Source organism: Oryzias latipes, chromosome 17, assembly GCF_053564925.1.
Source record: "Oryzias latipes strain Hd-rR chromosome 17, Olatipes_Hd-rR_3.1".
In the NCBI taxonomy this organism is placed as follows: Eukaryota; Metazoa; Chordata; class Actinopteri; order Beloniformes; family Adrianichthyidae; genus Oryzias; species Oryzias latipes.
In genome coordinates this window covers 26,583,409-26,867,868 of record NC_136253.1, presented here as the reverse complement: position 1 = coordinate 26,867,868, position 284,460 = coordinate 26,583,409, and the positions used below count along the sequence as shown (strand labels likewise).

The 284,460-nt window shown below is 39.6% G+C and overlaps 15 protein-coding genes and 2 long non-coding RNA genes across 42 annotated transcripts; 9 read left to right on the top strand and 8 right to left on the bottom strand.

The window, feature by feature from the left end:
• Positions 1-107: 107 nt before the first annotated feature.
• LOC144986921 (uncharacterized) lies at positions 108-4,058 on the bottom strand. 2 transcript variants are annotated; one of them, XR_013650802.1, is made up of 5 exons: positions 3,867-4,058; positions 3,295-3,352; positions 3,093-3,154; positions 2,186-2,281; positions 108-1,697 (listed from the first exon to the last, which is right to left on the bottom strand). It is a non-coding gene; the product is annotated as an uncharacterized LOC144986921 (long non-coding RNA). The 2 variants fall into 2 exon arrangements; XR_013650801.1 differs by lacking the exon at positions 3,867-4,058 and having other exon boundaries at positions 1,331-1,697; positions 3,295-3,658.
• A 12,583-nt stretch (positions 4,059-16,641) lies between these two features.
• lingo3b (leucine rich repeat and Ig domain containing 3b) lies at positions 16,642-65,477 on the top strand. Its single transcript, XM_011486706.3, has 4 exons — positions 16,642-17,170; positions 52,154-52,763; positions 55,246-55,989; positions 56,409-65,477. Exons 2-4 carry the CDS (start codon positions 52,209-52,211, stop codon positions 56,976-56,978), a joined length of 1,869 nt encoding a protein of 622 aa, XP_011485008.1. The 5' UTR covers positions 16,642-17,170; positions 52,154-52,208; the 3' UTR covers positions 56,979-65,477.
• Positions 65,478-74,905: 9,428 nt separating this feature from the next.
• Positions 74,906-84,214, bottom strand: onecut3b (one cut homeobox 3b). 2 transcript variants are annotated; one of them, XM_020711019.2, is made up of 3 exons: positions 82,880-84,214; positions 78,841-78,929; positions 75,048-75,669 (listed from the first exon to the last, which is right to left on the bottom strand). In XM_020711019.2, exons 1-3 carry the CDS (start codon positions 83,949-83,951, stop codon positions 75,472-75,474), a joined length of 1,359 nt encoding a protein of 452 aa, XP_020566678.1. In that variant the 5' UTR covers positions 83,952-84,214; the 3' UTR covers positions 75,048-75,471. The 2 variants fall into 2 exon arrangements, with proteins under 2 accessions (XP_004079355.1, XP_020566678.1); XM_004079307.3 differs by lacking the exon at positions 78,841-78,929 and having other exon boundaries at positions 74,906-75,669.
• Positions 84,215-102,669: 18,455 nt separating this feature from the next.
• On the top strand, positions 102,670-134,575 carry tcf3a (transcription factor 3a). 7 transcript variants are annotated; one of them, NM_001252242.1, is made up of 22 exons: positions 107,461-107,522; positions 107,671-107,685; positions 107,832-107,920; positions 115,357-115,430; positions 116,242-116,268; positions 116,676-116,751; positions 117,406-117,446; positions 117,870-117,888; positions 119,505-119,509; positions 120,295-120,430; positions 121,503-121,552; positions 123,009-123,108; positions 123,439-123,575; positions 123,655-123,802; positions 123,927-123,985; positions 124,140-124,218; positions 125,759-125,835; positions 125,942-126,115; positions 126,233-126,326; positions 126,402-126,570; positions 128,022-128,260; positions 132,096-132,235. In NM_001252242.1, the coding sequence occupies exons 1-22, from the start codon at positions 107,461-107,463 to the stop codon at positions 132,233-132,235; spliced, it is 2,010 nt and encodes a 669-aa protein (NP_001239171.1). The 7 variants fall into 7 exon arrangements, 6 of the variants coding, with proteins under 6 accessions (XP_011484923.1, XP_011484925.1, XP_011484924.1 ...); XR_013650412.1 differs by lacking the exons at positions 107,671-107,685; positions 116,242-116,268; positions 117,870-117,888; positions 119,505-119,509 and adding exons at positions 102,682-103,265; positions 130,783-131,018; positions 132,323-134,575 and having other exon boundaries at positions 107,422-107,514; positions 107,854-107,920; positions 126,438-126,570; positions 132,096-132,242; XM_011486621.4 differs by lacking the exons at positions 107,671-107,685; positions 116,242-116,268; positions 117,870-117,888; positions 119,505-119,509 and adding exons at positions 102,670-103,265; positions 132,323-134,575 and having other exon boundaries at positions 107,422-107,514; positions 107,854-107,920; positions 126,438-126,570; positions 132,096-132,242.
• LOC144986920 (uncharacterized) lies at positions 131,182-142,295 on the bottom strand. Of its 2 annotated transcripts, XR_013650800.1 has the most exons (4): positions 136,416-136,463; positions 135,781-135,880; positions 131,711-131,815; positions 131,393-131,519 (listed from the first exon to the last, which is right to left on the bottom strand). It is a non-coding gene; the product is annotated as an uncharacterized LOC144986920 (long non-coding RNA). The 2 variants fall into 2 exon arrangements; XR_013650799.1 differs by lacking the exons at positions 135,781-135,880; positions 136,416-136,463 and adding an exon at positions 142,161-142,295 and having other exon boundaries at positions 131,182-131,519.
• On the top strand, positions 134,734-137,170 carry uqcr11 (ubiquinol-cytochrome c reductase, complex III subunit XI). Its single transcript, XM_004079185.5, has 3 exons — positions 134,734-134,866; positions 135,611-135,743; positions 136,844-137,170. Exons 1-2 carry the CDS (start codon positions 134,817-134,819, stop codon positions 135,729-135,731), a joined length of 171 nt encoding a protein of 56 aa, XP_004079233.1. The 5' UTR covers positions 134,734-134,816; the 3' UTR covers positions 135,732-135,743; positions 136,844-137,170.
• Positions 137,581-147,826, top strand: mbd3a (methyl-CpG binding domain protein 3a). Of its 3 annotated transcripts, none has more exons than XM_011486704.3 (7): positions 137,581-137,785; positions 138,649-138,805; positions 142,940-143,077; positions 143,286-143,376; positions 143,449-143,626; positions 146,140-146,295; positions 147,191-147,826. In XM_011486704.3, exons 1-6 carry the CDS (start codon positions 137,766-137,768, stop codon positions 146,288-146,290), a joined length of 735 nt encoding a protein of 244 aa, XP_011485006.1. In that variant the 5' UTR covers positions 137,581-137,765; the 3' UTR covers positions 146,291-146,295; positions 147,191-147,826. The 3 variants fall into 3 exon arrangements, with proteins under 3 accessions (XP_011485006.1, XP_078791812.1, XP_078791814.1); XM_078935686.1 differs by having other exon boundaries at positions 137,620-137,785; positions 147,246-147,826; XM_078935688.1 differs by lacking the exon at positions 147,191-147,826 and adding an exon at positions 146,444-146,630 and having other exon boundaries at positions 137,620-137,785.
• A 1,173-nt stretch (positions 147,827-148,999) lies between these two features.
• Positions 149,000-157,226, top strand: LOC101171527 (RNA-binding protein MEX3B). Of its 3 annotated transcripts, none has more exons than XM_078935685.1 (4): positions 149,000-149,123; positions 150,167-150,738; positions 152,337-152,578; positions 152,761-157,226. In XM_078935685.1, exons 2-4 carry the CDS (start codon positions 150,237-150,239, stop codon positions 153,976-153,978), a joined length of 1,962 nt encoding a protein of 653 aa, XP_078791811.1. In that variant the 5' UTR covers positions 149,000-149,123; positions 150,167-150,236; the 3' UTR covers positions 153,979-157,226. The 3 variants fall into 3 exon arrangements, with proteins under 3 accessions (XP_078791811.1, XP_023821288.1, XP_023821289.1); XM_023965520.2 differs by having other exon boundaries at positions 149,012-149,335; XM_023965521.2 differs by having other exon boundaries at positions 149,099-149,659.
• Positions 157,227-157,964: 738 nt separating this feature from the next.
• On the bottom strand, positions 157,965-188,258 carry LOC105356230 (protein unc-13 homolog A). 5 transcript variants are annotated; one of them, XM_078935682.1, is made up of 41 exons: positions 187,782-188,258; positions 183,293-183,322; positions 183,089-183,188; positions 180,512-180,629; positions 180,205-180,328; positions 179,555-179,625; positions 178,688-178,742; positions 178,229-178,258; positions 176,234-176,438; positions 173,586-174,689; positions 173,356-173,458; positions 172,338-172,381; positions 171,748-171,826; positions 170,303-170,377; positions 169,997-170,216; positions 169,255-169,482; positions 168,799-168,940; positions 167,940-168,109; positions 167,663-167,778; positions 167,403-167,566; positions 167,091-167,244; positions 166,824-166,892; positions 166,530-166,619; positions 166,160-166,294; positions 165,939-166,066; positions 165,771-165,856; positions 165,570-165,696; positions 165,390-165,486; positions 163,977-164,120; positions 163,817-163,894; positions 163,304-163,381; positions 163,134-163,222; positions 162,904-163,047; positions 162,430-162,553; positions 161,874-161,930; positions 161,715-161,795; positions 161,491-161,638; positions 161,340-161,396; positions 161,069-161,155; positions 160,826-160,982; positions 160,250-160,748 (listed from the first exon to the last, which is right to left on the bottom strand). In XM_078935682.1, the coding sequence occupies exons 1-41, from the start codon at positions 187,801-187,803 to the stop codon at positions 160,460-160,462; spliced, it is 5,619 nt and encodes a 1,872-aa protein (XP_078791808.1). In that variant the 5' UTR covers positions 187,804-188,258; the 3' UTR covers positions 160,250-160,459. The 5 variants fall into 5 exon arrangements, with proteins under 5 accessions (XP_078791806.1, XP_078791807.1, XP_078791810.1 ...); XM_078935680.1 differs by having other exon boundaries at positions 157,965-160,748; positions 163,134-163,381; XM_078935681.1 differs by lacking the exon at positions 178,229-178,258 and having other exon boundaries at positions 157,965-160,748; positions 163,134-163,381.
• Positions 188,259-190,463: 2,205 nt separating this feature from the next.
• LOC101162869 (BTB/POZ domain-containing protein 2) lies at positions 190,464-196,650 on the top strand. The gene is made up of 9 exons (XM_004079184.5): positions 190,464-191,013; positions 191,107-191,226; positions 191,366-191,522; positions 192,188-192,293; positions 192,390-192,587; positions 192,656-192,848; positions 194,720-194,807; positions 194,911-195,057; positions 195,698-196,650. Exons 1-9 carry the CDS (start codon positions 190,502-190,504, stop codon positions 195,857-195,859), a joined length of 1,683 nt encoding a protein of 560 aa, XP_004079232.1. The 5' UTR covers positions 190,464-190,501; the 3' UTR covers positions 195,860-196,650.
• Positions 196,651-198,369: 1,719 nt separating this feature from the next.
• On the bottom strand, positions 198,370-207,811 carry eef2b (eukaryotic translation elongation factor 2b). Its single transcript, XM_004079183.4, has 14 exons — positions 207,576-207,811; positions 206,515-206,729; positions 204,594-204,775; positions 204,310-204,521; positions 204,052-204,230; positions 203,062-203,167; positions 202,537-202,789; positions 202,264-202,459; positions 202,054-202,177; positions 201,727-201,969; positions 201,098-201,451; positions 200,557-200,739; positions 199,260-199,392; positions 198,370-199,036 (listed from the first exon to the last, which is right to left on the bottom strand). Exons 1-14 carry the CDS (start codon positions 207,576-207,578, stop codon positions 198,843-198,845), a joined length of 2,577 nt encoding a protein of 858 aa, XP_004079231.1. The 5' UTR covers positions 207,579-207,811; the 3' UTR covers positions 198,370-198,842.
• A 7,059-nt stretch (positions 207,812-214,870) lies between these two features.
• Positions 214,871-226,889, top strand: LOC105356229 (cyclic AMP-responsive element-binding protein 3-like protein 3-A). Its single transcript, XM_011486697.3, has 10 exons — positions 214,871-215,027; positions 215,265-215,357; positions 215,658-215,925; positions 218,245-218,372; positions 219,078-219,188; positions 219,372-219,478; positions 222,200-222,268; positions 223,709-223,793; positions 224,108-224,201; positions 224,284-226,889. The coding sequence occupies exons 1-10, from the start codon at positions 215,010-215,012 to the stop codon at positions 224,493-224,495; spliced, it is 1,185 nt and encodes a 394-aa protein (XP_011484999.1). The 5' UTR covers positions 214,871-215,009; the 3' UTR covers positions 224,496-226,889.
• A 3,659-nt stretch (positions 226,890-230,548) lies between these two features.
• Positions 230,549-234,452, top strand: LOC101171282 (relaxin-3 receptor 1). Its single transcript, XM_004079305.5, has 3 exons — positions 230,549-231,055; positions 231,236-231,679; positions 231,763-234,452. Exons 1-3 carry the CDS (start codon positions 230,858-230,860, stop codon positions 232,375-232,377), a joined length of 1,257 nt encoding a protein of 418 aa, XP_004079353.1. The 5' UTR covers positions 230,549-230,857; the 3' UTR covers positions 232,378-234,452.
• An 8,010-nt stretch (positions 234,453-242,462) lies between these two features.
• On the bottom strand, positions 242,463-262,615 carry sirt6 (sirtuin 6). The gene is made up of 8 exons (XM_004079304.5): positions 262,434-262,615; positions 261,804-261,931; positions 256,526-256,708; positions 250,223-250,282; positions 248,744-248,839; positions 248,581-248,661; positions 247,335-247,458; positions 242,463-243,524 (listed from the first exon to the last, which is right to left on the bottom strand). The coding sequence occupies exons 1-8, from the start codon at positions 262,497-262,499 to the stop codon at positions 243,219-243,221; spliced, it is 1,044 nt and encodes a 347-aa protein (XP_004079352.1). The 5' UTR covers positions 262,500-262,615; the 3' UTR covers positions 242,463-243,218.
• A 385-nt stretch (positions 262,616-263,000) lies between these two features.
• Positions 263,001-270,803, bottom strand: cdc34b (cell division cycle 34 homolog (S. cerevisiae) b). 2 transcript variants are annotated; one of them, XM_078935679.1, is made up of 6 exons: positions 270,667-270,803; positions 269,364-269,517; positions 269,194-269,280; positions 269,011-269,108; positions 265,907-266,041; positions 263,001-264,750 (listed from the first exon to the last, which is right to left on the bottom strand). In XM_078935679.1, exons 2-6 carry the CDS (start codon positions 269,499-269,501, stop codon positions 264,540-264,542), a joined length of 669 nt encoding a protein of 222 aa, XP_078791805.1. In that variant the 5' UTR covers positions 269,502-269,517; positions 270,667-270,803; the 3' UTR covers positions 263,001-264,539. The 2 variants fall into 2 exon arrangements, with proteins under 2 accessions (XP_078791805.1, XP_004079351.1); XM_004079303.5 differs by lacking the exon at positions 270,667-270,803 and having other exon boundaries at positions 269,364-270,122.
• cactin lies at positions 270,722-274,633 on the top strand. Its single transcript, XM_011486696.4, has 10 exons — positions 270,722-270,993; positions 271,349-271,925; positions 272,020-272,115; positions 272,259-272,404; positions 272,504-272,666; positions 272,745-272,859; positions 272,966-273,158; positions 273,245-273,367; positions 273,469-273,836; positions 273,961-274,633. The coding sequence occupies exons 1-10, from the start codon at positions 270,722-270,724 to the stop codon at positions 274,449-274,451; spliced, it is 2,544 nt and encodes an 847-aa protein (XP_011484998.1). The 3' UTR covers positions 274,452-274,633.
• A 153-nt stretch (positions 274,634-274,786) lies between these two features.
• On the bottom strand, positions 274,787-282,833 carry LOC101170303 (semaphorin-4E). Of its 8 annotated transcripts, none has more exons than XM_011486691.4 (15): positions 282,471-282,833; positions 281,210-281,502; positions 280,984-281,129; positions 279,506-279,568; positions 279,313-279,411; positions 279,127-279,226; positions 278,933-279,040; positions 278,704-278,855; positions 278,414-278,592; positions 278,178-278,337; positions 277,850-278,072; positions 277,399-277,514; positions 277,137-277,288; positions 276,540-276,592; positions 274,787-276,451 (listed from the first exon to the last, which is right to left on the bottom strand). In XM_011486691.4, exons 2-15 carry the CDS (start codon positions 281,331-281,333, stop codon positions 275,820-275,822), a joined length of 2,307 nt encoding a protein of 768 aa, XP_011484993.1. In that variant the 5' UTR covers positions 281,334-281,502; positions 282,471-282,833; the 3' UTR covers positions 274,787-275,819. The 8 variants fall into 8 exon arrangements, with proteins under 8 accessions (XP_011484993.1, XP_011484997.1, XP_011484995.1 ...); XM_011486695.4 differs by having other exon boundaries at positions 278,178-278,334; positions 282,471-282,823; XM_011486693.4 differs by having other exon boundaries at positions 282,257-282,762.
• Between the last annotated feature and the right edge of the window lie 1,627 nt (positions 282,834-284,460).

The following is a 284,460-nucleotide window of genomic DNA, read 5'->3' as shown; positions in this document are numbered from 1 at the left end:
ATCTTCACGTTCGCCATGAGAATGAACAAAAAAACATAATGATAACCATGTAAAACAGGTTATGCAAAAAGAAAACAAAAATAATAAGGCAAAGGAATCTGTTAAAGTTTCAGGAGAGACCATGTTTCAACTGTTCTGACAGCTTTTTTGTTAGTGGAAGATTTAATACTGTTCACATACAAAACCATTTCTTTCTGAAAAACATAAAACACGGTTTTTTTGTTGGCATATTTACACTTGTGTATAAAGTATTTAGCCATAATTATAAGTAAATTAACTACATATATTTTTTCTGCATTAAGTCTTTCTTGTGTAAAATATCCAAAAATAATATGCTCGTAAAATAATCTATAATCTTCACATAGATGAGTTCTTATAAAATGTATCACATCTTTCCAAAATAGTTGAGTGAAATAGCAAAACCAAAAAAGATGAGGCACAGTTTCTGGTGAGGAATGACAGAATGAACAGTTTATGTCCAGATCTTTTTTAAACTTAGTAAAGAAATGTTTCACTGGATAAAATTTGTGAAGAATTTTGAAAGAAATTTCTCTGATTTTATTGGTGATGAAATACTTTTGTGGCAGGGTCCAAACCTTTTCCCACTGAATTCTACATCCAAAGCTGTTCCAGTATGAGATAACATACGGTTTTGTGGCAATCTCATTTTGAAACAGAGAACGGATACTTTGATTATTCCTGCTAGCTGAAAAACATACCTTTCCACAACACAAGTCTGTTAATTTGGGATTTCTTGCTTGTTCATGTTAGCGTCTGCACTGTAATCCCTAGCGAGTTGACTGAACTTAAAAATTATTTTGTAACAGATTACGCAACAGTTAAGTTATATTATTAAAACTTTTAAGTTAACATTTATTAAAATTCATATTGTCAGTTGGCTTACATTTGTATTATTTCATATAAAAAATATTAAGATTCCTCAATTTATAAAAGAGAGATTATTTACTTAAAGTTTTTAATATTTTCCAACTAAAAAACGCTTTAACTAACTATATTTTTATATTACTCAACTCATAAAATATGTAAAATTCACTCAAATGCTTTATAAATTCTTTAACTCATTAAATGTGTAGCATTGAAAATATTTAAAATTCTTCAGCTTAAAATGTATTCTAAACAGAGATATTGATACTGCCCCACTACATTTTAAAGGCTAACATTGATAAAAACCAACAAACGTGAAGGCCACACAATAGTGATTGCTTAATACACTTTTTTTAATTGCTCTTTAAAAAAAAGCACAAATATCAAGAAGATGAAGAAACAATAAGTGCAATAAAACTGCATTATAAGAGTGCCACACAACATATTGACAAAAAGAGTTGGTTTTGTATTTTACGGCAGAAAAAGCAAATGATCACAACAAAACACATTAGTTACATAACACTTAAACCAACAAATAGTCCATTCTGGAAGACTCACTCAACGAAACATTCTTCAGCGTCAATAAATGTCCTTTCAGTGGTTTGCTGTCCTCAAGGCTCAAGACAGCATTCTGAATAAATATGAAGGCAAGTTCAAGTTTTTTGGGGTGCTGTAGGTCCAGAGCATAGATGTCCCCGAAGAGTTAGAAGAGATTAGTCAGCCAGATGTGTGGGACCACTGACGGCAGCATCCGGAGCGTCACCACGACAACTGAGAAGATACCCACAGCAGTGTCTGTGAGGTCTGGTATTCTGGAAAATACAAAACAAAAAACACAGATGAGTTCAGACCCTCAAAGATATTCATCACACTAATGTCCAAAACTGACATTCCTGCCATCTGTCAATAGGAATCTTTTCATGCTAACATTCTGTTAGCTTTTAATCAACTGGCTATGATGTTTTAAGGACCAACTCCAATTAAAATTGTGTTTTTAAAAAGTTCTTTAGCATTTTTCTGAAGGAGGACATTTATAAAATAATTTAAGACTAAAGCTTCATTTTTCTTTATTCAAATAATGATGGATCAGGAGCAGAAAAGGTAAACGAAACTCCACTCCTTCCAATCAGGAGTCCCTGATGTTCGCCTTTCATCTTCCGTCTCAGTTTTAAAACCATTTAAAAATATCACTCAGTTTACAAACTACAAACAATTGCCCTATTTATTATGTCACTCAATAAAATCTCAATCAAACTAAAGGATTAGTGAAAACCATTGACAGGGAGTCGTGTGCACTTACTGTACAGGTCTTGAAGAAGTTGGAGGCATCTTCATGCAGATAAACAGGAAGTGCAAGGAGGACAAGTGCCCGTCTCATGTTCACGTCACGTTGGTCCTAAAAGAATAAAAAGAAATATCCATTACCATTGAAGCAAATGCAGAGCAAACACTTCCAATATTTACTTAAGGAACTTTAAGAAATAATAAAATGATACCTTTTCTAGATGTCTATTTCTAGTAAGAGGACAATGCAGTGTTTATGGCATGATCCACTTCAGGTCAAAGACCCAAAGTCATTTGAAGGCAAGTTACACCGTGGCTTCTTACAGCTGTTTACAAATGATTTGTTATCCGTTTTTGAATTATTCACATTAGAAATTCACCTGGAGGTCATAAATCCTAACCAAACTGGCCAGTTCCTGTCTGTTTTGGTGGACTTAGTCTCAGAAAAGGGCAGCTTTAAGTTACACAAACATGTAAAAACTGCACAATTTCCTCTGACTGCATCTACTCTACATAAATCCATTTCAGATCTTGACAGATGAGTTTTCATGGTTTCAAATGATGGAATGGTGCTAATGCAACATCATTTTATTATTGTAATATACTGTCATAAAGACATGACAATATTCCAAAGTGTCTCCACATACATGGCAGTGGAAACACTTTGGAATATTGGCTATGTAGTACTGCAGTATTATATGTAGTACTGCATAGTGCCAAAGTAACAGAACACAACTTGCACCTCCATTCCATTGTGCCACCTTCAGCCTGCAATCTAAATATGTTTAGTTAAATTGTAAATAATTTCAACTCTATTTAGACCTTTGACTAGTTAAAATGTGCATAAATGTTTCCATGCTGCCGTATAAATCTAATAATGGTAATAGTTCAGGATGAATGTATTAAATAAGTATAAAACTCACCCACTGACACCTCTTTTCTGGTGAAATGGTGACTTTCTGGTGAACTTTCTGAAGTTCAGTATCTGAAAAAGTCCAAAAGAGATTTTTCAATGTTAAAAAATGTTTCAATTATATTCTGATCAAAAAACATTTATTGCACTACACAACCTATTGCATTTTTTGTTTTTTTAAAATAGCTCTAGACAAATAACAGACAAGTTACCTGGCTGGCCTTGGCGTCTACCTGGAGGTGAAACACTGAACACTCTGTAGTTCGGTACCTGAACACAACACGAGCACGTTGATTAATTTATTTTTACAAAAACCTTTTTTATAACGGAGATCAGTGATTTATAAAAGCTTAAAGCTGCATTCAAAACCCAATGCTTCCATGTAGCAACCAGGCTTAAAACTGTTGGCGGTAGCTCCTCCCACACAACCGTTAGAGGCTTTGAGTGACATTTTTGGACAAATGTCCAGCAGCAAACTTTAGCCACAGACAGAGGCCTCCAACGCGAATTTCACACGCGGATCACGTTTAGTGTGATTGCAGCATAACAGATCATTTCTACCTCTGAAAAAAAAAACCTCATCACTGTCGTAACTTACGGGCAGAAATGCATTTTGGGTTTGGCTCGCCATACGTGTGCTATGACAAACTAATCATGTATACATTTCCACATTAATCTCTAAAACAATCATAACACACATATGTTTAAACAACAGTAAACCACATTTACGGTAGTATAAGAGCATTTTTAAAGCATTCATTCATAAACCATGAACGATACTTACCAAATTAAATCAGGGCTGAAGACAAGACGGCACCATCAGCGATGAGGCGGATGAAAAAAAACCCCGAGGTTGGGGCGTCTTGAAGCGGGACGAAATCGCAACGCTTTGCAGAATAATAAAATGCTCGACTTTCAATTTCAAACGTCGCATACTCGCATTCGGCAAATCCAACATGGCCACCTGAGCTAACGTAGAGAAAACGAAAGACCCTCCCACCAGTACGTGATGACGTCATAACGCTACTTCACGGATCTTAAAATTTTTGAGTGCCAGATACAAATAAGCTTTAAAATATTTAGCACTGTTAAGTTAAATTTGAAAAAATCTTGATAGAGCTTAATACTTTATAGTTGAATCAACTACAAAATGACATTTAAGTTGTGTAACCTTAATAGTTATGAGTCAGTACAAGTGATAGGGATTAGAGTGTGTTCAAAATGGGAGGTGGCGGCCTCTCGTCCAATCAGAGCACGAGAAATCATCTGCCTTCCGTTTCATTCAAAGTGCCTTCCTTTTCATTCAAAGTGCCTTCCTTTTCATGCAAAGTAACTTCCGTTTCATGCATACTCCTCTCTCACACACACATATAAACTCTTCCTCACACGTTCATATATACTTGTCTTTCACATACATACATTCTTTTTTAAGAGTGACAATGAGAGTGAGAATGTATGTATGTATAAAGTAATATGTATGCATGCGAGAGAGAGAATATATGGATGTGCAAGTGAGAATATATGAATGCGTAAGAGAATATATATGCATGCGAGAGAGAGAATATATGGATGTGCAAGTGAGAATATATGTATGCGAAAGAGAGTATATATGACTGTGAGAGCAAGAATGTATGAATGTGAGAGAGAGAATATATGGATGCGTAAGAGAATATATGTATGCGAAAGAGAGTATATATGACTGTGAGAGCAAGAATGTATGAATGTGAATGGTTCAGAATAAATAATGTCTTATACGGCCCCTCATACAGATGGCTCTTCTTTTCAGACTAAAGGTCACTTTTCCCATGATTTCAAACAGCAGTTTTTAAAATTGGGTGTGACAGCGTAAGGATCAAATCTACATTTCACCTCAAACTGTCTTAAAAAAACAAAAAGTTAAAGGTTTTCATTTAGATTTTATGGATGCAATGATCCTTGTTTCTTGAGTAATATCAGATCTGTTTTTCTTTTCTATCTAGGCTCTAATAATAACTCCCACTATACGCTGGATTCAGCCCTGTTCTGTTTAGACCCTTTTACTCTTTTTTTGCTCTTTATGTTTTGTGATGCTGTGACTGTAATTTTCAAGCAGCAAAAATGTTAACGGGCCTATACCAAGCTAGTCTTTAATGTTAAATAATTTCCATGTCCATGTTAATATCTCGCCTTTAGTACACAACAGAACACATTTTTTAGTTAAATATTATTTATTTTCCTGAGTTTTTTTCCAACCAGGAAGTAAGACGACTTGATCTCTGAGACACTGATTTTCTCTCCATGTGGGTGCCGCCCATTTCATGTCGTCAACCCAGAGCCGGCCTCAGCAGCATGTCTGCATCTTCCACACAAAAACAAACTCTGTCTATTAATTTTGCAGTCATGACTGATTATGTTTTTCCTGCATGACTCCCATAATAATGCTGTTACTTCATCATTAGCTATAGCCAAGAGCTGCTACCTCACTGATCACTTTACATAAGTAATGAGGTTGATTATTGTTTGCACTCAGACTGATGACATAAGCAGGAAAACAGCTTGTATCAATAGTGTTGGTGTTTAGCTTTTTTGATCTATGGTGGAATGGTTTTCTTCATTTTTTTCCATTTTAATTTTACATTTCAATGCACTATGGCTTGGAGACTAATGGGTGATGAATGCTTTTTAGGACAATCAAAGCCCGGTTTAGCCCTGTGTTTAGTGCCAATGAGCCTATAAGCTGCAACCTATGAACCAGAGCTCTCTCTTTTCTCCATCTCATCCAGTTATTAGCTGGAGATGCAAACAGCTGAAGAGTAACTTGTTTCTGGAAGGGACGAAGTCATTTGAAAAAGTGACACACTCGTTTTTTTTTATCTCTTGCACTTATAGCATAGCTTTGCCGGTTTTTAAGTCTGTTTTTGGGCGCATGACCATTGAATGCACGTTCGCCGAATGGATGACGTCCCTCTAAATTCACGGAAGTGCCAACCTTTTAAAAATTGTCAATGTTGAAGAAACTAATCATTGCTGGCCAGAATCATATGACACAATGTATGAATGGTAATGGATCTGTGAAAGAAAAAGCCAGAAGCAAGATTTACAAGATTTGCACCGCTTTGACATTTCGCACCAACCCACATCCAACTGTAGATGGTGGACATGCAAACAGTAAAAAGAAAAAAAGAATTCCCTCCTTGCTTGTCCAGTGAGAACATCATATACCAAACTCACATAAAAATTAGGCTTTTCAGCTCGTTCCTGATCAGGTGTCAAGTTCCCAATGTGAACATGACTTTGGACTAGTGCTACGTTCACACCCGGCTTGATTGGGCATATATGTACTTTGCAAAAACTCTGTTCAAAACCTTTGCGTTTACGCAAGTTTTGAAGTCTGTCTTATACGTATAAATGTCATTGATTGTGCATTAAAAGTTAAACAAGCTGAACTCAATTCAGTTCAATTTTATTTTATTTTAGATAGCCCAAAATCACAACAACAGTCGTCTCAATGGGCTTTGTCCTGGTAATTGTAAAGTAAACATACAATCATGAGGATCATGAATAAATAGAATTCAATAGGAAAATTTTAAACTGATCTAACTAAACAGACTAAATTAAACTGGGCATTCCTGCCCTTAGACCGGTGAGGAAAAACTCACTGCGTCCAATCAGGAACTTGGATTTGGTTGTGACGTATGTGGAGCTTCCTTTTAAATTCAACCATTTAAAAAGTGATCATGGAGGAGAAACTAATAATTGGGGTTTGTCTTTCTTAATTCTTTCATTTATCGGAAAAGAGATGGGAAAGAAAAAGCCAGGAGCAAGATTCACAAGATTTGCACTGCTTCAACATTTCACCCCAAACCTCTTTCAACTGCAGGAGGCGGACATTCGCTAGAAAACAGTAGAAAAAAAAGAAGAAGCCCTTCCCTGCTTGTCCATTGTGAAAACTATGGTTAAGTCCAAATTATCTCCCTACTCTCCCTACTGGTGCGGGAATATCTAGTGTCCTGAATTTTGAAAACAATTCGACGGCATGCTTACTAGTTTGATTTTTTACGCCAAATGTGACATCACCTGTCTTGCAAAGTAAAAACCTAATAAATATAAACATTTTACGACAACTATTTATGAATCCATTGTGCTCTGATAATGAAAACGTTGATGATTTATAAAAAATAATTATAAAAATACGTTTTTTCACAAAAAGTGTTCAAACACAACGTGTGGTCTGTATTTGCCATTCTAGTGAGCATCAATGGTTTTTCAAAGACTTCTGGGTAAATTCAAGGGATCGGAATTTTGGAATTGTAGATTCAAACAGCTCTAAAAAATGGCAAACTCACTATATAGCCCACTATGTAGTCGTAGCGAAGGAATTCGGACACTACCCGAGGGCTAAAGGCGTGTTGAAAAACTTTCTTTTAGCGCCTTGTTGCTTGTCACATGGCCCGCGTGAACGTAGCATAAGAGCCTATGTTATGAGGTGCCATGAAAAAAATCCACAAGTTCCCTCCTCCGTCATAGTAAAAATTACATTATCTTTGGATTATGGAAGGCAGATATTCTGATTTGAAAAAGATGTCAGTCATTTCATTGCCACCTTTCATTTAATGCAGGCTTCAAATATGTGAGAAGAAGGCAAAAACTTATGAGTGGATTACAGTTGCCATGGTTTCATCTGTTTTGATCATTCTTATATAATGTTATTGGTGACTGGTTGCTGTGAGAAAGGAGCACACACACACACACACATTCACAGTTTGTGTCAGTAAATGCTGCTAACCACCCCCACATTCTTGTCCTTTCTTGAAGAGAGAAGCCTGAGGACAAACAACAGCTCCTCTCACATCATCTCTCACTGTATCCATCCCATCCTCATCACTCTCTCTTCATCACTTCTTTTTTTCCCTCGTTTGCCCTTCTTGCAGCTTTATTGTTCCCCTTCTCTGCCCCAGTTCTCTTCTATCCACTTCGTCTCTCTCCAGTCAGAACTGTATTGATATTCACATGGCCTCTCTTGTCATATCTCCATATCTCTTAATTCTCTCACATGTTGGATCTTTTGCTCCTTGCAGTGTTGTTTTCATTTTCACAAATACACTTACACACAGTTTCTCACTTTATTTCCTCCCCATAATTTTTCTGTCTCCGGCACTCTCTGGCAGGCACATTCTGTATCTGCACCCTTCCAGATATTATTATTAATCTCTCCCTCTACTTGTCTGTTATTCTTCTTGAACACACGTTTGGCAGTATCTTCATCCCTTAAGCTGTGTCCCACTCACCTCTGAAGGTTTTCTGACTTTTTCATTTCCCCTCTTCTCACCCCTCTTTTTATGTTGGAGCTTTTGTGTGACTTTCTGTTTGAAGTCGCACACTCTGTCTCTGAATGCCTGCTGCTTCTTCTGAGCAAAGCCATGTGTGTATTTGGAGAGCCTTCGGGGCACAGCTCCAGAAGGATTTTCTAGCAAATTGGGGAAACTTCTCTTTTCTCTATGCCACTCAGAAGCACACATGATGTCTAGCTGTAGATTTACGTCTCTAATTTTAGAGCTAAAGGCCTCTGTTTGACATGCAGCTAAGACACACAACACAAAGGTGAGTATTCAGGCCATAACACTGTTTCTGCCAAAGGTGTTGAGGTGTGCATTGATTAAAAAATGGTTTAACCTGATTTTTCAGAAACGCAAAACTCACATTTTAAATTACTTGTTCAATGAAAATGGTGTTTTTGGTGTTTTTAACATGTTCTTGAGGCATATTTTTTTCATGATGGAGGACAAATGTAAATAAAATTAAGATTACTATTTCATTTCTGAGAATGTATTTATTTTAATCATTGTAAATCAGGAGCAGACAATAAAAAACGCTGTTGGAAAAAGCCATGTAGCTGTAACATTAGCGTTACAGTCATTGGGCCTCCCTACTCTGCTTCCCTCCAGTCTTTTTATTGGTAGATTACTAGATCCTTTTACAACTTCAATATCCCCATTCAAGTTGGCATTTGACTCAAACTGTACATCTAAATTGCTCCAATACTGCTCAGGTTCTTTTGTTGCACCGGTAATGTTAGGTTGTGGTTGTGAGAGGCTGTAACCAGAGTGTAAACAAAGGGATGATTGGAATGGGGGCAGGCTTACTCCATGTCCCGCCCACAACTCAGAGGGGAATTTCCAATAAACTGCCGCTTGGCAGAAACTGTGTTTTAAGAAACAAATCCCAGTTTGTTTGTTTTTAAATGGCATAATCATAATTAAAAGACCAATGAGAACACTTTTAGAATGGATCAAGAGATGATGGGAGTGGGTCTATAACCCTTGTGCTATCCTAGGCACTTTAACATTGGGAGTTGGGTCATCTAGACCCACTAAATAGTGCGCTGAACCTTTTTTCTTAAATGATTTGTGAACCTCACTGGTGTCCATGGGTTACATAAAATCTTTCCACCTTTATCCACCTTTGTCATGGTAGGGAGAACACGTCAATGTAAAGGTGGGGTCATCTAAGATAGCACAAGGGATAAATGTTTTGAATATAAATTCTTTCTGATGATTTGAGATCCCAAATGACTTTGCTGTTATTAAAAGCAAGCAATACATAATTATAATAACTGATTTAGACATAAAAATACCAATGTTTTCTTTTCATTCCTTGTGATGATAAGAAAAAGACCAATTTTGTCTTCAGGACCTGAGGCTGTCACCATGGCAACCAGGCACATTCACCTGAGAAACAGGAGAAGACTGGCATAAATTCAGGGGTTGACCTTGGAATTTGTTGCTTTTGAAACAATGATGAAAACAATTAAGCTTTGTATGTACAAAAGGTCTTTTCACACAGACATTATTTTATGGTTGTGCCCAATCATTTTCAAACAAATGGGAAAAAAAACATTAAAAAACCATCAAAATATTATTCTTAAGGTAAAATTTTTCTACAATACATTTTGACATTTTCCTTTCCACTTTGATACTAAAAGCACATCAAAGCTAGCTCACTTCTGAGTGTGTTGGGAGTGAGCCCCCCATGCACTTACTGCAACATCAACCTTTTGTTCATCACATGCTGATTTGGATCTGGAGCCTTAAAGTAGTGATTTGTTTACTTGTTTTGGTGGAATAGGATTTTTTACAGCCTTTCAAATGATGCAGACGTAAGTTTTACAAAATGCTGTTTTGGTTTCAAATGCAATGAAGTAAATGATCCTGCATAAAAACTGTTAATACCTGTCAGGTAAACTCATAAAACAAGACAGACAGGCAAAAACAGGCAATTTTGCCAATACTAAAACTGTTTGAATACATCATATTTTCTTGAGAATTTCTTTAAATTAGCTAAATAAAAGTGGCTTACTTTGTTAGGGATTATGATGTTCAATCTTGCTCAAGGCGACAATAACGGTTGCCCTGAGATTTGACCAACTGACTGGCTCTTCAGTGATGGGAGCCGCAGTCAAAAAGCCAAGGCCAAACTCCAGACAGGTGAGATGGAGGCTCCTGGTTTCCCCTGAGGTAGCTGCACTGATGATCAGTCCATTACAAACCTCATTTCTGAAGCTTTTCTCCACACCAGTTTTGTCTTTTTTTCCCCCCCAAGTTTTCTCCCTCCACCAACCTCTTTTATTCTGCTCCCACCTTTCCTTTCAGGTCACATCTCTGTCTTCCCCCAGACTCCGCACCTATACCTTTTATTCCTCAGAATCTGAAGGTTTTATCCCTCTTGATAAATTTTGTCTATTGTTTATCTCCCCATCTCTGCCTGTTTACAGTCTTCTATTTCTTTCTTTATCCCTCAGTTAAATGTATTCCTTTTTCTACACCCCCCACCCCAACATTCCTTCCATCTTCCCTCTTGTTTGCCACCCTGATCACGTCCAGGTCTGTTTCCACTGATAAGACCCTTTGTAGCATCCACATGCTCACGCACACACATGCAGGGCACGTTGCCATCATACTGGACTTGCCATCACAGCTAACTGCTGTTTCTCTCTTCCCTCGCATTGTGTCTAATGGATCTGTCATCAGCAATCTTTTCTCTGCCAGCAAAACAGGGGCAGGGAGTGAAGAGAAGCAGAAGGATGAGCAGAAGGAGACAGGAGAACTGGAGGGGTCATAACTTCTTTTCTTGTTTTATCTCTCCCCTTTTGGTGTTTTTTGTTTTTGTTTTGAGTCACACTAAAATCAAAGTTACCCACCATATAATAATGAGAGGTAGGTGTTCTGCTGGGCCACAGTTTCAGATATGTCTTCAACATAGACAAAAATATGAAACATATTTCAATCAACAAGCATGATTTTCAAACCTTTGATCCAAACGTTTTTTCTTTTTAGATTTGTTTTCTTTTACTGTTCTATATCTTCTTTGAATATGTGGAGAAACACGAAGTTCCTGCTGCCTCTCGGTCACTATGCATTTCACACTTTTTTTTTCTTTGTCTTTCGGTGTTTGAGTTGCTTTGACGTGTCTCTAAAAGGGTCTCAAAACATCTGTTGGTTGTGTCTACCTTTATTTTTACACATGGTTAAAATGTGTTTTCTTTAATTTATGTTTAGTCCATGGTTAAAGTCTTGCTCCATTCACAGGGTTTGTGTTTTTCCTTCAGTCATAGTCTGATTATCATCCACAGCTGTTTTTTATTGTCAGTAATTAGTCCTCAGTCTTTTTTAAGTTTACTGTTTTTAGTTTGGTAGTGTCAGGTTATTTGCTGTCACTCTTTGTGCAGCTTTCTGTCTCCTGGTTTTGTCAATTGTGAGTGTGTTAAATAAAGTTTTGAGTTCATATTTTCCGTCTGGTTTCCTGTTTCTTGGGTTGTACGCCACAACCTTGTAGGTCACCAAGGTTGTGCAAGTGACCCACCAGCGAAAGCATCTTCAGTCATAACTTTTTAAAAGAAGGTTTTTGACTTTTTATCTAATTTTTTAAGGTTAGGGTTGATGTGTTGATTAATGTCAATATTTATTTCCTGTAGTCCCTGAATGGTGCTTAAACAGATAAATTATGTCTGAGCATTCATTCATTTATTTATAAACTTCGTTAACATGCTTCTAAACTATATTTCAAAAAAACTGTCCTAAACAATTGTTTACTGTCACTGTTGTCTAAACACATTTAAAGATTACAGTGAGATAAAAATGCTATGATAATTTTTAAAGTCCACATGATTAGACTTTTTCTGTCATCCATGCAACTATTTCTTAAAACTGATGAGTTATTTTCTCATAGGATGAAGATTCTCTTCAAAGTATTCAACACGTTTGATCTCAGGAATGAACAATGCCTCGTCTTCCAGTTGACACACATTCGTAAGTACCAGTATTAATTTTGTTATACACACATAAAAAATGTCATGCATAACAATACGTTTGTGTTTAAATATTTGTTGCGACATAATAACTTGACTGTAAAAAAAAGACAGCTAGTCCTCTAAGTGAGTCAAAAGTAGTTTAAAATCCATGGATGACATCAAGCAGCATGCCATTGGCAAAGCTAGGATTAATTTTGTGGCACAGCTTCCGATATAGACTATAATGCCTGCAGGGGAAGCCAATCATAATGTAGGCATGTTAAAATTACTTTTTACTGTGGAACTCGTTCACATAGTCCATTGAGGGGCTTAAGAAAAAGGTGAGAAGAACAAATGAGTGCAACTAGGAATCACAGAGATAAAACAAAACTGACCTTTTTTTTTTTTGTCCAGTCTTGTCCTGCAGCTGAGAAAACTGTAGTTGAGCTCCTCTTTGGGGGCTGTGCACTGTAATCCTTAGACACTCAATCGTTCATAAACATAACTCCCTTTAACATTTGAGGCTAACAGTCATTTTTAGTTCTGGATTGAACGGAATGATAGAAAAAGAGACATTGTCATGTAAGGGATCATTTAGATGAGAAAACAAAATAGTGACAAATCCACAACATTCTTCATGATTAGTCGGAGATAAATGGAGAATGTACTTAACTAAACTGAATATTTCAAGTTTTTATTTCAATTCAAGAAATACAGTATTCCTTACTATGTTCAGTTACAGAAATCAATCAACAGTGAAATCAATGACACAAATAAAATCTCTAGACAAATAAAAATTACTGAATGAAGTACATACAGTTTGACCCTGAAAAAAAGAGCAACACATATACTGTAACTATTCCTCATCTTTCCATCTGGCTGGATCAGGCCATTAGATTTCATCCACATCACAAACTGTCTACGTTGTCAAGGCACCATTGGAAGAATCGTCTTGAGTGACAAATCCACCCCTGCACAGAAGCTGCTTCTATCTGATCACATGCCTGCTCCATGGCCTGAATGAGGGGCAAACGGTCATAGGGCCCCAGGTCGTATTTCTTATGCCGCCATGCTGAAAAAACTCTTCGATTGGATTCAGGACAGGGGAGTATGATGAAAGGTCTAAGACTTCCAATTCAGGGTGATCAGGACCCCATTTTGTGTGATAGCAGCACAGAGGGTGTTACCCCCCTCGTTACCCTTGTTAATTTGTGTGGTCATTGGCAATCCGGGGCTTTTATAATGACGAGGAAGTGACCTCACAATCCTTATCTGTGTCTAAGGTGTCGAAACGGTTAGTTTCATAAATCACTGTGTATTATTTTGCAAAAAGAGTGAAGCAGTCATTGTGTGCAACTGCCTTAAGTGCATTTACAGAAAGTTAGTTCTGGATCAGCTTTGATCCAGAAGCTCCCAGACTGTATTATATGCCATCCACATCATGTGATGCATTGACGTCTACCACGTCCCACATGGACTCACACTCAGAGCTCAAATGCCATCCTATTATGTCCTAAATGTCACTGTATCCAAAAGTCCCCCTCAAAAGTCAGCAGTTTGAGAAAGGAGACTTTCAGTGACCCACAGTTCTAAAATAATCATATTAGTTGGTACCTCTTGCGAGCAATCACTGCACACCTTTATGTATACACGAGCAGAATTTTAAGTGGATCAGGGGGAAAAAAAACCTGTCATGGCATTAAAGCAGAAATGTTCCAGAAAAGTTGGATGATGGTTGGCAAATGTCATTCCCAGAACAAATACAGTTTGTCAGGAAGGGATAGCTCAAAAAGTAAATTGACCTTTTCGTCTGACGGATGTAGTTTACAGAGAAATATTTCAAAAAACCCTCATTAATTTCCAATTAAATTAACTTAAATCCATGAAATTTCCGGAGAAACGGATCACAAATCAGAAAGTGACAGAAAAAAGCCACCTGTTACCCATCCTGGCCAAATGCTAGGTGTCAATGACGCAAACTATCACAGAGGAGCAGAGATTAATATGGCAGAAAGTTATGTTTTCTTTGCACGTCTTATTTGAATCCTGTTCAAAACTTCCTTACCCACTAATATACTTTTTTTTTTTTAACTTAAAAAAAAAATCTATGCTGTGTTTTTTTTTTTTTTTTTTGCATTATTCTTCCTCTTTTCTGGTGCTTGTTTACCAGGTTAGTTTGATTCTTTAAAGATTTGTAAGACTTACAGTCTTTACGATGACAATTGTTTTACCATTGATTTATTTTTGGTGTGCTCATCCATCTACTTTTTTTTAACTTTATGCAAGCAAAACAAAACACACTACTCAATACTTCATACACAAACTGTTGCAAAAACACAGACATACACAAAACTTTAACATTATTTGTGAATATAAAACATTACAACATATTTGGCCAAAAGTAGATTAAGAAAAACCATGATAGATCTCTTTTAAAAGTCTGGGGTTATGGGTTGTTGTGCTTGTAGGACTCAGGCTCCAGCATGTAGTGTAATGGGCTTCACCTCTTGCCACAGGTCTTCAGGACAGACTTCTCCTTTTCTCCTGCAATGAGCTGTTACTGACCTCAGGGGCAGTCAGTCTGGCAGGAGGAGCGTTTCTCTCACTGTGTTTCTATGTGTGCATGCATGTGTGCACTTCATCCTCACCACCCTGTGATCTGATCCACTCTGACAAGGCCAGGGACATACAGAATAGAACAATAAAGCATTTCTGTTTCTTCTTCTTTCTCTTTCCTTTTCCCTGTTTTTGGTGACACAGGAGAGAAAACGGGATCAAACAGAATAAACATCTTTGAGAATATCAAACCAATCGTACGTGTCTCTTAATTTATACCACTTGCCTTCATGTTGGATCCTAATTCCAATTATTTGCAGGATCATGAAGCATATGAGTTGAACTAAAAGTTAGGATTTCAAGGAGCTGCAACACCAGAGTGGAAGCTCCAATGTCTGGTTAATGTTTTTTTTATACACCACTGTCAAAGATTGTCAAAAAAGTATTAGGTAACTCTATAAAGTATGGATTTAAGTAATAAATGAGAAAGTTTTTAAATGCAGTAAATTTAAAAACAAGTATTATAGTTTTTTACTCTTCTAGCAGATTGATTTCTTTATTAGACATATAACCTTCTGACAAGTTAAAAGTAAATCCTGCATATTATAAGAAAAGTAAGATTAAAATTGCATTTTTGAGCATTTCTTTATTGAAACCATTGTAAATGAGGAGCAGACAAAAAATATATATGCAGTTGCAAAAAGCTTGTTGGTGTGACCTGGAACCTACAACTCCAGGCCCCATTCTGATGTATCCACTTGCAGACAAATAGATCCATTTTTGTTGCACCACTAATGTAAGGTTGGGGTTGTGAAAGGCTGTGGGAAGTGGGGACGGGCTTATTTCGTGACAACAGTCCCTCCCACTCCTCAGAGGTGAGTTTTCTGATGAACTCCTGCTACTCTGGAGAAACTATGTTCCAGACAACGACACAGGTTTTTTGATTTAGGCTAAAAAAAAGGCCTATGGGAAGGCTTTTAAAATACATCAAAAGAGGATCAGAGTGGGACTTTAAAGATGTTGGTCTTTAAATGATCAACAACTTTTCTCTCCATTCTTGGATTTATCTGACCTGGTACCAGAGAACTGCACATAAACACCATAAAAATTCTTGTTACTTATTCTGATAATAATAATTGTAATACTTTGAAAACATTTACTGATGTTATACAAAGATAGATTACATCTTTTGAAATGTGTTTTATGTCTCACAGCAGTTACATTGTTTTTTTCCATTATTGCTATTCTAAACTGCCTTTTTCTCCATTTTTTTTTACTTGTCCTGTCCAACAGCTGGGCAAACAGATGATAGCTGAAGGCCTCTTGTGTTGGAAATATTTTACTTTAACAACAGGGGTTATGAATCTTCTGACAAACCAGAGGTATGTCTGAATAAACCCTTTTTGTAATCGAGGCCAAACTTTATTTATTTTAATCATATTTGAAAATCTTTTGTGTTGGACCGTACGCAAAAGGAAAGGAGGGAAGAAGAGAGAGGGATGTTAGAGAAGGGGGGATAGGAAGGTGATTATCCTTTTTCTCCATTTATACAATTTGTTTCACGTTTGCTGATTGATTGACGTCTCACTTTGTTGTTCTTTGCTCCTGCCTGGCTGTTTTAGACTCTCACCAGCATACGCTCTGCAGCAGCCTGCATGGTGGAGCAAACAGCGAGAGAGGGGAACGGATAGACAGTGACTGAGGAAAGCAAGGGAGGGGGTGGAGAGAGAGATGAAGAATTTGCGAACAGGGAGAGAGAAAGAGATGAGAAGCATGTGAAGCCAGAGCGGCGCTCACACTCAAGAAGCAACAGCTACAGCAACAGCCTCCTCCTTCCCCATTCCTCCTTTCCTCCCCAATTATCCCAATTCAGTGGGAGATGGAGGGCATCCCGAGCTGCTGAGAAGCACTGACCGACTGAACGAAGATAAAAGTCTGCGTTGTGGGAAATTTCATTACTCATTTTATTTTATTTTTTGTGTGTGGAGGAGACGAGCAACAAGGTTGATGTGCTGGAGAAAAGCCTCCTGGTAGGAGGGAGAGCAGCAGAGAAAAAACGGGAAGAAAGCAAACGACGACCGGGTCTGACACTGCCGCCGATTCCAAGGTCTGAAAGTAAAGCAGAGTGAGGGGGCGCAGAAGATCAGAGGGCTCGCACGTGTTGGGTGGTGACCCCCACTCGAGGACCAAGAGGGGAGGAAAGCAAATTCAAACAGGGACGCAGCTGGAAAGATGGGAAGGCATCGGGGAGCACATTTCAGTCCTGGGTATGTTCATTCATAATACACACACTTGGGCGCAGAGACATGCACATTTTAGCCTCAGTGTGTTGTTAAAAATAGAGTGCAGACACTCTTGAAAACACAAGTGCGTGTTTGTTGATCTTTTGGGCTGAAGACAACCCACACTGACAAGACTTTCTAGTCGCTCTCAAAATACTTAGTACTAAGGGAAAATAGCTGAGGAAGAAAGGATATTTGTGTTTGTTTTGGTATGCCTTTTTGCTGCGTACATCTTGTTCCGAAATTACTGTTCAGTATCTACAGGCATTCTTTTCTAATAGGGTGGCAGGCTGTCTGAGTGATGCATGTAAATAATTTCCACTAGTGGAACATTTTCATGTTTCATGTGGCAACACAGAGCCCGTTTTCTGGCTCATTTCATTAACTTTACACACCACTTGTCAGCTTGAAGCATCATTTTCATGCAAAATGTAAAACTTCACTGAATACATTTTTGCATCCTGGTTAAATCGGAGATGATGTGACCTTTTTCTATGCTACTCTTTAGGAGACAGTGACTCTTAATGAAATGAAATCCTGTCTCACATAGTGGCATCAGGCCTGTGACAGCTGTTCTGCAAGACATGTTTACCAACCTGTCCTTACTGAACCCTATCCCTTTTTTGTCTTCCCCAGTCTTCTTTCCTTCTCAATTTCTGATTATAGATTGTCACTTCTCTTCTTTTTTCCCGCTGATCCAATCTCCTGTAGCATTGTCTTGCGACCAGCAATTACCCACACCTGAATGTTCCCATTCAGATGGCATTAATGGCTGGTTTTCTGGCTTTCTTTCTAGCAATGGAATTGAGGGATGAAGGGAGATTTTGTGTGTCTTTTTTTATGGTTGCTTTTAACCTGGGCACCATTCCTGCTGCCGGAACATAGAAGCACTTTGTGTTGCTCCTGAAGGTCGAGAAGAAAAGAATGAGTGGTTGGTGAGAGCTGTGTGCCTGAGCATTATATCATCACAGTCAGATTTAAAATTGTATTTGTCACATGCATATTTGCTGTAAAATGGTTTATCCGACTGTCTGGCATGTAAACGTTGGAAAGATGAGCTTTGAAAGAGGTAAAGAGTGGATATTAAATTACTAATTGATATTTAGGATAAATAAAATAAAGTGGAATATAAAAACAAGATACAGTGCAATATAATAATAACTTATTGTAATATAAAATACGGTACATTTTAAATAAAAAGTATAAACTAGTAGTAGATTTTTTTGAATATGTACATTAATGCGGTAAGGACAGCTGTTAGGATTATCTTATTTGGATCGTGACTTAATCTCTTCTAATTCTTGTCCTAGCTAGAACAAAGCTAGAACAAAAATAACCACTTGTTGGTGTTTCAGCTGCACTCCTTCCTCTCTTCATGGCTTTTTGCAGCTTTTTGTGGAGTAAAGATCTCTTTTATTAGCTTTCTTCATCATTTTTCACAATTTAACACACATTCACACCTTTTTATAAACACTTAAAAACTGGAACGACTGTTTTGCACAAAGCAGTATCCTTATCTACAACATGTTAAAGCTTTTTTTATGTTGTGGTAAATGAATTTTTTAGTTTGCTGGATCTCTAAAGAAAGAAAAAATTTAAGGAGAATACAAAATTAGAAATTGAGAAACCAGAACAGTGACAGAAAATGAAATAACCTGAGTTTAAAGTGATTGTTGAGGGCAGCAAGTCAAAGATGGAAAGGTTTGAAGCTTGACAGAAAAAGTGGGTCATCAGTTTGGCTTCTGTGTTGACAGGATTTTATCATTGAATGTAGACGGTGACATCAAGATAAAGGAGACATCCCACCACTCCAACTGGTACAAGTTTTTAGTGAGCTTGAACCACATAAAACAGAATTTTGCTTTATAGTTTTGACACTCACATCAATTAATTTGACTTCCATTGTTATATTATTTTTGAGTATCGTAGTTCAGGGCAGCCAGACACCCTCATGAGTTGTAAATAAGGTGTTTTTGACAACAACAAAAATGGCACCAGTGGGCATTTCTAAGACTTTAAAGACAACTCTGCCAAAAGCTCTTTATCTACCCGAGAGAAATTAGACCCAAGCAGCCACAGTGAAAGAAAACCCTTTGAAAAAGCAGCAAGGCCAGAGAGCAGAAATGGAAGCAATCACCGAGACCTGCTGAGATGCTTTGCCGCTGATTTGGGAAGTAGCAACCTGGGGATGAAAAAAATGAGCACACAAAGAAAATGCCAAAATGAACATCATGTTCACCCTTAAAACAGTAGGATGATTGCTCATTGAAAGTTTTAGGTGTTAAATTTGAGTTCTGCAAGGTCACAAAGAGAACACAAGTAAATACCTCTTCTTTATGCCACATTTTAAATATGTCCCCTGCACAACTTCAAACCTCGCCAAATAAAGCCTGATGACGCTTTTTTTTGGTACAAAAATTGTTCCATTATTGCTGCCTTTGAAGTCAATACCAACAAATAGAATCTTATATCCCTTGTGCTATCTTATGGAGTCCAGATGGACCCCACCCTTACATTGACGTCCTTACCAGGACAAAGGTGGTTAAAAAGGTGAAGAGGATTTTATGTAATCCATGGACATTAGTGAAGATCGCAGATTATTGAAAAAAAAGGTTCAGCGCACTGTCTTGTGGAATCGAGGCGACCCCATTCCCAATGTTAAAGTGCATTGGATTGCACAAGGTTTATCACGTACTGGAATCAACGATGCGACTAAACACATTTACACGTCTTTTTTAAGCAGCCATAAATTATTTCTAAACTTGTAAAATCTTGTCAGATAAATGCATCTAGACATTAAAGAAAAACACAATTATAAACAACAAACCACAACAAGAATCAAGTTTCTCATGCACGAGGGAGAGGAGCAAATGTGTTGGAAAAGGTCCACCACGTTTCTCTTCTCAAAGGGCTGCCCCTCCCTGTGCTGCTTTTATTAAGAACACAAGAAGGAGGTAACATTTTCAAGACAAAGAGGAAAAGTTCATTAGGTGGTGTCGTATAATGACCCATTTGGTTGGATTCTAACTTCAAACAGTATCCCTTATCAGCTCAGGACAGTGTGTCGTAAACCCCTCATCCTGGGTGGGAGATGAGAAGCAGATGAACAAACACACAACTGTTTTCAGAAGAGGTAAAAAGGTCAATCTGAGTTAACATTTAAACATACATTTAACCAAATACATTTAAGCAATGATAATAATAAAACAAATTCCTTCACAATCTATACTGACTATAGGGAAACATTTAAAAGTGCCTGCAAATGAATAAGTTTTGATCTATTTTTCTGTTTATTTAGTAAACTTATTTTGACACTGTTAAAAGATTTGAATAATTTACAGTATGTAATATAAAAAAGCTTCAAGTTTGGGTCAAAATCAGGTTATTTTGCCTCAGATAAAAAAGCAAATTATTTTTGAAAAAGCTTATTGTATTTTTGGGCGTCACAAGTAGCATGGAGCTGCTGTCATCAGTCCATCTGTCCATGCTGGTGTTGCTGCCTGTAGGCAGTGACAGACAGTGAGACTATGAGTCACCAAAGGGGGAACGTTGGTGTTGAAAGGTGTCTGGAAAGAAAGAAAAATCGAGCTTTACACGAACATTTTTATTTTATAAAGTTCTGAACCACATTGTTTTAAAATAACATTTTAGAATAGAAAAAACCCCTCCAATAGCTAGACCTCCTCAAGCTTCATGTCTGACCATAAGTTTTTAATGGACTTCAGGAGAACACTACTTGACATAATTTCTGTAATCTAGACATAGATTTATTTATGCTGGTTTACTGGTTTGTTTTTGCTTTACTTTGTTCAAAATAAGAAGAAAAATAGTTGTTGTTATTTATAACAAAGTTACTTGCTGTAATATAAAATAATTACAATACAAGGTCACAAAAATAATTTTCCATCAATATGCATTTCCCTTTACAGCTATTTCCTCTTGTTTTATGAATTATGACTCCATCTTGTTTTGATTTGAATAAAAATATGACCTTTGTTGCAGGGAAATCTTCTTGTGATTCACTCGGTGAAATTCATACGTTTGTCTTCTGTGCTGCTTTGAAATGGCACCACATCTACCTGGATGTATCCAGATGCTCTAAATGTGTGTTTCTTAGCTTGGAAAAGACAGCAGATTCATATAGTGTTTGTTATTTAAACTACCTGGGAGCGTGATTGAAAAATTAATTAGTTTTCATGTATCTTGTCTTTGTTCAGGAGTAAATGTGCTTTGTTCAATTATCGCTTTGCATTATCTTTAGATTAAAGGCATGAACATGTGGCTTCATAGTGATGTGTAACAGAAATGTTGATTTTTCTTCAGTCCTTTAAAAAATATCCTCATATAGGTCTATGTTTCTTTTTTTAGAAAGCAGTAGGTCCTTTCTCTGAACGTTTGGTCAATTAATAATCAGGCATCAAGCAATAATCTTAAAAAAAAAAAACAATCAGAGAAAACAGGGTCAGCGGGGGCGAAGAAACATTTATTACAGACAGAATAATGTGTGGGAGGATAATAAAGACTGGTTCGCATTAAATAGGCTTTATAAACCAACAAAAATAATTCTAATGTGAAAGTTTATATAATTAGGCTTGGCCTCTGCAAATGCAAGTCCTTGTACATTTTAAGAAAATTGTCCAGTTGTCTTAGTTTGATGCTCTTGCTGATCAGGAGATGATGTCAACACCACATCGGTTCATAGAGCAGAGTGCAAGTAAAATACTAAAAAAATTGCACCTAGTATATCTTTTGGCTCATCCATAAAGATGTTACACTTTTACAATAGGTGCAATAATTATAAAAGCAAATAGTGTTTAAAAGGTTTTAATGTGTTTTATTATGCCTTGTGCAAAACTTTGACATACAACATTTTATGATCTTGACTATAACTGCATCAAGCTTCTTTTGGAAATAATAATAATAAAAAAAAAACGTTTAAACCACATTAAAAGGCACAAAAGGCAAACAGAGAGGTACAATATATCCAAACACTGGGTTCCATCACATTATTACTATTTACCTTAAATAAACTTGATTCCATGAGCTTTCAGAAGAGAAGTGGTGTGGATCCTATTTAACACAAGAAAAATGGGATGAAAGTTATGGGGAAATTATAACTTCAGGGAATAAACTGCGATGATTGTCTTTTAATAGAGGAAGTGGGCAGATGCAGGTTGGAGAGAAAAGAGCGTATTAAAAACGTCACCAAGAGAGGCAGGTGTGTCAAAGAAGCTTTTGATCTCTGTGTGAACGCGTGCATGCATGTGAACCTGTGCTGTGTCCGTGTCTGCTGAGGGGTTATGACCAACCTTGAGAGATGCATCAGTGGTCTTAAAGATGTCCTGCATGGAGGATTGCTTCTATTAAACTGCTGAACCATGATTGAGGTGACTGCATGGACAAGGGCAAAGATTCACATCCCTGACGCCCACAGCAATGCTCACACATGGTAACTTAAACACATGCACGCACCTGCACACCCAAACACACAAGCTGTGAAACCCTACAAGACTGTGGAGTTACAATATGGAGCTCTTCGTTGCATCAGAGATAGACCTGAATTAAATGCTTTTCCTTCCAGTATCGTTCATCTCCAGCGGGTTTTTACCACATGTGCAAAGGTGTGTGTGTGTGGCAGGATCTAAGTCAGGAATGGAAAATGGAAAAGTAGCCAGCATCATCTAAAATTCCGCTGAAAATGTTAACCTCCTTCGTCAGCCTGCAACAACCTCAGCATTTCTTCCTGTAGCTCTTTTTTTTTCTTCTGCCACTTCCTTCATCACATATTCTCTCTTATATTTCCTTTTTCTGCCTTTCATTTTCCATGCTGCATGCTTTAATTTTTCTTTTCACGGATGTGTCTTTTTACCCGTGACCTGCGGCTTCAGATTTTTGTTGTTTATTTCCCCATTTAGCTTCCGTCTTTCCGTCTCCTGCACTCGACCCATCTGTCTTTCACTTCTAACTGCCTTTGATCTATTCAGGAAGTTTTAAGGTCACCTGCTCTCTGGCTCTTGTAATCAATTAGCATTTGTCTGCCTGCATCACCGTTCAGTGTGACACAAACATCCCTACAGTCATTCTCATGGTATTTTAAATAAATGCTCAAATTCAATTAGGAGATAATTAAATCTTTCCCTTCTATTTGCAGAAACTTGCCTCCTTTGAGGAATACAAATTCCTTGATGGTGTGTTCATCCTATTCTTGAGTTAAAGAGCTCAGCGCTGCTTTGAGAGACAGAAGAGTTTGCGTTATGCTGCCTGTCAGCTTGTTGATGCAATTAAACAAATAGATAATACTGGCTCTTCACAAAACTGTTGTCTGATTTAGAAGAAAGCTTTTTTAAAGCCAAGAAAGCAGCCTGCCCAAAGAGCTTTTTGGGTCTAACTGCAGAAAGCAAAAAAAAATGAATCTGTTTGCGTGAAGTGGCTGTCAGCGGCAATTGTTGTTGCTGAAACAAGTTTGGCTCTTTTGCTGTCTGAGAAATAAAAATATGCCTTTATCTAATGAACTGTCTAGCTAATATTTAAGCAGGCACAGAATTTTATATTTATGAAAGTCACAGTACTTAGGTTCAAACAACAGTTGGTGGCAGAAAAATGAAGTAATCACAGAAGTTTCAACTCTTAAAATTGTGGATACTGTGTTTGTTCTGAGTTCTGACCACGGTTTGCATGAAACTCTGTTCATACCGAACTTGATTCCCGTGTCAGGGGCATAAAGTTTCAATGTTAAGTCAATGTACAGATACAAGCAGTGTTCCTCCGACACGATTTAAGCTTTGGGCCTGGCGCAGCAGTCCAGCAGCAGTGATGCACTGCAGTGCATCACTGCTGCTGGACTGCAAATAGAGCATCACTGCACTATTTGAGAGTTGCGGTGAATCAAGAGTTCACACATCTGAACTCTGGCGAGGTTGACGCGTCACGTCGACCAATCAGAGACTCAGCTTTGGGCACCTGACGTGCTCAGTGACTCGATCAATGGGCTAATATAGAGGATCCATGCGAGCGTTCTCATCCTGAACTTCCATTCATCCATCCATTTCCTTGTCCGACAACATTTTTAAAGTTGACGAACTTAGACATGGCGCTCCATCAGAACAGAAAGAGGTTGATTTATGGTTCAGACATTTATCCTGGTTACTTTGATTAATGTACTTGTCAGAGAACAGCTTGTTGTGCAAAACATCCTTAAAAAATTCAACATTTAAAACTTTCAAACCTTTTGGAAATGTCAAATTAAAATCTGCTACAAAGGTTCTAGTCAGTCTAAATATATATTCTGAAATTCATCTGATAGGAATATTCCATTAACTACTTTGAGCAGTTTATTAGTATTTATGATTAAAACAAATAAACTGGTGGGATTATCAGATTTTGCAATAATGAGATGTAAAGCCATATTCAAAAAAAGTATTTAAACAATTCAGTCTCTTATCTCCTGATCCCTGACAGGATTTGGCTTCAGTAAAACTGTGCACACCCCTCATCCTTTGTGCTGCCTGAATTCAACACTGCTGTTTTATTGAATATTAACATGGGTCATGAGGTTTGCAGCTCTGCTCACCTGCGCCTCCTGCCCACACAAATGTCAGAGCAGGTCAATGCGTTGATTTTTAGAAATGGGAGTTTGAGAAAGTGTGCCTATTCTTTGCTGTTTTAGGTGAAGGTATTGCAGGTCAAATGGTACCTCAACTTTTAATAGCGCAGCTTTTTTAATTGCCACCCACGAGACATTGCAGCTCCCTTGTTTTTACTTCACCTGCCCCCTTCCTCTCTGGTGGGCTGGAATGTGCCGGTGTGAAAAAGAGAGGGTGTTGATGTAACTGTGAACTTTTTACTTGTAAGGTTTGTAGTCGTGATAACCTTTATTTCTTATTACAATGATTGGCCTTGATTATCCTTAAAAGTGCTTCTGTGTCCATGTTCTGTGTGCATGCTAGTGTGTGTTTGTGTACGTATAACAATCTAATGCCATCTGATCCTTGGAGCAGGGGGGAAGTTATTCATTAACTCCAACAGCATGACTGCAAGACACAAGCACTACAGGAGTGTGAGTGTGTGTGTAACAATGTCGTTTCACGCATGAAACCAAGCAGTCTGATTTGTTTCATTCCTCTTTTCCTCCCTTGACTCTTTCCCTCTGCGTCCGCATTCTTCTCTCTTTCATCTGTGGTTCTAACAGCTCTTTGATCACAGGAACTCTGTTAAACAACATTACATCGGTATTGATTCTTCTACTAATTCCTGAGTTTGTCAAGGCACAATACAAACCTCATTTTCCTGTCGAGAGCAGGGCTCAGCTAAAGGCTGTGATGGAGTGTTGCGCCCTGGTCCTCCAAATTGGATTTCAGTGATTAAAGTATCATTTCTTGAACACTGCTGACTGCTCCCTGCAGCCAGCAGTGTGGTAACCTGCAAGAAAGGCAAAAGAGGAAACGGATCAAAAGCGTTATTGGTTGTAGTTTCGAAACACAAAAATAAAAAAAGATTTTTAAAACTTGCCAAAACATGGCTAGAAAGATTGCCCACAAAACAGCAAAATTTGAACAACCCTCCTTCAAATCTCAGTTTTTCAAACTGTTAGTAAACAGCTGCTTCTATTCTGTAGAATCTAAAAGTCCACATATTTTGTTGTGACCTGAGCTGAACCGTACCCATCATTGGTTCTAATCCTGTCACATTTCAGTTTGTGATGATTCATTTCAGTCTGTCTCAGTATGGTAAAAACATTTTCTGCTCCTTCTGTGGAATTCACACAGTTTTCTAGCAGACAAAAACAGGTGGTGTTTATCCTTTTCCCCCAGAAACCAGTTGGGTGGAGGAACTTCCTTCTTAACAGAAACAGAACCTAAACAAAACCCGACTCAGGAAGTACAGAATCAACGGCCCCAGTTTAAACACAAAGAACACAAACAAAAACATCGCAAAAGTTGGGAAATCAAGTGCAGAGAAGCAGAGATAGGGGGATAAGTAAAGAGCGTGACACTGATTTAAAGTCCAGGTATGGTCAACTTGTGCAAAAATCCAAAGCTTCATATTAAGATCACGTGGAAAAGCTACTGTTGTGTATGTTGCTGAGCATGATCAAGATGAGCCAGAGCACACAGCTAACTGTGCACACGCAGGGGCAGGTATGCTCCAATTGATGGAAGAGCTGATGGTGACTTGTGCTTAGTGCCGCCAGCGTTTACACTGAAAACATGAGAACCGTGAAGCAATGTGAAACAGTGACCTGGATGATGAACGACATTTCTATTTGCGTCACACAGACAGACAGATGAGTGTGAGTGCACAGCTCAAGATGCACTCTTAAATAAGGCAAATGGAGAGACTGCATTGCTCTGGGCATTGTTGTGCTGGAAACATTAGCATCTGACTGTGTGTGAATGTTGTATTAAACCACTTTTCAAATAATTTACAGGCCTCATACTCTAATGAATGTTACTTCTCATTTATAGTAGAGGAACATTTTTAAAGACCCATTCTGATATCTTTTTAACATGTTTTTCTTGCATTTTTCTGATGATGAAAGAAGAAGATAAAGAAAATTAGGGTTAAAACTGCATTTCTGAATTTTCCTTAATCGTTGTGAAAAACATGCAGTTTGAAAAATGGCATATTTGTGATGTAGATATTATACTGGACAAGCGCTAACTTAGAGGTGAATTTCTAATGAACTCCTATAGAAACTATGTCCTTAAAAAACAGCTTGTTTTTAATTATTTGCCTAAAAATGGCATAATAACAATTAAAAGACCACTGGGAGTGCTTTTAAAATAGATAAAAGGAAGGTCGCAGTGGTTCTTTAAAAATGTTGTGAAGTTCATCATCTTAAATGCTACAGATATGCTAGACCACTGCAGTTCTATTTGTCTGTTTTCATATCTATATTTGTCAAAAATAATGTTTTTCTTTTTTTGGAGAAAAAGCTGTTCTTTTATCCTTTACTCCAGCCCAAAAGCCAAACATGCACACTATTACAGTAAATGATCAATAAAACACTGGATCATTAATTCAATTCAATTCAATTCAATTTTATTTGTATAGCCCAAAATCACAACAACAGTTGTCTCGATGGGCTTCGAAGTAAAACATGAAATCAAAAGGATCACGAATACAAAGAGTTCAATAGAAAAATACTAAAATGAACTAACAAACTGACTAAGCTATACTGGCATCCCTGCCCTTAGACCCCCCTTCGCGGTAAGGAAAAACTCCCAAAAAAACCGGATTCCGGAAAAAACGAAGAAACCTCAGGGGTGCCCACATGAAGGAGGGATCCTCCCCCAGGACGGACAGGCGATTTACCAGAACTCTTAGAGAAGAATTAACTTATCTAAATCTACAACTACAAATATAAAAGTCCAGCAGACGAGCTTCATCCAGCCGTGGTTGTGGGGACAGTCAAAGGCGCGAGTCGAGCCGGAGACAGGAACCACAGCCAGGTGTAGGAGCAGGAGCAAAGGCGAGGTAAACGGTCAGGAACTGGAGCACGGATGAGCCAACTGGGGTCTGGAAGCACTCCCACTCCCCAGGAGGGGAGAGGAAAAGAGGGACAATACATGAATCGCACTGCACCAAACAGAGGCATGGAGAACTAAATGATAAATTATGATCAAGAATAGAGGAGAGGAAGGGTAGAAGTAAAAAAGGAAAGAGGACAGAACCCCAGTGCACCATAGTTACCCCAGCTTCAACTTCTAGCAGCCTTTTAAAAGAAATAGTTATTATTAAGTTTAATTTAAACAAACTAACATTAAGTTAAATAATCTCTTAATACTAACTAGTCTGAAAATAAGCCTGTCCAAAGAGGAATGTTTTCAGTCTAGCTTTGAATGTAGAAACTGAGTCGGCCTCTCTTACATGAGCTGGGAGTTTATTCCATAAGACAGGGGCTTGGTGGCTAAACGCTCTACCTCCAACCGTACTTTTACTAATTCTAGGAACCACAAGCAGTCCTGCATTTTGCGAGCGAAGTGTTCTGATTGGTTGGTAAGGGACTATGAGGTCCTTAATATAGGACGGGGCCATTCCATGTAAGGCCTTATAGGTTAACAGGAGGATCTTGAACTTAATTCTAGAATCAACTGGGAGCCAATGGAGCGAAACTAACACAGGAGTGATGTGATCTCTTCTGCTGGTTCCAGCTAACAATCTAGCTGCTGCGTTCTGAACAAGCTGGAGACTTCTTAAGGAACTCTTAGGACACGCTGCTAACAAGGAGTTACAGTAATCCAGCCTCGACGTAACAAATGCATGGATGAGTTTTTCAGCATCACTCTTAGAAAGTATATTTCTGATCTTAGCAATATTCCGCAGGTGAAAAAAGGCAGTTCTACATGCCTGAGATATGTGAGCCTTAAATGATAAATCCTGGTCAAGTAAAACCCCAAGGTTTCTAACTGTGGAATTGGGGGCTATACTTATACCATCCAGGGAGACTATCTGAGCAGACAGAGCATCTCTGAGGTTTTTAGGACCAAGTATAATGACCTCAGTTTTTTCTGGGTTCAAGAGGAGGTAATTAATTGTCATCCAGGTCTTGATGTCACTGATGCAGGCGTTCAGTTTCTCTATCTGGTCATTCTGGTCAGGCTTCATGGATAAATACAACTGCGTATCGTCGGCATAACAATGAAAATTAATGCTGTGTTTCCTGATTATGTTTCCTAGGGGTAGCATATAAAGCGTAAACAGGATCGGTCCCAAGACTGAGCCCTGTGGGACTCCATAGTTGACTCGAGTGCACTGAGAGGAATGGCCATTTACATTAACGAACTGATACCTATCAGACAGATAGGATTTAAACCACTGGAGAGCAGATCCTCTGATCCCTATGTCCTGCTCTAATCTATGGAGTAAAATACCGTGGTCGATAGTGTCAAAGGCAGCACTGAGGTCCAACAGGACCAGAATAGAAAGTTACCAGCCAGGTCATGTCTTGTCCACGTAGCTCCATATTGGTCTTCTTTTTCAAACTGACAATGTATTAATGCTAGCAAAAAATAAGAGAAAAGAAAATAATATGGGGATTTTTTAGTTTTTAATGGCTAAGTGATGTGTCTGTACCACAACTTTTCAAATAAAAGTTTTCTTTTCCTTGGTCAGATGGAGACACAGATGACAGACTTTAAAGACCCTTTAGGGCAATTTGTTATATAAGCCAAAAGTTGTTCAAATAAATAGCAACACTTCAAAAAGCCCCACCCTTATTCAAGATACTGACCAGATGTCAGGATGAATATATGACCAAACAACTGACCTTGTCAACTAACTGCTGAGTAGAAAATATCCATAAGGCTTTTTAAAAAAAAAAACTTTCTCATTTACTAGTTAACCCCAACTTTTCCTTAAGACCTAATAAATGAAGATGGACTGAATTTCTGTGTTGTCCTTCAGTGCTGACCCCATATTAACGCACACACAGAGACACACGCCAGTTGCACATACATTTTGCTCAGAGGGAGCACAGATTCAGACATTACTTCTGCTTCACTGCTGCACAAACAGGCTCGCAGAGGCCTAAGGACGATTCACCATTAGCGTGCATATACATGCACACATAGACATACGCACACATTCACACTGTCTCCATCCCTGTATGTCTAAAGGCCTGTGTGGGGTGCGTGAGGATGGAAGCACATATGTGTCGCTTTGTCCTTATTATTTGTCACTTATAATAAAGAGAACGATCGTTGAGTTAGAGTGTGCATAAAATATCTGCAGGATTCTCATGGTGTTTAAAGGTTAGCCGCATTTTTGAAGTGAAAGGACTCTGCTTGGATTCTTCCCAATTTCATGAACTAAACTGCCTTGAATCATGCGCTCCATTGCAGGCTGAATTCTATGTTTGGCACCAGCTTTAAACTGGTTTAGACTTCTCCCCCGGTGGCAAGGGAGCACGGGGCATTTTATTAGTATACAGAAACAAACAGCAGAAATGTAAAGCTAAGTCCACTGAGAATTCCCAGCTCAGAATGTTAAGAGCCCAGACAAAAGGGGGCTCTTGAAAAACACTCAGTATTAAAAAAATGCATCTTCTTGTGCACAGACTGCATGATGCATTGCTGCACATGACTCAGACTGTTCCAGGCTGTAAAAGTGGCTGGGTTTGCCAGAAGGAGCATAAACTTATGCAGAGTTGTTTTTTCACTTCTCTGCATTTCTGCCTCTTTATCAGAAAACTATTTGGCTCTGGTTTTTGGGCAAAATGACAACCAAACCCAACTTTTCCCATGTTAAATTGTAAGAGTGGTTGATTTTGATTACATTGAATAGGACGTGACATGCTTTCGTAACAGTACATGGAGGGGTTACTTTATGAACTGACCTGGTTCCTGTTACTCTGGTTTATTGGAGTCCCACTCCAATCATCTTTTGATCTATCGTAAAAGCGGTTCCAGTGTTCATTTGATTATGAATACGCAGTTTTTGGCCTAATAAAAAAAACCTTATTGTTTTTTAGGACATGGTTTCTGAAGAGCGGCAGTAGTTCATAAGAAGTGAGCCTCTGAGTGGTCACCCCATCACCAAAACCTGAGAGCTATCTGTTCACACTCTCTCGCTAGCTTACAGCTCCTCACATCCCCAACCTAACATTACTGGTGCAACAAAATGGGAAACAACATTGGAGATATCCAGCCGTACATGGATCTTTACAAGAGGATGCATCAGAATGGAGTGGAGCAGGTAGGCTTGTGGCCCGCCCGTTGTATTTTCTACGTCACAAATACAGTATTTTTCAAAAAGCATTTTTTTGCCTGTTCCTGATTCACAATGATTTGAATAAAGCAATACTCAGAAATGCAATTTTTTGATTATTTTCAAAAAAATGCTACTAGAACATGTTGAAAACCCCCGAAACACAGTTTTCATCAGAGTGGGTCTTTAAAGGTGTCTCAGAAAAGGGGTTGTGGAGTTTCTCCTTGTTACAAGCATTGGCACTCATTTTTCCTCCTTTTAATTGAAAGCAAAGCAGGGCTAAACGGTGAACTACTGTCACATGTTGGCAGGTTGTTGCTTGTTGCTGCAGCTTGAGCTTAAAGTGACCTAAAACAAACGTAAAATTCATTTTAATAAAACACGGCAAAAAAACATTGTGCCATGTCCCTGCAAGCAACGACAGCAAGAAATGAATTTGTTTTGTGGTTTTGAAGATGGCTGTTAAACTAGAAAAAAACAACTTACTTTTATGAAATGTATCTGACTTTTATTTTTTTTCCTACTCTAATGTAAACGAATGTTACGGGAACGGCTGTTAATCTTCTAGACTTTTCCTCCTGACAGCTGGAAGTCAGCTGAATGATGGCCACATTCTGTTTTCTGCTAAAGCTTTATGCGACGAGGAGCATCCACACAAAACATATATCAAGCTGTTCCATAAGACCACCAACTGTACTCTCTTGCACAGACTGCAGCTTAACAAGCATTTCTATAAGGTGATGAGATGAAGGTTTTGCATATTTAAATCAGCAGCACAGAAAGTATTAGAGGCTCCTGTTCATCTGACACACAACAACCTTTGAGCATTTAGTTGCATTTAGTGCAATAATTCTACATTTCAGAAAGTCTGGCTGTGGTTGCACCGCAGACTATAAACACACCAACAAGTTAAATGTAAATGAGGGATGCCTGCAGCTTCAACATCACTTGTGTCAACTTTAGAAGTATTTACATTACGTACATTAAATCAAAGTTTGATTATGCAATCATGTTTTAAGCAGTTTTGTGTTTCAAAAAGAAGCTGAAACAAGCCTTGCCCTTAAAGTCCCACTCCGATAAAATTGTGTTTTGTTTTGTTTTTTACATATTTTTATTAACATATATAACATTTTTTTTGTACTTGTGGCATTTTTCCTATGAGAAAATTAATCATAAAATTGAATTTCTGAGTATTTTCAAAGTGTGGTAAATCAGAAGCAAGCAAAAAAAGCTTTTAGCAGGAGCCACAATCAACAGGCCACAGGGACCCTGCTCCATTCTGATGCTTCACAGTAGACAAACAGATCCATGTACGACTTCATTTTCTTTAAAAAATTTGAGATGTCCTGATAGAACTGTACAAAGCAAGAAATGAATGATCAATAAAAACAAAAAAATGTTCCTTCTGCATAGGTGCCATGCAGAATGTAATGTGAATGTTTTGAACAAAACTAAATAGAAATCCGCACATCATCAGATGTGGTAAAAAAAGGGATGGGATCATACAATTTTTTTCTTCAACCCACTCCTTTTCAAGCACACTGTCTTGTTTTATCTGTCTATTTTAAACTCTTGTATTTATTTATTTCATTTGTGTTTGAGATACAGCAATTGAATTCAAAATGGAATTTAATTGAATTCATCCAAGCTGACATCTGGCTCAAAACTGTACGGCTGGATAGATTCAATGTTGGCCGCCATTTTTGTTGCACCGCTAATGTGGGATTGTGAGGCGCTGTAAGTGGGAGGGTGTGTAAACGAATTAAAATTTCTGATGAACCACTGCCGCTTAGCAGATACTAGGTCCCAGAAACACAAGTCTTGGCTGAAAACGGCATAATCATAATTAATAGACCGCTGATTGGAGTGGGACTTTAAATTTAACTTGGTTATTTAAAAAGATTGTCAAACTTGTGGTTATTTTTTTTCTTTAGTCAATTTGGAATTTCACTGTTATCATCTTCAGGCTCGTTAACGTGATTTTTTTTTCCCATCTGAGAGAGCTTAATTCATTTAAAAATCACTTCTAATTTATTTATCACAGAGGCTTTACAACTTTCTCCACTCAAAAAACTGTGTTTTATCAACCTTACCTTCTTCCTGCGCCTCTAGTGTTTTACATTTTCTTGCACTCAGCATATGTCCTGAGAGCTGAACTATCTCCAACCCACCTTCCTCCCTGGCCTATTTCTTTCCCTTTTAAATATCCCTCCATTAATTTATTATGCGAATCCAAATAGAGCGCTGACTGTTCGTCCTCTTCTCCGCATGTCATTGGACTAGAATGAATAATGTAGACACTGTGGTTGAAATTAGGACCAGAGAATTATTTTCAAGCTGCACTATTCAGGCTATTTTGGAATGGTGAGCTGTCAGCGCTTCTCCTGCGGCGCTTATTTTTCTCTCTCTTCTTGCTGCCTCTCATTTCTCTCACCAGCTCATTCACTATCACATCAAGATCCAACAGCATCTTCCTTGTCCTTGGAAGGAAATGCATATCAGGCATATGGGATGAGACTTTATGCTAGTGCCTGCAACATTGTCATTTTGTGGCTCTTTTTACCATATGACTATTTGCTTGTTACAGTTTTGTCCTTTTTTTATTCTAAGGGTACAGAATAATATATTTTTTGCTGATTTTTATTTTTTTTATTGCACAAAAGACGTATCTTTTCCACGCTTAGAAAAACTGACGAGGAACTCACGGTTTGGCAGCTGTGACAGATATTGAATTCCTTGAACTAATTCCATAACCTGTCATTCGTGACACTGATGGAGAGGGCTTCACGGGGGTAAAACAGACCTTGCTCCACATCACGACCTGCCTCATTTGCCAAACGGTCCAGGGCATCTGGTAACCCTGCAAAGGCAGACGCACTTCCATACCGGGTCCTCACATGGACAAACGCATAGTTTTATATTCACATAAGGCTTATTATGCGCTTGAACACACACTTAGACGAAGACATACACATGGGTGATTATTCTCAGCCTCCTGGGGAACCATTCAAGCTTTTCAGTCATGACCTTGCTAAGAGGCAAAGCGGGAGCAGGACAAGCACTAGAGGCAGCAAAAATGGGAGATGAAGAGAGTCCTTGAATTTTAACTGGATGCTGGGGTGGGCGGGGGGAACTCCAATCATTCCTGTGTATCCTTAGTGGCAGACTGCCACAGTTTCCTGTTTCTCAGGAACCCTGATGTCTAAATTATACTTAAAGGAAACCCTTTTTCTATTACCAGTAATCTCTTTTCTTTTTTTTGTGAAAACAATGTTCATCACATCAGAACTAAAGGGTTTCCATTATTCGTTTTTTTGATTCTATTTACTGGTGAGTGTAAATCTTCGAGGAAGGTAGAAATTGCTACTCAATGTGCCATTTGCCATTTGATTATCAGTGTAAAATCCATGTTAAAATTAGCTACTACTAGTGCAATCTGGCTCTTAATAACATTATTTATCATTCATCCTTCTTGTAGTCCGTGTTTTAGTTGAACATTTTCGACTGTCTTGGCATTGTTCTGAAGAATTTCATAAATATAGAAACCTAACCTGTTCCTTATTTGAGCAGTAATCTGTAAATCTGTTTGAATAAATGGTATGTTCCGGATTAGGTGATATTCTCAATTGCAAGCAGGTTTAATCTACTTTGCATGTTCCTGAGCATTTTCTGACTGAAACAGTCAGTAGCAATGACTTTGTGACATTGCACATTCCTCCACAAAAACAGCCGTTTTCACAGCAGGAAAAAAAAACATGGTGATGCACCACATTTTGAGTTATTCTCCATCTTAATTTACAAGATCGCCCACACATAATGGCAATGACACTCATTGGTATGCCAGACTCTTTTTTACAGTTCACAAATACATACTGAATATTTCTGCTCAAGAATTCATCAGTACTAAACTCAGAAAACTCTGTCAGCTGATAGAAAAAGTTATGACAGCATTTGGACTCACTGTTGCATGTTGTTACAGCAAAAATTGTTTTCACCTTTCAGAACATTTCAGCTAAAACTAGCATCCTGTCCCAACTGAGTCTAATTCTGGTTACACCAATCAGTAAAGTGTGCTTTTGTAACAATATACAGAGTAATTCCAGAGTTTGGATGTACCTTTCTTAATGACCAACACCCTTTTTTTTTAAAAAAAGATTAGTTAGTATAAGAAGCTCTATTTTTTTTCTTGCTTTAAAAGACAAGAGTTGTTCTTTACTTACCAAAAAAGAATTGTATCATACACCAGTGGGTGCAGCTTATTTTTCTAAAACTCGAATGTGGGTTTTTTTCAAGTTTGCACAACTTTCTGGAGGAAATTTGCATGAAGCAAAACTCAAAATAAAACTGGGTTTGCCACAAAACTGGGAATGTTCCAGTTAGGATAAATTATTTGTCACAACGGGGTGATGACGATGTCCACTGTACCACAATGAAGGCTGTTTTCTTGACACTCTCCAACATTATTTTCACATTTTGTTATTTTCCGTACCTCAGCAACCGATGTACATAAACATTTAGTTTTAATCAGTTTATTTATCATGGCAAGAGTAACTTTTTGTAGTTGTGTGCATTTAGTTATTTTCATTCTGTAATCTTGTGTCTTAATTATTATTTTTTTAATAATTCAATAATCATGTTAAGGTGGTGGTTTAATCGTACATCCATTAAAGACAATGTTGTATACTGAATTGTGTAGTTCCGTCTTGTTCGTGTCAGTGGTCTGATCAGCCAGTTTATTACACTTCTGATAACTTTGGTTAAACCTCTGTATGGTTTGTTTCATAGATTCAGTCTGATGTCTAACTGAGTTTATGTTTGCTGTTAAAGACCCACTCCAATGTAAGCCATGTTTTAAACATGGATTAGGATCAAAATTGCATTTCTAAGTGTTCCTTTATTCAAATTAGGATCGGTGGCAGATAAAACAAAAATCTGTTTCCAAAAGCTCTCTTTTGTTCAATTGACCTCGTTTTATGGGCCTGGAACTCTTTAATTTGATAATTTATTTCATTTTTGAATAAACATTTTTTTCTCTGTTACTGTCAGTAAAAGAGAAAAATATTTAATTCGGATGTGAGAAGTGTTTTGAGGTACTGAAGACAAACTGTGATCAAATGTTGATAAGAATGATGCAAATCAAGCAAAGAAGAGAGATTTGATTTTTATTTTTTTTATTGCATCATGAATGCAAAAGTCTGTCTTCAGTGGGAGATGAAAGCAACCAGTGATGGACCGTTTGTTAAAATGATTCACTGTCTGCCCTGTGGTTGATTTCTGTCATCACACACAGACTACTTTATTCTCTTTTCTTTATTCAATGTGAGATTTTTTAGATTTTTTACTTTTGGATGAAATCTTTTAGAAGGTGAATAAAAGATAAATAAAAAAGTATTTATTTAGATAAAACCGCAAAGAAAACTTGAAACAACCCTTTTTTTGTGTTTTTTTCCTGAGAATGTGTCTGTTTTCTTTTTTTCTAGATATCATTTATTAGGATGCCAACATTTTTGGTAAGAAATCAAGCAGTATGTTTCACCAAAGAATCACAGTTTTGGTTTACTTATTCGCCGTGTTTTGATTTAAGCTGCAAATGTAAAACTGTAAAAAGTGAAACCCTGACTAAAAGTGTTTTTAACACTTTATGCATGTGCAAGCATGGAGAGGCTTTCACCGTTCTCTGAGTCCAGATAATCGCCTGTCAGTTATCCAGCCAGAAGCTCTCCCCAGACGCGTCTTGCCCACATCTTTCTCCACCTGTTTTCTTTTTAACCGTCTTTCCTCTTTTACTTCTACAGCCACTTCAGTCTTATTTCAAGAATCTTTCTTTTCTGTGGTCTTCCTCCTCTTAATGTTTCACTTACACCACCTTGCTCTGTGGTGTTTACGAAGCCCTCCTTCATGTGTGTATGTTTGTTTGTGTGTTGCTGCGGCTATATTTCATCCTGTGGGATCTCTGGTGAGAAGAGGGTCAAGGAAGTGTGATGATCCCCTAATGTTCTGTGAAGCACACCATAACTTTACACACAAAACTGCGTTTTACGGCACAAGCTTGCCTCCCTACCCCGTCCACACACACACACGCACACACATGCTCTGTTGGTGTTGTTCACCCACAAGCTGAACAGTGCTCAGGGGTTGTCGCTTTGTCTCCTCAGTGCAGAGGATTAAGCAGTCTACTCCACCGCTCCTGCTTCCTTTGATCCCACATCTCCATTCTTGTCACTCTCTATTTTCTCTCTCCTCCCCACATCATCCATATTTTTTTAACCTTCACCTCTATTTCACCGTTTCACCCCCTTCTTTCTGTTCTGTCTTCCACCCAGCTGCTGACGGCTCCGATTGGTCGTGGCGGCGGAATCATAGGAACGTGCAGCCAATAAGCTTTTGGGCTAACAGGGTCACTGTTATCCATGAAGCAGCGCAATTACCGCTGTCTGCATGCCTGCCAGGGGAGGCACATGCAAGGCTTTCCTCATCCCAGCACAGTTCTGGTGTGCAGCAGCATGCTTCCCATGCATCTGTTGTCTAGTAAACACCTCGATGGGGAAAGGAAGGTCAGGATTTCATGTTGGAGATCTCAGGGTGTATAGAGTTCTTATATTTTCCAATAAATGGATCGATTTAGACGAGCTTGTATTGGGCCGAAAATGCATTTGCAAATGGTTTTATGCATTCAGGCCAAAGCGTGTGAACATATTCATCATAGATTTTCCCCATGTGAATCCAGCACCACGCTGCTCTTCAAAGACTGCGGAAGGAAAGCTGTCATACTCTTCCCCTCCCCCGTCTTTTCCCTTCCAACTCCTTTCCTCGCTGTTTACTCGCCGCCCTGGCTGTTATGTACTTGTACCATTCACTCGGTCGTGCTGTTTTTGGCTCGACACATTCAAAGTTTTTCTCACTGCCTCGCTGTGACAACGTGACCTTTCTCCTTGACATTGAGCTGCTGGTATAGTACAGTTTGTAGAGGAACATCACCATTTCCTGGCTTTGAACTGAGCTTCATCCCTAATTTGCATTGTTAAATTGCTGCACAGCACTGACCTTCCTCTGTTTATGAGTGACAGTGTCCCTCCCACCTCCTCTTTCATTCCTTCCACTTCCTTCCTGTCCTCCATCATCTCCTCCCCTGGCACACAAGTTCATCCCTCACTCACACTCTGGTCATAATATGCTCTTATCTATTTCAATCTTTTCCCTGCAATTGGTTTTCTTCAAACCTCTCTGTGCAGCCTTTATATTTGCCGTGCCATATCAAAGGCGCGTTGGCGTCAGCTCTGTCTTGCCTCCTCATATCTAAGAAGCAGGGGGACTGAATTATTTCCTTTTTCCTGATACCAAAGGGGCGTAATGACGCACCACACACATATGCCGATGCTGGCACACTCAGACAGAGGGTGACAAAGGGGGCTGCTGCCCATCAGGTAAAGCGTCTCAAGGGAACTGCTTTCCTCCACAAGAGTTGACCTGATATCATCCCCAATCCGAGTCTGCTCTGCTGAAGTGATTCCACCAACCTTTGGGATTTTATCAGCGTTTCCTCATCTGTATGCTCATTAGCCTTTACAAAGAAATGACACCAGGAGTGAACTCATCCTGAGTCCAGTAATCAGAGCACGATGATAATAATAAGAATAATAAGAAATATAATAAGAAAGAAAAATAATAAGATGATTCAAAGTTGAGCCCAAATATGCTACATTGGTACAAAGGAAAACTTAAAGACCCACTCCGATCATCTTTTGATGTATGTATTGTACTATCCTTGGCACTTTAACATTGGGAGTTGGGTCATCTAGACCCACTGGACAATGCTCTGAACCTTTTTTCTTCAATGATTTGTGATGTTCACTGGTGTCCATGGATTACATGAAATCTTTCCACCTTTATCCACCTTTGTCATGGTAGGAATAACACGTCAATGTAAGGGTGGGGTTATTTAAGATATCACAAGCGTTATAAGCATTCCTAGTGGTATTAATCATGATAATACAATTATTAGCCAAAATTTAAAAAAAAACCTGTGTTTTTTTCTAGCACATAGTTTCTATAAAGCGTCAGCAGTTGGTGCGGAGTAAGCCATCATCCCTTTGTTTACACACTCTCCCACTAGCTCACAGGCCCTTAAAATCCCAACAAAACATTACCGGTGCATCTAAAATGGTGAGCAATATTGGAGCTGTCCAGCCGTACAGTTTTGAGCCAGATGCCGGCTCTGATGAAGAAAATGAAAACTATATGGATCTATTTGTCTGCAAGTGGATGCATCAGAATGCAGCAGAGCTGGGAGCTTGTGGCCCGACGATTGTAGCACCTGCATCACGGCTACAAGCTTTATCAAACTGCATTTTTTTCATTTGTTCCTCATTCATAACGATTTAAATAAAGACATACTCTGAAATGCAATTTTAAGCTTAATTTTCTTTATATGTGTCCTCCATTGTGAGAACAAAATTCAACAAGAACACATTAAAACCCCAGAATTTCGATTTTTATTGTAGCCGGCCTTTAATATTAAGTGTAAAAGTAAGTCAACAAGTGAAATTTGTACTAAAACAGAATTAATGAATTTGTTATAAACCTAGATCAAACACAAGGCCACAGATCCCTCAAATTAATTCGAGGCAACAGATCAGTGTTCATTATAAGCTTTAACTTTCTTCCTTTGCTCTACTTGTTTCAGTTGCTTTTTTTTCTAACAGAGTAATGATCTTTACTCTCTGCTTAATTGCACTGAGGAAAAACAATTACCACTTTAAATGCTTTTCCTGAAACACATCTAAACAAAAATGAATGTGCTCAGGCTTGTGTGTAGCTTTTGCAGCGCCCATACACCACACTTGATGACTTGTGTCTGGCAGATGTCCAAGTGTCTGATCTGCAGACGAAGCTCCTCATCACTCAGGATAGAAAAAAGAAAAAGAAAAAACACAGTTGTTCACATGCATCTCTGTATCACACATACAGATAACCAGACCACAGTTGTTTAGCTCCAGTCTGGTCCCAGAAGAAACAGGTGATTTCATGCATCTGTTAGCCAGAAATCTGTCTGAGCTCCAATCTTCATGTGAGGCTAAGTTGCATTCTGGATAGCCAGACTTTAGTAAGTATTATTAGTGCTGCATGCAGAACTCACAGCCAATGAAAATATTATTCCAGCGCTACAATAGCTCAACTCAAAATCCTGTGTTTGACAGAAATAAAAATGAAGGCATGTTGATTGAGACTTTCATGTTTGCAAAGCTAGTCTGCAGATATTTCTTAAGTATATTTATGTCTGGAGTTTAAGGACAGCCCATAGCAAGTGTTGTCTTAATTTGTGCCCGACTTGAATGTAAACCAATCCACCCATTTAATCCGAGCAAGCCTGTCAAAGGAGTTGAGATGGAACCTGCACTGAAGATTTATGATCACGCAGTGACTCCTGACCTCCAGGGGTCATAGAGCAGAAGCAGCGCATGTGAATTTATGGAAATTGGATCTACTTAAAAGTCTAAGGATGTGACATCTGAGAATAGATCGTGTTTCTCATGCAGGAATGCGCTTATGGATCCACACTTCCCTCTTATGTTTGCGTGGTATGCAGAACTCTATAGAACAACCCAGTTGCGAGTCTGCTCATGCGTTAGCTTGTTTGAAAGCTGGCTTTGCGCTACATATCTTGTGTCTAAACTCAAGCATTTGCCAGAAACAAACGGGTCAAAAAATTATAGAGGGTACATCATCAGTAACCGCCCATCCGCCTGATCTTTTACCAGTTCTTTGCAAACAGCACCCCTTGTGAATTAAATGAAAGAGTATCAGGTTTCTTTTTCAGATTTTTTTTTTTAGCAATGAAACGTTTTAAATTGGTGTTGTGCAGCAAATTTTTTTTAATACAGAAAGCACATTTCTAACAGAATAAAAAGGCTTGTAATTTATTGAAGAATTTATTTTATAATTAATGAATGAACTGATGACAGTTGGGAAATCCAGAATGCAATAATATCTGAGTGAAATTTTATATTTAATTTGATTTAAATATGAAAGAGAGAAAGAGGAAACAGATAGGACTCAACAGGTTCCTGCATAAACACAGAGATGATTATTGCCTTTCAAGAAAGAACAAAGAGCATTTGAAGTGACTCGCTGGGTGCTTTTGTTTTTCACTTTTCTTCCTCGCCCTACTTCGACGTGTGTTTATCACAACTGCCAGGACTGTTTTCAGAGCGATAATGCCTGCTTTCTGTTAAAATTAGCATACCAGGGAAAGCTTATATGTTATGAAATATAAATGCAGGCACATATGTAGACACAAAAGAGGATTTCTCTCTGGGAATTTCTACTCCGGAGCAAATTTTGTTTTATTGGCTAGTCTACTTTTTGGCAGGTGGGAAAGCTCAGCTGACTCAACCAGTCAAACCACATGGCAAAAATGAGAATTTCTTTTCAGTGAGAGTTTAAAAGACATCCTCCTTCTGCACCACAGACCTGATGTGAACCAAACTGAGTTCTATAGGTGACATGATGAAGGTATAAATGAAGTGAATGAACCTAATGAAGTGTGAAAAGGTTGGAAAATGTTTTGTCAATCAATGTTGTGTAGTTAGGAGGTGCTAATGAATACATGACAGTCAGAGGATTAGCAGGACAAACCAGTTTTCTTCTTCAAGTTTCTTTTCTTGCAGCTCTTGTTTAGTCGATACCGTTCCCACGTGAGCAGCTGTTGCAGCCAGTTTGCTTTCACACATCAAATCCAAATGAAAGTATGACACGTTTTAGCATCAATGCATCTGTAGATGCTTTGCTCCTGACATTTTTTGTCCATTTGTCTTTTCTTGTCTTGGCAAAAAGCTGGTTGGATTTCAGCAGGAGAGGAATGATTCATTCACAAATAAAAAGGCACTTTTAAGTTGAATTTGCATTAGAAGTTTTTGAGTTACTTTTCCTATCAAGTCATATAGTCAGTAACCTTCAAAGAAAAAACTTTATGAAATGTTTCCATATCACAAAATGTGAATTTATCGAGAAATTGATCTTTTTTAAATCAAAACTTCCTTAAATCTTCTTACAAAACATTTGGAAAACAAAGCATTTTATACGTAGTTCTCCCAAAAGACCATTATTGGAAAAAAGGACTAAAGCCAAAAAACATTGCTACAACATTGAACATTGAAATAATAAATCATGCTCTGTTAGAAATTATTCCATATATCCATTTATCCATTTATCATTTATCAGTTATCTACATGGGATGGATTGGAAGTGAAGAACTAGAGAGAATTCTATACTTTTTGTAGAAAAAGTGTCAAACTGCTGAAAGGTGTGTAAAAAATTTAAATGATGAATTGACATTTTTTAAAAGAAAAAAACTATGGTTTAGAGCATCTGTTTAGCAACGGACACACCGGATATGTGACGCATTGGGGAAAAAATGTCGAAGTGGAGCAAATCTTGTGAATCTTGCTCCAGGCTTTGTCTTTCACAGCTCTATGCCGATATATATAAAAGACTTGGGCCAAATCCGAATTCTTCTCCTGTCCCTGCGGCTTCTCCCTACCCCTACATTTAGCCCTCCAAATCGAGAGTTATGGAAAAGTATTGTCTTCCAACTCGCACGTTGCTCCCACTTATTGGCATCATCAATAGTCGTCGGTCAGCTACGTTAGCGCATAGCTGCCAGTGCTTGGAAAATGAATAACATCAGTTTTCTAACTTTAATAAGTCATGTTAAAACAAAAGGTCATTACTTACTTTTACGTGTAAACTTCAGCGCTTCAGAGCACAACCAAAAGAAGAAATGCACATCTCCTCCACGGCATAGCGCGACGTGGAATACCCTCCCTGCGGAAGGATACAGAGCCCTCCGCTGCGAGGGTTTCCCATTCAAAAACTATTTTTGACACCCGTATCCCACCAAATGCCCCTACAATTAGAGGGATAGGGAGAAGCCAGAGGGGTAGGGGAAGAATTCAGATTCAGCCTTGGCGTCGTCTAAATTTGTCTGGGCGCAAACCGCAATTATTGATTTCTCCTCCATAAATTATTTTCAAATGGTTGGCACTTCCATAAATTAAAAGGGACCCAATTTATACTTTACTATCAAATTCAAGTGTCCTAGCTATCGGTCAAAGTTCAGCCTTGTTTATCTTGTAATGTGTGTTCAGTGGGATCTTCCACTTCAACACATGCAGGTGTTTTTTTCTAAAAGAGGGGCTGATGCAGCACTTTTAAAATGTTTCAAGAAGGAATCTGACAGTGAGAGTTTAAATTATAAGATTTCTAAATGCTTTGGTACTTCCTGAACAGCTTACAAACTAGTGTTTTGGCAAAGTTATTCAAGTTTCAAATCATTTCGTCAGCACACCCATGAAAGCAGTGATTTTTTCTGTGGCCATTTACTGCCTTTGTGTCAATATATTTCAGCTTAGCTGCATGTAACTAATCACATTCAGTGGCTTCTGCTGTACTGAGACAGAGATTAAAGCTATCAGCGTCAATGGATTTGCCAGTTCCTCTCCCCGTTGTGCCGATGCCCTCCACTGATGTTTCAGTGTCGGTGAAGTTCAAAGCGAAAGCATGATGCTGGCAAGCAGGGAGAGAGGGGAAAAAAGAGAAAGATAAAATGACCTTTTGGGCTCACCTCCTTTCTAATCCTCATAGCAGCGTCTACCTCCTGCCCACACATCATCCCAGACAGCTCTATTCTGAATTCAGGAGCTTTCAGTGAAAGTTTTTTTTTTATTGTTTTTCACGTTTTATCACAGGCAGCCGTTCAGACATGAAGGTAGATTTTTGCTTTCAGCAGTAAATGATTCTTGGGCTGATTTGTTCAGGAAGTCATGTGAGGATTCTCCAAAAGAAGCTGCTCTTAATCAGATTTCTTTGTTGTCCTTTGTGGTTTTGGGTCTGAGCTTGTTTTGGTTTTGTTTGTTGTGCAGCTCCCTTGTGGCTGTCAGGCATTACTCTTAATGCACTGTGCGTGTCTAGTTCCACTGTAAGGCTGAAAGACTTTGAGGCGGTTTAACAACTGAGGGCAGAGTTTGGGCTCCACAGTTCAAAAAGTTTGGCGTTAGATGCACTCTGGTCATTAGTCTAGCACGTCAGCACAAAAGCTCTCTCAAGATTAGCTTTCATCAGTCCTGAGGTTGTATTTCTATCTTTTAGTTCTATCCTTTTATAATCACTGTCTACGTGAGTCTGAATTACCGGGATGGGCGAATAACCAACAAGGGCCATTATCCTTCTTATTTCCCATACTCGTGCCTTGGTGCAACACACTTTCATCATGTGGGTGGAGCAGGAAAAACAAGCCGGATACCTGCCTTAGAGAACTCAGATCAAAAAAAAATCTTTGGGGATTTTCACGTCTTCTTCATCACTTCATCATTAGTTTAACAAAGGGTTGTTTCATGCAGACAGTTCTGCAAGGATTTGTGTGTCTAAAGAACAACATACATTATTTTTTTGTCATGTTATATTTAAAGTAAACTGTCAAATATTATCAGACAACAAAAGCAAACATACCCAGGATGTAGGAGTGCAGTTGCAAGACAGCCTAAATGATATGGTTCTTATTTCACAATCTATTGAGATGATGACAAGTTGTATTCTTTGTGCTCATTAATATATGAAAATAAGTTCCAGCACAAATGAAGGACTTTTATTTTCACATCAAAAGATTGAGGAAGTTCTGCTAGTTTGATCTAATGGTGTGGTTTTTTTTTTTTTTTCCAAAAGCATCATGAAAATGTGGTAATCGATTGCAAATCCAATAATAATGAGATCTGACATTTCAATAAGAAGAGATTTTGGAAATGTGAGAAAAGATCTTTGTGATACAGCAAAATATCCATGAAATACGTTCATAATCTTTGGTGGTTCGGTGCTTGGCCAAAGACATCTTGCATGCTTTGGATGAGCTCAGACCATCGATGATTAAACCCCAGAGCCTTTAAACAGCTGAAATTACGTGAAATCAAGTGTCAATAACAATTTAAGGGAAGGGTGCAACAGAAATTACTACGGTAAAATGTACCTTAACTACAACCGATATTTTAACCATAAACAAAAACCATAATTCAAGTTGCAGATTTTTACGTCTATTTTTTGCTGCACACTGTCCACTGAAGCGTTAAAGTGCGATTCAAGTCAAAGGTTGTTGTGTATTTTAAATCCAACCAGCAAGGCAGCACGTCAGGCCTGATCCATCCTGTGTTGATGCGTCAGTGAGTCCTTGTAGCAGGAAGAGGAGGCTGCTCCAGTCAGATTTCATGTCACGAGTATCATCATTCTGCGCACGCTGAAGCAGGAGCGGTGTCCCTCTCACTGCATACTGCAGCCCACTGATATCATGTCAGCTTGAAAAATGTTCTTTCATTACAGCCTCATAGCTGTTGTCTGTAACTCTGTGCGGTGATAACGAGTACCATGATGTTGATAAATGACTGAAACAGTCTGGATCTTTGGCCAGAATTCTTTTGTTCTCATCTCCTTGGGTTCTGTTCTGTTTTCTTTGAGGAAAACTGTCTTTGTTTTAATTTTTGGTGAAACTTTAATGGTGTTAGCTGGATAGCAAACCAAATTTTCCTTTTTAAGCTGAACTCTTGTTTGTGATCATTAATTACCCAGATGATCTTTTGATCTTTGTAAAAGCGTTCCCAGTGGTATTTTAATTATGATTCTGCCATTTTTAGCCAAATTAAAAAAAAAAAACTTGTTGCTTTTTTGGACATAGTTTTTGCTGAGCGGCAGTAGTTCTTAAGAAATTTGTGTCTGAGTGTTGGGCAGCACTGTTGGCATGGAGCAAGCAAGCCCCCCCTTCCCGTCACCCACAACTCTATTTAAACTCTCTTCCGTTAGCTTGCAGGCCCTCACACCCCCAACCTAACAGGTGCAATAAAAATGGTAAGCAATATTGCTGATAAACAGCCGCACAGATTCCAGCTTAGACAAGGAAAACGAAGATGTGCATGGATCTGTTTGTCTGCCAGTGGATGCATCAGAATGGAGCAGCGGAGGGAGCTTGTGGCCCACCCATTGTATTTTCTACATAACAAACGTGATCTTTTTTAAATGGAATTTTTTTCCTGTGCTCCTGATTTACAACAGTTTGAATAAAGAAATACTCAAAAATGCATTTTTAAGCTTAATTTTCTTCATATATGTCCTCCATCATGTGGTAAATTCTAAAAGAACATGTTAAAAACTAGATTTTCACTTGGTGAGGTCTTTAAGAAATCAATTATTCTTTTAAAAAGATCTCTAAGCCTCTCTAAAGCCCTTCTCTTTTTCTCTGGTCAAACGCCTACCTTTCCTTTTCCACCCGAGAGCAGCTGAGCTATATTCCACAGCTGACTTGGCCTTAAAAGACAGTGACTAAGCACCAATTTATTGTTGGACTTAAAGTAACTTAGCATAAGCTGTCATCTTAAGCGTAAAAAGTAAAAACTTGTCAAGTTTGGTTCCTGCAATATTTGCAACAATACAGAAAAAGGCTTTCTTTAATAACCTGCTGACCGCTTGGCTGCCCTGACATCATGTGCTAAATGAGCATTTTTATTGAATGTGTGACTGTGTGTAGTAGAGGGCAAGTGTGAGACAGACCGAGAGAGGATGAGAGATGGAAAAGGCAGACAACACAGAGGAAGCAGGGATGCTACAGAAGGGATATTGGGTTGCGGAGATCCACGCTCTGTTGGTAAAATATAATGACTTATAAAGGCTACCAGTCAATATGCATGACCTATTTATAGTCATCCAAACTAAGAAACAACAAGCAAAAAGCCACCACCTTTTATTTTTCCCTGCAGTTTTTTGATATGTACTCTTTGACTGCTTGTTGGTTTTGATCAGACTCTGCTGATGGTGACGGGTAAAGCAGATTGCCAAACATCTGGCTGTGGTCATCGGTGTTGTGCCTATGCAAGCTGCTGATGAATGCATGATTGGGCAGTGGGTTGCATCACAACATCTGCTTGTTAGGTCAGCTGCCTGAAATGCAGCCGCAGTATTTTTAGCTTCTGAGGTGATTTAATCTCTTCTGCTCTTCCTCTTTCCCAGTGGAGGGCTGACCCGTGGTTTACATACTCGCTGTCTGAGTAACGGTTAGACTCATCCTTGATGTTGGCTTAACATCTGGCGAATGGTAATTCCATGTTTGTAGTGCATATATGAAAGTTTGACAGGAGAGAACTTTATCTGAGTGTGTTTGTCCACCATCCAGATTCAGGGAAGATATCTGAGTCAACTTTAAAGAGGTCCGACTCACCAAAGGATGAAAACTCATGATTAAATAACCTTCTGTAGCATGAGCAAGATAAAAATCTTTAATTTTCTGGTATCAGAGTAAGTGGGAAAGTGTTTAATTTCTGTGTTTTTCTCAGGGCAGCTGCGGATTATAGGGAAGGTTTGCTCAAACAACCAAGTCAAACATTTGACACTCGGCTCCTATAAACATCTTAGAGTCCTCAGGAAATGCAGCGAACCATCTCATCATTACATTATGCCTCTCAGTGTGTAAATAGAGAAAAAAAACGCAACCCACACCATGTACAAAAAAACAAGTACCTCAAAAAATCACTAAATCAGTTTATTCAAAAAATCACGTTATAAAATAGAAGTCATACATTATACAGATTAATTACTTCCAGATTTACTTCTTAAAAAAATTCAAGAACTTAACTTGGAGCTATTGAAACTGATAAAGAATGTGATTATAAGACCAAATAAAAGAAGGCAACACAGAAATGTTGATAGAATGAAATATAAAAATTATTTTCAGCTTTGAGTTTTTGGATGAAGCTGCCTTTGCAATGATTCTTTTATCAATAATGCATTGCTTTAAAGGGCCTGTCTCATGCAAAATCCACTTTTTGAGCTATTAAGTGTATTATAATGTTCATAGTTCACAAAACGACCCTAAAGCGATATTTTGATCCATTCACGCATTTCTGAGTATTCCTCCAAAAACCTATGCTCTGAGCACCAGCCCCTCCCAACCCTCCCAAGACAGGTGGGTTCTTATATTCATACCTATGAAAGTGAGGAAGAGCCCCTTCCAAGAAGAGTCTGCGCTGCCAGAACCGCCCCCAGGCTAACACACACACACACACTTCCTCCGCTGAGCTAGCAGTGATCAGCAAAACGTTTTCATTTGATATTTACAATAATCACATCCATCAATGCAAATTTGGATATTTTTGGTTTTCGTGGGCAAAATGCAGACACGCTGCCGAGGCCGGCTCCAGGTTGTTGTCATAAAATGGGCATTAGCCTCGAGAAGCAAAAGCCGGTGCCTCAGAGATCGCGTCGTCTCACTTTCAGGTAGAAAAATTTGCGGCGAAAACAACTCCTATTTTTAAAGAAATTGTGTGCCAAAGGTAATATTTGATCATATTTATGGATATAGTTTATTCTGAAAGGCTTAAGAAAAGCTTGATGGAGGCCATTTAAACTAATCAGTTTGTGGCTGTGCCGAGGTGATTGATCTGACAGTGGTCTCTTCTTCTGCATTGTTGGGTCTGCTCTGTTAAAATCTAACAGATTCTATCGAGGGTTTCGGTCAGCTGAGTTTGCTGGTTAGTTCTTCACAAACACTGCCATGGTTATTAAACCAGGGATTGGTGCTTTTGTGTGTGCAGGTACCACATCTAGCTGAAAAAGGAAACCAGTACAAAGCTGGCGGGTAAAGAGGACCATTGTTAAGGATTCTTAATTCTCTCTGATAAAAGTTATGAAGTGTATAATGATAAATCATGGAATAACATGGTTATGGTAGAACAGGGGTGAGATTATATAAATTCGCTTCCTTCCACTCCCTTTCAAGCAATATTTAATTTCATGTCTAATTATCCCAAGGTTGACACGTCTTTGTATGAATGTATAACTGCTGATTGTATTGTTTTTGTGTGTTATTCTTACTTGATTGCTTGAAATATATATTTATTTACAACACCTTCAGGGTACCAAATAGCCTCACAATAAATGGAAGACAGAAAATATTTAAAATTAGGCAAATTAAGAATAAAATAAAAACAGCATAAAGTTACAAAAAGCAGTCAGCAATAAAATGCATAAAAAATGCAATAAAAAAACAAATAAAAGAAAGTAAAATGCTTTTGACTACTGAGCATTAAAAGTCGTTCTATAAAGGTAAGTTTTTATTTGGCAGTTAAAGCCTGTAAGGTCAGATATCATGCCCAGTTCTGCAGGAATGTTATTCCATAACTGACGGCCGGCAATGGAGAAAGCACAATCAACCCAGTGTTTATCGTGACCTGGAAGCAGATATTGATTAGCAGACCTTAAAACTCTATTTTCCTTTCTGTTTTACTTCTAAATGATGTGCTTGAATGCAGCACACTGTGAACAACAAGCTTCTATAGCTATTTTCTTTGGTTTCTTAATATCTTATGCAAAGTATCAGTGATCAACTTTTGGAGAACTTTTAGATCTGCAGACAAACCTTTGGAAACCTCTTAAAAACCTTTATTTAATTTTTAATGTTAAAACTTGGTGTTTGTGATATTTAACATATAACAATATACGCATTTTTATGACCATAAAAATCTAATTTTGAAAATTCAATTTTCAGATAAGCAAACATTTATAATGATCCTGTATTCACGATCTCACTTTTGAAACTGAACTAATAAGACTTTGATGATTTTGTGATCCACTGAGATGAACCCATATTGTGAATAGAGCTGATCTGGTTTTTGTATGGATTGATAAATGAAAACCACATTATGCTACAAAGTTTTTAAACAAAAACAACCCTGAAGTAAACTGCACCAACTTTCAGCGCCTGGGGGACCAAACTGTATCTCTCTGACCCGCAGGATGCGGTCCAGATGGGTCGTGGAGGCAGCATCCATCACTCCACTTATAAGCACAGAGCTGCACAAACAAATTAGGGCTACAACATTTAGAGCACTGAAGAATAAAGTGCATAATATAGATTATGTAAATATAATGCATATTGATATTAATATTCCAACCCATTAACTGAGAATGCTGGTTCAGCTTTTCTGCTCATTTCCTGCAAACATTTTTGATTCAACCTTTTCAATATGGTTTACTAAAAGGGGGCATTTGAGTAGGTCTACTCAAACCATAAACCGCAACCTCATAAGCACTGAAATGATAATCGAGATTAGAAAAGAGAAAATAACCCTTTATTTTTCTTACAATGAGGACATTTCCATGTTGGAGTATTACAATTAGAGTTGAAGAACAGGATTATGTATGTACAGCTAAAAAACACAAGATGCATCACATTCTTACAATCTTACACAGATTAAATAGGGCATTGCACCACGGTTCAGAAGTTACAATAAGGCTTTTTTGGGAACCCTTAACAATGTTTGCAATAAATGTTGCTGGAAAGGCATCATGTCACAAAATATGAGCTAGAAATTGAATATTTAAAGTCATTTTAAAATCTGGATTATAAAAATCTGTACATGACTTTGATCCAGCCAACCTTCTACACATAAAAAATGTCTCACTATGTAAAAACAGTTTAACTCTAGTTAGAAATTATCAATATGTACAGTTCTTTTTTTTGTGTTTTATTGAATACATTTTTCAATTCAAGCTAAATATTTGACTTCGTCACAAAAAATGTAAAAAAAATCTCACCTGAGGGTGATGCTGCATGAAATGAGAAATCTTAAATGCTGACATTAGGATTTATTTTTCCTGCAGAACATTTTTATTTTTCTATTTAAGATGTTTATTATTAAATGAAAAAAAACAATTGAGGTTAAACAAAATAGACAAATGTTTGCATAGAAAAAGACAGAAGACATTCCTGTGTTTTTCAATGGTTGGTTTCATCCTTTGAGTGGACATTTTTTTCAGTAGAAAAATGGGGCTCTCATGTCTCTCACATCCTCTCTTGGGCTGTATTCCTCAGAGATGCTGAGGTTTTCTCCTCTGTTGTTGTGGTCATGATGAGCTGCTGTCAGCTGACAGCGCCTACGTTGCCGTTGAGAAGTGGGTCAGTTTGTGCAGCAGCCTGCGCAGCATCCCTTCTGTGTCAGGGTTTTGTCTCAGTGAGAGGAAACACTGAGCCAGATTTCAAACAGACACTGTCTCCGTAAACAGACGAGGCTTAGGAGATGAGACCATACCTCTGGTGTTGGATGGTCATGTTTGAACGTTTCTGAGGAATATGTGCAGGATTTGTCGGCCACAAGTCGAATGGTATTTTAAAAACAGCTGCACCTGCTTTGATGCCCCTTATGCCAGCTGGCAAGAGTTAGAGATGATGCGCTGTTCAAAAAGCTGGCTCTTTAATCTAACTTACGAGAAAAGGCATTCTGAGTCCAAACATGCAGCCGGGAGACACAAAGGTATTTTTTAACCATTTTTCTTGCCCTTCTGAGTGTTGCCCATTCAGCACAAACGAACCCATATTTTATTCATCTGTTTGGCTGTGTCTCCTTTCACTGCCAGCATCAGAGTGCATTTTAACATGATACTCCCAAGTGATGATTAATATATTCTCTTCCATTTCCTCTCTGAAAGATACAAGCAACCCTGTTGGGATTTTCTTGAGCTTACAAACAATTTATCAAGGGTCTTAAGTATAAAAATTTCGATTTCATTGAACTACATGGAGATGCGGGGCAGTCCTTCAGATCCAGCATCAGGTGGTGGATGTGCTGACAGTGAGTGGAAAAGAGAACCAGCAGCTCGAAGGGAATTCAAACTACAGGTGATTCATTTCATCTTTATGCTGGAAGGACCAAACAGTTTCTAATTCATGCTGCCAAGCCCACACATGCATCCATCAAATTATACCCCAGCACATGACATGATGTCACTGTGATGCGCTTCTCCTCACATGTGATGCTGAAGGGCTGCCGAGGAAATCAGCCTGCTGTGATATAATATTTATTGTCTGTCAAAATGGAGCAGCAGCCATAGATCTGCATAGAGAGCAGAAGCGATGCAAGATGTATGAATTCTGCTCAGGCAGGAGGCTTCCTCACAAGACACTCCAATTTCTCAACTGAAGCCATAGATACATTGGTAAATTAGACAAATTGTCATGAACATTCAAGAGCGATCACGGGGTCTGTGATAGGTTCTGACTAGTTATACTTCATGGTGGGTCATGGTGTGTTTTCTATTTTCTCAGCTTTCATCAGGTTCTATGTAGAGGGAATGAAGATCATTTACAAGTTGAATGAACTTGAAGGCTGAAGGGCTTTAAATTGCTCTTTTTTCCATTTCAAGTTTGTTAAATTATCCCTCTGTCTTGTCTTGCAGGAGTCTGGTGCACTGACCCTGCCTTCAACAGGCGAGGAGTCAGAGGACCAGGGTCATGACTGGCTTTTCTGGCCCTGGTCAGTGTGCCTTAGTGCCATGGCTGAGGGTGTGGAGATGGGTTCTGGCCACCTCACTGGTCGCTGGGATTACCCTGACTCTACCAGGGAACAGCCAGGCCTGTCCTCCACGGTGTGAGTGCTCAGCTCAGCTGAGGTCAGTGTCATGCCAGCGGCGGCGGCTCGTCAACATCCCTGAGGGCATTCCCACCGAGACAAGGCTTCTGGACCTCAGCAGAAACCGGCTTCGCTGGGTGCAGGCGGGTGACCTGTCACCATATCCACGGCTGGAGGAGGTGGACCTCAGTGAGAATCTCATCGCCACCTTAGAGCCCAACGCCTTCTCAGCCCTTCAGAATCTTAAAGTGCTAAAGCTTAGGGGAAACCAGCTGAAGTTAGTGCCCATGGGAGCCTTTGCCAAATTAGGAAACCTGACCAGCCTTGACCTGAGTGAAAACAAGATGGTGATTTTGCTAGACTACACCTTCCAGGATCTGAGGAACCTGAAACACCTGGAAGTTGGAGACAACGATTTGGTTTACATTTCTCACAAGGTAAGCTTGGCTGCATCAAATACAACAGAAAGTAAAGTCAAAGCCTGTTAGACTTTTATGTTAAAATACTTTGGAAGACTCTGTATGAATTTGTAGGAAGTACATTAAAATTTTAAACTTTTGTTTGGTTCAAAATTCTAAAATGTATGGCGCTTGCATCACTTCCTGGAGTGCTTCGGCTCTAATGCTACATTCACGTCTGGCATCTGTCACGCATTCAAAAATGCGCTTTTAACATTCGATATTCGCAATGCACTGTCACTACCCGACATTCACAAATAAACCTGCAGTTGGAAGAAGCTTGGTGTTAAATGTCGAGGCGGTGCAAATCTCGCAAATCATGCTTTTTCTTTTACAGCTCTATTCTGAAATATGACTGACTTGGTGTCATAGAATTCCAGACGGGCATAAACTGCTATTACCGGTATTAATTTCTCCTTCATATCAATTTTCAAGTAGTTGGCACTTCTGTGAATTAAAAAGAATGCTATCCATACGTCATCACCAAATTTGATAGATAGATAGATAGATAGATAGATAGATAGATAGATAGATAGATAGATAGATAGATAGATAGATAGATAGATAGATAGATAGATAGATAGATAGATAGATAGATAGATAGATAGATAGATAGATAGATAGATAGATAGATAGATAGATAGATAGATAGATAGATAGATAGATAGATAGATAGATAGATAGATAGATAGATAGATAGAATTTATTCCAGACTCATGGTCCAATCAGTTAAAAAGACCACACAGACCCACTACATTAAAGAATACAGTGTCAATAATACACAAGTTGAGGTACAGTATATAATTTTATACACAAATTTTATACTCAAATATATATTTGAGTCCCTGACTGGTCAAAGTTCACCTGGTTTCACTTTTAACAAGCGTTCAATGGCTGCGTTTTTTTGTAAGCAGAGGCTGAAGACGTACTTAAAAAGTTGCGTAGCGTGAGAGTTTTAAACCCAGAAGCCCGAAACACACATATATGCACACTTACATAAACTTTTCATTGGAATTTGCCACCTAAACGTGCATTGCTGAGGTAACATTTATACTGAAACCTTTTAACCATAACTTTCATTTTCTGAAGGACCAGAGTTTGCTTTTTTGGTCAATGCCATATTTCCATGACCTCTTACCATCTCCCAAGCACCAAATGTTGCAGCTCCTCTAATGACCACTAGTCCAGTGTTTATATATATCTATGGCAGGGGTCGGGAACCTTTTTGGCCGAGAGAGCCATAAACGCCACATATTTTGAAATGTAATTTCGAAAGAGCCATACAACAATGTAGTGTCCCTTTCCCACACTGAGGCACGGAAACCCTACCCTTTTTTAAAGTTCTTTATTCTGGTTACTGCAGACCGCAACAAACGCCGTACAATTAATTCAGCAACTCCTGAATCTCTCCCGCTGAGACGAGAGCACTTCTCCCAACTTTATTCCCCTGCTCCCGCTCCAGCCCTCCCATTTTCCTTATTCGGCCCATAGCTGAACCCCATTGGTCCAAATTACCTAACAACAGGCTGAGCGACAGAACTGAGAGCCAATCAGATCTCTGCTTGATGCGCTCATTGAACTCCAGAACTTTTAACGCGGCCCAACAGCCAAGTTAAACTCAGTCCGCGACAATATGTTTAAAACTAATTATACAAGTGAATGTGTGCTTTGATGTAATTTCAACATTTTTAAAGTACAATAAGTCTGTGGATTCTTTTTTATAACATTGTTATGCTGTTGCTAATAAATGATGAGTATTTCTCGTGGTGGTTTTGCTGATGGTTTAGTCCGGTTGATACGTGGTGAGTTTCTGCTTCACGCAGGCGTTGAGACTTTAAACGTGATCGTAGGTCTGAATGTTCTGTAGATGTGAGACAGACTGCTCACATGCAGACGCGGAGCCAAACACACACTCACACGCTGCAGTGAGTGACGGGAAGCGGGTTTTACGTTTTTACAATCCCTGCGCGATTCACCTGCTGCCTGTCCCCACAACCCCCCACCCTCTGCTTTCTTCCTCAGACGTCCTGTCCCCGCAACTGCGCGCTCTTTCTCAGAGACGGGAGCGCGCAGTTTTAGGCATGGCAATTCACAGGTTTCCGGGTGGTACAAACTCTGTGAAATAATAGATAATAGTAAACTGAAAGTGCTGGCGCAGATTTTTCTCTCCAAGCACCACCACTACTGCGCGCCTCTTGCATCGCATCGCGCCCGAGAAGGACTGGTCTAATGAAATAAAAGTATAACTAAAGATTTGTCTGCGAGCCACATGTGACCATCAAAAGAGCCATATATGGCTCGCGAGCCATAGGTTCCCGACCCCTGATCTATGGCTTTCAGACCTGTCAAATGAAGTTGACTACCTGACATAAACAACTCTGCTGTGGAGCAGACAACCTAGTGAGAAAGCACCATTAAATGTTAAATCCAAATAATCTATTTTTCTCTTTCTGATCTTCAGGCTTTCTCAGGATTGCTGGGACTGGAGGATCTCACAATAGAACGCTGTAACCTGACATCCATTTCTGGCCAGACGTTGTCCTATCTCCGCAGTCTGGTCACTCTTCACCTTCGTCACCTCAGCATCATTGCCCTGGAGGACCAGAATTTTCGAAAGCTCTACAGCCTACGGGGTCTGGAAATTGATCACTGGCCATATCTTGAGTACATCTCCCCTCTCAGTTTTCAGGGTCTGGATCTCCACTGGCTGTCCATCACAAACACTAACATCACATCCGTACCATCTTCCTCTTTCAAGAATATGGTGCATCTCACCCACCTCAATCTTTCTTACAATCCCATCACCACATTAGAACCTTGGGCCTTCAAGGACTTGTTGAGGTTGAAAGAGCTCATCATGGTAAGCACAGGGTTGGTGACTGTCGGGCCCCATGCCCTCGGCGGCCTCAGGCAGATACGGGTGCTCAACTTCTCCTCCAACGACCTGCAGACGCTGGAAGAGAGCTCCTTCCACTCTGTCAACAGTCTGGAGACCCTCAGAGTGGACGAGAACCCCCTGCTGTGTGACTGCCGTCTGTTGTGGATCCTGCAAAGGCGCAAGACCCTCAACTTTGACGGCAGGGTGCCGGTGTGTGCAGGGCCAGTGGAGGTGCAGGGGGTCAGCCTCAGCGCCTTCACTGACTCTGCACTGTTCGATCACTTTACATGCCAGAAACCTAGAATACGCAACCGTAAGATGCAGAAGGTAATGAGAATTTATGCTTTTATTGATTATAATTCAAGTTACTTTACTTAGGATGGCAAGACATTAAGAATTCCTGTAATATATTGTAATACATTATGGTTACCTTTTTTAACCCTTTTACAACAGAGCTTTAGCTCCAGTGTTGACATTCTCTTGACCGTAACTCTGTAACTCTTCAACCGTTCATGCAATTAATGCCATTTCAGTGGATTCTGAAGCAAAGAAAAGCAGCCTTGTGTTGATATTCAACACTGTGCAACACTGCATTTTTCTCTGCATCAGAATCAGCTGATTCACGTTGATCAGGTAAACAATCAAATAGTATGCGTTATTTAGGTGTTGCCGGCAACATCTCCAGTGTTAAAGGGTTGAATAGCTTTGTTCATTTATTCACCCTCTCCCCGTCCTTCATCTTCCAGGTGGTTGCTAATGAAGGCCAGGCTGTGAGTTTTTTGTGTCGAGCTGACGGAGAACCCACGCCAGCGATCGTCTGGATTTCACCACAACGCAGACGGATAACATCCAAGACTCCAGGTCGCATCACTGTTCTCCCGAGTGGGACCCTGGAGATCCGTTTTGCCAAACTCACTGACACAGGAACATACATTTGCATCGCCAGTAACGCTGGCGGCAACGACACTTACTTTGCCACTCTCACAGTGCACGGGCAGCCGATGGACGCCGCCTCTGCCTTCTTTCTTAACCGCTCGATGTACAGCGGAGAGTTTTTCAACGACACAAATATGAACAGCACACGGGTTTTCCTGAAGTTCACCTTGGACCTAACAACCATCTTGGTCTCCACAGCGATGGGCTGCATCACCTTCCTGGGAGTTGTCCTCTTCTGTTTCCTGCTGTTGTTTGTGTGGAGCCGGGGGCGGGGCCAACGCAGGAACAACTTCACAGTGGAGTACTCCTTCCGGAAATCTGAACCCACAACCGGGAGCTCTTCAGGAGGGACACGGAAGTTTAACATGAAAATGATATGAAACAACGCAGCCAGGGGTCCCTCAGGGGAGGCATGAACACGTTCCACACGCGTGTTTAATGCATGCAAACACACACAGCCACTGTCTCACAAAGAAGTTTGAAAACACTATAGAAGCTTTTCCAATCTCAAATGAGCATCTCACTTCTTGGGGGGGAGCTAAGTTGGTATCCCTGGTTCCTCCGCACCATATTTTTCTTCATCAGCTTAAAGTTAAAATAGTTTTTTACTTATAATGTCCGAAAAAATGAGTTGTAAATTTAAACTACTGATTGGAACGCTTTAAAAAAAACAAAGGTAATGGAGTGTGTTACATTAAAAAGAAACTTTAATTTAGTTTGCATGAATATTTCTACTTTAAAGAGATTTTTTTTTCTGAAGGGTTTGATTATAGGCCTCAAATTAGAACAAAGCATGCAGAGTTCTAACATTTACTATACAGTAACGACAGTTAAGCTGAATTCATGGGTTCAGTTCTCTCATTGACATCATTTTCCAATGTCCATCAAAGATGGAAAATAAAAGCACGCTGTTTTCTCTTTGTGAGATCTTGCCATGGCACTAGCTGTGTGAGTTTGGGACGAGCGCACTGACCGAGAAGGACTGTGGCTGCCTGTGGCCCGGACAGGTTGCTTACCCTGCTGCCACAGGCTGCCACGTTCAGCATGGCTGCCAACACAGAGGAGACGAAAGAGCTGTGGGCAGAACGCCGCTGCAAAGTTCCCTCTCTATCAGCAGACATCATTGGGACTTTTTTCCATAGAGAGTCAAACCTGCCGGCTTTCTACTCCTTCAGCTCTTGTCTCTTAGGTTGGGGCTAACCTGACCTCACCAGGGCTGCCCGGGGGGAGCAGCTTGGAGAGTTGGGTCTGACTCAGAGACAGAAATTGGGCCCACAGTCCACACTGAAGAGTTCACATGACAAATACCTTTTTACCTGTAGCTCAAGAGCAGCACCTTTTCTCAGGAAGAGTGGAAAAACTTGCCCAGTGGGTCTTGTTATACAAACCTACTATATTTAAAGAAAAAATATTCCAGCAATACTATAAATACAGCCATAAACAAATGTTTTTTCTCCAAGATGATTCCTAAACATGAGAGAAAAAGAAAGAAAACTCATTATTTGGTTATAGTTTTTTTTACAGAAGTGTCTACATGATTCATAAAATCACTTCCTGAACTCCTTATCTTCATGTGTATTTTCAACCCGCAGCACACAAGGACAGGAAATGGCATAAATGAATTTTTTTTCAAGAAAACCACCACAGAAACTTCAGTGTGATGCTGGCTGCCCTCTCTCTGCCTCTGACACGGCCAGTGCGCGAATGTCTCTGCCCCCCCTAGCCCAGTGCATCCCCCCCCTCTATCCACCTCCCCAAACACCCCCACTGGGTCCTCCTTTGGGAGGGGTCCCTGGCTGGAGACAGGTTTCAAATGTAAATGAAGTCATGTTAACCCTACCCACACCATGTGCGTCGTACAGTGGAGAGTAGTACTGTGGTTTTTATGGTTAAAAAATAATGAAAAGTTTCTTTGGGGTTTCTTCTTGTTTGTCCTTTTTTTGTGTTTTTTCAGTTTTTGTTCTCCGTGACCTTTTTGGTTGTTTACTGTTTTACAGTTCCTAGTCCTCCATATTGGTTGGTTTCTGTTCTCAACTCCATAGAAAGCACACTGCTGATCCAGTTTATTACGAAATGAGCCCAGATTAAACGATGGAAAATGGAAGTAACCCAAAGGTGGGTAAGTAATTATGACAGGAAATCAATATTTCAGTTGGCAATGATATAGAAATAAAACAAATCTTCTTATCAGAGCTGGATTCAGTCAGAAAAACTATAGACTTGTTGAATTCAAAAACAAAAGCTAGTTATTATTTCATCAATAATAACTTTTCTTTGGGTGCAGAGCTGCTTTAAAAAAAATCTGTGAAAGGTCCTGTTTAATCAGTTAACAGGTTAAAATTGGTTTAAAAGAAAGTTACTTTGAAAATCTCTTATTTGTGGCTATCCTCTGTTACACCACCAACAACTTTGTTGTTGCTTGTGTATTAATAACCGTAAATGTGAAGCTATCAACACACCACCCTCAGGCAGTAACTTCTAACGAAAAATCTATGTAAATGCGCATAAATGTGTGATTCCCATGGCGCATACATACATACTGGATGCATGGCCATTCAACAAGTGTTGCAAATAAAATCAAAGCTTCAAGCTACCCCTCCCCTTCCTCCCCCCTCTACGAACTATGGCCACGTCATTCCTGCCCACCTCTACGCAGCACAGTCGCTCTAAACGCCCACCTTTGATAAAGTCAAAGCTCCTTCTGCTAACTATGTTAATTATGCTAATGAGGCTAAAAGTGCTAGCATTGCGATCAGCATCATCAACTGACTCAGAAAAACACATTGCTTAAGAAGCTAATTATGCTAAGTATGCCAGTTATGCTAATGTGGCTAAAAGTGCTAGCTAAGAAATCAGAATCATCAACTCACTCAGACAAACACATTGCTTAAGATAATCATATTGGTAATATGTTACGTTAATAGGAAATCCACTTTTTCTTCAACACGCGGGTTTTCTGTTAATTTGATCTCCATAGCAACCATTTTATGTTTTGGTCGCCTGGGGACAACGAAAAGATCAACGTAAGTTCAGACGAATCAGAAAAAGTACACTTTTGAATGTCCTTAGCAACAGAAGTTTATTGCTAACCTGGATCACATTCCTTTCATGTCCATATCCAGTGTTTTTCAATGTGTTCAGTTCTAGCCATGGATCTATACATTCAATTTTCACTGTATTCCATTGAAAGATATGGGAGTTATAACAGTGCGCCACTTTTGCTAGCTTGCGACAATTGATACAATTCTTGATAAAAATCCCAAGGACAAGTTTACCATTGTATTCAGTAGTAAAGGTACTTTTTTTTGAAAATCCAAGATGGTTGCCTTTTTTATCAAAGGTCGATGAAACTCCAGAAGTGATTGTAGACTTACGCTAGCAACATGTGCGTGAAATTTTGAAAACGGCTTAAAGAAAAGTTAATTTTTCCATATTGTTTAAAAACGCACAAATTGTGAAACCGCCAAACCATGATGATTTCAAAACTTCGTTTGGATATGCCTGACAAGGTGTTATCAGTTTCGTTAGTTAGTTTAGTTGATTCTTAAAAGAAAATTCTGAATATTTTTTTTTAGCCGAGTCGACACTTTTTTTGCAACAGTTTTTTGTGTACTACGCCCACATTCTTTAACAGTTTTGTCGTATGTTACATTGTTTTGTTCAGCGTGGGCCAGGGAATCGCATGTTTAATTTTCATGACATTCCGATGAAAAACTGTATGAGCTAGCTAAGATCGCAACGGTTGCAGTTCACCACGGACGCGCCGTTCAAAATCTACAACTTTTAAATCCAACGTTTTGTCCACAGTAACTAACCATGGATGCCCGAGAAGTTACGAGACGATCGCTAAAAATCCCTAGGACGAATTTTCTGGATGTAAAAGTGATTTTTTTTTAAAATGCAAGATGGCAGCCTTTTCCCAAGGTCAAAGGTCAAAGGTCAACGACACTTCTGTGGTATTTGTAGACTGGAGCTGGCAGCAAGTGTATGCAATATTGTGAAAACCGCTCAAACAAAAGTGTCGTTTTCCCATATTGTGAAAAACACAAAAGTGACCAATCTTCAGAGTTCGCCAAGCCGTGGGTCGTGTGGCTGTCCCATAATGATTTCAAAACTTTTTTGGGATATCCCCAACACGCGTATGCTGGTTTCGTGACTGTATTTTGGAATAATATTTGTTGGACCCATAAGTGATTTTTGGCCCATTAATTTTCTTTACGGGATTGCTTGCCGTGATGTCATCGTCTTCAGGGGGGGTGACGTTGACTTTGTGGGAAATTCATTTGCAATTTATCTTAGGTGTGTGCACATTTTGGTGACTTTTTGAGTATGCGGCAGGGGTCAAATTTTCGCTGAAAGGCGCCGAAATCTTTCCAACTACGAAAACAACATGGTCCTTGCAGTCGGGGACTCAGATTTGGTAGTGACGCGGTGAAACCCAGTAAATTCAGAGCAGTAATGGTTTATCTGGTAAACCTAGACAGGATTATGAACCTGACGACATCTGTATTTTTCAAATACAAATAAACCAAGACCACTCTTACTGACATGATGGTAATTCATATTCGCCATTGCAAGGACGCTAACCGAACCGTTTTCGTTTTGTGCCCAAATTGCGAGATTTGCACCGCCTCGACATTTTGCACCAAGTCTCTTCCAGCTATACGTGACTGACATGCAGAAATGGAAAAAAAGCCCCTCCTTAGTCCAGTATGAACACTATGGTCTTAACTCACGTTCTTGAACAGGGGCCCTGTGTGTTCATAGCTTGATGGATAAAATCAGCAAAAAACAAAAAAAAGCAACAAGTTTTGATGCAAATCCATATAAAATGCTTATTGAAGAATGCATTTCAAAATATTATCCATTTCTTCTGAACAATCCTGAAACTATATTAGTAATGTAGTTATGAGTCAACATTATTGAGTAAAGTGCACAGATAAACAGATAAAATTCTCAAGGAATAAACACTGTACATTTAGATGAAATTAAACGTCAAATTATGTCAAAGTCTATATAAGTACGGTAAGTCTATATAAGAAAGCAAATGTTTTCTGTTGATTCCACAGTTTTGGTATCTGGCAGAGCAAAAGCTCGGACCGCTCAGATCTTTCCTTTGGTTTTAGGTCAACAACAGTTCAAGAGTGTGCAGCTGCAGTTGGTAAGCTGATCTGAGTGACTGCCAAAGAATGCTAGAGGGGCTCGAACAGGGAAGCTCCAATTTAAAAGGATGTTCAATATTAATCCTACAAGGTGCAGGCATTTATGGAAAAGGCTGACTACAAAACGCTATAATTGTAAATTATAATTTGGCAAAAAAAATATTTTAAATTGGGAAAAAGGAAGGTATTAGTTGAATCAATTCATTTAAAGCTGTATGTAAACTGTATAATTTAATAAAAAAGTTGGTTAATCCTTTCTGTTTGTAACCAGAATTTGATCAAATTGCTCCACACGTGGAGAAAAAACTCTTCCAAAATGCTAACTCCTCTCAGTCCCTTGTCAGGGATGATGGGACAGCAGCTCCTGTGTTGGGATGAATAACTGAGCAGCTGTTAATTATTTATGAGACTAAATGAATAGAGATGAAAAAAATGGCCTAGTTTTGAATGCTTACATTACCGATGTCTACTAGTTTGGGCACTTTGGCCTTGTGGTGTTGAGAACAGGAAGTGGCCTTCATGGATGTCTTTTTTTGTCCCCGCAGCATCCCTTCTGTGCTTCCATCCCCTGGTATTTTTCAGTGGAAACTCTAGGTTTAGAACACAGTGAGAATGTCTGTGGTGATTTTTGATGGTGTTGTTGTGTAAACATCATTCAGAGATGTGAGAATAGATGAGTGTGTTTCATTTTGTTTCCTAATCTTCTCTATCATTGTCCTCCCTTTCTCTTGCCTGCCTCCTTAGCAGCCCTCTCTGTCTTTGTTCACAGTATTAGGCTGGATTCTGGTTGTGTGGTAGTAGACACATGTTCTGTGTGGTCGGTGAGTCTGTGACGTAGTGATTCGTTGCTCCTCGTGATGCCACCAAACACGAAGTAGTGACAAAAGAAGAAAGGGGTGACCCAGGTTCCCTTCAAAAATTCAAAAAAAAAAGAGGAAAAAATCAACAAGTAAACAAAACCTCCCATTTAACACCTTCTTCATTCCTTTAAAAAAAACTGTCTTGAACTTTGCCACTCTGCACAGTGTTGGGTTTTTTTTTTCTCTGGATGTGAAAACCCATGCACTATATTGTATGTATTTTCTAATAATGATGTTGTCACACTTAAAGTTGAAACGGGGTTGTTGCTGAAGCCTTGTCTCACTTTCTGCCTACTGCGGTACGCTAAATGTTCTCTGAAAACTGTCTTTGTTGATCATGATGGAAAGAAACATTGAAGCCTCAAACATCTTTGAAAGCTGGAATGGGATCAAGCTAAATCTATTTAAAAAGAAAAGTTATTTGGTTTTTATCCCCGGTTTCTTCGTTAAAGGCTGTATGTTTAAGAATTGAATTGATATTAATTATTGGACAAACATTTTGAGTAGTTTTTCAAGAAGTAATCTCACTTTGGCTGAGACGCTCTTGTGTTCATTTCTCCTGGAGGAGGCCAGATACATCCATCTCCTCAACTGACATTGAAAAATAGGCTGAGCCATCTCTTGTTCTCTCTTCAGGTTTGTCCTTGCTGTACTCTTGTCTAGAAGCCCCATTTAAGGAAGCAAAAAGCCCAACTTTGAGGACACCTTTTATAGGAAAATCTCAGATCAGGCCATTGACACCAGCCTAAAACCTTCTACTAATCTACCATGATCTATTTTAAAACTAAAGGTCTTGTTTTCATAAAGCCAAACTTATATCATTATGAAAGCTTTAGTATTGCACTTTAGACTGTATTCTTTTGGCTTTTTGTCTGTTCTGATTCTCATTAGATCTTAATAAATCAATCTCTCACTCCACATCCTGCAGCTGCTGTTTTGATTGGATTACCGTAAGTTTGAGGCGAATTATCAGAGCTCAAACGAGGTGTAATAGGATGATGGAGATGTGAATCTGGCTCATTGGGTTATTATTATTTCCATTTCCATAAGCAGTCTTTAGGAACTAAATGTCATAGAAACACAGGAGTGGAGGTAGAATCAATTTCTTTTGTCTCAGTGTACTTGTACTAGCACGTGTCAGACAGCAATAATACCTGTGTTCCTAATTTCCTCTGGCCATATTATGAGAAGGAAATGCAGATGGCTGATGGCTGACATTCAGGTAAAATGAGCACATTGCAGCGCTTTACTAAAAAAAAAATTCAAATTCTGGTCAGTTTTTTTCCTTAACACCTGGAGGACTGCAATTGTTATGTGACAACACTGCCCTCAAGTGGTCAGGATGCGTTACTGTGAGAAACTGAATGATGTGCCACTTGTTTATGGGAGAGAAATGAACCAGCATCCCTGACGAAGATTCGAAAAAGCACACTGACTGTTATCCTCAAAAGTCTGGTTCTCATATAGCCATAGTGTGAGCTCCTCTATGCGTCGGTTGGTTTCCTGTGCATCAGGTTGGGCCTCAGTCTGACCAAAAGCAACAGTTCTGATGCCGGTTTGCTGAGGATCTGTCTTCATAGAACCCAAAACGCTTCAGTTCTTTCTCTGAGCATCACTATCTGCTAAATTGGAAAAGTTGATCGACGTTCCTCGTGGTCTCAGCAGGTGAAATCTATGCATGCCTTTTGTACACACTGGCTGGGGTGGCCAAACTGTTGTGCACACTCTCACTGAGATCCAGGGGTGCCGCTAATGCTGATCGCAGAAGAGGTTGATATAGAGTACAATTACTGTTTTTTAATCTAATCCAGGTCAGATTATCGAAGGAGCATGCATCTTCTATAAGTAACGGATGATTGTATTTTTACACATCTCCATCCACAAGCAGATGTAAGATATAGTGATTGATAAGTGATTGATATTCCAAGCAAGGTAGTGGGACTGATCAATGCTTTATAGGGGCAGAATTATCAATGGCATGGTTTCATTGATTCTTTTTTTTTTCTTGAATATTCTTGATCTTGAGAAGGGAGGAGGCATTCAGGGCTCCAGCAGACCTGTGTGGCACTCATTCCTAGGTTTCCATTTTACCTTTAATGACAACTTTGTCTTTTAAAAACGAGAAGGTGCCAGATTTAATCTGCTTTCTTCAGGTCTGAGCCAATGTTGACGCTCTCTGGCCTCCTCCGCTCTTTATGGGAAGCTCTCACAGGTATTTTGCTGTATGTTTTACAGCTCAACGATACTCAAAAGAAGATGAAAAGATAAATGGAAAACTTTTAGAATATTCTAGATCAGGCACCAATCTTGTAAAAAGACTTTCTTTTTATTTTATGTTTTTGCACAATTTTTCTCTCTTAGATCAACATATGAAACCTAGGAATGAGTGCTGCATGCTCCAATCTACTAAAAGTCAATGTCAGGATGAGACTGTTTAAAAACTGATTCCCAGCTTCTTAAAAACCTTTGGCTGGATATGAAATAATGTGCTTTTTGTGCCATAATGTGTTGATCCTTGGATGTAAAGAAAAGAGACATGTAAATATTAGTTCTATTAGCCATATCATGTCATCAGATCTGTAGACATCACGTCTGGCAGAGGAAAATGACTGTTGACCTGTAAATAGTGTAGGTATAGAGATATAGAATTTAACTGCCGTTTCTTTTCTCCAGGGATCACCCAGGTTTTGCTCAGTCCCATATAGCTGCTTGATCTCAAAGGAAACGATGATAATAATGATAATGTACATGTCTATAAATCACTTCAGAGTTGTTTTTTTTTATTTCAGTGTTTTATATACTATCTGTCTTGTAAATGAATTCCTTTTTCGTCATAAAAGCATGATGTGACTACCAACTGGATCCTGTGTCCTTTCTTTTTTCTCTCTGAATCACAATCAAACTGTGTCTAAAGTTGATTTTTGATGCTGCCGTCTGGTAACATTGAATTATAAATTTAATGTTTTTTCATTATATTTAAAAAGTTAGGAGAAACAGAAGGATAGCACTAGACCATATATTTTCATCCGTTTTTTTTACTGTATTTACTATAAAAAACATATTTTAAAACTGTCAAATTATTTTCACATGAGCTTTTTTTATTTTCTTTAGTTTATTTATTTAGTTTTATTTAAACATTTAAAAAAAAATTGGGACCAGAATCCCATGACTGAGTTGACCTTTTTCAGCCAAAGACACAAGAACAAAGAAAAAAACAATTTCATCCACAATCCAGTAAATAAAGTAATAAAGCAAAGGCTTCTTTTGGACTTTATATAAAAATTCCAAAAAATATTTCAACCTTTTCATCCTTTTATCAGAAATATGTAACGAGATTAATAATAAAAATAACAAAAATATGTCCATATGCTGAATAGTAAGAATTAAATTTCTATTACAATTAGGGCTGCGCTGATAAAATCAATTAACCCATCTGAACTGAGCCAAGCTTGATAGATCATAATTCTTCTTTCTCTTTCGGCTTTTCCCATCAGGGGTCGCCACAGCGAATCATCCTTTTCCACCTCACTCTATCATGGACATCTTCTACCCTAACATTAGCCAACTTCATGTCCTCTGTTAAGACATCCATATATCTCCTCTTTGGCCGTCCTCTTGCCCTCCTGCCAGGCAGCTCCATCTCCAACATCCTTCTACCAATATATCCACTGTCCCTCCTCTGAACATGTCCAAACCATCTCAGTCTGGCTTCTCTGACTTTGTCGCTAACACAGGCAACATGAGCCGTCCCTCTGATGTACTCGTTCCTTATCCTGTCTAACCTGGTCACTCCTAAGGAGAACCTCAACATCTTCATCTCCGCTACCTCCATCTCAGCCTCTTGTCTCTGTCTCACTGCTACCGTCTCTAACCCATAGAGCAGAGCTGGTCTCACCACTGTCTTGTACACCTTTCCTTTGAGTCTTGCTGGCACTCTTCTGTCACACAACACTCCTGACACTTTCCTCCACCCGCTCCAACCTGCCTGCACTCGCCTCTTCACCTCTTTTCCACACTCCCCATCACACTGAACTGTTGACCCCAAGTACTTAAACTCCTGCACCTTCTTCACCTCAGCCCCCTGTAACCTAACGCTTCTACCTTGATCCCTCTCGTTCAGACACATGTATTCTGTCTTACTACGACTGACCTTCATGCCTCTTCTTTCCAGAGCAAACCTCCACCTCTCTAGCTGTTCCTCCACCTGCTCTCTACTCTCACTGCAAATTACAATGTCATCCGCAAACATCATTGTCCAGGGAGATTCCTGTCTTACCTCGTCTGTCAGCCTGTCCATCAGCATAGCAAACAAAAAAGGACTCAAAGCTGATCCTTGGTGTAGTCCCACCTCCACCTTGAACTCCTCTGTCTGACCTACAGCACATCTCACCACCGTCATACTTCTCTCATACATGTCCTGAACTACTCTGACATACTTCTCTGCCACTCCAGACGACCTCATACAGTACCACAGCTCCTCCCTCGGCACCCTGTCATACGCCTTCTCTAAATCTACGAACACACAATGCAGCTCCTTCTGACCTTCTCTGTACTTTTCCATCAACATTCTCAAAGCAAAAATGGCATCAGTGGTGCTCTTACGGGGCATGAAACCATACTGCTGCTCACAGATCTCCACCTTCTTCCTAAGCCTGGCTTCCACTACTCTTTCCCACAGCTTCATTGTGTGGCTCATCAACTTTATTCCTCTATAGTTGCTGCAGTTCTGCGTGTCACCCTTGTTCTTAAAGATCGGAACCAGAACGCTTCTCCTCCATTCCTCAGGCATCTTCTCACTCTCTAAAATCCTATTGAACAACCTTGTTAGAAATTCCACTGCTGTCTCTCCTAGGCACTTCCATACCTCCACAGGTACGTCATCAGGACCAACGGCCTTTCCGCTCTTCATCCTTTTCAGAGCCTTCCTAACCTCATCCTTTCCAATCTCTGCTACTTCCTGCTCCACAACAACCACATCTTCCTCCCTTCTTTCCCTGTCATTTTCCACGTTCATCAGCTCCTCAAAATACTCCTTCCATCTTTTCTGTACACTCTCCTGGGTTGTTAGCACCTTTCCATCTCTGTCCTTAATCACCCTTATCTGTTGCACGTCCTTCCCATCTCTGTCTCTCTGTCTGGCTAGCCTGTACAAGTCCTTCTCTCCTTCCTTTGTGTCTAACCTGTCATATAGCTCATCGTAAGCCTTCTGTTTGGCCTTTGCCACCTCTCTCTTCACTCTACGCTGCGCTTCCTTGTACTCCTGTCTACCTTCCTCAGTCCTTTCTACATCCCACTTCCTTTTAGCCAACCTCTTCCTCTGGACGCATTCCTGTACTTCCTCATTCCACCACCAAGTCTCTTTACCGTCTTTCCTCTTTCCAGATGACACACCTAGCACCTTCCTACCTGTTTCCCTGATAATCTCTGCTGTAGTTTCCCAGTCATCTGGAAGCTCATCCTGACCACCCAGGACCTGTCTCAACTTCTGCCTAAATTCCTCACAAGTTTCTTCATTCTGTAGCTTCCACCACTTGGTCTTCTTTTCTGTTTTCCCTCTCTTCTTCTTCCTGGCCTCCAGAGTCATCTTACACACCACCATGCGGTGCTGTCTGGCTACACTCTCTCCTACCACCACTTTGCAGTCAATAACCTCTCTCAAATGACCTCGTCTACATAGGATGTAGTCCACCTGGGTACTCCTACCTCCACTTCTGTATGTCACTCTATGTTCCTCTCTCTTCTGGAAGTAAGTGTTGACTACAGCCATTTCCATCCTCTTCGCAAAGTCCACCACCATCTGTCCCTCCAGATTCCTTTCCTTCACACCAAACCTGCCCATCACCTCCTCATCACCTCTATTGCCCTCACCAACATGCCCATTAAAGTCTGCTCCAATAACAACTCTCTCTCCTCTGGGGATACTCTCTATGACCTCATCCAACTCACTCCAGAATCTCTCCTTCACTTCTAACTCACAGCCAACCTGTGGCGCATACCCACTGACTACATTCACCATCACCCCTTCAATTTCTAACTTTAGGCTCATCATCCTGTCTGAGACTCTTTTCACCTCTAGAACACTGTTTACAAACTCCCCCTTCAGAATCACACCTACCCCATTTCTCTTCCTATCAACACCATGATAGAACAGTTTGTATCCTCCTCCAATACTACGTGCCTTGCTGCCCTTCCACCTTGTCTCCTGCACACACAGTACATCTAACTTCCTTCTCTCCATCATGTCTGCCAGCTCTCTGCCTTTCCCTGTCATTGTGCCAACGTTAAGAGTCCCTATTCTCAAACCTATGTTCCTGCCTTTTCCCTTCTCTCTCTGGCCACGTGCCCTTCTGCCTCCCCTCTTTCTTCGACCAACAGTAGTCAAATTTCCACCGACACCCTGTAGGTTAACAGCATCGGTGGCGGTCGTTGTTAACCCGGGCCTCGACCGATCCGGTATGTCTAAAGTGTTGTGGATGATTCGCATGGTTATTTTGGCAATTTTTACGCCGGATGCCCTTCCTGACGCAACCCTCTCTATTTATCCGGGCTTGGGACCGGCACAGAGGCAACTGGCTTGCAACCCCTGTGGCTAGATTTGATAGATCATAATTCAATCCAAAAAAGTAGAGATCAATCTTTTATACCTTTGCTTTTCCAGTCACCTAATGCATCAAAGTGGTAAAGCCAAAGTCCGCTACAGCTTGTTGCTAATGTATAGTGGAATCTCCCATAGGAAGGCTGGTGCTCAACCTAGACATACATTGCTGACTAAATATGAATATCTTCAAAACGTTTATAGATTATTAATGTATTATATACAAATATGTATAAAAGCGTAAACTGTGTAAATTCAATATTGAATCAAATTTTTTAAAAATCATGATTCGATTCTATCCAGGATCTGGTGAATTGAATTGATTCTGGAAGTTATTGGTGATACCCAGTCCTAAGTAAAATGTTACATTTGTCAGGAAATTGTTTTGTTAAAAAAACAGGCATGAAACTGTTGCCTTTTGTCTTTTGCTTTTGATAAAGAAGTGAAACTACCTAAACTTACAACTGCATGGATTTCTCCATCATGCTGCATGGATCAAACTCTTGTTTTTTTTTTTTACTTGTTTTTTTTTAGGTTTCCCTGTTCACCTGTTTATATATATGTGCAAAAATGGCGTTTAGATTTTAGTCATCATCACAAACACTTCCACACAGGCTCATGCTCAACTGTTATAAATAAATTAGTGCCTGATGTCTCTTTAGGCCAATTACCTTAGTCATTGTGCCTCAGACACATAACAGTGTCTTCAGAGCTCTGCTCACTGAAGTTGTGGTCAACAAAGACTATGTACCACCACATACCATTAGGTTTATATTCTCATGAAAGTTTAAAAAATGTTTACCATTTAGTTTAGAGTAACAAATTTAGATTTGACTTCCTTAATTTGAATGACTACTTAAAAAATCTCGTAAAAAATTACACTGTTGCATTTTGTGTTCAAACTGTCTTTGTTTTACTAAAAGTAGAGCAGATAACAGGGCCAGAGTGACAGCTACCTGAAAGTCGGTATGATTTTAAATCACACAAATATTATTTAAATCATCAGACCTTTTGGATTTGACAAATATCAACCCAGCTGACCAACTAGGTACACATTTTAATGTCATATAATAAATATATTTTAAAAGGTATTTCGCAACAAAACCATAAGAAATTGCACTTTGAAAGTTAAAGTCCCATTAGTTGTATCAGATGTGGGTGTGAAATTTCTTCTCTTCATTTGACCCATACCATGGGGGAGTAGTAAGCTGCAAACAGGAATCATTTGGTGGTTAAAGCCCCCAATCCAACGCATTAATGCTGAGTGTCAAGCAGGGAGGCATTGAGCCCCATTTTTAGACTCTTTGGTATGACTCAATCATGGATTTGAACACACGACCTTCCAGTTTTAGGGCAGGCACTCTACCATGTGGCCAATGGTTAATAAAGATTATTGCTTTCCCTCATGTGAACTTCATTACTGTAAAATAACATCAGTATTTGGAAAACGCATCTTAATTTTGACCCAAGTTTAATATCCGTTTAGATCAAATATATCGATTCTTTTGATGATTTATTTTTATTGGACATTTATCTGTATTTACAAAACTCCTCCCAACATTTTTGATGAAATTGACATAATTTTAGAATAATAGATCATCCACGTTTTATAAGATGTCAGGGTAAATATAGTTTTGATGTGTTGTGGTTTAACCAACCACTAGATGGCAACAGAACCTAACAAAATAAAAGCATGGCCAAAAAAAAGAGACACAGAGAGCCATTGACTGATCACTTCTTATTTATTTGTTTTTGTCAAAGCACAAGTTGCTCACACTGCTTTTACTGTTCTTCTATGTGATTCTTTCTCCACAGGCTGAAGGCAACATGAGAGAGGCTTCCTGCTTTCTTCATCACAGCTGCTCGCGCGTGTGTGTGTGTATATGTGTGTGTGTGCGCACACGCTCCATGAATATGTGTGCAGACATTTGATCAACATCTTCGATTAGGTGTCCACTTAACAATTCAGATCTCCACCATCACCCTCCTTGTGGCCAAAGAAGGGTCCCATATGCGTCAGCCCCCACCGTAAAGGTCACTCTGCAGAGGTTAAAGGTGACTACACACACAGACACACACACACACACACACAGGCTGGCACACATGAATACAATGAGATCCCTCCACCTCTCCCATCTCCCCCGCTCGTCCTCCATCACTTCCTTTCTTTCTCCCATCGTCTTCTTTCTCTGTTCTATGTGAAATTGATTGTCTCTACATCACAAAGACACTTGGTTCTGATTGACTGATTGGAAACGGAGGAGGGAGGGGGACATTGATACCCGGGACTTTGAAAGGCCTAAAGTAGGAAAAAAACTGAAAATAAGGCATAAGACGCCATTTTGATGCACAGGGACGTGCTGCCTCTTCGCTTGAGTTCCTCAAGCTGAGAAAAAGAAAGTGAAACACGGATGAACCACAGTAGCAAAACAAAAATTCCTATCGGGGAGATGAAACAAAGACACAGAGGGACAGAAATGCTGTATCAGTTACTCACAAAGCGAAGAAAAGACACAATTATGAACCTGAAACACATAAATATACATTTTATACAAATACACCAACAGCACATAAAAGACACAGAGCTAACAAAGAGTGTAAAGATTACCAAATGCAGTTGTTTTGCTCTTCAGGTGCAGTACTTGCTGCTGTTTATGTACATTTTTAGAGATTCCATGCAATAAGGAATTGATCATCCCACCCCCTAATGACGGGAGCTTTGGTTGGTTCTCATTTTTAATGTGGGAAACATTTTAACACACAAAAACCATTTTAAACACAAAATACACAAAGGAACAGAAATGGAGAACAAATTTTGCGTTCTTGTTGGGTTATTTCTGCTTGATTTATTTTTACAATTCTTCGTTTGATTTCTCTTCTCCTGCGTTATCTAATGTTATTTGCAAACACCTAACGAATCCTTTTAACACTTTTTGTCCCTGTCGTTCTTTACAGAACGCCATGCAGATCTTCCAACATCAGTAAAAGCAGGTCACACTCTTCTGCAAGGGAAAAAAAGAGCAATATGAAAGTGGAAAAAAGGACAATCATTTTGCTGCGGCTCACTCTCATTGCTAAACAATGCCGTTGTTGTGTCACTACATACAATAAAGGTTTGAGGTATATCACGATGAATTGTCTACAGATGCCCGCCCGACTCTGGATGGAGGGAACAGCAGAGTTTTGGATGGATCGGGAAACCAGCAGGCATCGTGTGGAGTTTCTCCGCTGATTCTCTCACCATTGGGTCAATTCAATTTAGACTTTGTAAACAAATAAACACACACACAAACCTACACACAGACTTTAAACTACGCAAAAATATATCTGTGTGTGTGCGTGTGTGTGTGTGTGCATGTGTATATGGAGCAGTCCAACCCCTGGTTGAAGGAAAAAGGCACTCAACTCTTGCTACATGACGGATACGTTCCTGCATCTGTCATGTAGCATGACTGCTCTAAACATGCATCTGTGCACATGTGTCCCTCTGCATAAGTTGTGTGTTTGTTTGTGTAAGTGTGTGCACATCCTTGGATAGGTGCAAACAGCTGGATTGAAGCATCTTTGGTATGTTAGCTGTTTCCAAGTCCGGAAAGTTTTTTTTTGTCAAACATCTGTACTTAAAACCCTCGAAGCATCTGTCCTCTGCATTCCTAAATGCAGGATATTTTGTTCCTGTAAACAACATAAAGACTAGGAGCCATAAAATCTGGGAAATGTGACTTGAAAATGTTTTCCTCCAGCCTAATTGTGAGCTTCTGACGGAGCTGCTTGCCCTGCCGCACCCTTCCTCCTCCTATCTGCACCTCCTCACTGGTATGATTATCTACCGCTTGAAGATGCTACACAATAAGTGGCTTTACCCACAAGAGAAATAAAATGTCAAAAGAATTTAACAAAAAGTGAGGTGGTCCACATCTGCAGAACACCATCAGCAGAGGAATGCAGTGACAGTCCAGTTCCAAGAGGGTTTGTGGTTCAGGAAGAGTTCATCCACGTCCAGTCGAGCAGGTATTCACAAATATGCTCAGTTTGTCCCAAATATGCACAGTTTGTTCACGGTATCCTTTCCTCCTCTGTGCATAGCTTCTGTCCATGACATGTTGATTTGTCTTTATTTACTAAACAAGATTTTTACATTTTGTCAAGAAGGTGCTTTTTTTACATATAGTTTCAGCACAACATAGCACTATAGCCACAAAAAAAGATGTGTCTATGGTACCATTATTACCCGCATCATTAGTTAGGGAGGGGAAAAAAGAAAGATGCATCAGAGGAGGCGCAGTAGCATAAATAGAGAATAAGTAAGACAGAGAGAAAATGTATTTACAGTGTTTCGTATTGATGTCTTTTCTGAGGTATGGAATAGGCAATGTGCCCGTATAGTGCTCGCCATCCGAAGGTTGTGATGGCGGAGCAGTCACGGCGGGGCGTGAGGAAGAGGAGGGGGCTGCGTCTGTTCTCTGATTATCATGAAGAGGCAAACATCCTTGGCACTCAGAATCCTGTATTGTGATGTTTGACCTCTGTGTTTGGCCACTAACAGAGCAGACCCCCTCCCTCCTATTTCGTGCCCTGCTCCCTACACTCGAGGGACAACACCTCTAAAACTTGGGGGGTCATCCCTCTTTGATTGTTCTCCTTTTGAAACCTGAAAAGAACCTCTCATGCGACTATGCAGTCTTCTTCTGAGTAGTCAAACGATGAGTGTCAAAAAGCAAACATTCAAATCTTTATCAAAGGGGAGGGCTCGTGGTTTTGTCTGATTGTATGGAATCATAGAAGCACCACAAAGAGAGTAAATTGTTCGTAAAATGGAATTGTTACAAGAATGGTAATAGAAAAAAGGTAAAATACAAAAATTGTAAAGCACTCAATGACCCACATTCAATAAATATATCTGTTTTTCCATCTATCTGCAGCCATAGCAATAAATCAGAAATAAATCAATAGATCATTTTCTATTCAATTTGATTTATTCTTGCATACTCATCTTTTTTTTGTTTGCTTGCTGTTTTTTTTTTTTTATTCTTTTGTGGTACTTCTACGACACCATGCACAGGACTACTTTAGCTTCAGAAAGGTTTGTGTGCGATCAAAATACAAATATGTTCCGAAAATCATTCTATATTACGTATAATGACAGATGTTTTGTTACTGGTTACTTCAAGAGTCTTACGACAAACATTAAGCTGTTAAATCCATACTAGTCAACTAGTGAACATCAAAGTAGCCATTAGTTTAAACACTTTTGACCCCACAAGTTCACTAATGAGGATTGTAAATTGCCTCTATTAACTGGAAAGATATAAACTCATGTTTAGTTTTCAATTGAGAGTATTTTTCTTTCGTTTTGTATAATTCAGGGTTGAAGTTTTGCCGTTTTGCGAAGTTCCGCGTGTGGTTTCAACAGACAGCAGGTGGCGCTGTTGCTGTGGTGTGAATGGGCAGAGTGGCTGCAGATGATGTGGACCTGCGTTTTGCCAGCAGGACACACTCTGCGGGTCAAATAGAGACCTCGGTGGGGGTATTAGAGGCCTCAGAAGGGAAAATAAACGACATTAGTGACCCCAAAGCAGAGGGGCAAACACTCATGTATATTTTTTAACTTTGTTCACCAGGTATGATGACTTTGCTAAAATCCACATAAATGTTGACCCTTCAATGCAAATAAATACCACAAACTAGAGTTTTTCTGGTTGACCAATACGCGCCTGCTGTCTGCTGAATGCAAACAAAGAGGCAAAGAGGCTGCGCGCGCTCTGCAGCTCGTTCCAAGGCTTTGACGCAGAGCCACGATGGTGGTTTCTCTTTGGTTTTCAGATCATTTGTTTTTGTTTGTTTTTTTGTTTGTTTGTTTGTTTGTTTGTTTGTTTTTGGGGGGGGGGGTTAAGCATCTACATCTTTGGTTATACGTCACTTCAAAGTGCAAGTGAGCCCACTTTGATTCGGATTAAAGGAAAACCATGATCTGATTATTCTGCACGTTCATGCAGGTAAACCAGGCAGGTGAGCTGCGTGACAGCAGTTGGAGCCGGGTTTTGTTTGCTTGCTTGTGTGTTTTCTTGTTCGTTTGTTTTAAATTCCTCTGTCCACAAATCCGTTCAACAACTCTGCTGCCTTCAGGCTTTGGAGAACGTGTTGGCAGAGGAGATACCGGGTTGGATCGGCGACGCGCTGCTGTTGCCGCTGGGTCCGTGGCCGTGCACTGCGTGCTCCTCTGTGTCCCAGCGGTCCGGACAGCGGCGGCGCGAGTTCATGAAGAAGTTGGAGACGGTGGAGAGCTCCAGGCCCAGCTGCTGGGAGATGGTGAGCTGCATCTCTTTGGAGGGGCGGCGGTTCTCTCTGAAGATGGCCACCAAGGTGCGGCGCTGCAGGTCGGTGAAGACCAGTCGCTGCTTCTTTGGGACCTGGCTGCGCTCTCGCCCCCGGTCCTCTTCCTTACGCTTACATGCTGGAGACACAACGGGAGAAGTCCCAATTATCATCTTTTTTTTAAAATAATTTTTTCAGCCAAAAACCAGCAGATATTGCATCAAATATTAGTAGTAATCATAAACTTTAATGTTATAACAATCATGCAAAAAACGAAATGCGCATGTTTTGCGTAAATAAAAATAAAACCGCGTGACCAGGCTAGGAGAACAAGTCATGTTTTTGAATGATTTTTTTTTTGTGGCCATTGTATATAAGTCCAATTCAACGCCTTCTTTTGTCATCTTTCAAACTAAAGTTTTGCTGTTTAAATAAAGTTTTCCTTTTTTTAAATCGTTTTGTACAAGGCTTATTTGCTTGAAAGATTTAAACCCCCTGATTCAAAACGCCTGAAGGCCCAACATTTGCACCAGATCTATTATTATAATGGATTTCATACAAGTTCTAAGTCTATTTTGATTTTCCAAAGAGTTTAAGACAAGCAGAAACAGATGCTTTTTGGAATAAACTCTCCCTGCCTTGTATAAACGACCTTTATGAATTTGGATTTTGCTGTCAGATTTCTCGTTTTTTTGTAAACAATGAAAAGAAACAAATTTTGCCACCACACCAAGACGTTAATAAACCCCTTATAAATAGACCCACGATGAAACGTTTTCTGTGTGTTTCTTGCTGAAAATGGACTGGAGTGCTGTGAAATGCTGACAAAGTTGGGGTCTGCGGTGGAGTGGCTGGATGCATCGTCAGGGCAGGCTTGACTCTGGCTGTGGAGACTGGAGGGAGTCTGTTCTGTTCTGCTGCCCTAAAAAGCTGCAATGATCGATTTTCCGCGGTTTTCTTCTGAACACGTGGTCCAGTAATCAGGGCTCCCTTCCCCACCCGATCGATCCCCATCGATCTGCCACAGCGAGGCGCGCGTGTACGTGGGTGCCAGTGTGTGCGTGGGTGGCGTGTGCGCACGTGCACCGACTCGAGCCGGGGAAGTATAACTCGTGAGCGCGCTTTGTGACAGACAGATGGGAAGAAATTGTTTATCTGTGGAGGAACAAAGGAGGTGAGATAGGAAAACCGTGGCAGTCATCCAGTGCGGAACAAATCTGCAATAAATATCTTTAAATATACATATAAATATATAAATGAATAAACCGAATAAGTTGCTGACTATAGCGGGAATTAAAACAAAGGATGAATGCGCACAGAGGAGGATGGTGGAAAAGGAAGGAGGAATTATCCGGCTGCAGAGTGGAGGTTGCATATGCAAATGATTGATGGCTTTACAGCAGGTTTAGACAACAGCAGTAAACAGATTTGACTGTGGGGTGGAGATCAATATGAACGTTCCCCGCGTGCACGCCAATGTGTGGCGACCTGTGGGTGTGCGCGCAGCTGAGCGACCATTGTTCATGTGTTGTTACTGCAACCGAAGCATAATAACAGCGATATTTCTCCTCTGCAGGACGAAGTTTGCGTCTGCGTGTGCAGGGGCCCTGCAGATCCATCACATCGTCCTTTCTCCACTGTTTCCCCCTTGTTGTTTTTGCTCAATTGTTTTAATTTGCCCTCAGATTGATAGTCCCCACATTGATTGATCTGCACTTCAGAACCATTTCATGGAACGTTTATTTAATCGGTTCAGGCCCAACTGCGCCAGAGTCTCCTCCAGGCTCTCTAAGTGCTGTTTCAAACCAAACTCAATATTCCCTAATGTAATGACTGAATGCTGGTGCTAATATAGTGATAATTTAATATGTAATGCCTGTTTTCCAACAGCTTGTGCTACTGGCCATTTTACAATGCCAACACTGCTCTGCTTCTCCCCTTTCAGACCAGAGAGGGGCCTGGAGTCAGCCGCCATCATAAGGCAGAGGAAACTGGGAGCTATAGTGCAAGGCCTGGACCCATTTACTACATATTTTAGATAATCAATAGGTCTATTTCAAACGAGACTCCTTTGGGCCCTAGAGCACACCCTGCTTGAGCAATAGATAGGACCACAGGGAGGATAGAGAGGGAGCTGTTCATTCAAGGGCCCTCTGTTAAAACAAACTGTTAAAAAGGTCATCCTAGCCGTATGGCACCTCACCAAATGAGCTTTCAGAAAAGACAAGCAAGTGGTTCTCTAGCATGTCTCTTTCATACTTCCTGATGTCAACAGCATCATTATGCAGCTGCTACTTAGTTTGTGCTGGCTTACTGGTAGTTGAGCATTAAGGACCTGGGGTTCTTCTAAGAGCTTTGTGGCTTTCTTTGAGTAGACGCTGTTTGCTTCTTAGTGTAACGATGCACTCTCATGGTAAAAGATCAGTATGAAAGTAAAAAAAAATTAAAGCAGAAACATTTCAAATAACATAGATGAAGAATGCACCTCTGAAAAATGTTAACTCCTTGATCTGATGCAAAGATGCAACAAATCCCGTTGGCTCCAAATTTACTTTCATTCTACTTGAAAGTAAAAACATAAAGGAATTTTTTATATCTGAAAATAAATTCAGGCATCAAGGAGTTAAAGAAAAAAATGTAAATTAATTTTTACATCAAATCATTTACATAATAATGGAACTATTTTCATTTCCAAGTGTTTGTGCAGTTGAGTGAAAAAAATGAGTTTATTTGAACGTTTTAAATGGAAACACGCCTGATTTCTTTGGTGTGTTTGGGCTTTTGGGGTAAAATAAAGTTTAAGGTTTTAAAAATTCCCAATGCATTTTAACTTTGAAAGTCCAGCTTTTAAAAATGTTAAGGGCAGATCAGAATAGGACAGATTGGTATGTTATAACTTTGTGATGCTCTTTTAGCTGTAGGAAAATTTGTTTTCATCAGCTAATGAAATTTAAAGTCTTATTTTTGGTAAGCTGTATATGAACAAAAATTGAAAAAAGTTATAAATTTTTTATTTAAAGGGTACATAGGGGGATTATCAATTGTCTCAGGCAAAGTTACACAGCAGCAGGAGAGCAGGTGCATGCAAGTTTGTTTACAAGACATTGATGTCATAAATATCCTCAATGCAACAAATTCAACTAATTAACTTTCTAATTAAGGGTCAATTAACGTTGTCAATTGTGACAGTTGGCTGTTTTTTTTCTCATATTTAAACGTCTACTTTTCCAGGTATGTGTGTGTGTGGGTGCAGATGTGCGTGTGTGCGTAAACAGATGGGCCATAAGGGCAGACGGTGAACTAACCGCACCGTGCTGCTGCTAGTCGACGCCTGGACGGAGGGATGAGATCGGGCTTTGTGTGCGGTGACGCGGGCCCTCTCCCGCCCTGGACGGACTACTGCAGGTGAGAAACAGTTTGGTGTCAATCACTCTCTGTCACACCTCGGAGATATTATTGATGGTATTGATCATGTTATAGGCTCATTGCCCTATCTCTCACCTGTAATAACAAGCAAACAGTGGCGCTGAAGCCAAATGGGTCCTTCATCCTTTAAATGCCCGAACTGGCTATTGTCGGCGTATTGGAACGATCTCTTTTATTTCTGTGTTTTGTTAAGTTGTTAAGAGGAGGGATCGGTCGCCGTCATATCTTTAACAGCCATAAACCGTGTTCTAATATATTTGAGCGTTTCAAGAGCCTCTCTATTTTTTTCTAACCAAACTCTTAAACTCCTAAATGAATAATAAATAAATAAAAATACATAAAAATGAGTGATTTATAAGCGGTGGTTTATGACCCGTGCAGCACAACAAAATAGCGAATAAACTCCAAAATTGCGTAAAAACGCGTTTTATATGTTAAAAAAAATGAAAATAGGTTTGTTTTTGTCCTATTCACGTCCCAAACCATTGTTTTGCATCTGAAGTTAACCAAAAACTTTTGTTGGCTTCCTTTTTATTTCTAACTGAGTGGAAATATTGATGTTTGTCTGAAATATTAAACTGATGTTGCGCATAAGGGCCGCGCCTATACCTCACAAAAACTTAAAATGTTTTTTATGCTATCCTTATTTATAAGTGAGACAAATTACCCATATGTAGCACATAACTGCGAATTCCACTCCAAAAAAGTGTTTCTTTAAGCTGGGACAGATAAATCCTGATGCGACCTAACTTTTTCTCTGATAAATTTCACAAAAACTTAAATGCCTTGAACAAATCAAACAAAACTTTATCTTTTATCTAACTGTTTAATTAAACAACTGGCTGTAGAAATGCAGGTGTTCATTAATACGTATACCGGTATTAAGGTTTGCCGTTTAAGAACAATTGGAGCTGTCCTTTCAGCACCACCAGGTGAGCGGACATGACAGAGAGAGATTGTTCGGCAAACAGGAAGATGTTCAATTGAATGTCTGAGGAAACTAAACAGAAACTTCTCAGTTTTGTTTGTTTTTTCAAAATTATTATGTTGATGTTCAAAATTACATCTTTATAAGCAGGAAAGCAGGTTTTCTGCGCCTTTTAAGCAATAGCAACTTGGTAATAAGGCAATACTGGTTTAGTCTCTGGTTTGTTCCATAAATGTGTGATTTCATCATGTACATGGATGTGGGGCTTAAGAATGTATGAAAATATTGTTTACATTGTCAAATAAAAAGGAGGTTCTTCTTTCCTAAAGCCCAAACATGTTTCACAGCACTGTCAATGGTGATTAAATATGTTAAATGTCTGTTCCATGGGAGATAGATGAGCAGAGCTGAGCTGAATTAGGGATGTTAGGCATTGGATCTGCCTTGGCGTTGCTGGCACAGAGTCAGAGGAGAAGAAAGGGGGAGGGAAGGGATAGAAAGAGGGAGAGAATATGAGAGAGCCGAAGAGAGCAGAAGAGAGGAAATCAATACCGATTCAGAGCGAGTCAGATAAGACTGAACAATGTATAGTGCAGACACACTCTATAACCCAGTCACACACATATGTGCATGTGGAGGCACTCACACAGACATGCACACTCCGTGTGTGTTGTGCTTCAGGCATCCGAAAAAGCATTACAAATGCCATAAAGCATACCAACCTTTAAAATCAAATGACATCACAACCTTGGATTGCGTTGAAGATTTGCTGACATGAGCAAAAAGCCCTCATTAGGTGTCAATAAGCAGCTGGGTGCTCTAGTATCCTTTGTTTTCTGTGGGAGTCTCTTTTCTTTCTTTTTTCTTTTTTTTTGAGTACACATCCACATTCCTGCTTTGATTTCACTGGAAACAGTGCAGCCGTTTCTGTTGTACCTCCTCAAGAATCCTTCTTTTGTGGCTTCCTAAATACTCCAGCAACAGAAGTCTATTACAAGAGCATTGGTATCAGGTTTGCACAATTGACATTTGAGTTTGTATGGGGTGTAAACAGCATTTTTCAAAACCACTAACACACCCTCTGCTGAGGCATTTAGGAAGGAAGACGAGAGTGTGGTCTTCAACTGTTAACCACAGATTTGACTTTGCTTACCTAAAAGATGCTGTTTCAAGTTCTCCTTCACTCTCACCTTCTTCCTTTCTCCTCGGCTCGCCTGAGTCTCCCTTATACTTATCAATTATTAAGGTTGGTATTGATCCTTTCACTGCCCTGCCTCTATCTGACTGTTCACACAAAGCTGAAACCTGCCAGCCCGCCCTCAATCAATGGCATCTCCTGACTCCTGCAGCTTCTCTTCCACATCTCAGCTTTGCTTTTCTCACTTTTGTGCGTAAACTAGGCTGAATGAAGTTTTGTAGATTCAAGTGCTACCTATTTGTATTCTTTTGAACACGCTGGCATTAATCTTTCATGGCTAAAGTTTGATGGACATGAAAAGATAGGCTGAACAGAGAGAGAAAGGAAAAACATCCTTTAACTCAATGACACAGCTCTTGCTCATCTTTCTCATCCTCTGTAGTCAGTGTGTTTGTCTTGTGTGGTGCTGAACTCTCGGAGTCTGCTTGCCTGTTGCCAGGTTAACTAGAGACAGATTTGTAATATTATTGTCATGAGCTGCAGAGAGCCAGTGAACTCCAGGGAGTGGGAGAGAAGGGGGTTGGGAAGGGGAAACGGCCTTATTGATCCTCCGTGTGCTAAGCTAGGCAAACACTGAAAGGACAGAGCAACACTATTAATGACACTCAAACCCCCACCCACTAATCCTCTATCTATCTATCTATCTATCTATCTATCTATCTATCTATCTATCTATCTATCTATCTATCTATCTATCTATCTATCTATCTATCTATCTATCTATCTATCTATCTATCTATCTATCTATCTATCTATCTATCTATCTATCTATCTATCTATCTATCTATCTATCTATCTATCTATCTATCTATCTATCTATCTATCTATCTATCTATCTATCTATCTATCTATCTATCTATCTATCTATCTATCTATCTATCTATCTGTCTGTCTATCTATCTATCTATCGAAACCAAAAAAAAAACATTTTAGTACAAATTTCTAACACGTTGTATGTCTCTATCAATATTAAGGGCTGCCGCTGTTCAACTTCCAAAAGTCTACAGTATTCATAATTTCCTATTCATACTCCAGTATGTTTCTCCTCCCCACCCAGCTGCAATCAATATTTCATCAGAACACGTAGCGCAGCTCGAGTTTGCCTGAGGGTATTGGGGATATCTTCTGCAGGGGGCGACATTAGGTTTTTTTAAAAGCCACTACGTTCCTTTAAACTCCTAATGTGGAATTCTCTTTTTGTGTCTTGGAGCTTGAACGATCCCACCTGCGTGTGTTCTAAACTTAGAGCTTTTACTTCGGCACTAAATGAAAAACCGGAGAGACCCTGTGGTTATTACGTCTCTCAGCTCCACTATCGATTGGTGTGCCACATTTAAAAAGGAGAGTGGGAACTGGGGTATCGATTGGGCAGCCTGGGGTCACCCCCGCTTCTGGTTTTGCAACTGGTTGGCCTCGCCGCCGCCGCGTTGGACACAAAAACAGGCGTCCTGGGAGGACGCTTATTGGATGTTTATGGTGAATCAGCTGGGATTTGACGTGTCGATCACAAATGTAGACCACCAAATCCACTTTAAATGTCGGTGTTTGAAAGGGGAGTTGTTAATAAAGGTGTGTGTGTTAAAAAGTTTTAGTTTTTAGAGTTTATATCCACATGGGGACGTAAGTATTTTTCGCAGATGAGACCACAGGATGGTGTGAAAACGGAGCTGTCCGTGGTGCTGAAACTCTGAAGCCTTGTGCGTTTTCAGTGTTCGGTGCTGGAATGTGACGGCGGCTGATAAAGCGGAGGCCGATCAATGTGAGTGTGAAATGATTATACTCAAATGATTGTCTCACCGGCCAGTCGGAGAGCAGACATCCGCTGGAACTCGGGCTCCTGCAGCCACTTCCACATCCTCCTGAACGTCTCTCGACCTGACTTGAGCTTACTCCAGGGTTTGGGGTTCCGTAGCAGGTCTGAGAGCGTGCCCTGTGACCTGCTTAAGATCCGCTGGGCAAATATGGCCTGTGGGATAGAGTAACGTTTTAACTCAGCCGTTATCCTCTGAGCCACCTCCTTGGTGTTTATCTCCTCCGCTTGGATGTTTGACCCTGATACTCCCTGGCTTGCCCCGTGGCCGTGCCTCTCCCGGTCTCCCAGCATCACCGCACCGTTTGCCTGGGAGTGGAGGTGACTGTGCGGGTGATGGTGCATGCCGTTGAGGTTGGAAATCATGCCATGGCCGTGCCCCCCTAAACTCCTAGCTAGGTGCTCTTGGTCACTTCTGGACAGCATGGACGCGTGGGACTCGAACCCCGGCACCGGAGAGATCATTTTAGCGTCTGAGAGGTGCGCGCTGTGCCCGTAGGCGGACAGAGACTGCTGGGAGTTGTGCAGAGATCCAAGTCCACTGGACAGCGGAGACAGCGAGCCATGCCCCATCCCGGACATCTCCTTGGGGTAGTGACTGTACAAGTTGCTCATTGACGTAAGTCCGCGGTGGTCATCCCGCATCAGGGTGAAGCTACCACTGACGTTCCCGGCGGAGAGTCGTTGGTGCGCGGCAGCGTGGTGGTGAGAGTGAGGGTGGTGAAACTTATCCGCCACGGTGGATATCGGAGGTAGATGCTGCAGGGGGGTGAGGGTGGTGTACGTGTTACTAAGGCTCATCCCGGTCTCGCACATGCTGATGGAAGGATGGAGATGTCCGGACAACCCGGATGGGTCTGTCCGGTAATCTCCGCCGGACCCCTCAAGAAGGGAAGCCATGCCTGAGACCATCGCTGACCGCGCACTAGGAGCGTGCGAGACCAGATTTCTTGGTGTGGAGCTGGGGGATTGCGACGGGCGAGCGTGTGGAGAGCTCATGAGGTCTCCCGCCTGGGAATGCGCAGAGACGCTGTGCAGGTTCTCCATGGTGAGCTCCATACCCGAAAGAATATATGTTCCGTTCTCCAGCCCTCCCACCCGCTCCCCCTGTCCTTCCTTTTGCTGCTCTCTCACTCAGACACGCGCGCTTTTGCTTTCAACCTAACCACCCCGTAGTAAAACGACCAACCCGTTTGAATGCCAATCCATTGATTCAATATTTCCGATCAATCCGACGTGAAACCGAAGTTCTGTTGTTCCGATGGTTCAGAACCGATTGGCTCTGCCGTGGCGGCGCTGCGTACAGCGCTCCTGGGCTTTTCTCATCTGTGGTCCAACAGCGCTTCCACTCAGAGCAGGTTGATCCGCGTGTCAGAGAAAAGGGGGCGCGCCTCTGTATTTAAAATGTGGGGCGGGCACCAAGTGATGTTTGAACAGTCTTCTTCATTGGAATTTAAAATAAAAAAAATTGCATTTTTATCTTTTGACCTCGGAGTCAGACTGTAATTTTATGCATTTTTACGCACCTAGAGGATTTAAACACGCGTGCGGAATCCTTCCCTGCATGTACAGGTGTGATAAACCGATACGCGAATCCATCCTGAGATCTTTATTAAATACACCTCAAATTCTGTTTATATTTAGACACAAGAGTCCTTTATAGATAAACTTTTTTTCCCACGGACTGTATGGTTTTGCATTCATGCGCTTAGTGATAAACCTGATCGAAGTATTGATTGACAGAGATTAATGACATGGCGCTGGCCGGTTAGCAGGGTTGGGAGAGGGGGGAGAGGGGGCAGGAGGTCAAAAAGTTAGGCTCCTTACCCTGCAGCCTGCTGGTGTGGTTTGTAAGGTCACGAAATTCAGAACACCGTGATGTGTCAGGCAGGTGTGCGTGCGCACATCTCCAAATCTGGAGAATAAAACCACAACATTTAAAGAAATGTGTTTGAAGTTTTTGGTTTCTTTTCTCATTTAGCAACAACAAAATATTAAAAATGCTGATGATTAATAATAATAAAGATTTTACAAACAGATAATAATTGATATCTGATTTCCTATCAACTGTCACCTTAAATGGGCCCTTGGGTAGCTCCGGACCTGACAGGCCCCCAGCTCGGTGCCGTGATTGATGCCGGTGCCGCCCGCTTCATTCACCCACGGCCAATATGTAGATCCGGTCTGTTTTATCTTTGTGTCGTTCATATGTCCGAGTTTTTTTGCCATGTGTGTGTGTGTGTGTGTGTGAACTAAAGTTATAAAAATTAAGAAGTTTCAAAAGTATAACAGAAGCAAAAATAGTTTTGACGGTAATACACATTAAAATAATAGTTTCAAGATACACAATGACTGATTTTTCTTCATTTTTTATGTCTGCATTCCAGTAGCGCACAGAACTTAATACAAATATTGTCAATTTATATTTTTCCCCCAACGTTTCCGACACAAAAAAGTGCCAAAAATACACGTGAAAGCAAATGTGTTAGCTCGTTTAATTTTTTTCTGTTAACGATCCTGCATCATTTGGGTTATTAATTTTTTTAAACAATTATTTCAAATCACGGATGAAGGTTTTATTCTTTATAACATTATACTACTCATTTTTAAGACATGAATCGTTCTTAGACAATAGAAGAAGACGGACAGTAACACACGTTTCATCTCCTCTTCTGAACTGCAGGCCCATTTCATACAAACTAAACCAGACAAAGATCCTAAAAAGCTGGACTTTTTCCTTCGCCTTCACATTCTATAACCAAAATTTTGATCGCTGCGTAAAAACAACGAATTTAACAAAAAGGTTTTTGTTTAATGGCTACATCCGGATATCATAATGCTCCGAGCTGTTTACCCCAAAGTTGGGGTATTGATCTTGGCGTTCGATAGATTGATCATGGATTTGTTCAGCCGCACTGAATGCTGTTTCCTAAAGCGTTTGTGTGGAGAACGTTTCCACGGCTTTAACCTGCAGGCCAGCGCGCAAAAAGTCCGACTGCAAATATGTTGGAAAAAATAATATTAAGGTGATTTTCATTTTTTATGTTCTATGATTCAAAGATTCCGAAGACATTTGTTTCTTTTACAGTTTATAGTTTTGTTACACAAAGGCCTCATCTTTAGTGGAGGTCTGCAAAAATAAAAGACAAAACATTTTTAGGAATACCTTAAAAAGCAAATAAAGCAACTCGAAAAGAATTATTTTGACTTTTTAAATGAAAGACCAAAGAAGCCAATATTTCTTCCGCTGTTTTTATGTGACTTTTATTCTGAAACACCTGCGTGTCAACATTTGTCTTATTGCATTAGCAGGAAATTTTCAATGACAGTTTTTTAATAATCCTAACGGGATGTGTGCGCACGCATGCGTGAAATCCAAAATCTCGTAAATTTGACCCATTAATTTAGTCTAATTGACCGGAAGTTTGTTAAACATTTTTGTCGATGACCTGCATCCAATTCAGCTGATTTAAAATGTTGCATTTATTTTAACAATGTTTATTCATTTATTTTCTGACATTTTCTGAAGGAATTTTGATAAGATCTTAGCAGAGAAGCCACGTATTTCATCTATTTATTGCTCTTATATTTCATTTTTTTCTTGCAAAGGGTGAGTTTAAAAGAAGACAGCTGGCCTGCTCTGCCTGCATTATTAGGAGGTTATTGAAAACACAAAGCATTAGAAAACGACATTATTATGGGGATAAAATGTGGTTTAAATTATTGTTTTGTCTTTTGTTTGGAAGATTTTGAAAATAAAACACATTGTCATATTTTAGAGAAATTTTCAGCAAAAATCTAAATCCTCTAAATGACACACACACACACACACAACCACACACACACACATACACAAAGAGAATACACACTCATATTTTAAAAAGAAACCATGGGGAATTTGGAAATCAGCCTACTTGTGTAAATTCTGATGAGTTCTTTTTCTCAAAAGATTTTAATATGAGTCCTCTGTCACGTTGTGCTTTAATCTGAATTATGTAGCTCATTGAAAATTTGATTCCAGAGCATGAATGCAGAAACGATCAAATCCTGAGGCTTTTTTCTTGCAGCCTGGAACATATAGATTTAAATGTCACATCCAAGTTTTGAATTAAACGCTTGTGTGCTTCTAATGAGCGTGTTTCATAAAGCTTGTCTCACTTGCTTGGATGGGGAATTTAATAAAAATCATTTACTATGTGACAAAAATAATAATCTAAAAAAGCCAAATGTATATTTTCTTGACAGTGGAAACTTTAATCAAATCAAAACAACTTTATTTACTCTTTTTGTGCAATGCAGAGTCTTAAAGTGTTTGACAGCAGCCTATCTAAAAATAAATGAATGTGCACACACAGACAGCATGTAAATGTTAAACTAAGCATTCAAATATAGAAGGAAAGAACAGAAGTGAAGTTAGAATTTATCAGAAAAAGAAATAAATGTGATAAGTTGACAATTGCTTTAATTTTACATCCCACTTTGTAATTTCACATTTAGTGTTTTTTTTGTTTGTTTTGTTGTGTTTCTTAAAATCACAGTGTGTCATTTTTGTTGGTCACATCTCTTTATCAACAGAAAACATGACGGAGTATAACTTCTCCAGCATCCGCATCCTCTCAGAGACTGGTTGCTAAGTAACAGAAGAAGAGATGTATTGAGACAGAATAGTCAATCAATTCTCCTGTGAGGGGTGTGTATTAGTGTTTGTGCCCACACTTGGTCAAAGTAAAACAGACTATTGTCCTTACAAAAATTGGTTGAATTAAATGTTAGAAACTTTAACTTTTTTATTGAGTGGAGACAAAATTATCTTTAAAGGTTGTGATGTGATATGAATTATAAGTACATCATAATGTATTAGTCTGTCATGATTGAAACATCTTTTTCATCTGTTTGATATGATAATACATTATTATTTATGTTTTCATAATTTTTCTTCCCATTAAATTATTTAAACCTGAAATGAAGGTAAAAGCTTTCTCTAAAAGCAAAAGCATTGCATGCTTTAATTCATGATAGGCTTCATTTGCCTGTTTGGATTTTTCTTCTTTCACTAATATGAAGCAATAGAAAGAGATTTCCTGTCATAGAAATGAAGGAGATGTGGTGAACCGTTTCAACATGAAGTCTCCAATTTGTGGAGTTTAGACGATATGTGGAAATCTCTTTCTTTTGCCGCTGTAAAGCATTCATCTTGTGCTCCTTTGTTCAGCGTTTTTCAACCAGTGTGTCGCAGAAGACTAATGTCCCATAAAAGATCCTCAGCTGTGCTGTAGGAAATTATTTAATTTGACCTATTTGATAAAAAAAAAACATTTTTAGACCAAATTATTGTCACATTTACTAGGCCCGGGTTTCACACAGAGTAGAAATATGAAAGACCGTAAAATGTTTTTCCATCTTTTAATCCAAAAACCTGTGTTCAAGATTCAAGATCAACTATATTAATCCTCGAAGGAAAATTTGGTTGTAGTAGCAGTACCACTGAATAAGATAAGAGATAAAAATAAACACAAGACAAAAAATATCCAGGGAAGAAAAGAAAAAAAAGTAAACAGGCAGAAAATATAGTCGAAAACTCTAGAACTCTCAAAAATCTTGTGTACATCCAAGTCTGCCAGATGAATTGTGAAGTCTAATGGCTGATGGCAGGAATGACTTCCTGTATCGTTTTCTAGCACAGCGGGGGTGTATAAGTCTGCCGCTAAAGCTGCTTCTCAGTTTGTCCAACTCCCTGAAGAGAGGACGGGAGGGAATGTCCATGATGGTCCCCAGTTTAGCCGCCCAGTCTGTCCCCCACCACCTCTTCCAGAATGGCAAGCTCGGAGCCAATAACAGACCCTGCTTTTTTTTTGAGTTTATTCAGTCTGTTGGCGTCCTTTGCTTTGATGCCAGCACCCCAGCACACTGCAGCAAAGAAGATGGTGATGATGATGCTCGCCATGACAGACTGGTAGAACATGTGGAGCATCCTGCTGCAGACATTGAAGGACTGTTTGGATTGTTTACTACGATATAGTTTTGGTAGAATGACAGTAGTTCATTAGAAATTTGCCTCCGAGTTGTGGGTGGAACTGTTGGCAAAGAGTAAGCCCGCCCTTACTTTGCATCATCCATTTGTTTACACTTTCTTAGCTAGCTTACAGCCCCTCACAACCCCAACCTCTGCGGTGAAACAAAAATGGCAATGTAGTAGCTTTCCAGCCGTATAGATTAGAGCCAGGTGCCAGCTTGGATGAGGAAAATGAAGACGTATAAGGATCTAGTTGTCTAAAATTGGAAGCATCAGACTGCAGTGGAGCCGGAGCCAATGGCCAGTATTTGTCTGCTCTTGATTTCCAATACTTTCAATAAAAAATACTCAGAAACGCAGTTCTAATGTTGACATTTTTTAATATATACGACTTCCATCATAAGAAAATGCCACAAGATCATGTTAAAAACAAAAACCACAATTTTCATTGGAGTGGGTCTTTAAAAATTACTGTTGTTGAGTTTCTTTTACTGTACATTTTTGGTTTGTGGTGTGCCTCGTGAATTTATTTGTTATTTATTTACCCCTACTTCTCCTGGACGTCCTCCTCAGAGGCAAGGGGGTCAGCCCCTGCGTTGCTCTCTCCTGGGCCAACCGTGGGCTGGGTGGGTGCCTCCCATGGAGCGTGGGGCGGGTCTCCCTTGGGGGCCCCTGGCTTGTGACTGGGGTTGGGGTGGGGGGATGCTCAGAACTCCTGGGTGGTGGTGGGCTGCTCATCTGGGCCCGGGGGGCTTTCCTGGGGCGGGGCCCAGCATAGGGCCCTCCTGGCGTGGCGGGGGGGGCTGCTCTTCTGGTTGGGCTGGAGCTTGTACTCTCTGTCCCCCTATGCCTCCCTGCTCTCTAGCGTTGGAGGCCCCTGTGGCGGTCATGCTGTCCCTGGCCTGAGTGGCGGATGTGATTGCCCGGCAGGCAGTTGTTCTCTATCTGCTACCGTTCGGGTGTTGGCGTGGTCCTGGCTGCTGCTGCTGTTGCGGGGGGGGGGGGGGGGGGGGGGGTCTTGGTGTGGGAAGGGGGGGGTCTTGGTGTGGGAAGGACTTGGCACTCTCCCTCCTTCTTTTTACATTCCATCATCTACGTAAGAAGAACATAAAGACCCACTCGAGCGCAGGTGCTGTCTCACCTTTGCAAAAATAGTTTGCGTGAGTGAATGAAATGTTTCACAGGTTAGTCTGAATGCATAAGTATGCGTGTGTGAACGTTAGTTGTTTTATGTTTACTGTACCTGTTTGTATATGAATATTATTGGAGCCAAAAGGTTTGTTTGTAACATTTGAGTGTGTGTGTGTGGACAGGCCCCACCCCTTTGTTATACATCTAAACCTGATCACATTGATTATAAACTTCCAGCAAATTGTTGCTTTATGTTGCACTACGATTTTATTTCCCCCCTTCTATAATCCCTCCCCTACACCTTCCCTACACCTAACATCCCTCCCTCTTCTTCCCTACTTTTCTTTTCTGTCATGTCCAACGAAAAACTGTTATAAATATAATTAATATGAATAAAGTTTAGTATGAATTACAAAAGGGGTTCATTTAAATATACACCTAGTGTGTCAAATGTTTCATAACCCCTATTGTAACAGTAAAATACTGTATGTCCAACACAAGAGGCTTTCAGCTCTCATCTGTTTGCTCATCTGTTGGACAGGACAAGTTAAAAAAAGAAAAAATAAGGATCTAGTTGTCTTAAAGTGGAAGCATCAGATTGCAATGGAGCTTGTGCCAATGGCCAGTTTTTGTCTGCTATTGATTTACAACAACTTCAATAAAGAAGTACTCAGAAACGAAGTTGTAATATTAACATTTTTTAATATATATGTCCTCCATTATCAGAAAATGCCACAAGATCTTGTTATAAACTTTAAAAAAAAACAAGATTTTCATTGGAGTGGGTCATTAAGAATGACTGTTGTTGAGTTTCTTTTACTGTACATTTTTGGTTAGTGGTGTGCCTCGTGAATTTACTTATTATTAATTTACCTTGGATCAAAAAGGGTTGAAAAAAACTGCCATAGTCCACCAAATGTAATCTTGATGCAAGTGATCAGGATTTTACCTGCATAAATAAAAAATTAGAAAACAATTTTTTTTTTAAAGAAGGTCGACAAAAAGAAGGCTTGACTTTAGGGTGGAAAACAGGGTTTTAAGCTTTAGTTTATTCCTTATTTGGTAGACATGACATAAAAACACAGAAAAGTCAGCTTATTTTAGTCACTAGAGTTCAACATTTTACCTTTAAATGAATGAAGCCCAAAATAAAGTGGGAAGCACTTTCACTGTTAGCCGCAGGTATCTTCAAACATTACAGGCTGAGTAATATGCTGGTTTCATACAAACCATCGATTCGCCCCCTGAACAAAGACAGACAGAGAGATGGATGTAGGAAGCGAGGAGAGGAGGAGTTAAAAAAAATGAGAGACAGATGAAAAACACTTGAGGCACTGGCATTTTATTGTTTTGTATCTGCACCACACAGGAGTAGAAAATACGGGGTGGGATAAGACACGCATTTGATATCAGGGTCATTTAAAGGTTTGGTGTGTCTTCCTTTGAGGGGAAGACACTCATCAAACTGGCTTTGTGCTCCTTAAATGTGGGTGAAAGACAGTTTACTGTGCAAATGAGTGTGACACAAAGCAACAGAGCGAGAGCAGGAAACAGGGAGCAACAGGAAAGAAGTCGGGGAGAGGACAGAAAGAGTGAGATAGAGAGTTGGGCTGGTGTTAAGGTGATTAGTCTGGTGGGTTGGCGATAGAGAGAGTTGATCAATAATCTATCGATTGCCCATTGCAAGTGTCAGGAGGTAGTGGGAAAGAGAGGGGGGTGAGAGAAAAGATAGGGAGGGAGTCGGTTCTGGCTTGACTTTTAAAAATCCTTTACTCTGCAGATGACAAATAACCCATTAGACTGTGGAAGGGTTGAAAAATGTGGAAATCCTCTCTGCTGCATGTGCTTGTCCACATACACATGGACTGCTTTCACACCACAGGGCACAAACACAAACACGCACCTGTGCAAAAGAATTCATTTTTTGCATGAAGTGCAATGCAGACTGTTTTTCTCCCATAGCTTCATGGGTGAGAAAAATCATTTCTGTAAGTAGTGTGGAGGAACTATTGAGCTCAATGCAGAGAAGTTACTTAGCAGACCATTACTTCAAAGAGGTCCTGTAGGCTTAAACATTCACTGGAGCAGGTCTCACTCGATACTCGCCTGCAAACCTTTTAAAATGTTCAGCAATACGTCTTACAAAATAGGAGAAAACCCACTCCAATAAAAATGGTGATTTTGCTGTTCTTAACGTGTTCTTGAGCCGCAAGTCTTATGATCGAGGATATATTTAAAGAAAATTAGGCCTAAATTTCCTAGTTTTTCTTTATTCAGGAGCAAATAAATCAGGAGCAAGTGAAAAAAAGCTGTTGGAAAAAGCTTGCACATGAGACAGAATATACTGCGGCTAGCCACAGTCTCCCTGCCCCGCTCCATTCTGATGCATCCACTTGCAGACAAATAGATCCATGTAAGTCTTTGTTGGCCTCGTCTGAACTGGGATCTGGCTCCAAACTGTACGGCTGGATAAGTACAATATTGCTGATTTGCTGCAGGGTAGTGTTAGCTTGAGGGTGTGAGTGTAAGCTAGCAGAGGATAGTGTAAACAAATGGATGATGGAAAATTAGGGCAGACTTACAACTCAGAGGCAAATCTCTAATGAACTACTGCCTCTTTCCAGAGACTATGTCCTAAAATCCGACAGGTTTTTATTTTTTGGCTGAAAATGGCATAATTAAAATTAAAATACCTCTGGGAATGCTTTTAAAATAGATCAAGAGATGATCTATTGAAAAACTTTAAATGTAAACTAAGGTATTAAGCTTGTTCTAAAGTGGACTGCTGTTGTTAATGTGTGGCTTTTTAAAATAATAACAGGGAAACTAATATGGTCTCATAAAAATAATTGGGTAAACTTTGCAGCTGAAAACACTGGAAGCTAAAGACAAATTCCTTAAAAATAAGTATGAAAACATAAAAAAATAAAAATGTTTTTTGTACTGGTGCCTTTGCAGTATAGAAATTGCTCACAATTTTTCCTTATTTGTCGTTCCCCTGTGAGATCGGTAGCGCAAAGGATAAGGGTCAAAGGTGAAGGGGTGTGTTGCTGTCCAAAATACCATAAAATCCAAAGGAATGGGGGTGGGCAAAGGGCAGTTTATAGAAAATACCATTAATTTATATTGCAAGTTCTTATACGGCACTCAACCAGGGGGGTTAAACAGCGACAGAGGACATGGGATTTGATGGAGGTGTGATACAATCTGTACTTAAAGGAATCTTTTTCTTTTCGGCCAAAAATCCCTTTTTCTTCTGCTTTTCATTCTTGACGATGTTTAAAAGCTCGACATGATGGATCTTCTTCACATTGGGGACCAGTTTGTATAGAAATCCTGCTGACTGCTCGGCTCATTTGGAAAAATGGAGAGGGCTCGTGATGTCCTGCTGCCATTTCCTCATTTTGCTCTCATTTCATTTTCTCTGCCTGCCTCTCTCCTTCTAATGTCCTTGTATCACCATGCCCCCCCCTACCTACACACACACACAAACACACCTTCTAAGGAGCACTGCCCCCACACAGTCTCTCAAATTAATGTAGAGATATTGACAAGTGATTGGCCTGGGAGGTATAGATCATCTGGAGGGAGAAGAGAGACGAGACGAGGTGAAGTTGAACTGCTGCTAAAGTGAGGCTGGGTTTCTTCATCTTTCAACGGTTTTACTGCCCATGAAGTCCAATTCCCTCATCTTCACCTCTGTCTGCATCACTGCGTTGTGGATTTCATAATTTACGATAGAGAAACAAATGTGCAGATTTACAGACACAATTCCAAACAAGTGCTGTAAAAAAAAAAAGTGCACAGTGCCAGTTGTTAAATATGCCAGATGAAGAAATGAGAAGTGCCAATGGTAGCCAATCAGTGAAGTGCTTTTACTGTCCTCTAGTAAGAGTCGACCCATGACCCTCCATGAGGACCACGGGTTAAAGGTTAGCCCTCTACAGGGTCAGAGGGCGTGTCCGTGCACTGACCAAAGAAGCGTTGCCATAGCAACGGCACTGACCAAAGGATGTGGTGCTTAGGTGAATAGAGGTCACTGATTTTGATGGACCAGCAGTGAAGTGAGGCCAAACACCTTTTTATGTAACTAAATGTTTAAGCTGAGAAAGTTCTGAAATCATCACATTACTACGTTTTTTTAACCTTTTATTAAGGTCTTCTTTGTTTCTATTTTCCTACAAATTAATTATTTTTTAAATACCTTAAAAGGATTTGGACTATTTTACAGATATTCCTTTGATATAAATTCATATAGGCAATGGAAACTCATATCTTTCAGTCTTTTCTACTTTTGTCACATTTTGTGATTTGTTGTTTTTGGTAGAGATTTTAGCAAAGAAAACACCTTTTCTTAAGGGATACAACAAAATAATTTTTTTACAGTTAAAGTAATAAATGTTCATTTCATACCTGACTCGACTGAAATTGTTTAGTGTACCTTTTTTTTTTCAAATCCAGACACATTTGAAACTATCTGCTGAGGTCCAGCCTTTGGGTTAAGTGCAGTGGACGTCACCTTGAATATTTCTACTGTTACAGAGTGCTTTTGCATTTTGCATAATCCCATCTAAATGTGCAAATATTTTTGAAGAACATTTAAATTTGAATTCTATAATTTTTATAGCATTCCATGAGCTTATCTTTATTTATGCAGTATTCTTCACCTTGCTTCTTTCCGATCTTTAGAACCAATTTTGAAAAACTTTAATGTCGAAAATGTGCTTTAAGTTTCAACCGTTTCCTCTAAGTGGAATTTAACTGAATAACACACTGTTAACCTGTTGTTAACACATTACATGATGACCCAAAATGTCCAAGTAAACAACGTTTCACCAGGCTATTTACTTATAAATGTGTCGACAGAATTTACTCTACTTTACTAATATTCTTTTGTGTCTTCAGCTTTTACTTTCACGTTTAAATCTTTCATTCCTCATGTGAAGAATGGGAGTTTCCTTATATTGCTGGAAATGTTTTTAACTAAAGGATCATTTGTCAGTCTTTAGGATGAGAACTTCCAAAAAACATTATATTCAGTGAATGCATAATGAGTGCAGATTCTTGACTTTAAATACGTTTTTTGAAGTTTTAAAGCCGAAACCAAAGATTTCTGTTCATAGAGTGAGCCTAATTACTGGTGTCTGTAATCTTAACTGCAGTGCTTTGGGCTTGATAATACATGGAGTCCTTTTCTCCACCTCGTTATTCTTATGGGAGAGCTGATTGGAATCTTTAACGGTGACCACTTCTCAGGCCAATATGTCCGGTTTTAAAGGGTGACAACATGATTTTTAGAACCTGTCCTAAATTTAAAAATGAATAAAATAAAACGTAAATGTGAAAAAAATGAGTAAAAGGAAAAACAAAATAAAAGATTCTAGGATATGTAGAATTGCTTTTATTTGAGTATGATTATTGGCTTATTTTTCTTTTCTTCTGGGCATGTGAATTTGCCTGAAAAATACAGTAGATTTTTTTATAGATCCTTTTCACTGTCAGTGTAGCATCCAATATCCTACGTTAAAAAAAAACATTGTAAACAGATGAAGAGCAATTGAGTGACGATAGCAGTAAAGAATCAAAGTAATAGTATTTAATTTGAATTTTTCTGGTTATTATCCAAAAAATATGATCACGTAAAAAGACATCAACTTTTTTGCAGCTAAATCATAACAGAATAAAGCCTTTAAATTTTGCATGTTAGTATCTTATCAAATTTAAAGTTGAAAAATTATTTTTTGATAAAACAAAAAAAACAGTCTAACTCAATCGATGAGAGGTTGGTCAAACTATTAAAATATTTTAGAGAGAAATTAAAAATATATGAATTTAAAAAAGAAACCATATCATGTTTTTAGGTTATTTTTTACATTTTCAGTAAATTTACTTCAAAGGGAACAAAGTAGGTTTCACATGAGCAAATTTGGTAAATTATATTGTTCAATATTTAGGAGTTTTTTGTATCTTACACGCCACCAGCCCTTTTGTAATTTAGTGGAAACAGTGAATATTCTGCATTTAGTAAGCACTGAGTAAGAACACTCAGCTGCAGGATTTGAACATAAATTCTTTAAAAAGAAATAAAAGTTTATTTGTTTCATTGAAACACATTAAAAATACGTAGCTGGCAGTTCTGTACCGTGTGTGTGTGTTTGTGTGTGTGTGTGTGCGTGCGTGCGTGGGTGTGTTTGGGTGTGTGTGTTGGTGTGTGTTTGTGCGTGTTTGTGTGTGTGTGTTTGTGTCGGCAAAATGGGCAAAATGTCTATCTTAATGTCCATTTAAAAGAGTCCCATTTTTCTTTTTCCTGCTTTTTTGTGGTCTGGAAGAATGTTTGGTGACATTTTTATTCATCTTTATACCTTTGTTTTAATGTAGGTAACTTTCTTTTCCCAATTCACAAAAATATATATATTTTACTTCAACATAACTCATTGTTCTAAGTGAAACGTATACTTTTTGGAAAAAGAAATAAGTATAGACATTGTAAAAATAGAGTAACTGGCAGAACTTTTTTGTTTACATTAATGTGATCAGAAAACCGGCAGGAGTGATCAAGAAAATTGTAAATAGTAAAGAAAAAAAGTTAAAAGAAAAAAAAATGTACCGGTACGTGTGTATCAAATGCTCAACAACCACTAAGTTAAATGTGCCGATTTCAGTGTGTATTTCAAAACACTTCAGTAGGGAATCGTGAAAAAAGTCAGAGTTTTTAAAAGAGCTGTGATAGTTTTTTACACTGCAATGTTTTTTTTTTTTGTTTTTTTGTCTATCCACCCTTCTACCTATTGACAAGATCATTCACATGCTTCAAAATAAATACAGATTTTTTTTTTTGGAGGGAAAATCACAGACTATTCTCTTCAAACAATATGGAGTTTTATCATCTAAACAGTCCCCCCCCCCTCCCCCCTGTCTTCTGGGTCATTTGAAGCCCCTTCAGTCACATAGGGGGCTTTGATTTGCCTCATAAGTAATTGTGTAAGCAGCTGTATGCAATTTCTCTTGCCCTTCCAAACATCAATTTTTGGTCCAACATTCATTTTAAATGCCATTTAAATGCCTCACAGTATAACCTAATGGCACATCTGAAAATATAGTCCTCCTGAGCTTTGTTGGCATCAATTATTTCAATATTCAGACACAAGGAACACTAAAATTCTTGAACTCATTATCGGTACCTAACCCATCAAACACCAATCACTGCTAACATAATCTAGGCCTTTGAACACCTAATAATTAATATAAGTTAGTGACAAGAATATTTGCCTCTGTTCTTTCTTCATATCCTCTAATTAGGTGAGGATTTGTGGATTGTAAAGGCAGCCGACACAAACAGAACCAGCAGCAAACCTGGAAGCTGGAAGATGTGAGCCAGGGTGCCACCTACTGAGAGGAAACCACAAACAAAAGATGGAAAACACAGACAACGATTTAGGGTTTCTGTGTATCAGCATGAAACTAGCAATCATTTCAATGGTGAAAAACATCATTATTATAGCTCTAGCTGCAATTTAATATAGAAAAGTTGTTAATTTTTCCCAAATGTTTGCCCCCTGTTGCTTTAAAAACCAAAGAATACGTGATTGTGTGTGTGTGCTAAAAAGATTTTGCAATGCACCTGTAGATACACTAACAAATACATTAGATTTTCTATAATTTTTTTAAAAATTAAAAAGTTACTGTTTTTAAACGTATTCATACATTTTTACAATATAGCACATAGGTATGTTTGTTGTTTACACCGAGGTAATTTGTTGGCAATTTTGTGTCTTATTTCTAAGTTTCTAAGTCGTACTTGAATTCAAGCAACGCAGTTCATTTATTGTATTTTTGAAGCAGTTGTTTATAAAACGTGTTTTGAAGGTGGTGATTTGTAATTTTGTTTCTTTAATTGATTGCTTTAGATTTTACCATATCTAAACTCCTTGAATTGAAACACATTCTTCCAATTTTTTTGTTCTGAATTTTGAAAAAGAGAAAATCTCATTATTATGACCAATAAAAGCAAGTTGTTAAAAATTATTTACAACTTCAAGGTAACTTAGTATGCATAAAATTTTGTTCAAAAAAACAAAAAAAAGTGGTATTCATGTCCTCTTCTTATGGTTATTTTCCCCTCAGTTGTTCTGCATTTCCTTTTTGATCACTGATTGTTACAAACCCACATATGTGATGTTTAAAAATGATTTTTTTATTCACAAAACCTTTGTTTTTAGGTTATACATAAACTTTCCAGATTTAATAAACATTTTTTGCGCACATGTGATTCAGTTTTTTAAATAATTGATCACACACTGTATATAACTTGTAAAATATGAAACGTTGGATCAACAATAACAGGAAAAAAAGAAGAAAAGGTTTGGAGCAGCAAACGATCTGAGTGTTACCGGTGTTGACTGCCTGCTCTTTCCTAGCTAATTATGTTCAAACTGACAGGGGGGTCTTTTTTTTTTATCAGAATAACAATGACCTCAACTTTGCAGCAAAGATATCCGGGGACTTTTTCTCACTGTTTTCCAGCTTTTGCCTTGATGACTGGAGTGCGGACAGGAAAGTAACACAGAGAAGGGAAATAACACACAGCCTGAGGTCAGAAATGAATTGTCTACAAACAATAACTGGAGACAGATGGGGTAAAGGTTGAGTAAATACTGCAAACCAAGTAAATCCATTGGCTTTCATTCAATTGTGGTTTATTAAAAAAAGAGGTATTCAGTCAAATGTTTAAAGATAGTGTGTTCTTTGTCTGCAATTGTATTATTTTGTAGGATTACATTTTTCTCCAAAGCTTTAAGTCAAAGAAGATAGAACTACACCACACACTAAGATGATTTATAATGATCTACACATCAACACTACTCACTACTCAGAGAAGAGGCAAAATGTACATTTAATTCCAATATACCCCTTAGATGATCCAGATATTAGAATGGAGGCTGAAAAGGCAAACAGATCACCAGTTCTGCATAATATAAGTTACAATTGTTTATCCTTTAAGTTTCTGCTTATGTCTAATTAACTAAAATGTATTCAGACAACCTGATCAAAAATCTGTTTGGGAAAGACTGGTGAATTATGTGACTCTAGCATGATTTTGACCGAAAGTTCTTATATGTTTATATGTATGTCTATATTTATATTTGTTTCTTATTTAAAAATTGTTCATTTAAAAACATTCCCCCCATTGTCCTATGAAAACTTGAACTCATAGAAATATGTTTAGCTCAAAATATGCTGTCTGTCTGTTAGGATGAACCTTTTTATTTTCATATTTGTAGAGGTTTCTGTATCAAACGTTTGCACTTTTCGCACATTATTATTACTGAAGACTAAAAATACTACTGTCCTTTATTTAATTAAATAGATTCCTAAATAACTTAAAACAACATTTTCCTTTTGTTCTGCTTACTTTGGTTTGAACATTATCGTTGTAATTCTGTTGGCATAACCATGTTTAACTGTCACTGCTTTAATAAATGTTCACTAAATCCTTTGAACAATTTCTGTTTTGCTTTTTTGAGTAATTTTAAGTGCAAAAACCAATCGCCATTTTTTAATGTTCAATACTGTAAGCAGTAAATGGATTTGTTAAGCCACTAGTGCACTTATTTTTTCCTTTTTATTTTCTTTTTGCAAACTACACTAGGATTAGGATTAAAGAAATGTCAGGAAGGCTAATCTTCAGTAATCTCCTTGTCAATAAATGACATATATTTCATGAGTGTAATGTAGTTGTTTTTTCCGCATCGTGGCATCTGCTTCCTACCCTTTTCTCATCAGTAGGTGGCAGCACATGAGTAACTTATCTTTGTGTATCTCTTGTATAAGTACTACTACAACAGTGGGCTGTGTTCTTAAACTCAGAAATCCTATTGGTTTATAGTGTAAGCACACACAGAGCCACATACACATACAAACACACAAAGTCTGGTATTCAAGTATCACAGCTCAAGAAACTATTCAAATGCATCATTCAACTTTCAAAATAAAAAGTCCACTTAGAATCAGAGTTGTCATTTTTCTGCTGCATTTTTGAAGAAGCAAAAAATCTTAAAATCCATTTTTTTGAAATATGTAGTGTGGTTAAGCAATTCTAATAGGAGGAAGAGAAACTGCTGCTGCAAAAAAAGCAGAGTCTGCAGGACATTAATATGCAAATATGCAAATGAGAGGCAATTAAGATTGGGCGTTTGTCAGTTGCTTCTTGATTGCTAATGAATTCCATTCTGCAAAAAAAGGGGGGTTGGTGAAAATACTGGAAAAAAAGGGCAGGATAGTTCTGTGTTTTAAGATTTCATGCACAAAAATGTGGAAAAAATCAGATTAAAAAAAGACTTGATTGTCACAGAAAACACCAAATAAATATTTGCACGCATTTCCACATCTCACAACAATCCTCAGTAGAAATTCATCTACAGAATCTTTTATTTTCCTTCTTTGTCGCCTATAGCGTTAACATTGGAGGACGAGCTGTTGTCCCAAAGTAATTTCAGCTATCGGAGATGTTGAAGGGATTTTTTCTTTTACTTATACCAGTGGAGAGGCTCAGGTTACAGGAATATGCAGAGGCAGCATATTGTTGTAATAGTTTTTTTCTTTATGCAAACAAGAACACAGCTCACGTATAAATACTTGGTTATTGCAGTTTGAATGCTCCCTTGTCACTTGTTCATCTTTTTGCCTGACATTACAGGCATGAAACGAAAACTAATTAAATGAGAGGAACAGAAGAAAACAGCTGCTCCTATTTTAAACATACAAAAATATAATTTTGGTCTTGTTTGCCACTCTAAAGGAGAAACATTACAGTTATTTCCAATAAAAATTGCGATATTTTTTGTTCCAAAAAAATTTGATGCAAACATTCAGACTTTTTATAAGGGACTAGAATCTGTTCCTACATTTGCTGTATGACACAGTGTGCAGTACATAAGAGTGTTTGCGTATATAAAAGAGACAAAGTGGAAGGAGGGGGGGCTGTATTTTTTACAGGAAACAGGAAACCAGAAGTCATAACAGGATGCCCCAGGTTTTGACACTGTACCTAATGCGTGGGTGGCTGCATGGGGGTAACCCATTTACAAAAGTCGACAGCTTGGAGCTTGTCTCTTACAGAGAACCCAGGAAAGAGTGGGTGGATGAGAGGGTACACACGTTGGTTTAAGGAAAAATGGAGTTCCACCCTATATATAGCATCTTTTTTTTGCTCTACACCCTGTCAAACAATCTCGGTGTCACTTCACCCCGGCCTCATTTGTCCTACTTTAAGAAAGCAACGAACCAAACAACGTTTGATGTTTTGCGTGGAGCACTGATGTGATCGCTTCCAAGCAAATGTAGGCGCCATCTATCCCCAGGTGTATTCGTGGAGCTTCATACTCTGAATCTGTGACATGAAAGTATTTTTGTCATAATGAGGTTAATGTGCTCATGCCGAGTGCTCCTCACCTTGTTGCAAAACTTCTGAGGCAAAATGGGGTGCATCCCAACAGTCTTTTTTTATTCAAATGCAATTTTTTTTTTCCACAAAGCATCTTTAAATGTGTTCCCAGTTCCTGTGGCTTGGTGAACAGAACTTAAGCTATTTCAAAAGACAGGAAAGAAAGATCCTTAATATCAAAATCTGCAATTTAAGAATTTCATTTTCCAATTGAGACTGGCTGTAATTTACCTTGATAATCAAATACATGTGCCTTCTTGAGGAGCATATGTGCATGTGAGGTTCAGCATGTTGTTAACCAAAAAGCCAATGGCTGAATTTCCTCGTAAAAGCCAGGTTAGACAGCACAGATGTTACCAAGGGGGTTTTATTTGTAGCGATTTTTTTAAATTTTTTTTTACCCAAACCAGTTGAGGTTTTCTCTCAAACATTTAAAGGAAAAACTAAACACTGCTGGCATTTACTGAAACAGAATATTGGCAAAAGGCAAATGTCATGAGAACCAGACATATTTTTTAATGAGTTAAAAAGCTCCATCTGTGATTTTTCTGTTTTTTCCCCCCAAAATAAAGTTAAATATTTGTTACCAAACAAAAGGTTCATTATGTTTTTGATGCTTACTGATTACTGAGTGAAAAAAGCTGGACATTCAACAGAAATTAATGACAAATTTCACGTATGATGATCATTTGTATTACTCAACAGGTAAGCAGAAATTAATTTAAAATACAATTTTACACAATAAACCACTAAGTTGATTTATCGTTTTTTTATATAAACTTTTACTCCTTAAGTATATTGTGTCATGTAATTCTATTTAGATCGTAGTTGCACTGTAAATTCCTGTATAAAAGTAAATATTCAGACTGGTATTAAAATATGTAAAATATGTGGAAAGTTATCTATTATTCACAATTTTATGGCATAAGTTGGACAGATAAGGCTAGACTTTTTAATAAAGACTCTAGCATAAATAAATAAATAAATAAATAAATAAATAAATAAATAAAGACTTCGTAACATTTTTTTGTTGCGCTAAAACAGTTTAAACCAAAATGAAATGCAAGAAAAAACAGGCAAACTGGAACAGCCTCAGGAAACGATGCTGAAATTTCATTGGTTATTTAAAATGTCAATCAATGTTTTACGATATCCGATTGGTCCTCCTTCCTGTATTATCGTTCCATCTTTTACTGGGCTACACTGTTTAAGCTTTCCGCTGTCTTCATCCGCGATCGAACGTAGATCCAAGTTAATTCCCCGTAAGATCACTTTTGTTGCTGTATTTTTCTGAAAGACATGACAATTTTGTTATTTTGGCTAAAATTGACTTGAAAAAGGAAGGCTGTCGAGTCAACGCTTTTTGTTTTGTTTTAGCTTTAAAGTATATATTGCTGATGTTTTAAGAGTCCATGTCCTCCGAAGGCAGTGCTGCGGATTGATATTCAATTGGAACCGACAATGTGGAGGCTGTTGAAATGTCTACTTGGAAAATGAAATGGTAACACTTTATTTAACCGAAAGAGGATAGAGTTGTAGGACAGTTGTTATTCTCGCGGGAGAGGTGTTTTCATCTCCGTGACGGCCAAAAGAGATTGCAAGTGACGGAGTCAAATAAATAAATAATCGGGCGACGCGACAAAGTAGTGGTTGTCTTTGCTTCTCTTCATCAACCCCTCCGTCCGGACCACGGGAGACGGATCCTATTCCTAACTTTGTTTCTTTATTCTTCCTCCTTGTACCGCCGTTCATTTCTCTCTGCTGGATGCCACATCACTAATTCCAGGTAAATGTTAGCAAATGAACTATAAACACTCTTGTCAAGCAGAAGTTGCTTTTTTTTAATTGTGCAGGCGTAATAACGATTATCGCAATGTTAGTGCAGCCTCCAGAAAAGTGGGGTCTCGGATTTTGTCCCTTCGGGCCAAGAGAGCTGTCCGTGGTTGTGTTAAACTAAGAATAGCTTCCCTGTGATGAAAAATATTCATTTATTCATACTATATTCCATACTTTATGTTATCTTAAATGTTACTTTTTCAACAGTTTTAAGTTAAGTTAAGCTATTCTAAACACAAAAGCGATTCAAAGCAATATATGTTTTTTTTAATTAGGGTAGCATATGGTTAAAAAGTCAAAGCTATATGCTTTTTGTTAAACAATTTGTGTTTTGACTTGGAGAAAAACTTAAGTATAGCATGTAGCTTAACGCCCAAATTGTTTATCTCATATTATTCATGTTTATTAATTTATATACGTGTTGTTATCAACTATAAACGTTTGGGAATGTATCTAATTCTGCTGTTCGTCTGAGGCAACAGGTTTTTTTTTTATGGTCCTTTTAAACGTCCCGTAGCGTTAATTTAAACGGCTGAAGCGCGAGCCCGTTGCTGGGAGCCCGTTAGCCTTTTTTTGCCTGATATGAGGTCGTACTGTCTTGTTTTTATTAATAATTCAGTCGGTTGTTGGACTTTTCTCAAAATGCGAAGGCTAAATGTGTAGCAGGGGGGTGGGGGTGTCGGGGACAAGCCTATACAACTTCCATTTGTTAGGAGGGGCTAAGCTCTTATCCCCCATTTTGACCTCAGCCCACTGACTGAGATACAGAAATTGCTAGATTGTGTGCTGTCAGCGCTTTGTCTTTAAATACCAACACATCTCTTGACCATAGACACCCATAACCACAATTTCTATGCACAAAAATTCTCTATACATCCTGTCACCTGCTCTTAATACGACATTAATCAATTTGCGGTGCTGGCTGTGACAGTTTAAAAAAGTAGGGAGCCCACTTTGTGTTTACACTATAGACCGTTCAAAATGTCTCAATTGTGATTCATTTGCTTGTATTTTGAGGTAAAAAGAAGTGCTGCGATTGCCACTTGTCATTCAACCGTCCAAGTTTTGTGTATTTTTAGACTTAACGCTGATCTTTTGTAAAATTTATTCTGTTTTAGGTAATTAGACAAAATAACACTTCCCTTCCCGTTTATCCAATTATTTTAGCATTGCAAGAAAATCCTTATCATTTCATATGAACATTTAACAAACCTTTTTACGTTTTTGGATGCATTTATCATGTAATTGATTGATTTATATTGCTATATAAATAAAGGTTGATTTGATGTAATTGATTGACTATTAAAGACCCACTTCGATGAAAATTATCTTTTTTTTAACACGTTCTTGTGGCATTGCTCTCATGATTGAAGTCATATATAAAGAAAATTAATTTAAGAATGGCATTTCTGAGTAGTTCTTTATTCAAATGGTTGTAAATCAGTAACAGACAAATAAATGCTGTTGGAAAAAGCTTGTAAGCTTCCTGCTCCACTCCATTCTGATGCATCCACTTGCAGACAAATAGATCCATGTATGTTTCCATTTTCTTTGTCCAAGCTGGCATCTTGATCAAAACTTTATGGCTGGTTTGCTTACTGCTTTTTTGTTGTTTTTTTTCCGCACACCAATGTTAGTTTGGGATTGTGAGAGGCTGTACGCTAGCGGGAGAGTACATAAACAGATGGATGATGGGATCAGGGCAGGCTTACTCCACGCCAATAGTCCCGCCCTCAAGTCAGAGGCAAATTTAATTAACTCCTGCCGCTCTGCAGAAACTATGTCCTAGATAACAATACAGGTTTTTTTTGTTTGTTTTTTTGCTAGAAAAGGCCTAATCATAGTTAAAAGAAAATTCTTAAAACAGAACAAAGGATGATCCAAGTAGGACTTTAAACGCTTTAAAGAAGATACCTGATATCCTTGAAGCCTGTACAGACAAGTCTGACAATAATGAGATGCTCCTCCTCTCAATAAATATTTGTGTTACATCACTTGGTTGAATAATGTTGATGTCTATGACTTTAAAAAGGCATGATGAATCATTTCTAATGTTCATAAACTTTCGTCTCCTTTTAAAATTAAACCTGCTTTTGTCCCAGGTTGTATGTACTGAAATGTTATTGTTTCTTTAATCCACCGACATTGCTGGTTGTTCACTCCACTTTGGATTTAAAGTTGGATGGTTTCTGCTTTTAAGTTTTGAGTTCAAATTTGAGAGTTTTGTGCCAGTTTATGTTTTCAAACTCCTTTTTATAGTTACTTGGTGTTTGAGGTTGAGGACGCAGCAGAAGCTCAAGAGCTGACTAACAATGGAGGCAGTGTGGTCTGTGGTTAAACCATGGTCACACATGTTAGATGTGGTCACTTTTTAAATGTCTGTCCAGTTTTTTGACTACAGGTAAGAATCTTGGGCTTCATTTAAGAGGTAGTTTATACATTAAAGTAAACATACAGTAAAGTTGAAGATTACCAAAACACTGACTTGGATCAAGTTGAGTCTTTTCCATCTGTAATTGTGAATGAGTCTCTTTGATGTGAATTTTGTTCAAGTCCAAAAACATCAGTGTAAACGCCGGTGAGCCCAACAGATCTCTATATCCATAGGGATAAAGAACACTAAATTCCTGCTCTATGAGTACATGGACTGCTTTTTCTGAGGAGTGGCTATATTAAAAGCATTGCTCATACATTTGTTACCTCTCATTAGACAAACAAAATAGGAGCATGCAATTAATTATATGTATTTCACTTTTGTATTTCATCTTAAGTAAAAGAAGTGGTGCTTGTAAACCTGCCATCTGTCTGCCTGAAGGGTTTATGTGGAGTCCACCGACTTGACAAAAACAATTTGCACCTGAAATTGTTCTACAAATAAAACCATATTTTCTGTAGCAGTGCAAAGTTAATTCTTGTTGTTCTAAAAATGTCAAAGAAATGCAAAGAAAAATATTAAATGTGGATTTTGTGAAGTTCCACTGCAAATCTCTGATTTTCTGTCTTTTGTTTCGAGCATATGCGTTCTACTCAAACCACTGAAGAATGTTGTTGTTGACCAATCGGATGGAGGAAATGTTCATCTCCTACATAGATAGGGTCATTTGAAGTATAATTTAAGTTATGTTGACTCTTATTTAAATTAAACTGTTGCAGGAAATGGAAATTATGTTTTGGGTTGTTTTGCTATTTGCTCATGTACCACAAGTCATATCGTCATTGCAATATTGATCACTAATATTGCATATTGCGAGTTTTCCTCATATCATGCAGTCCTAATATATGATAATATATTACTTTTGGCATAATAAAGAGAATTTTTTGTGAAATATGAGTTATTTTCCTAGTTCATTTTGAGTTTGTTTTATAGTGAGGAATGAACATTTTAACACACTTAAAATCTCAAATAAGTAGATTTTTCATGATATAGGCCCCTTAAAGCACTGGTAATGTAATTGGTACACATAGTTTTTTTTAATATCTGGGTCTGCTGGTTTTTTGTTTTTTTTCCTGGGTGCTAAAATAGTTTTGATCTAACTTGCAGTATTAATTTTACACAATTTATAGTTTTAAGCAGAGTTAAAAGCAACTTCTATTGTTTGTGTCTTTCCCTTTACTGTCTCTTCACCTTTATCTTAAGTTAAACCTTGGATTTCTGCAAATTATCACCAAATTATGTTATGCTTTGTCTTTTTTTTACTTGCTGTTAACGTTGAAGGATTCTTTTAAAGCAACCTTAATTAATTCTATGTGAATCAGACACCTCCGCCTTTCTGCTTCAAGCTGAAGAAAACCCTTTATTATTTTATAAATGTGAATACCCCTTCTGAATACTCAACCACAGTGTGTTCAAGGTGTGAGATAATGAACTTTGGCTTTCTTGTGAACAGGAAACTATGGTTTGTCAAAAAGGAAAATGTGAATGGTTTTTATTCTAATGGAAATACCGATTACCGTAGTTTAGAAGTGTAGGCAAATATTAAATTTCAAATTAGTAAAATTATCAGAAATCTATCCCACTCAACAAAGCAGTCAGTTGCTTGTCAAGATAATGATTTTACAAATGAGTGATATCAACTCATGTTGTCCCTATCTCTGCTTGTGGGCAGTTGCTGAGACTGAAAGGGCCGAGTGAACAGCAGCAGACAATGGCTGCAGTGGAAACAGACAAGGAGCTCAGCGATTTGCTGGATTTTACAGCGGTAAGACGGTCTGACTTTGATGGTTTTGATCTTAAAGACTTATTGATCCCAGCTGCCACAGAGGAGGTCAGAATATGTGTGATTTCATTCATCAGTGTGGAGTTTGAAGGACTTGGAATAATTTAATTGGCCGTTCTTAAAAATAATTTTTTGTTGTTTCTGCTCCGTCAGTTGAATTTGATTAGGCCCTAAAACTTACCCAAAGTGCATAAAATTCTTGTAGTTTCTATTTAGAGAGGAATATGGTAGTTGTTTGAAATGGGCCTTTAAAAATAAAGATACTTTAAAAATTAATATGTATTTCAGTGTCTCAACAGATTCTTCTTTTTCTCTTTTCAGATGTTTGAGCTTCCAGTTCCAAATGGTAGAAGTGGGCCAACTACCCTGGGTCAGTTTGGAGGTTCTGGTAAGAAAATTCAATCAATGAAACATTCAGCTGAATATCTCCCTCTGGCGAGCTAAAGCTTCTTCTGAAAGGACATTTTCCAGTTATATGCTTTTTTTAGGAGTTGATTCTAATTCTAAAGAAAAATCAGGAAAATATTTCAAACATTTTAAAATATTTCATTCATTTTTCTGCACTTCTCAAACTTACGCTGCAGCTGTTCCTCTCACTGGTGTTCTTTCCCTCACTTTCTCAGTTGTTACCAGTAAATCATGTAAGAACAAATAGAGAAGGGAGGCTGGTGTAAACAGTCCAATTAATCTCTGCTGCTTACTCTGTGAAAAACTGTATTCCCTTGTCCTGTATTTTTGCACCATGTTTTTTTTTTATTTTACTCCATACTTGTTTTTTCTTAAAGCTCTTTTGCATTTGGTCAAACAATTTTCAAAACCAACCTTCAGAGTTAAGTTTTACGCCTATCAACGAGTTACGATACAAAAATCCTTCAAAATGTTGAGTACATGACAGTTGTCAACCTATTTCTTTTTTTCCAATCCTTAAGCTTTTATAGACTAAAGTTATTTTCTATATTATGGCCCATCTGTTCTAGACAAACTTCCCCCTTCTCCCCATTGTGCTGTGTGCAGTAAATCTTTCAGCAGTCAATAGGAAGGACGGTGATATTCAAAGATGAAAGGCATTCAGTTTCTGGGTGGGGTCTAAGGGGCTTTATTTGATCTATTCATGAGAACCACTTGCGTGTTTCTTTTGTAGTTATAAGGTGCGTGTCTACAAAATGGTGCAAGTCTCCCCACCAACCATCTAAACACTCACCACGAACATGCACACAGCTATTAAAAACTATTATTTATGTCACCATGGCCCTTTTTTATCTTCTTTATATTTTAAGTCAGAGTCAAAGCGTTCCCAGCTTGAACCCTTGATGTAACCTCTTTGACTGTGAATATGCTAAGGGTGTATTCAGACTGGACACATTAGATTTGCTTAAAGTGAACCAGAGTTCGTTTCCCCCGATAATCCAGATCAAATTTTCAGTCTGAATCTTTGGAGGTGGTCTTGGAGGTGGTCTTGGTTCGTTTCCAATCGGACTGAGCTTCGGTTCGCTCTGACATTCCTCAGTCTGAATACAATCCGTCCTCTGAGCGAAACAACTGGACCAAAAACGGCCACCATAGCCAACGTAAACAGAGTGTAGAATGTGGGAACAAATGAGCTGTGGACAAATATAAAGGTTATCAAACAGAACAAATAGTCCAACTGTTTACTTGTGAGAACGTTAACTCCGCTGAAAACGCTTCTTACATGCGTCTCTGTGTCTCTTTACGTGGCATGAGCGCGGCGCTGCTGAGACGTCATCCTAAAAGCTACCTTGTAGTTCCTTTAATAAAACTTTCTTAAAGGCAATGCCATACACCACAATGATGAGACACAGCAACACATTTGAATGTAGTCGGATGAATGCAGGCTCATCAAACAATTTTTTACTTAATCCACATTGCTTCTCAATGTTTTCCTGACAATCTATATGTCATAAACACTTAGCAGCATACCTTCATAGCTGATGTCTCCTCATCACTGCAGTTGCTAGCTTTCTCAGAGTTAAAGCTCACACGGCACATCATCTTGACGGTAACCGCCTTGCAGCGTGCCAAAGTAACAAGTAAAAAGTGTTGTTCCTGACTTTCAAAACTGGTAATCGAAATATAACATTTTAATAAGTTAACTGCCCCAATAAGAAATGTAAAGCCCAGCATGTCCTTCCTTCTGTTGTTGTTTAGACCTGCCCTGTAGTTCCTGCCCAATGACTGACAATCTATAGTCACATGGTTTTGTTGACAAGCTTTGGTCCATAACAGAATGGATCGCTTGATGCCAGTCTGAATACAGACCAAACGCAAGGTTCGGGACTCGATCTAAAAAAATTAAGCGGACTCGATGCGGAACAAAGGATTTTTTTCAGTCTGAATTTCCCCTAAGAGAATAAACCGATACTTGTAAACCTTTGAAAAGCTCTGTCCGTACATTATGAACAGCCGTCTTTGCTTTCAAAATCTTTATTATACAGAAATTTTTAGGACAACAAAAACTAAGGATTTCTTTTTCTTGCAAGATCTGACAGTATGCTGCAATTTTGGTTTATTTGTAAACTGCAGGCAAGAGTTCAAGTCACTTGTCTGTCTAAATTGTGCTCTCAATGACTGAAATGCTTTTTTGATGTCTTCCTATCCCTACTACCACTCCATGGAGGTACCCCTAAAAACACATCACCAGCTGTGTTTTCAAGTTTGGATCTATCACCATCACCATCACCTGAGGGGCTGAAAAAGTGTGCAAGAAGAATGATTGCTTGGTAGATTGATAGACTCGTATTAGTAACACACTCCCTCTTAAACACATTTCACTGGTTGGCTTCTTACATGAAAAACCTCTTTCAGAACAAGCAGTAACACCAAAATTCTTCTTCCTGCATCTCCTTACGTCACTGGTGTCTCTGCCAAAAATAGCTCTTGAGTACATTGCAAAGCATGTTCAGCTGTCACATGGACAAATGATCTATACCTGCATGTACTGTAGTTTAGAAGGTACAGCTGCCTTTTAGAAAACCTACTCCATACTCTACTCTCCTACTCCATTTACATGGTATTTTATTAATTCCTCAGTAGAAAAAGAAAGCTTCAGAAGAGCTAGTGGGAAAAATAAAAAAATAATGTCTGAAGGTAAGATGGTGACACAAGAACACCTTCAAATTACTGACCTCCTTAAATTTGCAGTAGAGAAACCACAAATGTAAAACAAAAGTTTTTTAATGTAATCTCACTTTAAACATTGTTTTTACTATTTTCCAAAGGTTATATATATGTTTTAAATGTGTCAAGATTATTTTTTCTAAAAAAATGTATTCACACCTGTGTCAATCATAGGGACTCCCCTTTTCCCACAATTCATCTAACACAGGTGGTACAGCTAATTAAAAACATGACTTATTAGTAAAGACGTCATCTACTTGCTTTCATAAAAATTGGTCTGTGCCAAAAAAAAGGCAAGACTTTATTTTTCATGGGATACTAAAGAAAAAGACAGTTTTAATAAGGCTTTCATTTGCTCACTATGACATTTTTTATCCAGATGTAACATGAATCTTTCTAATTGAGGCTATAGAGTTAGATTTTGCTTTCTTCTTTCTATCCAGCCTTTTTGGGTGGTGCTAAAACATAGTGAGATGACAAATAAAACAAAAATATCTCCTAAACAGTTTAAAAAGGTTGAAGTTACACAGATAATTCTAACAGAGGTGTGGTGCCTGTGCGAAAAACATGACCCACAAAGAAAAGGGCCAGAAGTGTTTTAACAATAATACTGCAGTGTTTTTAAAAAAGACTACCAGTAGTTTCCAAAATGTGAAGTCATTTTTGTTTCTTCTTTTTTTCTGATCAACTGTTTGAGACGCTATTGGGGTCCACTCAAAAACTCTGTAAGTTCGCCATTTTTAGCTCATTAGTGTTGGCAAACTCTGAAAACAAATAATTAAAGGAGTCTATGAGATCTCCAGGGTGTTGACACATTAAAGAACAATTTCAAGTCTAGTCTCTTCTTCTTGTTATATTCACCCCCAGGTTCAAATCTAGTTGCAATCGCTGAATTTCATAAACGACATGTTGAAACCTGCATGTTATACATTTTTATGCTTTGCTTTAAAGACTCATTTGCACCAGTTAAATGCAGTTTTTTGGTTGTTACACTTCCTACATTTATATTTCAATTTATTTTGATGTTTTATTTTTTTTTTTGCTGTTTTTTTTTAGAAATGGAAATGTGTGTTTTTACATTTGTGATCAAACATCAATAGCAACACAGAATAAGCTGAGGTTGGCCTTCAGACAGAGCCAAGCATATTCTTCTGTGAATGGGATTCATTGTAGTCAATCTGTGTGGTTTGAGCGGACTCGGATGGCTGCGGGTGGAAGGCTATTGGGGCGCAGTGCTGCATTCTGCTGTGCAGAAAAAAAGGATTAGGAATAAACAGGCAATGAAGGTTACAGTAAGTCTAAGTAAAATATTTTAAAACTTAATTCATGTTTCTTACGTACAAAAAGGTTTTGAAAATAATAAATGCCAACTGAAAAAGGCATAGCTCCAAAAGATTTCAGTATTTAGAAGTATCAAGACATTTTTAGTATGATTATTTTATTCTTTGAGAGCTTATGTATGCTTTCTCATATCCTAAAATGATGACTCTTTTGGGTTATTGAGTCCAAAATAAAGTAAATTGATATGTATTGCTTCTCTATAATATCAAAATAACTGTGTTAATAGTGCAAAAATTTTACGGCAGTTCTTAAGAAAAATAAATCCCATTTGTGAGTTAATATCCTCGTTGGTCACATTGTTTCAACATCTATTGGTCCTCTTACTATGATCATATAGATGATATAAATTAGAAAAACGTTTTTAACACTATCAAAGCAGTCTAGATTAAAAATCAAGGCAGAGTTATCATTGTTTTTAAGAGAATTCTATTACAGCCTTAATGCAAACACCCAGAAATACGATTTTCAAAATTACTTTTCTTCATGCAGGTATATAAAAATTATTTTATAGATTAACAAATCCAAACTTTCTTCCCCGTTTAGCGGTTTTGTGTTGGTTTCATAAAGTCAGTTAAGTGTCTCTCTGATGGATGGTCTGTCATTTCCACTCAGTGATTCTTTCAAACTGTGCATTCGTTTTTTTGTAACTAGAAACTGAAAATCCTAAAATATATCTTCAAACCTTGGTGGAAATGCAGAAGGCGATGAGACCAAATTTGCATGTGCACTCTCAGGTAGACATGTGACCACATTATAGTGACAAGATGGTTTTAAAGTTACAAATACATTGAATGTGCAAAGTTGAAATATTCTGATAATTGTTTAGGTTCAGAATTATTTAAAAATGGGACCTTGCCAAACCAAGCTGTTTGTTTTTGCACATTTGAGCGTGTCTCTTTATGTTTAAAAACTCTCCACTGACTCACAGGTCAACACAGCCAAACTTATGTTATTGTATATTGTTCAGTGTTTTCATTAACAGTGTTCACACCCGAGATTTTATCTGACGTCATGCTTTGTGTCTGTGTGAGTCACTTTACAAGGGAAGGAAGACGTTGTTTAGACAAACGGCACGCTCGGTTATGGCTAGCCTAAGGCAGCGTTCCTGTAAAAAGTGGTCAGCATGTATGCTGGGTTTTGTTCATAAAGCCTGTGACTCAGGCTGTCTGTCTGTTTCCACTGTCTCTTCCTGTGTAATTATAGCCCAACGGTGCTTAAAGGGGTGTTGCATATTGGAGAAGTGGAAAGGAGTTCTCCAGAGAATTTGTGTCTGATGTTGCTCATCCTTTATTTTCTTTGTTCAGATCATGCAGAGCAGCTGAATGCTGGACGGTTTTCTCACAAGGTAGCAGTAATAAAATGAGGAGCTTTTTTAAAATCTAACCATCAAATCATTTTGCTTAACTAAAATGTTTGCATAATTGTTTTTAATTGCAAATATTAAAATCTAAATTTAATTGAGTGACTATTTGTTATTTATTCAAACTATTCTATTATTTCCTATGATTATGCCATTAGGAGAAGCTCATTTGTGTTTATAAACGAAGGAGATTTTTTTTATAAAAAGCAATAGATATATATATATGTAATCACAACAAAAAAGACACTTTTCCATTTATTCATGGTTTCCAGGGTTGCATCGCTTGCAGGTGACTACAATTAGATGAAGCTTGGTCAAATTCTATCTGTGACGAGCTCACTGAGGGTTCTGAGAAATCTGGGTTTCTACAGTAAAAACGGCAACAATGACACAGCAAACACTCTTTGACAGCTGTGTGTGTGTGTGTTTGAGTGTGGGTGTTTTCACTAGGAGCACAGGATGCACAAAACTCTGCACTTTTACCTTTAATCTATCAAAAGAAACCCTCGTCTAAAAAATAATCAAAATACTTTGGCCAAAAAGTATTAATGGAACTAACATTAAATTAGCATTTTATTGAATATGCACAATGTCAATATGCAGAAAAACCTTCTCAGTTTCAAAATAGGACTGTCCTTCCTATCCTTTAAACTCCACGGGTTGAATGTCTTATATTACTGCAACCTTCATTATTAAAATGAAACCTAATCTAGGATTCTAGAATAATATTTAATCAAAAATGGACATGAAAGGAACTTAAATAATTATCTTCATTATAATATTGCTGTTTTCTGCTTCAGTGTATTCTTCGTGACTTTTTTTTATTTTTATTTACCTTAAAGCTCATAAATACATAACTGTTATAATTTTAAATAATTTCTTTATTTTTGTGGGGATTTCTTTGTGTTGCTCTATTATCTATATTTTTATGAAATTGTGTACCAAATTTATTTAAAACGTATTTTAAGTAAAACTTGTGTCTGGTTCTGATTATGTTCAAATGGGTGGTGTATAAAATAATTGTTTTTTTAAATAGTTTTTAAGAAAGGGTGTATGGAATGAGTTCATTTTTTTCTACACTTATTTTCCTTTCTATTCACAAATCACTTTATTTGAAATCTTGCAGAGGAGAATGTGTTTTTTTTGGTGTATTTCTTGTATTAATAGTAAATAGACAGGATAGAATATAATTTCTCCTGCTTTGGTTTATACTGCTGGTGTCATGTGACTGATATTTGTCATTGCAATCAAGTGATTTTCTCTGGTATGAACCCATCATTCTGTTCTACTGCTCAGCCTGTCACAATTCCTGCCTGCCTTTACCTCCTTCCTTTCTCCACACAGCTTTTTAATTAGACAACAAAACAAAAAAGTATGAATATTCATAGAGCTCAGCCTTATTAATATGCACAATTATGCAAATGAGGCTGCAATTAAGCTTCATTTTTCCCCTGGAGATGCCGTGTTGGGGCATGAGAGGAGACCAAGAGGGGGGAAATAAACAGGAATTTCTGCTTCAGCGATTTTTAATATCGCTAATTTTAAAAACAGTCACCTTTGTGAAAGCTGCTTTGGCCTGGATTGACAAAAGCCAATTATGTTAGATTAAGTCTGTGCTGACGAGAAGGTGTAGGCAAAATCTGTTAGAATAAATGGGCTATGAATGACTGTTGCCATGGAAAATATAAAGGAGTGAGAGAATAAAGATGATTCTGGAAGCCTCACACTGAGTGTGAATTATTCAAACTTTCTTCAGCTCACATTCACACTATGTGACAGCATCGTCACTCTGCTGTTTGCCTGTGAGCCGCAAAGTAACGCGTTTCAGAAAGGGGTTACTTTAAGCAGCATGAACAAACCTTTATCAAAGCAAGTCATCATTCTGTCAACTGGGGCCTTTCTTACAAATCCAGGCTATAAATCTCAAACACAAAAATGCTATTCTCATTTATTTGCAGAAAGGCTTAACCCACTTCTTTGTCTTCCAGGCATAGATGAGAGGAGTGGGTCTAGTCCATGGGGACCAGGAGAAGAAAATAGTCCATCCTTCACCCAGGGAAGAGTATGTTATTTTTGAACTAATACTCTGAACTCAAATATGCAATGGTCATTACTCACTTTATACCCCTTTATATTGTCTAATATATAGTCTGACTTATTAAAGTTCACTGGTATGATTAAAAAAAAAAAACTTCTGTAGCACAACAAATCAATGCTGATTATATAACGAACTAACAGAAAACCACACTTACAGTAACAGTTGAAAAGACTGTTTAAGATGATGCAATTTCAATGTTTATTTTAATACTTTAAAACAATTATCCGATAAATAAAAAATGAACAAAATATAAAAGCTTTGTTTAAATAAAGATTAACTATATTATAAACCTAATCTACAAATAAAACACCAACTTGTCAACTGCATATGTGTTGTTATTTGTTTAACTGCAAAAAACAAATACAGCTTCCTGGATTTTGATAGATTACTTTAAGGATTTAGATTATTTGTGAGTCAATTTAATTTCTCTCAGAAAGCCTAAATGTTCACCTCAAATATTTTTAGGGTATCTCTGTTTTGTATATTTCACATTATGAGCACTTCCTATTAGAAAGTAAAGACTTGTTGTTGGTTGGATTATTAAATCTAAATAAAAGTTCAGACTTGATCATTAATGTTGTTTATGTCATACTGGATATTTATAGTTTCATAATCTCAAGGAAGTTTAAAACCCCCCGATTTTGATGTTAATTATTCAACAGTAAAAAACATAAATGTTAACAAGAAAAAATTAAATGATTATTCTGAACTTTGTCATTTAAAATTTTTTATGACTCTACAATTACTGCCAAGTTGACATGATGTGTTGTTACAGATATATTCAAATACACCTTCATTTGCAGTAAATTGCTATGACAAAAGTAGATAGAATCAAAAATGAAAACAAATATTCTAAAAAGTAGTTGGAAATTTTAGTCATTTTCATCTGCTGTTGTGAATTGAAATATTAGGAGCATTAAGGCAATGAATTGGTGGACCCTCAATCCCTTCACTTTGGGATTAAACTCCTGCAGAAGGCAAATCCAGTGGCACGAGGGTTCCACGCTCCACAAACTGGTTTCCTAAGATCTTTTTCTTAACCTGAAGATTTATATGTATTCATTTTCATGTCAACACAAAAATAATTTTGTTAACAGCAGCAATGTGCTAAAAATACAGAAAATCCAGATTGCAAAGTATTTGTACTTGAAATATTCATTTGAATTGACTGTGTTTGGGCCGCTAATGCCATGACTGTCTTCCTCCAAGGGTTATGGAGAAGACGGCCTTTACAGCGAGCGGGAGGGCCTGGCCTCTGCCCCTGTGTTTGGATCAGGGCTTGTGGGTAAGAGAACCAACAACTGAGCTAAACTACTGAAGCATAAACTTCACTACTTTCACATCATATTTTCTGAGAAACCGAAGCTCGCAGCTAATTTAGTCTAACGTTCGGCTGAGAAACACAGGCCACATTTGGACTGACACTCGCACTTTGATTCCAGCAGACACTGTGACTGGATCAGAACAAAGACTTGTTCTCCAGACAGACCAGTCCTTCACCAGTTAGACACTGGTGCACCAGTTTAGGCAAAGCTTCCTTTATGGGTGAGGGGAGTAGGGTAATAAGGGAGGATGTGGAGGAGGGGTTTGTTTGTGTGTTTCAGTTTGCGCGTTTAGTGCGGGAGGGGTGTGGGTGTAAAGGGCACCCATGCACAAATAAGGCTGTCCCTCGGGATAACAGTAGACTATAGCTCTTCTCTGTTTAACTGTTGGGGAGGGGGCACACGCTGGGCACGATTACCCCCATAGCATTCATAATGAGCCTATTTGTTTTATTTTTCGCTCTTTATGGTTTATAAATACGATCACAGCATCAAATACATTCACATGGCAGATGTGATAGACGGGGTGGGGGCTTGACAGGACCGTGATTAAATATTGACATAAACTTTCACTGTCCCGTTTGTTTATTTTTGTTCTTTCTCGTTTCCTCTTTCAGGAAAGGCTGATCGGGGGCCGTACCCATCATTTGGAGCTCAGGTACATCCGTTTGAAAGGCATTTTTTCGCCTCTCATAGAAAATTCTGTCCATTTTTATTCATGTATGTGTATATTTGACACGTTATTTGTTTGACTAAAGTCATAAAGAAAGAAGGAACACCAGCTTTGAGTTTTTAAGGTATGTGTAGCAGAACAAAATTTCAGTTACACCTAAACACAGAATAACAGTAATTTGATATGTTGTTTAAAGGAAAAATAAAGTTACATATAAAGATTAAAAACCAATTATTGTGTTTGATTTTAAACACAACAGGTCTAATAAATTATGCCTTTTAAATATTAGTGTGTTGGTAGAATACTTTGTAGAGTGATTTTAGCCTGATCAGCAACTGGTGTTTTTGAGGTTTTAGCTTTGTCTCAGCACATCTTTTTGGTCGTATTAAGGGTCAGAGTTTATACCTGACCACACCTCCATTTTGTGGTGTGTTTAAAGACCCACTCCCATAAAAAGAAAATTGGGGTTTTGGTGTTTTTAGACATGGTCTTGTGGCATTTTTCTGATGATGGAGGACTGAAATTATGAAAATTAAGCTTTAAATTGCATTTCTGTGCATTTCTTCCTTCAAATTTCTGTGAATCAGGAGCAGAAGAAAAAATACCTTTTAAAAAAAGGGCGTATTTGAAACGTAGAAAATACACTGAACAAGCCACAAGCTCCCTGCTCTGCTCTGGTCTGCTACAAGGAGGGAAAACAGGGGCGGGGTATGTCCCAGGGCTCGACATAGCCATTTGTCCGCTGGCCCGGTCCTGTTTTTCGAGCAGTGCGGACCACAAGACTTTACTTTTCACTTGTCCGCTCGGGCCACATAAAATATTTAACGGTTTATATATTCTTCACCTTTTTCAATAAAGTAAATTTTGCGAAAACGTGTAGATTTACCTCGTCTTCATAATTTAGTTTTTCTGCTAGTCCTGTGTTCAGACTTCAAGGGTTTCTATGGGAAACCTTTGATCACTTCTCCTTCTCTCCCGCCTGCGCGCGCGGCTTTCACTGCCGAGCACCACGCGGCACGCGCTCACTACTTTTTTTTCCCAAACTTTATTGAATGTAACAATTCAATACAAAACAATGTTAAACAGCAACAACGAAGGCACAAGCCAGTGGGTTATTATTACATTTGATTAAAAATCCGACACCGTCACTGAAGAGAGACTGAAGCATGTCAGAGATGTGGAAGACATGGCAGGAATAGATAGGAATATGTTAGATGGAGTAATGGGTGGAATTAGTACTATGGACAGCAAGATATTTAATGAATGCATTGAAGATGAAACTGTATCCACTAAGCTTTAAGCTGAATGTCAAAGAATCAAAGGCAACTCCAAATACCTGAATCTCAGACTCAAATGCAGTAGAATGTTAAACTACTTAATTTTGTTTTTCTTTACAACACTGGAAGCAGTAAGTATTTCTAGTTAGCTGAATGATCTCAGTTAGACCTGCACAATATGAGGAAAACTCGCGATATGCGATATCAGAGATTAAAATTGCGATAACGCTATAATTTGCGGTATATAAACAAACAGCAAAATAACCAAATAACCATTCCCAGTTTAAAAATTATACTCCAAATGACCCACGTTGACATAGGTTACAAACATCTAACATAACAGGGCTCCATCTGATTGGTCAACAATGTGAAGGCGTCCATCCGATTGGTCAAATGCATTAAGGGATTTATTTGATTCGTTAAATGGTTCAAGCTGCCATTAGATTGTTTTAACACATTTAAGGTTTATGATTTATTGCGATATTTGCCGTTAAAAGCACCATGAAAACTTCTGAACTAGTGTTACCTACTACACTGCAGTGCTCTCTTCAAAACATCTGAAACAGACTAGAGCAGGTTTAAGTTTGATATGGTCTATTTTCAGTCATTGAAAAGTATAGAAATAAGTGATGTCACCAGAATGCACCAAATTGCACCATATTAAAAGTTTCTGGGGGGCATGCCCCCGGACCCCCCTAAAGTTGCAAGCACCTGCGGAGCGGCGGGTCCCGCTATGCGCGGTGTCGGGCCAGTAACTTTCAGGCAGGGCCAGTAAGTTTCAAAAACTACTGGCCCTGTGGGCCAGTGCAAATTTCTGGGCTATGTCAACCCCTGTGTCCGCATCAATGTTCCTGTCCACAACAACAGGCTACCTTCTAATGAACTTCTGGCACTCTGCAGAAAATGACACAGGTTTTTGGATTTTGAATAAAAATGGCATAATCATAATTAAAAGACCACTGGGAACGCTTTGAGAATAGTCCAAAAGATGATCGAAGTGGGACTTTAAGATCAGTCTGTTTTAGCACAAGTCACTCTCAGTGAAGCTGGTCTACAGATGGTCTCACATTTGACCTCGGAGATCTCTGGAATACTCAGAACTCTGTGGTCAGCTCAATGACTGCCAGGTGGCTCCACCCCATAAGAAGTCCAGCTTCTCAGCCCACCACCAATGATTTTGGGTGGTATGTGGAGTCATGCTAAAATGCTTTATTTAGATTTCACCAAATGTGGCATTGAACACTTTGGTCAGATTTCCATGGCATTTCTATCTATTCAAAGTATATTCCTCCATAACTCATGTGATTTGTTTATGTGCAACTCTGCAAACCAAAGCTGTACTGCTATGCTCTTTATAGCAAGAAGAAGCCCACTATTTAGCTCAGTTTGTTATTGCAGCCTGACCTTTAGATGAACATTTTCTGTCGAGGAACTTTGAGTGATATGTTCTGTAGAGCTTTTTCAGCTTCTACATTTTGGCAAGCTGCTCCTTTGACTTGGCTGCATATGATTTTATTTCTTCTGTTTCGTTTCATGAGCTCTTTTTTTCTTTTTAGCCGGGTTTTGTACTCGGTGAGATGCCCATTCCCAGTCCCGACAGCATCACCTCATCTGCTGTTAAGTCCAGCTCACAGTTTTATTCATCCTTTGATGGCAGTAACCATCGCAAGAGATCCTCACAGGACTCAATAGGTAAGACTCCCAATCACTGTTCTGAGTGCAGCGTTAAACATGAATAAGTTTGATTTATTTTTATAGAGACTTTGCCTCAGAAAAGGATAGTTTCTAATGGTAGAATTTACACACGTGTGTGCGATCACTTCTCCTCCTCAGGCTTTAAAAATGGTCTGAAAATTCTCACTTCTTCTTATCAGCTGAAACTGAAAGTTAGTTCTCATGTGATACAGCACTGAAATACATCAGCCTGATTCAATTAAGCATTATTGAGGGGAGATGGATAGGATTAACCCTTTCAAACCAGACATGTCGCAGTAACTCTTTGACCGTTTAATCTTCAGATTACGTTGATCACGTAAACGCTTCACTGCTGTAAAGTATTGTATATCAGCACAAGGCTTCTTTTTTTCTAATTCAGCATCAGCTGGAATTACATTAAGTGAAGAGTTGAAGAGTTACGGGAGTCGAAAGAATGTCAACGCTGGAGCTAAAGCTCTGTTGTTAAAGGTTTAAAACCATTGGCTGTATAAGAGAACTGGCATAGGTATCCCCTCCCCTGTCGCGTCCCAAGTAGGAAGTACCTGCTGGTTCCAAATAGCTGAAATCCCATAGACCTCCATAAACAGCTACTACTCAGTCATTGTATTTGTCAGAATCACCATTGTTCTTGCTAGTCCTAATTTTTTTTTCGTGACATCTTTTTTTTTTTATTGCAAGTTTTTCAAGTTATAAACTGGCCAATCAGATGCCTCAAAAGTATGTGTCTTCACGTCAAATGCTGTAGGTATGGGCTTCCAACAAGCTCACACCTGATAAGTGAAATGGGTTGCTGTGGAAATGTCGACTCAGACCGACTCGGACCAATCATTCCTCACTCCTACACTTCAGAGTTCCTTTCGTGAAAAAATGGCGGCTGAATAGATTTCATTTGTTTTTCACACTCACTCAGTCCAGTTCTCTTATACAGTCAATGGTTGAAACATTTTATACTAAGGTCAAGAAATAAAAAGAAGCATGATAATAATTTAGTCATGTTTGTCAGGGGGATGAGTTTAATTTCTATGCTCAGAATTTTCTTTGTTCGCAGAATCACATCCAAAAAAGATCAGAAAGGTGCCGCCTGGCCTGCCCTCTTCTGTAAGTACTAACCTTTGGGAAACCCCGGATTTATGCCCCCTTCTGCTTTCATTACACAAGACCCTATCTTGTTTGGGTGTTTTTTGTTGGCTTGCAAAGCAGTGCAATGAGTCCAACACAGGCCTTCCAGGTCTCAGAGCACTTACACCACCTAAGTTAAAAAGAAACAAGGCAAAGCAAATGGACGTTTACTCAGTGCAGAATGTGTTTATAGTGAGTATTTCTGAGCCCTATGGTTTGTGGCCACAGCGCTGCCTCCTGCCAAGCACACTTATCAAATGGCTGATGAGAATCCATATGAAGGTTTAATGCTTCTTACTCCTTCTCATTTCCCCCCCTCCCACTTTTACTCTCTGGACACCCCATTTCCTCGCCCCCCTCTCCCATCTTTACTCCACCCTATCACCCCACCACCACCACCACAAACAACAGCCCTCCCCTTCCTCCAGCTCCCTCCCCCAAACTCCTATCCCAGCTGCCAATGGAGTTGGCTGCCATCCAGGATTTGGCAGATGGTTCAGTAATTAGGAGTGCATCTCTCCATTCTTTCCTCTCTTCTTCCCTATTTCTTCCCCCCCTCCCTCACTTTTTTTTTACTGTTTAATCAAATTACTGTAGAAAACTTTATTCCATTTGAGTTCGAGCTTTTCTGCCTAATTCATAAATTTTTTTCATCTCCAAGTCTTGTGAAGGAAGTTGTTCAGAACAGTGACTCCTTTATGAAGAACCTGGAATATAAAGTTACATCTTATTTAGTTAAAAAATAGTGAATTAAACTTTTTCCTGATGTTCAAAGAGATGAAATTTTAAACATTTAATTTGAATTACTGAATGCACATTATCAAAAGAAGTTCTGAGCCTTCAAATCACAGAAATTTCACTTCAGGTTTAAGGAAGTGTGGATGGTCTGTTCATTCAGTTATGCCGTAAGAAGTCAAATTAAAAATAGAGGCCATTTTTAGGAACAAATTGAAATCTAAAATGTATCTAAAATCTAAAAATATTGTACTATTTCTTATTATTCATACAATCTAAAAATCATGTTTTGGGTGTTTTTTTTAAACATGTTCTTGTGGCATTTTTCTCATGAAGGATAACAGATATAAAGAAAATTAAGCTCAAAATGCATTTCAGAGTATTTATTTATTCAAATGGTTGTGAATCAGGAGCAGACAAAAAAGATTTGTAAAAGGCTCCATTTGTGACGCTGAAAATGCACCACAAGCTCTCTGTTCCGCTCCATTCTGCATCCACTTGCAGACGAATTGATCCATGTACGTCTTCATTGACTTCACCTGAGCTGCATCTGTCTCCTCACTGCAGGCTGAACTGCTCCAATATTTTGCTGAACTAGTAATGTTTGGCTGGGGGTGTGAGGGGCTGTAAAGTAGCGGGATAGTGTTTACCGTTTTTGGAGTTTGATCAAACTAACACTAATCTCACTTTTTGTTTGTAGGTCTATGCGACAGCCACAGGAGAGGATTTTAGTCGTGAAAGTGGTCCTTATCCAGCTTCCAAAGCAGGAAATGGCTATACAGCACCTTTTTACATGCAAGGTCAGTTCAAGCTTTATCCTTTTCTTTTTTCTTGTTGTTTTTCGTCTATATGTCTAACGGCGTCTGACAAAAACAATTATTACCTCCAATTTTCTTTTCAAACCAGCAAAGCTTGAAAATTACTTTGGAAATGACATTGAGATGCGGGGGGGGACACATCAGTGTTGAAGTTTTAGGCTATTCCGTGCTGCTCAAGTGTTGAATGTTAAATCACGCTTGAATAAAGTTGTCTTAGGAATGGGAGATTTCCCATATGTTGTCACTATTGTTTTCTTCTCTGACTGTTTTTGCCCTCCCTGCTCCTTTTTTTGCTGGACGTCTGGATGACAGAAGGCCATCACACACCTTCTGATCCTTGGGGTTCGGCTGGGTCCATGGTTCAGCCTCATTATTCTGGTGTGCTGGGCAGCTCCCCCCATAAGAGTCAGCATGGTCCGTTTCCTGCCATCAACCCCCAAGACAGACTGGTGAGCTCCGTATTCACTGAGAAACTGAATGGGTAATGACTGCTTATGTTTTTACAATGTTGATATTTTTCCTTTTAAGAAGCGCCAGCCCCTGCCCCTCTCTCCACAAAATTTCCCTCTGCATGGCAGCGAAGTAAATGGTGCTCCTGCTGTCTTCCACTCTGGCTCCAGCAGCTTTGGGGTCCCTAGTCAAACACCCCCCATCGCTGGAACTGAAACCATATTGGGTAAATCTTTAATTTATAATTTTTTTTTTTACTGTTGTTCTGCTCTGGATTGGGTTTAAAAATACAGTTAAATCGAATAAACTGAATTGTGTGTGTGTGTGTATGTGTGTGTGCGTGTGTGAAGCTAATCGAGGTGCAATACCTGCAAGTTCTGGTGATGAAATTGGAAAGGCTCTGGCATCTGTAAGTAGATGTAAAATTCTCATTTATATTCTAGTGAGGATGTGCATTTTCTTCTCAAGACTTTAAATCTTATTTTGGATTTCTTTGGAGCCAGAAAATATCTATCATTTGTTTAAAAAATAAATAAATACAAAGTTTCCATTTCTATTTCCAGATCTATCCTTCCGACCACAACAGCAATGCCTTCCCCCAGTCTCCGTCTACTCCGTCTGGCTCCCCTCAGGCTGTATCAGGTGAGTGAACAATTGTAGTCATTTTTCCTGAGTCTTCAAGGTCAGTTGGCTGTTATGTATTTGTGTTTATGCAGCTCAGTCTTTCCTGTGTTTTCCTCCTGGGAGATGATAACATTTTTGAGAAACATTTTGTGTTTTTCTTCTGCCAAGCCGTGGTTGACAGTAGCTTCATTTGCTAACGTGGAGAGAATACTAAGTGGTCTGAACCTTAACTCGAGCTTTTAATACTCAACATTCAAGTATTTCCATGGGTTTAAAATACCTGTGTGTGAAATTCCATTTGAAGGTTTCACGGAGTATTTATATACTCTTTTATAACATTAGTATGTTTTTTTAATGAACTTGAGGTGTTTCCCAACACGCACACATGATTGAAGGGAAACCACACCAAAATTAAAAACAATTTCTCTGGCTTGCTGGAGAGAAGCGTTGCAGCATTTGCCGCGGTTCATTTTTGGATTTAGACTGTCTCATAATGTGGTCCCAGAATGAATGACTGTACAATGATAAGATAGAGAAGACTATGTGGGCTCCATACCATCTGTAACAGGACGCCGTGTTCTTCTGGTCAAAAAGAGTGTTTATCATCCTTGTTTGTTTGGTTGTTTTCTCACAGCACAGGGATAATCGCTGGAATGACGTTAAAAAAGCTTGAAATTTCACCCAAAACTAGAAGGTCTTCAGAGCTTCCTCCATGTTTCACTTTTGCTAGCAAAAATCTCAACTTTGTAGCTTGTGGTGCACAAGAGGTCTTTTGTTAGATTTGAGTCTTTTGGTTTTTGACTTGTCGTGCCAGAACTCCGGCTGTCAGCTTGGCTTTGTTTCCACGTCAGAAAAAGGCCTTTTTGGCTTGAGCAAAGGCTGCTCAGACCAGACTTCTCCAGACTGTAAGTGGGTGGACCACAATCCCACTGGTGTCCATTAGCTCGAAGTCAATGGCTGCAGGCCATATTGTCAGATTTTAAAGAAGCTCTGCGTGATGTGTCTTCTTCTGCTGCTTTTGGTGTCTTGACCTCAGTTTTCAGCTTTCCTCATTTCCCCGTCTTCTTACAGATTAGTGTGAAGGCCACAAGTGGGAACATCTCTGTTTTTGGTTCTTCTGACAACTGTTGTTAAAAGTACTTTGCTCTGCTTCCTCTGATTGAACTTGTATTTCCTTCAAATCCCAATTTTACACCGTTCTTCTGTAGCACTCGGGCGAAACAGCTTTTATTTAATGTCAGATTATTATTATTTTTTGCTTCTTTCAATCATAGACTGACCTTGTTGCTGTTTTTTTCCCTTTCTCCCCCAAAGTTCAAACAATTTCTTATATGCAAAAAAAAAAATAAGACTAAACCCTCAGAGTTTAAATCTCATGACAATGTGAAAAATCCAATGAGCAAAACTTCTAATTTGACTTTTTTGTTTTTGTTTTTGTTTGTTTAATTTGGTGGTTTTTAAAAAGAAGCGCTTAAAGATTCTAAGTTCTGTGTCATTTCTTTTAAACTTTGGTTCATTTGTATGTAAATTAATAAAAAAAGTCTCTCAATTTCTTTAGGTTCTGCATCCCAATGGACTCGGTCCTCTTGCCAGGCCACACCTTCGCCTAACTTTGAAGGTGGAATTCAATCTATGGTGAATGGATCGTTTTTTCTTCTTCTTCTTTTTCCTCTTAGATACCAGAGACTGAACATACTGGATCTGTAATGCTGTCTCTCATGTGGTTTTTCATCCTTCTTAGCCAAGTAAAATGGAGGACCGCCTGGAAGAAGCCATCAATGTTCTTCAGCGACATGCCAGCGGACAGGGAGGGCCAGGAATCGCTGAAATGCACAATCTGTTGTCGACAGGGTTGGGATTGCCACCGGGTTTCAGCAGTGCAGCACTTGGACTGTCCAGTCGTCTTCAAGGACTGGTGAGATATTTAAGCATTGATCTTTTCATAAAAATGTTAAAATCTAAATGTGAGATAGTCTGATAGTTTACAAGCTTCTGCTTGGATGCCATAACTAATGGAGATTTTCTCCTGCAGGCATCTAGTCACCACGAAGACTCTGTTGGTCTGCCCTCTAGTGGAGGGTTGATGCTTCACAGCCCAGCATCTGTTCGCACTGAGGGTTTTACAGGTGTGTTTTTGTGATGCTGTTTTCAGTTTTGTCACGTGTCTTACTAATGAATGATTTCTTTTTAGTCCCTTCCAATTAATATGTTAAAACTCCTTTGCTGTTTGTGTGCAGGCCTTTCTGGTAGTGTAACTCGCTCTGGTGGGGCTTCTATTAAGCGAGAAGAGAAGGAAGACGATGAGAACTGTTCCATTACAGACAAGTCAGAGGACGAGAAAAAAGATATGAAGACCCGTCTTCGAACAAGGTGACATAGGCTGAAATTTTTTCCTTTTTTTTAATTCAAAGATGTTATTAAATCTCTGAAACTATGTTGAATTAAAGAAACTTTAATTGAAAAAAAAATGAAAATCTGAAAAGCTGGAACTTTTTAAATATCAATATCACATTAGATGTAGATAAACTTTTATCAAGTTTAAAGCACAGTGTTCCTTTGTTTATTATGGGAGTTACATTCATAAAATAATCTGGAACAGGTGAAATCCATGAAGTAGCATTACAGAAGTTTTAAGGCTGCAAAGCCCCTCACTGCACACTTTACACTTTTCTCAGATAAACGGTGACATTTTCAGACTTTTCTCTGTTGTTTTTATTGTTAAAGTTTGCTGGAAAATCCAGAATAAAAGAAAATACAGACTAAAAACAAAGATCTGCTGTAGATTTAGTAAACTGATTGCATTCTGTAGAGAAGACAAGGCACGGAGGAGACATGTTAAAGCATGCAAAATGACTGAGAAAAAATGTGAGGCCACGAAAGATGAAGCACACTATAGCAAGTGACCATTGTACTTCTCAAAACAGGTTTAAATTCTCTCACATAATTCAAATCTATGTACAGTGGTCCTCACCTTATCGCGGTTTGCCTTTTGTGATGTAGGATTTGTTTCAGTGCCATTTTAATTGCTTTTTGTCTTCAAACAGCGCACTGTGTTCTGCTTCTTGATCAGCTGTTGACCTTATCCATCAATCCGTCATCATCTGTACAAAACGCGTTTAGTTTGCCAAATCTACACATATCTCCAATCACAAGCACAATTTTTTTTCAGTCTACAATTTGCCACATTTTCATAAATATTCAATTATGAGGAAGTTTTGTTTCCATTCTATAATACTGCACTTATTTTTCTATGAAGGTTTAAACTTTGAGAGTTTAAACAAGAAAGAAGTGTTAAAATGTTCATGTCTGTCCGAGAAAAGTGTCTTAAGTGTGTAGGGAGGGGTTTTACAGCCTTAAAACATCTGTAATCCTACTATAGGATTTCATCCACTGCAGGTTATTTATGGAAAATAGTAAATGGTGTATACTTTATAAGGCCCAAAGCAGCTCCACTGCCGAAAACCGGCACCAGTCTTCCACCAAAGGGAAGGTGGCGTTCAGTGTCTTTCTCAAGGATGCTTTGACATATGTGCGGGCAAGGCGGGAATGGAACCTGCAGTCTTCTGATCAGAGGTCGACTACCCTACCGCTGCACCACAGGGAATAAACAAGGGAACACTGTATTGGAAGTTGACTTTTACACAAATACTTTGTTCCACCGAAGCAGATTAAGGTTCTGTCAAGTTTTTATTATTTTGTAGCAGTGTTGTTGTCATAATGCTTTGGATTATAGATTTATGATTTACTTTAGGAAAGAAAAACAGCTTAACTCTGCCCGTACTGTGTGTCCTTCCCTCCTCATCCCATGAACCGTTCACTAGTTTGGATAGTGAGAATGATGATGAAGACCTTCCCGTGGAGGTCAAGGCGGAGCGGGAGAAAGCACGGAGGTTGGCAAACAACACCCGTGAGCGGCTGCGCGTGCGGGACATCAACGAGGCTTTTAAGGAGTTGGGCCGCATGTGTCAGCTCCATCTGAGCTATGAGAAACCGCAAACCAAATTGATCATACTGCAACAAGCAGTCAATGTTATACTCAACCTGGAGCAGCAAGTTCGAGGTCAGTGGGTGTCCAGGGTGACAGGAAGTGGAGGGGAAGGGTCTCGATGCAAATAAAACTCCTACTCAGCTTCACTTTCCAGCTCCTGTCATGTTTGTCTAAATTCATCCAAATGTAGTTTTATTTACCTCTATGGAAATGAACCTAAAAATGTATATTTTTGCAAGTTGTCAAAAAAAATGGTCCAAACTGAAGACATGAGACGAGAAACTGAAGCTGTGTGATGGTTTTAAAGGCGCCCTTTAAGCCTGTCTGCCTTTAAACACACTGTGCTTGTCTAATGTACTGTCATGCTTTCACACCTGTTTACTTTAAAACACATTTTAGTACTCGATTTGCTTTTCTCCCTTTTATTTTTTTTTTACTAAACGTTAATTTTCTGTCTTTTGTTTTCGCTTCAGAATCAAACATACACATTTAGTTGGTCTTTATTGATTGTCGTCATTAACTAACATGCATTTCTTTGAACTGCTTATTGTGGGTTTTTGAGCACAAGCTCTTCTGGTTAATGCCATCCTCTCTAGAAACCCCACTCCACTGATATTCTCTAACGTTTTTTATTTTCTGTTTTCAGATGGAAACAGAATGTTTATGGAAAAAAAAAAAAAACCCAACCAATTCACAAACATTTAAACCGATTACAATGGGAAAACAATCACAGAAGCAGAATATTTCTGCTCTTTGCTTGTGATCAGTAGCCTTCATAAATATTATGCAGCGTGATTTGTGCAACAATTTTGTGTCCTCTGCCTCTCTTGCTGCTGGACGCTTGTTCAAACCTGTGTTCATATATTTGATGCTCCTGACACGTTTGGGAGGAGCTACTGTCTAAAGTCTTTAGCCTGATAGCTACATGGACGCACTGACTGATTATCTGCATGTCTCTTATCCAGTCAATGCATGGAAGACATGGATGATGTTGAGAGATCAGGTTTATTTATTTTTGAGGAGCTCTATCAAAAACTCTCCTCCCTGTCTGGGTTCATAAGATCATTCAGAGACTCTCCGTACAGTGAGGTTCACCGTCTTAATGCCGTAGCTGCGGTCACTTTCAGTCCCTTTTCAATTCTTCACCAAAGTTAAGATATTTGAACTTTGACAACAGCACAGCCTGAGATGTGCTGCTGCCAGACCACCACACCTGATGCTCAAATCCCACCGCAGCCCCTTTGATCGCGTCTGCACATTGACTTTACATTGAAAGTGACGCCCCTGCTACGGGGGGGGGGGGGTTTCAAAATCTAACCTTTGAAACTCTAGAGTTAAGAGTTGCTCTCTGATCTCTCCGGTGAATCTCATTGGTCCGTCTGGTTTTGTTAGTACGTTTAGTTTATGGCATCAATCATTTTAGTAAAAATTCTGCATTTGTTTTTCTGCATATATTAATACAACTTGTTGTGATGGATGTGAATATTACTGACATATTTATTTTCAGAATATTTTAGAAGCATAGGTTTGCACCAAACTTGCTGTGGTTTTTGTATTTGTGAAAGAATCTCCATCATTTAGTTGAATCTGCAGGTGATGCGTCAGAAAGACTCGAGTTAAAGTGATGCAAATTCGATTGTGTTGCTGTTTGACGAAGAGTACGGTATATTCTCTTGATTACCACTGTAGTCGCCTGTTTAAATGCACTTCCTGTTTAAATGTCGACCATTAGTCAGCAACAAGTATTTGATTGACAGAGTCTTTGCAGTTTTGCGGGATCATTCTCTAAACAAGGACAAACCGGAGAAGAGACGTCCTTTCCTCTTGTCTCCAGAGTTTCAGAATGTGAGCTGAGACGATGCACTAAAGGATTTCGGTTACAGATTTATAGGTTTGCTCAAATGCAAGTGTGTTAACCCTCACATGCAGATTCTGATCCTAATTACTGTGGTGTGCTCACACAGCAGTGTTCCCATCATTGTAGAGGCGTCCATGCTCATTCTGCGTTCACTCCTGTTTTCTCCTTTTTCTGCGTGACCTCTGCTTTCAGGTGTTCAAGCTTTGAAACTAATCGACATCTTTCTTCACATTCAGATAAATGCATCGTCATGTGATGTATTTATTTTTTCTTTGTCATCTCTTCTTCTCTGTGGTTGTTTGTCCATCCTGCATTTGGCAGAGAGGGTTGCTTCCTTTTTTCTCCAGATCTTTGCTGGTTGGTAACCACATCCCCTCGACTTCCATGTTGGACCAGATGACCAAAACATATTTTGCCACGTTACGTTTATGACATTGTTTGAACAATCCGTTACATTTAAAGCGAGCACTTTTTTTAAGCGTTTATTTGGTTTCCTTGCCCCTCATTCGTTCTCCTGGAGTTCAGCCCACCTCTGCTCAGATCTTCTCATTAGCAGTTTGAAACGGAGAAATGAATAAATATGTCAGGAAACTAAGAATTTCCAAGACTAAAATATTTTTATTAAGTCCAATTTGACGAGATGGAATGATGGTTTTGGTGGAATTAGTTTAGGTCTAGAATGGGTGGTGTATCGGGTTTGTTAACCAGCCCCTCCAACCCCTGCCTTTCGCTGCAGCCTTGTCACAGTGACTGATGAGAACCTGACCGCTGAGGAGAAGGAGCAGAGGGAGCGTGAGCGCCGCCTAGCTAACAACGCTAGGGAGAGGGTGCGCGTTCGTGACATAAACGAGGCCTTCAGGGAGCTGGGCAGGATGTGTCAGGTCCACCTGCAGAGCGACAAGGCCCAGACCAAGCTTGTGATCCTGCAGCAGGCTGTCCAGGTTATTCTGAGCCTGGAGAAGCAGGTGCGAGGTAGGTCAGCCAGAAGATTTGATCAGACATCCAACGTCTTCTCTTGAAGCTTCAGATTTGTTCATACATCACTTATTTTGGGGTTTTTTTCAAAGAAAAGGAGAAAGTTGAGGAAGTATAATCCTAAATCCCTTCTCTGCCAAATGCATGAAGTTCATTTCCACACTCTTATATTCCTGTATTTCTGTCTTATATTGTTGTTTTACTCTAATAACTGGATAGACCCCTTGCATGTGATGTTGCAGTCCCTGCGTGAACACCAGCTCTGTCATTTTGGGAACCAAACTGTGGGAGTCAAACAGAGACAGTACTGCTGTGTCAGCCTCTGTCGTGTTCACTTGACCGTCTACTTTTGATCCGTTGTCTCTGTGTTGTCTGCAAGACAAAATGAAGGGCTGCCGGGTCTGCCACAGATCCGATCCCACGTCTGGTGTCTTCTCTGTCGGGGAGCAGGACGGCCGTCGGGATAAGGTTGCAGTGTGCGCATCAAAAGACTGGGTTCTTTGGTGTTGAGAAAAAACAAAAAACATTCATTTTCCAACAATGCAATGAGTTTCAATGGCATTAATATTACAATAATAATTGATCATCCACGTGGTGCAGGTCAGGATAATGGAGACCGCCACATTCAGGCTCTGCAGGAATCTGTGATACTGCTTTAAGATAACGGAAATGTGTAACCAAAGGTCTACCTGACACAAATGTTCACTACAGTGTGTGCTGGCATCTGTAGGCTGCCACCTTTCCTGTTCGACTGCGACCACGCAGCGTTTTCTGTCGTCATCCCGTAGAAATCGCTAAAATGAGACGCTTGAATTAGGAGTTTTTCCCGTTTTTTCAACCAACAGCAATGCATGCGTACCACAATGAGTCTGGTGGCTAATTTTCTACACCGAAGTCCGATTTGACCCGTTGAATGTATCAAAACCATGTGCTTGACTACGAAATTGGCAGACAACAGCATGTGACATCACTGCAAGGGGTCTATAGTTTAATATATTCTGAATTTCAATGGACATTTCTACTGAAAAAATGACATTTTCAAACTGATTTTTTATTCTATTTTAATTTTTTAAGAGCGCAATTTGAATCCTAAAGCTGCTTGTCTGAAGAGGAGAGAGGAGGAGAAAGTTTCAGGTGTTGACCCTCAGATGCAGCTCACCGGCGGCCACTCGGCTCTAGGAGGGGATGGAAACAATTCTGTGAGCCATATGTAATCCTCAGGTCAGTGAAGATTTGTATGCAATGTTTGTCACTCATTTCTATTTTTATTTATCTAATCTAAATGTTTGTATTCTTTTCAGTTCCTGTTGATTGTACAGCCTTCATATCATGTGGCCTTATCTGTCATTTTCATGCATCTCAGTGTGGGTAAATCAAGCACACATGCACACACTGACTCAGCAGGCGGCCACATTCCAGGACTGGAATTCAAGCACAAGAAACTTACACACACAACAAAAGGTGTATAAAGAAGAAAAGTTCCAATTATGACAACTGAGGACTTTGTTGAACACCAGGATGCTCTTAAAATGACATTTTTGTAGTAAAGTTGCTTTATTCCTGGGAGCAAGTTTAGCCTGGATCAAATAGTTTTTGGATCAACTTCTCATGTGAGCAGAGTTCGATTTATATGGACGAATAATTATCGGCATTCCCTACAGAAAAAGAGGTCTTACATTTTTGGTATACAGAGGGAGGATTTATATCTTGTGATTGAAAAAAGCTTGGTCATTGTGCTTTAAAAAGGCTACACACTTAGTATGTGATTTGAAAAAAAAAAGAACTTTTTGTAAGACTGATTCAAAAACTGACTGGTGTTTTGGATTTGCTGGTATTTTTCTTGGATTTCTTTCAGTGGCCGATCGTGTGCAACAGTCAAATGTGTTACTGGGACTATTTATTGCTTGTTTCATTTGGCTGCGGATCCCAGTCTCCACTTTTAAAAGTCTTTTGTTTCTGTCACTTCCATGCAAGTGAAATAGAAAAACCGGCGGAGAGAGTCGCCACCACCGAGGGAAACCCAGGACTCGGCATAAATACTGGATCCAAAGTGAGGCTGAATAAGTTGGCCCAGTCCTCCCTCACAGAGGCTGTTGTTGGACTTTCTTCACTATTGTGAAGTTCCTTTTGCTCCGACCCACATAGAGCCAGCATCGGCCTCTTGCCCCACGTCCTTCATTTCCTCTGATCCAAGAAGAACTCGTGTTGGAGACAAATAAGTATTGAAAAGGGATCACAAGTGTTACCGTTACCTTTGGGAGAATTCTCACTTTTGCCTGGTTGCTCTCTGTTGACTTCTTGTCCCTCTACCCTATTGAACAATGTGGAACCTGTTATAAGGATCTTCCTTTTTTTGGATAATTTATATATATACAGTTTTTTTATTTTATTTTTTACTTTTGTAACATAGTTGTAAGAGGTTTTCTTGTGTCATTTGTCTTATATTTTTCTTTGTTACATTGTTTTAATGTAAGAGGACTCAAAATTAGCTTCCAGGAACAAACTGGTGTTTTCTTTGGTGCCAGAGGCTTTGAAACATTAAAATTGATGACCTTATTTTTATGTTTATTATCATCACATGTTGTGATATTGTGTTTTTTTTTTCTAAACACAAAACATGTTAGAGCAGTTGCAATTGGATTGTTTTTTTTGCACACTGCCTAACATCCAGCTGGCTGATGAGCCGTATAAGTTTAAGGTAGAGGCGGACAAAGTGGCCACCACACTTTTAACTTTCAGTAAATGATGAACTCCCCGTTGACTCTGAAAGGATGGCCTTGGTCATTTTCCTCCCTTTGGAACTTGATGATTTCTTTCTAGTGCCTGATATGTGTTTGCAACATGTTAGAGAACGTTGTATTCATTTTTTTGAAAAAAAGAAAAGTACCTTCTCGTATTACAGATGTGGATAAATAAGTTTACTTCAGTGGCATCTGTTGAATGAAGAAATATGCTCCAGTGTATGCGTGCCATTTGTTCACTGAATAATAATGTGGTCTACAACTTTGACACTTATTGTAATAAAAGTTTATTTCCCATTTTTATGATTTTTTTTTAAGAATGTGATTATGATTTTTTATTTCTGGATTGACCTGTGTGCTGAAATACATGTCACAGTGTAGTCGTTTTATATTACAAGCTTATTTGTAACAATATTTGTTAGTTGATCCCAATTCTGACTTAAGGACAGCCCTCTGATCTAGTTTTCTTTATCGGCTACCTAAACCCAGCTACTAAAGACTTTTTTTTCATAAATCATAAATCTACATCAATATAGCCTCTAAGATAACACCTGTGTTTTTGGTTTATTTGTTTGTTGGTTGGTTGTTTTTTATTGCTTTGTTTGGTTAAATGTTAATTGTGTTGTCCTCTGTGAAAGATGACCTGCAAGAGTTATGTCTTCTCTCATGTTTGAGGACAAAATCTATCTATGGTTTGTCTTCAAAGTGCCTCAAGTTTGCTATTTTTATATATATATATAAATAAAATAGATATCAAGAACTGTTGTGTACATAACAGTGTAGTAGCAATAAATGTTCCAGTTTTAATAAAAATGTCCTTGTCGGGTTATTTTTTACTATTAATATTGTTCATTTACCTATGTAAAAAAAAAGTTCTGATTTAGTGTTGTGTATACATGCTGCTCATCTTTATTTGCGTTTAGTGAGATGATAATTTCGCTTTTATTTTGTAATCCGTGCCTGTACCGGAAGTGATTGGTGTGCATGCGCACTAGTAGGTTCTTTTTAGTGAGGCACGTCCTGTGTTGGAAGGGCATCTTTGCTTTATACCAGCATGCTTGGCAAAGTAATTGGACAGAAATATGTAGCCATTGCTAAGTCATGGTAAGTTGATTTTACTTTTTGTCGTTAGCTAAAAGAAACGTGTCTTTAACGATGTGGACCTTAGCTAGCTCGTGTCCAACGTTAGCTGTTAGCCTAGAGGTCACAGGAGCTATGTGTGTATGTGCTAAATCTCATGATTTTTCACGGGCTAATAATGACTGAAACGAGAATCTGCAGAGCGGATTTTCTTGTACAGCAATTATTGGTTAATGAGAAGAACTCGATAAATGTCAATGAAATTTGCCTCGAAACGACACTAAATTGTAAATACACATTTACAACTTTCAAGTTTAAACTGCCTCACCTCAGTCGCAGAGATCTATGAAATTTAGCTTTTTCAAATCCCTTTTGGTAAGTTTAACTGCAACATTTCACTTTTTAATAAAAGTCGATACTTTTTTGTGTGTCATTTTAAAAACTAATAGTTAATTCGTAACGTTTTTTCTCACACTATGGTGTGAACTCATAAAGTAAAAATGTCAATTTTTTTTAATTGGCTGTAGAGAAGAAATATCAGATATTTTGTATTTTTTTATAAAAATATAAGTGACTTCAAACAATAAACAGAAAACCCTTCATGTGTAGGGTTTTAAATGTCATTGTTGTGGGTTGTTATTTGTGGCGATCAACACATTTTTTTACTCGTTTTGCATCAATCATTAGGATTCATTGCTTTAAAATAAAATGCATGCATTATATAATTCAGAAAGTGAACTCAAACCTCTTTTTATCTCTCATCTGCAGGTTACCCACTATGGCTGTTTGGGGCACAACAGGAGGTGTAGCCCTGGTCTACTTAACAGACTGGAGGCTGATTTTGGATTATGTTCCTTACATCAATGGCAAATTCAAAAAGGATGACTAAAAGAGGTGTGAGGTAGGTCATAAGTGTGGCAGAGATGCTGCTTACTTACTAAACTGAACGTCTTTCATCTTTGCTCTGTTGCTTTAGCTGACGGTGGACGCTGCTCATTGGTACATAACTTCCCACACTCGTTACAGTGGATCTTTCAGCTAAGATAAAATAATGGCTGTTAGAGAACATATTTTATAAATATATTCATGAAATATTAACTTTTTAAGGGAATTCTGTTTGGTGTAAGCCGATTTTATCAGAGTTTACAGTTCTACAATTTGATTCAATTTTCAAATTAATACGACTTTAATTAATATTGGTTTATCAATCTATTATTCTAAAATCGTGTTTTTTAATTTTTAATAACTAATGATTTAAATTATTGCAAAAAAAATTAATTATTGCACTAAATCTGTGCGCAGATGTGTGCAAACAAGCATTTATTAGTATATGTAATCAGAATAAAGCTTTATGTTCAGACACACTTATGGTCTTATTGGTGGTAAATGATGGTCAAAGTGCTCTTTCAACAAATCTTGGACTGCAGAAAAATACAAGACTGCAACAAATAATGTGATCGACTGATGAATGAAAGAAAAAAACTTCACATCACCAAAAGGAGAAGACATGCCAGCATTTTAGCACCACTTCATCTGTTTGTGGATGAATTGTACCTGCAATAACACCTCTTACCTCTAGAGGGCACCTCAGGCCACAGCTGCTGAAACCTGCAGAAGAGCAGCAGCTGAGAAACATTCTGGTTATTTTTTCTTGTTGTAGTTTTATGTAGCAAAGTAGAAGGGGGAAAAAAAGTCTGTTCTATAAAACACTAATGTTTTATATTCCTAGTTTTTCACCGAAGAAAATGTGCTTATCATGTTCATCCTTTTAGGTATTTAGGTTTGGATGTGCAGCTTTTATATTCAACTAATGCATGCGCACATATTTAAAACACAAATTCTTAAAAACACCAAACATTTGGGACAAAGTTATAAAAAAATGGGAAAAGTGTAAATGTCAAAGTCAAGTCTATTACAACTTTAAATACGTGGTACTTTTTTTTATATTGCCACATTGTTAATATGAAATGTATCATGTTTTTTTTTGTTTTCTCTCTACAGATTACTTTTTTTTAGGTCTCAGATTTCGGACACAATCCCATATTTGGTCTCCTGATGAGGAAGTTTGCAGGATTCCATCGTCTTCATCCAGCTCCTCACTCAACGTTAAACTGTTTATTAACATTTGCCAAAATGTTTTTGCCATCGGATGTTTAATAATCGTCTGCTGTTGTCAACATGGATGAAAAAAAAGGAAAATAAACTACAGACATGATTCTGCTTCTTCTGACTGCTTGGTGTGAGATCTGCTGTTTATTTAGCTGACCTGTGTTACACGGGTTACATTTGTTTCCTGGTTTTCATACAAAATTAAAATGATTACATTTATTCCGTTTTGGTTGTGTGTAATTCTTCTTGTGCGCAATGGTTTATTACAGCCTACCTACCTAGAATAGATCACACTGAAACCTTTATTCTGTTATTACTGATGTCTGGAAAATTCTACAAAACTATAATTTGTTGAAGAATTTTGCTCCAACAACACTTATTATTTTTCAAGATATAAAAGTGTGGTAAGAAAATGTACGTAAATATTCAAACTGTATTTCTAGATTTAAATATATTTCATTTCAAATTAAGATTTTTTTTTTTGATTACTTAAAATGTTCAAATTTTTATTTCACTTGACTAGAGTATTCTTACATTTTATTTAATAAATATTTTCTTTGTTAGAAAGTACAGCACAGAAATTTGAAAGCGGTCACGTCTGGACTAGTTTACATATCAGCGCATGGATTACAGTGATTTTTGGGTTATTTGCCCTGGCGGAGTGATCTTTGTTTGCTAAAGTCCTGACAGCGGTAACGACAGCTAAATTAACAGACTGTAAATTCATGATTGCATTTTTAAAGAAGAACCCCGTTTTCTGCTCACTTTGACCTCTTCACTATTAAAAATAAGAACCAAGACAAAGCAGACATTCATGGCAATGGAGAGGAAAAGGTAGAATGTTTCTAATATTTGTGGTTGCATGATTTGGGACTTTGGAGAAATTCACGCGTGCGTACATCTGTTTTGTAGTTTCCAGCAAATTTACAGATGTCTGGATTTTTTCTCTCGATGTTTCTTGGGCACAAATGTTTTGTGTGTGTCGAGTGTGTAAGTAAAGGTGCATGTCGGGATTATGAACCGCGGCTTCCAAAGTTCTTAGCTGGGATCATGGCGTTCCGGTCGCTGCTAGCTTGATTAGCTTGCTAAGTTTCATTGTTTACACACGCTTGACTTGCAGCGCGCGGGGCCAGGTGTCACGCCGAATTCTGTGACCCATGCTCTGCCGTTTCCGCGACGTCCGTGCCTTTTACTTTACTGAAAGTGCTAAAAGTTGTGGACTTTCCGCGCCTGTCCTCAGAATTCAGAGACAGTGGCTGCAAACTTTGAACATGTTAAGTTACTGTTAAGTTAATGAACCACAGATCATACGCTAACAATTGAGGCCTTATGGGTAATATTTTTAATCCTGTAATAAAGAATCATTATAAACAGATACGATGATAATAATCAGTTTTTTAAGGGTTTAAGAAAAACCTTAAAGTTGTATTGATATTAAATTAAAGATTAATTAATCAAAAAATAAATTAAGCAAACACTAACTTGTTGAGTTAACATAAAATATACAAACATTATAGGAAGAGACAGATGTGGATCAAAACTAACAGGTTAAGTGATTTCACTGTGTTATTTATTTGATGAATATTCGTCTTTGTTAAAAACACCCAGTTCCAATAACAATACCTCGATTAAAGAGTAATGAATTATGCCCCAGTCCCTTAAGATATTAATGTTGATGATTTATTTTCTGCCTCTAGTCTGCCCGTGAGACGTGTTCTCAACAAGCCAGCGATATTCCGCAGTGACCCTCGTCTGGATGCCACTGCCAGCCTCTCCAGGGGTGGACGCTCCCTCCAGCCCAAAGCACAGCCCAGCAGGCACAAACATCTGTATGACGTAAACCATCGGGTCAAGGTGGGCGACAAACTCTCTTCTTTTTTGTTTGAGGGTTCTGCGATAATCAACTGTAAACAACTTTTAACAGACAAAAACTTTGTCAAAGGTTGTATGTAATGGTTTGCCCCACTTTGCAAAAAAACAATAGCGTTTAGATAATAGTTTGACACTGATAAGGTTTAATATATGGATGTGTGTCGTGTGTGTGTATGTATATATGTATTTATAAGGCTTCGATCAAAATGTGCCACAGTTGGAAAATCTGTAGAAGGCTGGACTGTCTTTATTTTGTCGTGAATTTATTCCAGATTAGAAACAATATTCTAAAGAAAAACTGGAATGTGTCTTCATAAAATAGTTAAAGACCCACTCCAATCGACATCTCTTTTTGGTGGTTAAATCCCAGCATTTCCTGGTCTGATCACTGTTTCATCTATTTTACTAGTGGTCCCAGTGGTCTTTCAGTCAAGACGATAGCGTTTTTATCCAAAATCAAAAGCCCTGTGTCGTTTTTCTAGGACATAGTCTCTGCAGAGCAGCACTAGTTCACTGGAAGTTTGTGTTGTGAGCGGGACTATTGGCGCAGAGGAACCCCAACCCTCCCTTCCCAATGCTGAGAGCTCTCTGTTTACACTCTCTCCTGCTAGCTTACACACCTCACAACCCTAACCTAACAGCAGAGCAACAGAAATGGCGAGCAATAATAGCTCCAAAATTGCTCGCCATTTTTGTTGCACAACTAATGTTAGCTTGGGGTTGTGAGGGGCTGTAAGCTAGTGGGAGAGAGTGTAAACGGAGAGCTCATGGGAAATAAAGCCGAGGCGTCTATGCCAACAGTCCCACCCACATCTCAGGGAAGAACTCCGGCCGTTCTTGAGAAAAAATGTCTTAGAAAATGCAACAGGTTTTCTTTTAATTTAGCCTAAAAACATCATAATTCTAATTAAAAGACCACTGGGAACGCTTTTACAAGAGACCCAAAGATGATCGGAGTGAGTCTTTAAAAACACCAATAACACAAATTCATAGGAATGGGTCTTTAAGTATTTTAGGAAATCTGCAGTGATTAAATGAGCAGTCATACAAAGAGGATTTTCAATCCTAAATAAATAAATTCATATATCTTTGTGTTGTCCATGTCATGATGGTGCAGCATCATTTTGGGAACATGAATCGGGTCGGCAAGAGTTCTATGTTTATTCTGTTTTCAATACACGGGCTAATTTCAGATTTAAAAAGCAAACAATGTGCATTGGAAATACTGCAATATATTATTTGTAACAATAAGATATTCCTTTACTTTGTAATAAGCAGCTTGTGCTCTTACTTTCACATCAGCTCCAGATGTTTGAGAGTCTAAAACACTAAGACTTTCTTTTCAATTATCTGCTTCAATTGACCAAATCTCTGGTACAATGTGTTCTCACATGAAACATGCTTCACACATAATAGCTCTGCTCATAACACAGCTCACATCTAACAGTTAATCGGAAAAACAAATCAGTTATTTTAATATAGAGAGATAAAGACAAAGAAAAAAAGCAACTTTTGTGCAAAAACTTGTGTGTTTTGAAGAACTCAGAGTAACGGCTTCAAAAAAGATGCAGCAAATTTTTAAGACACAATTTATTCTGGAATAAGAGAGCAAACAATAGAAGACAGTGGTTTGAAGCTTGAGGATTAACGTGTCCTGATAAAAATGTTTGAAAATTTGACGATAATTACATGTTTTATTTTTGAGCTCACTTGTTTTGTAAGTCTGGTGTGTCATCACTTGACAGTAAAACGGATTCCTTCTAGAACGAACATTTAGTGTGCAGATGTTAGTCTGGGTTATGGTTGGACAAATTCACATTTAGACTCAATTGGCTGAACATCTGCCTGCTCTCACATCTGTAATAACTGTTCAACTCATCTCATCAGGGAAGTCTGTTAGAAAAAAGACTAAACCCTACTTTTTTTCATCATTAACAATATTTCTACACAAAAGACATTTGTTTACTTAGTCCCTTTTTATAAACTTTGTGGACTGAGCAAGCTTAGTAGAGATTAAGTCAGAGATGAGCAGTCTCGTCATTAGAGTGTGCAACCTCCTTTTAGGCCGTTAGAACGTCCTCACATGCCTTCTGGCAAAGAGTCATTAAATGTCATGAGACCTGAACAGTAGCCACAGTATTTGAAGCCTCTCTGCTCTGCAGTGATGGATGAATCACCCTGGAACTGCTGTTGAGTGAAAAGATAAAATCCTAATCAATACCCCAAAATTCGTATAGTAAACCCTTATTTATGAGTTTATTTGTGCACTAATTTTTTAGTCCAGTATCATTCTATTTATTTATTTATTTATTTATTCATTCATTCTACTTATTTTTTCAGAAAAAAGTCCAGTATTATAGAATAAGTCCAGGGTCTTATAATAATGAACTTATTTTTCTATGAAGGTTTGAACTTTGAGACTTTAAGAGAGAAAAGTGTGTTAATGTTCATGTCTGTCTGAAAAAGTGTCTTAAGTGTGTAGTGAGAAGTTGTGCGGCTTTAGAACATCTGCAGTTATTGATTAAAAAAGTTGACTTCTTTGCAGATTCCACTTATTACAGGTAATACTTAACGTTACTCCTGCGAGAAACGAGGGACCAAAACGTCTCTAATGCTGGCAGTCTTTAAGAAAACTGTTCATCATAGCTCTGCTGATTCCAGAGCAAAACGGCACTGAATCATTTAATCCAGTTCCGTGTTGTTCTGGGCACTTTCCCATGACATTTTCTGACGTGTTAGCCCATCCTTGAATTATGATCATTTCCTATAACGGCCACAGCTCTGAAACGGAGCGCTCCCATGTCTGAACAACATAATCCATTAATTGTGGTAAATGTGATATTTTGCTGTGAGTTTAAAATCTACGCAGTTACAGCTAAAGTTACCGGTTTAACTTAATGCTATGTTCACACTAGACTCTGAAATGCACATTTGAGCGACCGCTTCCAAGGACAATTCGATGTAAACACGCGCATATGCATGTTTGGGGCTTCGCTACACAAGTTTTATGTCTGTTTGCGGGCTCCAGTTCAAAACATGTGGCCTTTGAATTCGCCCTATATGTTTAACCAGTTGAACTTTGACCTATCAGGGACTTGGATTTGGTTGTGATGTATGAGTAGCGTCCCTTTTCATTCACAGAAGGGCTAAATGTTTTAAAATCTGTCATTTAGGAGAATTTAATGATCACGGTTTGTGCCCGGCCAGAATCTAATGACACCTAGTCTTTCATATATCGGAACAAAAAGTCTGGAGTGAGATTTGCTCCACTTTGACATTTTCACACCAAGCCTCTTCCAACTGTAGGTACATGCACTAGTATCGGGTAGCGACAGACCTGTGTGAACACCATGGGCGTGTCCGAATTCGAGGCCTGCGTCCCTCAGTGGCCGCGGGCTTCCCGGGTGACGTTGGCCAGGTCCTTCGTCGAGCGGGCAGGCCGGATGTTAACGGCTGTGAATTTGGACAAGTCTAGCCTTTAGATAATCCAGCCGTTACATCGGCGAATGTCCTGTCGCCTAGCAACCGTGAGTCCCGAACAGAGAGAATTAGTGAAGCACGCATGGAGCTCAAAAGTTTCCTGGCTTATTTGATCCAACTTTTAATCTTGGAGGTGTAATTATCTCCAACTCCGGTTCCCGCTTCACAGTCGACCATGGTTGTCAGAAAATCTCCAGGTTCTGCCGCAATGCATCTTGGGATATAAACAGCATAGAAGGATACACCAGACCAATCCTTGAAATCTGGGAAAAGAAGGCCGTATTTGAATTTGGACAGCACTTGTCACGGCGCTGTGATGTAAGCAGCCTACAAATGCAGCCCAGGACGAACACAGCCCTTGAATTTGGACACAGGCCATATGCTGAAATCCTGCTGAAAAACCAGCGCTCAGCGTGTTCTTGAACACACCACGCATGCCCAGTGTGACCGTTGCTTCAGATTAACATCAGGAGTTTATTCTATTTTTGAGTTTAGAGGGAGATGTTTACTCAATCCAAGTCTGTGCTGACAAACCTGCAGTAAAACAAGGAGTCAACAGTGCAAATGCCCGCATGAAGCTTCAGTTTCATCTTGAGGACTTGTTATCGTTTAGTCTGACGGCGGCTTCTCTTCCAGATCAAGCCTGATTTGAACACAACGCTACCCGTCCGACAAACCGCTTCCATCTTTAAACAGCCGGTGACCAAAGTGACAAACCACCCCAACAACAAGGTGAAGACAGACCCTCAGAAGGCTGTGGATCAACCCAAACAGGTAAGTCAGAGGCTGAAGGAAAACCTCCTGCTCCCTCCCTCTAATAAGTGTTTTTTTCTTTACCACTAAAGAATGTCGCTTGTGGATAATTTTCTGCTAAGTTGTGGTCAGGCTGGTTGGTGTGCTATTATTAGCATGTGCTGGTGACATGCCCCAGTTCAAGTGCATGAACAGACACGCTCGTCTTCTGTTTAATGTTCATCATTAGTTGTTCTGGGAAAGGAAGCTGAGCGGCTTGAATGCTTTCGATGTAGCAGAGGAGCCGGTGAAATCTATGGATCTTCCCAAAGGCCTCCAGGGTAAGAGCAGCACACTCTTTGTGCGTCCTTTAACGCGGCCGTCCACTAACCCACAGCGCCGTGTTTTCCTAGGTGTTGGACCCGTTTGCTCAGACAGAACGTTGCTCTCTGCCATCGCCAGCTCCCTGCACACCAGCCCCGTGCCCATCACCGGGCAGCTGACCGCTGCTGTGGAGAAAAACCCCGGCGTGTGGCTGAACACGGCGCAGCCCCTCTGCAAAGCCTTTGTAGTGACCGATGACGACATCAGGTAGGATTCATTCTCATTCACACCTAAAAGTGGGTTTCTTGGCCCACTGTCAGACAACACTGTGAACATTACTCAGCAGGAAAAGTCTGTTCATTGATTTTAGGCATCTCAAGACATGACATAAGCAAATAAAAAAAACAATTTATTTGACCTACATTTGGAATTTTAGCAGATTCCAAGTGTTTCTCTGAAATAAATCCTTTAATTAAAGCGTAGCTGCCATGTTTTTTCTGGAACTGTAGGACATGGAAATCAAAGTCGCACGTTCTCCTCTCAGGAACAAGGAGCCTCAGAGAAAAGGGAGACAATGCTCTAAAACGGGGCTTCATTTTTACACAGTAGATACGTGCTAGAATTAGGTCTCAGAAACAATAAGCTCTTTGTTTTCAGGTATAACATTTTTATGTAAACATTCAGAAGAACATGAATTTTAAATCTGTGTATTAAAGATCCCCTGCGATCATCTTTGGGGCTATTTTAAAAGAGTTCCCATTGTGCGTGTGTGTGGGGGGGTGATCAAGCTAGTGGTCCGCTCAGCTCATTATTCACGTCACAAATACGATCTTTTCTAAACAACATTTGTTTATCTGCTCCTGATTCACAACGATTTGAATAAAGAGATACTCCGAAATGCAATTTTGAGCTTAATTCTTGTTCTAAATGCCCCCGTCACCAGAAAAATGCCACAAGAACATGTTAAAAACACTGTTTTAAATGCATTCATATTATACTCTTGCAGTTACAGCTTTGGCACTGCACTGATGTTGAGTCAGTGTTCCTGTAAATGCAACGTTGGATTAAAAAGATGCGTTGCTTATTTATTAACCAAAAATATACAACTGAGGGTCATCACCAGAGAATATTGACCTAATATTGACCCTTAACCAAATTTCAGGCAAACTTTGGTTTCTATTTTGGTTTAGAAAACATTCTGGTTGAAATTTGACATAATCCAAAGGCTAAAAACACTTTAATAGAAACTTTGTCCTGTTAAATGCTGCAAGAAGTGCAGCTAGTTATTCAGCTGTGAAATATTGTATTGCAGACTTGTACTGATTTGTTTTCATTTTATGTAATTTCCTTTCAACGTACATCATGCATTTTTATTTTGTTTAAATTTTCCATTATTCTAACTAAATCTTATGCTTTATTTTTTTTAAAAGATGCATATTTATTCAAAATTTTGTGTAAACCTTTTATACTCAGGCTGTATCGAGATGCTTCCCGCTGAAACAACTGCATTGAAATTTGATTTCTTATGTAAATCGGACATATAAAGTCTGTCTTAACCTCTTAAGACCCGAGCTAATATGTGAGCTAAACCGTCTACACACACACACGCACACACACACTCACTCACAGGGCCATTCACTACTCTGCTAATATAAGCCAAACTGTGGCGTCCATGCATGTGGGCGCCAGGCCTTGAGGCCAAAGCGAAATTAAATTTAGGCAAACTCTGATCAAGAATATGTGAAATTAGTTGATTTTATTTTGTTCCAATAATACACTTATAAATTCATTTTAAGATATGAATTAATAGAATGCAATTAAATTATACATAAATGTAATTCATAAATAAAACCTTTAAGAAAAATAATAAAAAATTACAATGATCCAATAAATCAATATTCATTAAAGACATAAACAAACCAAAAGGGTCCCACAAAGCTGAGTGTAAATTTAAAGAATAACTGCTAAATGTAAAAAATGTTTACTAAATGTTTATTATTAGTTGTTTATAGTAATAGTGATGTTCATTAATAAAGGTGAAGACATAAAAATAACTATGTCTTAACTCCAACTGAATTTTCTTTGGCGTGGAAAGCCTTTGACGTGTTTCCTTTGAAAGGCCTTTGCAGCCTAATGACATTATAAGTAGACAGAGGCTGGTTTATGGTCGTCCACTGCTCTTCCTGTTCTTCTGTGCTGAAATCAGCAGTGGACCTTGTCCTCTTAGCATCTGCATTCTCAGAGGATCCTAAAGGTTGAAGCAGGCTGCCGACCTCGCTTCCACCTCCTTCACCCACGGCTTACTTTAAAACATGACACTTTGGTCCTGTTCAGTAGTACAACATGTTTGTATTCATTCATTAAATGCATGAATATATGTTAAAAAAAAGGCTTAGATTTTCCAAACAAAGTTCACTCTACAGTTTTCAGCTGGATACAAAATAAAACCAGTGTATTCCTTCACATTTTATTCATTACTAACATTTAAAAAGCTTTTATAGAAATAGTCTTAGAAATGGTTTCACGTAAAAAAAAAATCTCTGTCGCTAAGATACATCAGCCATAAACTGCTAGCACAAATGGTGTTGTTTGTATTACTTCTGAGCTCGCATATTCTGTAAATCAAGCTGCAAAAACATTTTCTTTCTTCTTAACATGGTTCTTTTTAGACCATGTTAAGATGTGCAGTTATGAATCTCCCGAGATGTTGAAAGGAAAGCTAATCTTTAAGAGATGTCCTTTTGCTAGCTGTAACTCTGTTGTGCGTGTTTTGATCTAAGGAAACAGGAAGACTTGGTGCAGAGTGTGAGGAGACGGCTGGAGGAGGCCCTGATGGCTGATTCTCTGGCTAATGTGGAGTACGCTGCTCCTGATGCATCGGTGGACAAAGTGGAGGAGAAGACTGACCAGGTGGACAAGGAGAACTTATAGTCCAGGTATCCGAAAACGCCTTTTTAGAATTGATTAAAGTCCCACTCTGATCATCTTTTGATCCATTTTAAATGTGTTGCCAGGGGTTATTTAATTATAAGTATACAAATTTTAGCCAAAATCAAAAACCCTGTGTCGTTTTCTTGGACATAGTTTCTGCAGAGCGGCAGGAGTTAATTAGAAATTCACCTGAGTTGGAGGCTGGACCCTTGGCTCAGAGCAACCCCAGACCCTCTTCCCGTCACCCATAACTCAGGGTTCCCTGTTGACACTCTCTCCCACAAGGTTACAGCCACTCACACCTCCAACCTAACATTACTGGGACAACAAAAATGGCGAGCAATATCGGAGCTATCCAACCGTACGGTTTTGAGCCAGATGCCAATAAAACCAAAATCTAAATGAATCTAGCCATCTACAAGTTTTAAAAACTGTTTTTAACTGTTTTTATTTGGTCTTGGGATGATTGTTTTAGACGGTATATGCTTTTTGTCTTTAATGTTTTTATATATATATATATATATAAAAAACCTGTGAACACTTTGTGACTTCTGCCTGTGGAAGGTGCTATAGAAATAAAATATACTTACCGGTACTTACTTACAAGTTGATGCATCAGATGGATCAGTGCAGGAAGCTTGTGGGTGCTCAGTGTTCTATATACGTCATGAATACAGCTTTTGTTTTGTGTCCACTCCTGATTCACAGCGATTTGAATAAAGAACTACACAGAAATGAAATTTTGAGCTTACAGAATTTTCTTTCTATGTGTCCTCAGTCATCAGAAAAATGCCACAAGGACATGTTAAAAAAAGAAAAATTTTCATCATAGTAGAGTGGGCCTTTAACTCTACTTTATTCCTGTAGTCTAACTTAACCGTATGTCTGTTTCTTTCACAGGTTGGACATGTGTACTGGTAACGTTTTTCAGATTTTTTTTTTTTACTCCACACAGGATTTCATACACACCTAAAGAATTTGTCCTAAAACAAAGACATTCTACAGATTTCAATAACCTAAACAGTTTTTTTTCTTGGTTCAAGTGGTTGTGTAATCCTGAAAGGGTGCTTCAAGTTTCTGTTTACCTCTACTAATGCATGGCAGCTGTGGATGGTGCTTAGTACAAGGCAGTGTTACTTTAAGTAAATGACTGTTTCAATTCAATGCTGAAGGTGCAAACCATATGTATGTGAAGGTCTTTGTGTATTATAATGTTCACGTTGGTTCTGAGAAGTGTGTATATTTTTAAAATTGTTATCCCAGAACGTGTTTCTGTATCTTCTGCCGACACTGTAAGTGGTGTTTGAAACACAGAGCAAACTGCAGTATTTTTGTATTTGTGCACGGCACTCTTGTTGTGATGGTGAAAAAAAGTTTGCAGTTGGGTCCTTACAGCGTGGTTGTGGTTCTATCTTATGATAAGCTGAATTGTTTTATTCTTGTTTTTTGTTTTTTAAGTTTAAATTGTTTCAGAAAATGTGTGCATCCAACTATGTACCACTGTCACTGAAAAATAAATGCAGCTTCTTAATGATTGATGAAGTTTTTCTCTTCTTTTTTTTAATTGATGCATAAAATATGGCTAAAAATAGGTTACTTTGAGTTCCTTTATTGATCCCACAAAGGGGGGATTTCATTTTTACCTTAGCTCTAATAAAAACAGAAGAAAAATAATAAATAACACAAAAAATACAATGGGTGTGTAGCTGTGGATTATTGTACTTGAAGTGTCAGGGGAACTTGTTTTTTCTTATCCGACTGGTGATAGAATTGAGAATCTTCATAATTCGACTCTTTGAGTCCCTGTTTGTGTTTGAAATTATTCGGTCTGGAGTTAAAGAATTCCTGCAGATTATTTTGTCTGGTGAATTGAATCTGCAGAAAATCTATAAAATATCCTTTTATTATTCAAAAAACATGTCAAGTAATAAAAGCTAAACGTGTTATAGAATAGAACTTTATTGATCCCACCGAAGGGAAATTGCCTTATTACCATAGCTTTATTAAAAACAGAAGATGGACGGGGGGCGGCTGTGATGCAGAAGAAGAGCGGTCGACCTCTGGTCAGAAGATTGCAGGTTTGGTTCCTGCCCTGCGCGCCCATGTGTCGAAGTGCCCTTGACTAAGAAAGATCCTGGTGGTTATAGGTTGGCACCAGTGAACAGTACAGCGCTCTAGGCCTTTCTAAGAAGGAAGGAAAGAAACATTTACAAATAACACTGAAAAGACACTTTGGGGGTGTATCTATGCATTAACGTGCTTAAAATGTCAGGAAAATCTATTTTTGCACATCTGATTGGTGATAGACTTCAGAATTTGACTTTGATTAGAACTAATTAAAAAATCTATTGTATGTCTACTATCTTTACTCTCCTTTTGTGTTATCCTCCTTGCTTCCCTTGTAGTGGGAGGGACTAAGAATCCTGTAGAATGGAGGGTGTGCACATTTCTAAATGAGTAAATACAGCATCTTAAAGCTGAAACATAACATTTATGGAGCTGTTATTTAAGGAATTCTTTACAATAATCCATATGTGCTTAAAAGATGATGTTGTTTTCAGAGGTTTGATGTTTTAACTTATACCGTCCTAAAGTATATTGTGTACCATAATGGGAAATAGTGGTTTGTTAAATGTGAACAGACTTTAGCCTTTTTAATACATATAGATGTATGATGGGTGTTGGAGCATCACTGAGGTCTTGGCGGACCTCCCCAAGCATCTCATTGGTGGCCATGATCATGAGAACACACCCAGCCATGACCGCAGTCTTTTCCACATAAACCTGCAGAAACGGGAAGAAAAAAATCAGACTTTTCCAAGAAATACAAGAAGTATGTAGAGATTGGTGTATTTGGTGGAGCTAAAGAGTGCCTCGTGTTGTCTGTTTGCCGCATTTGGCCTTTGAACCCATTGTTGTGTCGCGGGTGACGTCAGTGCCGTGTGCGGGAGACGGAGCGGCGTGCGTCTGGCGAGACAAAGGCGGCGGACCGAGCGGGGTCAGGCATCAGCAGCGAGCCGAGAATCACTGTTTTTATAACTGAAGGTAACTCCCTCCCAGTCTTGGATGTGCGGCTGCGGTCTTGATTGACAAACTGGAGGATGAAAACTCTACAGCGCTCATAGGAGTCGGGTTTGATTCCCCAGGCAGGAAAAAGAGGAAAAAAGAAAGAAACAACAGAGTCCTCTTTTTTTCTCTTTTGCTTTTTAACGGTTTTTCCTCCAACGCCCCCCCGAGTTAGCTTGCTAGTTAGCTTAACGCGGTAGCTAGTAGCGCTGCACCGCACTGGTCTGCTCTTCCTTGCCGCTTCACGTCTTTCTTTCAAGAACCAAAGCTTTAACGGGGAGAAGATTTTAAAGGATAAATAAAGTAAGTTTACGGGGCTTTGGGGCTTTTTTAAAATTTTAAAAACAACGCTGTCGTTTTGATTAAAAAGGGCAAGTTCGACTGTCAAAGCAGAGCTAGCAAGCTAGCCGCGGTGCTCCCAAACAAAGGGGTCGACAACGTGACTCAATGCCGACTGAGTGGAGCTAGCTGCTAGCTTTTCTTCCTGAAGACTGTTATGTTTAAATATTTAATTTATTTTTGTAAGAATATTCTATATATGTTTGTTTGGTATTGGCTGGAGTTAACGCAATAAACAGCAATACTCGCTGTATTGGGAAATCTTTGTTTAGCTTTGTTGAAATGAGCAAAACAGTCATCATCCTGGATCAGGGCTTCAGTTGTCAGACAAGAGACAACAACAGACAAAGCGAGGCGCTCAGATAAACACCGGCATGCATGTTGCTCCTTTGTCTCCACCTTTTCTTTTCTTTTTCCTCTTTTTAAACAAAAAAAAGGCAGACTTTGATTTCTGTTTATTTGTCATTTTAGGTAAGAGTGAGCTCACTCCCAACATTTAGGCATCATCGGTCTGATCTGATGTGAGATCCACAGAGAGACTATGCCGAGCCCTTTATTCCACCCCGAGATTATGGACCACGAAGTGGTGATCAGCAGCCAGCACAACGGAGTTGGTCTGCCCCGAGAGACAGACCAGGAGTCCCGGGAAGAGGATCACCAAGAGGTGCTCCGCTTCGCCCTGGACCAGCTGTCACTCATGGCTCTGGAGAAGGTGGATTGTGGGGGCGGTGGAAGCGGTGGGCTCGTCGACACTTTGGATGCACCCCAGGGTCCGGGCTCCGAGGGCTGCAATGGTGTGGGTGGGAGCGGCTTTGTGGATCTACAAATGCTCGACCACCCCGGCGGCTCCAGAGACTCGCCGTCGTCCTGTTCTCCATCCCCGGAGTACTACGGATCAGGCGGGTACCACATGGCCGGATCGCACTCCGTGCTCCACGGGGAGCAAACCTCCGTCCTCTGCAACAGGAAACGGAGCGTCAACATGACCGAATGTGTGCCTGTACCAAGCTCTGAACATGTGGCTGAAATAGTCGGGAGGCAAGGTAGGAGCATCATGGCGTGGAAAGTGTTTATTATGTATGTGCGTTTCTTTGTTTGGGTGCCTGTTTTTTAAGAGGGGGGGGGGGGGGGGGTCTGTTGACATTATTCACCTGTGTGCTGCTGTTGTTTGACTGTCTGTACGCCCTGTTAATAAATTGGGGGGTTTAAAGTTCAAAATAATATTTTTTATGTGTTTTTATGCGCCAACATGAAGGTGGGGAGCGCGTAGAGTTGATGAAAAGGATTGGGGGGAGGGGTGGAAGAGGGTCAGACAAAGCAGCAGATTGTCGGTAGTCTGGACATGTCTAGAAGCCTCCGCCAGACAAAGGAAACGGGGACCGTGGGCCCGAAAGTGGCTGTTTTGAACCGTAAAGTGTCGCCATTGGAACACGTGTTCGCCTGTTGTTGTTTATTTTCGGCTTCTGCGTGGATTTTCTGCTGAATCGGAGCAGCCGCACACATACGGGACTGGGCGGTGTTACGCCCTGCACCCATCGCTGTCTGCCGATGTTCGCACTCCGCGCCCGCCACGTTCTTACACGTGTTTACTACCACACTCGGCTCTTTCTGTGAATTTTTAAACCAACGCTACCCCTAATTTAGGCGTAAAGTGATGTTTAGCGGCGGGCTTACACGCCGCAGCCGCGTTAGCATAACGGCATTGTTCTCTTTGTTTGAAAAAGCCATGCTTTCTGCTTCCCAGAATGACATCACGCTCCGCGCGCGCTATTGGTCGCCGTGGTAGAGCCGTGCTCCCTTAAAGACACAGTGCGGTGTGGATGCTGGCGGGGGGGCAAAAGAGGACACGGGCAGTGCAGCAGCAGAAGCAGCCACCTGCTTTATGTCTGACCTCTTTTATACCCCGCATACGTGCCGCTGCTCCAGTCGGTGCTGCGGCGGTTACTAGCAAAACGGAAATATCCCGCTTTTGCGACAACAACGTTGGCTCCCGATAAGCAAATCCGGGCATGCGCACTGAAGATCAAAATCTGTTTACAGAAAACCCAGTTTTAACTAACATTTATTTATGTTAAACTAAAGGGCATGCTTGTTGTCTTTTAACATTTAAATAAAGCATTTATTAAGAACAGTTTCATGTTATATAAATTCCGTTTAAAGTTATATTATTTTAAATAGAAGGGATGTTATTACAGTGCTAATTCTTTATATTTAAAAAGAACAAAACATGTTTTGTTTTATTATTCAGTTTTCTTTTTTAGGAAATCTTACAAATTAAAGTAACTATTTCCAAAGATTCTTATTTTTAATTTAAATTGAAAAAAACATGCATTACAACAATGTAGTATGTGAGTGGAAATAAAGGGGGACAAATAATTGTCACTAAAGCTCTCAAAGAATTTAGAAAACAATTAAATCTAAGTATGAAAATATAATAAAATTATTCAGGTTTTTATGCCTTAAAGAGCAGTTATATATTTTTTGACAAATGATTCTCTGCCAATTTGCTTTAAAAAAAAAAATTTATTAAATGAAAACGCGTCGGCAAAATGTGTTTCTATGAACACTTTTATGTTACATGTTGTGTGATTGGTTTGTTTGTATGCATGCTTAATGGTTTTTTTGTTTTTGGTTCTTGCAGGCTGTAAGATCAAGGCTCTGCGTGCCAAAACAAACACCTACATAAAGACTCCCGTTAGAGGGGAGGAGCCAGTGTTCATCGTCACGGGACGCAGGGAGGATGTGGAGATGGCCAAACGTGAAATTGTGTCTGCAGCGGAGCATTTCTCCATGATCCGGGCTTCCCGCTGCAAAGCTGGAGGGTCTGGAGGAGGAGGCTCACTGCCGGGTCCCCCTCATCTACCAGGACAGACCACCATACAGGTAGAGCTAATTTTTTTTCTGGCTCAATATAACAGGAGAGTGATTTTTGTTACATATCGCTCATAAATATATATATAAATATAGATATATATAGATATATCTATATATAGATAGATAGATATAGATATATATATATATATAGCATGGAACATATTTCCTGAAGCTCATTCTCCTTGATTCAGGTGAGAGTGCCCTACAGAGTCGTCGGTTTAGTCGTTGGACCAAAGGGGGCAACGATCAAGCGCATCCAGCAGCAGACCCACACCTACATTGTGACACCAAGCAGAGAGAAAGATCCGGTGTTTGAGGTGACCGGGATGCCAGAGAACGTGGACCGAGCACGAGAGGAGATCGAGACCCACATCACCCTGAGAACTGGAACCTTCGTAGACCTGCAAGGAGACAACGACTTCCACACCAACGGCACTGATGTCAGCTTAGAAGGCCTCGGCTCTTTAAGCGGAGCACTGGGAGCTTCTTTGTGGTCCAGGGCGGCAAGTCACCACCCGGCCCCGCCTCCTCCCGCGCCGTCCCCGCCCCCTTCTCTCCCTGTGTCTATGCACCACTCTTCCAGCCGTAAGATGTCCTCTGCAGTTGCATATCACACGCACAACAGTGGGATAAGCTCTGACACCTTCAACGCCGCCCGGAAGGCCAACGAAGGGGGCAGCCCCACCAGCCCTTTCAGCACCGGCTCCAGCAGTGCTGGGGGTGGATTCACATTTGGGGGAGATTCCACCCCGGGGCTGCCAGCTTCAGATGAGTTGGGCTTTGAGTTCAGCGCTTCCAACATCTGGGCACCTTTTGTCAACGGTGGAGGGGGCAATAAGGTAGCTGGCTCCTCCCAGCCGCAACCCCTACGCCGCAACAGCAGCGGCCTCAGCGGAGGCGCCATCACTCCAAGATTGTCTCCAACTCTGCCTCAGGATACCGTTGTGGGCCCTCTGGATCACCCGCTGGCCCGCCGCGCCCAAAGCGACCCCCTCAGCACTCTCTCCTGGCTGCAGTCCGGCAGCACCGGCGGGGGTTCCTTCTCTGGAGCCTCCAGCTCCAGCTCCGGCGGCTCATCGACTGGCTACTCCTCCTGCTCGGCCTCTTCCCTGCCCGGTGGCTCCCCCACTGACTCTGAAGGAGGTGGCAGCAGCGGGGGCCTCAGCTCCGGGATGCTGAGCCGCCTCAAAGGCGGTTCCGGCCCCGGGGTCGCGGGCCTGGTCGGCGTGGGCCCGGCGCTCAACAGGGACTGCTTTGTGTGTTTTGAGAGCGAGGTGACGGCGGCCCTGGTGCCATGCGGCCACAACCTGTTCTGCATGGAGTGTGCCGGGCAGATCTGCCAGTCTGCTGAACCCGAATGCCCCGTCTGTCACACCCCCACCACACAGTGCATCCGCATCTTCTCCTAATGCCCGTGGCAATTAGGCGGGGGATTAAAAATGAGGGTTTGTGGACACGTGGGGGGCAGGAAGGGTAGTTGAGTGGGCCACCAGCTGTGGTGGACACAATGGAAGGATTCACACTAAAAACCTTCACACTCGATGGACCATAGTAAATGCATTAATAGAGATGATAATATACGGATGCTGATATATTGTTAACTGTCAATAATAATAATGACAATGATTTATTTTCAGAGGAACGTGAATGAAACTGGGCGGCGGGGGCTCAGACAGTCTCTCGGCGGTGAACATATGGAAGGAAACTAGTGTCTTATCTCTCTTCAGGCCTTCATTTTGTCCCGGACCGGCCCGCTCCGCTCCGCAGGCTGCCGGTCCGTCTCCACACGTCTTCATTCTGGCTTCTTCAGATTTCTGCCTGCTTTCTCTCTCACAGCCTTTCCGTTTGACACTTTTGTATTTAGCAGATATTTTTGGATGAAGCTGTCAAACGAGGCCTGCACTTTTCTACTCCTAATTTGAAACGTCCTCACCGTAAACGGTTCCAGCGAGTCTTTTTTTCTCCCGAGCTCACTCACTCATGCCGTTGTTCCTGACAGAAGTGGAAAGATCCTCCTTCCTCTCCAAACTCTTTGTATTTTTTTGTTTTTAACGGTTGTTAGGCTGAACACTACACTCAAGGGACCTCTTGAGGATGAATTCCTGTTTTGTTGCCACATAAAAATTTAGCCATGGGTAACTAAGCAAAACGATTCAGAAACACGTGGTTTGGATGAGTGTATTGCTCCTTTATGATGTGAGACGTGACGTTGATGGACCAAGACGTTTGGTCCGGTTGTATGTTTGGGCTGTGTGACAATCCCTGTACATCTCTGTTCAGTGTGTGTGTGCGTTTGTGTGTGTGAGAACGATGCCCACTCCTGAGCGGCAGTGTGTCACGACCACGAGAGGCGTTTGGTTTCTGTCCTTTACTCCGATCCATCCACACTAGAACTTTATTTTGTCTGTTACACCCAAATCGGCTTGTTTTAGTGTTTTTATTTTTGATCAGTGGGACTCTCGGCTGTCCCACCAGAATGTTGCGTCCAGAACGATGGAGGAGAAAAAGCGCTCCTCCAAAAAACCAAAGGGGCTAGGTATTATTTTTTTTTTCTTCTACACTGTAACCCCCAGCCCCTCTAAAAAGGAAAAAAAAAAGGAAAAAACAAAAACAAAAAAAAGCAGCTCTTACCGTTTCTGTTTGGTCTTCCACCTTGTCGCAGCAAAGCTGTTGGGCGCTCTCAGATGACACACTGTTGTTCCCGTAAAGCGCCGCGTGTTCGCTAGTTTAAAAATCGGTTCTGTGTGTCATAGCATTACCGAGGCAGGGTTCATCCTGTTCTGTGTTAGCTCGTTTGTTTGTTTTCGGTTCGATGTGAGTTTGCAGTAACTGTTTCGTAAAGTGTTAAGGTGAGGAGAGCGACGGCGGTGTGGCGCTCGCCGTTGGTGGCCCTTTTGAACATACGAGGAAGGAGCTCCTGTAGAAGCAGACAAGCCATGACGACTGAATTCAAAACCACACACCTGATTCTCAAGGGCTTCCTCTGACCGCACATACACACACACACACACGTTTTCAGGCTCACACACGAGGAAGAATCATCGTATCCTTAATGGCAGCTAGTAGCTAGGTCATCCAGGGCTTCCAGACACTTTTGTGTTCCAATCCCAGCAGCTGCAGAATGTTTTTTGCTTACTGATTATTTTTCCAGCTGTCCCTCCCTACACAGTCATTACATCTAGATCCCGTCAGTGTGTAGGACAATGCACACCCCCCCTCCCTCCCTGGACGTTGTGACAGATCTGCAGGGTTTAATATTATGGAATGAATGGTAGCCCTCTGAGTAAAGAATTGGGCCGTTGCTGTTGTGCTTTTGGTGCTTTGTTTAGTATAATATTGAATTTATTTGCTGTTTTGACTGTTTGTTACTTAAAGAACAATAACAGGAGCCCCCCCTCCCCGGAGTAGGAAAAATAGAATCTACTGCAGGAGGGGGGCTGAACTGGTTGTCTTTGTGAAGACCAGTCCATGGTGCTTTAGTGCAAGTCCTTACTGAATCTCAGAAGAACAAACCCTGTCATTATGGGGGAGGCCATTTGGATCTCAGACAAACATCTCCAGTGCACTGTAGACCTGACAGCACAACCCCCCCCCCCCCCCCCCCCCTTCTCCTCTTGTTTCCTCCGTCTCACTCAGAACAGATGCGGGGCTGTGACCTGAACAGACCTGTGATGACTGTTGCGTGAGTCTGGTGGGGGCCCGTCCTCGAAGCCCTCCTTTAACGTGTTGTACTTCTGCCAGACTGGTCTGATGTAAATCCTGCTCAGGATGTTTCTGGCCATAAGAGAATGTTAGGGTTCATGTACAGTAGTTTTAATTGTTAAAAAGGTACAGTTTTTATTTTTTTCCAGATCGACTGCTAATTTTTTTTTTTTTTTTGCCAGTTGTATCCCCCCCTCCCCCTCGATTCCTTTATAAAGGTTTGAAAACAGGGTTTCCTGAGGCATGCTAGTCAGTGACCTCTGACCTTTTTTGTGATTAAAGGGGGGGAAATGCTAAGAGAGCCACGCCAGGAAGGGGTGAAAGACTCCCCTCAAGCCTCCGCTCTCATATTTTTGCTTTAATTCTTTGTACGGAGAACCAAAATGTAAAACGTCAGCAAACTAGGTTTCAGACCTAACCTGTGTGTGTGTATATAGAAACCCGGATACAATCAATGGGATCTTGTTTTCTAAGGCAAAAATTACTTAATTGAAGTTATGTGTAGTTTCTAAAGAACATGTATCATTATTTGTAAGTTAATCATCTGCATGTCTTCGAGCCACACGGCATTAGTTAATAATTTTTAAGATGGGAAAAAAAAACTTTTTACACATTTTATTTTATACGATTTATTTGCTTACCTAAATATCCCAGACAATAATGTGACCCTTTTTATTACTTCAAATTTATTTTTATTTTACTTTTTTAGTTTCTTTATTTCCTGTGTACTACATATAGGCAATTTATAACAAAATGAGAAAATTATTGAAGAAATTTTAAAATTGAAATATATTTTATTTGAAAGTTTATGGACCTTTTAACCGTGAGCCGGAAAAATTGTATAATCGTATAATTTGAGCTGACTTGACGGTTATGAGAAATGTATCAAGAGTTTTATTTTTTATGCTTCTTTAATAAAGTCTTGTTTTTTGGTTTCATTTTTTTACTGTAAAAATAGAGCCTGTGTCTGGTGTTTTTATTAGAATAGAAATGAGTGCTGGACTAGAAGTGTTGTATTTTCACCAACAGGTGGCAGCAGAGAGGATCCACAGTCTGAACAATATTGTAAAATTCGCACTAAAAAATAATCTTATAATTAAATGTTTTCAAATGAGATTCAACATGAGTTGTTTTGAACACGTTCAAATGTAAATGTATTCATTTTATATATATCTATATCTATATGAAAAGGTAGATGATTTGATTACATAAGCTGGCTTAAACGTTAACCTAAATCTTTCTGTATTTAAAAATTTCTCCAGGTTTGACAGTTGTTGCAGGCTACACTTTAGATGCTAATTGTTTCACTTTTTTTGTCAAGCACGTTTAACGTGTTCCCTTCCCCCTCCACTCAGAGGTCATGGAGGGAACAGGCCCAGCGTTCAGTGAAGTGGAAGTTGCTTCCAGCTGAAGGTTTGTGTCGGTTACACCCTGAGAGGGTTCTATCTGCTGCAAAAATGAACATTTTAAATCCCATCTAGTCGGCTTTACATGCAGTTTAGAATGATAATTGTTTTGCTCAGCTTTCGGTCAAACCAGGCATTTGATCCTCAGTGAGACGTACATGTAGGTTGGGACACAATTTTTTTTGTTTTTTTTAATAGGAAGCAGATCACAATCGGGCTGCATTCCAGCTCTAATCCATCCTCATGAAAGAACAATAATGCTAAGAAACAAATTACAAACTTCCTCAGTAGAAAAAATTTCTCTCATGCGAGTTCTGTGTTCACACTACATTCAGATTGTTACACATTTTTTTTGGAAAAACAAAAACACTGGTGCGTCGTCGGTACGTACATCTGGAACGTAAAAACAGGTCAAATAAGAAGGTAACATCAACGATACAACGTGCTGGCACAATTAAGTTTCCCATCATGCAATTGTAGTTGATTCTATTCACAGGGTGGGCATCATTGGTCTCCACAGAGTTGTGTCGGCATGCATGGATGCATGCATGTGTGTCGTCTTCTTCTTGTGCTTGAGCAGAAACGTGTTATCGGTTTGTGTGTGTGTGTGTCAGCGTGTGTTCTCACACATGTGAAGCAGGCAGCTATGGAGCCCAAAACTAGACGATCCGTTTACTCTCTTGTTGCTTTTTCAGCCACATCCTGACTTGTAACGTCTTGTCCTGATGTGGCACAACACATGGAAACAGACTGTAAAAGGAGCGCGCCACTGATTTCTCATCACTTCTGTAACTTTGTCCGTCTCTTGGATTTGTTTCAATAAAGTTTCCAAAACGGATGCAGCAGAAACTAAAGAGACCGTGTGTTCTTCGATATTGCTCAGATGGTGTTTGATGCTGGTCTTTGTGGGAAGGGGTCGATAGCAGCGAGCAGGGACGACAGCTCTGACCATTCAGCTTCACTATAGAATCTAATAACCAACATAAACCTGAGTGAAGGTTTGTCCTGTTCAAAAACACACTTTAGTGGTTCAAAATCAGTGGAGCTCCCCTTTCGATTTGACCAAAGATTCAGACAAAAAAAAAAAAATCAAGAATTTGGATCAACATGTTGGACTTTGTAAATGAAGGGGGTCTAAATCAAAGGCAGAAGTCGGTCAAGGCGTTCCTTCAGATGAGACAGACGGCTCTGCTGAGAAAGAAAAACAAACATTCAGAGATTTCTTTTTGGTCGTTTCAGCAGCGCTAAGTAAAGACAAGTAATAGGCCGATGCAGGGTAGCTGCAGTGCACAGTCAAAGTCGCTGACTTCCTCCAGACGAGCAGCGTTTATGGCGAGTCTGCTCCTCTGTCTGCAGGATTGATAAACCTCTTTATCAGTCTCCAAAAACAAAATGCTTGGCGGTGACTCTGATGGCTTCGTTCTTTGAAAAACACAAACATGAACTCTGGTTCTTTCACATTTGGTCCTACTGAAGGCAAATATCTCTTTCTTCTCTCATCCAAAAGACGTGAGGAAACAAACACACACTTCCAACAGGAATGGGAATCTATGAGTCCCGGAATGACGTGGATATGATGAGAAGTTTCCCGCTCCCTGGGTCTGGAGGTGGCGCTTGTTGCTCCTGTGGTGTTATACGACCAGCGCATGGGTTTGGGGGTGTGTAGGTATTGCTCACGATCTAAGAGCACATTGATTTTGTGTAAAGATCAGTACGCACGTTCACACACATGCATGTACACATTGACAAAAAGACACAGCAGTGTTGAGAGGGTTTGTTTACAGTGAACACAAACAAACCGCTATTGCCTTCATAGATGGGTTTATATACATGTGCAGGCGACTGGAGGCTGTTACAGTGAGCTGATGGTCAAGAGTCCTCACTTTCTGGGTCTGTGGTGCGATTCCTATGGCAGGGCGGGCGGAGCCGCCAACAAAAGCGGCGTGTTAGTGCGCGAGGGGACATCCCAGCCTGCTGATCCCGGTAGCCCTTTTTTCAAATCACTGTGCGGGGTGTGAGAGAGTGGTGGTGGTGGTGGTGGTGGTGTTGGTGGTGGGGATATTGCTCCGTGTGATTCAATGTCTTTCCTCCATGAAAGCGTCGCACTCAGACGTGATCCGCCGTCAGAAAGCCTCACCGTCACCACGTTGTGTAACCGCCCCTCACACGGATTGAACATTAAAAGGCGCCCGTCCTTTGTGTGGGTTGGAACGGTTACTATGGTTACAGCAAAGGGAATCACAGTGTTCCTGGGGGGTCGACATGCAGGACGTGGGAGAACGGGACAGCACAGGTCCAGGGATTCTTTTGGATCTTCTGACCGACAGGAAGTAGATTTAGAGTTTGTGGTACACGCCATGAGAAGAGCTGGAGGAGCAAACAGCAGGGATGGGGGGGGGGACTGACAGACTAACAGATAGAGCTAGGCCAGGACTGCTCCCATGCAGACCAAAGAGGCAAAAGTGCAAAGTGGTCGTTGTCAGACGGCTCACCTGGTGACCCGCGCTCCGTCACGCCACCGGTGAGCTGCCTTTATCAGAGCAGTGAGTCAGGAATGAGGGGGGGGCAGAACTAAAGTGAACTCAAATCTTTTATAAATAAAATAAATATATCTGCCCTATGTTTGCATTGATAACATTGCAATGTAAATGTTGCATAATGTCTGCAGTCAAATGTACAGTAGGGTATGTTACATGTGTGCTTGTATACTGCACGTGGTCGTGGATGAAGCGTGGTCACGCCGCGTCTGCCTGCTGTTAAAATGTGCTCGCCGGCCGCTCGCTCAGCTGCGGCCCTCTTCCGCAGAGCGCTGGTCGGACTTGAGCTTGACGAACTCTTTGGCCACGTCGTCGTTGTTGCGCTGGGAGAGGATGCGCAGCACCGTCAGGCCCGTCTCGTCCATGTGGACCCGCCGGCCCAGCGGCAGCCAGCAGGTGACGCTGGCTTTGTTGGCGATGTCCTTCACCTGCAGCACCGCCATGCCCACGGTGCGGTCCTCCCTGGCAAAGCAGTAGTCCTTCACGCACACCTGCAGCTCGTAGCTCTCTGGACCCGCCTCAGCGCCCAGAGAGCTGAAACCAGACAGAAGACAGCTTTTTAAAAACGTAAGTTCAAACTTTTAGCCACAGATAAGAAACTGGATACTAACTATTGAACGCTTTCGTTGAACTTTGGAGACCAGCTGTTGTTCTTGGACTTGGTGGCAAATTTCCTTTTTTTGTCGCTGAGATGAGGACCGATGATGTAGACCTCCACAAAAGGCCGGAAGCCCTGCGCTTTCCATTTCAGGTCATTAGCAGCCACGACTGGATGGAACGAAAGCAGAAATGAAAAGCAAGACGAAAGCAAAAAAGCAGGAAACAGCAGACCGCAGTCCATGCCGGGTTGCTACCTTTCACATTGATCTTGTGCTCTCCGTTTGGTTGGGGTAGAATGTCCACGTTCATGACCACCTCACCGACTGAGTCCACTCCAGAGGCTGCAAGACACTCAGAGTTAGAGGCTACGATTTACTGACAATGAAGAAAACACAGGAATGTGGTTTTCATTTGAGAGATTCTAGGAGAAGCAGTGGGAACATCCTCATGATCTCCAGTTCTTCTAGATTGCTGACCTCTGTCACTTCGAGTGTTTTCTCTGTCACAGTGGTGTGGGACATGTACCTTTCTCTGGTGGGGTGTCTTCATTTGCCGTATACCTGATCCCTTTCCCTCCGTGGACTAAAGAGGAGAACATTTGAATGAAGGGTTTTTTTTCTAAAAAGGATCTGAATCCTAATCCATCTGAACCACTCAATCCCATAACCGTTCGTACCCTGAACGTGCTGCGAGAGGATAAACTTCCTGATGAGCTTGTCGGTGGCCTGCGTGTACAGAGACAGGGCGTAGCGCAGAGACTGCAGATCTGGACTCTTTTCCAAGAAGGTCTTCTTCAGGCCAACCCCACCCGCGTGGAAGTATTGCTGCACAAAGGACGCACATCACTGAGCGCACACAGAATTACGATGGATCTAGATCCTGGTTCTGACCTCCTCCTACCTTAATAGTATCCAGTGCAAGCTCGATGACTGCACACTGCTTAGGAGTCAGAGCTTTGGCCTCCTCGCGGCCCATGTGCTCCTGGGAGAGCAAACCCAAAACCACAGATGTTACAAATCTATATGTCAAATGTGTTTGTGTGTCAGAAGGCTTCATCACCTTGAGCTTGGAGAGCTGACCGAGGTCTTTAGCGGCGTTGAAGATCATCTGTGTGCCCTGTCAAAGAGAGACGCTCAGATCAGCAGGGAGGGAAACTAGTAGCCATGCTGGCGAGGTGACAGAGGAGGGATGGAGGTAAAGAGGGCTTCATTTCCGTTCAGCTGAGTAGTGATTCAAGTGAAAATATGTGAACCAGTTTAGTCTCTGGGGTTGATTTAGGACAGGACTGAGGTTTCTGTGTTTTAGTTAATAGCTCACTCAGTATTGCAAGTGCTCCTGGGAAATCAAAGCTACTTATGGAGCACAAGGCTGCAGCTTTAATCAGGCTGTGATGCACAGGGAGGGAAATGTGAGAAAGGCTGCAGGAGGTGAGGGTGAGGTCCTGTGCTTCTTCATGCTGTTAAAGGCCACAAACAAATACTTACAATAACCTAAGAGAAGCAGAACAAGAGGAGGGAGATGGCAGGACAAACCAGTTAACCTGTGGTTGTGTAGAATACTGAGCTAGACTAGAAGTAGAAGGACAAAATGCGGGTTTTTCTCTGTTTGAACCTACCGTTTGGTCGGTGAGCGTTGGAAGAACAATGGTTTTTTCCATGGTGTTCATCACCAGTTTCCACAGCTCCTTCAGGACTCGTTTCAGAACGGTCTTCTCACAGATCTTTGCAAATAATGACAAGCTGGAAAACAACAACACACACAAACAGAAAGACATGGACTTATTTAATGCCAACGTTGTTTTGTAGAGAAACTCGTGACAGACATTATTAACCCTTGTGCTATCTTAGATGACCCCACCCTTACATTGACGTGTTCTCCCTACCACGATAAAGGTGGATAAAGGTGGAGAGGATTTCATGTAATCCATGGACACCAGTGAAGATCACAAATCATTGAAGAAAAAAGGTTTAAAGCACAGTCTAGTGGGTCTAAATGACCCAACTCCCAATGTTAAAGTGCCTAGGATAGCACAAGGGTTACTCAAAAATGCTGAAAAGATTCTGATCATTCCACATGTTTTTATTCATACTTGCTGTCCAGGAAGTCCATGATTGGTTGGAGCACGTTGTCGGCCTCCTGCACAACGCTGCCGTTTGCAGGGACGGTCTGACCTTTCACCTGAGCAAGGATATCTCCCATCTGCCTGACGTTATCCTCGATCTGAGGCTGGAAACTTTAACAGCAAACAGGAGGAACAACCTGAGCACAAATGCTTATCATCAGAACGAAAAAATAGATCCAGGCAGAATCAGCAGAAACCTGACGGCAAAGATGCGGCTGAGGTCATCCATGACGCTGTTGAGTTTGTTCTGGAGTTCCTTCAGGAAGTCACTGGCCTCAACGTTGAGCTGAGACAAAAATGACGCATTAGGTATCAAAACCTTGACATATGAAAGTAAAATCGATAAAAAGCCATAAGGGAGACGTACATTTTTGCCCCCCATCGCCTCAAACATCTTCTCCAGCTGAACCCTGAGCTGCTGGATGTTATTGATTATGATGCATGGCTGAGGAAGGAAAGCAAAACCCGTCACACACAGTCTTGAATGTTTTGTCTTTTTACATATTTCCAATTTAATCAACTGACATGCAGCTTTGATGTAAACAATCAAAGTTTTGCTAATAAGAAAATGGTATTTACCGTAGTTTTTATATTTAGAGAAAATGTGTTAAAAATGCAGCTACAAACACTGAATTAATTTACATTACACAACTTTCCATGATTTTATTTCATATACCATGAGAATTGGTGTTTACTTTGGTTTTTTAGTTCGTCAGCTTATCGGACAAAGACCTCTACTGGGACCTCCTTGATTTAAGTTTTTTTGCTCTTTTCTTTGTCGTGTTTCAATTAAAGCTTTGTTCATGTTGGAGTGAATTATTAAAACTCTATTCCCAATAACAAGTCAACTTCTCTGCATTTGAGCTCAAACACCACTCACCACTTTCTCTTTCTTGACATGATTTGGAAAATCTTTTGCGATGATGTCCGCGTAAGACAGCAGGACATTACCAATGGTCTAAGAGAGACACGGGAAAGATTCAGGTGGGTATGGATACCAAAAAAACTGTAAAACCCAGTTGGGTGAGAAGAAAAGTCACCTTGGCAAATCTCTTCATGTAGTTTCCAACAATCTGAGGGTCGGGGCACTCCAGCTTTCGGATGATTTCAAAGCTCTGGTTGAGCTGGGAGAAGACGTCCACCACTGAGCAGGAGAACAAAGCGTGTTCTGATGTAACCTGGAACTGCAGGGGAGGAAGCAGACAGAACAGGATCAGGATCGTGCTGATGGAACTCCACTGTGCTGGGTATACAAAACAATTCATCGAATTCCATCAGCTGATCTCATTTGAAGGTAAATTCTTGTATTTCTTCAGGCAAACACTGTTTTTCATTCAAAAACATTTTCTTATGTTGGCAGTGATATGGTAATTGTGAAATTCCCCGAGCTGCCTGTCACTTGGATAAAAACACCTCCGTCTTCATGAGTTGTTTGGATTGGAAGGACAGAAGTGACCAGATTTGAAAAGGGAAGTGTCCTCATTAGCTCAGATGTTACAGTTGCCACAAATTCTGAGGACCAGTGTTTTGCTGACACAGGAAAGCAGGAGCTGCCTCCTGCGACGGTAATTAGACCCAAAGGATCCCTGATATACGAGCCAGGAGAGTGCTCGGCTGCTCCGCATCGACCTCGGCGCTGCGTGGGAACTCAGGTGTGACGCTGCGTGGCATGTGTGCATACGGAAACATCAACTAGCATCTGCTTTGTCCAACAATTAGGTTTTTCCCCCACACATCGCTTTATTGATCACCCTGAGACTTCCCAGCTGCAAATATACTGAATGTAAATTGCAGTTAATGGGTGAATAATGCAGTTTTTATCAACTCTCATAATTTATTCAATTTCTATCCCAACAAAATATATCTTCAAGCTAGACTTTTATTACAGTAAATCATGTAGGCAGCTTTACTGTAAACAGTAGAAAAGCTTCAACTGAACTAGACCTGTAAAAATCCCCAGAGTAGAATTATAGATGTTTTAAGGCTGTAAAACTCTCAACACACTTTATACACTTTTCTCAGACAGACATGAACATTTTGCCCTTTTCTCTTGTTTAAACTCTTAAAGTTCAGTACAGTTCAACCTGAGTAGAAAAAGAAGTCAGGTTTCATAGAATGAAAACAAAATGTGGCAAACTGAGTGCATTCTGTACAGAAGATGGATTGATTGACAAGTTCTCCAGCCAATCAGGACACAGAACACAGTGTGCTGTAAAAAATATAGCGTGCAAAATTGCACTAAACAAATCCATGCAACAGGAAAAACGCAAAAGGTAAACCGTGAAATGGCGAGGCAACACTGTAGTGACCACCAATATCCCACATTGAGGTTTTCCTCCTCTTAAGTCTCCAGTTATTTATATATCTCAGAGACATGTAAAGGGTGTGTTCTCTCCATTTATAAACCTTAAAATATGACAGAAGTCTTCAAACTTGACGGCAGTAACATTTACCCCATCTTTCTTGTCCCTCTCCAAGGCTCCATGGAGGAAATCTCTGGAAACTTCTTCATTCTCATCCAACCACATTATGACAAACGGCTCAAACCACCTGCACGGCAAAGACAAAACTCCTGGATGACATTTCTCCAGACCACTGGAGGAAAATACAAGACGAGAAGGTGTGCTACTCACGCTGGATATTCAGGTACATGTTTCTGGAAAGTCTGCAGCTCCTTGCAGTACTCATTGTAGAGCCACTTCACCTTGAAGTGCAGGTTCATATAGTCCGCACTTTTACACAGGCGGTTCTTCTCGTGCTCTGAATGTCAAAGACAGCACGTGTGAGAGGAGCTCTAGGCCGCATGTCTGATCCCCCAGCAGAGGCACACTCACCCTCCATGGCGTACTTCATGTCCTGAGCGAACATGTTCCACATGACTTCTGCACTGATCTTGCCCACATTGAGTTCTTGAGGAAACCTGTGAGCAGCATTCATAAGTCATTTTAAAATGCTGAGCACTCCCTCTGCCAGATACAGTTATTGATTATGAGCAGACTCACTGATTAAGACAGGGAGTGTAGGAGTTTTTATCTTCTTCTATGATGGAAACAATGAGTGTGATGAGTTTGGACCAGAAGTCCAGGTTTTTGATGCTGGGACCCTGCTCATCTGGAGGAACGGCTTTGGACTGGAAAAACAAATAGAGATTTTGTGTTTTAACATCGATTAACCCTTTTGCTTTTCTTTTTTTAATTTTAGCAAAAGCAGCACAAAAACTCACTGGGTCTGTCTGATACTCCCGGTTGTAGAGATCATGACAGTTGTTGAAAATGTACTCATAGGTGGAGTTGAGACACGCTTTCACACAGTCCTTCACCACCTGACTCGCCCTGGGGGGGCTCTGCAGCTCCTGGACCTGAACGCAAATAAAGTCAAGCTCAGAAAAACACTTGAAACTTCCTGAAAGAATCGAAGAATCAGGAGATTATCTTAATTTAGTCCAGTCAGGCTTTCAGATAAAACTGTTTCAACAATTAAAAAATATATATATGTCTGTCACAATTATACAACTTTAACACAAAAAAGCAAAACGTTGTGTTTGTTTCTAAATAAGTTGCAGGGACATTTCTTAGCAGGGAAGTCATTCTCACTTTCATTCTGAAGAAAGTGATGCTGGTCAGCAGGTCAACGGTAGACTTGAGGTCTTGTAGTCTCTCTGGACTGCTGGCAGGAAAGTTATTCTAAAAACAAAGACAAAAACCAACAAGCGGCTTTGGAAACAGTGCTATGGTTTTAACTCAGTCTCTAAACTAAAGACTAGCTGGTGGCCACTTCTACTAACAGGAAAAAGGCAGACAGATGCTGGCAGCAGGAGACGGATAATAAACAGAACTCGAGGGACTAATCTGGCAGATCGTAAATTTGAAGCAGCAGTAAGTAAGTACCCGATACATGGACAGGTCAATCCTCAGGGAGTTGTGCAGCTGATCCAGTAGTTTGACAAACCTCTCCTTCTGCACAGAAGAAAGACAAATATAAGAATGGACTAACCAGATTGATTTCTGATCTGACAAAGAGAGGAACTCATTAAACTGGGACTCTAAAGCCTGGAGACATCAACACGGGTCGTATTTGACTTGTGGAGAATAATTGAGGCAATAGGTTCTTTATTTGTTACAAAAATGTTTCTTTAGAAATGATTAGTGACGTACACCAAAGTTTGAGGCAGCGAATCTGTCGGAAGCAGAAACGTTGTTGGACGACTGCGTAGTGTGTGCGTAGTAAGCGTTGATGTTGGCGAGAAGGGTGCTCATCACAGCAGGCACTCCTGGGCACATGTACTTTGATGACAAGCAGGCAAAGTGGCTGTTGGATTGAAAAAAAATCCAATTTAAATCAACGTACACTTGTTTTTATCAATGAAAATGAGTAATTAGTAGTAATTAGTAGCAAATTTGATTAGCTGAATTGCTCAATTTTCTTTTGGGTTTATTGAAGTTCTTTGTAAAGTTTGAGGTACTGACGTCATGGCCTGGTAGATGGACTCAACTCCGTATCTCATGGCAAACTCATCCACGATCTCCTGAGCGGTCTCCTCGAAATACACCTTCCAGGCGTCATCTCCTTTGGCGTCAGGGATCTTCACCACGCCACTGTTTTGGTCCTCAGTGGTGTACTGAAACAAATGCTAAAAGCAAACAGACAAACTCTCTTCATTTCACTTCCATTGATTCATTTGAAAGGTCTGTATTATGAAGTACTTGGTTTGTGTCGTCACACTGACCTCATGAAGACACGTGTACTGGACGTGGTACGGCGCCACCGTCTCCTCTCCTTTGATCTCCACACTAATTTGCATCCGGATGGCCCCCGACACAGCAGACTTATCTGTTCTCTTGTCTGTCACACAAAAGGAAGAGATACACACCTCCTTACTTTGATGTAATCTCCGCCATCTACAGCAAAAACAGTTATCGGGTTCTCGAGTCCTTATCTCTGTGTGACTTACTGCTCCTCCCATCCATCTTTAATCCCCTTTTGTCTTATCTCACCACACTCACCCAAGTTGTACCAAACGTCCATTTCTCCGCTCAGAGTGCGGACTTCAATGATGGTTTGACCCAGGAAGTCGTCGCTCTCACGCTTGAACCTTTGCTTGACGCGAGACTTGATGTCATCATCCTCGTCCCACACTCGGACTTTGATGCGGTCAGAGGAGTTGTGACATTCACTGGAAGAAGCAAGGACAGGAACTCTTGGTCAGTGTAGAACTATAATAATATAATATTATAATATACAGCATCTTATAAAGCTACGTTCACACTGCCCTCTGCAATACATGTTCAAGTGACCACATCCAAGGAAAGTCACACAATTGGTGTTTTGAGGTTTTATGTTTGAAACTCTCGCGTTCACCTGTAGCTATACAGGTTTCTACAGCCTTTTTGGGTTTTAGGTACAAAACACGCGTTGAAAGTTAAACCAGGAGGAACTTTGACCAATCAGGGACTCGGATTTGGTAGTAACGTATGGACTGCGTCCCTTTTGATTCACAGAAGTACCAACTGTTTGGAAATTGATTATGGAGGGAAAATGAATAATTGCGGTTTGTGCCCAGCCGGGTTTATATGACACCAAGTCTTTCATTTAACGTAACAGAGCTGTGAAAGAAGAATAATGGAGCAAGGATGAAAGGATTACGACATTTCCCATTTAACCTCTTCCATCTGTAGGTGCCGGACATTCACAAATACACAGTAGAAAAAGAAAAAGCAGCCCCTCCCCGCTTGTCCAGCGTAAAAACCTCAGGCTAAATGCGCGTTTAAGAACCCGTGTTTGAAGTAACGTGAACACACGTTACTACATGCCCAGTGTGTCCTTAATTTTACACATAAAGTAATAATTTTCTGTCGTACTCACAAATGAAAGTTCTCGTCCCAAATAGGGTTTAGGTTGCCATAAATGGTCTTGGTCCTCTTCTTGGTTTTCCCGACTTGCACAGTTACATAAGGGTCACTGGAGCCTGTTTTGTCTTTAGCTTGAAGGCCTTGAGCACAAACCACTAAAGAGAACAAAGACTTTACATCAAAGATCTCTATATGTGGATGAAGTTGTCATTTATCCAGGTGATGTTGTCTTGAAGTCGAGTCAAGGCATCTGGACTTCCACTTTTTGGCGAAACATTTCAAGAAAGAAGATTTTAAGTCCAAATGTCATGACTCAACTTCACAACAAAGATCTCTATGGTGATCTAAAAAAATGAAGCTTATATTCAGAATATTAGCTGCTTAAACATTCAACTATCACTAATTTATTTAAAAAAACTAAAGAAATGTTGGTCTCTTGGAAAAACAAGTCCCTTATTCCTTGCTTCACCTGTGATGCTGATTTTTGCAGACCATTTGGAGGTCCCGTCCAGCACGCTCTGTTTGATCTGCTTCATGTGTGTGGCGTGTGTCGTCTTGTCAAGGGCAAAGACTTCCTGGATCAGCTCAAAGATCTCTGGTTTGTTCCTCTCTCGTATCTTCATGCGGTCCTTCAGGACCATTATGATGTTCTGGGTTCGGTCCTCTGCCCCATGTTTGGAACTTTTCTCTGCAGCTCCTGATCGTTCAGAAAGATGAAATGAGATGTAAGAGATGAAAATGTATATTATGTATATATAGAGCAGTTATTGAGTAAGTTAGTATATAAGACTGTCACATTTGCCTACAATAGTACTCTTTAGGAATAAGAATTTATTGTGACAGCCTAATGACATGTTTTAGGCTCTTGTAAAAATTAGATTTAGCATCACATGAAAAAATTCTAAAGTCTGAACGACAGTCCAGTAAGCTAGCGTTAGTGGAGCAGAATTAAACAAACAAAATGGATGCAAAGGCTGTGGATAGAGGAGAAAAGGCAGACAGGAGTACGACAGAACATTACTCAGGAGATAAATTAGAAAGAGGAGGGAGGAGAGTGTGAGGGTGGATGGAGGACAAGAATAATGGCATGTCAACTGAGCAGAAGGGTGCAAAGAAGGAGCTAAAATAGTTTGTGTGGAGGACACAGAGCACCTAAATCCAGATGGTGGAATGTGTGGCTTGTGAACAGTCAGAAGAGTGTGTGTCCTTACTCTGCAGACAATCAGCATTGAGCAGATCCTGACACTTATCGTGACACTTGACGCCGCATTCAGAACAGCGCATTCCTTGCCGCGCAATGCCCCACAGCAGCCCCTCACATTCGTAGCAGTAGGTGGGGGTAGTGGCTGTCCACACCTCAAAGTTGTGTGGAGTGGTGGATGAGATGGGGTAGATCAGAGCCTGCAGGGTCTTTTTGTACACATGGCTTTTCTGATTGGTGGGGTAAAAGAGAAAAACTGCATTTTAGGAGGGATCCATTCTTAGAAATGATGATAATTAGAGGAGGAGAAAACTACCAGCTCTTCATTGCCAAGAGTGGTGGAAGCCATGGCAGAAGTGATCCCAGCTTTACGTGAGTTCTGAACCAGAGACTGAGAGCAAAGGCACAGACAACAAATGATCATACTTCAGTTTAATATACACCAATAAAGACTATCAGACTTTGTGAAAAGATAAATTAAAGGTTACCATCGCCTAATGAAAGCAGGCCGTATTGAGAGACATAGGAATAGATAAAAGAGACAAAAATGTTACATAAAAACCAAGATACAATGAAATAGGTTTTCATATCTTAATCCTACATTTCTGTGTGAATGACTCCCATTTAATGAAATTTCATGGTGAAAATCTGTAGATATTCCTGCAATTCATTGTTTTTGAAACAGAAACAAAAAATGTGAGAGAAAGAAAACCATGAAAAACAGAACTGGTGTTCTCTGATTTTGTGAGAAATAAACTAAACAACCAAAAACAAATCAAGCAGAACTACAAAAGTCAGCAAAATTTGAGTTTGTTTTGAAAGTAACTACTGGTAATTATCGAATGCTACAATAAAATCCACAGATGGAGCTTTTGCCAGAACATCGTCAGAGTCTTCTGACGAAGACGTCCTTTGAAATGTGTCAGGTTTGTTAAAACACAACCCGTGTCTGATAACAAAAGAACCAAGAAGTCAGTTTATACTTACAGACACTATGAACTTTATTACACTAAAACTAAAAACTGTTTTTAGTATAATAAAATCTCTTAGACTGTTGAATTATTATTGCATTGCAGACCAAATGTGTCAAAAGTGAAAAGAATAACTATAAAAAGGGGGGGGGGGGGGGGGGGAATCCAAAATCCTTCCTATAAAGGTCAGTCTGATGAAATTGATGCTTAGAAGAAAAAAAAAGTTTGGCTGGAGGTGGAGCCCCCTGTTGGTCACTTTAGAATAATCCCAGTATTTTAGGTTTGCAAACCTTCAGCAGTTCAATAAAACAGTTTTATTTAGCAAATTGTCTGCTGACAAAATATGAGACATTTTCAGTTAAAGCTACATTAAAAAAACATTTTTTTGATGTACTGGGCAACATCCTGACTGTAGCTTTTACAACAGTCATTTAAAGGGAGCAGACCAATGACTGTTACAGTGGTTCGGTCTGCAGGAGATAAAGGTGTACATCAGCTTTTCTGGGCTCTTCTGCACATGAGGTCTAAGATGAAAATGTTAAAAAGCTGATTTGTTTTGTAAGGGAAGTTTTATCATGAGGCAAAATTGAGTTCTAACTGTCATGTCGTTTTTTCCGTTTTTGACTTTAAAAGTGCATTTCATCTGATTTCATGAAGACGCTCACTGACAAACACACACAGATATTGACAAAGACGTGTGACTGTATCCAACTATACATTCAAATGGCATCTCCGCTAACAGTCAGGTGGACAAAAACCGTGTGCACTCTGTGTTTGACGTGTTCCTCACCAGATCTCTGACCAGAGGGATGGCTTTCCTCTTGCGAAGATCAGGCATGCTGTCAATACTGTAGAGTGCACCTCCCATTCTGAACAGGACAAGGTTGAATCATTAGATTTCCATGCGTGTGCTCATCATCGTGTTTAGTAGATCAATGCAGACAGTTTTTTCTTTTGAAGCTAACTCATTGTTTTTTGGAGGCAGATTTATTTTTAATGCTAAGCCGGTCAAAGACTTCTCAAGGACTTGACTGCAGAGTTTCCGTTTTGAAGCTGCTTGCTCTCAAATAGTAGTCGTGAGTCTCACACTCCTGAGTACAAAGGCAGAGATTTCATCGACTAACTTCGCTTCCTCAGTATGCAAGCGCGGTCTCACTCCGAGGTCTGCCTCATCCACAAATGATCTGCCAGATAAGTCAGGGCAGCCAAGTGTCGTCCATTATTCACTGGCCTAATGCCATCAGCTGAGCAAGCCTGTGAGTCACTGTGGTGGATTTCCCCAAATAAGCTTCATTCATTAACGGAATTTCATGTCTGAAGTCACTGCAGCAACTCTGCGGTGCATAGAGCATGAATGGAGGATAATGGGACGGTACTCACCCTCCCTTACCAAACCACAGTGAACTGGAGGTCTCCCCTCGAGCCTGAGAGAAAGAGGAATCATGTATAAACACAAAAAACTGTTTCTTATTTACCTCTAATTACATTACAAGCCACTATACACTTCATATATGAGGGTTCTGCATTATATTTTTCTCACTATTTTGCAAATATGTATTATTGTAATAGCAAGAAAGTAATAAACATATCGGTAAAAACTCAAATTAGATTCTATAATGCAAACAAAGATAGTAACTGTAAGGAAAATAAATATATTTGTATTTAAACAGAGATGTGTATTTTTAAAAAGTGTCAAACAGCTCCTAAAAAGGTTAAAAAAAAGATCAAACTGTTGAGACGATGAAGTAACAAAGTGAAGGTGTGTGATTATTGCAACCAGACGCATCTCCTTCCTCCTCTCAAGCAATCGGTCAGACTTTACCCACCTGTCAGCATGCTCCAATGATGGCCGAGCAAAGTGCATGTTAGTGTCACTATGGCAATGACATGAAACTGGAAAGGAAACAAAGCGGGTCGGCACAAACAAACAAACAAAATAAAAAAACGGGAAAGGAAGCCAAATGTACAAAAACGTGACATACATCAACATAAACATCAAAGCAAGTGATTAATTCAAAGGCAATGAACAAATAAAATATGCAAGTGAGAACTGATCAAGCAAAACGTAATGTGTCCAACTTAATCAAGCAGTTCTAACAAACAGTGTCACATGCTTTATCCAAAGTATAAGAAAAAAGCTGCTCCTCAGTATTCTTATTTTAGGAAACTCAAAAGTTATCAATAATAGACGATGAAACATGTTAAGTCAGCATTAAATGAAAAATCTGCTGTGGAAAATACAGCATTTGCAGACTTCACATCAATAATGCACATCACATGCATATTTGAAAGCCTCAGAAGAGACTTTGGATTCCCCTCAACTTTGTTTTATATCTTAGGTAACAGGGGGGAGCTTAGTCCAAACTGCAGATGTAGGGGACTGAGAGGGTGCACGTACCTCTCGAACCTGGTCGAGCACCTTGTTGTAGAGTCTCAGCCAGTTCTCTTTGGCCCTGACTGCTGGATCCACCGGCTCTTTGGGCTCCTCTACGACTGGAGGACTAAAAGATAAATATGCTTCTTTAACACCAAAAAATGTTCACCTGACATCCTGCCACAAACTGTTAACTGTCTGTTGGAGTGTTGATTATTTTTGTAGCTGAAGCATCTCGTTAGTTTGTTTCCTACCTCTCAGGTGGCATGTCTTCCGGCTCATCTGGTGTCAGTGGTCTCTCTTCAAAATCCTCTTCCTCCTGCTCCACAGGAAGTTTCTCCTCCTGCTGGGCAGGAGGTGTCCTGACCTCTTTCTCCTCCATCATTTCCTCATCTAACCACGGTTCGTTGTCTTGCTGAGGAACCATGTCCTCCTGAGCAGGCAGCTGTTTGGAGGACGGATCGTTGACCTGGGGCTGAGGTGGAGCAGAGGAAGGCGTTTGCTGGGTAGGAAGACCTGCGGCAGTGGACAGGGGTGGTTGGGAGGCAGAGTTCGATAAGGTGGCTGGGTGGGATGGAGGGAGAGAGTTGGCTGCGGGGGTTTGTTGCTGAGATACAGCAGATGCTGGAGGCTGAGACTGCGAAGACTGCGAAGGCTGGGCAGGCTGGGCGCTGGGGACGGAAGACAGGAACGATGAAGCCAAGCCTGTGACCGCAGCTGTTAGAGGTTTGGCCATGGAGAAGAAAGAAGTTGCAGGTTGGGCGGGCTGCGGCTGTGTTTGTGGCTGGGCTTGTCTCTGTGGTTGGGCTGTTTGTTGACCAGTGGGAGGCTGTCCAGTTGGTGCCATTCCTGGAGGAAGAGCCTCGTTTGACGTTTGGTTAGCAGCTTGAGGAGGATGTTGATGTAAGGAGGATTGTTTCTCAAGAGGAGGCCTGGAACTGGTTACATCAAGCCCTGGCGGTGCGGTTGATGTTGGAGTTGGAGTGAACGGTGGCTCCATGTCCTCACTGAGGGTCCCATCAAAATTGTACAAATCCTCATCCTCATAAATTATGTCCTCATCTTCATAAAGGCCCTCCTCCTCTCCTTCATACAATCCTCCATCATCACCTTCGTAAAGAGCCACATCTTCTCCTCCGTCTTTGCTGTAGCCGCCCTCATCACTGTATCCGCCCTGGGTCTCATCAGGATCCCAGTCTGGAGAGCCTTTACTGTAGCTAACTGAGGAGTGGCAGGAGTGGTAGGAGTCGTTTTCATCATAAGGGTCCCTTTCGCCGTACTCCCCACCATAGTCCTCCTCACTCAGCTGGCTGCTGCATCTGCTGAGCTCTGCAGTGGATGCATAGCTGCCAGTGGGACTGAAGAAAAGAAAAAAGAAAATTTGTATACTGTATTGGAACAAAATAGTGTTGAAGCACTTTCTTTTTTTGTCAGTTAGCATAGCTAAACACCTTCTGCGTGCCTTAAGCCTTAGTCACAACTGGCCTTATGGGTGCATACTGTAGGCGGAAAACGGACACCGTTCTGGGCACGCAGGTGGTCCGCACAAAATGTCAAGATCATGCACTGTTCAGTGAGCTCGTAAGGCGACAATATTCCAAACATTTTTTTTCTTCGGGCATGCTGAGAGCGACAGGTTGTAGCAAACCCTTTAACAACACATAAGGGTAAGTAAGGGGAAAATAGGTTGAAATGCAAGCACGTCTAATGGATTTTTCATTTTTCAATCCCCCTAAATGTGAAAGGGGCTGTTTAAGTGATAAGAGCGCACTCCTTGCATGCAGCCTGGCTGTTAGTAATGAGGAAATTAGACATTTAGAGTCTAGTGTGTGTGGGCGTCACCTGCATGCCCCGTGTGTGTGGGCTTTGCACACGGTCAGTAAGTGGCCAGTACGCACACCTTACTAATGACTAGATGGTGGCGTAACGACAGCAATACCTGTACGTCATAAGTGTGTGCAGCTTACATTATCCTAGCAAGTACTTCCGACACGCGCACAACAATCCTCCCACTTTATTCCATCCCTTAAGGTGGCCACATGAGCCACAAGGGAACTGCAAGACACATGTGCACCCATACGGGTCAACCCCCCCATGTGGGAGGATGTGACCAAGATATTGAATTACCGTAGTTATAAGTAAAGAGAAACAAAGCAGAAAGAAAAGGGTTGACAAAAAAAACATCAAAAATCACAAACAAACCAGGAAAAAGTATGTGCTTCCCATGATTAATGGGGTTATTAAAAACTAAATAGACACCAAGAGCAAAGAAGATGGATGGGAGAGAGGAAGATGGTAAAGACTGAAAGGGAGTAGTGAGTAGATACAAATTAAAAGAAGCAGATGGAAGAAGTGCATAAAAAGGAGAAAAGGGGAGGAGATGGAGGGGAACAGGAGGAGAGGACGCCTTGTCCAATACACTTACACAAGCTGCTAATCTCATACGCAGTATTGACCATTAGACTGCTAGTTGAATAATTCATTGAGCGGGAGGTGGATGGATGTATACTGTCATCCTCTGTTTGAGTGAGATGCATCAATAAATGGAGAGAAATCCCACAGCTTTGAGAGCAGCTGGGAATAAAGGGTTAAAAAAAATCCATGAAAAAGCTTGAATATGCAATCATTTAATGGTAAATTAGACTGGCTTAAGCTATTCATCAATAGTGCTAAGGAGGCAATTTTGAAAACAAAACCCCTGAATGTTTTTAACTTAGCAGGAGAAAATTGTTTCATTTCAAAAGCTTTCTATAGAGAAAGAAGAAAAATCGTTTCTGTTTAAAGCTTGAAATCATATAGAAAGTAAATATGAGCAATATCAAAATCCATTTCTTTTCTCATAACTGATAATGAATTGGTGTATAAGTGAGTGAAGAACGCAGATCTTTGTGCCGATTCACACCTGACAGTTCTCTGACGTTGGTAGTCAAGGTCGTGGCTGTGCGGATACGAGAAGCTCCTAGAGTTGCAGTGCTGGTGGCTGATGGGATACTGGTGAACAGAAGCGTTGGGCTGGGATGTGCTATAGAAGGGCGGAGGGATGCTGTTACTGGTTTCGCTGCGGTAGTCGCTGTCTCTGTCGTCCACAGCACTATCTGGATCCTCATCTGCACACAGAGACGGAGGGATTTGTGGGATGTGAGAAGTTATTGACACAAAAATAATAAATTGCAGGCTTTTATAGAATTAAAACATGGGGAAATGGGGAACAGTTATGATCTCGGCGCACTGAGACAAAGGGATCTTATTGCTGCTGAACCAATCCTTCAGTACTGCTGTAATTAAACATAATTTAGATAAGCTGGCAGCTCTCCAGCATTGAAGTGGAGCCATGTGGGTCATTCAGAGTGCATGCGTACATGAAACAAATGCTTAAAATCACGAGCTCCTTATCGCTCAGTCTCTTCATAACTACATCAGCTCTGCTTGGTTTCCAATAAGTTCAACATCTAAAGATCTAAGATTACTCAAGAGGGAAGCGGTCAAAAAGTATAATCACTGGCTGTTAATCAGTCAACATAATCCATCACTGTCTCTTGATTTTCAAAAGCCAGTCCCAAAAAAGTGATTACTGCACTGATTCATCTTCACCTGTCAGGGTATTCCAATACTTGTTAAAAGGCATCAAAATCAGTTTGTCGCTGAATCCACGTCCCCACATGTCTGCCTGTCTCCTTTCCACCCCCAATGAAAAAGCTCACCTTCACCCTGCTCCTTCTTTTTCCCTCTGAGTGAACAGAGAGAAGAGTGATTGCAGCTAGTGAGAGTCTGAAAGCCACTTATATAAGGCCATCTGTGGATCCAGCAAGATGGAAAACAAGAAGCAGGGAGGAGGGAAGGAGACACAAGCTTTTATAAAAATACAACCCTGTAAAAAAATCTAAAATCCTTTCTGCAAACAACAAGCTTTTAAAACCATTCTTTTGTTACCAATTGGTCTTTAGTTTTCATTTATTTATGACTAGAAAAATAGTAAGAGCATTTGTACTTTACTTGGTTTAATACTCACTATTATTTATATTTATTATCTTTGTACATTATCTTTGCTTACACCACAGTGTCTGCAACCTTTAACACTAAACCAGCAATTTGGTCCAATTTCTTACTGACAAAAACCCAGAGAGAGCTGCCAGGACCCACTTCACCTTTAGGAAAAATACACTTTACTCGTGTTTTTGTGGCCATTAAGACATTCCTTTGTAAATTGTAATTTTTAAATATTTACAATAATTGAATTATAAAAAGTCTTTTTTTTTAAATAAATAACCTCTTTACTTTTGGCACATGCAAGTTCTTTTCAAAATAAAATACACATCGTGCCTTGCTGCAGCAGATGTTAAAATGTCAATTAAAAAATGATAATAGGGAGCTAAAAAAGAAGTCTGGATAATAGGCGGAGTGTTCTATATTGTTGTTCTATATTATTGTGGTGGCCAAAACACCAGTTGGTAACCGGAACAAAAGAAACTTGGAACACAGGATGACAGTTTATTCCACAGTTTATCACAACAGCAAGAAAGTAGAAAGGAGCTCTGTCTTCAAATGGCACTATGGTGAACATGCCAGTATCTATCAATACTGAATCTTGTATGTGGTGTTGTCACTATGACAACGCATCATGCCATCATGGATGTGAGAGTGCGTCTGCGTCATTTGTTAATTTCTGATAATGGACAACTCATAGGGCATTATCCGTTTTATATATATATATATATATATGTAAAGGTTAGGAAGAGAAACTCTTTTAGTATTTTCCTTTTATTCAACGCTTTGCCATTGGTCCATGACCTGTGCAGTGTATTGATGAATGCATTCTCTCATTTAAGATTTCATTTAGACCAAATCAAACACAATTAGAACAACTTGTCTTGGCATGTCTAGTGCCTTCTGCACTTACTCTGTTGGTCCCCCCACAGACTCCAGTTACCTGCAGTGGAACAGAAAGGTGTCAGTTCTGATTATGAACCATGGCAGTGTTGCAATTTAAACATACATTTAGGCCATCAGTGCTGCCAAATGGATTCAGTGACAGAAAGAGGGTAAAGGTGGGGGTGAGTGTTGATCCTTCCCGTTGGTGGAGCTGCATCAGACAGCTGGCTCAGCATGCTCTGCAGACCAATACTGAAAGCACACGAGCGTCCGGGGGGGGGGGGGGGGGGGGGGGGGGGGGGGGTTGACTCTGGACATGGGATAATACTATTGATCCCAGGCAAGGCAGCAAATCCAGCCTGTTTTCCCTCCAACGCACAACAACCCATAAGTGGTAAACCCATTATGCACAAGCAGCGTTAAAGCAATGTAATTACATCGCAGCACCTGAACATATCATTTTCTATTTTGCACATTCAGCACTCACAGCACTGGGTTCCTGGAGCTCGAAGAGGTCGTTCCTGCTCCTCCTGGTATGAGTACTGCAAGAAAGAGAAGCCACACTTATGAAAACGCTCATTTAATAGAAATCTGCTTGATGTTTACAAGAAGTAACTGTAGCTGTATATGGCTATACTGTGGTGTAAATAAATAAACTCACTCCGATGAGTTTTTAACGTTTTCTTGTTTGTTTTCTGATGGTGGAAAACATACATAAAGAAAATCAAGCTTAAAACCACATTTGTAGTACATGTCATGTTGTACATGAGTATTTCTTTATTTAAATTGTTATAAATCAGGAGTAGACACAAAAAAAACATTTGAAAAAGAGCTTATTTGTGACATAAATAATACACTTGGCGGGTCACAAGCTCCCTGCTCCGCTCCATTCGGATCCATCCACTTGCAGACAAATAGATCTGTGTAGGTCTTTGTTTTCCTCAACTGGCTCAAACTGGATAGCTCTGATACTGCCCTCCATTTCTGTTGCACTGGTAATGTTAGGTTGCGGGTGTGAGGGGCTGTAAGCTAACGGAAGAGAGTGTAAACAAAGAGCTCTCAGTAATTGGAAGGGAGAGGGGGGCCTGGGTTGCTAACAGTCCTGCCCACAACTCAGAGACAAATGTTTAATGAACTTCTACCGCTCTGCAGAACTTATGTCCTAGAAACCAACTTAAGGTTTTAAATGAAGGCTAAGAACAGCCTGATCATAATTAAAAGACCACTGGGAACGTATAGAAATAGATCAAAGGATGATCTTTAAAGTATGGTAGTCCCCAAAGGAATCATGTCAAGTTGTTTCTAAAATAGCAGAAAAGGCTAGGATTTAAAACAAAGACAGATGACAGCTTACATCTTGGTCCCTCATGGCATTAAGCTGCTCCAGTTTCTTGGCCCAGTAGCGTGCCTCATCCTCAGGGATATCTGAAAACAACCAGCCGTTAAAACAGCAGTGACAGAAAATAACAGAGCCTAAATCCAACCATTCAGGATCATCGTGGAGTTCTCCTCAAAAGAATTGTTAATGAAAAGAAGTGGAAAATTAATTTCAAAACAAGTTTGTAAATCTGATTTGACCACCAGTTTGTGAAAACTTAAAGGGCTGCAAATATTTTTCCCCCGAACCGCCTTGTCCACTCATACAGTTAAATCCAGCTTCATGTTGAAAGGTTTGGTCCAAATATTGAGGAGTCAGGTGTTCAGAATCAATTCAATATTGATTAGAGGAGCAGGAAGCATTACAGCCCTTAAATCATTGTTAGCTGCAGACTTACAGCACACAGACGCAAACTTTACAAAAGAAAAGTAGGTCAGATTAATAAATCAGACAGATTATTGGTGTTCATTTGTCACTGTTGTAGAGAAAAATATTTGCGCTGATGTAATTAATTTGCCTAATTTCTCCTCTGCCTGCTGGGGCGATGATTTCCTATAGTGTCACGTGCAAGTGCACTTTATCTTCTCTCGTTTATTGGCAGCTTCTGGTTTGTATTGAGCGCTCACCTAGCGGCAGTTCAAAGCGTGTATCGAGCAGCACCAGGTGCAGAGTTGGGTCTTTGGTGCCACAGATCTCATTGTCAGCCATGATGACCTGGGAGTCCACCGTCAGCCATTCCCCCGGACCTTCCTGAGGACAAAGACATGAGTTGCAGCTGATGTCCAAACGATAGAAACACAGTGTGATATGTGTTCTTCACACAGAGGGAAGTCAACGTGGTTTGGAGAGATGCAAAAGCTTTGGCAGCAGACAGAAAAATTGTCAAAGTAACTGATATTCAGTATTTAGGCATTAGCGGTGGTTTAGACAAACCTCGTTGGACTGTCTGATGTTCTGGAGGGGAATCCACACAGTTCCGACCATGGTGTCCCAAATTAACCCTTTGTTCCACAACTCTACTGTCAGACCCAGGTCAAGGCGATTGATTTCACTATAATAGCAGAAAAACATCCATAGTGAAGATAGAGCAACCGATTTAGACATTACAAAATGCATTTGATGAGAGCCTGAGCCAGAATGATTTGAAAGATGAAATATGATAAATATTTAAAAAAATATATTTCTTTGTGTAGAAATGATCATTATTTAAACTAACAAAAGCAAGAGTTAAACAAATACACACAGATCTCTCCACTAAAAGCTTTAAATGTTCTCTTCCATATGATGTATTTAAGCCTGTTGAGTATTTCTGATCTAAATGTCAAATTATATTTTTCAAATTCTAGTGTTGTCAATTGTAGTTCTGTTACAATAATAAAACATTTTAGTTTGAAGTGCCTGTCAAAGAATTCACTACTTATAAATCAAAATAACCCCAAGAATAATAATAAATATATTTAACTTTTGAGATAAAAATAACCCAGAATTATTCAGAAACACACAAATGACCCAGAATAAGCTTATTTCAGAATTCACCTTTAAAGCTCACACAAATGGTTTATTTTAGCTTTTACCTTAAGGATACTTTTAAGATGATTTTATTGGTTCATAAATGTTTTAGCTGACCTGAGTGTTTTGATTTACCTGTGTGACTTTTCCTCCATCCCCCTCTTGGTTACAGTCCCACAGGTCAGAAGAAAAACCCACAGAGGCCTCTTTCAGCAGCCTCTGTGGGCTTCTTCTGCCGTGGAGAGTTAAAAAAATAGGCTTGAGACAAAACCTCTCCATGTCTTGTTTACCTAAAATATAATTCTTGTTTATTGTTTAAGATGTATTATTTATCAACTTTTTAAATGTCTGTATTTAGCTTTATTTGTATAGGAGGTTTAGTGCTTTTATTTCTTTAGTTGATACTGGTCACATTTGCTATAGGTGCATTTTTATGATAAATTGTTTCATTTATTGAATTGTAATTTTTTCAAACAAATTTTTTTCTTGGTAATTTTATTTTAGTTTTCTTTCTTGTAGTAAACTTTATTTGTTATATGTGTGAATTTTAAACTCAACTTCAGACGAATTTGGTTTCACTTTTTTGTGAGGGAGGGTGCCGTGTCAAGTCTTTCTGCTGCAGTGATTTGAGTGAAAGGTGTTAAAAAATACATATACTATATAAAATATTGTATATATTATATAACTATTATAAATGAAACAAATATAAATACACAATATATATTTAATCTGGATGTTTTTAACTGTCATTTAAATGCTGAAGATCTGCTAAATTATTGAGAAATCTGTCATGAAGCACTGATTTCACTTAATTGTTGCTTTAATATTAAGGTAAATTTGTAGCAAATATATTACCTTGACATTGTTTTTCTGGTCATTTGATTTACACTCCAGTTTCTTCATCTGAAGATGTACCCAAATGTATTGGATGCACAATAATGACCTGTTTACTTTCCTGTGATATGTTTGAGGCTTGGCTCAAAGGGACAAAACCTGTGCAAAGCTACCAAAGCATTTATGACCCAGCGTGAAACAGGGAAGAGAGTGAGGGATTAATAAAGGGGGATTTGTGGGAGAGGCATGAGAGGAAGGCAGTGGAGGAGGTCATTACATTGAATGCCTGGAGGGAGAAAGAGGGAACTTTAATTAAGAAACAGAGCAGGCAGATTTCCCATCACAGCGATGACTGGTTTTCGGAAAGGTGCCCGTTTGACTCATGGCAGCGTATGAGGGGGCAGTCATGTTGGAGGCAGTTTGAAGGAGGACATGAAGGGTTCTCTGCAGCCCAAATATTACATAACACAGCTCCACTGATGCAACACCGGCACAAGGCTCAACACCTCCAAACTTCATGCTGAGAAATCTGCAGTGATGCTGTCTGCACCCTCCCACATCCTGAATGAATCTCACTAAATATTGCCTAAAAAGCTACCACGCCGTCAGCATCCCACTGAATTACTGTAATCTCAGCATATGCAGGAAGATCCCCTTCAATGTTTAAAGAAACATAACCTAAAAGCAACTGAAGTGAGAAAGAATGAATGAAAAAGACTCAGTGGAACGGACAGTAGAAGCAGAGAAAAGGAGTGAGGGAGAAGTGAATATGAAGGCTGATTGGATAAGTGTGAAATCAGGAGACGAGGAGGAGGAGAGGTTGAACAGATGAAGATCAAGGAGCTGTATTTAGAGGATGTGACAGGGGAGAGTGGAGAGCTGGGAGAGAGCCAAGGTTTGGAATGAGTATGAGAGAAGTACGGAGGAAAAGCTAATGAAAAAAAAAATGAAAAAAAAGACAGTTGTTGGGGGCGGAGAGGAAGAGCTATGGGAAACAATACGGCGATGAAGGGCACTCAAGATGAAAGAAGGAGAGAAACAGAGAGGGCCAAGAAAGCTGGTGGAATGAAGAGATTGGAAAAAACTGTGGGCAGCTGAGGCGGGGGCTATGATTGGTCACATGAAAAGAGAAGTCAGAGCTTTGAGAGAAGGTCCTGGAGGACTCACAACATGAAGTCTTGCTCCCAGCTGGGCAAGTTGCCCCTGACAGCAATGGTTGTGCTCTTCACATTTTGCACCTTTAGAGTTACGTAAGTGTTGAACTTTTCTGCGAGGGAGAAAGAAAGTAGATGCTGTAAATTGTCACCTAATTTCCTAAACTGTTAACTAAAATATTCACACCACATTATAGAAAAATCTCCTTTGTCTTACCTTGGGGTCCATCCAGCTTGGCTTTCTTTACTGTTGAAACACAGGGAGGGTCACGGTGAGACACAGGAACACCATCTGTTTTCATGCTTAGGTGTCCCTTTTTTTAGTAAGGACAGCATGCTCTTGTTGTCCTCACTAAAAAAGAGCACGCTTCTGACGTATTAAAAGGAACAGCACAAGGTTTAAAAATAATAAATACTACATGAACCATAGTAATTGCGGTCATGGCCCTCATATTTATATTTAAAAATGTGTTTAGCTAAGTGCAAAATATATACATATAAATTGTGTTCTTACCCCATCGCACCTAAAGTGAATTGTATTTACTTTTTCAAACATACGCTTTTGCACACAGTTATATCCACTAAACTACTAACACTCACTAAATATACAGGATTTAAGAATTAATTTCTTGACTGCATCTACAAGGAAAAATCCTGCTTCTTAAAAATAGATTTTATGCAGCAGTTTTTACTTTTACAGTTTTACGTCACTTGCACATACATTTTTAATGCTCTTAAGCACATGTTCAAACAGAGGGCTTTACCGTGTTTTACTTGTAACCCAACCATTATTACCCTAGTATAAAACAGTTCTCTCGAACAAATCTATACACATGTATACAATGTGCAAAGGCAGTAAGTAGATCTAACCTTTAGTATGAAATTGTACAATGTTATTCCAGCTGCTTTTGTGCGGAAACCTCAAATGCGTTATGGTGCAAAGTAACAAAGCAAATTCATCTGCAATGAAAAAATGTTAATGGCTCCCCAGTAGGCATTTCTCCAGGACTCTACCCCCGTTTTGCTTGTGTGGAGCAACTTCATACTACCCACATGACTGCAGTTCTGTTGAGGCTCACAGCGTGAGACTCTCTACATAGTATGGGGGGAAAAACCTTTTTCACTTTTCATATTGCAACACAAGTACTTTTGTCTTGACTTACCTCTGAAATAGCTTTTTATTAAAAAAAAAAATACAATGTATTGTATAGGCCTCATTATCACACACACTGCTGGTAAGCAAATAAATGTGCCATCATTTTGCGTGGAATCTAAAATGAACAGGCAGGTGTAGTAAAAATCTCCCACAACTGGAAGATTCAAACCGTTTCTCTGAGAGCCGAGCATCTGCACTGGTAGACAAAGAAACCATAAACAGATAAATGCATCATGTCCCACTCTGATCACCTTTTGAGCTATTTTGAAAGCCATTCCAGTCATAATTTTGTCGTTTTTAGTCAAAATAAAAAAAAATCAGTCGTTTTCTATTGGACATAGTTTCTCCTTAGAAATTGGCCTCTGACTGTTGGTGTGGGGCAACCTCGCCCCTCCTTTCCTCCCCTTTGATTAGAGCTCATGCCAAGTATTTTGTGGCCCATCCAGCGTATTTTCTGTCTCAAATAATCTCTATGTCAAACACCATTCTTTCATCTGCTCCTGATTCACAATGGTAACAATAAAGAAATACTCAGAAATGCAATTTTGAGCTTAGTTTTCTAAATGTATGTCCTCCATCGTTAGAAAATGCCACAAGAACATGTTAAAAACACCAAAGCACAATTTTCATCAGGGTGAGTTCTTTTGAGTTGATCTTGTTGAAATGCAACAAGATCAACTATCATGTTCTCTCATTTTCTCCACACAAAATACTTCAGTTTAGTCATTTCCATGAATAAATATGTACATTTATCCATTTCAGCAAAGAACTTTGCTCTTGTTTTAACTGTTTTCCATCAGTCAAGCGACTCATACATTCGTCTGCAGCTTGCAGCAAGCGTTAAAGTACACACATGCAAACCGCAGCTGCAACACATCCACATGGTGCACCTGCAGCGAGGAGAAATGTATTCATCTCTGCTTCCATTCAGCCCCAGTCACGCTAAGGAAGCTTCTTCGTTGCACTAAACCGTAAGTACGGTACATACTGTACTTTTGCACCAAAAACAGAAAAGAACACCAAATGCGGTTTTATTTCATCTCAAAAGTCGAGGATTCTGCATTTTTTGAGACAACTACCGAGACAAATCCCGTTAGATCAGAGCTTCTCCTCCTGCTTTCGGAGAACATCTCATCCAAATTTAGATCGGCGTGCATAAAACATCAATAAGAGAGGAATTGGATTTTCCAGTGGCAGAAAACTCTGGCTTAATTTGAGCACATGATCATACGTCTCTCTGACAGGATGAATGATCATAAGAAATTTGGAAAGCATTTATCACATTATGTCCCAGCTGCAAAAAAAAAAAAAAAAAAACTTGTAAGGGAATCAAATATTACACATTTTCGCTGAGTTTTAGTTTCAGGGTAAAAAGCCTGAATTCTGAAGTGTTTAAGCTTTATTTCTATTAAGAGTGTAAATAAAATGACTAGACAAAGCTACTGTATATTCAGTCTTTCATGTTGTCTGTTCAAATCGTCTCAAAAGCTGAGATTTGACAGGGAGGTAGACTTGTTAACGATGAGTGACAATGAATAACAATTAGGAAGAGTATGATCTTTAGAGATGCTTTAACTCTGATGAATCTGGGTTTAAAAGAAAAAAAAAAAACTCACAAAAGCAAATCAGCAAAAAAAAACGAGCCAAATTCTTGTGAGTTATTCAGTGTCTGTGTGGGTTTTCTGCTTTGTCGGCACATGCGCCAAAAAGAAATGCTGCCTATTCAGGCAAAGAGGCTCAAAGTACGATGGAGGACAGGAATAGCTCCTGTCAGGTAAGCATAAATGATGTAACCGGGAACAGAGAAAGGGCTGTCTGCCAAGTCGTGTAAGTCTACAGCACCAGCAACTGCAGCCAGTCTTTATGAATGAATGGCTTTCAGGGTCTTAATGGCGGCTCGCCAGTGGGTGGGCCGGCTTGGATGAAATGGTGTGAAGCATTGAAGGTGATCTAAAAAAAATACCCCAAAAGATGAAGTCCCACCCTGAGCATCTTTTGATCTGTTTTAAAAGTGTCCCCATTGTCTATTAATTTTGATTATGCTGTTTCGAGCCAAAATCAAAAAACCTGTATCAAGCTTTTGGCTTGTCATATAAGCTTCTACGTCACAGCTACAAACTTTTTCCAACTGCATTTTTTGCGTCTGCTCCTATGTCACAGTGATTTGAATACAGAAATACTCAAAAACTGAATTTGAAGCTTAGTTTTATTTTTATATATATCCATCATTAGAAAACTGCAACAAGAAAACAACAATAACACAATTCTCCTTTAATAGTTGGTAAGTATGATGATGGAGGACAAATATAAAGAAATGAAGCTTAAAACCATGTTTCTGAGTATTTCCTTATCGATATTGTTGTGAATCAGGAGCAGACACAAAAATGCTGTTTGGAAAAGCTTGTAGTTGTGACAGAGGTGGTGCAGTCGGCGGACCACATGCTCCCTGCTCCGCTCCATTATGATGCATCCACTTGCAGACAAACGGATCCATGTATGTCTTTATTTTCCACGTCCAAGCTGGCATCTGGCGCCAAACTGCATGGATGAATAGCTCAGATACTGCTCTCCATTGTTGTTACACCGGTAATGTTAGGATGGGTTGTGGGGGGCTATAAGCTAACGGGAGAGTGTAATCAAAGGGATGATGGAAAATGAGGGAAGGCTTACTCTGCACCTCAGAGGTGAATTTCTGATGAACTCCTGTCGCTAGAAAACAACTATGTCCTAAAGAACTACATGTAATTATGGATAAAAATGGAACAACCATAATTAAAAGACAACTGGGAACGCTTTTATAAAAGATGAAAAGATTATTAGAACAGGGCTTTAAGTGCCTTGCCCACGGAGATAAAAAACCAGGAATTTAAGCACCTAACTCAGCCTCAATATATTAAGATCAACCATAAAAATGAAAGAAGATGTTCCAATATAATGTGTTTAGCAGAAACACATTTAAGGCTGTTTTCTTACAGTTTTCACACAAAAATACTACATTTCTTCTATTTGCAGTTCTCCTGGAGTTTCAAACGCTCCTCGTCTCTGGTTTCACCTCATTCTGGGTGTGAAGCTGCGGCGTGACTTTTCTGTGCAGCTTGTTTATCCCGCAGAGCCAGAGGGAGCACAGTGTCAGCATCATCAGGTGCTTTTCGGGAGTGTGGTTGGAGGTTGGAGGAGGTGACGCATCGCTTTTGGGAGGGGGGGGGGGACGCGCGAGGGGAGTGACGCGCGCCTCCTGCCAACTAACTGCCAGTATTCCCTTGGTGAAGGGGAGCGGTGCGGTGCGGCAGGGGCTTTTCCTTATCCTCCTCCGCCTCCCACCTGCCCACGCATGAATGAGTGGGGGGGGGGGGGGGGGGGCACTCACGAAAGGAAACCGCATCAGTACTATCCGAGAGAGGTAACGGCGGGTTCTCCGCTGCAATAAAAGCCTTTTTAGACACTTTCCCGCGGAGCTGCCAGCCTCGCGGGCTCCGACAACTGCCGCCGTTAAACATTTTATCAAACAACACAGAAGGTTTCGGTGTTTTTTTTTCTTTGGTGTCCTTACCTCCCACACACAGCAGGGACATCTCTGACAGCGTCCCCCGGCAGGACTTCGTACTCCTCGGTCACTTAAGTCTCTCGGCCGCAAAAAATCAAAATTAAAAACTCAACCAGAACCGTTCCGCTCACGAGAATGAGTCAACATCGTCTCAGAGGCGGCCGTCTCCCCCTGTTGCGCTTCAGGACAGGACAGACAGGAATGAAATCCTCTCCCCTCCTCTGGCATCCTCCTCTGCATTGCCTCAGCTCTCCGCCGCTGCTCCTCCCGCTCACACAGCCATCTTGTTTCAACAGCGGACTCCGCGCGAGGACAACTCCCTCGTGCCGCGCCGCCCCTGACGTCACGCTCGATGAGTAGCAGACTCAGGAGCACTCGGCCGCCAGGATGGGGGCTTGAATAACCAATGAAAAATAGGGAGGCAAAGAATTTCATTCATGCTTTGAGGCGTTTTGTGAACACGATGCTCCCATAAAATCTCACAAAAACAGTTTATATTCCCCATTGGACTATTTGAATCATTTAACAAGAATTCTAGGGGTCATTCAATTATATAAATCCGAGTTTAGCACCAGGAATCCCCGCTGTGTGATCATATAAACACCATTCTAATACAACTTGGTCTAAACAAAATTTACTATTTCAAACCAAATAAAATCTAAAAAAAAAAATTTCAATTGCATAAAATTCATATAGTCAAATATACCCCCCCCCCCATTATTTGTAAAAGGAAGTTACTTTAGAAAGATAAGGAGCTTTTATAATCCAGTGGATTTGATTGTTATTATTACTGAAGAATATGACTAGCGTGTTCGAACCAAAACAGTAAAATTCAGTTTTTCTTTGTCTTAAAGTTGGGTTAGTTGTTAAAATAGTAGACTGTTTTTCTTGCTTGCCAATGTATGACAATATAATTAATGTTTTTTGGTGTTTGTTTTTGTTTTGTATCTAAGTGAGCCAGGCATTTAATTTGTGTGGGATCCTCTCTCATATGCACATTTACTGTCAGCACAAGTTAATTTTTTGTACTGTGTGTTGGTGAGATTATAAAAAATCAAGCTGCCAAATAGGAAAACTGACGAAAGAACCCCACAACGAATACAGAGAAGTAAACTGTACCATTAACTGGATTGAGAAATAAAATACAGTTAGAAAAATAATAAACAAATCTCACAGGAGTTGAGTGTCAAAAAAAGAACATTTATAAATAGTCATACATATACAAAGACTATATGTAAAACTCACAGTAAAAAAAAAAGCATTTAGGAAGGAGAGCCGATAAAAAGGAGACTGTGATACACCCAAAACTAATTCAGTTTTACAATACAAAAATATTTTTCAATCACTTTTTTGGTAAAGCTTCGTTTGTAACATAATTTATTCGTTTTTAAGAAATAATTAAAATGCTGTGTACATTTCTAAAAATCGTTGCCAGCTCATTTTTCTCTAGGAACCTCCATGCTTCCGCAGTGATCACACCTTTCAGAGGGATGCCTGTTTTATTCTGGATACCAACTCCACCAGCGACACCGCCCTCTTCTGGTAAAAGAATGTATCTGCAGAAAAGAAAATGAATCAAACACATGGGGGCATTTGGAGAAAGTATTTTCTAAACTAATCTGGTGTCGAATTCACTAGTTTGTTTTTCTCACAATTTTTCAATTTCATGACGACAGTAGCTGATCATTGTGCTGCTTAAATCTCCATTAAAACAGATTACACTTATTAATTTGACTATTTTCCTCCTTCAAATGGTATTTGAACAGTTTCTTGCCACCGTTTTATTTGTCCAATGTGGTTTGGGACAGTTTTTGACACGAGTTAAATAAATTGTAATACTTTCACAGAGATTTTCCGTGTGTTTTTCTTTTTCTGCACTCCTTGAAAAGCATTTGGAAATATTTTTCCTTTGTTTTTGTTTTAAAGTTTTTGCCATTTAATAATATACTTTAGCAACATTGCAGCATTCCCTGCACTCATTCTAAGTGCGTCCAAGGCGGACATTTGTTGTTTGCCGCTCGTATTTAAAAAGAAACTTAAAGTTAAAGTCCCACAATCACTTTCTTTATGACATTTCATTTTATTTACTGTGCAAGTGAATTCAACAATCTGTGCTAGCATCAAATCAGTTATGAGCCAGTGCTGCTGTCTCTGGTGCAATCTAGCCTTTATTATGATGTAATTCAAAGCATTTTCATGGGGTCATCAATGTTCTTTTTTGTATGTAATTTTATTAAAAGCCATGTCAGGAACACGCAGTCGTTTTGACATTCCAAAAAGTGTCATTTCAAATAAACAATATGTAACTTTTAACAGTTTATTTTTAAATCGCTAAAGATAAACTTTTGGAAATAGAGACTGTCAGTTGGTGTCACTAGTGCCCCCCCTTGTGACAGACTTGTGTACAAGAAAGGGAAGGGGAAGGGGGGGGATCAAGGGCGGGGCTACTCAGATCAGCACCAACGTGACATAAAATAGGGCTTTTTAGGACATTTAGGTTGTGGGATTTTGGTTTAAACCTTCATCTTCGTAATTAAAACACCAATGAGGATGTTTTTATTAAAAAAATGTTTATGGGGTACCTAACTTAATTCTAAAGTTATCACACTGCCATGCAGTACCTATATTGGACGCCAGGGGGAAACGAATCCCTAACACGCCCGTGTGGACGTTTGAAAAATCTTAAAGCGAGGAAAAGTGTTGTTTACGCCTACGCCAGATTGAAGATGGCCGCTGGAGACAACAGTGGCAGGCTTCCTTGCCTCGGTTTCTCGGGACCGGGGCCATTAGGAAACAGTCAGCCAAGCAACAGCGTTTTCTCAATGCCAGCATCCAACGGGGGAGCGGCCGGTGGAGTCGGAGGAGTGCAGGGGACCGCGAGGCGTCCAAACCCGCAACTCGGGCCTGGCGGCGGAGACAGCAGCGGTGTTTCGAGCGGAGCGCAGCCGAATGCGCAGAACTCCCATCAGCACTCCGCTGCCGCAGCGGCCGGAGCCATGGCCGTCCCCGCGTCTAACATGGCCACGACCGCCGCGTCGAACGCCTCGCATGCTACAGCTCCGACGGCCGCACCGGGTGCGGCGTCCGTGCTAGTGTACCGAGAGCCAGTGTATAACTGGCAAGCAACGAAGAGCACGGTCAAGGAAAGATTTGCGTTCCTCTTCAACAACGAGGTACTCAGCGACGTGCATTTCTTAGTCGGCAAGGGAATGGGCGTTCAGAGAATACCGGCGCACAGGTAGGACGAAACCCCGTCAGCACCACCGGCGCTCAGACGTCAGCAGACCGCAGCCAGCGGATCTCCTCCCACTTCCTTTGTTGGGGTTTGCAGGTTCGTTCTCGCTGTCGGGAGCGCCGTTTTTGATGCGATGTTTAACGGCGGGATGGCGACCACATCGACGGAAATCGAGCTTCCGGACGTGGAACCAGCTGCTTTTCTGGCCCTGTTGAAGTAAGACCCCAATATGTCACGTTTTCTGCATGGTTCCAGCATTTAAGTCCTGTTATGTGTGTCACTCTGTTGTACTGTAATCCATAACTACTATGATGACTGTGCAGTTACACTCTAGTATGTGCTTCCTCTCCGGCAGGTTTCTGTACTCCGATGAAGTACAGATTGGGCCTGAAACTGTCATGACCACACTGTACACAGCCAAAAAGTATGCGGTTCCAGCCCTGGAAGCTCACTGCGTGGAATTTCTCAAGAAGAACCTGAGAGCAGACAACGCTTTCATGCTGCTCACTCAGGTTAGCTTTGTGTACTCATCAAACATCTTTATCTTTAATGTTTACGTCTGGGATCTGCAACCTTTAATGATAAAAGAGTCCTGTTTCTAACTAAATTCAGCCACAGCCATGAAGTCACTATTTAGAAACATGCACTTTATGTTTTGCAGCCATTCATTTATATAATGTATTTTTTTTTATATTTACAGTGGTTTGTTTATTGTTTGCCTCTGCACAAGACACTGCTATGCACAGAGAATAAGAATATGTGAAAACAAGAATATGTGCTTGAAACTTATTCTAATAATGAATCCCTCTGGCAGTAGATTCAACTTTTTACCATTATTTTACTCTGACATGTTAAAACTCTAAATGTGACTCAACCCATCATTTATTTAGACTGTTGGCATTATTCTTTAAAGCCATAAAGCTACAATGGAGGAAGGAAAGAGCTGCATGCCGGCTCCAGAGCCTCAGCTTCCAGACTCCTGGTCTGAGTAGATCTGAGTTAAATCCTTAGAGAAATTCAACATGGTACTAAAGATTTTTAACATTTATTGAATACTTTTTTTTAAAAATTCCACATAAACTAAAAAGAAAGTACAGATTTTTATATTTATCTATTTATGATGTGTTCTTTTTTTTTGGTCTAAAACCTGGTTGTAACGTGTTTTTTGTGTCGTTAGGCTCGGTTGTTTGATGAGCCACAGCTCGCCAGCCTTTGTTTAGAGAATATTGATAAGAACACTGGAGATGCTCTTGCTGCAGAAGGATTCACAGACATCGATTTAGGTATTGTGCTTTTGCTAACTGTGATTATCTCTGCATGTTATAATTGTGAGCTATAAACTTGCAAACTTAAAAAAAAAAAATTCTTATCCTGCATAGATACATTGGTTGCAGTTTTGGAGAGGGACACTCTGGGAGTGAGAGAGGTGCGATTGTTCGGAGCTGCTGTGCGTTGGGCGGAGGCCGAAGCTCACCGACAGCAGCTGCAGTCCACGCCTGAAAACAAACGCAAAGTCCTGGGAAAAGCTCTCACTCTCATTCGCTTCCCGCTCATGACCATTGAAGAGTTTGCTGCAGGTAAAGATGAGCACACCTGAGCTGTAGGCCTACCGCCACAGCTTCAGCTTCTGTCGTCTACCCCTCAGGTCCAGCCCAGTCCAATATTCTGACTGATAGAGAGGTGGTGAGTCTCTTCCTCCACTTCACCGTGAACCCAAAGCCTCGCGTGGACTTCATCGATCGGCCGCGGTGCTGCCTCCGCGGGAAGGAGTGCAGCATCACGCGCTTCGGACAAGTGGAGAGCCGCTGGGGATATAGTGGGACAAGCGACCGCATACGGTGAGCTTACAACTGAAAAAGAACATGTTACAGAAATGGATTTTGAACAATTTATGAACTTCCATTTGATTTTTTTTTTAACCGAAAGAAAAAAAAAACTCTGAACAGACGTTTCACTGAATGGATAAAACTGAAGACAAAAAATTTCACTGGGAAAGTTATTCATTTAGAGATTTACCAAAAAACATTTTTAATGACCAAAAAGTGTCTTTAAGTGGTAAAGTGTCCTTTTTTAGTACTTTCATTGCATTTTCTCGTTTAGTTAGTTATTGAGTAGCATCAACAATTGACATCAGTAAATAAAGCCAATATTTTAAAGGCATTACTTTCTTTCTTTTCCTATTTGGATCATTGATGTTTAGATTTCGTTGACCACTTTCTTCAATCTAAACTGATCTCAGGCTTTTGACAGTTTGTCATTTTCTTTAACCTTTCATCTGTTTCTTCATCGTTGTCCGTTCTTTCTTTGCTCAAACCGTTCACAGATATTTTTTGCAGAACATGCCTGTAGACGTTCTGCAGTGCAGAAGTCCTGTTGCATCAACCGAGCAGACTTATGCTTCACCTAAACAACGTTCTAGGCATGTGTTTGCATATGTAAATGATTAAAAAAAGAGCTGATCACCAAAGCGGAATACAAACAATCTCTGCATGTCTAACCGGATTAATCTAAGAAGGTTTACTCTGGGAAATTGCTGAGAAAAATCTTTATATAAGCTCTGCGTGTCCATAAATATACTAAAAACGTAACTTGTGCTCAGCATTTTCATAGATTTAAAACCCAGTTTCTACACCATTTTAGTTTTATTACAAACAACAGTAGTAAACAAGTCTTATCTCTGAGATCAACATAAATGAATGCATGTGTATTGTGTATAACCGTTCTACCTTCTCCAGCCTAACTTAAAGATGTTAGCCGTCTGTATCTTGGTTTGAGGAACTGTCGGTTTTTAAATAAAGAGTTGAACCTGGTAGCTTTGTGCACGAGTTGACATCTTTAAAAGCATAGTGAGTGAAAGAGCAGGGTTTCCATCGTCTAGAAGGTTTTATCCTTTCTGTTTGTTATGGAGTCTTTTGGGAAGACGCTAAGCTCTAAGTTGCAGACAAAATAACAGTGGATTTGCTTTAAGCCAGGATTTATGTAAAGCAAACAATAATCACACAAAGTAAAAGTCTTAAAAACAAGGAACAAGGCAAGTAAAAGATAATAAAATGTAAGAATAACAAGCCAAACGGCAAAGCCCAAGAGTGAGATAATGAAGCACCAACTGTCCTCACCTTCTGCTTCAGTGTTCCTTTAAAAAAATGGAAAAATCGGGTTTTATTCTAAATTTATGTATATCTTTCTCCTTTGCATGCGATGAAGGGAGTTATTGAGAAAGAATTGTGTCGTTTCAATGAAGTAATCAAGGTATACAAACTGTATTCAGGTTACAAAAATTATATTCAGATTACTTAAACCTCAAACGGTTGATGCAAACCACCACCATATATAACTAAATGTATTCAGATTACTCAGCCTTTAATCAGATTATGTGAACCCTAACCGAAACGGGAAGAGTTTTCAGATTCTCAAACTGTTGGAAGAATCCACAAACTGCATTTAGTTTACATGAACTGATCAGATGTTTGCTGCTCTGATCCCTTTGGTGCCTATCGTACATAAAGTGAGCGCCATGATGAAGAGTTGATGCCATAAATATTTTTCAAAAACTGGACTTTCTTTTTTAACTTTACTATTCAGACACACTTTGTATACATTAACAGCTTAAATCAGGAAGCTGCAAAAGCTCACTTGAAATCAATACGAAAAAGACGAATTATAAGATGAATATATTGGAAATTTTGATCTTTTTCTTTTTCATTCACAGGTTTTCTGTAAACAGAAGGATATTCATAGTTGGATTTGGACTTTATGGCTCCATACATGGACCTACAGACTACCAAGTCAACATACAGGTACAGCCCTTTGACCCTTCTGGTGGTTTTTGTTGTTGTTCAAGATCATTTGTACTTGGGTGTAATTTTTCTTGAATATCTGTAATTTCTTTTGGCGTTGTAGATAATTCACACAGACAGTAACACTGTACTGGGGCAGAATGACACCGGCTTCAGTTGTGACGGCTCAGCAAACACCTTCAGAGTCATGTTCAAAGAGCCGGTGGAAATTCTGCCTAACGTCAACTACACAGCCTGTGCTACTCTTAAGGTCTGTATGAAATGGAGAATAATTATCACACAGAAAGATGTATAGTGTTATGGCTATATCACGGTTCACCTTTCGCAGTCTGTTTTGTAATTTTTTTAAGCGGGATTTAGAATCCTGTGTCAATCATCTTCTCAGTTCTGTGTTTCCTGCACAAAGAGTTCAGTTTGCCAAATTTACACAACTCTTCCATCGTTGACGGATCTCTGTTTTTATTTTTTAACTTGGACTTGTTTTTCTACGAAGGTTTCGAACTTTGCGAGTTTCAACGAGAGATAAAAGTGTTTAAAATGTCATGTCTGACAAAAGTGTGTGAAGTTTGTAGTGAGGGGTTTTTACATTAGTTTATTTGAATGGGGCCGATATAGAAACAGACATACAGCAATGCAGTAGTCCCATGGCCATACTGTAATGCTTGCAGCAGAAGGTAATTTGCAGCACTTGTCCCTAGATGGGCTTTTAACACTGGGTAAAAGATGAATTTAAGTGAATGAAAATGACACATCTATAATCCTACTTTGCAGATTTCACATATCGCAGAATATTTTTAGAATGTAATTTCTGTGATAAACGAGGGACCACTGTACATATGTGTGCACACACTGTTCTGTGGTGGGTATTCATACTTCCTCTTGTCCTACAGGGTCCAGATTCACATTATGGAACTAAAGGAATGCGAAAGGTTACGCACGAGTCGTCATCTACTGGCACAAAGACCTGCTTCACCTTCTGCTACGCAGCGGGCAACAATAACGGCACTTCAGTAGAAGACGGACAGATTCCTGAGGTCATCTTCTACACATAGTTTCCTCAGACTTCCCAGCAATCTTCCATCAAATGTGACGGCAGCGCAAGGCCACGCCAAAGCAACCAGGCACCAGACTAATCTGGCAGACTTCATACTTCCATGAAATGCACTATTATTCCTGTTTAGCGATATCAGTCCCTCAAACGAGGCAAGACTGAAGACGGCCTCTGACTCGAGGAAGGAGGAGTCTCTCAGATTATTCACAGTATTCGTGGTATTGCTTTGGATTGGCAGCATAAAGCTTGACAAGGAATTCTACTTAAAGATATAATTATTTGACTTCCTGTTCTCAGCCAGCATTAGTCACAACTGTATGAATGTACAGCTAATCAAATTTGCCAAAACAACACCCTCATTAGCTTTTGCAAACGACTAGAATTTCACTCTTTGATGTTAGTTTGAACTTCCGTAGGCGGACAGAGCTCATAGGTTTTAGGGAATCGTGGCAAATGGAAACCAAATGTCCTTCATTTTAGGAATATGAATAAGATGAGCAAAATTAACATTTTCTGTTCTACAGTTCAGTCTGTGATAATCTCTTGTCTTTGCTTGGTAGTTGCCTATACCCAAGAAACCTTGCACTTCTTGGCCTTGCATTTGTGTATTGCGTTGCTCAATGAATGCACACTAACTTTTGAGACATTTTTCTTTGTAGCTTTGTTTTAAAAAGTGTGATCGGAAGAGATATCCTCAAAGGTGCAGAATTTAAAGGGGTCATGTATCACAGTGGCATTTATTACCATTATGTATGTAACTTGAAATAATTATCCATTAAAAATCAAAGAAAATGCTGTTGTGGTTGTTGTCTTCCAAAACAAATTGATGCCAGGTGGTACGTGGCTATTTCTGCAAAAACATCTTCATTCTTAAACAAAAACTAAGGTAACCATTACAGATCTTTATATTTTACTTTAAATTTTACACTAAGCCTACCAGAGACATTTTAAAATTACATTTTAATTCAGTTTTGAAAACAATCCTTTTAAAATCAAACATTCACAAGCTACACATTCCCTTATTCTTGCCTGATGCCACTTCACATTACAATGTTCTGTTCTTCTGGCTCGTCTTGCCCCCCCAGCCGTCCCCCAACTCCATCTGGAGGACGCCCATCTGCTGGACTATTTAAACATGTAGTTGTAGAGCTAAGTCTAAGAGTTCTGGTACATTGCCTGTGCGTCGTGGGAGAGGATCCTTCCTTCATGTGGACATCCCTGAGGTTTCTTTCCCCCCCCTGGAATTTGTTCTTTTTTAGGACTTTTTTTCCTTACTGAGAAGGAGGGTCTAAGGGCAGTGATGTCTGGTTTAGTTTAATCTGTTTAGTTTAGCAATCAGCTGTGTTTTATAACTGATTAAAATTTTTGTACATTTGTGAAGCCCATTGAGACAATGTTGTAATATTGGGCTATATTATTTAAACTGAATTGAATGTTAAAGTCAGTATATTATAAAGTACTACATTTATCTCATGTTAATTCATTAGGTTTAAGCTCGGTAAGATGCCCTAAGGGACCATCCGTTTAGGACTGGTGCTTTGTTAACGAAGACCAACCTGAACAAGTGTGTGCTGCTGGATATAAGCTTTTTTGGTTTAAAATATTAAGTCTTTATTTTTCACACATCTAGGTGTGGGAAATTAGTTCTTTGCATTTGACCCATCTGTGGGAAGCAGTGGACACATCCACGCTTGGGAACCATTTGGTTGGTTTAATCCCCCAATCCAGTCCTTTACTGCTGAGTGTCTGGATGGCCTGGATTTGATAGCAACCATTAGCTGCCAGGGAACTCTTGTGGGAACAGAATTACTGTAGAGGTTGCTGGTATGACAATAGAAAAGCATTAGAAATAATTTTTATTTTATTTTAGACCTGACATTGATCTCCTAGAGCTAAAACATAAGACAAAACAAACAATGTTTGCAAGTCTCAAGTCCTATAGGTTGAGTCTAAAATTCAACTCCCCATCTCTGCTGACTGCTCAGTTCATACCATGATATCTGAGTAATTTGGGTGTTGAGGTTCCCAATATATTAAATTTCTTAGTATTGAACCTAAATGTGTGTGTTTTTTTAACCCTTGTGCTATCTTAGAAGATCCCACCCTTACTTTGACGTGTTCTCCCTACCATGACAAAGGTGGATAAAGGTGGAAAGATTTCATGTAATCCATGGACACCAGTGAAGATCACAAATCATTGAAGAAAAAAGGTTCAGCGCACTGTCTAGTGGGTCTATATGACCCAACTCCCAATGTTAAAATGCCTAGGATAGCACAAGGGTTAAAAACCATTTCTGAATAACCTCTCTTAAAGTGGATTCACACATATAAATATGAGTAATTCTTTGCATTTGTGTCTAGATTTCCCACAATCCCCCATGTGATGATGTTCTAATAAAATTAAATTAAAGCATTAGCATCTGTTCTAACTTCTGCAGTGCAGTGGCCAGGGTGCTGGGTTTCCTCACTGAGACAGAGACACACTCATAAAATGCACGAGAAAGAGTCACATTTTCATCATGACTTGACTTTTTATTCATTACATCAATTGAGCAAAAGTTCAATTCAGCCAGTCTGACTTCTGCAACACTTTGTTGTGATTTCCATTCTTAAATCTGGCCACGATCCATTTGAACAAGCATTATTGCAGCAGTATCACAGTGCACTGTACAGGCTCCTCCTGGCAGATAAGTAAATGAAAAACGGAGAAAATGTGAGCTAACAAAAGAGGAATAACTGCCTCGATCCAATTGCTTCCCAAAACCCTCACCCTAGGCACTTGGTGTAGCTGTGGAATGGGGGCAACAAAAATAATTAAAAAAACACTACCTTTTCCACTACCTTACAACTGAAGTTGTGTTTCTGCTCTGGACTTAACATGAAAATAAACTGTGCAATGTACTTAGAAGCCTCTCCAAAGATTTAAAGTGCCCACGGGGAAGGGTTTGGTGTTCATTTGGTGATTTAGAATCCGAGGTGTGTGTTTACAATTTGTCCAAGTAGTTGTCAAGGGCTGGTATACCCTCTTTTAGGCCTTTGCGTTTCCTAATTTCAGCAACAACTTGGCAGGGTCTGGTGGCAGGATCATTGGGGTCTCCCTGGAGAATCTGCCAGTGGTCAAACACACACTGAGGGAAGGCCTGGCCTCCGGTGTTACTGCGCAGGTCAGCTGTGAACCCTGAAGGGAACAAAGGCAGATCGAAGGTTTTATTTGAATATCTTTGAGTAACAAAATCCTACTGTTTAGGCGGTTCTTGCTTGTGTATTTTGCAAACAAAGTATAAATAGAAAAATGTATTTAAAACTTATAATTCAGGCACTCTGGAAGGCCTTCAGTTTGGAATAGATTCAGATCCTGACACACACAAAAACATTGTGTGGCTGAAACAAAATCAACTCACCGAAGGATTCATTGACAGGCAGGTACGCTTTCACCACAAACATGGGAGTTCCCATAACCTGGGATTCCTCAAACACATGTCCACGTTTCCGGTTCAACACCCCATATATTCCACCCACCACCTGCTCTGGGCACTGCATGGAGAAGAAGCAGAAGATGTTTATACGGTACTTTAGACTTTAAGCTACATTTCATCACTTGCTTATCCTTCTATTCTTAAAGTGAATTTCTTTTCAATAATTATTTGCACTTTTTTTTAATTACAAGAATGTGTTTAAATATAATGTGAATGAAGGAAGAAATTTTCTGTTTTACTACACAAAGAAATTAGTAGAAAGTAAAAAATATATTAAAAAAAAAACTGACGTGTAAATGATAATGAAAAGTCTGATATAAAATGTTTCATTCAGATAGTTACGGTGGCCCTGAAGTCCAAATCACATCAACAAATCAATCAACACAAAAACAAATTAAAGGTCACAACGGCAATTAACCCTTGTGCTATCTTAAATGACCCCACCCTTATATTGACGTGTTCTCCCTACCATAACAAAGGTGGATAAAGGTGGAAAGATTTCATGGACACCAGTGAAGATCACAAATCATTGATCACAAATCATTGAAGAAAAAAGGTTTAGAACACTGTCTAGTGGGTCTAGATGACCCAACTCCCAATGTTAAAGTGCCTAGGATAGCACAAGGGTTATAAAGCAACATTACATTTTAGGAAACAAAATAAAATTTATTTTATTCAAAATAAAATTCAATTGTACAAAACAGAAACCTCAGGGATGTCAACATGAAGAAGAGATTCTCTACTACCGGGACGGACAGGCAATGTACCACTGCAAACATTTGGTGATTGCTCAATCCAATCTTTACTGCAGTTCAGACTGAAAACCATTCTACTTTCCCTCTTCTTGAAAACTCAAATGTCATCATTTATCTAGGGATGTACCATAAAATCCACCTTTTCCGGTTTCTTATTTTGTTTTGTTTTTATTAACATTTAATTTAGATTTCTGGAAATTGCTTTATTGTTTTTGAAAAGTCTTTCTTTTACGTTTGATATGATTTCTAAAATGTAATTACTTGTTTTGCTTGTTTAATTTTCGTTGTGATCTTTAATATGTTTTTGTGTTGAATAATTTGTTGATGTGATTTACACTTCAGAGCCTCCGTAGAAAGTGTAAATTAATACGTTTTCCAGCATTTCCTGTGAAGTGCCTTTAAAATATGAACTTTAAAATATTTCAGCTTTGAGGGTTTTTTTCTCTAAAGCAACTGCCCACACTTACCTGAATCTCCACAAGGTAGATGGGCTCCATTAGCCGAGGCTGAGCTGTGAGCTGGCAGGCGTACAGAACCCTACGGGCGGTGGGAATAATCTGTCCTCCTCCGCGGTGAATGGCATCTGCGTGCAGGGTCACGTCATGGATGTCGAAGCGGACCGCACGCATGTTTTCCTCACAAAGTGCGCCCTTCAGGTTGGAGGCAGATATAAAAGTAAGCAAAGAGTTAGCGAACACCTTTTTTTATGTACACTTCAACAACTGAATCTTAAGAAAGTTTGTTTCAAGAAAATTTGTCTTGCTTTCTGTCGTACAAGGAAAAAAATCTTGTCAAGAAAGTTGTGCAAAACCAAAATAATCAAAATAAAATTATCTTAGTTTGAGAAATTCAGTGACCAGAATTTTTTATTTTAAACAAATATCCTGGATGGACTATTTTTTTACCCATTGGCAGATTTCTTTTGCTTATTTAAGGAAAATCTGCCAGTAGTGTAAAACTATTTAGGGGGTCTGTTTTTGCAGTGTAACAGCAGGTAAATGAATTCACCTCTTTAGATGCCCACTGGAATCCTGCCACAACGCTGTCCTTGATTTCATTTAGGTACTGAACCCCCTTTGTCACATCTATCAGCAGGTTGGGACCGCTTCCGTCTGGACCGAAGCACCAGATCTTTCTGGCCTCTGTGACCTCCCACTCGTACTTATCGGCAAGGTAGCGCGCACGAGCCTTGAGCTCCTGCCGAGCGCTGACGTCCCCCTTTTCGATGTCTTCAGCCAAACCATCTGGGAACGGACGCGCCTTCATGAAGAGACGGTTGTGCTTGTTGGGAGACTTGGACAGACACATCTGGTCTGATTCCTCTGACACGGTTTCTCTATAAGACACCACTGGGTCGGATTTCTGGAGAGACAAAAACAAATGCAGTTCTAATGAAGAAATGTGGGAAGAATTAACAAAAGGTTTAAAAAGTCCCAAAAAAATGCTTGGAAATCATCTTTATTTGGATCAGAAATATGGCTTATGTGCCCAATTAATTTTCCAGATGTAAAATTAGAAAAATAATGAAATCCTTTTTTATTTGTTTGTGTTTTCTTTTAAGCAAAATGACTAATAATTATACTTTAGATAATTCTGTTCAAAGAATTTCAAAGAATAGTCTTGGATTTGGGATCTACCTTCAGAGGAATGCAGGCGTGGTCCTCCTCCAGGTCTTTAAGGCAGATCTCCAGGTGCAGCTCTCCTGCTCCAGCGATGATATGCTCCCCTGACTCCTCGATGATGCACTGCACCATGGGATCTGACTTAGCCAGACGCTTCAAACCCTCCACCAGCTTGGGCAGGTCAGCAGGATTTTTGGCCTCCACAGCCACTCTGACCACAGGACTCACACTGAACTTCATCACCCTCATGTTATGAGCCTGCAGAGAGTTACCATTTAAGTTGATAGGAATTAGGTAGTCACTCAAACACTTGTAAGGTTATAAAAAAAACAACTATTTTACTTGATCAAAGGTGGTAATGGTGCCTGTTTTCACAAGAAACTGGTCTACTCCAACTAGACCCACTATGTTACCACATGGGACATCTTCTATAGGTTCCACATACCGACCCATCATCAGAATGGTTCTAAATGGACACACACGTTGAAAAAATGTAATTATAAACAAGCAAAAAACTCATCAAGCAGTTTCTTTGTTGTCTGTGTAGCCAACCTCTGTATAGGTTTGATGTAAAGGTCTTCCTTTTTGCCAGGGGTGAAGTTCGGCCCCATGATGCGCACCTTCTGCCCCGTAGACACACAGCCAGAAAACACTCGCCCGAAGGCGTAGAAACGACCCTTGTCGGTTGTTGGGACCATCTTGGAAATATACATCATCAATGGAGCCTTGGGATCGCAGTTTTTAATACCTGAGAAGAAAGTTCAGATGCTCCGAATTACTGTTTTCTGAAAATGTTGTCACAAATTCCAAGTGAGCTTCACGCACCCATGGCAGCTTCGTCATCTCCTGGCCCCTCGTAGAGGAGCTCACAGCGGTATTTCTGTGCAGTGACCGGGGACGGCAGGTGGATGGTGATCATCTGAAGCAGGGCTTCTCCAGCAGGTAGCCAGCGCCGCATCACTGCCTTCAGCAGGGGCTTCCCCTCCTTTTCCTTGTCCTCCGAGTCCAGCTTAACGTCCAACTTATCAATAAGTTTAGCCGTTTCTTCCTTTCTGAAATTCATGATGGCATCAAACACCTGTGATAAAAGAAGAAAGATGATGGATGCTAAATGAGCCCTATAATGAACCTAAAAAAGCACCTTTCTGTGCTTTTTTGGGCCTTTGATAAAAATTAATTTCAGTGAAATTAAATATTCCAATTCTAGATTTGTTCAAAAAACAGTTGCCAAAGCAATTTAAATGTCTCAATTCACAAAAACACAGTTAAAATAATAAAAAAACACACAAATCCAAAGGGCTTTTTTTGTTACAGGTCTTATTTTTATTTATTTTTGCTTTTTATTGTCACCTTAAAGATGGGATCCAAAACCAGCTGGCTAAACGTTCGAGGAAACTTCTGTCCATCAGGACCTGTTGCAGTCTTACTGAATTTCCCAGCGCTTGGATCAAAGTATCTGCAACGAGCAACAAAATTACAACTATTTTAATTTTTAAAATTCAAATTTTGTAGATTTTTAAGTTTGTTAATGTTATAAATATGTGATATAGAACTGCTTTCAGTTAGAGAAATGTTACACTATGAAGAATTCTCACTGAACAGTTTAACAATATAACTATTGTTGTTCCTATTGTTGTCTAAAACACTTTTAATGCAGGAGATAGCTAACAAAATGAAAGCTGAGCCTGCCATAGCTACGAATTCAAAGTACTTACAACTTTTAGTAATATAGTGTCAAAAAGTTGTAAAAGACTTTAAAAGACATTATTTAATTGTGTTTTTCTGATGATGGAGGACATATATAAAGAAAATTAGGCTTAAAAATGCATATTTGTGTATTTCTTTATACAAATAATTGTCATGCGGGAGCAGCCGAACAAGATCTGAACAAGATCTAATTTGTAGAAAATGCACTGGCTGGGCCACGAGCTCCCTGCTCTGCTCCATTCTGATGCATTTACTAGTCTTGCACTGATACACAGTGACAACAGCCACTGCGTGTCAGTGCAACTTATACTCTACTATACTACTATATAGTGCGACTTATATTTGATTTTTTGTTCTTTGTCATCCTTTTTCTTTTTTTGCTGCAGTGACTATTACTCTAAAGCGACTTTTAGTTTAAAAAAATAAGTTATTCCTAGAAAAAGTTTTTTTTTGTTGAATTTCTGTAAACAGCATAATCATATTTAAAAGAGCACTGGGAATGCTTTCAAAATATATCAAAAGATGATCAGAGTGGGTCTATAAACATCAGTTAAAACTATTTTTTTGGGTGAAACTTGAGTTTAAATGCCTCTTAAGGGAAGTGCATGTACCTTTTTACATATTTGCACCCACCTGTCTCCCCACAGCTTCTTCATCATGTCCTCCACTTTCTTACACCTCTCTGCTGGTCCCAGCTGGGCCACTCCTTTTGCAGTGAACTTTGCCACATACATTTCAGCAAACTGCTTTAAGGTGAAAGCCCACCCGTGGAGTCCGGAACCAAAGCCCACTGTTCCAATGACGGGATCGATCTGAGGAACACAAGTAAAACATGGGATCAAGTGAACTGGAGCCTTTTTTATCTGCTTCAGAACACCTGTGGTACTTTACCATGATGCTTCCCATGGGTCCGCTCTCATCTTCTCCGTAGGTTGAGATGATGACATTGACATTCTCTACGATGCGCTGAAAAGTCTGGTAAAGCTCATCAGGTTCCAGCTGCAGCTCAAGCAGGGCCCGGTCCATTTTGTTCATCATCAGAACCGGTTTGATGCGCTCAGCGATGGCCTGCCGCAGGACGGTCTCGGTCTGCACACACACACCTGCATGACGAAAACAACAGGTGAGCCTCTGTGCAGACAAGCGTGTGAGACTGTTTGAATTGATGGAATTACCTGAGACACAGTCCACCACCACCAGGGCGCCGTCGGTTACCCTGAGAGCAGCTGTGACCTCCGAGGAGAAATCCACGTGGCCCGGAGAGTCAATCAGGTTGATGAGAAAGCCGTTTCCGTCTTTACTCTGCTTGATGAACGCCAGGTCATTATCTCCAAGCTCATAATACATAGAGATGGCCCTGAATAACATAAAAACAGAATAGTAGAACGTTCTGCTCTCATTTTGTATTTGTTCCATTTTGATGCATCTATTTACACCTTCTAACTTGGATACTAATGAATCAGAACAAATGTTGGTGAAAAAAGAAAAATCATCCAGTAAATCAAATAAAAAGTGGGTCTTTGGATAACAACACTGCATTTGCATTTTTTTAATTGATAGGTTTATTAATTGAGTAATAAATAAATAGAAATACACATTTTATTGTATTGTTTTTGCTTCAGAATTGTTAACACACCTGAATGACTCTCAGTCTTCGGACATTGAACAACAATGCTTTTTTTATTCTTAGGTTATTTTTAAACTTTTCATTTACTTGTTTCAGTAGGCCATGTTCTGTACTCAGTCTATGTGCGTTGCAGTAATATTTCTGGTAATTGTGTCTCTGCTCTGAGGTTCTAACGGCAAAGGAAGTTCCAACCAGAAAAATAAAGTAATTATGATTTGAAAACATTTTTTAAATCCATGATTTGGGGCTCTTGAGACATTCACAATGGACAAAAATTTTTTTGTTTTTCATTACAGCTATGTACATTTTTAAAAAATCTCCCTAAATATTTATAGTAAGCAGAATGCATGATGGTTAGTTCAAGCTTGTGGGTGGAATTTTCTCTCGTTGTGTTTACATCACACACACACACGCAAACTTTTTCTTTTATCTTTTTTTTTTACCTCCTGTTTTTGTGTGTTATTATTGGTAGTTGTCTTTGTTTGTCAGATCTGTTTTTCCAGTGTATTTTCATTTGTTTGTTGTTGTTTTTCTTTCTGTTGTCTCACTTAAATAAAAATTAATAAAAAATAAAAAGTAATTTTTTTTTAAAAATCTGATATTATAATGTACAACTTACTCCCCCTTTTATTTAATTAAACTGAAAAATAGACTTGTTTTACTTTTATTGACTTCTTGCTCTCTTAACCCTTGTGCTATCCTATGGGGTCAAGATGACCATTGACGTGTTCTCCCTACCATGACAAAGGTGGATAAAGGTGGAGAGGATTTTATGTAATCCATGAAAACCAGTGAAGATCACAAATCATTGAAGAAAAAAGTTCAGCGCACTGTCTTGTGGGGTCTAGATGACCCCACTCCAAATGTCAAAGTGCCTAGGATGGCACAAGGGTTAAAGTCTTTGTATATATAAGCCAGATTTGCTTGAATTTTATGCACTAAGTTGGTTAATAAAGCATCAACCTTAAATGTTAAAAGACCTAACGAGTCCATGTTCTCCCTGTGCATACGAAGGTTTTCTCTGGCTTCCTCCCACAGTTCAAAAACATACTTCATGGGTTGATAGATTACTTGACATTGTCCCAAGGTGGGACTGTGAGCTGGCGACCTGTCTGGGCTGTGCCCCGCCCTTCGCCCAACGGCAGCAATGTTCGATTCTTTCAGCCCAGTGACCCAAAAAAGAATATAGCGGGTTAAGAAAATGACTGAATGGATGGACTAAAGAGCTACAGTGTTATAACACATGTACATTTGTACGTGAGTTTTGTTTATGAGTTTGGTCTTACAATTATTGCTGTTTTCTTTATTTTTTAACCGCTTAAGCAAAGATTTAACCCCTAATAAGATATTTTTGGTGTGGCGTTTAAAGAATGATTGCTTTGTAATGATTGTGAAGTACAGCAGTCTGTTGGACTTAAAATGGGTTCAACACAGAGCTGCGTGCGCACCATCAGCTCTGGGACACGTACGTTGATTTAATGGTGATGCAGCGCTCCTGCTCATCCTTGCGCGTGTCTGTGAAGCGGGTCTCCCCGGCCCGGGCTGAAGCGATAATCCCAGCCTTGGAAACCAGGGAGTCCGTCAAGGTGGACTTCCCATGATCCACGTGGGCAATCACTGACATGTTTCTGATGTTGGACTTCTTGTCCATGATGGCACGGATCTGGTCCACCGTGAAGTTCACCTGTTGGGAGTGAGGGCAGCATGTGGGTTTCCCACTATACAACCAGCAGCAGAGCCTTGTTTAATTCATCGTTTGTGTCTATTTATGTCCATCAGCACAGCCAGTCCAAGCAAAGTTATAAAAAGAATTTGAAACTGAAGCCTGCAGGGAGGAGGGAAGGCATGGTGTGAGGACTTCTGATTCCAGCAACGGATCAGGAATGACTGAGTCACCATGTACTCACATGATGGACCATGTGGTGTCTAAAATCACATTAAACCAATTCTTTGATGTTTATATTTGTGACAAACTTGATTTTTATTTTTACTTTCTATGAATTCATGTAAAGCCCTATTATATAATCCCAAAATCTGATCCAGATCCCTGTTGGTGACGTATTGCAGTTGGCCTGCATATATACTTGTATATTTCATTGTCTCTTAAATGACAGTGACGCAATCTCCTGTAATCTGGTGTTAATCTATACTTTGGGGATCCCGAGCTTTATTTTATTGTCTGTCTGGTATCTCTGTGCGCTGTCATTGTCCCGGCGCATTTGCGGCGTTTCTGCAGCCCCGCAGATAGAGGCTTTGCGATCAACGTCACAGGGAGGCAGCCAGGCTGAGCAGGGCCACAGCCTTGCCGTATCCTAACGGACCACAAACCCGAGCCCCTCTCTGCTCACATAACACCGCCCGCGCGCCGGCATCCATTTTCACGCGCGCACCTGACGGGCTCCATCCAGGGACAGCATGTTGCTCTGAGTCTGACACATAACTAACTGCGCCAGAAGGCTTTCAGCGGTGCGCGGCACACTTACATACGCACAACACTGACAAATGTTATCTCCGCAGGTTACAGACTCACCATGTTGCTGGCGGGACGATGGTCTTTTTGGTGTTACGGGTTATTGCTGTAAACACTGCCTCTGAGGACAGGCAGTCCCGGTGGTGACAGGAGAGGGGCTGCTGCTGCTGCGACCGCCGTGTGTAGGTGCAGTGGCGGAGTCCGACAGCAGGGGGCGCTGAGGACACTCAACAGCCCGGCGCGTGTCGGGTTTCTGAGCATGCGTGGCTTTGCTGCAGGACACGCTGTGATGCAATGGGGTATCCAAGAAAACACATAATATTATTTATCAGAAATGTTTTCAGTATAGCGACACCTTCAGGTGACTCCCGTTACAATTAGTTTTTTTTTAACATAAGTACATATTTCAGAAATTAAATCCTATTGCGTGTAATTTGTACAGTGGTACAGGCCTTTCAAAGTTGTACAACAATTATGAGAGACTAACTAAAAAAAATAAACAAACTACAGAAAACTTAGCTAACTTTTTAACTATTTTTTCCCCTTATATTTGAGTCTCATTTATCTTTCATATGTCTCTTCTTGACTTTTGTTGCCATAATCCTCCAATTTCCACTAGTAACTCAACAAATTTCATGTCTGGTGGGAAATGACAAAAACATTGTTTTTTTTATACTCTGCTTGTTAATAAAGAAAAAAAAAATACTTACTGGCCACTTTAATAAGTTCTAATCAACAAATCACATGTCACCAAATCAATCCATTTAGGCGTGTTGACATTGTCAAGATCTGCTCAAGCAGAGCATCATCCAGTGAGAGACAGTTCGGTGCGTGGAAATGCCTTGTTGATGCCAGAGGTCAGAGGAGAATGGCCTGACTGCTTCCAGCTGATACCAGTAAGACAAAGGAGATGGTGATTGACTTCTGGAGGAGAACATCACAATGCGCACCGGTGAGCATCCAGGGCTCGGACATTGAGGTAGTGGACTGTTTTAAGTACCTTGGTGTTCACCTCAACAAGAAACTGGACTGGACTCACAACACGCTGCCCTGTAAGAAGGGCCAAAGTCGCCTCCTCCTTCTGAGGAGACTGAGGTCCTTTGGAGTGAGCGGGCCTCTCTTAAGGACTTTTCATGACTCTGTGGTAGCCTCTGCTATCCACGACGCCGTGGCCTGTTGGGGAGCAGGCAGAACAAACCGGGACAGAAAGTGACTCAACAAGCTGGTCAGGAGGGCCAGTTCTGTCCTGGGCTGTCCACTGGACTTTGTGGAGGAAGTGGGTGAAAGGAGGATGTTGGCCAAGCTAACATCCAGCATGGACAATACCTCTCACCCACTACATCAGACAGTGGAGGCCCTGAGCAGCTCTTTCAGTGGCAGACTGTTACACCCTCCATGTAGGAAGGAACTGTGCACAATGCCACAGTTTAAATATGCATGTACAAACCGGTTATCATGCATCCACAGCCCATCCGAATATTCTCTCTTTTACTTAATTTAATTTAATTTTACGTATAACACATGTTATGTCGTAATAGTGTATATAGGTGTAGATTCTTCTTGTTGTTAAATGTTATTACTTTTGCATTTTTGCACATTTTAAATACCCTTTCATTCTTTTTGCACATTGCTGTTGTTGTTCTTTTTTCTCTATTTGCACTGAACTGCTGTAACAATTGAATTTCCACCACGTGGGATCAATGAAGAATATCTTATCTTATCTTATCTTATCTTATCTTATCTTATCTTATCTTATCTTATCTTATCTTATCTTATCTTATCTTATCTTATCTTATCTTATCTTATCTTATCTTATCTTATCTTATCATTAACTCAAACACCCACTGGTTACAACCGAGGTCTGCAGACCTCTGACCTCTGAACGCAAAACACGTCCAACCTTGAGGCAGATGGGGTACAGCAGCAAAAGAACACACCAGGTGCCACTCCTGTCAGCATAGAACAGGAAACTGAGGCTTCGATTGACACAGGCTCACCAAAACTGGACAATAGAAGACTGGAAAAATGCTGATTACTGCTGCCACGTTCAGATGGTTGGGTCAGAATTTTGCATCAACAACATGAAAGCATGGATCCATCCTGCCTTGCATTATCAGTTCAGGCTGCTGATGGTGGTTTAATGGTGTGAGGGATATTTTCTTGGCACACTTTTGTTCCCTTTGTACCAACTGAGCATGTTTACAATGTCACAATGTACCTGAGTATTGTTGTTGACCATGTCCATCTCTTTTGTCCACAGTGTACCATCTTCTAAGTGCTACTTCCAACAGGATGAGTCGCCATGTCACAAGGCTGGATCCATCTCAGAGTTGTTTCATGAACACGACGAGTTCACGTTACCTAAAAGGCCTCAGAGCTATCCAGTTCTACAGTTTTGTGCCAGATAACAGCTCAGACGAGGAAGATGTACATGAATATAGTCGTCTACAAATTGATGTGTCAGAATGAAGTGGAGCAGGAAACTTGTGGTCTGCCGATTTTAACACGTAAGTTATAGCTACAAGCTTTTTCCAACAGCATTTTTTCATCTTCTCCTAATTCATAATGCTTAGAAAAAATAAATACTCTGAAATGCAATTTTAAGTTTAAGTTTCTTCAAAGATATTTCCTCCAACATGAGAAAAATGCCACAGGAAAATGTAAAAAGCAAAAACATGATTTTCACCAGAGTAGATCTTTAGGGAAGACGGCATTTCATGCATAGTCGCACCACTTTGGAGGCTTTACACCTTAAAGTGGTCGGAAAGAACAGATTAACTGACGACCAGATGAACACCGATTAGACTCCCAATCTATAGCAGATACAGTAAGTTATAGCCTGATACTGCAGTGTGCAGAAGCTTCAGGGTGTTGTTGCAGTCATCCAACAGCTGAGGGCAGAGCTAAACAAAACATCTGAGACAGCCAGAATCCCTCATTTGAAAACTGCACAGACTAAGCGAAAATAATGTAATCCCTGCATTTCTATAAAAGAAACGATGTGGGAAGAGTAAAGACACAGAAATCCTATTTTAAAACTGCCCAACAAGTCTATAGGTTGATATTTTGAACTATTTTGGGGGCTAACAGTTTGACATTTGGTTTAAATTGAGCTGAAGATTTAACTGCATTAATTGTGTTTCACAGATTTTTTAAAGATGGATTATGCTGCAAAAAGTTTAAAATTACTATTCAAATGTCTATCCTTTATCTACAAAGACTGCAGTGAATTCAAATGTAAAGCATAACTGCTTTTTTGCAAATCGTTTCTGAAGGGAGAAATGAGAATGCAGATGAAAGAACTTGTTTTCAATGATTTCACCCCTTCTTTGTTGGTGCTGTTTACAAAAGTTTAATCTGCAAAAAACAGCAACTTCAGATCAAACCCAGGTTATCCCACATCTCCTTGATGCACCCGAGGACTCTGTCAGAGGTTTTCTGTGCAGTCATTAAGAATTTTGCATCTTTCTGAACAACATCTAGTCACCCCAGATGTGTCATTTGAATTTCTACGTGTCTCTCCAGACTCCCATGGTTCTTTCATCGCGATCTACTGCCCCCATGGAGAAGCATCTCGGATCACAGGGACAGACTCCATGACCCTTTTGGAGCAAGCCAAGCCCAGAAAAACAAAATAGCTGTGAGGGGACCCATTTCAACCACTTTGCGGCACTTCCTCCTACAATGTACAAAACTAGAGGGAGAAGCATTTTTGGGCTATCCCGCCTGTCCCTTATTTTTAGTTTGCAGTAAGGAACAAACTATTTTATGTTTATGAGTCCCAGTCAAACATCTTTTGATCTACCATAAAAGTGTTCCCAGTGGTCTTTTAATCATGATTATTCCGTTTTTTGTGTCGTCATCTTGGACCTAGCTCTGCAGAGCAGCAGTAGTTCATCAGATATTCGCCTCTGTGGCCAGGACTGTTTGAGTGGAGTAAACCTGCCCTGACTTCCCATCATCCCTTTGTTTACACTCTCTCCAACTATCTTTCAGCCCCTCACTACCCCAACCCAACATTAGTGGTGCAACAAAAGTGGAGAGCAATATCGGAGCGATCCAGCTGTACAGCTTTGAGCCAGATGCCAGCTCAGACGAGGAAAATGGAAACATACATGTATCTATTATTGTCTGCAAGCAGATGAATCAGAAAGGAGCAGCTTGTGGATTGCCAATTGTAACACCTACATCACAGCTACAAGCTTTTTGCAATGACATTTTTTCATTTGCTCCTGATTCACAATGACTTGAACAAAGAAATATTCAGAAATGCAATTTAATCTTAATTTTCTTCATATATGTCCTCCATCATGAGAACACCAAAAACAAGATTATCACTGGAGTAGGTCTTAAAGCTGTCAACATGACATGTATATGGCTACTTATACTTTCAAAATCATTAAAGTTACTATTTTATTTTTCAACAAATTAAAGTTTGACTAGATTTAAACATACATCTTTAAAGTCAGAAAAAAATGAAAAGTCTTTTAAATGTGATGATATCACAATGATTATATGTGCTGAGCTAATGGCGCCAAGATGTGCTTAACATGTAAGATCCTATCTAGGTGTACTTTGAATTTCTCTAATCTCCAGTTAGAACAACAATAAAGATAGCAAAGCTTCTCTTCCATGCAATTATTAGTGCACAGATAATAGCCTCCCTGTTAAAGATGGTTTGAACTTAATGCAACAATTGTTTTTGGTTTGTGTCAAAACTGAAGTTCCAGTGAAAGCTTTATATACTGCTTACACTGTATTCATTATTTCTTTCATTAAAAAATAATGAATAGGAAAGAAAAGAAATCTATAAAACTATGAGTCCCTTGGTTGGAGAAACATTCTTCTGAATGACCTTAGACCTTTTCTGACTTTATAAATAATGCCATTTGAAGATGAGAAATCACAGAATTGCAGTTTTATTCAGTAAAAATCTCAGTGTGTGATATAAAATTAATGCATTTCTCCACCAAGAACTCAAACCTTACACACATTTCATTAGGGAGCTGATTTTTTTTCACTTTTTTCTGTATTTTAAATTTTAATTAGATTTAAATTTAGTGTTTATCTGATCTTATCACATAATGCTTCCAGGTTTTTTAAAGAAGAACCGTTTTACTCCAAAAAGGACTCTAACCTTCATCTCTGAGCTACACACTTATTGGATTTTTATATTTTTAATGCTTCTGAACAAACCAAAAACTTTCCAGAACTCAAACAGGAAGTTAGAATATTATATATTTATGTTAAATAATATGATGAAAATATTTTTTGACAGCCTTATAGAGGTAAAAATGCAAAAAGTGAGAAAAAAAGTTCAATTATTTTATTTCATTTATCATTTTTTTAAAGAATAAAAAAGTGTGAATTATTCAATGAAAATCTTTCTGGGTGTTAGATGCAGAATAAGGTGCGTAATGGCACTGCCTTTGGGATAGTCCCTCCCAGCTGTGATAATGGTTAGATACATATTTGAACATGATCGTGTTCTTCTGGAACTCTTTACTTAGAATACTCATTATGCAACATCCTTGGCTTTACAGTGTGTACAGAGCCTGACACAGATACACCTTAGTATGGCAGTAAAGATAAGAAACAGTGAGGCCTGGATCAGCGGGATTTCCAAACAAGATATCCAACTGGAAAACACTTCGATTGAATTTTATTTATATAGCCCAAATTCACAACACCAGTCGTCTCAGTGGACTTCGTAAGTCTTGTAAGGTAAACATACAATCAAAAAGGATCATGAATGCAAAGGATTCAATAGGATAATACTAGAACTTTAACTAAACAGACTAAAGGGCATCCCTGCCCCTTGGACCCCCCTTCATGGTAAGGAAAAACTCCTAAAAACAACAGACATATGTATTTTTTGTACATTTATTAAAAGTTATCTCAGTCTTATTGAAATATTAGTGTGACACACAGATAAATCTGTTGTCTTTTATCAAATCAGTTTTTGAGAAAAGCTTCTGCCGATGCGTCTACTCATGGTTAATGATGATTGCTAAGTGATCCTTTACAGCCATGAAGCCACCTGATCCCTTGTTGCTCTGGCATCAAGCTCCTTTGAATGTCTTTCCACCTCATTTGCCACAGATTTACTGGAGAAAGTTAATAGCTGTCAGCTCTTAAGGAGTTCAGCTTTTCCTAGCAAAGGTTAGTTTTTAAGCAGTAGTCTGTTCTGTTTTGTGAGAACAAGTACCGGTACTCCTTTTTTGGTGGGCAACTAACACTTTATTTGATGCTATATCAACAGGAGAAAGGAGCAGGATGACACACAGAGTAAATGGAGACAGACCAAGTTTCAGACCAGCATGAACTGCAATGAGGACAATCATGCTCAGCATGTAATGCACCTGCACAAACTGTTGAGCCAGGCTCTGTTCAGGACAGACACGTTTGATTGGTAATCATGTATCTGAGTTGTACTGCAGCGTGTAACAGCTTCCCAAAGGCTCATTTTAATACTTTTCCGTCTCTGGGATCCAATTTTATTGCCAGGCCACAGCAAACCCCGTCTTCTGCTTTGGTTGGGAGGAACAGCAGGTATTTTTCATTTGTGTTACACTTTCAGGATTACAGTTCTGAATTTTTTAGACCATTTTCCTTCATCCTGCCAACCAATTATTTCAGTTTTACAAAACGGTCTCAAGTTTCCGCACCAAGATGGGCCTAAAATTTCACAGCTCCAAGACTGGTTCAGCTCAACCTGTTGTTTCTCTGGAAGAAACTGTGACAAATGCAGATGTGTGACTGTACCAGAGTCTCTGAGTTTGTGTTCTGTCCCCAAATGATAACAAACTCCAGTGGAGTCGCACTCAAGGCTTCTACTTAAAGAAAAAAAAACGTTCCTTGTTTTACATCAATACAGGCAATGCAGGCCAAATAAATATTTGCGGTCAAATAAAAGTTTAAAGTGAAATTTTGTCCCCTTGAAACAAAAGAACATCCCTGATTGTCTTTTCCAGACTAGTTTTGTCTCTTTTAGTTTCAAAAATATGAATTTAAACGAAATTCTGATGCCCTGCTGCTTTTTTGTCCAACCAACAATAACAAGCAGAGTAATGAGTTTGACTCTCCATACTGTGCCCTTGAGGGCTGTGAAAGATTGCAATAAATGAAGCCTGTCTGACAAAAATGAATGTGAAAGCACGTAAGCAAGTAACTACAGTCTGTCACACTGACATCAAAGGTCAGTCTAAACTACCTCTGACTAACTTTGACTAATTAATCCATCTGTGAGCTCTCTGTCTGGGCCAATTGGCTCTCCCAGCTGTCAGCTTAACTCAGGATTGGACAGTGATAAGCTGGGTTTGGGAATGCTGCAGCATGATATGACATTTAAACTTTGTCCCTTGAAACAGACTAATTCGTTTCTCCGGCGCGCTGATGCCACATGAAGAGTGCATTGATCTGGTTGTCTGTGGTGCTTTCATGCTTGTGGGATAGTTTCACCAAAGTTTCATCAGCAGCTTTAATGTCAGAATAATGGCGTTAACTGACAGGGTAAGAGCCATTGTTGTTGTGTGTGTGTCTGTGTGGTAAAACAGAGGTGAAGAGAAGAGTGAATGATGTGATTTGGCTGATTTTACACTAAGAGAAAAAATGCTTGAGCAACTAATTTCTGTTTTTGAAAATGTTTATAAAGGCTGAAAATCTGTTTTCTCTTAAAAAAAAAAAATCAATACATTTTTTTTTAAATAACACACCACACACTTTTTTTCTGCTTTTTTTAAACTCGAGGTTGAAGGAATTGACATCTTTGAGCTGCTCAGGAACACGGCAGAATCAGACAGTTTCCGTGACGATTATATGTGGACAATGACAATTAATGAGGTACGTTCCAAATTCATTTGGCATAGTTTGCTTGTGCCCAGCTACTCCGGGGACGGACAGCATGATCACAACCTCATATTGATGTGATGTAATTATCAGAAAAGTGGTGAGGTCAGGCCTGACCAAGCATTGTTTAGTTTTATCATCTCATTTACAGTTTAATTAAGCTGTTGGGTTGTTGCTGGTATGTTTATGTGCCTGTTTTGTGTCTGATAAAATAATGATCTGATTAACAGTCCAGGAGCAGCAGCAGCTGTTTCATGCATAGATATATTTATGAATCCTCTTCTGTTTTCTCAGACCCAAACTCTTCAAAGAAGTGCTGCTGAGGATTTCTTAGACACTCTGCTGCAGGACCCCTCCGCTTCACCTGGATCCCCCCCATGGTCACCCTGCATCACTGACAGTAGCATTAACGAAGACCCCCTGACGGATTCCTCTCACAGCCCCCATCAAGTTTCTTGCACAGCTTCCCCAGCCTTTGACATGCTCCCGTTCCATCAGACTCCATCTTCAGGAAGCCAGCCACCCATAAACGAAAGGAAGTCGGATGTTACCATCGATCTAGGTACAACTAGAATAAGAAAACACATCAATTTTGCATGGGGCAAATTCGACTGCAGCCACAAAGAGACTCAGCAGACAGCAAGGTTAACATTCAAGGTTAACAAAGAGGAAACGACAAAATAAAGACAGGCAATAACGCAGATAATAAAATTGTGGAATTTTTCATGTTAGAAATGATTAATTGCACCTTTGACCAAAGACGCTTTCGTAGAAGAAACTTTTGTTCTCATTGTGGAACATTTGCAAACATGAATCCGGAGCAAATGTCTCCCCTGCTTTCATGATCTGACTGGTCTCCACACAGCCAGGAGGAATTTGAATAAACCAAATCTTAATCAATATGAGGACGTCAAGCACAACAAAAAAGCTGAAACTTTTGTTTAAAAAAAAGTCTTAATGAGGTGTTTGGCCATCAAATACAAACTTTCAAAAATTTTAGCACAAAGTGCTGACATGCTGCTGATGACACGCTCTGAAACAGCATGTGAATCCTGTTTGTGGCCACTGAGATGCCACCCAAAACTCCTGCATTAGAGACGATTTCCGTCGTTTCCTTCAATTTGGCACCCATCTCTCAGAAAAAGGTTCAGCCTACCCGACTGCATCCTTCTTGCAGTTCCTCATCAAATAATGTCATCAGAAATTGGATTTTGGAATATCTGATGAAGCAAAATAGAAAATCATATTTTGGAAGATACAATCAGAGCAGTGGGAGGATACACTGACGCCAGGCTAAAAGTGAGTGAGTGACAGTAAAGGTTGGGTGTGTGTGCAAGAAAGACAAAAGAGGGGGGCCAATATTAAAAAGATTGTCTTCTGAACTGTCCTTCACTCTCTTCCACTGAACAGTGAGCAGAATTTAGCATATTGCATCATTTTGTTCTGCTAGAGATGTTTTAAACGTGCTCTAAATTATATTTTGGTTTATTTATGCAGCCTGTAAATGTCTATAGACCACAGAGCCCTGGAGATGACATTCAAAAAATAAAATTATTCCTTAAAAGTAATAATTTGTGGGCACAAATTTGTATTTCATGGCCAAAAAAATTGATTTTTTTTCTAGCATTTGAGGGAACAAATGAGCATTTTGTCTGCACATATTATTCTTTTATGGGCACAAATTAGTATTTTAGTTAATCAATTCCTACTACTAACTTGCAAGGAAAAATACAAATTTGTGTGCACAAAACACTGATTTATATGCACTGAATAGCAACTTACTCATTATAAATGCTCATTTGTGGCCACAAATTATTGATTTGTGTGCATGAAATACAAATTTGTGGTCACAGAATGGTAATTGGTATTCACAAAATGCTTAATTGTGAATGTTAACTGTGCACACAAAATACTCATCTGTGGCCACAAATTGCTAAGTTGTGCAGACAAAATACTAATTTGTGCCCCAAAAAGTGCTAATTTGTGCACCTAAAATATAAATGTATGCCCTCAGAATTCTAATTTATGATCACAAAATGTTTATTTGTGTGCACAAAATATTAAATTGTGGCCACAAAATGGTAATTTGAGTGAACTATTTTTTTAAAGAATGAGGCTAATAAACTGTGGTCACGTGGGAGAAATAAAGGTACCATAAATCTCATTAAACTAAGATTAATGACGTTTCATTAGAAAATGTCAAGATTTATAAATAATTTTCTCTTTCTGCAAAACTTTACACATATATGAGAGTAAAATCAGAATAAGATGTTACATCAGTAAACAAAGTGATTGCAATCTGAGGTCTCATTTGACATTTTCAACCATATTTAAATTTTTCATTTGTGTATTTTTTTGTTAGCAGCAGGAGTGAAATCTTGAGAACAAAAAGGAGCCTTGGCGCTGATGAGGATAATTTTCTCAGTGTTTGCTCCTGTTGTGCGAGAAACACTGACAAATTCAAACTGTGACAAATTCTGTTATCACTGCGCCTCGCCAATCTCTTCCTCACGTCCCCAGCTGTTTGGATGTCTTATGTGTCTGCGGCAGTCCTCGTCCTCTCAGCTTCATCCACACTCATACCCCTCTTTTCTCCATGGTCCAGCTCATCGGGGGAAGATAGACTGGTGCTAACCAAATAAACACCTGCCACCAGCACCAAATATGCTGCTTGACTGAATCATTGAAACAAAACCGTCTTTGTCCCTTTTTGAACACTTCCTGGTGATGAAATAATAATGATGTATAATTGGGATGATAAGATTTTTATTTTTTATCTTGGTTTTTGAATGTTTTTCTTTCATTCTTAAGCAGAAACAGCAAGATGTTTTAGCAGGACTTTTAGTAATTTTTTTGTTTTTCCTTTTGCACTTTTCTTCAGGCTGGGACTCTGATCTCCATGAGGAGCTTGGAATTACATACTACCTCAGCCAAGATCAAAGCTCCCTCCTACCATCCAGTCACACCCTCACAGTGAAAGACCTGCTCATATCCAACTTTGAGCAGAAAGTAAGACCAGCTAATAACTCTTAATTTAGCTAATTCTTTTTTCTTTTCTTTTTTTTAAAATCTCACCACAAATATATTTTAATGATGGTTTTCATGTACCGGTAGCTCAGTAGTGCAATGGATTTGACTCTGTAAGGATCACACATAGCTAACTAACATACTCATTCCTTTTACCAAAGATTTCGTTCCACTTTTTAAATTGTTTCTTTAAAAAAAAGAAAAGAATGAATGTTTTTAAATTTCCTAAATAGAAAAAGGTTGGATTTGCATTTTAGAAAATTCCACCTCTGGTAAATATGCATTTTTTGTCAGAAATATTGATATTGTCACATTTGAACCAACTCTTTCTTCAACATCAAACATGTATGTGGCTGATATTCTTATAGAAAGGTTTTCAAAATGCCGTTTGAGAGTTGCTCGAAAGTTAACCAGTGCAAATTTTGAAAAAGTAAATGTGTAAATTAACAAAATCTTTATTGAAATAAAATTAAAAATGAAGTACATTTTTTGAACATTTTAACTAACAAATTTCACTCTTTTGACGGAATGACCTATATAATAAAAGCTCAAGATGTGCAGTCTTGACAGACATCTTTGACTTCTTTGTTGTCTTTTTTCAATCTTAGTTTTTTTCCTCCTTTGAGTTCCTCCTCTAAACTTCCCATCTTCAAAGATGCATTTTAAGACAGAAGTATTGTTTCACAGGTGCGCAGAATCCCCAAGCATTCCCTGCAGGAGCTTGTTCTTAATGAGGATGAGAAGAAGCTTCTGGCCAAAGAAGGTGTCAATTTACCAAACAAACTTCCCCTGTCCAAGGTAAATAATGCAAACATATACAGTATATAGGGCAGTCTCCACACAGATGCACTCATTTTTTGATAAACATCTTTAAATTTCAATCCACGTGGATTAAAAAAAAGTCCTTTTTCTCGTGTTTTACACCTTTCTTCTTCTCTCTTTGTTGTCCCTATTCCCTTTTGTGTTTCATCTCTCTGAAAGTTTGAGGAAAGGATTTTGAAGAAGATCCGGCGGAAAATCCGCAACAAGCGCTCAGCTCAAGAGAGTCGGAAGAAGAAAAGGGAATATGTTGACAGTCTGGAAGGACGGTAGGAGCCAGCTCCAGTCAGGATTCTTGTTCAGTTTGTCTTAATCTCAGTGCAATATGGCCTTGGGGCAGTCTTTTTTTTCTCCAGTTATTTATGTAAAACATTATATAATGTTCCTGGCCTCAGCATTTTCAAATGCATACATTTCTGTTTAGGTCTTTATATTCATTCCTAATCAAACTTAGAACATCTAAGAAGAGAAGAAATTACTTCAAAGATACGTGTTAGGTCATTTTGGAGTACAGCGGAGAAGAAAAGCAATTATTGCTCACCAAACTGAATCATATTTAAAAGCTGCGTGTCAATAATTTTGCTAAAAACTGATAGAAAATAAATAAGAAATAAATACATTTGAGGTTTATCCTTTAGCCAAATATCTTTCACATCCTTTCATTTATTGAAACACATCTGTTATTATTTTCTAGAAAGAAAGAAAGAATCTACCCATATTTATGATACAGAGGCGAATTGATTTTCCCATCATGTATGTTTCAATCATTGACTGTATATGTGAAGTGGACTGAGTGAATGTGATGTCACCCGTTAAAATTGGTTGAATAAAATTAAGTCCCATAAATTTATGTTGAGAAATGAACAGCTGTTACTCAGCCATTGTGTTTGTCAGAATAACCATTCTTGCTCTTCTACATTATTTTTTCGACATGTTCTAGCTAATTACAATTTTATTATGAATTTTTTTCTGTAGTCCAAGTTGTTCAAGTTATAATCTGGCCAGTCAGATGCCTCAATAAAGTATGTGGTCTTACGTTTAATGTTTGAAACATTTGATTGGCAGATTCCCCTGAGCCAACTTTCCAGTTGTGGGGATGTGGTTTTCCAAAAAGCTCACTCCTAATTGGTCAGACTATTTGCCGTAGAAATGTTGACTCAATCACTGCTTACTGAAATCGCATGGTTCCAACATGGCAACCTCCAAAAAATATTGTGACTGAATTGACTTAATTTGTCAGAGCTGGAAGTAAATCATTTTCTCACTCAGTCCAGTTCTCACATACAGTCAACGGTCTGAGTCAATGTTTCTATGGCAATCACTTTTGCCAATCACGAGTGAGCTTGTTGGAAGTCCACATTGCTACCACCTGAAAATGGGCTTGGGAGAATCTGTCAATCAAAAAAACTTTTTGACCAGGAAGCGTGATTTCCCACTTTTATAAAAATGGGTCTGGAGCCTAAAAAAAAAATTACAAAGAACTTAAATTTCCAACCTTTTCCCGCTGTTTGTCTCAGTTCCATAAAACTGCTTGTGCACTAAAAAAATCATTTGGGAGGTTCTGGTCATGAAGGAGCATGATGTTTTTTTCTTTTGTACTTTTAGGGTATAAATAAAAACAAAAACTGCAACATGATTGTCCTAAATCTCGACAGCAGCTAAATTTTTGTTTAACCTCAGACCTATTGTCACAGTTTTCCCACCAAATCCTTGTTTTGGAGCAGAAAATGTGCAATATGGATGAATTAAGCTATCTGGTCTAGTATGAGCGTTGTAAAAGCAAGGATTATGCCATAATCATCAAATGCATTTATTGCTAAAGAAAGCAGCAGTATGATAAGTAATTACAGTTGTAGAATCATGACTGTTTGGATTAAGTATTCAACACGTCTTCGTTGTTTCTGATCAACCCAGCATGACTCCAGTCCAATAGTACCCCTGCAGGGTACCTGAAAGCTACCCATTCTGGGTCTGATGCACTCAAGTGTGACAGCAGGAGGTACAGCAGAGCAGCTAAATTGCTCCACATGGAGGCTGCAGGAAAGCTCAAGCAAAGCCTAAAGATGATGCAAGTCGATGCTCTGCAGGGCCAGAAGGTTTTGACAAAATGAAGTTCATTTCAGTTTTCCTCCTCCTTCCCTGTCTTCGGGCAGTGCACCTTACATAGAAGAGCCAGCAAATTTGTCACCAAATGTGCAAATCCCTTCTGCCTCCTACATGTTGGCACTTCCCTCCATCACACCTCCACAAACAATGAGGCGTGGTGCCATGCGTCGAGGTTGTTGAGCCCTTCGAAGTTGTCATTTCTCTCCAAATGTGTTGAATTTTTGAAATATGCACCATTGAGACTTTCCAACTTGTGTCCTGCAGATGCAGGTTGTATGGAAGTGCTCTCTGATTTAGCATTGTGTCAACCAAAAGCACAGTTGGCAACCACATAAAACCTTGAGAAAAGTGTTTTTTTCTGATTTATTTAAACAATAGATAGAATAGATTGCAGATATTTTGTCAATTTGTGCAGAAAAGTGATCAAAGCCAGGTCTGAGTCGGATCGAACAAACCTTATCTGTGCTTTTTGAAAGTGTTTATCCAAGTCTTGATAGTGTGCCATTAACATTTCATTCAAGTTTGAGTTCTGCTGCCTCTTAATAACAAAAGTTTCATAATGAGCTCAGATTGTCTCTCCTATTGAGCAGAGTAAGCATTTGCTGGTAATTAAATGAGCTGCAAGCGGATCACATAAACAGAGTCATTATCAGCCAAGCTCCACAATGGAGGATGACAAAAAGAAAACAAAGGACAAACAGGAGAAAAACAATCTACAAGAGGAGGGGGTGTACACAAACTGAATGGAGTGGTTGATAACAGGCAGCAGACGGATATTAGCTGAAGAGGAATAATGGAGCAAGCAAAAATAATATGGCTTGATGCTTTTTTTCACCTTTATTTAATCAACTGTATGTATGTTTCCTCAACTTCTCTTTGTGCAGAATGTCTGCATGTAGTGCTCACAACCTCCAGCTGCAGAGAAAGATCCAGCATTTGGAGGAAACCAACAAGTGAGTTGTCTAATAAACGGCATCATCTCCATTGAATAATTATTGGTATTAGCCAAATGTTCTTTGATGAGGCTTTTCTTTTGACAAAGCTGAAATTGATGTTTCATTGAAAGTTGGTAAATCGTGCAGAATCAAAGGCTTCCTCGATTGAAACTGAGAGCATGCTCTCCCGGTATGTAGCTTACAGCCCCTCACAACCTCAAGCTAACATTAGTGGTTCAACAAAAATGGCAATCAATATTGCACCTACCCAGTTGTACAGATAAGATCCAGATGCCAGCTTGGGAAAACAAAGACGGTCTGCAAGTGGATGCATCAGAATAGACCAGAGCAGGGAGCTTGTGGCCTACCCAATGTACTTCTATGTTACACTTTTTTTTTTTTAACAGTGTCTTTGCATCTGCTCCTCAATCACGATTTGAATAAAGAAATACACAATTTTAAGCTTAACTTTCTGTATACATGTCCTCCATCATGAGAAAAATGTCACAAGAACATGTTAAAAACACCAAAAATACAATTTTCATCAGTTTGGGTCTTTAGGGTGACTATAAAAGAAATAAATATATAATGATAAAGTCTTGAAATCATGAAAAGATTTAATATTTTACGAGAATAATTTCATACAATTGATAAAAGTCAATGTTTAAAAAAATAAAGTTGCAAATTTAAAAATTAAAAAATATTTTAGAAATGTAAAAGTGTAAATTTTTTATTTAAAAAGTTGTAATTTTACAAGGAAAAAGGTACCGGTAAGCTTTTTCGAAAGTAAAGTCCCTGGTGATCTGTTAAGGGTTTACTCCAGATTTTCTCAAAAGTAGCTGGGTTTTCTCCAGCAACCCTGTGACTCTTAAAGGGATCAGACAGGATCTGGAAATGTATGGATGGTAAAGCAACAATAATATTTTTAAAGAAGAAACCCACATCTCACTGCACCATAAAAATCCGAGTTGAATTGAACCCATCTGATGATTATCATCCTTTCCATACTTAGTGAGCTTTTCTTTCATTGTGTATTGATGCTTTTTTGGTGATCTCTCTTCCTTTAAGTAACATGTGAGTTGAATCACATCATGCGGTGACGTCAATCTGTTTTCACACAGCCTCAGGCGCTCCCTCTTTGGAGGTTTTAACCCTGAACTGATCGTTTTTAGGGTTATTTTAATAGAAAATATTTAAACTCACGTCTTCGTTTTCTCCTTAATAAATCACACTGTCCTTGTGTTACTTTTACTCTCTAACAGTGCCGCAGTGAACTGAAACAAAGAAAATCTTGTAAAAGATTCCCAAAAAGTCTCTTTCCCTCTAGTTCCTCTTCTTTTTCCTCGTTTACCAGAGTTCACAGGCTCTGAAAAAAGGATGCCCTTGTTTCATCTTCGGGTCTGCGGTTGAAAGTTTCTCCCATTCTCATTCATGTTTTTGTCTGTCTTTGTTTTGCAGCGCTCTGCTGGAGCAGCTAAGCAGGCTACAGGCTCTCGTTCCTAACAGCCCCAGCAAAACAATAGGCAGAAGAACCTGCGTTCTGGTGAGAAATGAACAACCGCCACTGTTTGCACCCCCAGGGTTAGTTATCTGTAACAAGTAAATATAAGAAAACAAACCAGTAGAGGTTTAGTGGGGGATAAACTACCAAATAGTATTATTAAACAATGGCCAGACCTCTACAGTGACTCAGGCTGTGCTTTTCTTTTGAATGATATAAAAGAGGGTTTGCATGCCACCTTTCCTTATCCATTTAGAAATATGCTATGTGGGTCATGCAATAAAAAAAAACTTCATTTTTTCCTTTCCTTGTATTTTCTCTGCTTTCTTCATCACTATTGCCATATTTGTGTCCAGGTTTTGCTTCTCTCCTTCTCTCTGTTCATATCCTCGAATCTTCATCCAGACCTTTACAGCCAGCGCAGTCAGGCAGAATACATGCAATCCAAAGGTCTGTTTGCACACACTGTCTTCTCATCACACACTCACGCTCGCAAGCACACACTCATCTCTGTTGCATCTTTGCCTCTCAGCACCGTCTCGCTCCCTGCAGTCCATTGATGAAGAAGGAGGTGTCCCTCCTCATCTTCTGCACTCCATCTCTAGGGGCTTTGAAGCCCTGCGAAGCCTGGCGAAGAATATCTGGGCTTGGGCAGAGCTTTCTACAGCAGCCCTCCCCTCCTCTCTCCACCAGGATCACAGCCACGAGAATGATTACTGGTCTCACTATAGGAAAAAGATGTAGCAAAGGCTTGCTTGCAAGTGCATCATCCAAGGAGGCATTTTAGAGCTTTCTAAGCTTCCTGTAAAGACTGTTTGGTGCTCCAGAGCTCAATTTTTTTGGTCTGATGCTTTTAAAGGTGTGGACAGTCAGGACACCTCTCCAGTATTCTATACTTTTTGGTTTTTCTTTAAGAAAACAAAAATCTTAAAGACAGAGTGTATCACGTACTATTTAATTTAAAATTGTGTTACTTTTACAGGTACTTTGCTGTATGTTATCGATTATGATAAGAAAGCATTTAAGTGAAATGTAGAAAAAAGACTTTATATTCAAAAATTTCAAAAAGAATAAAAAATGCAAATAAATTATTTGTCTTGGTTTAAAAGTTTAAAAGTTGGTTTTAAATGGTTTAAAAATGACATAAACTAAAAAAAACAGTCCTAATTATGTTGAACTTGACATAAAAATTACAAAATGTTCACCTGACCTGAGTATTAGCCGTCCACATAAACATGTCAGTTTGACCAAAAATTAGGGCAAAAGGTTCTTGTAAATCGGACATGGTAACATGTATGCAGTTACCCCTCTCAGAAAAAGTATCTTACAGTACTCAAAGGTTTTTTTTTTACCACTGCCAGTATCAAAAGCAAGCAGAGGAGGACTCAAAATAAAGAAGTGCAGCAACTTCCTTTACTTCAAAATCCTGTAACCATTTCTGTTTTAGAACAGTTGCAGAAAAACTATGATCAAGGCAGCTGAGAAGTCTCCAAGAGACCTGCTGCCTCTCTACAAGCACTGGGAATTGTCAGCATCCATGTGCGTGCCTGTCATCGTGTGAGTTTGTATACTAACAGATGCTTTCTGCAAAACCGGCTTGAGCTGAAACGTTCTGACAGTTTTAAATGGGAAAATTCAGAGGGCTGAGCAGTTGTGTGCCTTCACCGTTCACTCTGCAACCTAATGGCTTTGCAATTCTGCACAGAAAATATGCCGTTGAACTGTTTTACTGAATGTGCAGGGAGGAAGAATTATGCATTGGGAACCACAGATTTTATGCAGTGCCTGACAGTTTTTTCCAGCAGAACACCAGCTCGCAGCAGTCCAACATTTTGCAAAAGAGATGTACTGAAATTCAAAGCAAAGTTCGCAGCATGGCTGTACGCTGAAGGGAATTAAGCAACATTCTTGGAAGAAAACTGGAGCATTCTGAGACTGATTGGTTTATTTTATGCAATCGTGCTTCCAAAGGGATCATCAAATTTTATTGAGATTGGATTTTGAATACTTAAATGTTGGTAAACCTGCATTTTTAATCCATGCATCCATGTCTTTTGTTAGGTTTTGAGTGCATTTGTGTTGAAAGAATTTAGACTTTATTTAGCTCTTGTTCAAACCCTCGCTGAGTGCAGCAGCTCAGGCTGAAAGCTCCAAAGGTGCACTTAGCGATTTGAAGAAACACTAATTTCAGCAAAGCTGAACCAAAAATACAAATACACAGGGCGCTCTGGCTTAGAGTCTGAAATGAATTATTGATCAGATAGCTTCAAGCAGAGGGTTTTGGTGTATTCAGAGCGAGTTGGAGCAAAAGGTAGACATCCAATCAGAATTTTAATCATGCTTGATTTTAACAGAGGCTGCTGTCTGAGGATAGAAAATACAAAAAAATAAAAAATAAATAAAATCAGATAAAAGTTGTTCATAGTTTTTGCAATGCTTTTCTGTTCATGAAGTTCATTAGCGTTTGCAGAAGCAGCAGGTTGCCTACCGATACATATATAATCAATATGAAAAACCAGATTGACATTTTAGCAACGTAAAAAAAGTATTTTTTAAGAGACTTGGGTAAAAATGCACATCTACAGCAATCCTTGAACAATAATAATAACAATAATATTAACGAATTTCACTAGAAAAGTGATAAAATGGGAGTTACGCAAATGAAAAATAGTAACATAAAATGTTTAAAGCTGCTATATTTATTCAGTAGATGTAGGAGGATGCCTGGGTTATTAGAAACATGATCCAATAAACCTTGTGGGTAAAGTTACACGTAAACTGATCAGTACTTACTGCCATCCACCAACAGGCAAGATCACAACAGGTATCACCAAACAGAGGAGATGGTTTGATCCCTGCTGTTAGTTCTCTAGGTGAAAAAGTTCTTCGTAAGGACCTGTACTGCTTTTTGCCCTCCCTTCTCAAACACACAGCGGGGGCAAAACGCTATGTGTCAGTCAATGATTCTGCAAGTTGTCCCACTTAAGAAGATGACAAAGTTCTGTAATGTTGATATACTTCAACTGTGAGAGTCGGCATGTCAAATTAATCCAGGGAATCACATTGTAATGTTTTTAAAGAATTTATCTGAATGATGTCGCAGAAAATTGAGAGTTGGTTAGAAATAAAACTTCACATTAATACTCTGTAATGTAACCCTGGTTGACAATGACAGAGGTCAAATGTTTCCTGGAGGTCATCACCATTTTTTCACTGTAGCTGCTATTAAGGTCCATTCTTCCATGCAGATCTTCTCAGGAGCTGTGGTGTTTTGGGCTGTTGCTGGGCAACAACAGGCTTTGAACTCCCTCCACTGATTTTTCTTTATTGAACGTAGGTCCAGAGACTCACAGGTCACTCCAAAACCTTGAAATACTTTTTATGTCGCCACTTCTTTGTTGCCTGGGTGATGTGTTTAAGATCCAGCCATGTTTTCCTCCTCAGAGCTCTCACTGATGGAAGTAGATTTTTTTCCAAGATCCAATATTAGTCATACTGTGAAAAACATTCTAAAAGCATGATGTTACCACTACCACACTTCACAGTTGGAATGGTGTCCTATAGATTAAACTCAGAATTCTTCATCTTCCAAACACAGCAAGTGGCGTTTATACCAAAGACATTTGACCACATGATATTCTCCCAATCCTTCTCTGTGTCATCCAGATGGTCTCTGGAGAACTTTACATGGGTCTGGACATGTGGTGGCTTAACCAGGGGGACCTTTAGTTCTGCAAGATTTGAATCTGTGCTGACATAGTGTGTTAGCAATAACCCTTGTTACTGTGGTCCCAGCTCGCTTCAGGTCATGCAGTTTTCTTACAACTCTCAAGCTCATTCATACATCACTAGGTGATATCTTACATGTATCCCTAGGTGAAGAGAGATTGTTGGTGATGTTGTACTTCTTTATTTTTTTTAAAGATTACTCCAACAGTTGATTTCTTCTCTCCAAATGGTTTGCCTATTGTAGATTGGTTCATTCCAGTCTTGTTCAGGTAAACAATCTTGTACCAGGCATCCTTTGACAGCTCTTTGGTCTTGTTCATGGTGGAAGGTTGCAGTCTGACAGTGTAAGGGTGTGGACAGGTGTCTGTTACAAGATAACCAGGTCAAGCAGGTGACAATAATACAGGTAACAAGTGAAGGAGAGAAGAACGTTGTAAAGAGAGACAAAATTTCTTGCTTGTTGGAGCTAAATACTTATTTTCTGTACCATTAAAATCAGACAATTTGATTTCCTAGGTTTTTTTTTTTTAAATTTTTTCTTTCACAGTTGAGATATATGATAAACATAGCTTACATCTATTTTATTTTAAGTGGGACAACTTTCAGAATCCTTGATGGACAAATCCTTTTTTGCCCCACTGTAGATGTCAGCATAGCCTGACATCATTTGGTGTCATACATGAAGTCTGTTGTGCCCCTGTAGTGTTGAATGTAATAGATCCCATCCTGACAAAATGTGTTTTGCCAGTGAGTTTATGTATAATCCATGACATGAATGCTGGATCATCCTGCATAGAGGTGAGTTTGTCCTTCAGGCGAGGAGCTGAAAAGCTGCAGCAGCAGAAATGCTTGATGCCTTAAATCTGTTCCGTTTTGTGACAGACTGCTGTGATCGCGGCTACAGGAAATCACACCAGAAAATAAGATTTAAATCTGCTTTTCTCAATGACCTGACCTTCGGTCGGTGGAGGTCATTCAGTGATACACAATCATCTGCAGAAAATATTTTACATTTTTTACAGCAGATAACGGAACAGATTGCACAAATTGTCAATAGAATTAAATTGATACAAAATCTGACAGTTTAAAAATGTGCAATGATTATTGAAATTATTCAAGAAATATTTATTTTAATTAAGCAGCATGGTACATTTATGAGTTATTTAAGATGATTATTGTCGTATATGATATAAAAGATCTGACTAAATGTCAGGCTTTCTGTGAGCCATAGATCAACAGCATCTGTTCGGTGTTTTGTGTGAATAAAAAGCAGTTAATGTCTTTGCTGAGCCAAGAATCCCTGCCTGCAGAGCCAACACTTCACTGATTTCCGAGAGCTCATCCTGAAGCACACTGACTCATCACGACCACAAAAGCGATAGTGTTTCTGTCTTTTTGCTTTCATTCACATCCAAATTATCCAGATTTTTTCCCATTAACCAGCTGAAATCTTTTGTTTCACACAAGTAAAACACAAAAATTCACCTTGCCTCACAGAATAGTGAGGACATAATAGGCGCTCTGTCTTAGAGTCTCCCTCCCACCCACCCCTTCTTTTTAAGTAGGACTGAGGAGATTGTAAGGGAAAAATTGACGAAAATGAGAGTTGACATCTTTAAGCATCCAGGAAAGCTTTAGCAGAATCTAAATGAACTCCTTCATGGGGAGAGACAGGCTCTAACCATATGTGCATTTCAAGTTTCAATATAGGCTAAAAAGGAGACAGTTAGATTAGGATTTGTGCTTTGTTTTTTTTTAGCTTTGAACAAAGAAAAAAAAAAAACCTCCTCAACATCCCTTGAAGCAGATCAGGAAAGCTTTTGATATTTAATACTGGCAATTATTTGATACTTGCAAAGATTTAAAACCTTGTTTTTTTAGAGATTGCTCCAAGTTTTTTCAAATTCCACAAAGTCAAGAATTTTCTCTCTCATTAAGAGCTTTGGCTCTAGGAATAAGGTAATTATTATTAAGATGAGTCATTTTGCTCCATACTTTTCAATAGACAAATTTGATGTGAGGCTCAAAAAAACTCAAATTGCGCTGTCATTTTATGTTAAAAGTTAAGGATAGGATTTTAAAGTTTAACTGACATTCATTGACATTATTTTGGAAACCTATATGTAGATTCATGTTCTTAAATAAGTGCTAGTTATCGTTATTATGAGGTTGTTCGTTCACCTTTCAGCACATCTCCTCGGGGGTTGCCATAGTAATCAGCTTTCACTGATTTGCACAGGTGGTTTGGCAGCGAGATTTACACCGGATGCCCTTCTTGACATAACTCTGTATTTAATCCGGGCTGGGGACCGGCACAGGGAGATCCAGACTTGGGCCCCCTTCTAGTTAGGCAGTAGCGCGCAAGGTCTTACCCAAGGACACTGGAGGAAGCTCATCGCGTTCCCTGAGAAACAAATCCTGATTTCCCATGTGTCAGTCCTACATGCAACCAAATGAGCCACACAGTTGCTATAGTTGTCATTTTCTGAGGATTTTTTAAAATAACGCCACCTTGTACTAAAAATAATATTTTTGTTTTGTTCACATTTTTCTCTAAAATGAGTTATGTCCACTTATTACACTAGCTTTTTTTGACAATGTAATCATATTTAAATACACTTTGCTACATGAAAACTCAACATATTCTAAAGAAATATGACAAAGTTTGCTTTTTTTTCCTCTGAACTTTTGCCCATTTGACCTAGCTTTTTCATGTTCACACAGAAGACAGCAGCAAAGGGTTGAAACCATCCAAAAACACTTGGCACATAGTACAAAGATTTGGCCATATCATCCCATTAGAAGATAATTTGAAACAGATGTTCACATATGTCTGAATCCCCCATTTTATTGTCTTAAATGGAAAATTTTTTTCCATGTTTACAGGTTTATTTGAATTTTTTTTATATATATATATTATTAATGTTGTTGAAATTTAAATAGATCTGCTGAAAAGCAGCTTGCATGTGATGACTCCTTTTTCTCTCCAGGATTGGCACACTCTGGATGAGCTGGGCGCGCGCACACGCGCCGTCCAGTGGTTGGAAAGAGCGCAGCGAGTATAAAACCTTCTGGTCCGAGCGTGGGCACGGATTCACGAGATGAAGAAGCAGCTGTACCATCATCACAGACTTAAAAGTATGCTGACACGCGTTCATTAGCTCTTTTATATATATAACCTGCTGGAACAACAGCAGCATGCGCGCAAAGGTGCGGCGCGCAGATCCGACTTTCTGAACAGTAAACGCGCAGGAAAAATGGGGATTTTTGAATCCATACCCGAGCACTCTCCAGCTGGAAGTTAAGGCTGCCTGCGGAGGAACAGCTGGGAACTTGTTTTTTAGAAAGTAAGTAGTCGGTTTTCCACCTGCGCGGTCATGCAGGGGAACAGCTCATCCGGACCCACAACCGCGCTCAGTGCATGCGGAGGAGACGAGGATCAAATATCCGAGCTGGTCAGCCCAGCAGGAGCAGCGTCCACCCTGCCAGCTTTCAACATTTCTCTGAACTGTTGGCTCCACATCCTCTCCAGAGAGTCTTCGCTGGATCAGCACGGAGATAGTGCCAACCTGCCAGTAGGTTCACTTTTATTCTTGCGCACATGATCCAGCTTGATTAAATAAAAGTGAAATTCTGGTAAACATTTTATAAAAATGTCATTTTTTAAAGCTCCCCCAGGAATTTCGAGTCTTTTATATGTTTGTGCTACTTTGGATGTTAATAGACACAATACAGAAATGTAGTGTGTTTGACAGGTGCGAATCCTCATTGCTCTGGTCTATCTGGTGGTGTGTGTCCTTGGGCTTGTGGGCAACCTCCTTGCGCTCTTCCTGCTCCACTCCCGTCGCCGTGGTCACCACTACTCCTCCATCGACTGCTTTGTAATGAGCCTGACCATCACAGATCTCCAGTTTGTTCTTACTTTGCCGTTCTGGGCCGTGGATACACTTCTGGACTTCCGTTGGCCTTTCGGCTGGGTCATGTGCAAGATTGTAAGCTCAGTCACCACCATGAACATGTACGCCAGTGTCTTCTTCCTCACTGCAATGAGTGTGACTCGTTACCGCTCCTTGGTTACCTCCTTGAAGATGGACAGCCCCAGAACTGCCACAAGTCAGGCCAAGTGGGCCAGTTCAGCCATCTGGGTGGTGTCTATCGTGGCCACGTTGCCTCACGCTTTCTACTCAACCACAGTTCAGGTGTGTTTATCCAGACTCATCCATCAGACCTGATATGTGTTTGTTTGTTTGGGTGTCCCCTGATGCAGATGTTGTGTTCACAGGTGTCTGCAGACGATGAACTGTGCTTAGTTCGGTTCTCCGACTCCGACTCAGGTCACTGGGATCCCCAAGTCCTGCTTGGGCTCTACCAAACGCAGAAAGTCCTTTTGGGATTTGTAGTTCCCTTCATTATCATTTCTGTGTGCTACCTCCTGCTGTTGAGGTTCATTTTAAGTCGACGGGTTGTTGGCAGTGTGGTAAGTAAGGGAATAGGAACAGAGAGGTCGGAGTATGAGAAAGGACGCCAACGCCGCCGCTCAAAAGTTACCCGCTCTGTCACCATCGTAGTTCTGTCCTTTTTCATTTGCTGGCTGCCTAACCAGGCTCTCACCCTCTGGGGGGTTCTCATCAAGTTTGACTTGGTGCCCTTCAGCAAGGCCTTCTACAATGCGCAGGCCTACGCCTTCCCCCTGACTGTGTGTCTCGCCCATGCTAACAGCTGTCTCAACCCAGTGCTCTACTGCCTGATCCGAAGAGAGTACAGAGCCGGGCTGAAGGACACTCTGCTGAGAGTTTCTCATTCCGTCCGGAACGTCCTTTCTCTGGCTCTGAGGGGAAGACGAGTGGAAGAGGCGCCACCGAGCATGATCATGATTCACAAGGACGTCAATATGTGACTTGCTCTCTAACACAAAAACTTATCTTTTTTATCTTTGTATAAATTACAAACACATTTATTGGCCCCGTATATGTTATTAAAAAGGCTGCAACTTTACTCACCTTCCCAAAAGTAAAGGATGAAATGTCTGTATAGAGATTTGGACCAGCCCTCATATTCTAATATAAGGTAATATTAGCAAGCATATGTCTAAAATGACATGCGGTTAGTATGTTAAAGGACTAAAGTGAATCAAACTGAACCAAACAAATGGCTTCCTGTTATGTCAAGTTTTTGTGTTTTAACTTCTTGTTGCTTGCAGCGTTACATAAAAACCCGTGTTTGCACTTTATGACAAAATAAAATGAAATAAAAACTTGTCCTCAAAATAGACTACAACAAATGTCACATTTGAACATTTAGACAACTCCTTTATTCCTTAGTTATGCAAAAATATTTAATTGAAAAGAAAGGAAGCTACACACTTGATTATTACATTTAGATCTAAGCAAATTCCTGTGTTGGGGAATTGCACAAAGGATAATCTCTTCACACTTCTCTTTGATTTTTGCTCAAATATACATCAACATCTGCACCCGAACTTTTGGAAAATTTCTGATGCTGCCATGATGAGTCAGTGATTATTTAAAAAAATGCATCTGTGAAGGCAATTATGGCAGCCTCCTAAAAATATGTTTGCTTTTGTGAGTAGCTCTCCTTGGAAATGTCACAACTATATTAAATATAAAACTATAACCTGTCCTGCCGTTTTCTTTGAACAAACCCCAAAGGTCTTAGTATGTAATTCATCAAATACTGGTGCAATACAGTGTTGGGGGGGAAAAAAACATGGCACTTTTTTTTGTATTTGCTGCTTTTTGTGCTGACTTCTTGATTTAACTTAACTTAAATGTCCCTTGTGCTAATAAATAGTTGTTGTTTCTTTTAAACTTTTCTGAAAGTGCCTTATTATTTTCAGTTAGCAGTTTGATTGTTCTGTGTAAGATCTTTGGGGAGACTGTTTAACAGATTGGGAGCAAAAGGCTCAGCACTTCAGATTCAGTGAAAACCTATTGCATTTCATCTATAGTTTTCAAGAATGTTTTAAGATTTTGGGTCTAAAAGTGCAATATAATTAAAAATAAAAGGTTTTCCATTTTGTTGCAGGGAGCTTTAATCCATTATACCACAAACACGAAGAACAAAAGAGTAAATTCTTTGGGATCTGTGGCTCAGGTGGTGAAGCTCTTGTATCCTAATCACAGTATTCCAACAATTTGACCCACAGTCCTCCAAATGGTACCATGGCTTAAGTGAAGAGCTGCCACCTCAGATTGCCAAACTGCCCCAAAAGGACAACACAATTTTCTGTTTCAGTGCTGCTTGTTAGCCTGTAAAAGATTTTTGCCAAGGTTTTTAACTTGGCAATTTTTGTTGCCTCTTTTGAAAGAATTGCTAGATTGAAAGAAAACCAATCTAACAAGCAATTTCACATTTGTAAATAAATTTTTTGTTCTAAACAAAAACGAAAGAAAAAAACAGGCCACAATATTAAACCAGGCAATGCAGTGATGAAAACTCTAATTTGGACAAAATCCTTAATAGTTATATTTCCCTTTGATACACATGATGATACATTGAGGCGAGGAAGGGCTTGGTTGTCATATTGTAAAGACAAAAGTCATGTGTGGGTCATCAAATGTTTCTTTTAGAAATTCAAGTGTTTGTACCAGTGCAAATGCCGATGTTTTACTGGCACATTCTAGAAAATGACCAAACTCTGTCCAATCAGTACACTGGGTAACAGGGCAGATATTTGTATTCATTTACTTGCATACAGTGGAGCAGAAGTATGAAGCGGCGTTTGATTAGTTTGGCCTGTACAGTAGTTGTTGTGTTTCTCTTCAATTGTGTGACATTTCCAAGCCCTTCAAATGCAGCAGGGCAGAAGCCCTGGACCTCCTCCATGTTCGATACCAGCGTGAAACTGTCAGTCATCTTCGTTGTGTCTGTTTAGCTGTTTCCCCGTGAACAGTCTTGTGCCAACATGTATGTATGTCCTGTGACATTAAATAAAATGAAAGGACAAAAGGCTTCACTGACGTCTCAGCAAAGTTAATCTCAGCAACAGTCAAAACAGTGCGGCAACGTCGCAAATGAGTCAGCTGCACAAAAGCTGGCCCATGTTTTTGCCCTTTTGCAACCTTTAAAATTTGAACATGGATAACCTTCTTCAGCAGGGGCACAGACAGTTCCTAATGTGCAAATGCCACATACATCGCCCACCACATTGTGAGCATTTCAGGAAGTGATTGTTTCCTCAATCACAATTTCACATTTCTCATTGTTTTTTTGTTTTTGTCTGTGGTGTCTCTACCGGAAGCCAAGATTACCAAGGACATTGCATTTTTTAGATGTGAATAATAATAATGATCATAATAAAGAGAATCTAATTGTGCATGAACTGATGCTCACTTCACAAACGAATTGTTTTGGCATCAAGTGCAAATCATCAAAAGCTACGAGATTTCCTCTCACACTCGGGAAAACCATCTCTATTTCGGAGATGCTTCACTCAAACAAGAGACATCTGACAGCACTGCAATCCCCTGTGTGCCTATGAATTCATTGTTGACTGCAAGTAGTAATTTCCCCCTAAGCAGTAAACCCACTTGAAGAGCGTTTTCCATTAGCCCCCATGTGAAACCTGCATGGGTTAAGCTTTGAAAACAACTACAGGTTCAAGATGTTTATTTCTCAAGAGGACCCAGTCAAACCTGCTGGGCATCAATGGCAACGTTTGTCACACATGGAAAGTGCACACACAAAAAGCAGGACAAAGAACAAGCAATGAAACCACAGAAGTAAAATTCGTGTTTGAATAGATCAAAGCAGCTTTTTTGTGTGCGTGTGTGTGCTGGTACTCATCCCGCACTGTAAAATCAGCTTTGCCGTCTGCTTCAAAAGGGGATCTTCAATGCATTTATTTCATAAAGCCAAACGTAAGGTAATTTGTACAGAGTTCACGCACTCCGTAACTCAATGTAAAATAAGTTTTCATCTGAAGGGGCTCCCAGTTCAGCAGAGAAGCTCCGGAATACAAGCAAAAATGCAGCCCGAGAGGAGAGAAGGAGAGATTCTGCAAAATCCAGTATTAATGTAAAACAAGATCAATGCTGCAGCCTTAACAGAAATAGGAATAAAAGCCTCGAGCGGCGTTGTATGGCCCACAGGCGCTACCCGCCCTCACAGCCCCATCCTGTCACGCCCTCAGTGGCTGAGCAGCTGCTACACAGCCCTCACTCTCCCATTCTGTTCCTGCCGCCCTTGGTCAGAGCTGGAGGTAACACTTTCATGAAAAAACACACTTTGTTCAAAATGGCAGGTTTCCTGTTCTCCATAGCAACCGTTTCATGTTTTGGTCGCCTGGGGGTGACGGACAGATCTTTGTCGTTTTTGGAAGAATCGGCAAGAGTAAACTTTTGGATTTCCTTGGCAACAGAAGTTTTTTGTTCACCACGCCCACATTCTTAATCTGTTCATATCGTTTGTCATATTGTTTTGTTCAGCTTCAGCTAACAATTCTTGTAAAACATTTTCACAATATTCGGGTAAAAAGTGTTTTAGTAACATGGGAACACCATTTTTGCGAGTTCACAAGACAAACACCAAGATTCCAAGATTATTCCTAAGTATCTTCCCAATGATGCTTAAGAAGTTAGGAGGCGATAGATCGAAATCTGTGAGAGGAGTTGGAATTTCAAATTAATTTCAAATTAATTTTATTTATATAGCACCTTTCATGACGAGAAGACAGCTCAAGGTGCTGTACATAAAAACAAAAACAAGTGCAATAAAATACATTCAATTAGCCCCGTGCAATAAAATACACAAAGACAAACACCAGTGGAAAATAAATAAATAAATAAAATAAAGTGAAACCAGAATAAAGAGAAACCAGAAGAAGAAGATTTGAAGATTTGAAGAAGGTACTAAAGGCAATTTAAAAAAAAGCTCTTCCAAAGGTCAAAGGTCAAATAAAACTTTAGTCGTGGTTAAAGACTTAACCTAACAATAGGTTTGTGAAAAATTTTGAAGACCGCTCAAAGTAACGTTTTCTTTACCTATACTGTGGGAGAATCTGAAAATCGCCCAATTTGACATTTTGCTACAAACCAAGCTGTTGGTCCTGTGACCATCCCATAGTAAATTAGACTTCCTTTGGATGTCCCCAACATGTGTGTTTTGCTCAGGTTTGTGGATTTAGAAAAAAAAAAATTTTTTTTAGCCCCATTGAAGATTTTGGCCCCATTAATTTTTAGATGGTCTTGTCATATTTGTGTGTGTGTCTGGGTGTGTTTGTGTATGTAGTCTCTGTGTGTGTGTGTGTGTGGGGGGGGGGGACAACCATGCCCAAAAGGTCATTTTCACTAGATCAAATTTGGGTGAGTTTTTGAGCGGGGGCAACACTTTGGCTCAATGAAGACGACCAGGAAAGAAGAACTGCTAAAACAATCTGGTCCTTCCGGTCCAAGACTGCTGCGGGCCAGAATCCCATGCATCAGACTCCTGGTAGCACAGCAACAACACTGCTGACTCCAAACTACATCTCACCTAGTCTCGATTGATAAAGATTCTCTGCAGGGAACAATGAAACTGGGACACCTTAAAGGGTGGACAGAAGGTCAGAGGGTCACACGAAGGTATTTCACTTCTGACACCTTGTGTCAGAAAAGCAGACGAATAGGAAAAAGGCACCCATCTTCTCCAAAAAAAAGGCCAGGAAATGGTATTACATAACAGAAATAACAAATGAACAGATTGAAAGAAGCACCAAAACCAAAAAGAAAAACAAGAAATAAAGACACAAAGAAAGTGCCGAATGTAAAGCTGTCAACAGTGAAAACTTTGGAGGAGCACAAAACAGACCAAAGCCTCGAAACAGCCATAAATACTAACAAAGCAAAAGATGTGACTGACAGCAAAAACAGCACAAAGAAACTACAAAAGACAAGAAAGGCAAAGCACTTGTTGCTGAAAACTGACTGCACTGAAAGACATGACAAAAAAACGATAGAAAGGAAACATTAAATTGCAAAGACGGGGATAAAAAGGGACTGACCAGACAGAAACACAAAGAAATAGCAAATAACTCTTGGAGACAGTAGCAATAACATTTGCCTGCGGTTTTATGAAAAAGTTGTCGACTGGACATCTTCAGGGGTTCTGTAAGGCGCTTTGAATTTGTAGTGTGGTTCTTGCTCTGTGCTTCCTCTTCTGCTCCTCATCAGGGTGAGGATTTCATTTCCTAACACCATGAAAGATCATTAGTCATAGATTGATTTCAGATGGAACTTAATTGCCTTTTACAATCAAAGGTTGTTCAATTAAGAAAAAGAATCCTTGACCTTCAGAGTCTTAACTTTTTATTATTCTTTTTTATCCATTGAGTTTTCCAGAACAATGAAATGAATCAGCACTACAAAAGCCTGTGGCATAAAATATTGTTAAAACTTTTTATTTTTAGACATGTTTTTTCCTCTCTTATAATTAAAGCAACTTCAGTGAAATGACCTTCAGTGGGTTGGAGCAGATCTAATGACCCACTTCAATGAAAATTGTGATTTTAACATGTTCTTGCAGCATGATGGAGGACATATAGAAAAAAATTAACTTTAAAATTGTGTTTCTGAGTATTTTTTTTATTGAAATCATTGCAAAATTTAGGAGCAGATGAAAAAAAATGCCATTGGAAAAAGCTTGCAGCGTTGTCATAGGTGTTACAATCGGCGGGCCACAAGCTCCCTGCTATGCTCCATTCTGATGCATCCACTAGCAGACAAATAGATTCATGTACGTCTTTGTTTTCGTGATCTAAGCTGCCATCTGGATCTAAACTGTACAGCTGGATAGCTCTGACACTGCTTGCCATTTATGTTGCACCAGTAATGTAAGGTTGGGGTTGTGATGGGCCATAAGCGGGAGTGAGTGTAAACAGAGGGATGTTGGGAAGCAGAGCCAGGCTCACCAGCAGTCCTGCCCAAAACTCAGAGGCAAATTTCTGATGAAGCTATGTCCCTGCGGAAACTATGTCTATAGAAACTATATGCAAAAAACTATATACAAGACGACACTTTTTTTTAAACATTTCGACTAAAAAAGGCATAAACATAATTAAAAGACCACGAACGCTTTTACAATAGAACAAACAATGACTGAAATGGGACTTCAAGCTCAAAACAACACCTGCAGAGGGTATGTGTGATTCATGAACCTGATTGGAGTTGTTAAGTCTGCCTCAGTGTGACACCATAATAATGAAATTAACATTAATCACCTTTAAAAGGTTAATAACAGTGTCATTTAACACAGAAAAGTGGTTAAAATGTCTTTACTCAAAGAAATGGGGCTCAGATGATCCCAATCTAGCTTGTCATTAAAACTAAAGCCTCATCAGTAAAGACTAACTCCTCACTTTTTTCTCCCTTTACCATCACTTTGGAGTAAACTTTTTTATATTTATTATTTTCTTAGGGTGCAGCTCTGGGCTGCATTTGGCACCCAGGCTGAAGGTTAATTACCTCCTACAGCTCATTTTAAATGACTGAACTCCCTTCCTGAGCATCCACTTAGATCTCTCCAGTTTCACAGCATTTCATTCAGTTTGAAGTTGGTGCATAATATTCTTTGAATCCGCTGCTGCATTCATCTGGAAGAAGGCCGATTAATTCCTTTCGAGTTTGGACTCTAAGCCCCAGTTTTTTTAAACTTATTTGATTCATCTGATAGGATCACAGGGCGTTTCTTTAGTTCAAGCAGAGCAAAAAACAAAAGTTGGCAGTGTAAGGCTGGCTGTCTTACACCGAAGTTAACAGAGGGCTTTGCTGACAAAACACAACACTCTGAAGATAAAAACCTGAGTTTGTTTTCAAGTAAACAATAATCCGAATGAATAGAATATCTGTGAGAGATATTTCATTTTCTCGAGAGAAGAATTTGTTGGAGGAAAATGAAATGTCTCCCCTCAGGTCTTTTTCATTTTTAGCATCTTTTTTTCCCCATCTTTACCTCATTTGTGGTTTCAAGCGTTTGTCAGTTCTTATAAGCTCCATAATTCTCCTCTGAGACTTTTTAAGGCTCACTAATCTTGAACAGGGAGTATCTGTAAACAAGAGCAGAAAGACTTTTGACGCCTTTTAGCAAGAATCATATAACAAGCCTGTTTAGAATGCTTTCACAGTTTAAATTCAAACTCTCAACGGTCTTCTCTAATTTTAGGAATCGTTTTTCTTTCCTTCCAAACAGTCTGAGAATCGTAACTGAGTTCTTCAGCAAACACAAAGCCGTCACCCACTGCTTCCCAGCAGGATTCAGCCTTAATATTTAATGAGCTGCACTTGCTTTCCTCCAGGCAGAGCTCTCTGACTTACAACTTGAGGGTTTGATCCTGGCTTTTTCAGAAAGCACCAAATCTTTGATAAACTTTTATCTCATCTTATCCACGCTGGGCTTACTGCCACAGTCTGGCTGCTTATTGCCACTCTGCAAAATACTGCCTAGTGCCCCTCCAGACAGAGCTTCCCTTTGAGTTATTAGAGGAGTCTGTGGAATAAAGACAATCATTCTATGACACTGTGGAGATGTTATAGAAGCTTGATCTATAAGCGACTTTAGCTATTCTTTGCTGCTGGGTCTGGTGTATTGCATCTTTTACCATGCTCCACAGATTCTCCATGGGCTTTAGGTCATGCATACTATGGTACGTAAAACAAGAATTTGCACTTTTGGTGCTTTGGGCAAGTGCAAACCCCAGCTGGACAATTAAACAGTATTTCAAGGAAGGAGGTCAGTGAAAGGAAGCATGAAGCGAACTAAAACTTCACGGTAGACGGCTGAGCTGACCTTGGACCTGACAAGCACAGACGGCCTAGTCCCCACGGCAACTATGACCGCAAAAACTCTCCAATGTACATAAAGAAACCTAATTCTGATTTCTGCTCTTCTACTGCATTCTGGGATTTTTTTTTTTAAATTAAACAATCTTAAATGTAATCTGAAATGAAGTTGGGCCACTGAGCAACAGTTCTCTTCATCCTGGTCGCCTCCTACTCCAGCGGCAGACAGTCCATTGGGGATCTAATAAAATTCCTGAAAAGACTTTAAAGTCCCTCTCTGATCATCTTTTGACCTAAAGCATACCCAGTGGTCTTTTAATGATGATTGTCCCGCTTTTAGCCCAAACCCCAAACCTGTGTCGTTTTCTAGGACATAGTTTCTGCAGAGCGGCGGGAGTTGATTAAAAATTCATCTCCGACTTGTGGGCAAGACTGTTGGTGTGTAGTAAGCCTTCCCCCACTTCCCATCGTCCATTTGTTTACATTTTCTCCCGCTGGCTTTCAGCCCCTCACTCCCTCAACTTAACATTACGAGTGTCGCAAAAAATCGTGAGCAACATTGGAGCTTCTCAGTGTACACTTTTGATCCACATGCCAGCTTGGAGGAGGAAACCAAAGACGTACATGGATCTATCTGCAAGTGGATGCATCAGAATGGAGCGGAACAGGGAGCTTGTGGTCTGCCTTTGTGGGTTCTATGTCGCAGCTACAGGCCTTATTAAATGGCATCATTTGAACAACATGTCTATCAAATAACCCGGTCTGCCTGTTTCCACCGGAAAAACATTGCCTGTCTCTGCTCATCCCTCTCTTTTTTGTTTCTCTTTTATTACGTCCCGGTTAGATAATTGCAACAGCATACTTTATGGTACATCCTCCAAAATAATAAATGAGCTGCAATACATTCAGAACTCTGCCGATCACACACACCCGCTCTCGTGAACACATCACCCCCATCCTCCAGAACCTTCACTGGCTCCCTATCCCTCAGCGTATCAAATTGAAAGTTCTCCTCATCACTTTCAAAGCCCTTCATAACCTGACGCCGCTCTACCTCACCGATCTGCTCCAGCGTCACACTCCATCCCGCTCTCTGCGCTCCAATGCAAACCTTTTGTCCCTCCCCTGTCGGACCAAGCATCCAACGTGGGGTGACAGAGCCTTCGCCATTGCTGGCCCAACCCTCTGAAACACTCTGCCTCAACATCTCAGAGACTGCACTGACCTCCCAACGTTATAAAAATCTCTCAAAACTCATCTTTTTAAAATTGCTAAAATTGCATTTTTATGTTTTTAATTTTTATTGTATTAGCTCTTGTTTTATTGACTTTTTTACTTAAGTGTTGTAAAGCGTCCTTGTGTGCCATTTAAAGCACTTTACAAATACATTTATTATTATTATTAAACCGTAACCCAAAAATCGAGCTGTGAAATAAACATTGGGGAAGGTGAATCGTAGCATCCCTAACATTTACAGCTCAGAAAAACTTTTGCAGGTGATTTTGATCCAATTATTCAAACACAGTGACACTCTATTATTCAAATTTTTTCATAAGATTATAACTTTTAGGTCAAAATCTTAAAAAAAGGAACTAAAAATATTCACTTAAATAAATTACTGAGATAAATCAACTTTAAATCACGCTTTCAATAATATTCTGCTTTAAGGCGATGCACGTTTACTACATAGTTGTCTACTGAAACAGTGTTAAAGCGAACACCTGAGAGAATGGAGACGGTCTTCCTGTGTGAAGTGAAGACAACACGGCTTCTTGGAAACTAAACCCACAGAACATCAGGGGCGCCTTAGACTTTTTACATGTGTGGGCAAAGTAAAGCCATATTTAATCTGGCTCACTCTGTCCTAATGAGATGTAAGTCTCTTCCTGTGTGCAGCGGCACATCTCCACAGTTAGTATATGCTAGCACCTGGTATCCATCATTCTAGAGTTATATTCATTATTTTAAAAATAAAAATCTTTATTTGTTGACTTGTTGACATCTGATTTTTTTTAAAAAAAAGGCTTGATTTGGATTCATAAGAGCTTTTTAATGACAGCAGAGAGTTGTGACGTTACTCTCAGAGGCGCTGATGAGATTTAAAGTGGACACAAAACTATTACCATGCCGTTTCAGATGAGTCAGGCGCTCTCCGCTCCCTGAAATCTGTAATAAACCAGATGGTACACAGAACAGAGGACATGACAAGTTTTTCCCCCAAAAATTGTAAGGTATTTATTGGCAAAACATATATATGTGTGTGTTTATATACTGAACAGTGTAAGAAATATAAAAAAAAATGTTTTTGGTAAAAGAACAATCATTTTTTTCCCTTAGATAACAGCTTGTTCCTAGAAACATATGCTCTGATTTATGAGTTATTTATGGTCCAAAAATTACACATGACCTATAATTTCCCCGCACTGTGAGTAGCAGTTACTCCGTGAGACAGAGCGCCTCACTTGTTATTCCTTTTCATAATGCTTCAAACCAAGGAGTCTTAAAAGACCAGATCTGCAGGGACGGGATCTGGAGCGCACAGCTATAAATATTAATAAGGTGCAGCAAACTTACACACCGTATTAAAAACTTTATGTATAACGATGTGCTCCAGATCTCATGGTGTTGTCCTCACTATTTCAGACTTGTTCAACCAGTGAATTAAGCTCCACGTCAACTTGGCTATGAGGGGCGGCTCGCTTTCTACAACACAGTCTGTGCACTCAGGAAAAAAAAAAAAGCATTTCCAATCAAGCATCCAATTTGTGAGAGTTTGGCTGAATCTGTCTCCCTTCTCTGCTTGTTACGGATGGAGGCAGAGCGTCAGAAAAGTCAGATCATCAAAGTCGCCACACAAAGTCTTCAGTTCTCAAAAACCTGATGAGACCGAACACCTTCAGACGTGTGCTTTGTTTTTGGATGAGGTTAAGTTGAGAATGTATTAAGAAAGAAAAAGGACCTGAGGTTATTTTTCTTCATTTATTAACAATGTCAAATCTGCTCTCTCCTTTTTTACTGAACCTGCCTCCTCCTTCACATCCTCCTCGCCTGTTAGTTGTGTTGCTTCTCTTTTTCTCTCTATTTTAATTTCTTCCTTTTTCACCTTCCCGTCAGCAGAAATGCAGTGCGGTGGTTTGATGTCGGGCAGGACTTCAGAGCTCTCATGCACAACAGGTCCCTCCCACTTTGGGATGTCTAAGCCTAACTGCTCCATCAGCTGTTTCATGACCTCGTCCACGTAACCATGGATACGGAGGTGGGCCTGTTTGTCCTGCAATAGAAAAAGAATTACATATGTAAAATAAATCTTTACTATAGTGTAAATGTAAGGATTTCAAAGAGCACTGGAGATGGATTTCTGTATTATTTAGCAATGTAGATGAAGAAAGGGGTCATTTTACTTTTTTACTGCAGCCACAAGGGGGCACAATTTAGTGCTTTAGTATGCTGGTCCCAAGTCTGGGTAAAAGCAGAGGGTTGAGTCAGAAAAACCATCCGAGGTCAAACCAAAGCCAAATCTCTCAGAGTTGTGGAACTACAGAGGAATAAAGCTGATGAGTCACACAATGAATTATGGGGAAAAGAAGTAGAGGCTAGGCTGACGTCAAAAGTGAGAATTGTGAGCAACAGTATGGTTTCATGCAGAAAATGAGTTCCAAAGATGCAAATATTGCTTTGAGGATGCTGCTGGAGAAGAACAGAGAAGGTTGTTAGGAGCTGCACTGTCTTTTAGATCTGGAAAAAGTCCATGACAGAGAACAGAGAGAAGAGCTGTAGTTAAGAAGTAGGTTGGCATTGTGCAGGACATGACAGCTGTAAGACAGGTGTGAGATGTGCTGTAGGTCTGACAGAGGAGTTCAAGGTGGAGGTGGGACTGCACCAAGGATCAACTTTGGAGGAAAGTTTCAGGTGTGATGTGTGATAAAAAGAGTGTCAGCAAAAATGACAGGGAAGGTGTAGAAGACTATGGTGAGAGCAGCCATGTTGTCGGAGGCTCTGAGAGAGACAAAAAGCAGAGCTGGAGATGTTGAGGCTCTCTTTGGGAGTGATGAGGATGGATAGGATCAGGAATGAATCCATTTTAGATGTTTTGGAGATAAATGCATGGACGCAGAATGAGGGGATTTAATGAGCACAGTGGCTTTCTTTCTATGATAGAAATGAGATTTCCTTCAAAATGTTCATTCTCAGTCTTCTGCAGAAGTCCTCATAAATGTGGTTTGCTTTCATTTTGATGAGTCATTATCTTGTTGTTGGATAATCCCTCACACTGCAAAAGGAATGCCACGGTGCAGAATGTTGTGGGATCTGTGTTTGTTCAGAATGCCTCTAGAGTCTAGACCCTGGATTTAGCCAAACAGCCCCATACCAACAATACTCCTCCTCCATGCTTGACATTTTATACTGCACACTGGGGAGTCCTCTTTATACACCTATAAATTATAACATAAAAATATTCAGGCAATAATTGGCTATTATGCTTTCGAGTGACTGGTTAGTGAACAGGATCTATTCTGGTCCTGTTTGCGGCACAAATCCCCCTTATTTAATTAATTATTTTTTTTTAATTAATTATTTTTGGTTACAACTTTATTCCTAAAAGTGTACTTTTGTACACAGCTGTACAAGAGTACACTATTGATTGTATATGGGAACTGGACTGAGTGAGCTCAGCTCAGTACCTGCTGACTCTAAGAAACCAAAATCCAACAGACTTTTACTGAGTAGTAAACAGCTATTCTTGCTCTACTACCTTTTTTTCAACATGTTCGTGCTAATCCTAATTTTATTTCATTAAATTTTTTCTGTAGTGCAAGTCACAAACTGACCATTCAAATGCTAAATCAAAAAATCTGGTTTTACACTCTTGATTTAAGAGGGAGCTGGTTTAGCTCGTGCTGGTTTGCGGTGCCTTCCATCCGTGAAACCCAGGTTCAACTCCGGGCTGCTCCATGTTCCCTTCTCTACTTCTATGCCGGTCCCAAGCCCGGTTCCTTTGAGAGGGTTCCTTTGAGAGGGTTGCGTCAGGAAGGGCATCCGGCGTAAAACATTGCCAAGTTTACCATGCGACTCGTTTGCTGTGGCGACCCCGGTTGGGAAAGGCCGAAAGAGAAACAACACACTCTTGATTTAAGAGAGTGGTTGCTATAGAAATGTTGACTCACTCGGACTCGGACAATTACTGCTTACTGATGCTGTAAGGGTCCAAGAGGGCGGCGTTTGTATTGTGAAAGAATGGCGACTGAATTGACTTCATTTCGTTGAAGCCGGAAACAAGCCGTTTTCTATGGGTGACGTCACACTCAGTTCTCATATTGAGTACACACAAAAGAGCGTAACAGGGGGCCAGTTAATCAACTGACAATAGGAAAATTTATAGGAAATTACCAGCTATTGAGATCATTGTATTCATACAAGTTGCAGGTTTTATTAGCCTTGAGATTTTCAGACTAAGGGATTTTTTTCCCCCACAAATAACAAATGAAAAAAGGTTTTCTTATATGAAAATATGTTGCTTAAATAAAATTACATTAAAAGTATAAAGCTATTTCTTATTGCTATGCATATAAAACTTAAAAACAATAAGCTTGAAAGAAAAAGAAAAGCCTGGCAGAAGAACATTTTAGAGAAATAAAGTCATTTTTGTTGGTGGTAGCAATCTGTGGAGTGCGGATGCTTTTGAAGTCTAAATTTCCATAAAACTTAGATAGCGAGTTATGATTGCATGCTTTCTTTAAATTGGATAGACTCAGAAGATTTTTGTGTTTTTTTTCCTTTTGTCTTTTGTTGAAAAAGTCATGGAAAAAAAAGTTAGGATGGCGCTACCTCTGATCTAGGTAGAATGGTGCTTTGGAGTTTATAGGCATTTTGATACATATATGGCTGTTAGATTTTATTTTGACAGAGTTTATCCAATTTAAACAAAGCACGCAATAATTCCTTTTGTAGAAATCCATACTTTCAGGTATGTAGCATCCCCTCTTCCCAGATTTCTGCCACCAATGCAAATGACTGTAGGAAAAAAGGGTGAGCGTGTGTGCTGGACATAGGGCCAGAACTTGTCCGGGTCACTAAGCTGTCATTCAAAAACATTTGGCCAAAGATAACAGAAGTTGCAGAAACGCCTCCCAACTGTGGGAAATGTGTCAGATTTGCAACTGCAAAAAGATCAGGTGACACGACGGAACACAAACACTTTAAGCGTATTCAGCGGTGGGGAAAAAAAAACTATAAACCTAAAAATAAAAATAAAAGAATATTCTGTTAAAAAGAAAAAAAAACAGCAATACTACTAAAGCCTATTCCAAACTTTTTTGTGCTATATTCAAAGCGTTCTCAGTGGTCATTTTTTATGATTATACTCTTTTTCCACAAAATCCCAAAAACCTCAGTCATTTTCTAAGACATAGTTTCTGCAGAGCAGCAGTGGTTTATTAGAAATTTGGTTCTGAGTTGTGGGCGGGACTTTTGGCGCAGAGCAACCCCACCCTCCCTTTCCTTCACCACCGCAGAGCGGAGCAGGGAGCTTGTGGCCCGCCCACCGTAGTTTTTATGTCACAAATAAGCTCTTTGTGAAACTGCTATTTTTTCGTTTGCTTCTGATTCACAACAATCTGAAGAAAGGCATAGTCTGCCACAAGCACACATTAAAAACACCATTCTCGTCGGTGTGGGTCTTCATCAAAAATGAAAATTGAAGGGTTGCATTTGCAAAATAGGAGATGGCCTTATCGCGATTTCTAACTTTTGCATCAAAATAGAAATTTTTGCTTAAAAAACAGGCTCTCTTAAAAATCCTGCAATACAAACCACAAAAATCTAAGAAAAACATAAAAATGAAATAAAAATCATGCACCCAAGTGGTCATTTGTAGAACTACAGTCTCAGCGTGTCTGAAGATTTGGGTTAGGATCGTTTAGACAACATTCTGCTAGTTGGCAAAAAAAAATAAAAATCTGTTAGACTAATTAAAATGCGTCTTTGGATTTGTATTAAGAATTTTAAGGACATCAGTAAATGTTTCCAAGAAGAACCAGTTGATGTGTGCGTGTGTCATTACTGAGACGTGTGAGTGACTCACATGCTTTGTGGGCTGCAGGTTGACTATAGCTATCCTCCCTCCTTTGCGCTTTGTGAGGAGTGGGAGGTCTCCGCTGGGTTTGATCTGCATGGACGTGCCCAGAGTCAGTGCCAGGTCTGCTTTCCTGCATGCCAACAGAAGGAAAGAACATCTCGCCTAAATAGGACACCAACGTTCTTATTTGCCCATTCCTGCTGAAGGGGGAAAGCATATATGTAGGTGTACATAAAAGAGTTGGGGGGAAAAAAAAGACCCTGCAGTTCCTGGGTGAGGTGGTTGCAGAGAAAATGTCAAATCAATTTATAATTAATGGCGTCACTTCAACATGGGCGTAAGATTAAAAGAAATTAGTGTTAGATGAAGTTTCAATCATTTTCAGCTGTATAAAAACTGTTTTTTTGGGACAAAATGTTAAGTTCAAAACTTGGAATCCCGGTTTCTCTTTATTTTTACAAGGTAATTAACGGGTGAAGTTCAGTTTTTGAACTTATTCGTACTTACAGTGGCGATGAAATACAGAAAATGCACAGCTTTTTGCTAACTCTATGCCCATCTCTAAAATAGATATTTCAGTGCAACAGACTTCCATTTTGCAGCAAAATCTTTTCCTCGAGGTTCTGTGAGCACATATATAACAAAATAAGGAACATAACTCCTCTCAAAAAGCGGAGGTATGCACAGCATGATAGCAGACTGCCTTCAAGATTAAAGCCCCTCTGTGCTGAATGACACGCAGCTTTTTCCCATTTTCTTTCTGCCGTCAACAAACAACCCAGGGTTCAAAGGTCGCTGCTCCAAATCTGTATTTTTTTTCCTATTTGAATAGTAATTCAACATCTATTATGTGGCTGCACATCAAAGTGACACACAATTCATCTTACTGCTTTTAAACATGCGCTAAGAGGTTTTATGGATAAAGGACAGAATGAGAATCTTCTGAGAGAGGAAACATTGGATGCAAAATGGTGATCCGTGAATAAACCCCCCCGAAAAAGGGGGCTTTCGCTTCACCGTTTCTCTGGATGAGAGAACGGCGACACCAAAGCCATGCAGCTCAAACAAATCAATCCAACACTTCATTTCACATTTCTCACAACAAAGCAAAGGTTTACTAAAGCTGCTGCTGTTTGGCAAATGATGAAGAAGGAATGTCAGAGGAAATAAGCGCTGAAAAGAGTAGAATCTGCGCGTTTTGTGGTTATAAAGAATCCTGATGAAACAAACGATGCACCTTCGATCGTCTCACCTGCTTGCATCATCCGCTCGGTTCAGATCCCTGTCAGGAAGTGCGTCCTCCCAATCCAATATTGTGCTGATCAGCTTCCCTCTTTTATAAATCAAACAACAAAAGCTTTATTGTGACATGCCGTTGGTAAATGTCTGAGCTGCAGGAGCCCACCATGAGTTACCTGCAGCCCCTCAGTCCTCTGGATCGCACCACACTGCAGAAACGGCCTGTTGGTTTGAGTCCCATCACGCCAATCACCTTGTCTCTGACATATTGTCTGGATAACGACAGATCCCACAATGCAACAGTCACTGCACACATCTATTTTCTTTCATATACAGGTATATAGAAGTACATGGGGAAACAACAGAAAAAAAATGTGAGAACAAACCTGTAAAATATGAGAAAATAGCCTAAATTTTACTTTAATGAAGTTGAAAACTTACGTATGAGAAAATAATTCAAGATTTAACAACAACAACATTTTATTTGAAGAATGTTGTAAAATTATGAGAAAAAAGTTTACATTTTGCAAAAATAAAGTCCTACAAATATTCAACAAAGTACATAAAAGTAATTAATTTTACGAGACTGAAATCGTAAATGTATCATTTAAAAAGGTGTAATTTTGCAACAAGAAAGTTACAATTTTAAAAAAATTAAGTTACAGATACAAACAAGTAAAGCAGATTCAGCTGGATTCTTGAGTAGTGCATTTTCCTGCAACAAAAATAATCGGGTGATGTTTAATTTAACTATGTTGAAATAGTTTAAAAGCTAAATGTAACATTTTATTATCAAAAAAGCATGACTTTTTCCTTGTAAAAATTAGGAATTTTTCATAATAATTCTATAATTTTACAACTTTCTTATCTCTTATTTTTTCTTTCATGTTGGTCCAAAATCTCTGTTGTAAATCAGCACATCTAACAATGTCCCACCCCAAAAAAAGCAACTTCGTAAGACAAATGATTACCTATAATAATATTTAAAAAAAAAGAATAAAAAGGTTTAGAAAAATATTCAAAGATTCATCCTGAATAGTTTGATTTTCAGTCCAGCATGTTTTATTTCTTGGCAAATGGACTAAATTGAAATCGGTCTTGTTCCTGGAACATCTGAGTGTAGATTATCCGTCCTCTGAAAGAGAGATCGTTGCTTTTGCAGGAGCATTCTGGGCAAATATGTGGATTAATTATGAAGTTGCATTGTGTGTTTAGAGAGGACACGGCACAAACAACGCCATCTCTGGAGTACTGAGGTTTTTGTTTTTCAGCTGCTGCAGGGCTCTGGTTCTCTGAGCTGCTTCCTTCATCCTTTAGGTCTTCCATATGAATATTTACTGGCATGCCTAATCAAAACTAAACCCTCCACCATCAATCAAATGTTCTCAGATAGCCTAAAGAAGACTGCATATTTCTGCAGGAGGATGGTGAGCGCGGGTGTAAACTGAACTCTGGAGGCAGTGAGCAGTGAATGAACCTGTTCGCTGCATATTTTATGCCTCAGGTTCCAGCTGCACGCTCTGTCGGTTTAAAGACAAGTGCACCTCTAACAAAACATGAAATTCAGTAGGAGCCAGCGGATTGTTCTGATGACAAATAACAGTTTCACTATTGAAAAAATAAAACAAGTTTGGTCCTACTGGGTTCACACGTACCTGCCACACTTCTCACACTCCTCCACAAACATGTTTCCGTGAAGCTCTGATAACTTGTCCCTAAAGTGAACGACAAGCGAGAAAAGTGCAGAAAGTTAAAAGAACAAAAACGATTATTTTTTACCTCAACCATTGTCTTATTGCCTCAAGCCCATATGTGGGCACTTAACGTAATTCTGTCTTGGACATCTTCTTCCACTCATGCTCTAATAAATATTCTGAGCACTCGTATTCTCCTCTGAGTTTCCCCTGGCACTCCAGCAGATTAGTCCCAACCAGTTTACAGTAGCGGCTCATCTGCTGTTTCCGTGAGCTCCTGTGAGAACTGCCACTTCAGTGTCTGACCTCGTTTCAGGAAACCTGATTGAGGGTGGAAGAAGAGTTAATCAATGCCTTCCAGGAACGTACGCCATGAATTATGGGTAGATGTTTCCACATTAGCACTGAGAGTTGTTGGTTTAATCAGTGGAGATTTTCAAGCAGAAACAGAAAAGAGACGAAACTAGACCAGATGAGTTCCGTGAGATAAAAAAATATATAAATGTCGACAAAAAAATGATATTTGATAACAAAATGAAAAGATAAGTAAAAGTTAAAGGACATGGTCAATTTGAAATGAGATGAACAAAAAACAGACCTCTAACAATAAATTAGAATATCACGTAAAATTACCATTATTCCAATAAAAAATAATAATAAAATATTATAAACTTTCATAGAATATACATTCAGAGCCCACAGCTTAATTGATTTAACTTAATTGATAAATTAGGCTTCCAGCTCATACATCCCACGAAAACAGGATTTCTAAAAATGAGAAAACTGTGGATAACTCTGTCCAAATGTTGCAGGACATGAATGTTTTAAACTGAGTTTCACTAAATCATCATCTGCTAGACTCCAGGCCCCCGCACAGGTTCCCCACATGTCATTACATTGGTTCAGTTTGGTTCAATATGGGGAAGACTTGACACCCAACCAGAAGACCATCATTGATCGCCTCCATAGTCTGGGTAAGATGCTAAAGTTCCTTGCTAAGGAGGCTGGCTGTTCACAGCAGATCAACAGAAAGTCTAATGGAAGGGCAAAATGTGGCAGGAGAAGATGATGACCGTGGGCTTCAGTGGATCATCAAAATATTTAAGAACCTGGCAGACATCTAGAGAGAGGGGAATGAGGAGGAGGAACAGCGTCACCACATTCAGACGCATTCGGGAGATGGGCTACAAATGTCGGGGTCTCGGGTCGAGCCACTTCTGAGCATGAGAACAATGGAGGAAACGTCTCAACTGGGCCAAGGAGAAGGAGGACTGGACTGTTGGTCAGTGTTGGTTTTCTACTGAAAGTAAATTGTTTCTTTCATTTGGGAATCAAGGTCCAAGGGTTTGGAAAAGGCTGGTGAGGAGCAGAACTCAAGCTGATTGAAGTCCATTGAGAAATCTCCAGGGTCAGTCATGATTTGGGCTGCACTGTCCGCTGCTGGTGTTGGTAAAGTCTGCTTTCTTCAATCCAAAATCACTGCAACAGTCTAGCAGAATGTTCTAGAGGACTTCAGGATTCCTTCTGCTGAGGATCTGGATGGAGATGCAGAGTTCATCTTCCAGCAAGACCTGGCCCCGACAATACTTTTAAAGAATTGAAGATATCATTTTGAAAAAAAGAAACAACTTTATTTTGATTGATGTGATATAATCATAATCTCTGTTTTTATCTATTTTTTGCAAAAACTTAGAAGTAAATAGTGTTTTCTGCACAGTATTCTAATTTTCTGAAATCCTGTTTTGTGGATTATTTTTGAGCAGGAACCCCGATTTATGTAACAAAGAGCAAACAAATAAATATGTGAAACCAATCAAACGGTGGACCCTGAACCTTTATTCTATGAAAATGATTACTTTTTCAATGTATTCATAGAACTAAAAACTCTTTTCATGATATTTACATTTTTTGGAAAGAGTCTGAATATGTAAAAATATGTAAAAATAAAGATTAGTTAAGAAATTAAATGATATACAGAAGAGTTTACCTGCTAGGAAAGGGAAAATAAAATATTTTACATGAAACATTAGATAAAACATGAGAAACATACAAGAAGAGAGAAATCAGAGATAAGAGAATGGATATATCATTGAGGAACAAGAGTTGAAATAAGAGATGAGATTTAAAACTTGATAAAGTTTATGTTTGATATGATAAAAGAAAAAACTTTTTTAAGATGCCAATTTACTGTCTCAAAGTGACAACCAGAACCAATATTAACAAATTAAGAATCACAAAACAATAAAATATAGAATTATATTAAATTAATACAAAATTCAAACAAGACAAATAAGAAATGAGACTTTATTAGACTGGGATGCATTTGATTCAAGCTTTTTTACAGCTTATATCAATTATTGAGAAGACAGAAAGAGTAAAAAAAAAGGCTGGATGGCAAAACCTATTTCTGCTTCACATGCATCAAGAACAGCCCTTTCTAAAGGCTGAATAGTTACTAAATAAATAAAAATATAACACGGAGAGCCCCGCATAAACAAATCAATCACACAGATGGAAAAACATGAAGATATTTTCCTCAGTAGTGGGAAGCAAGAGGGGAAAAAAAATAAAAAGTGGACAAAGAGAATAGGAAAAAAGCACATCACAAATGAATACGCAAAAAAATGTATTTTTTCTTTTTTTAAAGACGAGAGAAGACAGATGCAGATGATGACTTGAAGGGAACAAAAACTGTGCTAGAAAGATTAGTTGAAGCTGAACAACGAAGACATAAAAAAACGTAAGAGTGGTGGATAAAGCTAGAAATGAGAAGATGTATTTGCATCTTAAACAAAACAAAAAAACGTTTCATTTTTTGCTCAGTTATTGCATTGCTCCAAGTTGGTGGTATTTGAGTCAAACGGGGACTGTTTTTAGGTGCCAACATGTTCTGCTTTGCCTCATATTAAAATCTCTGCAGTGTTATTGTCCGTTCATGTCATCTGTATTAAAGTTCAGGCCTTTTTGAGCGATTCCACAAACTCCCTGTATGTGCTAAAAAAATCTTTGTGCTCAGTGTTGGACTAACGTGGAGCAACATGGTTGAAAGTCTCTTCAAAAGATATCTCAATTTAAAAAATTAACTAATTAGGCAAGGCAAGGCAAGTTTCTTTGTATAGCACAATTCGTAATTCAAGGTGCTTCACAAAACAGAAAAATGCATTAAAATCACAATACATCATAGAAATAATCAACGTAAAATTTACTTTAAAAGAAAAGAAAAAACTTGAAAATTGATTTAAAAATAAAGGAAGGAAAGGAAAGAAAAGTGCAGATAGTACCTTTCAGTCATATACACGGCTAAAAAAAAATGTTTTAAGTCTAGATTTGAACATGAACACAGAAGAGGCCTGTCTTACGACTTCAGGGAGGCTGTTCCAGATTTTAGCTGCAGAATATTGAAACGCTGATTCCCCTTGTTTAGTTCTGACTCTGGGAATCAACAGGAGGCCGGCCCCTGAGGTCCTCAGAGTACGAGATGGTTTATATGGCACTAACATGTCAGAGATGTACTTTGGTGCTCGGCCATGGAGAGACTTGTACACAAGCAGAGCTGCTTTGAAGTCTATTCTTTGAGGTACAGGGAGCCAGGGCAGAGACCTGAGCACAGGACTAATGTGATCATACTTCCTGGTTTTGGTCAAGACTCGAGCAGCAGCATTCTGGATGTACTGAAACTGTTTTACAGCTCGTTTGGAGAGGCCGGTGAGCAGGCCGTTACAGTAGTCTAACCTACTGGAGACAAATGCATGAATAAGTATCTCCAGGTCTGGCTTTGACACTATGTTTTTGATTTTGGCAATGTTTTTCAGATGGTAAAATGCCGCTGATGTTACTGACTTGATATGGCTGTTAAAGTTCAGGTCAGAGTCCATGATTACCCCTAGATTTCTGACTTGATTTGAGGGTTTAAGAGACAGAGAATGAAGGTAGCTGCTGACACTTTCTCTTTGTTTCTGTGGGCCAAAAATAAATAACTTCGGTCTTGTTTGAGTTTAGCTGGAGAAAGTTGTTCTGCATCCACGCACTGATCTGTTGGAGGCAGTGGCTGAGTGAATCCACCGGCCCATATTCACCTGTTGTCAGTGACACATAGATCTGAGTATCATCTGCATAGTTGTGATAAGAAATGTTATTCCTGCGTATTAACTGCTCTAGTGGCAGCATGTAGAGGTTGAACAGAAGGGGTCCCAGTATCGATCCCTGGGGCACACCACAAGTCAAGGCCATGTAGTCTGAGACACAACTCCCAATTTCAACAAAGTATTTCCTGTCTTGTAGATAAGAATTGAGCCAATTTAGGGCAGATCCAGAGATGCCAACCCAGTCTTGGAGTCTGTGCAAAAGGATCCCATGATCAACAGTATCAAAGGCAGCGCTCAGGTCTAGCAGGATTAAGACAGAGACTTTGCCATCATCAGTGTTCAGGCGGATGTCGTTGGTTACCTTGATAAGAGCAGTTTCTGTGCTATGATGGGGTCTAAAACCTGACTGGAAAACATCAAATGAATTGTTTAATAAGAGAAAGTCAGTGAGCTGTTGGTAGACAACTTTTTCAAGGACTTTTCCTAAAAATGGCAGATTAGAGATGGGTCTCTAATTATTCAGTACAGTGGGATCAAGACCGCCCTTCTTCAGGAGGGGTTTAATGACTGGAGTTTTTAAGGCCTCTGGAAATATTCCAGATTGAAGAGACATGTTAACTATTTGAGTAATTGATGGCAACACACTGTTCAGGACAGACTTTAGAAATCTAGTGGGTAACACATCAAGGCAGCATGTAGACGAGCTCAGACGGGTGATGGTCTCTTGGACAGTTTGGTCAGTGACAGGTACAAAGTGAGTCAGCTTAGAGTGAGTAGGTGGCCGTTGGATAGTTATATGTGTTGTGGAGTTGATGGCTTTTTTAATGCCCTGAACCTTGTCATTAAAAAAATACAGCAAACTCATTACATTTAGGTGTGCAAACCAGTTCTATTGGTAGCTGGGTTGGAGGGTTAGTTAATCTGTTTACTGTTGTGAACAGGATACGAGAGTTGCTGCTGCAACCTCCAATGATTTCAGAGAAGTACCTTTCCCTTGTTCTGCATAAGATCTGGTTGTAAGCGTACACCACCCCTTAATTAACCCCTTCTTATTTTGTCAATGTCTAAGGAAAGAAACTTACTAAAATCCAAAATCCCAATTGCAAAATCCCATCTGTGGTTACAAATGACGTGCTTGCTTCTGTGACCCTCATTAATAAAGTGTCATTTCATGCTTTTGGCAGCTCAGCAAAAGTTCCTACAATTAATGAAATAGCAGTTTCTGCACAATTGATACCAGAAAAACTCCACTTTTCGGGTTGAATGTGCCAACCAATGTGGGAAAATACAATTCCCACCCAGAAAAGCTGTTCAAAGTACACTGCAAACAGCTCCCTTAGAAATAAGTCAAAAATGCTTACCCCATTGGCAGATTTTCTACAAATAAGCAAAAAATCATCTCCCAATAGGGTAAGATTTTTTTTTCTTTCTGGTCACTAAGACATGCTTTCTCAAACTGAGATTATTTTGGTTCTGAAAAACTTGCAGATTTTCTTGTGAGACAAAAAATAGGACTTATACCCCCCCTTAAACCAAGAATCTTCTTACTTTCTTAAGATTCCATGTATGCAGTTTATCAATCCTTTATGTGCTGAGCTTTTATTAATGTTTTAAGCCTGGCTTGACTGCAAAAAAAATGTTTTGTTTCATTGAAACGCACAAAACTTGAGAAGTCTGTTTGGCGCTTCCGTGTCTGGTAATCATAGATTGACAGAAAGCGTCTCACTCGGCATCCTAATGGAATTAAGAGGAATGTTCTTAGTTTATATTAGTTGTGCCAGACCCCCAACTGACATTCAGCAGGTCTGACGATGTTTGGCAAAAAGTCTGACACTCCTGATGAACTCACTTCCATCAGTTTCTGACAAAAGATTTTGCCTTAGTAGAATCAAAGAACACGTCTATTTTTCCACCAAGTCAAAGTTCCAGTAGCTGCCACGCACCTAGGTGTATGAAATTTGTTCTCAGCATTCGACCCATCCCCTGGGGGAGCGGTGGGCTGCAGACAGAGTCGGTCGTTTAACCCTTTACTGCTGAGTGTCAAGCAAGGAGGCACTGGGTCCCATATTTAGAGTCTTCGGAATGACTCGGACTGGAGTCGACACTCCACTACTGAAACAGAAAGATTCTGGACCCAAAAGGAGAAAACAAATCTTGAAATGAAAGCACAAGTGCATACCTGGGAAAGCCTGAACGAACATGCAGGCCGTCAACGTTCTGGCTGATCAGATACTTGAGGTAGCCGGCCCTCTCCAGTCCCAGGAGGGCCATGTGAGTCAAGCTGGGCCGAGCGTCTTCAAACGTCGTATCAAAGTGAGGCGACTCACCCTTTTCCTCTAGAGTCCACACTCCTTTGGGACCCCTAAAACAGAAGCACATTAGGATTAGAGAGGCAGCAACATAGCAGGTGGGCTGAAGGAAAAACACTAACCATCAAAAGAAAAAGATGACAAATACTTTCTGATTCATAGACAAAAGATAGCAAAACAAGCACACTTTCAAACAGGGCGATTCGGGTTTTAATCAGTGAAATTCAAGTGTGTTCATTGTGGCGTCTTTTAAATAACCAGCTGGTGACGAGATCCTGACTGAAATGACAAACGCAGCCGGCCTTTGCTGCATCACTTTGAGAACAAACTTATCTGTGTGCATCAGAAGAGGGAATGCATCCTGCCATTTCTCAAATGTGGCAACACCACAACTCATCCCCGACTTGGAACTTCAATAGCCCCATCTTTCCGCTGCAGACTGGCTTATCGCCGGCTCAGCAAAGACCAGTTGAAAGGCTCATCAGCGCAGAGGCATCATCGGGGCGCGCCTCACACATCACATACGTCATGCATCACAGGGAGGGAGGCTGCAGGACATGAAAGCCACAAAGGATCTTTAAAGCTGGTGTATTTACACGCTCTGGTGAGGTCACCTGGGGGCTAAGCTTTTTCTCATCTGAAGTTTTTATGGGGGGGGGTTCACTATGTTTCTGCATTAGTAGGGATATATGTGAGGGGTGGGATGATTGACAGGAGCACCAATCAAATATTCATTCGTTTCTTCATCCCTGAGCTTTTTTGGACTCTTGTTAACAGACTTGCATGCATTCACATTGTGCACCCTCAAACCATCACTGTTTAGGATTTATGTGTATATTTGTAAGGGTCAAGATTTGGCAACAAAGCAAATCTTTTCTTAAAACTTGGAATAAATCTGCTGAGGCAGTTTGATCTAACAAATAACAGCATGGATAAACACTACCCTCCTCTGCCTAAACAACAGTACTACAAAAAGGATGAGAACTAAAATAGAAGGAATCCCTGTATCATTAAAAAACAGTAACCAGAGAACACACAGCTCAGGCTGACTGACTCCTATTAAAAAGCACATTTCATACCGTCTGGATTTCATCGCATCCCTTCAGATATCTCATTCAGAAGCACAGTGAAAGTCATGAAATAATCATAAAATCAGATGCAGTTTGAAGAATAATTAATAGAGTCATTCATTTCAGAGACGTTTCACCTCATTTCAATTTTTTTTTACATTTGAATGTTGAGATTCTGACTTTTAATGTGACCTTTTGTCAGAATATTTCATCAACCTGTGTCCTCTCTGCTTTCATCCTATATGGCCTCTGCACTGTTCAGGAATCTGTTTGACAGCTGGAGCTTCTTAAAAAAACACAACGTTAGGCCTGCACAATAAATCGCAGATTTATCGTTATCGCGATATCAAGCAGTGCAATACGCAGATGGCAAAAGACGTTGAAAATTGCGATTAATGGTGCCCTTAAATGTGCTGAAACAAACTTATGACAGCTTGAATTATTTAACGAATCAAATAAATTCCTTTATGAATTTGACCAATCGGATGGACCCCTTCACATGTTGACCAATCGGATGGAGGCCTTGTATGTTAGATGCTCGCTTCCTCTGTAGACGAGGGTCATTTAGAGTATAATTTAAGTTATGTTGACTCTTATTTAAATTAAACTGTCGCAATGAAATGGAAATTATGTCTTTGGTTGCTTTACTATTTGTTCATGTATTGCAAGTTATATCGTCATCGCAATATTGATCATTAATATCGCAAATCGTGATTTTTCCTCATAGGGGTGTGACGATAACCGCATCAGCACGGTGGTGAGATTTTTTTTTAAGATCTACATATAGTGCGTGATTGGATTTATAACAAACACATTAAACACATTCATCTTTGCTGATAATTTACTTTTTCTGCTAGTCCTGTGTTCAGACTTCAAGGGTTTCTGGGGAGAACCTTTTATTAGTGTTCTCCTTCACTCCCTGGCGGCACGCGGCTGTCACTCCCTCTACTCACACACAACCACGCGCGGTTTCAGAAGCACATAAGCATCCTCATTCTACAACAGAAGTTTCCGTTTCACAAGGAAATACGACAAATTTACTGCGTTCTAATTATTCATTTCAATTTTATTCATTTCCATTACAAGCTGTGTACGTTCTTGAGTGCGCAACACGGCCGCCCGCCGGAAGATTTTGTGTTAAGGGGGGGTTTATTACTGTTCTCCTTCACTCTGTAACACCAAACATGAACGTGCACTGTTAGATTTCGATGTATATCACTACATGTTTTGTTTGGGAACTATTTTGTGCAGCGCAAAGTTACGTGTCTGTAGAAACAAAGGCGGAGCCTCCTGCCCCGCGTTCTTCATGGGTGTCAGGTTTCATAGCTAGCGGAAAAGTGACAAAGTGTTTGCAGTGTATTTTATTACTGGGCAATATATAATATTCTGAGCTAGAGAGCGGTCAGCTGCAGAAGAATCAACACGCACCCCAACACACTTGTGTGCGCTCCTTCTACACACGCAGCTCGCTGACACACATACACAGTCATTCTACAACACCTTTATACTTAGTTCATTAGTTAGATAGGTAGTAGTTAGTTGCTACTGTTTTTTGTTAATAAATAATACTGCGTTGTAATTGTATTCATTTGCGACGCAGCCGCCGGGGGGTGGGGTGGGGGGTGGCTTGGATCATCACCGCGGTGATCAAAAATCCCACACCGTCAGCCTTATTTCCTCATATCGTGCAGCCCTACTCAACACGCATAGATAAAACAAGACCTGAGGCAGAACTTCTCTCAAGTACAACAGCAGCCTTACATTGTTACTCTACCAAGTCTAAAGAATGGTAATAATGAACATATAATCTCTTGTACGTATTTATGAAATATGATTGTTTATGGACGGGTTTGTTTGAGTGTCACGTATATATGTAAACTAAACCCAAAGTTAATAACTTTCAAATAAAAGGGAGCATACTGATACAGCAAATCATTTCTTTTTTCTAGATTTTACTGGAAAAGCCATTTCTTCCCCCGCCTCGGTCTTGGGATGGCCCACAAATGCATTGGCTTGCCTCCCAGAACAATTTAGTTCCTCATTACAACTTCTACAACAACAAAAATAACAAGAGTACCAGTAATAGAAAAAAAAAACTCTGACTATTTTAATATTTGCATTGTTTTAAGTGTCTTACAATAGTTAACAAAAGAGCAAAGTTAGTTGATTAAAGTTTCTTCCCACGTTGAGCCCTAAAAATGCATTGAGTTTTCCTTTTTATTCCACTTGTTTATCATGCCTGAATAAATGAAATAAGAGTCATTACCATTTGTTTTTAGAGCTGATGAGTTGAGTCGTGTGTGTTGGACCTTTTAGGACAGGGGTTCCCAAAGACAAACATCCTATTTCAATAACAAAAGTATCTTTTTTGTTCATGTTTTTAATATTGCTACTTATCCTAATATTAGATTTAAGAATGAAATAAATTAAATGAAATAAATCAATTAGTTTGATATTGGAAAATACCATTTGGATTGAGGCAAATGTGAGTTTATTTTACTATACCGTAAAAAGTGATCAAGTGTAATCACCATGGACAACACACATGTGATGGCAGCAAAAACCGATCAGTGCATCATTCCAGTTCAATGCATGGAAACACTTTGAGTTTTGCCATGTCATGTGACTATACAGTAGAATGTTCTAGTAATGTTCTGTTTGTATTATTTTGATGTAGATAAACAACAGTGGGCTGAACTTTGTTTGCACACATATTTAATTTACACTTGATTATCTTGCAAGAAATACAAGGAATCTGGAAAACTTCACCTGCACTGTTCAGTACCAGGTATTTATCTCTGAGTCTCACTGGTTGAATTTTTGGCTTAAGATCGATTTTAGGTCAGTGAATCGGACTATTTAAAATGAACCTATATCAACTATGAATCAAATCAGCAACCACAAATTAGGATACGAATCAAATAGTTACAGTGGAACTATGGTCATAGCTGTTGTTGTTGTCATCTAAAATGGAAATAAAAAATGGTGTCATGTTAATTTCATTTATGTTTTTTTATTTACTAACATTCTAGTTTGTCTGTTAAGATTAATCATGAATATTGATCTATTCCAGCCTGTCTTCAGTTATATGTGTATATTTTGGAAAGGGTCTATTTGCACGTCATTTTCGAAATAAGTGCGGCCAGCCCTGGGCTTTTTTTCTTGGCCACACAGACCTAGAACAGGGGTTAAGGTTAGGATTACAGTTGTGGGTTGGGTTAAACCACCAAATAGCTCCTGAGCGCGGCTGTTTTTGCACCTCACCGCTCCTCCAGGAGATGGATCAAAGGCAGAGAACATATTTTACACACCTAGGTGCATGACAGATAATGGGACTGTAACTTTAAGTTTCATTTTAAACACCTGGGGCCAACAACAAAATGCAACCTTGGACGCACTTAACCCTTGTGCTATCCTACGGGGTCAAGATGACCATTGACATGTTATCCCTACCGTGACAAAGGTGAATAAAAGTGGAAAGATTTCATGTAATCCATGGACACCGGAGAAGACCACAAATCATTGAAGAAAAAAAGGTTCAGCGCACTGTCTAGTGGGTCTAGACTCTAGATGACCCAACTCCCAATGTCAAAGTGCCTAGGATAGCACAAGGGTTAAAAGGCACCATTATGTATCTTGGCTGCAAGCATTACGTGTGGCCAACATAAATTTCCATAACTTTTTGTGCTTGTCACATAATCGTGTGTGGATAACATCAACCTTTTTTTATGTACACATCATGTACGATTCGGTGGAGAAATTAGTTTAAAAAATGTTTTAACTATGATTTTAATAGGCTCATTTAATGAATGTTTAGAGTTTTTTTTTTAATGTAGTTTATGTAACTTTTTAGGGAATTTTAGGATCAAACAAGTAAAATAGTTGGACATGCTCCCAAAGAAAAATATAGATATTTAGATAGATTTGTTTGTGTGCAAAAGAATCAATATTATTCTGATTAACAGATGCGCTTCCTGTCATATAAAATACATATCCTATGTTTGCCTTTGTCTGATGTTGGCATTAGCAGCCAAATGTGGCGTACAAAAACAGAATTATCATTAGAATCGTGTCTCACCTGAAGTCAGGGATGCCGGCTGAGGTGCTGATGCCAGCTCCAGTGTGGACGACCAGGTACTGAGATTCTTTAACCAACTCAGCAAGAGTCTGCACCTTCTCCTTCAGCTCTTCAGGACTGTCAAACTTCTGCCAGAAGACACAAACAAGTCCTTTTAGGAATGAGCACAAGCAATCATCCATGCATGTGTTGCTAAGATTGTTGGTCCCGAGATATGAATTCATGAATAGCTTCACGCTTTTATCTATTTATGTGACACGTTCGGCGGACAAAGCCATAGCTGAACGTTAGTACAGATTAGTAAAAGGCTGCTTTAAATCTATTATGAAGGAAAACAACAACTTTGCACCCATCAAATTTTGTGGATATATATGATACAACATCCCAACAAGAATAACTATATTTGAAACAATATAATTTATTATCTTGTTAAACCAGAGCTGGAATTTAAACTCACTAGAACGAATAAAAAAAATGTAAAGAGAGATTTTCAAACAAGGGGCTGGTCCTTAGCAAGTGTTTTGTTAGATAAAAGAGCAGAAGGATCACAACAGCAGGACAAAAACATCGCTCATGATGAGCTGCTAGCTCATTTAGCATGAAAAGCTCTTTAATGTAGTCAAAATTTACCTCAGGAAGGCCGCAGACCCCCTTATCTGCGTAAGGTGACAATCCGGCAGCATAATTTACTGACATGACTCTGGTAACTGTTGTCTTTGTTGTTATTTTCTGTTTGAAAAACAGTCCCAAACCCGAGTTTTAGGTTTGAACTGCGGCGTTTGGATGACGACATCAATGTGCGCCGGCATGTGATGCATTCAGAAACCATAGGGAACATCATTGATACGATTCACACCATACAGACACAGACTTAAAATAGTTTATTTTAGAATATGAATAAGTTTGAGTTTTGCATTCTTACATCTACATAAATAATAAAAAAGTAATAAATAAAAGATAAAGACTGACATGTTTGGTAGTTCAAAATTCCTATTTCCCTCCAACCTCTTGAACACACATGTTCAAGTTACTCTTTATAATTGAATTTTAAGGTATTATCAAAAGTTAAATAGCATGAGCAAACTAAATGCTGTTGTCTTCAGCTGGAACACTTTAAATGACTTCCTTAAAATAACAAAGCACAACAAAAAATTGGATTTCCGTTATGTGCAGTCATTCCAAGCACTTCAATGAATGTTTCTTTGAAATAAATCTTTATTTTAAATAGCTGGGGGGGAAAAAAGAGACATGTGAATAAAACACTTTAATCATTCATACAGCTACATCTGCATATTGGAAATTAATTGCTTGCCTCAACAGTTGTTTCAAATGAATTTTTATCCTGAGAAATTTAATTTATTTACTAAACTTACTTCAGACATTAAAGTTATCAATACTGCAGATTGGAAAAAAACTAAATCAAAAAACACCATCCATACTCTCAGAAAAACACCAACACCCGTCCAGAATCACCCAACAAAACAGAGAAGAAAATTAAAATAAAGAGGATCATTATTTCTTAACATTTTCATTTGCGGCGCAGAAAAACGTCAAGAATCTAGAATCAGACTACGTGCATGATTTTACCTAATAATCTCACAGGTGACACCATTCAGGTAAACTATGAAGGAATTTAAAAGAAAAATAAATTATAATGAATTTCAACCAAACCAACAGAACTACATCATTTTTCATAGGTTTTGGAGTCTTTATAATGCTGCTTTAGCTCTTTGGGTCCATCAGGTGTTTCGGAGTGATACTGTGTTTACAACTGGATGTCTTTAAAATAGCAATCAAGTATTTTGACTACGATTCAAACCTTTACTCCAAGTATGATTAGTTAACAAAACAATTGTTGCTTTTTCAAAAACGGCCCCACACTTCGAGAGCTCAAAAACATTTCAAATCCCCCACCAACTCAAACACTTTTCAATCTCCCCTTAATTCGAGGTTGTTTAAAAAAAAAAAAAAAAAGACACACCCAGAGTGACAGAGAAACACATTCAACACTAAACCAGAAAAAAACCACAAGATCAAAAATGTCCACGTGGTATGGACCCCGCTGACGTGCCCATCTGCTTCTTCGCCACAGAGTCACTTCAACGCCGCAGCGGTTTTTTTGCTAGGACAAATCATGATGCGGTGGGAAAACTGTCCGCCGTTACAAGAGACTAAAAGCTTGCAAAGATGTTCTGGCATGCACAGAAACTTAGAAAATACTGTCACGTGGCAAGTTTATTGTGTCTTGGTGCATGTAATGGGATGCTGTAAAAGGTGAAAAATACTGGATCTCTGCAGTGCTTTTCCTAGTACAAGCCTGAAGTCCTTCGTTTTCCATCACGGAGATCAAAATTCACTTACAATTTAGGAAAAACAAATATGCAAAAGAGGCTGACTAATGTTTAAGAGAGTTTCCACCCCATTAAAGCCTACAGTGAGTGAAAAAGATTTGGTGAGCATTTAACTATCCTTCATGGTAAAGTCTGAGGTGGCCAAACTGAAGAAACTGCTAACGTATGTGCTGGTGCAAATCTTACCAGGTCCCACATTTTTACAGAGTCTTTTGTTTTAACCTCTGAGACGGGGAAAAAAACAGAGGCACGAGAAAAAAAGCTCTTATCCGTTTAGAGAAGGGAAGATTCCAGTCTTCCTTGGTGTTAAACCTAGAACATCTCGCTACCCCGGAAGGGAAAAAGGAGGAGCATAGCCGGACTGGGCGTTCAGTCAAAAAGCATGTCACAACTCCTCGTTTCCTGAATCGTCCTCGTCGTAGCAGCAGTCGCCATCCCCGCCCTCCATGGTGTCGTCATCATAGTAATCGTCGTAGAAGAGGTCCGAGCCCTCGTCGGGGGCTGGCGCACGTGTGCGGACGCAGTACTCCGCCAGCGTGGTGGGAACTTTCACACCATCGCGCTCAGCTTCAGCTTTGGTGGCCATCACCTGTTTCCTGGAAGAGACAACAGATTATTTTTCATTTGTGAGGACGCGGCAAACGCACAGAAAGCTAGGAAACACAGTGAAGGACTAGATTTCCTTTTGATGATCCATATCTTACTCAAGGATGCGTGACACAAGAAGACATCCAGATGGCATTTGTGCCGGATGTCTAAACCTCACCTCAGCTGGTCCCTTTTAGAACAGAACTTCATTGATTCCACAATGATGGTATTTTAATGCCTACAGGAAATTTACTTAAATTAAAAGGTGTTGATGCAATATGATCGTGTTCTTTTGTGTCAACTGTAACATCAAAACTGTACCGACAAATTCATGCGTTAACATTTACTTTTCAATAGCGAATCCAATTTTTGCCCCAAAAAACGTATTTAATTGAATTTTTTCAAATAAATTATCAATATTTTTATCTTCAGTAGACAGTGGATTCTTAAATGGTTGATGCAAAACGCTCATATCAATTAGATTTTCACTTTGTGAAATCGATTACGTCATATTTGCCGTTTAAAAAAAAGAAAGTAGTGAGCATGGTGTCCGAATTGTTTTTAAAATTCAGGGCACTAGAAAGGCCCGCACTATATATATATTATTTTTAGCAGTTAATCAGAATTTGATCTTGCAGCAGGATAAGGGTCCTCAACAGAAGCCAAATCTTTACCAGAACTAAAAACAGAAAAATAGAACATGGTCAAAATAAAAAAATTGGGAGTGACCAGTACAGTCCCAGAATTTAAACTCTATGAAGTTATTTTGAGGGAGAAAAAAATAGTGTAAAAAGCTAAAAAAAAAAAAATAGGAGTTAAAAAGATGGTAACTTTGATAAAAATAAATGTTTAAAATTCATTTCTAGTTATCTAATTGAAACCACAATTTCCATTTCTTTGTTTTAATTTATTCTTTACATTAAAGCAAAACATCAAACTACATTGTTTGCAACAAAAACGTAAAAGACAAGTAAATATTCTCAAACCTTGAATCAGTACTGTCCCTAAAATTGAATTAAGAAATTCACTTCTTTCCACTTGAGCAGTGACCAAAGAACCAAAAAAAGCCGGCAATACAGACTGTTGTTTATCTGCAGGCTGTTGAGCGAATCACACAGCCATTGAACAGTTTTCTTTCCTGCGTTTTGTTGCATTTCTACATACCTGATGATTTCTACATATTCCCTGTCTTTTCCTTTGCTGTCTCTCCATTTGCGGTACATGACAGAGGCGTCCACGTTGGCGGGGGAAAAGGTGTTGGGTTCATTCAGCAGCGAGATCACGCTCAGCAGAATAGTCCTGGGAACAAACAACAAAAGAGAATTAAAAAAAAAAATCTGAATCATAATTAAAAAACCACTGAGAAGAAATTGACAATACATATTCAGAGTGACTCTTTAAATCATCATAAAGGCCTTGAGCTTTAAAAGTAAACATTCTAGCTCATAAACACTACGGGAATTAGTACGGAGCCCGTGACATGACATGAGTGACAGAAAATATACAAATTCCTTCTTATGAAATAGTAATTTGTTCCCTCAAAAATAATTGCGACCTTTTACTTTCAACTGGAAATAAACTTTAATGTTTCCCTGCAACAGACTGGAGACCTGTCCAGGATGACCCCAGAGGCCCGGGACCCCGAAAAGGACAAAATGGTTAAGAAGAAGATGAATGTTTCCGGTTACATATTTACTGTAAATAAAATAACCTGTTTAAAGCAATAATATAAATGAAAGATATGTTGCCACTGCATCACTGATGCTTCCATTGATCATAGCGACGGGATCGCTACGCTGAGCGGCCCCTGGGCGGCTGGCTGGCTGCGGAATGAGGAGGCAGTCAGCTCGGGCCTCATAAATCTTATGATTTCATAATAAATAGATCCCCTGGATTGATTCTTGTTTTTATTTTTTCCCGCTCGAACTAATGTGGGTCACAGAGACACGGAAGTAGCGGCGGAAAGGGCTTAATGTCAGCGGGAGTGAGACTCACTATGCTGGGAGAGTCTCTGAATGACCTCCTGAACGTGGTTACCGATGCTTTTGTTGAGCTCTCTAAAATAAATCAATCTGATCTCTAAACATCCTCTGTGTCTTCCATGCAATGTATGAGATACAAACAGACAGAAATTTGAAAGTATCTGGAGTAAATTTAAAGTACTGCTTGAAACTTTGCATATCTAACAAAGTAGATGAGAAGATTCGCTTCATTTTCCACAAAATCAGGGCTAGCCAGAAAAGAGATTACCCAACAAGTAACTACTTCTGCTTTGTGCAAAAATAAAAGGGGGGGAAAAAAAATCTCCTTTCCGGATTTTCTTCATTCTATATACATCTTTGTTTGAACTAATTAATATTTGGGAACTATTTAATTATTCTGTTGGAAGTAATTACTACTGTGTGGGAATTGTCAGGGTTCTGACTTTTTCCTTAATAAAGAGAAGAACCACACAGGAGATGAGAATTTTTGCTAGACTTCTGCAGAAGGAGAATCAGTCTGTGACGGCGTGAACTGTCACCGAAGAGTTCTGCCATCCTAGTGCATGAAGCCTTCTTTTATTGAAAGCTGAAGGTTGCAGACATGAATGTGGATCATTTAATCAGAAACACCAGGAACATCATATTCTCGCATAATCAGAACTTTTTAGGTCATTGTTTTCTTACTGAAAGATAAATGTGACACAACCATATTATGGAGATTATAGCGTGTAAGCAAATGATAATTACATAACTCCAACATCAATGAATTTTTATTTTGTAGGAACAAAATCCTAATTCACAGGAACCATTTCATTCTTTGTTTACCCATGTCAGGTCACGGTAAATTATTCTAAAAAAATTGCTGTAATAACTATCAATAGAAAAAATTAAGGTGCCTGTTAAAACAGCTGAAACAAGTTTGAGTACTTACATCTTTTTGTGGAACTTTTTAATGTTGTTGCAAAACTCTGATGCAAAAAAAGGTTCAATTTAACCATTTAATTCTACAATCTTGGTACTAACGTTTTTAATAATCCAGGATAAAATATTCCTAATTGATTGTATTACTTCATTACAATAGAAGCAGGGATTATTCTACAAGAAATTTTAACGCATAAGAAGATTATTGAGTGTGCAGAGCAGTGTGAAGGTGGAATATGACCCCTGCTGCTAATGTGATTAATGGCATGTGTGGTCTCAACTCAAGTCCACAATTCCAGGTCTATAAAGTCCACTCATCTTTTGATTTATTTTCAAAGTATTCCTAGTGGTCTTTTAATTATGTTTATGCGTGTATTAGCCATAATCCAAAAACCTGTGTACTTTTTTTTAAGACATAGTTTCTGCAGAGCGGCAGTACATTAGAAATTCACCTCTGAGATGTGGGACCGTTGGTGCATAGCAACCCAACCCCCCCCCTTCCCATCATCCCTTTGTCTACACTCTCTCCTGCTAGCTTACAGCCCTTTACAAGCCAAACCAAGCATTAACAGTGCGACAAAAATACTGAGCAATATCAGAGCTATCCAGTTGTACAGTTTTGAGTGAGATGCCAGCTCGGATGAGGAAAATAAAGATGCATATGGATCTAGGCATGGGAGAGTTGTGGAAAAGGAGTGGTATGTCTTGTGTATGCAAAGGTTTTTATTTGTACCTATAGTCTCAAAAACTGCTCTGATGTTCATAAAAGTCACAAAAACCAAAGTTATTGTAATAATTTAAAACTATACAGCAGCAGTCCATCCGTAAGGGGCCAAGAGGATCTCAAATATGGGGTTCTGTTTGAGCTAAAAAATATGTTTTTGCGTCCACTGTCTATGTCTACTGAACAAGTTTATTGAACATTGGTTCATGTCTATGTAATACTAAGCAGTATCTTCTGCGTGCCCCGTGCTTGTTTGATTATTACAATGCATTTGCTTTCTGACGGCTTTGGCAAAATTTGACAAGCGACGCGACATGGGAAAACGACGTACCTAACGACACTAGCAACGGTTGCTAAGGGCTTTCCTGACAACGTAGTGAGGCGATATGGGGAAAGTAATAATCAAAGAAGCATGGGCACGCAGACGATATTGCTTTGTAGTACATAGACATGAACCAATGTTCAATAAACTCGCTCAGTACACATAGACAATTGACCAAAAGACACAGACAAAAACATATTTTTGGCACAAACAGAAACCCCATACTCACAGGACTCTACTTCAAATAAATTATTAAAGTAACCAAAAAACAAAGAAGGGAGGAGACCAGAGAGGAGATAAGAGTGAGGGATCTGCTGACCGGACATTCTGGGTGGGGTTCCATCTCTCTGAGGGCAGCTCTCCACTCTGTGGGTCATCCACTGGTGGATGCAGAATAGAAATGCACACGTCTCCATTCTAAAAGAGTGGAAAGAAGGTCATTTGCTGCAGCCACAACACAAATAAAACACAATATTACACTGTAGTCATTGTGATACAACACCTCATAGATGTTGGGATGCCACATTTTGGTGAGGAAGCGAAATGTTGGTGGGGAGTATGGATAGTCTATAGGAAACTTGATGCGAGCCTAAAAGAAGAAATCCATTTGTTGTATTTGTCTTATCGTTTGAGTTTAGCTCATTATATTTTCTTGCCATTTTCACTTCTTACCTTAAAGTACCCCCCTTCATAATGAGTGTTTGGTGGTCCAAAAATGGCCACTTCCCAGTTGTATAAATCAGCTTCGTCCACGAGAGTGATTTTGAATCCCTCCACAGGCTCCTCCTGGAGGCTCTTCATCTCCAGCATGAGAGCTTTCTGTGAGCTGGCGACATGAGAGGAGTCGTGTTGCGCCATTCTGCTTCGTTTGGTTTTTTGAGGGGATCTTAATTCGACAGCCGATGCTTCTGTTTACGAAGCTAAGTTTGATATAAAACAGTCGAGCGACCCACAACAAGTTCTGCGTTTTCTACCTCCAAAAACAATAAACACAGGCCGAACCTATGGCTATAATGCTGATGTGCACAAGCCAAACAATACCTTCTCTGCTCTAAGATCCCAATAACAACGTGGGAATATCAACACTCACAACGGCTGAGTTAACCGAGACATTATAACCTACCAGCACCTAAAGATTTAGTCAATTTACCAGGTTAACCGCGCATATAAGCCGTAAATCTAATGGTTGCTGCTGGCTAATGTGGCTAATCAGAGTTACCGACCAGCCGTAGCCGATGATCTCAGCACAGAAACAACACTTACTGCACTTTAGGAAGCGAGACGCGTTTTCTAATTTAAAGAGGTACTAAACTACAACGCTGAAGACACTAGCAACAAAGTACGTTTGTGCTGCCATCTGAGAACACGATTAGGAAAGACTGTTGCTGAAAGGACTCCCCTGCACTCTGAAAACAGCCAACTCCCTCTGGTGTATGGGATTTGTAGTTCGGTTTTGTGCATTTTATCATTAGAAAACACCTTTCCTGTATTTAAGACAGAGTATGCGGAAAATATAAGCACTTATAATTATTTTACCTATAGAAAGAACGTTTAGCTTGACCAAAGTATTACTTTTGTTATCGAAAATGTTTTCAGAGGGAAAAATGAACTACATTCGCCTGACTTCGTAAGGACCCCAAGTGTTTTTCTTCTTGTTCAACAACTATTCAAAATGTTTTGCTCATTTGTGGGGGAAAAAACATTCAAGTTGCTTTATTATTATTTGTTCGAAATGTTTTGTGTAGTTAAAACAAACAAAAAAAAATTAAATAATTTTTGCTATTTGAAATACTTGCCAATAATACTCGCTAACATGACGTCATATTCGTGCGCACTGTGGATTTTTTTTGACCGTATTAATGTTTTTAAGTTTTATAAAATAACATATTAAACAACAATTAATAGTTTGTAGCATTGACAGTTGCAACTTTTGTGCAATATTTATTTTTCATTGTAAACGGTTTCAAGCTATTACCTCTTATTTACGCGACACAGTGCCTTTCGGACCCCGCACTGTTAGCAAGTTCGTAATGGGATCCAAATCTCGACGTAGGTCCCGGTCAAAATCAAGAAGCGGGAGCCGAAATCGGCGAAATAAATCCAGAGAGAGCCGCTCTAGATCACATGACAGAAGAAGAGGTCGCGGCAAATCTGTGGAAAAACGAAAAAGCGGCCCAGGAAGATCCAGCAGCAGCGATGCTGGGTCTCCTTCCCGAGGGCGGCCTCGACATCGACGTCGCTCTGGACCCAGTAGTGGCTCCGAGAGCGACAGGCGAAATAAATCGAAGGGCCGATCATCAAGGTGAGCTGGACATATCAAATATAATATATAGTGGCAACAATTTTTCATTAACATTTAAAAATGATTTTCATCGACACATAAATTAACATTCTAACAAAAAACTCCAAAACAGTATCTAGTTAACTGTTTATTCTATGTTATTATATTTTTTATAATCTCCAAAGTTAAGTATTTCCTCTCATGGTATAGTATATATACATAGTTTTTCCTTTGTCACCCCATTACCTGCGTAAACAATTAGTCACAGGGCAGATTACTTGTTGCAGAGGCTTTTAGGTTGTCTGTTGAAACCTGTAACCCATCACTTTTTGAAAGTATTACCTCATTGTTAAGTTATACATATTTTCTGTTTTAGTCCTGATCTAGATGATCCCAAAATAAGGAGGACAAAGGAAGCAGAGCCTCGCAGAGGACGATCTCAAGACCGGAGAAAAAGAAGATCCAAATCCAAGTCATATTCCTCTGATGAAAGCAATGACCGAGAGAGGAGAAAACAAAGAAGTTCTGAGAGGAGGAGTTTGGGCAGAGACGGACACAAGAGGGAATATGACAAAGAGAGATGGAAGAGCAGCAGCAGAGAACGTGAAAGACAACACAGCAGAGACAAAAGTAAGGAGCGGCAGAAGAGGATGGAAGAAAGGAGCGACAAAGACAGAAGGAGGCGGCGATCAAGTTCTTCTGAGTCTTCAGACAGTTCAGGGTCTGATCATGAGTGTGCCCTCAAAGAAAAAGAAGAGAGGAAGAAGAAGAAGGAGTTGATGAAAGCTCTGGAGACGCCAGAAGAGAAGAGAGCCAGAAGACTGGCGAAGAAGGAAGCAAAGGAGAAGAAAAGAAGAGAAAAGATGGGTTGGAGCGAGGAGTACATGGGATACACCAATGCTGACAATCCCTTTGGAGACAACAACCTGTTAGGCACATTCAAATGGCAAAAAGTACATTTATTTGGAAGAATTTGAAATCTATTGTTCATATTGTTCATAACCTTGTTTTAAGACCTTTTTTTATTTTTTATTTTATTATTATTAGGCTCTGGTTAAAAAAGGTATTGGTCATCTCGGGGAAAAAGAACTCAAAGAAAGGAATAAACTAATTCAGGAAGAGAACCGCAGAGAGCTGCAGAAGGTACACATTTCCGCATTGATTTAAAATCAAATAAATAGACCAAAAAAAAAGACAATCTTGTAGAGTATCTGAATTTTGGCAGCAAAATGCTGAAGCTCATTTGACGATCCTCAATCTGACATGCAGGCTGTATGTTCTTTTAGGTGAAACAGTTGCGTTTGGAGCGAGAGCGAGAGAAAGCCATGAGAGAGATGGAGCTGGAGATGCTGCAGAGGGAGAAGGAGGCAGAGCACTTCAAAACCTGGGCTGAACAGGAGGACAACTTCCACTTGCAGCAGGCTAAGCTGCGGTGAGCGGGACTTCAAACCCTTTCTATGGAATTTGTTTTGGAGAATGTTCTCAGAAGCTTCTGTTCAACCTCTGGTAACATCAACCTGTCCATGTTTAGGTCCAAGATTAGAATTCGTGATGGTCGGGCCAAACCCATTGACCTCTTAGCGAAGTACATCAGTGCAGAGGATGATGACCTGGCTGTGGAGATGCATGAACCCTACACCTTCCTGAATGGACTAACAGTCACAGATATGGATGATCTACTAGAAGACATTAAGGTTGGTAGCACTCCGATTGTGTTGAAGTTGTGTGATAACACAAATCCTCTAGACTGTATAAAATAATTTGTGGTAAAGGTGTACATGGAGCTGGAACAAGGGAAGAACGTGGACTTCTGGAGAGACATGACAACCATCACAGAGGATGAGATCAGCAAACTGAGAAAACTGGAGGCCTCTGGGAAAGGACCTGGTACAGTAAAGCTTTCATGGAGCAGGCTTAAAGCTTCTCTGATTTAATCATTTACACGTCTAAGCGGTGTTTTGTAGCATTCTGAATGTATTTTTCTGCTTTCAAGGTGATCGCCGCGAGGGCATCAACACAGCGGTGAGCACCGACGTTCAGACTGTGTTCAAAGGGAAGACGTACAGTCAGCTGCAGGCGCTGCACCTGAACATCGAGTCGAAGATTCGAGCTGGAAGATCCAATCTGGACATCGGTTACTGGGAGAGTCTGTTGCAGCAAGTTAAAGTCTACATGGCCAGAGCCAGGTACGAATGTAGTCCCAGCTACTGTGCCAATGATATTAGCGAACAATTCCAATCGGTTGGAGTCAGCGTTTGCTTCCTTCGTCCAGGCTGAGGGAGCGACACCAGGATGTGCTGCGCCAAAAGCTGTTCAAGCTGAAACAGGAACAGGGAGTGGAAAGTGAACCTTTGTTTCCCATCATCAAAGAGGAACCGAGGGATGAGAGGGACGGGTCAGTCACTGTGATTTAGCACCTCAACATTTTATCCTTTGTTTTGTCACTGAGTTCATTTTTGCTCATAGACGAGCTTTAACCTCCATCTTTTCTAACAGGGATTCTAGAGGGCAATCAAGAGGTGCCACGACAGAGGACAGCGGCCCGTCTGCGTCCTCCTTTGGGAGAGTCGCAAATAGAGAAGCAGAAGATGAAGAGCGTCCGGGTCCGTCTACCTCTGCGGCGGGAGGCCAGGATGAAGATAAAGGAGAGAAGGGTGAAGGGAAGGATGAAGAGAAGGGTGAAGCAGTGGAGGCGGTGTTGACGGAGGAGGACCTCATCCAGCAGAGTCAGGCAGAGTACGACTCGGGTCGATACAGCCCCACCCTGCTGACACAGTCCGAGCTGCCGCTGGACACTCACACCATCACACCAGAGGAAGACGCGTCCAGGCTGCAGTTAGCCCGCCGACTGCTGCAAGTCACCGGTACGACCCAACTAGTCCCAACATTTTAGAAATGTGGATTTCACTTATCCTGATTGTTCGGTCTGTGCATGCAGTGGTACCCAACTCTGATGTGTGCCTCACTGTCAATGTTTTTCCATTTCAGGTGACGCCAATGAAAGTGCAGAGGACGCTTTTGTCCGAAGAGCCAGAGAGGGCATGGGCACCGACGAGGCTCAGTTCAGCGTGGAGGTTCCAGTCACAGGAAAAATGTACCTGTGGGCAGACAAGTACCGCCCCAGGAAACCCCGCTTCTTCAATCGGGTCCACACGGGCTTCGAGTGGAACAAATACAACCAGACGCATTACGACTTTGACAACCCCCCGCCCAAGATCGTCCAAGGTTACAAATTCAACATCTTCTACCCCGACCTGATCGACAAGCGCTCTACGCCCCAGTACTTCCTGGAGCCCTGTCCTGACAACAAAGACTTTGGGATTTTGAGGTTCCATGCAGGTCCTCCTTATGAGGACATTGCTTTCAAGATAGTTAACAGGGAGTGGGAGTATTCTCACCGTCATGGTTTCCGCTGTCAGTTTGCTAACGGGATCTTTCAGTTGTGGTTTCACTTCAAAAGATATCGTTATAGAAGATAAAAGAAACCCAACACTTGACCAAATGATCAGGGCCTGGTTTTTTTACACAGTGCCTGCTTCAGGCTGGATGGTCCATGTTTTGTTTTCCACTGCTCTTTCTGCTAGAAATGTGTGTACTGTTGTCTGAAATTGTTACCAGCAAATGTAATGTTTTAAAAAAATAAAGATCTTTCACAGCTTAATATTGTGTACTTCTACCTTAGAATGGATTTGTGTCACAAAATAAACTTAAGACGATTTTTTTAGATTTAAGATTTCATTATTGTGGGCATCAATATTTTTATTGCAAAGTTTTTACAAAAATGTTAGCTTTCAGTAAATTATTTAAAATTCTCTTTCTTTTAAAACCAGTTTTATTGAAAATCAAACAGGGATTAAAAGTGTTAAATACAAAAGTAAATTATACATATAAAAAAATGGCTCAGTTTAATAAAACACAAAGTGAAAGTTGCATTAATTTTTCTTTTACACAGGAAAGGTTTGTTCCAACCTTTCATGTCAAAAACAAGACTAAATTCCCAAATCAATTGAATTTGCAAAGTCAATATGAACAGTTAAAGGTCTAAAAACAAACTTTTAATTGTTTTTAAGAAAAAAGTGGTAAAAAAAATGGCATTTTAAGTTCAGCTTCAAACTTGTAACTCGGCTGATATTTACAGTAACTTACAAAAAAAAAAAAAACCAAAATATTTACAGCTCAAACTGAACTTTCTGCCCCGCATTTCATGCTGAATGACAGTGAATGGATCTACAGAAAGAAAACAAGTAAAGAGGACTAGTAAACACACACCCAAAGGTTTCAAGCAAAATGACGGAAGGCCTTGAGGCAGTCACAAATTGTTCCGGATTTTCTTGGCAGGTCTTCCTTGGTCTTGAGGACACGGCGTCCTGCCTCTTCAGTGTTGCCTCACTCAAACACACCTGGTTTTAATCACTGAGCTTTGTTTTAAAACCAAACTAGGAGCGCTCTTTGCATCAACATGAACATCACAAACCGAAGGAAGAAAAATAACAGAAGACAAGCCCTTTGACTGTGAGGGCTGGAAAAGCTCAGCCCCATTTACTGCTGGGCACCTGGATTGGACGTCTTCCAGCAGTAGGAAGCTCCAGAAGGAATATTTGACCCTTAAGGCATGACTTTTTAAACTCCTGGTGTAGCGACTCGGACAGCTGGGAAGGAACGCTGCTACATGCTGATTCCTCAAGCAGGTACCTAGACCTGTGTTTCAGGCTTTGTTAAAGCAGTAAAACCAAACTGCCCAAAAAATTATCTGTTTAAATCCAAAATACAAGGCCTCCGAGACATACACAGCTCCAGAAATGCTGACCCAAACAGCAGCTACATCCTAACAGCTTAGAATTGGATTTCTAAGCTTCTGATTCATCGTCAATGAACTGCAAAGTTGAAAGGCGAGGTTTGGGAGCAGCCTCCTCGTCTGCATCGCTGCGTGCGTTCACCGCAGCGGCGTGATTGTTGTTGCTGGTGTTGTTCTGAGGTTCGGACATCAGAGGCTTCTTCTCCACAGCTGCTGCTGCCGGCGCCTCCTGGTCTTGGTTCTGCTGGGGTTCCACATTCTTCTTTTTGGTGTTGCAAGGCAAAGGTATGTGACTTTTATAGAAGTTCCAGGCCAAAAGGGCAAGAAAAGCAATCACAAAGAAGGCAAGAGTAGTTTGAAGCCCAGTTACAGATGGACCACTGGTCTGGGCTAGGGGATTGATTTCAGAACGTGGTAAGTATATCTGGACTTGGTATTCAATCACAGTGGAGTAATGAATGCTAGTTTTGGACTTCTCCACAGTGATACAACGATAGTGCCCACTTTCAGTCTCTGAAGCGTTGAGAATGAGCAGCGCATCTTCTAAAAGGTGAAAATGGGCAGAAGGTGAAAGGGCCAGGCGTTCCTTTTCCCAGTGGACTTCTGCTAGCTGAGTAGCTGATCGGCAATCAAGCCTCATGTTCCCGCCTTGCATTATGAACAGTTCGACAGGCTTTTTAGGGTCTGTTCAAAAACAAAAAACACACCTCAAGAATTTGACAATCCACATTGAAGACAAGGATCAAACTGCTCAGGTCGAATAAAAACTTACCCATTTTTGGGCACTGAGAGGCATTTCCTTCTTTCAAACTCTGGATAAGTTTTCTAAAGAGAAGATTAAATCTTACTTTAATATTGCTCGATTGCTTTCAACCACAACTCTTCTCATGTGCTCTTCTCTGTATTAAGTCACTTCCTGCAGCTCTCTGTTACACAAAGCATCTTGCTTAGTTGTCACATTTTTTTAAAACAATTCCTGATTTACCACAATTTGGTAAAAACAAACAAACTCTGAAATGCATTTTTAAGCTAACTTTTTAATGTATGTCCTCCATAATCAGAAAAATGCCACAAGAACCTGTTAAAAACACCCAAAACACGTTTTTTTTTTATCAGAGTGGGTCTTAAATATTGAGCACCTAACCTAGAAACCTTTAACAGGATATAACAGTTGCAGCAAAAAAAAAAAAAAACACAAGGAGCAACAGTTTGCACCAGACAGCTGCTTGCACAGTCATTCTATAATTTAATCTATCAAATTACAGGAAGTAACAGTTGCAGCAAAAAGGAAATCTGGAAATATGGGATTATAAAAGATAACTTGTATAAAACATTTAGCGGACATGTCTTTACAGAAACAGCTGCTTACCTTTTTGAGTCAGAAAAGGAAACACATTTCCCATCAGTACCGTCCCAGCCACAGTATGGATCTCTGGCGAGAACACAGTCCTCACAAGTCGCCGACCTTTCACAGTTAGCGGGTGATATCTGCACTACTCCAAAATCAGAGCCGGCATAAAGCTGAGTGTGCACAAACATACACAAACAAAAAAAAAAGATTTGTGTCAAAGTGTTTGTTTTAAAAAAAGTTAAAACACACGTTTAGAGTCCATCAGTTTAATTTAAGTCACCTTATCTTTAAAAGTCTTGAGGATTTTGATTGGTCCAGACTGCTCGAAGAGTTTTACTTCCTCAATGATGAAGGCCTCTTCATTGTAGTTGACAGCTTTCAGCAGGGTGCCAGCCTCTTTTGTTAAAAAAACAAAAAGCAAATTACAGTTCCATATGAACACAGTGACCGGTCACTTTAATGGAATACACATTCACAGTCCACTACAATCCCACAAAACTGACATGAATTCTACAAATACAAGATCCTAAATTCAGAATTTACATTACGGCTGATGTTATTCGCACGTACTAACGAACAACCCCTTCCTCAAGGTCCTTGCAGCCAAGAAAACAGTTCAGCACTGGCCGCACGTATTATGAAAATTGCATTTAGATAGCCACTTTTTAAAAAAACAACCCTAAGAATTCCACCAAGCATTTTTTTCAGAGGATAAAGTAATTCCCATTTACCTGTGCCTATGAACATGACATGGTACGGTTCTTCATCAGCAGGTTGCACTTGGCTGACTACGATACGTGTGAAAGGAGCCCCCTTCCCTACGAGTACAGGTCTGCCTCCGATTGGCTGGATAGCCTCGTCCATGAGCGGCTTCTCTTTGACGAATTGAAGCGTCCGGTCTGGCAGAAGCATGGTGTTTGTTATGTCATGTTTACGAGCTTCATCGTTTATACACTGGCAAGGAAGGAGAGGGTACGAAAGGCCGTCAGGTTATAAAAGAAGTTAATGTTGTTCGATCTTTATACTTTCACATAAAAGCAAGAGTACAGGTAGACTTACAGCTCCAGGCCGAGGGAACGGAACTTCACCGCTAAACGTTACCCACTTGATAAAAGATGTTTCGATGGGGACGGGGCTTTTGTACTTGCCCTCTGAAAACACCTTGCTCATCTCAGACACCTTATACGCACACACTGCAGAAAGATCCGATGTACCTCTACTACACACACACACAAAACAAGTGTTAGCTTTCTGACGTAATAGGTTCCTTCCAAAACAAACAGTTCTAAACATACATCTGTGGAGTGAAAACAGCATAGAAGATGCAGCCCTTCCAGTCCTGCATTGGGTCACACCAGAGGTATGTGTCCTGGATGAGGTACGGCAGCTGGAGCTCCAACACGGGACAATCAATTCTGGTCTTCAAGAAAGATGTCCACTTCTTTTGTAAAGTTCTCTCACCTCCAATATCTCCCTGCATGGATTTGAAGAGCAATGGATGCAAGGACGATACAAAAAACTTAAAAGATGAGCTGGATGCATAAGTTAGTAGCAAAAAGAACAGAATCAGCTAAAGGGACATTACCTTGCACACACGGGCCACGCGAGAAACCACCATTTTGTTCTGGTAATCGAACTCCACAGCTATCTCACGGAAGAATAGGTATACCTTATCATCATCTCCCTCCTTGCTCCCTTTACTTTCTGGTATCTGAGCCATGGATACAAAACTGGGTTCTGGAAGAAGAGGGGAAAAAAAATATGTTTGCTTGGCTTCAACCATTCTTATGAGCATTGGCGAAGTTGCATCTTACCGTTAAGCCAAAAGTTTGTGAATTCTGTGCGCATTGGAGGTGAGCTGCGAGCAAAGATGGGTTCAGTACCCAGGAAGTTTACTGAAGTGGCTGAATACAGACTGTCATCTGGAAGAACACAAGACTTGGCATTAGAACATGTGGAAAATGTTGAGATCCTTCAAAATGTTCCATCGTTAAACACAGACACTCACCAACCATGAGGGAGGCATGTTTCTGGTAAGGATCAAATGGACATTTGGTTTTGCCATCCTCTCCAGTCCCCGCCAAAGTAAGAGTTCCATTTGTGTAAGACTAAACCAATCAAGAGCATTTAAAATCTGCTTCTCCGGTGATGATGATTTTCAAAAGAACTTACAGAGAAATTACATGTGCCTCACCAGTAAGTCACATTCCGGATCAAAAGCGTTGGTTCCACAAACATACATTTTGCCATTGTTCTTTTTGTGCAGGACTCTGATGTAGTTTTTACACTCCGTCTGAAGAAAAGAAAAATTATTAATTCAATTGATTTTTATAGGTCAAACCAGAATTGAATTGACCCCAAAAAAGTGCATTAGAGCAAAGACCAACCTCTGGATTTTTTCCTTTGTTTTTACACTCATTCACCTTTTTTAAGGGGACTTTCCAGTTAACCTAAAAAAAATAAACAAACTGTTATGGTAAATTATAACTAAGACTTTTGTCTTACGTCTACCACTGCTGGAGCTCTAACTTCAGTTAGCTGACTTTTCTTAAAGACCCACTCCGATGGAAATTGTCTTTTTGGTGTTTTTAACATGCTCTTGTGACATTTTTCTGATAATGCTGCTCCCCTCCATTCTGATGTATCCTCTTGTAGACGACCAGATCCATGTACGTTTTTGTTTTCCTTCTCTGACGTGGTATCTAGCTAGATAGCTCCGTTATTGGTCATCATTTCTGTTGCACCGTTAATGTTAGGTTGGGGTTGGGACAGGCAGTAAGCTAGTGGGAGACAGTGTAAACAGATGGATGATGGGAAGTAGGGGCGGGTTAACTGCAACAACGGTCCTGGCCACAACGCTGAGGCAAATTTTCTAATGAAGTACTGCTGCTCTGAAGAAAGTATGTCCTCAAAAAACAACCGTTTTTTGGTTTTGGCGAAAAACATAATTATAATAAAAAGACCACTGGGAATGCTTTTACAATAGATCAAAGATGGTCAGAGGGGGTCTTTAAACAGTCTATCTGAACACTCCTCAATAGGGGACAATATTCAAACATGTTTGCAGTAATTTTGTCAATCACAAGTCTGTATCACTAATTAGTAATATTTATGATGTCCCAAGCTGTTAGAAAATATAAATACATTACGTTAGAATTTTAGTTTTGCCTCAATGTGTAAAATAAAAGGCAAGATCAGTCTTCATCAGCCAAACTAAAAATCAAAAACTAAGTAAACCTTGCATTGATCAAAATACAGAATACATTTTTTATTCAACATTTCCACTATTTTTTATACTACTGTTATTTTGTGAGACACACTCTTAAAAAAGACCACAGCTGACCAGATCTGCTTTAACTAGCAAATTTAACTCTACCAGTAAAAACAAACTCTTACTGTGCTTATAAAGAGGATATAACTGCAGCTTTAAATAAAACTTGAGCACACAACTGTTAATTTCTAATTCGGAACAACTGAAACTTGAAAAAAGTACGACTTCCCAGTTCAAGCAGAGAGCTCCACTTCGGTCTGCTCTGCATAGGAAACCATTTCGTCATGAATAAACTCTAACTCAGACATTATTTTTTTGTATAGCGCCTTTCATTCCAGTTGGAAACACAAAGCGCTTTATATAAAAGCAAATAAAATATTCGTAAAATATACAGAAACAGAAAACACAGGACAATCACACACAGTTGGCCCCCCTCCCTCACCAGTTTCATACCTCCACCCACCTAGTTCCCCCAATATAACCCTGAACAAAAATGTAAGAACTGCAGCTTGAAGACACAGTCTGGCTTGATACTGCTGTGCAGAAACGATAAAAGAATGCCTTAAATGATCTTTAAAATAAGAGTGTTCTTACTGAGGCGTGTTTCTTGGAGACATTTTTGAGGTCAAGAGCGAACACTGCCTCCCTGGAACCCACCACCAATAAGTTTAGGTCTTCTCTCACAAGCATGGTGGAGTAGTTGAACACTCCCTCCTCTTGAAACAGGAGGACATTGTTGCCTACAGAACAGGATTTAGATGGACATCTCAGAAATCATCCTCGATTTTTGGTGACAGAAGAAAAAAACAGCAGCACTCACCATCATAGGGGACGAATCTGCGTGGACGGCTGATGGGAGGCAAGTCCTCTTCAAGTGCTACTGTCGGGAGCAGCAGCGAAAAGACACAGAGGGACAGCAGCGGATGCATGGCTCCTTTGTTCATCCAAAAGAGAAATTTAGGCTCTAGTGTTTCCCACACAGTCACTCATACAGGAATAAAGGGCAGCATGCAACATCTATGACGGGATGAGGTCTGTTCTGTCAGTAGAGCACTGGCCCCATTTACTGGCCCGACTCAGCAGGCTGTCCATGACGGGATGGATGGCACAGACCTGAGAAACAAAAAAAAACAATAAGAACGGAGAGGGAAAAGGCAGATAACACAGGAAATTTCCCCCCCAAAAAAGGATTGCACCAGGAGAAACAGTGGCAGGAAAAGTACATAATAAAAACAGTAAAGGAATTGCCAGAAGTGCTGGAGGGAGCTAAAGTCAGCGCCGCAGTAATTCTGTCAGAGCCATAGTGATGGTAATGCAGGTCCATGAAAAGCATTCAGCAGGGTGCAGGGATGTCAGCTCCAACACACAAAGAGAGATTTACTGAGAACTCTGGCAAAGATGCAGAGGAGAAAAAAAAAAGCTCCAACTTTTTGCAATCGCGCTGTCACAAGAACAAATCTTACTTTAAAAAAACCCAAAACCCTCCAGATAAATGCACAGCTGAGGGAGGCCAGAATCAGCACAGGGACATGCAGGAGATGAGCTGGGGCATGCCAGAGACTGCAGGTTTGACAGCCCAAGGCAGCTCCACTCAACCTTATATGACGAACGAAGCAGCAGCAGCAGAGGCAATAAAATCTGCCCTGCTGTGCCAACTAGATGTGTTGAAATATCTGCAACGTATTATATATACAGGAAATAACGACGAGCGTTTAATCTTCTCCCCTTTTTTTAACCGTAGCTGTGCTGTGTTACACCAAACACTATTAAAGAAATATTAAAAACGTGCTTTTTTTAATTCAAAGAGTTGACAAAAATCGTTTCTAACTATATCATGACCGATTAAAAAAACAAAACTTTAAGTTACCTGCGCACCGACACGCCCAAGATTGCGGAAACGTTGAGTAAATGATTCAATTCACCTGCACATTTTTTTTTGTTTGTTTTGTTGGTATTTTCCAACACGCAGCTTCTTCTTGATCTTCTTGCGTCCGCACGTCAATTTGGTAAAAAAGGCGCACAAAAGGTGACGAAAAGGTGAACCGAAAGGAAAGCTTTGGGTTTCTTTCTCGGAAACTCACTTCTCCTCTGTCTCTGGGGCTTTTTGAAGACAGAATATCTCTCCTCTGCAAAAGCTGCTCCTCCGGTGGCTCCAACAAACCCCGCGCGGCGGGTTCACAGGATCTCTCCGTTCTCCGTCGTTCAAACCGCCGGGACTACGACACTTGTGACAGGCGCGTCCATTGTTCTCTGGTGCCCCAGTCAGACGGTAGAGGGCAGAGCCGATTCAAGCTCACGACCAGAGAAAAAAGACAGGAAACACCTCCACCTTGTAGTTTATCTGTGGCTTCCACGGAGATTTCAAAATCTTACGAGGAAAAGACGTACTCCGTAACGGCAAGCTGTTACCTAGGCAACACCCCCACGCGCTGTTTTCTGCAATCAAGGAAAACCCAATTGTGGCTTCTTCTTTTTTTAAAAAAAATATAAAGTAAAAACAAATAATCAAATTACAGTTATAAATCTATGTTTAAATAAAAAAAAAAATCCTAGAATGGCCATAAGGTTAAAGCCAGAATGAGAAGTTAAAGTAAGCATTTAAAATTAAATTAGACTGTGTATCTAATAATAAATGAAAAAAAATGTTTTGTTTAAAGACCCACTCGGATGAAAATTGTGTTTCTAACATTTTCTTGTAGCATTTTTTTCATGATGGAGGACAATTTAACCCTTGTGCTATCCTATGACCCCACCCTTACATTGACGTGTTATCACTATCATGGTAAAGGTGAAGAGGATTTCATGTAATCCATGGACACCAGTGAAGATCACAAATCATTGAAGAAAAAAGGTTCAGTGCACTGTCTAGTGGGTCTAGATGACCCAACTCCCAATGTTAAAGTGCCTAGGATAGCACAAGGGTTAAATTCAAGCTGCATTTCGGAGTAATTTTTTATTTAGATCAGGGGACAGCAACGATTATGACATGAAATGCCCAAAAATGTTCTCCTTTACAACTGTGGCATCACCAACTATAATGTGAATTCTAGTTTCAAAAAAAGACAAAAAACATTTCCAGTAAATTTGAAATTGTATTTAATTCACAAACAGCTGCACGGTAGCGCGGTGGTCACAGCAAGAAGGCCCTCAGTTCAAGTCCCGGCTGGAGGACCTGAAACTGGGGAACCTTTCTGTGTGGAGTTTGCATGTTCTCCTCGTGCATGCGTGGGTTTCCGGGGACTTCGGCTTCCTCCTGTCCAAAACATGCTTAATTGGTTACTCTAATTGTCCCTAAATGGGATTGTGACTGTGCATGGTTGTGTGATCTGTGGCCCTGCGACAGACTGGCAACCTGTCCAGGGTGTATGGCCGGGATAGGCTCGAGCAGCCCCGTGACCTGGAAAGGGACGGGGTTTAAAACGGGTTTAAAAGATGAATGAATGAATGACAAACAGCAGGTAAATTAGCTTTTTAAACATATTTTGGTATTAATTCAAAAAAGAGTTTTTAGAACAATATTGCAAAACCAAGCAGGTCAAAGTTGAAATAGTATTGCATCTATGAAACAAAAAGTACTGCATTTGTGGTATGTCAGACCTAAGCAATAGGATTGGTTATGTCAGAACAAAATACCATCAACTGCACAACCATTAACATGAAAAAAATAAGCATAATTTGGCTTGTTCATCTTTTGTAAAATTATCAGATAGGGTGTGAGTAACTGAATGTAAGTTAATTCTGTCATCGTGCTTTTATTGCATGCAAAATTAAACGTTTTGACTTTTCCTTTAGTTTGCTAATCATAGTCATGTACATTTTCCACAATTGGACAGCATCATTCTTCCTTTTTTCACCCCCAGTGAATAGAGTGGCAAACAGCTGTAGTATTCATTTGAAAACTTGTTCAAATTTCACATTGACATTTGGCGGAACAGAAAGAAAGTCTGGGTATAATCTGACCTTGCCTGGTTATCATTCAACAAACTGAGTTTATAACTCATTATAAATGCATTATTTTTTTAAATAAACTTATGAATCCTTATTGTGACATTTCACATCCACAAATACAAA

Bases quoted from the DNA above. Each gene is read 5' to 3' on its own strand.
- LOC101170303 (XM_011486691.4), bottom strand. From the start codon at position 281,333: ATGAACAAAGGAGCCATGCATCCGCTGCTGTCCCTCTGTGTCTTTTCG. The intron at 278,073-278,177 runs GTAAGTCTACCT...CTTCCTTGCCAG, and splicing joins CGTTCCCTCGGCCTGGAGCT to TGTATAAACGATGAAGCTCG. The intron at 277,515-277,849 runs GTAAATGGGAAT...TTTTAACAAAAG, and splicing joins TGTCATGTTCATAGGCACAG to AGGCTGGCACCCTGCTGAAA.
- LOC105356230 (XM_078935680.1), bottom strand. From the start codon at position 187,803: ATGTCCCTGCTGTGTGTGGGAG. The intron at 162,554-162,903 runs GTATGAATAAAA...GTTGTTTTCCAG, and splicing joins ATGGACTTCCTGGACAGCAA to CTTGTCATTATTTGCAAAGA. The intron at 160,749-160,825 runs GTTAGTATCCAG...GTCTGGTTTCAG, and splicing joins TTCAACGAAAGCGTTCAATA to CTCTCTGGGCGCTGAGGCGG.
- uqcr11 (XM_004079185.5), top strand. From the start codon at position 134,817: ATGCTTGGCAAAGTAATTGGACAGAAATATGTAGCCATTGCTAAGTCA. The intron at 134,867-135,610 runs GTAAGTTGATTT...TCTCATCTGCAG, and splicing joins GTAGCCATTGCTAAGTCATG to GTTACCCACTATGGCTGTTT.
- tcf3a (NM_001252242.1), top strand. From the start codon at position 107,461: ATGGCTGCAGTGGAAACAGACAAGGAGCTCAGCGATTTGCTGGATTTT. The intron at 116,269-116,675 runs GTAAATTGCTAT...TCTTCCTCCAAG, and splicing joins CAAATACACCTTCATTTGCA to GGTTATGGAGAAGACGGCCT. The intron at 116,752-117,405 runs GTAAGAGAACCA...TTCCTCTTTCAG, and splicing joins GTTTGGATCAGGGCTTGTGG to GAAAGGCTGATCGGGGGCCG.
- LOC105356229 (XM_011486697.3), top strand. The intron at 218,373-219,077 runs GTAAGACCAGCT...ATTGTTTCACAG, and splicing joins TATCCAACTTTGAGCAGAAA to GTGCGCAGAATCCCCAAGCA. The intron at 219,479-222,199 runs GTAGGAGCCAGC...CTCTTTGTGCAG, and splicing joins GTTGACAGTCTGGAAGGACG to AATGTCTGCATGTAGTGCTC.
- cdc34b (XM_004079303.5), bottom strand. From the start codon at position 269,549: ATGGCGCAACACGACTCCTCTCATGTCGCCAGCTCACAGAAAGCTCTC. The intron at 269,281-269,363 runs GTAAGAAGTGAA...TTCTTCTTTTAG, and splicing joins ATGAAGGGGGGTACTTTAAG to GCTCGCATCAAGTTTCCTAT. The intron at 264,751-265,906 runs GTATGTAGAAAT...TGTCTCTTCCAG, and splicing joins GAATATGTAGAAATCATCAG to GAAACAGGTGATGGCCACCA.
- lingo3b (XM_011486706.3), top strand. From the start codon at position 52,209: ATGACTGGCTTTTCTGGCCCTGGTCAGTGTGCCTTAGTGCCATGGCTG. The intron at 52,764-55,245 runs GTAAGCTTGGCT...TCTGATCTTCAG, and splicing joins TGGTTTACATTTCTCACAAG to GCTTTCTCAGGATTGCTGGG. The intron at 55,990-56,408 runs GTAATGAGAATT...TTCATCTTCCAG, and splicing joins GCAACCGTAAGATGCAGAAG to GTGGTTGCTAATGAAGGCCA.
- mbd3a (XM_011486704.3), top strand. From the start codon at position 137,766: ATGGCAATGGAGAGGAAAAG. The intron at 143,078-143,285 runs GTAAGTCAGAGG...GTTCATCATTAG, and splicing joins CTGTGGATCAACCCAAACAG to TTGTTCTGGGAAAGGAAGCT. The intron at 143,627-146,139 runs GTAGGATTCATT...TTTTGATCTAAG, and splicing joins GTGACCGATGACGACATCAG to GAAACAGGAAGACTTGGTGC.
- sirt6 (XM_004079304.5), bottom strand. From the start codon at position 262,499: ATGTCAGTAAATTATGCTGCCGGATTGTCACCTTACGCAGATAAGGGG. The intron at 250,283-256,525 runs GTATGCACTTGT...CGTTCACTTTAG, and splicing joins GTTCGTTCAGGCTTTCCCAG to GGACAAGTTATCAGAGCTTC. The intron at 247,459-248,580 runs GTGAGACGATCG...GTTGGCATGCAG, and splicing joins CGAGCGGATGATGCAAGCAG to GAAAGCAGACCTGGCACTGA.
- LOC101171527 (XM_078935685.1), top strand. From the start codon at position 150,237: ATGCCGAGCCCTTTATTCCACCCCGAGATTATGGACCACGAAGTGGTG. The intron at 150,739-152,336 runs GTAGGAGCATCA...TGGTTCTTGCAG, and splicing joins TGAAATAGTCGGGAGGCAAG to GCTGTAAGATCAAGGCTCTG. The intron at 152,579-152,760 runs GTAGAGCTAATT...TCCTTGATTCAG, and splicing joins CAGGACAGACCACCATACAG to GTGAGAGTGCCCTACAGAGT.
- eef2b (XM_004079183.4), bottom strand. The intron at 204,522-204,593 runs GTAATTCCATCA...TTCGTCATGCAG, and splicing joins GGTGGTGGACTGTGTCTCAG to GTGTGTGTGTGCAGACCGAG. The intron at 202,790-203,061 runs GTGACAATAAAA...CTTTTATCACAG, and splicing joins TTTTGGATCCCATCTTTAAG to GTGTTTGATGCCATCATGAA.
- LOC101162869 (XM_004079184.5), top strand. From the start codon at position 190,502: ATGGCCGCTGGAGACAACAGTGGCAGGCTTCCTTGCCTCGGTTTCTCG. The intron at 192,294-192,389 runs GTATTGTGCTTT...TATCCTGCATAG, and splicing joins ATTCACAGACATCGATTTAG to ATACATTGGTTGCAGTTTTG. The intron at 192,588-192,655 runs GTAAAGATGAGC...TCTACCCCTCAG, and splicing joins CATTGAAGAGTTTGCTGCAG to GTCCAGCCCAGTCCAATATT.
- onecut3b (XM_004079307.3), bottom strand. From the start codon at position 83,951: ATGGAGCTCACCATGGAGAACCTGCACAGCGTCTCTGCGCATTCCCAG. The intron at 75,670-82,879 runs GTGAGACAATCA...TTGTGTCTCCAG, and splicing joins GTCTGCTCTCCGACTGGCCG to CATGTAAGCGTAAGGAAGAG.
- LOC101171282 (XM_004079305.5), top strand. From the start codon at position 230,858: ATGCAGGGGAACAGCTCATCCGGACCCACAACCGCGCTCAGTGCATGC. The intron at 231,056-231,235 runs GTAGGTTCACTT...TGTGTTTGACAG, and splicing joins GAGATAGTGCCAACCTGCCA to GTGCGAATCCTCATTGCTCT. The intron at 231,680-231,762 runs GTGTGTTTATCC...TTGTGTTCACAG, and splicing joins TCTACTCAACCACAGTTCAG to GTGTCTGCAGACGATGAACT.
- cactin (XM_011486696.4), top strand. From the start codon at position 270,722: ATGGGATCCAAATCTCGACGTAGGTCCCGGTCAAAATCAAGAAGCGGG. The intron at 271,926-272,019 runs GTACATTTATTT...TATTATTATTAG, and splicing joins GCACATTCAAATGGCAAAAA to GCTCTGGTTAAAAAAGGTAT. The intron at 273,837-273,960 runs GTACGACCCAAC...TTTCCATTTCAG, and splicing joins CCGACTGCTGCAAGTCACCG to GTGACGCCAATGAAAGTGCA.